The following is a 218,868-nucleotide window of genomic DNA, read 5'->3' on the forward strand; positions in this document are numbered from 1 at the left end:
GGCCCAACACCAGGGATGTGGATTTTCCAACACTGGTTCAGAACCCCGAATGACAATGAGTGCCGCCACAACCGCTATTTGAGTGTGGAGACATTTAGGGCTTGATTAGTCTGGAATTTGTTTTCACGCGTTTGTGAAGTTCTGGTGTCAGCAGGATATTCCGCAAAACGAATGCAATAGTTTCTGGTCTGATTAATCGTGCCTATGATAGATTAGCTTTCAATGCATGCCCACTGTTTTCGTGCAGCATCTTGAGATGCGGTCGCATTTATATGCCATATCAATCCAAATTGTAGTTTGTTATAACGGTCTGCGAGAATACAATACAGCAAGTGGATGCTTGAATATATGTTTGCAGATATTTGATTATTACTTCCTCTAAGTATGCATTCTCTTTGAGTACTCCGATATATATCTATATATAAAAAAAAACCTCTTAAAACAAATGGTATGACTCAGTGAGGCTTTCCTGTGAACACTACATCTTCTGCACAATTTTAATAATCGTCATTATCAGCAGGAACAGAAACAGGAACATCGTTATTGTTATTATATTGACATCATCATTATAATTGTCTTCGCTTATATTCAGGATTAGGTTTTAGGCAGGTATTAATGCATGGCTTCATATTTGATGGATATATTTTCCGGGTCCCCCCAAACCCCCCATATTTTCTGGAGTTCAGCCTCTGACAGCTCCTGTTGAAATTTAGCCAACGATGTATGTAAAAGTATTGCACAGAATTGGAATCTGCATCATGGATTTTCGATTTTTTTTGTCCCAGAAGCTCGCTACGGGAGCCTTTGCCGTACACTGTTATAATTGCCGCTCTCCGTGGTGCTGAATCCGCACTCCTTTGCGCCGCCGCCTGGAATCTGGACGCAGCACAGCAGCGCAGTGCTGTTGTGTAGCTGGACGCGTTTGTCCCGCGCTACGATAATCTAGTGAACTTCGACGACAGGCACATCCGTGTCACACAGCAGCGCAACAGGCTTTTTTTACTATTCGTACGCCTGTCATTGTCTGTGTGCATTGACTTACCTATTACGGCGCTCATAAGGGCTACACATAAAGCACTTGGACCACTCGTTGTGCACCGTGGTTTTCGTCCACTTTAGGCTCATTGGACTCATCGTTCGTTTCCCTCTTTTTCGTCCGCAAATAATCAATTCTGGGCATGACACGAGGCAACCGGACCGTTCGTAATTGCTCCCGTATCACTTTGCGCGCCACTCTTTGCGCACGTGCGTCGGCCAGGCTGTTTCGCACGTGACGGTCATACGGGGAGGGAGCCTCTCGGGCTGCGCGGAATATTGTGTTCTCCATTAAATCCGCGTCTGCTGCAGCGTTTACAAAAATATCGATTTTCGTCCACCTCGGCAAAAGATAAATGTTCGCCTCTTGTTTGGCGCTCCTGCAGTCGATGAACACAGCCGGCGTTTTGCAATTACTAACGCGGCGCCCCGCACCGCTCCAATCGGGGGTCCACGTGTAGCGACGCACGCAGACCGCGAACCGTCACGGGAGCTTAGAGCAGCACCCGCGCTACGTGCTGCGTGATGGACGTGCACCACGTTGCGGAGTCACTCTACCTTCGCATGCACCGGAGCGCACGCGGCTTTGTGCGCCGCCTTCCACAAACACGAGGAAACACCATCCCCCGCTTCTTCTGTAAATCTAAAAATCCCTCGAGAAATAATTATATTAAGCAATAAGGGAGAGCTACTACTGCTGTGCTTTACGACCGCGACACTGTTTATTTACTGGGTGCTTTACGCGAAAAAAAGGAAAGGTGGTCTCGATTGGGTGTTGGGGAGAGGGAGGGAGGGAGGAGGAGGGTGGTGGTGAGGAGGAGTTAGGTTAAGATTACGGGTTGGTGTTGAAGCAGAGGGGGGAGGGATCGTCAGGACGGGTGGCTGTGGGGGAAGGGGAGGGGAGCCGGAGAGGAGGAGGAGGAGGGGTGTAACGAGCGACTGGGCGCACACTGGAACCGCGGGAATCTCTCCGGGACCCGCACGGAGCAGCGCCACTCTCACTTTGGCCGGCGGCAGCGCGGACCGCTCTCCCGTCCACGGCTGAGCTCCACCTCCCTGCTATCTCTCTCTACCCACTATAGTATTACGCACCCTCTGTGGAGCGGCTCGGAGTCGACAGCGGAGGCGGCTCTGCGCCGAGTCGGAGCGGGCAAAGCAGAGTCCGGCGCCCCTTCACACGCGTTAGGGGCACCATGGGACGACGAGACATGGGGCTTATTCCTCTAATAATGGTCGCTGTCTTCCTGGCACCTCATTCCGCCAAGGGCTACACGGGTATGTCAACGTGTGGCTGCTATTTTGTGATCTCGATCGCTTGTTTAATTCGTTGTCGCCCTACGTCGCACACAGATCCTGTGCGGCAGACACATCCGACGCGCTTGGTGAATTTACGCGGGTGTGTGTGTGTGTGCGTCTCGAGTGCGCGAAACTTACAACGGGATTTGTGAGTGTCCCAGCTAAAATAATATCTCTCTATGTGCCATGTTCTCTCTCAAATACGTCGGCGATCATGGCCTTCCTTCCCTTTACCTCAAGATACTAGATACTTTCAGTTGCATCCGATTGTTCAAATTGCTAATACGATCAATTCGCTGGCTTCTTGTACCTTTAATTGTCCCAGTTAAAATACATATCTATTCAGTTTCAAATGATATACGTCGCCTGACCTTGCTGCTTAGCCCCACACGATGCTGTTAAGTCACTTTGAAGCGGGCTCGTAACGCATCCTCGGGGCGGACAGGCGACGCGATGCATTTGCGCTGCAAGTTTCGTCGTGCACAGGGAACGTCCCGGCCACTCGCTGCCACATAGAAGATGCGATACGCGTGGTGAGCACTAAGCAATGTCAAGGTGGTTTCTGCTCGAAACACGTTTTGGAGCGTTTGATGCGCCTCAAACGCACTACTCCACGGACTGCATTACAGTGTCGTAGTAACTTTGGTTTAGTTAAAGCGAATCGCTAGTAGCTGCAACGCGTGTTTACCAAAAACATGGTCGAGTTTGCTAAGCCGTGCAGTTGGCATCTCTAGCTCAGCAAAATCTATGCGAATGCCAAGTCGCTTATTTTCGTGGCCATCAGTGATGAGATAATATAAGAAGGCGTGACAACTGCAACGGCAGTATGGTGCATGTTATACCCCGGTGGATGTTATCCCCTCCTAAAGCGCCATCTAAGTATAACCATTTTGCAAGTGAGTTTCTGCTATCAAATTACAGAATGCAATTAAGCGTGCAATAATGTATTACACTGTGCCATAAATTGCTCTGCCTGTGCGTGTAGCCTCGCGGTCTCATCTGCATCTGAACTTTTACGAAGGGCGCAATTGCTTGCGTTTGCACAACTTTCAAATCGATCTCATAAACATCCCCGTCAGCAGTTCACCTAATCTTGATGTGCGTGACCACGCAGTGCAGCCCAGTGAATGTTCGCGTTGTTAAAATGAAAGTTGTTTACAGCCCTTCGTCAATCCACCGCTGGACTAAGGCCTTCCCACGGCGTAGCTGTCTTCGGGTTTGTGTGACGAAGTGACCCATTTCGCGACAGATTAGTCCATCATTCGCTGCTGGTGTTAGCCGTGGCCTGGAATCCAACTCAGGCGACATGGTTTATAGCGCAGTGAGTCAACCACTGCCCATCCGCTCCTCTTTCTCGTGTTGTTAAAACAGTTCGCATAGCTCCTTGATCCATCGACACGAGCTAACGTTGACCACTTATACAACTTAACACATGGCATATTATTGACGCTTTCATACCTTCTAGTGCAAGTCAGCATTACTTCCAATATGTTTAACGGTGCCTGCTGTTTGTGTTTTTGTTATTCTACAAGGAACCGTTGTTTTTTTTAGCTTACAAATCTCGATAAATCGATCCTGGGGGGGTGGAATCTGCTCCAACCAGTTCAAGAAACCACACCGAGCCTCGACTCGCAGATGGGACAAATAGACTCATTACTATTCACCAGCCAACCCTTAAATCATGCACGGGCGGAGATCGAAGCGCAGCGGGTTTAATTCGAAGTAGAACACGTTATCAACTCGGAGACTCGCAAATCCAGGACACGTGTGTGCAGGTGCGACCCAGTAGAGTGAATTAGGAGCTGTAATCCGTTTCCAGTGCTATAAAGGTCGGTCATTACCGATGGCCGGTGTGACGCGCAAGGCAGCTGATGCAGCTTTGCTAGGTGGCCGGAGGTGTTCTACTTAATTTGTACAAAATTAATTGAACAATGTTCTATGTGCACTGTGCCGAGTACCATTAACAGCAGTTTAATTATAACTCAAAGCAGCAGAAACCCAGAGGTCGCCGGTTCTATTTCCCAGCACGAGAAATTGGAGCAATGTCCAAGTTTCTTAAATCCATCTACCTCTGTCCACCCAGGTTATGTATGGGTGCACCAAGATTAGTTTGTTCGGCGGGTCGCGTGTGTACATTAGTGTGGGTACTGCCACCTCTTTCAAGACGTCTAGCCAGTGTGGAGGAGCAGACCAAATGCCTGCTAGTGGAGTCCCTTCATCCAGCAGTGGCGTGAGCAATTTATTGTAGGGTTGCACCTTTACTACCCAGAGAAGGAGCAGCGCATGAGTTACAAAATACAACAGCATTACACCGTAAACCACATTTTGCATTTTAGATAGCAGCGTATAAATGCAACCACATCCCAAGCCGCTGCTCATAAACGGCATAATTATGTGAATGAGGCAGTCATTCATAGGTAGAGGACAAAAAGGAAGGCATTAGGTCTGACACTTTAGGAGTAAGCATGTATGTATGTATGTTGGACATCTTTCGCACCGTACATTAGCCAACCGTGCTAATCCGAGGGTGAGGGAGTTGCAAACTCTGGGACCCACGTGAAAATTATCTGGTGGCTTCGATTGCCAGCTTTGGTGGCTGGAGCGGACAGCGGACGGAAGGGTGGAGATGCGCAATGAGAGAGGAGCAGTAGGCTGGGGCGGTTTCTGGAAGTAGAGTGAGATTAGTTATTCCTTGGAGAATCGGGAAGATGATGAGTGTGATCTTATAAATGGTCCGGGATTAAATCCTTCCGATTTGCTTGTGTTATTTCCCACCAGTAGCTTCCATGATGTTTGCCGGAAACGGGATAAAGGAGTTGATAAAAAAAAATAGTTGAGTTTATTTATCTGTTTTCCCACTCATTCATTGACGTGGTCAATTCCAATGCGAACCGCGTTGTAATATCACTTGTTTTGCACCATATCTTTAGGCCATGCGCCGTATGGTTCGTACACACACACGCTGCCATAAATTGCATTCCTTGCTCGTAAAATTTAAGGAAACGTGAAGTCTGCTGCCTGTGCCAAAATTACGTTCTATCGTACTGCATCACTGGCTGAGTTTTGGAGGGGCCGTCCGAGCAGGATGGATTTTTTTCTGCGCATAATTCACCAGAGGCCTCTCACTCCCAGAATATTCTGTGTCGCTCATCAAAGGGCGATGAGAAGCTTCATCTGACAAGTATGAAGCTATCTCTCATCAGATGGGGCCAGGACACGGGGATATGTCTCACTATTAACTATTGACAAAATTCACATCTGCTGTTGTGTGATTGCAAACATATATATTGTTTTGCTAAAAAGTACATTTTAAAGAATCTACTTGAGCAGGAATTTCAAATGAAATCTGTAAATTGATTTACAGAAACGATTCTGCCAATAATTTACAAAAGCACAATGCTTATTTACTTAAAAAAACACAATGACAAATAAAAATGGCTTCAGAGAACACTGGTAGTATAGTGAATTCCCTTTGATGTTTCTATTCTTGGGTTTTTTCGGTAAAGTCACGTAGGTAAATTTTTTTAAATAAAATAAAAATAAACTAAAAATCACGACGTTTCGGAGGCAACACAAGCCTCCGTCTTCAGGTGGAACAGTCAAATGAGTAATTTACTTGATACAGCGAGCGTGCTGTGACGGTTCCACCTGAAAACGGAGGCTTGTGTTGCCTCCGAAACGTCGTGATTTTTTTTTTAATTTTTATTTTACCTACGTGACTTTACCGAAAAAACCCAAGAATATGAATCCTTGCAGTCACGAAAGCTTCAAATCTAGAATTTGATATACCTATTCTGCACGGCCTTTTTTTTAGAAATTATTTGCTGGGTCATGGTGTCGCACGCCTGTAATCCCGTGCTGTGGAGGCGATGGTTGGTGGATGGCACAAACGTTGCTAAACTCCCTTTCTATGGATGTCGATGAGATGCCAAAACCTGGCTGGCCAGGAGAAGTAGGTATAGAAAAGTGCATACTAATATCATCTGTCCATTCTATAAGAGATACAGTGTTGCCCCCTCACACACATGGGCTTTCCCCGGGAGCCCCGGTTTCCACTCATTTGTATGAACACATTAATTGGCCCGAAATACATCTTAGTATATAGAGGACTGCAGAGCTTGGGAAATTGTTGGCGCTAGCCCACCACCTGGCTGCCTTCCAGCTCGTTTGCAATTCCCCAGCTATTGTGAGATGCAATTTGCATGAATGACGCTATATAAGCTCAGCTAAATCGCAGAAAGTGTAGTGTTGGTCAGCTTAGCATCATGTGGGTGTAAAAAAAAATGCTCTTACTCGCATCTTGTGAAAGTGTCTTGTAAAACATTTAAGAAACATAAGTCTTTAAAGTTTATATCACACAGCCCACCGCGTTAACACAAAGAGGTCATGAACTATTGCTGCAAGTGAGAGCAATTTTGCATTTCAACGTATAAATTTGTAATGCGTCTGTGCTGGTCTATAGGATCTGATTCAACTTTTACTAGCAACGATGCGCACAATGCACCTTTAGCCAGTGTGTTTAATAGAACGCATTAAAAATTTAAACCTTCGCTTTTGGGAATCTTTCCTCACCTTGCCAAGGCTAACAGACAACTTGTTTGCCCTTGTTTAAAAAATAACAACCCTAAAGTACATGTCCAATAAGACGTTTAAATAGTGATTTTTAACAGGAAATTTATTTTATGTTATATTACTTAGTGAAAATATGACGCAGTCCACGCAAAGAAATACAGGCTGCACATTTCAGTTTTTGCACACAAAATCGGAGAGCACAGCAGTGAAAAATCAAGAAAATCTTCCTCATAGCAAACAGTTTTTGGCAATTTCTCTTTGGTTCTTTCGGTAAAGTCGCATAGAAAATAAAATCAAATAATAATAGAATACGACGTTTCGATTGCAACACGAGCAACCATCATCAGGTAATAATGAATGAGAAAAAACAAACATTGAACTTACAAATATAATGCAATACAACACAGAGAGTCGGCTAACACAAAAGTCAACACCCCACCTAGTTGATTACGTTCTTCCAAAGATTGCTAAATTTGAGAGAGACAAAACACAGACACGGAGACACGGAGACACACAGACAGACACACATGCAGAGAGACACACACACAAAGACCCACCGAGCGAGACACACACCAAGACAAACAGGAACCTAGTCTTTGGCAAGTGGAGCTCGCGTCATTGTTTTTTTTTTCCTGCTGCTCTGTCTTCTGTTACTTATGCTAACATGTTATTGCTTGTGTTCGAAACTGAGATAGATGACACGCATTTGGTTTACACTTCAACATGATCTACAGTTCAATGGTAGTTCATCTTGAGGAGCTTGCAGTGTGGCGCGGGCTGGCAGGGATTTAACAGAGGAGTGCAGTAGGGATGTGACAACTGGGGCGGGGGGCGGGGGTTATGGGCAGCAGTTTTTCACATTACCCGTGCCAATCAATGAGTGACAGGTGAAAGAGTGAAACCACTTTTCCCTTTCGTAGCTTCCAGCTGTGTTCCTAAATGCAACTGTTATCCATGTAAAGCTCCGATTGAAGACATTACAGCGCTGTCTGGCACTCCCAAAATCCATTAACTGTTTGTATTCCGATTCAGCTCTACAAGGTGAGGCTCTAGTTTTAACATCGTACCGATTGTTCCGTCTACTCTAAGGGCTAGAGGTGACTAAATGGAGTGCATGGAGCCGGTTTTTTTTTAATCTGCCGGTCACTCTTGTGCAACCCGACGGTGAGCCTGTAAAAACGCAACGGGTGGTTTATGAAACTAACCTCTCTCCCCCCGTGTGTTTGCCCAAAGGCTTGAACACAGAAGCTTTATGTGTGCACTGATGGGCAAATATTGATGCGGGATTATTTGTTGTTGTTGTTTGTTTTAACAAAAATATACGCCAATCCGACAAGTGCAGTTAAAATGTTCACCATCAATTTACTCAAAGAAAGAGATAACTTTACACTGATGCTGTCGATGTGAACCACTGGGTACATTTCCCCCCATTGTGCAAATAGTTGTCCACCCACCCTCCCACAAAAGCTCAAACAACAGGTTGATACTGGATTCAGTGTTAACTTAGAATGCTGGCACATTTTTCACTGGTTAAGGACTTATACACTGCGAAATATGCGTTTTTGGTCGAATGTTTTCACAGGCAAGCACTCATCGGAGAAGATTGAGATTCATAATTTCCAGCATGTAATAGATCACCCCATGGAGCTGTTGGTGAAATATTTCGATGAATGATTGACTCGTTTTAATGGGATATCTGTTAAAGAGAGTGCTTCTGAAGAACAGGTAAACACACAATTAGTCTGACACCAACAAATTGTGTCAAATTATGAGCGCTCAGCCATTAAAGGTAGTCGTCCCTTGAGGCACGGAGCCGGTTATTTATTAATATATATGCTTTAACTACGTATGACTGCAGGACCGTCTTTCAACAGTTTTTCTTGTTTGCTTTTATCCATGTTATCCAGAAACTCTCAGTAAATGTTCGAAAAACACTGTCTACACTGTATTTGTAAGTGTTTGCAGAGCTTAATTTTTCACTGACGATTTTATGGGTTACTGGTATACTGAATAAATCGACAGGTCTATGGAATGTGGTGTGCTGGGTGTGCAAAAATATATTCTGAGATTCCCAGCCAGGCAGACTGGGCTGTAATAAATCCCTGGGTGTGTGCCACAACGCCTACGGAAAATTGTAATTGCTTCGACAGGAGTACAGGAGTCGAACCTAACTAATCACGGCAGAATAATAGGTCTGCTAACAACGGGTGCACGAACGACCCCTTTCAACGGTGGCTCTAAAAAAACAAGACGAAAAAAAAACTCACTCACAAAAACAATCTCCGTCGCTAAACCCAAGTCACGGCCGACGAACATTAGCAAAACATGGTTATAGTGGCAGAAAATGAAGCATGTCGAGGAATAAATTAGGAAGCAAATTAAAAGACTTCACGAATTGCCGAGCCTTCACTATGTTCCGCGCCATCCCCTCGCGCGCGTGCGCCGGGTTCACGTGCTGGCAACGGTCCGTGGCACCTTGGCACGCGGAGGCAGCTCTCGGATCGCGCGCCCCATATGGTGCCGAGAGGATTCCTCGAGCATGAAAGCTCAGGTTCACCTTGAGGTTAAGGATGATTGGCCGCAATAGGATGCGCATCCTTGCCTCCGTTTGGCGGACGGACCACCATGGGCTTAACAATGTGCCCAAGGAAAATTGTGATATTGATTATGCGCCAGCGCTGCAAGTGGGCCTTTAATGAGAAAGCAGATGGCTGCGACAAAGTTTCATGAGATGAAAGCTTCTCCTTAGCTTCTTCATTACATTTCAAAGTTGTGCTGTTGTGATCAGCTAAATCATGTTTTGGTTGCCTGGCAGTGAAATGGAAATGGTATAAGTGTCTGCGGTGTAGATGTATATAGTTAAATTCAGTACTGTAGGATGTTTATCGATATTTAGGCCAAAAATCATGATATTATCCATAATAGAGGTTATTTGGGTTAGATTGCATACATATATAAATGTGTCGTTAAACCCGCCACCACCCCACACAGCCAACTAGTCAGGGTTGTCACCTAAACAAAACGTGGCCAATTCGTCACGAGTACAGCACACCGGTGTGTTGGAGAGCCAAGCCACAACATTTACAATCTTGAGTGCGACGTTTCGCCAGTAATTACAACCAGCTTCATCAGGCGACAGCCAGATTTGTGGAGAAGTCCACCTGTTTCGTTCCTTATATAGAGGTGTAGATGTGTTGACCACACTTCTGCGCTCTTGCACCACGTGGGGGGGGGAGGGGATTAATGAGTCAACGTACATTATGCATGCGCATTATGCGAGCATTTTGAACTTGTCCTTCCTGTTTATTGTGTGTATTAAAATAGCCGTACCAACGGTAATCCCTATTGACGTATGCTGCCCTTTGTAGGCATGCATTTAAATAATGCATTATTTGATGATTGGCTTCCACGCAGCACTTAGGCGGTAGCTATCCGAATGGTTAAAATTATTTTTAAATCTGGCTGTTGCCTGATGAAGCTAGTTGTAATTACTGGCATAACGTTGTACTCAGCTTGTAAATGTTGTGGCTTGGCTCTCCAACACATCAGTGTGCTGTACTAGTGACGAATTGGCATATTCTGTTTACGTGACAACCCTTACTGGTTGGCTGCGTTGGGTGGTCGCGGGTTTTAACGACACATTTATACATTTACGTGATCTAACCCAAAAAAAAACTCTTATGGATGATATTGGTCGCGAAAGCCTACATGTTAAACTGACTAATCATTATATTAGCATTACGTTTAATTTAAAACTTTTTGTATAAACAGCTTAATATTTAATACTAGTTAATAAAGCTTGTCTTCACCAGGCATACGTTTTCAATAAATATAATAATGAACATGATATGATTTTTTTACAATTGGCATCTATGATCAGACACTAACTACTCCAAAAATGTGTATTTTCCCACAAAATAAAATAATTGTTGATGACTTGATTCAACTTCTTATTTTTAAAGACGTACCTATCGGAAACCGCTCAATTTAAAGATTATGTTCTTTTTTTATGAGAAATAACAAAATAAATGAACTTAATGAGGGGAAGCTCCTATCTCTTACCGTTTTCGAATTATTCAGATTTGAACATCAACAAGTGCGTATTTTTTTGTTTAAAACCGCTTGAATCCAAAATATCTCTAAAACAATAAAATATAGAACGGTTCTCGATTCAATTTTATTTCCTGTTTATGCTTCCATCAAATGAAAAAACCCCGCAATCTTATATTTTGAACGGGTTCTGAATGACACCAGACACAAACATGTTTATGGGGCAGTTAAAATCGAGATTTTGGGGGCCTTAAAATGAAAAATATGGGATTTTCTGTTTTGTTCCTGTTGTTTGTGTCCTAAAAGCTACCGATGTACCAAATGTCAGATTTCTACCTTGTCTGGAAGTATCCTAGAGGTTTTTGAGACATACAGATTAAGGTCTTTATTCATATAGATGTGCTTGCTGTAGAAATAAAAGCGGAGGTTCATGAATGGCCAAGGTTATGGTAATACTGTCAAAATAATAACACTTTTAATAGCTTATATTTATTTCACAAGATTGAAATACAATTCAAGAGAGCCAATGCAATTGAAAACAATAAAAAAAAACATGCTTAACAGCATCTCCCTTCAAGTTAAAATAACATTTGAATGGTATTCTTCAATGATACAACTTGGAACTCTCTCGGGGGCAGGCTCTGAAGCCGGCTGGAGCATCTGTCCTGGATCGGGAGAATGCCACCTCAATATTTCACGGAGATTCCCCAAGCCACTGAACCTCTGCTCACACTTCTAAGCATGTTTTATCTGCTGGGAATCACGTGAGGTTTAATCTTTGACAACGCCGTGCCCTTAGCATTCCGCAAGTCTGGTACACGGCGAATGTGGAATCTCGTTCTCCGATGGGAGGTTCGATTTTTTGGCAGCAATTCATCTTCAGTACAAAAACTCAATCGGCCATACATTTATGTACATACAACATAAACAATTCATTTTACTTGTTAGCAGAGTGCTTTAAAATGTATTGTTACACTTTAGCAATCGCACAAGATGAATGCCTCGGATCCATCTGAAATAAAATCTCCTCCATCAACGTCTAAGCAGTGCCCACAAATCCTGTCCCGTGTTTTGCCAGTCGTGTCCATGTTGTCATGGGATGTGGGCAATGCAGGCAGGCCCTCAGGATGAAAACAGCCTTGGGCAACAAATTATTACGGACGACCGCAGGCTTGGCGTCGTGTCAAAGTGTTGTCACCCAAGTACCGAAGGCCATCCCTGTGTCTAACGAAAATATTGGCGTCAGTGCCGAGTGGTGAAGTGTACTCCTTCCCTTTATTTGTTCTCACATTGGATGCTTATGGCAGTGTTTGGCAAACAAAGCACAATTTTCATGAGTCATTGTGCTTGTGAGTCGTGATCCATGAAAAGCATGTATGGGGAATAAAACAAGTAACAGCGCAATGTAATATTTTTTGAGGAATGAACCAATTCTGTGCTGTGCCTTACCGAGACAATGGAAGGAGACCTTGCGCTGCTCTGGCGCACCCAGAGAGAAATGGACCGTATCTCAAAGTTATGTGTTCCAGCCATATTGTTTCTTCGTTCTTTCCAAGTTTTATGCTTGAAAGCAAAGAGGCACCTGTGAAAAATGGGCTGTAGCTAGTTGGATACAAATGTAAGGACGCAAAAAATATCTACTTTCAATGTGACATTCATTTCTCCTTTACCATAATTCAACAACATACTCTTGAGATGTAGTACACAGGTACAGTATTTGCTATATATATACAACGTGAATGTAGAGTATGTCTACTACACACTATGACCTACTCGAGTGGCATGTACGTGTTTATTATTTAATGTTTATATAATTTTGATTTGAAGCTTTCGTGACTGCAGGAATCCATACTCTTTGGTTCTTTCGGTAAAGTCACGTAGGTAGAAAACAAAATCAATCACGATGTTTCGGGCGCAACACAAGCATCCGTCATCAGGTGGGAAATCATGGTCTGCTGCTGAGGCAGACTGTTTTAAAAGGTTTGAAATGGGTGTAGCTCAAGGGTCATAAAGAAGTGGCCGGGGCTAGTGATGTTAATGTAAGAAATTAGCATGATGTTAACGTGAGAAATTAGCATGATATTAATGTGAGAAATTAGCATGATGTTAACGTGAGAAATTAGCATGATGTTAACGTGAGAAATTGGCATGATGTTAACGTGAGAAATTAGCATGATGTTAACGTGAGAAATTAGCATGTAACTGTTAGATAGAAGTAGAGCGGCCTCCTCAATGAGGGCACGGAAGTGGCTATGTTAATGTGAGAGATGAGCATGAAATAACAGCTGACTTAGGCAGGTAGGATGGAAACATCACAGTCAGTAAAGACTTTACCTGGTTAATAATGTCCTTACAATGATTGCTCAGTTTGTACCCATCCTCTCGGTTGAAGTTGTGTCTGTGTTTGTATATCTGGATGGCTTCATGAACAAATCTCTGAAGGTAGCCGGTAGGTTTGCAGAGTACCTCCATCTTGGAAAAATATATTTCGTGTGAGCCCACAGCGTTAAACTATGATCGGCAACGGCAGAGGTATTGGTCCTACCGTGTTTCAGATCTGCCTTGTGTTCTGAAACACGGTAGGACCAATACCTCTGCCGTTGCCGTGGGCTCACATGAAATAGTTTTTTCCAAGACGGAGGTACTCTGCAAACCTACCGGCTACCTTCAGAGATTTGTTCATGAAGCCATCCAGATATACAAACACAGACACAACTTCAAGATGGAGGTACTCTGCAAACCTACCGGCTACCTTCAGAGATTTGTTCATGAAGCCATCCAGATATATAAACACAGACACAACTTCAACCGAGAGGATGGGTGCAAACTGAGCAATCATTGGAAGGACGTTATTAACCAGGTAAAGGCTTAGCTGACTGTGATGTTTCCATCCTACCTGCCTATGTCAGCTGTTATTTCATGCTAATTTCTCACATTAATATCATGCTAATTTCTCACATTAACATCACTAGCCCTGGCCACTTCTTTATGACCCTTGGGCGACACACATTTCAAACCTTTTAAAACAGTCTGCCTCAGCAGCAGCAGGCCACGCTTTCCCGGCTGATGACGGACGCTTGTGTTGCGCCCGAAACGTCGTGATTTATTTTATTTTATACCTACGTGACTTTACTGAAAGAACCAAAGAGTTTGTATAGAATTACCGTACGTTCAAAATATCCTGTGCTCTTTCCTGCATTTGTGTATTGTACATTAGAAGCCCGTGCCTTACAACTGACATTACAACCATTTTTTTCTGCTTCTCGTCTTGTACTTGCCAAGCGTAAACTCAGGTACCCCGTAAACAAAGACAGCGCAAAGTTGTTGTTTGGAGTGCCAATCAATTTAGCTTTAGTTTCTCAGGGGCATTTAATTCATAGCCATTAGCCTAACAGGTCTGCATGTACACAATGAAACTCTGACACCCAACCCCAAAAATAAATATAACTATAACTTAATAGACTTAGAACATCAAAGACATTGATTGTTTTTGCAATGGAAGTGCCTATGGGATGAAGGTGTCATAATAAGGGTCTGCACCAAGTCTGGCTGCATTAAATATTCCCCTTGCATTATGTATCAGGCTACCTTCATTAGACAGCCGTTTCAGAGCTGGATGTGATCTAATTCGCTGGTAATAGCAGTAGAAATGCCGCATTTCCATTCCTGCATACCCTCCCGCCCCCTTTCACTCGCGTGTTAAGTGCAAATTGAAGATACCGTGTTGATCGGTGCTTGATTGACGTAACGTTCGTTTTTTTTTGGAGATGCAGAGTTGGATATTGTTTTTTTTTTATCAGAGCAATGCAGTGCTTGCGTCAGCGGCACTGTTTTTGTTGTCTTAATAAAGTTGGAAAATATATAAACGTAATACAACGGACTTTATAACCTTGCAAGAAGTATGGCAGATTAAAAATGCATTTGCGAGCAAATTAAGTGTAGCGCTACCGATGTAGACGTATCAATTTTATATTTCATTGCTAATGGATCCTTCACTGTTGCTAGATAACTTATGGCAGGAAAAGGAGGACCAATAAAATATGGATACTTTATAATGATTTATTGATGTCTGCACATGTGGAGTTTGGTAGCACTAACTAGAGGGAGAGGAAGGATATTAATCAACACAAACAGCAGTAGCAGCTGTACGTTATTGCCATAATTCAACTTCTCACTTTCCAGTAAAATGAGGTAATAATGACATTTATAACTAAATCACTGAATAGTTGCGGCAAAAAAGCAAAAAAAAACATGCTGAGGTCCGATGATTGAAATGTTGCAGTGAATGGTTATGAAAACATAGATGTCAAAATTACCATTTGGTTTTATATTCCCTTCCCTCTAACATGCTTTTTTCAGTGCTACGTTGCACTGAAAATATGTTTATTCCCATCGCCACATGTCAGCCTTGCATTAAAGAACGGTACTCTGACAATTGTTGTTGCGGGCTGGGTTTCTACGCAAGCTACAAACGAGCAACTTTATTTCTGCCTCCATGAGAGCATTGTCTGAACGCCGCGACGACGCGATTTCTCCCAAAAGCCACGCCGCTCGGAAAGCGTCGTTGACAAATGCACATTTTATCCCACGGTCTGCTGCACCATGCGCTTGCCTAATGGATAGTCGCGCTGTCCACCTGCCAGCATTCGCCGGAGATGATTACGGGCGGTGTTCCTTTAATCTTCTGCCTGCTTGTGGACCACCGTCTTCTTCCCCATGGCGTATGACCGCAAGGCCTCGCTCTCTTCAATTGCTGCCTGTCTGTCTATGGGTGCTGTACCGCTCTTTCGAATGTAGGTTGGGCTGGGGGTGTCGATTTGCAGATTGCCCAGTTGCGCATGCGTTTGTTATGCAGATTTCTCCTGCGGCGCGCGAGGTAGTGGGGGTCGTGCCAAACAAAGCACTTTTTGATAGATGCTGGGCTGTGAGAAAATACTCTCAGACATTAGGGTTGGGCACCGGCATACACCGCAGTGTAGATATTGGAGCAGTGCAGGTGTGGGGGGAATGAAGATTGGAGTAGATCACTCTTTGAAGGGAGTTTGCCTTTGAGTGTGGTGCAGCTGGTGTACTGCACTGCAGATAATCGAGAAACAAAGGCATGCAAATGTTTAAGGGCTGAAAATTCTACACAAGCACGAATGAGAATTCAAGTTCGTTTATATACGGTGTAAAAAAAGGGTGCCGTTTACAACATTTCGCAACTCGCTGCTGGCCTCAACACGTCGTTTCGACTGCAGGGGGTGTTTGATCCCCTGTCACCACAGCCATCAGTTTGGGTTGGTGCCGGGGGGGGGGTTAGACCATTTCACGTATCACAAGCTACTGATGTTGACCATGGCCTTGATTTGAACTCGGGTCACCGCGTTCATGTTGCAGAGCGCAAAACACTGCATCGCTGCTCGTAGGGCGCCACGGCGGCGAAATGTTGATGCTTTCGACTGCTCCACAGGAAGTCGTCGGTTCGATCCCAACTCTGACGCCTGTATATTCGGAGTTTGCATGTTCTCCCCGTAGTCGCGGGGATATTCTCTGGGTCCGTCCTCCGTTTTTCCTCTCCACATTTTGAATCGGGCGTTTAGAGCATTTGGCTGCTATAAATGTCCACGTGATAAGCCACTTTGTTGAGCTGTTATTGTGGCTAGGTCAATTCTGAAAAAGAGCTATATAGCTCAGTGGACTTTACCTGGTAAGATATTTTTTTTTCATAGTTTATTCATCTATGCACAATGTACATGATTGTAAATACGTAAAAGGCTGGATATATATATGGATTGTAAATGTACAATATCTAGAATTCTCACGTATTATCAATCTAAGGTTATTGCATTGTAAATACCATAAAAAATATGTATAGGCATATATAATAATTGTTATAATTAATTGATTCATTAAATTAAATACATCTTTCTGCTCATGCTAATGAATAGTTAAAGGAATTATTTATGCAAATTGTATGAAAATGATACCTTTAGGCGATTGGAATAAACAGAATTCTACAAACGGCACGGAACAAACCAGAAAAACAGTACAAACGAGACAAAACATTTTGATTGGATCAAATAATTACCACAAATTGTGACAATCAACTCAGAGTGAGCATGAACAGAAAAATAACAACTCTAATGTAAATTAGTAAATTAATATATTAGTAGCCGGATACATTGATTTTTTAAAGCCAAAAATTGCCATTAAAGAATAACATTGGAGAAGATGTGAACAGTTATTGTAAAGCAATGCTTGTGTGTGCACTTAAGTATCATTTTATTGCCACATCGAGATTAATGCAACAAAAGGAAATACCAAAGCACTTTGGAGAATGTGTCTTATTAATATTTCACCGTTTATAAATGTGAGGCTCTACCACAATCGTTTCGGCCACGTGGGGAATTGCAGCCTGGGATGAATGTTTGGCGTAAGGTGCCATCCTCCCAGACCAAATCGGTATAATGTGAGCATTAGCAAACGTGAATTGCGGATGGAGCTGCCACTGAAGAGGGGTATACGCGGCGTCACAGCTCGTTCATCTTTCCGAGACGTACGCGGCATGAAGACGTCGCGCCTGCTGAAGATGAGCGTTGCATGCCGAGGGAGAAAAGTGCCACAAAGATCCCGCCTTATAGCCTTAAGTGTTGCTATCGAGCATCCCATGAACACGGAACGACACACAAAGGGGAGGGTGGCGAACACCACGCCCGGCCGTCTTTGTCTCTCTAAGTGGCCACGTTTACACATTGCACCAGGTACTCATTTGAGTCTGAGCCGACCTAGGGGAGGCCCAGGACCCGGTTCAGATAATCGTCACTGGTGTTGGCCATGAACGGGAATCGATCTCGAAATCGATTCACGTTCATTGCGCAGCGTGCGAACCGCTACACCACCGCTCCCCAAAAGTGCACAAAGCCGTCGACACCAGAAGTCGCAACCGGGTGCCCGATACCCGTACCCTACCCGATACCCGGCTACCCGTACCCGGCCGGGTACGGGTAGCCGTTTGCGACCCTGGTGCGGCCGGGTACGGGTACGGGTAGGCCGTGAGTCACTGGTGAGTAACGGTTTGTCACTCATTTCCCAACGTCTTGTCTCTTCTCACAATTCAAGTTCCTAGAATCAACCCACCCGCGCCTGCAACATGGCTTCATCCCAGAGGTCGCAACCGGGTACCCGATACCCGTATCCTACCCGATACCCGGCCAGGTACGGGTAGCCGGGTATCGGGTAGGGTACAGGTACCCGTTTTCGACCCTGGCGTGGCCGGGTATGGGTACGGGTAAGGAATCAAAACCCGTTTGCGACCTCTGGTCGACACACACTGCTGCCGAAAATCTGCTCAACCTCCTGCGCAGCAGCAGCAGCAGTGGCAGCATTGAACTGTGATCTCTGCTGGATTGTACGCTTTTTCTATCCAGTATATGTGAGAGAAGAAAAGTTATTTGCCCAATTTAATATTCCTGAAATATTTTGAGGCCATGACATGGTCACACAAATTGAAAGGTAGGATTACTCTTCAGTCATCTTTAAAGAACATTGGTGTACGATCACCTTGTGTTACTCACGTGGTATGAGTATTTATTGTTTGAGTATGTGTTAATTTCTAATAAAACATTTGCAATTATTTTTATATTGCAATATTTCTTGGAGGAAATCATGAATGCCAGTTGTCAGAATAAGTTTAGAATAAATTAAATGAACTGCAATGTGTATGTCTTCTGACTATTGAACAGGGTACTAACATCGCATTAAAAAAACATTTCCACTTTCAAAGTGGTTACATTCAAGGTCATGAGAACTTCAATAAATAATAGGGCTTAATTGAGAGCAAAGTCAGATTTCAGTAAGTGCTCAATCGTTTTGGACCCTCTTTATATAGAGAGCATAGCTCACCACCATCATCATGTGCATTTTTATTTATATAGAGATGAGCATAAAATTGCTTCACTGATTAATTTTTTTCTCTATCATGTATGTATGTATGTAGAACTTCGTTCGCACCATACATAGCCAACCGTGCTAATCGGAGGTGCGGATGAGTTATGGTTCCTTTTTTCTCCCGAAGAACGACCATTAGTGAATTATCAATCATCAACCTCCTTTTAAAATCCTTTATATTAAGTTCGCTTGCTCGCTTGCGTGCTTGCTTGCTTGCGTGCTTACGACCGTGCAAACCTTTCGGTCGTTTTTTAACCCACTTCCCGTGATCCAATCGAGCTGACATTTTGCACACAGACTCGTTGTGCGAGACAATTAATGTTCGTGAATTTTTTTCCCCAAAATTTTACACTGTTTAGGGAAAACAAATTAAATATTTAATTACCAATTGCTTAATACTGGCAGACAATCATCTGACCCATAGGTGGCAGCCATCTCAAGCCAGAGGACGAGAAGACTCTAGCCGCCACGCATATAAAGGATTTATAGTGAAAAACTTTGTTTTTACGGGTTTACTTGTTAAATCCTTTATGTTAAGTTCGCTTGCTTGCTTGCGTGCTTGCTTGCTTGCTTATGACCGTGCAAACCTTTCGGTCGTTTTTTAACCCACTTCCCGTGATCCAATCGAGCTGACATTTTGCACACAGACTCGTTGTGCAAGACAATTAATGTTCGTGAAATTTTTTTCCCAAAATTTTACACTGTTTAGGGAAAACAAATTAAATATTTAATTACCAATTGTTTAATACTGCAGACAATCATCTGACCCAGAGGTGGCAGCCATCTCAAGCCAGAGGACGAGAGGACTCTAGCCGCCACGCATATAAAGGATTTAGAGTGAAAAACTTTGTTTTTACGGGTTATACTTATTTCTGCCTTCATGCTCCCAGTGCTTGCTGTGACATTTTCATTCATTCTTGTGTTGCTCTCTTGAGTGACCTATTTAACAGTTTTTCTCATTGTTTCCTGAGTTCTGTGTATTCAATCTTCAGTCTAGAATCTCCGTCTTCAATTACATTTCTCCCTTTTCCTTAATACTTGTGTTTTGGACAACTTGCTCTCGGTATGCTTTTTTTTTACCTCCCCCCCCCCACCCACTTTCACTGTACTACTCATTATTACGCTGGTTACATGATTTAAATTGGTGACATTCATTTAATCAGTTTGACCCTCAAGGCATTTGAATCTGTTGCTTCGAGTTCAACTAACGATAACGACCTTTATATTTTTATGTAAATTGTCTTGCAATCGGGTTTTCCCACTCTCTGGTTATGTTTATGGTCAACTGACATTGCAACACCAGTCTGTGGCCACTTCTGGTAATAAACATGTTGAGGGCGGAGACATCTCTGACGATCTGGAGTTTTGTCTTAGAATCAAGCCTTTAAAAATGTAATTCTTAATTTAACCAAACGGGCTTCTCTACATCCATTTCTTAGATTCCTTCTTTTATTTAAAAAAAAATGCATTATCTTCATGTCTGTGCTGGCTGCGAATTTGAGTAAATGCTCACCTCTCTCATTTCTCATTTAAACTCCAAATTTGCCAATTATCTTCTTGTCTCTGCACCTTTGACCAACTTTTGCATCAAAATCGCTCATTACTATGTTGAACTATGCTTTAACTCTCATTGAGTAGTTAGGTGATTTCCTCATATATTTGGTCCACATCTTCATCATCGTTGTGGCTTGCTGTTGCAGCATACACGTGAATAATATTTTAGTATGAGCTGGGAAACTATGGAATCCACTTTGTGCCCAAAAACTCTTTGTCTGATCCCAGTGAGATTAAGAATCACACTCCTCCATAATAGAAAAAAGTTGTCCCTATTCAGGTGTATGTAATTTCCTCCCTTCTTTCACCTCGCTAACACCAGCAACTCTGTCCCAAAAATATCCCATCAATTCTGTCTTAAATTCCACAAGTCAAATGCAAAAGCCAATCCTTTTCATACCCAGCGATTCTTAGCAACACCCTGCTCCTTGACCTACCCAGCTGATGCCATGGCTGGCAGATGAAGAGCTGCTGGAGACTGGAGGTCGTGGTTTAGGTGTGGCGGTCATGACGAAGGGGGGGGGGGGGGGGTTGACCACACTTCATGCGGATCATACTTGACACCTCCAGTCAGCACGGTTGGCTTTGTGTGGTACGAAAGAAGTTCAACAACATACATACATGCTGGTCAGTATGGGTTGGTGAAGGGGACAAATGTTGCTTATACTCTCACTGAGTACCTGCCTGGTATGGGTGCCCCTATGCAATATAGTGACTCAGGTCTTCAAGGCACTCAAATCTCTTTACCCTGACAAAGAAAGTGCTCCATTGGGAGAAGTTAGCATGGCTCATGGACTGGAAATTGTAGACTGTACAGAGAACGATACAAATTAGATTTTTAGGTGAGGCCATTTAATGATCCGGCCACATCTGCGTCATTAAGATCCTCAGCCAGCCGGCATATCCAAATACCTGCTCGCGACGTGAGATTTAAATGCTCTGATATTTGCATTGTCTCCGTACTGTTCGCCTTTTGGCGTTTTCTGGTGAGACAAGGCCACCAAAGAAGGCTGTCTCTGGTGCAGGCCAATCAGTTTCAAAGACGATGTTTGCATGTTTTGCGATAAGTATGTGTGGTTAATGTATATTTGATGCCTTGCAAAAGGTTTTTATTTGGTGTTCGAACATCTTAACACCTGTTTTATTGCCAGAAAGGGTAAAACCGATTCTTATTTTTTTCATCATATCCAAATATATTTTTTACATGTACAGAATAAAAATCCACGAAGTCAGAATTGCTGTATTTATATTCTAACATCCTGGATCTTGCCCTGATGATGCGTGATAATCTCAAGTAAAACGTCTCATGTAGTTGTGCAATTTTGCTGCGAGAATTGTCTTCAACTTCCCGATGAGCTGAAACAATCATACTTGGCGTGTTAAATTGTTGCAGACGTAAAATTTTAATTTAATTGTCCGGGAGTGGTGGGTCTTAATGACATAGATTTGGCAAGGTCATTTTGTGGCCTAAGCCCAAAAATCAACTATGAATCGTAATATTGGCTGCTGCGAAAAACCTCCATGTTATGTGCAGAGGACATTGGAGCTCACTTTGGAATGATTGCCACCTGCCAAATTGTCCATGTGACTTTATGATGCAGTCATAAAAGGTGCCATGAGATGGAAGAAATAAGAAAGGCATTTAATCTTTTTTGTGTGCTTTTTTTGTCCTTGGTGAGTGCAACTAAAGTGATTCAATATGCTGCTTCTAGACAAGGCATTTAATCACTAGTTATACAGAAAGTGTTTAAACCCAGATGCACATTGTGCAATTCTAGCATTTTATTACCTCCAATGTGTGAATGTTCTTCGTTGTTGAATTATGCACTATATTGTGGACGAGAGGCGAGTGAAGAGTAACTTGCTTATTTAGATGACTTCTTGCAATGCAACATTTTTCAGTTCAATGTGCATGGGTAGTCATGTGGCACCCTCTATGTGACAAAGTAACGTCAGCTCTCAGTGCAAAGATATGCATGTTTTGTCATTGCCTGACAGGAAAACAGTAATCCTGAAAACAATTATGTATTAAAGGCTCAAACTATTTGGAATAATATCACTAAATGTTTACCTGGAATAATTTTCTTATAATAAAAATTTAAAAACAGATTTTTGTGCCTGTTTAAAGCTATTTTCGGTGCAATTAAATGTAATCCTGTTTGTAAATTTGCAGTGAATCTAACAAGTATGTTTTCTTTAGTGTTGTTACAGTAGATATAATTTTATAAAATATTAAAACAAAAAAACCTCCTTTTTATTTTACCAAGTAAGGACCACTGAGCTATATAGCTATTTATCAGAAGCGACCTGGCCAGACAAATGATAGCCCAACGAAGTGGCTTATCATCATGTCGGAATTTAGAGTAGCCAAATACTCTAAACGCATGTTGTTTCTAAATGTGGAGAAAAAAACCGGAGGACCTGGAGAAAAATCCACGCGACCACAGGGAGAACATGAAAACTCCAAATATTTAGGCAGCAAGGGTCAGGATTTAACCTACGACCTTCTGTATACCAGGCAAGGTAGTTAACATCACCCATATATTTAATTTAAATGAGCAGACAGCTAGGCAGCCTAGGGGTTAGAACTCTGAGTTACCACAGCTTATATATCCTGGGTTTTAATCTGGGTTCTGGCCACCCAAGACCAAACTGGGTTCTCAAATGTAGTGAGCTGACGGTCTTAGTCCAGTCACCAATAACTTTACAAAAATTGTCACCAATGTGTTTTGGCACATTCCAGCTTTGAGCCATATATTGGTTTGATAGACATGTGATGAACAATCTTGCAATGACTTAAATGGTGTGCTTTGAGTGACGGACGCTTGCTGAAGTGACTACGAAGTAGTTTTGCCACAGCATCTGCCACAATGTGGTGCACAGCTGGCTGCATAGTTCCAGATGAATTTGGTTTTCCATCCCATGATATGATGGCAACAATAGGGGGAAAATAGACGACAAAACAAGTGAGTACAAAACCATAAAACAATTATATACAGTACAGAGAGATACGTCGCACAATGCATACAATACAGTTTACACAATATACAGTGTAGATATAAAAACTGTACACTAAAACCACAATGGATGTGCTTGTATGCGACAGCCCATTTATATAATGGCTTTGGGCATTTTTTGCACTTAAAATCCAAGTGTGATCATACGGAACCTGAAGGAGTGAGCACTTGCCGACTTAACAAAAACTTTACCTACTACACCGTAGCTGATATCTACAGATTTGCACATGTCTGGGCAAAGCTGTAGATATCAGCTAAGCAGTGTTGTGCATAGCCTAGTAGAGACAAGCCATTAGGGCCTTCACAGCAGTGTAATGGGAGGTAATTGCTCCGTGGGGGATTGACAGCATGCATGTTTAACTCCCTAAACACTAGTGTCCACGTGTGGGAGACGGCTATGAAATTACAACACCGGTCGGCGGGATGGGGTGCGTTGACGGAAGTGGTTGTCTGCCTGTGGGCCAAAAAAAAAGTTAATTCATGCCACGATCGTTAGATTAATCAGCAAGGGAAAGAATATAATTGGAGTTTCGGACAGCATTCTGAAAGCTTAATTGTGTGGCCAGCTTTAATGTTTTGTGCCAAATGTTTGGAAGCCATGTGACGGAATTCCTATAGACGGCCATTAGCGATGTCGTGATTTGTCATAGTTTCTGGGTTCGAATGGACGGTCACAACGGGGTCATGGTGATTTAAATGTTAAGTACCAAATAATTGTGCTAACATGCATAAGAAATGTGAATGATGATACTTTTTACTCTGCATTATTATTTATGAAATACTACTGGAAGCAGTTTCCGATGTTTAATTATATTTTGATTGATCGTTATATGAAGTGAAACAACGTACTTTATGAAATAAAATATGTAACTAAGTAGGGTTTTCTTAATGCAATAGCATGCCTTTGAGGCTCAATTAACAATTTCTAAATTGAAAAGCATAATCCTAATAGCAGTCAATTCCGACAGTTATTGTTTAATTCAGTACTTTCTACCAAGAAATATGAATGATGAAATTATTTAAAGCCACTTCATATTTCATCTTACAAAAAAAGCCCAGTTAACCACTGCAACATCCAAGGGTAAGGCTGTGGACTAAAATAATTTCTGAAGCCCCTTTGAAAGTGTCAAATCCAATAATCACTTGCAGTTTTAAAGTATTTTTTGCAGACTTTTTATTTATTTATTTACCTGATGACTTAGTTGTTTAAAATGCGAAGTCTGCGAAGGAATTGGATAGAGGCAGGTTACTGACAAATAGTGTGTGTATTTAAATCTGAGCTCAAACACAAATCGAACCTACACCCTGTTGACCTGACGAACTAGTGGAGCGGTAGAATGAGAACGCCCCTTCCTGTTCTCTTGTTCTCTTGCTCACAATGTATGTCCATTGGGATTAATCGATGTTCTGTTATTGTTGTTTAATAAATAGTTAAATAATGCGTAAAGACGTTCCATCTGCCTCCTCTAATAGCACAGTGCATTAATACGCTTGTGCCACCTATGCTTGTATATTATCATAAAGTAATTAAAACGCCTAAGGAATACAGCCCTTGAAATAAATGTTCAACATTGCACATGTGTCTTAACTTATTATAACCTCGCCTGAGCGTAAATACCGCATAATTTACACAGAGTTTTGCGCTTCAACTTCTTGAGTAGAAGACTGATTCTCATTTCGAGACCCCTCACAGCTGACCGTTCGAGTTCTCCTAGGTTTCGAACTCGCAAGGTAACAGTGGGCGACGGTTGTGAACCGCACGGGAACATCATAACGGACGCTGCGGATAGATTGTGCGCACACACGGGACGCTCGGCAACACTCGGCGGCGCGAATGTGGTGAACCGTTTCAAACAATGGAACACCGAGTGACCAACTGTGTCCACTGTTACTCATTCCCTAGAAAACTTATTTTTGGATTCACCGAGTATAAAAGATGAATGTCATTCTGTAAAGTGTTGCCATGCCTCCAAACGATATCATCATTTTCAGTTGGAGGCCACAGTGAATGACGCTAATTTCATCCTGTGCAGCGCTAATGGCACTGTTAATGCAGAGGAGAGGACAGGATATAACACTGGGGATGCCACTTATCGATGAGTCAGTCTACCTGCCCCACAGCTCATTACACTTGGGGTTTGAGTGGAAGTAGTGAACAGATGGGCTCGATCCGAGGGCACAATGTGATTTTATGACTGTAGGCCTCGGTGAGATGACTTTGGTTTTGAATGGAGCCACTCCAGGGAATTTCTAAGCACACCTTCTGCTTGAAAACATTTGGGAAATATGAATTTAACCATAAATGCTGATGAAACACCATGAACATGATTTCCCGTTTGGCAAAATACATTTTGTAATTTTTTTAGGCGACAAGGAGAACCAAATTGCTTTAAAATTATTTAATGTTTTCTAAAATAATTGTTAATGGTCTTTTTTAATGATAAATGAGAATGCTATTTAAAAATGAAAGTGAAAAACAATTAAATAGACCAAATAATAATGAAAGCAGCCAAATGACCAATACATACAATTTACTATTTTTTAAATATTACTCGACATGGAATGTCACTGAGGAGATGGAGTGATGAAATCCGTTAATGTGCAGGTGATATGCGGATTAGTACATCACAGCATCGCAATACGTGTTGGTGAATTGATCCAGCAATGGATTGACCATGGTTGATGATGATTCAACAACAAAATAAATATTATTTTATTCAACATTTAAGCTGAAGGTGACCTCGGCTTGATCACCCATGACAACACAAACGAGGCCCTTTTCAAATTGGTGTTTTCACTTGATTAGGAGGCTGAGCTGTGATAGTACACAAGGCAGTGACAGGAGACGGAGTGAAACCGTTTCAGTCACGTTAGAGAGTACCCAATGTGAAATGGCTGGTTAAGAGGTGAATTGACAGAGACACGGGGGGATGCCCCAGGTGTGTTGATCTAGGATTTTCATCAAACAAGGACATTTGGCTATGCCGTTCATTTGCTTCTCGAGATGATTTTGTTTTAATCTACAAGTGGAAAAAAATATCGCACGTTGGCACTCGGAGTGGTAGGTGGTAACTGGATGAGACGTAAGTATTTTTTTTAATTGAGATTCATTAATAATTAGGCAATATAACCCATAGTGCAATATGGTTCAAACATTTCACAGATATTATTTTGCTTTCACGATCTGTAACATACCTTAAGGGCACAACTGAAATTATGGATCTTGGTTAAGGGTTGAGGAAAGCTATCTTACAAGAGAACTTGATGTTTTTGTCCTGCTGACATTTTTGTCAAAGGTGATGATAATTGGGAATGGAGTCACCTCAACCTATTGCTCGTGTTCTTTAGAATAAACCAGGGAAAAAAGACGACTCCGCAATAGGAAGCTGATAAATTGGACAATGTTATTGGGATCCAATCACACTTGCACAGGTTATTCAAAATGTGTTACTTAAAAAAAGAATGGGATTGAAAACTGCAGCTTACAATGTGTGACTCGACAGATTCTGATGTTCAGCCTCTGTCAAATGTGCCTAGTGTTTAATAACTTTATGACAAAGTGTGTTTTTAAGATTTACAGTGGTAAGACTGGGACAACCTTTTAAAGTAATACATATGCTTGCCCCATTTATCAAGTCGTGGGAAATTGGAGGTGAACGAGGTTAGGAAAGAAATAGGATTGGGCCCAAAACGAAGAAAGAATTTGGAAAGAAAAGGACGCACAACTCTTCCAAACATGTCAGCTGTTAAGCTTTTATTCTCTAAGGAGAGATGATTTCGGCGAACATGAGAAAAGTATGCTTGTAATATTCCTGTACTATACATATTGTGCCTGTACTCTACACTGTATTAGCATGTACTTGTTAAATAAATAAAACACAAGTGCGTAATCATAATGTATATATTCAACTTATTTTGCGCAAACACAGCCAACTGCGCTAATCGGAGGTGCGGGTTCCAATGGGTAAAATGAGATCCTAGTGGCATGGCATGTGCTTAATGCAGTGTGGCCAAAAAGTAAGTACAAAAAGGGTTAGTTAATTAATTTTAACGCTGGCATCAAAACGTTAAAAAAAAAATTTTATTTCGTAGTTTATCTATTATCATTATGAATATCTGTTTTATTTTTCCTGTGGGGTCACCTCGAATCCGTCGTTTACCAAACTCGACCAAAAACCCGGAATTAATTGAGGCAAACCAGAATTGATGAACGTTAAAATATTACACTTGTGATCTTAAATAAAGTTGAAAATGAATTTCAAAAGAAAATGCATGCATGCATTCATTAATGTTAATGGCAGTCAGTTTAAATTTTTTTCAAATATATGAAATGTTCCTTTGTGATTTGTTAAAATAAATATAATAACCTTGTGTCCTCACTTTTAGGCCACTTTGTACAACAATGAATGGCACTGAAAACATTTTAATTACATGATTAAAGTACTTACAAATACACCTATTACAGTGATTACTTTTCCAGCACATTGAACCTTAATGTAAATGCATCAGTTCAATCGTGATTAGTAAATACACATTTAATTATACCTGGTATCCCTCTCGCACCGAGCTCAATAGAGCACTAAAACTCACCTAAATGGACATTCATTTGTAGTTGATGAACGTAACATCTACGGTGTCATAATTATCAGCCACGATCTCACCACTGCTGGGCGAAGGGCGAAGTTGTCACCATCTCTCATGGTTTCACGATGCACGAATCCATCTAGCCCCTTCACGTAAGTATATGTCATTGCTCTGTCTCCATAGTCGACGTACTCTTTGCTGCCACTATCATTAATGAACCTTATGGCGGAATTTCCATGGTCCCGAATAAACGGAAGTCCAAATCGTAATTAATAAATTTATTTTTGGAGACTCCGTCCCACCGCGCACATAAACGCCGTGACCCACCTGGCGCGGATCATTCTGTTGTCATGTCATGTCCAAGCACAGCAGCGAGGACGAATGCGCAGAAGAGCAGAACAAGCGAATGCTGCACTCCATGCCCGGGTATGGGCAGGATCATAGTCTTATCCAAAGCTGCTCAAACTGCCTACACGACTTTAGTCCTTTATTTTCCATAACGGTATGCGTAATACAGTGAAACTGCTCTCTTATCTTCATTATTATTTGTGACCTACCAATGTCTGCAGCCAGGATCAATCGATGACAATCCTATTACCTGCAGATATTTAACAGATGAGATGCGTTGCACCGTTAATTCCTCCGTTTTTAGAATACTTATCTTGTCCGTATGCATCTGTGCAGATAGTTTTTTATTTGTTGCGGTTAAGACATAGTCCCCACATACCGCTCATATCAATGCGGATAAGAGGAGCGGCGACCCACTACTCTGTAGAGTAACACTGGTATTAACGCTTGTTACAATAAGAACAGCGCATTGAAAACGCGTACTATTTTACGTACTGTTTACAAAGTGTGTTCATAAATCCACACTGAGAAACACGATGATTGACAGAGGGGTGTGAATTATTTTGTTAGATAGTGTATTTAAATAGAGGTACTGCAGGTAAGTAGTTTTACATTTTAAAGGTGAAGTTTAACAAGACAACACTTGCCACTATCCTTCAAACTAATTGGTGAAAAAAATTCACAGTTTTTGTTTAGATTATAATATAATTTTATGCGAGAGCTGGGGGCTTATGGGACCCCGGGGTCCCGCCATAAGGTTCACTTGTCTGGACCACCTGCCATCGTCAATTCTGGTGACACATCTTTCCCAAGCCCGTTAACTTTGCTTTTTATTTTAATGTATTTTTTATTTAGACTTTTCAGCAGCACAAACATCACCTACTTTTCTATACAGTCAAGCTATCCCTAATTTGTATTTCTTCTCTGGTCCAACCGTTCGTCTTTCTGTCTCTCAAGGTATAGTTATCGTTACGCCTGATATATATTAAACTGTAGTTCCTGAAGAAAACGTCAGACAGCTGAACATCTGCGTTGAGCATAAATGTGTTGTGATGGATAACTGCCATGGAACTTAGTGGTCTGGAATACGTTGGTGTGATTCAATTCAGGCACGGAGCAATTCCTGTGACAATTCTGGGACAAGCCTCGTTTTCTCTCTCTCTCTCTACATCACTTAAGTGATTTAAAACAATGAAAAAATTCTACATATTGTCTACCCTCATTGCATACGTAATTAATGTCGAATTGCACAAATGTAAAAAAAACCTGGCTATTACGCTATTAAATGGGGGAAATTTAGGCTGGCTGAACAGGCAGATGGTGGAATATCCTTATTAATGCTGTGCTCTTAGCCAGGCAGAGCGTGGCTGGTCCCTCCCTCTCCACTGGAATACAAAGCAGCCTGCAATGCTCCGGCCTGGGGTGGTCAAATGGAAACAATGCATCACACGTGGCCCCCACGTTCTCCCTTCCCTTATACAGACACATGCTCAGAATCCAAAAAACAAGGGAGTAGAACGATTTGAAATGTTCCTCCCACGACGCTTAGGATCTTAGACAGGTTGCTTTAGTCCTGATGTTGGAGCCTTTGGCATTCACACTGAATCTTAAGAAGCTGAAACGTGATCTGTCGTGAATTGGACAACTTGCAGAAACCCACACGTTTTATATGCACTGGCTGTGAAGGTGTTTTTTTATTTTCTTGAACTTATTTCAATATTATTATTGTCTTGTGCAAACCACTTCCCATGCACCACTTGCACGTGCTGCTGTCATGATTTTTTCTCCTATTTTTTGTTGTATAAAATCTAAACATCTGAATATTTTTTGTAAATATGGCTTGTGTTCATGATATTCCTTTCTACGTGTCCCATCCGTAGGTCAGGGTATTCCATCTGATGTAATAATTACATTTGAGAATAATATGTGTATGAAGGAGATAGGAGAAGTCCACTTGTAAGATTATTTTTTGCTTGATAAAATTCGACATAAAGCAGTCATGTTGACGACTGAGCCTACACTCACTGATTCACTCCAGCCACTTACTCACTGGTGGTCAGTCACATCATCACTTTCTTATCACCACTACCATGTAGTGATATTCTAGATTTGAAGTTTTCGTGACTGCAAGGATCCATACTCACGACGTTTCGGAGGCAACACAAGCTTCCGTCTTCAGGTGGAACCGTCACAGAAAAATTACTTGAAACAGTAATTTAGCTGTCACGGATCCACCTGAAGACGGAAGCTTGTGTTGCCTCTGAAACGTCGTGATTTTATTTATTTATTTTTCTTTTTTTAACCTACGTGACTTTACCGAAAAAAACAAAGAGCATGTAGTGATATATTAAGGACTCGGTCCACCACCAATGCTGTGTTCATCTACCATGCCGCAGGTCACATCACATCTGCTTCTTTCCTCGCACCGCTCGACTTTGAAATTATCTTCCATCGTTTTATTTCCAAAGATATTAACAAAAATGCTCGAAATCAAGACCCTGTACTCACTTTCACCCATTACATATTCCAGAGTGATGCTCGTTGCTGTCTGCTTGAGGTTGTGGGCCTCTAGGCCTGTGCTCAGAGACTGTGATTAAAAAAAGAGTAAGATCCACGACTGAATAAACAAATACGTGTATGATGTCCCTGTGGTAGGAACGAAAACATTAACCCGTAAAAACAAAGTTTTTCACTCTAAATCCTTTATATGCGTGGCGGCTAGAGTCCTCTCGTCCTCTGGCTTGAGATGGCTGCGACCTATGGGTCAGATGATTGCCTGCCACCATTAAGCAATTGGTAATTAAATAGAATTATTTTTTCCTAAAAAGTGTCACATTTTGGAAATTTTTTTCACGAAAATAAATTGTCACGCACAACGAGTCTGTATGCAAAATGTCAGCTCGATTGGATCACGGGAAGTGGGTTAAAAAACGACCAAAAGATTTGCACGGTCGTAAGCACGCAAGCAAGCAAGCAAGTGAACTTAATATAAGTATAACCCGTAAAAACAAAGTTTTTCACTATAAATCCTTTATATGCATGGCGGCTAGAGTCCTCTCGTCCTCTGGCTTGAGATGGCTGCCACCTATGGGTCAGATGATTGTCTGCCAGTATTAAGCAATTGGTAATTAAATATTTAATTTGTTTTCCCTAAACAGTGTAAAATTTTGGAAATATTTTTTTCACGAACATTAATTGTCTCGCACAACGAGTCTGTGTGCAAAATGTCAGCTCGATTGGATCACGGGAAGTGGGTTAAAAAACGACCGAAAGGTTTGCACAGTCGTAAGCGCGCAAGCAAGCAAGCAAGTGAACTTAATATAAGTATAACCCGTAAAAACAAAGTTTTTCACTATAAACCCTTTATATGCATGGCGGCTAGAGTCCTCTCGTCCTCTGGCTTGAGATGGCTGCCACCTATGGGTCAGATGATTGTGTGCCAGTATTAAGCAATTGGTAATTAAATATTTAATTTGTTTTCCCTAAAAAGTGTAAAATTTTGGAAATATTTTTTTCACGAACATTAATTGTCTCGCACAACGAGTCTGTGTGCAAAATGTCAGCTCGATTGGGTCACGGGAAGTGGGTTAAAAAACGACCGAAAGATTTGCACGGTCGTAATAAAGGATTTAAAAAGACGTTGCACTCTGAGTTTGGTGGTGTCTCTGGTGATGTTGAGTCGATTAGGAGCGGTGGTGTAGCGGTTAACGCGCCGAGCTCGTAGCTCGGCAACCCGAGTTCGATTTCCGCTCACGGCCAACACCAGTGGAAATTATCTGAACCGGTTCTGGGCCTCCTCTAGGTCGGGCGTGGTGCTGGCCACCAAACGCCCTCGGGGTGCCGTGCCGGCTTTAACAATCGCTCGCTAAGAGAAACTTTCTCCAACAGTCTGTTAAGGTTTTTGTGAGGGATCTTTGCCTTTCTGTTTTGTGTGTGTCTATTTATTGTGAGCTTGCGCTGAGTGCTGCATCTCCCTGAACACAGTGTTCCAATTAGGCACACCGCTGCCACTAACTTGATAAACAGTTCAGCTGCACATCCGAACAAGAAGTTTTCTCTGACAAAATTACAAGGTCCACTGGAAATAAGCTTTACGTAGTTTTGTGCATCCTTTAATAGGAGTATTCCTATGCAATTGCTCAATTGTCATAAAATGCGTGTGTTATTTCGTATAGACTCCATCATTTTTGATGTCTTTACAGAAGCTGGACGTGTCACTTGTAGGGGGTCTACACACTGTTTTGAAGTCCACACAGACTCACGTGATCCTTTTATGTGTAGCAGCAACCTCAAACACCAGTGTCTTTATGCTATTTTGTGATCATTATGTCATTATTTTACTTACAAAGGAGCCTGCCAGATTGGTGGTATTTAAGAATCTCATTAAAATCTGTTTATTTCCCCCTTTTTAAACACTGTGGCTGTACATCTGTAGAACTGTATACATGTACATCATGGCATATATGGCAGTTACATTAATTGAGCCTACCTTTTGCCGTGGACAGGGAGTGGCGGGTGGCAAAATTGGTTAGCAAACTGTGCAAAGAACCTGGTTACGATGCAATTATTCTGATTTCCAGCAACAGCACCAATGGCAATTTAGGTCTGAACTGATCCTGTGACCCCCATTGTACAAACCTGCACTTACCAGTGTGCTTAAATTTGGACTAAAGGCTTTAAGGGGATCTCAGTTGTAGCTCTGTGAAATCCGCTTCCGTGGAGCATTCTCTAACACGACGAATTACACTGCTCTTGACACGGACACCGATAGAAACATCGGGATAAAAATGTGTGATTATGAGATGAGGGTACTTACATCCAGAATGAGATTGACAGAGAGGTGAGAATTATTAATGGATTATTAATATTATCATCATCATGGGCAGTCATGTCAATGTGGAGCAGCCACTATCGAGAAGTAGAAAAATAATGACTGCGGTGGAAGTATATTTGAATGTATTTCAAGAGTAAATAAAAGTTTCCTTTCATACAGTTCTTATAATATCAAGGCGACTGAAGGCTAAGGCCTCTATGTTAAGGCTTTACACGTAACATATTAAAAGAATGAAATTAAATTTCAGAATTTGAACTGCAAATTAAAACAAAAATCTAATTATGGCTCTGATAGTAATGTATTTCATATGACAAATATTCGCTTAAACAGAATTTCATAAACAAGCTGCGGCTATTAACCATGCAGTGCAAACTTAAGAATACTGAAAAAGGCTTCCTTTAAAAGCATTTACAACATGCAAATTAAAACATTTGCTCATCCGATCACTGGGAATTTGTAGTAGTTTTTAATTAACAAAATGTATTATTTATTTTTGCAGATAACCTTTAATCTCACAGTGTATTGTACTTATGGAGGAATAATCCAGCAGCGTTTTCAATATGCCTATAGCTCGCATTTCGGCGGTTGCAAGACTTATTTAATAGGGTATCTCGTGCCATGGCTATGGCTATGCCTGTACGCTTCAATCCTCTGTCTCCTGTAACACACGTTTGACATACTGTGATGGCAGCCTCAGGAAATATGCTCTTTCTATCCATCTTTGTTGCTGTTGTTGCGTACCCTCTTCTAATGCATCAAAAGATCATGTGCTTTGTGCCACTACCTGTGTTTTGTTTACTTCTAAAATATATTGGCGGAGAAGTGGCGCACTGGTGAGTGCATCACACCATGAACCCGGCGACCCAAGTTAAATTCCTTACTATGGATAACATCAGTGACGAATTCGATCTGAAATTGCCCTTGCTCCCCACTCCCTTCACAAAGCCACACCGTGCTAATCGGAGGTGCTAATCGCACCTCTGATAGCACGATTGGCTAGGTACGGTGCAAAAGAAGTCCAACATACATACGCCAAACACTCTCAATGATCAACGTAGCATGAGGTAGCGTTCATCCAGTAGTGGATCGGCAAGGACCTGAAAATAATTTAAATATCTACAGATGGGAAGTGCCATTAAAGCCATCGTGTGATTGTTTACCAGCAGGCTTCTGTTTGTTTTAAGGAATATAACGTATGCCTGGTGATTAATTTGGCTCCAACTGCAAGCAGACAATAGCGCACGGGGGAAGGGTGAGGTGTGGGAATTCCACTTGCCTGCGCAGATGGAACAGCTGGTTCGGTGTCCCGCTCAGAATGACAGAACGACTCGTGGCGTTGTGCATGAAACACGCGAGAGAGAGATTGGACTCGGAAATAAATAAAAAAAATCCCGAGTTCGGAGGCCAACTCTGAGCCTCCTCAATTATGCATAACCATACATGGCATGATGCAATGAAGCAAGACTTACAAATAATTAGTTCGAGGAAGGCATGTGATTACAAACCACGGGCTCAGATGATGGCCCAAAACGTGCTGACAGAAAATCAACTCATTGGATGTTCCAAATGGGAATGCTGTTTTCGAGTACCTTTTACGATGTGATGATTAAGAATACGGCTGTGGTGCCCAGAAGGGAAAGAAGTGGTGGGGGGCGGGTGCAAATTTGCTCCGGGTCTTACGCAAAAAGGGCTTCACGATGAGCCGGTTTTGTTGTCGCTAATGAATAAGCCCCCCCCCTACACCCCACGTGGCATTCTGCTCTGGGCCTGCATCCCCCATCCACGGGCCTCCAGGAACCTCTGGCTTGCATTGGTAAATTAAACACAGCACTAACCTATAACAAAAAAGCGGCTCACAATCAAGAAATGTTTTAAATAACGAATTCTCAGCACAACGACTTGGGGGGGGGGGCGGTGGTGGTGACGGGCGAGTGTTCACCCAGCTGTGAACTCGAGGAGAGGGTTGCACCACGTGGGGTGTGTCATGGCACGGTCGATAATATCCTGAGAACGTCCCACTTCACTGATCCTGCAAGCTAATGCAATTATTGATTCCTCTTGTATTTTACCCCCCCCCAACCTGTTATCAAATGATGAGCCCACAACCAGTCTGCCACACAGTGTTTGATTTATTATAAATGTACTTAGTGGATTATAATCCACCAAAGTTTTGTGTTCAATATGCCAACTGTATTCTAAGTTTAACGCAGGCAAGATCTGTGTTGATAATGTCTAAGCTCAGATAGAGGTATTGCTGATTTAAACAGGCACTGAAGAAGTGTTGGGTGTTTGGTAAATATTTTAAATTCATACAAAATAGCATTATCCTTTGTTATTAATTTTCACGTTTTCTGGTAAAGACAAATTTGATTTCAAAGTGAATGAGATTTGATAGGGATGTTTTTTCCGACAATCTCTTTCATACATTGCCAACATTCCTCGTCACTGGGTGGTTCCAAAAAGTTGTGAACTTTCTTCACAGACGTTTTAAAGAGTTATGTAATTCAGCATTTTATGAGATAAAATTGCATTTTCATTAAGCCACTGAATGTTCTGTTTAATATTAAAGGATATGTCAGGAGAGTGAGTGAGTGTCTTACAAGGCAGCCGGTTGTAATTCTAGATTTGAAGCTTTCGTGACTGCAAGGATATATACTCTTTGGTTTTTTCGATAAAGTCACGTAGGTTAAAAAGAAAACAAACAAATTACATCACGACTTTTCGGAGGCAACACAAGCTTCCGTCTTCAGGTGAAACCGTCACACCTTATATAAGGTCGTGTCTCTTGGGACTTCTCTTCACTTGATACAGCAATTTTGCTGTGACGGTTTCACCTGAAGACGGACGCTTGTGTTGCCTCCGAAATGTCGTGATTTAATTTATTTGTTTTCTTTTTAACCTACGTGACTTTACCGAAAAAAACCAAAGAGCCGGTTGTAAGTCTGAATTCTACCATATGAACCTTTTTCCATGACAAGATGCCTCCATAATAATGTATACATACACAGTGCTTTGCCAATCTACTCTGGATGAGGGTCTCCCCATGCTGTGCAGGTCATGGCAGTTATTTGACCATACTTCACTACACTGGTCAGTTTTATTGGAGAAGGCAGGGGCATAGACGTGGGAGCGTAGTACAGTGAAACAGGAGATTATGCTGCATCCTTCGTTGTTGCCACAATGAAGCCCTGCAAAAGCCTTTAACACCCATTTTTATGCACGTTTGTCGCCCACCTAAACACGATCCAGGCTCAACCCTGGTTAGTTTCCTCGACTTGACTGGATTCATATTGCGGGTAATTAGAACACAGACTGACAACAAAATACCAAAACACAAATTGCAGCAATCTTATATTGAACTTGTGTTTAAGCCGCATTACACGCAAGACTGAAGGTAATTGTGGTATTTGAGATTGATCTGATTCTAAGTGAAAAGGAGAGGGATTATATTCTATTCTTGCATGTGTAATGAGCGACTTCCACGACTCGTCGTATCGAGGGTACTTCTTTTTTTATTTCTCACACTGGACACAGGCCAACACTGGTTCTTCCTCTCACTGAATATAACTCTAGGCAATAACACCTCTACTTGACTTAAAGCTTTCGTGACTGCAGGAATTCATATTCTTTGGGTATTTCGGTAAAGCCACGTAGATAGAAAAATAATAAAAATATCACAACGTTTCGATTGTAACACAAGCAATTGTCATCAAGTGAACAAATATAGCGGGAGAGCTGCTGAGGCAGGATGTTATAAAGGTTTGAGATGGGTGTAACCAAGGGTCATAAGCGAAGTGGGTGGGGCTTGAGATGAAATTTGCATGTCAATGTAAGATCGGAGAGCTGAGCTACCTCCACGATGACGAAGCTGTGGAGGTGGCCATTGTATTGTGAGAGATTAGCATGTCAAAGTAAGAAAAACTAAAACCACCACCACATCGAGGAAAACGAGCAACGGTGGCTGTGTTATTGAGACATGTAGCCTGTTAATGTAAGATTAGCATGTCAATGTAAGAAAAACGAGAGCTACTGCCTCATCGAGGAAAACGAGCAACGGTGGCTGTGTTAGTGAGATATTTGGCCTGTTAATGTAAAGACATTTAACCTGGTAATGTAACTCAGAGAGTCGAAAATAACTGCATAAGCAAAGTGAGCGGGGCTAGAGATGAAATTTGCAAAAAAATGTAAGATCGGACAGCTGAGCTACCTCCACAACGACGAAGCTGCGGAGGTGGTCATTGTATTGTGAGAGATTAGCACGTCAATGTAGGAGAAATGAAAACCACCGCCACATCGCGGAGAACGAGCAACATTTAACCTGGTAATGTAACTCAGGGAGTCGAAAATAACTGCTAACATCGGCAGGTAGGATGTAAACATCACAGACAGTTATGACTTAAACTGGTTAATAACATCCTTCCAATGATTGCTCAGTTTGTACCCATCTTCTCAGTTGAAATTGGGTCTGTGTTTATACATCTGGATGGCTTCATTAACGAATCTTTGCTGATAGCCAGTGGGTTTGCAGAGTACCCTCGTCTTGGAAAAATCTATTTCCTGTGTGCCCACAGCGTTAAAACAATGATAAGCCACGGCTGAGGTATTGGTCTTACTATGTGTCAGATCTGCCTTATGTTCACGAACACGGTCCTAAACATGTCGCTTAATCTCTCCAATGTAACTACTGCCACAGACACAGCTTAGTTTGTAAACACCGGGGTATTGCATGTCAGGGATCACATCTTTCACAGATGGGATCAGAACACGAATTTTATGTACTGTGTTGAATCGAACCTGGATCTTGTGTTTGCTCATGATTTTGGAAATATTTTTGGTAACCCCTTCTATGTATGGTAAGGTAATGGTTTTGATTGGGTTCTCAGATGGTTCTTTCCCAATGGTTAGGGTGATAGCTTTACGGATTGTGTGGTCTGACTATCCATTCATCTTGAGGTGAATGGCTATTCAAACTACACAATCATCCTGAAGGACCATTCGCGGCCTGTCAGCAAGCGCAGGAGCCTTTTGTTCTAACTCTGCGCGACGCCGCAGGTCCGTCAGGGAATCATCATTCATTTGTTCTCAAACCCATTCAGGATGCGTAAGATGCAAAACGCTATCTGCGGATGCGAACAACTTTGCGGGCTCAGCGTTCTCGAACGCCACCATGACAGCAGCTGAACTCGCCGTCAAAGGTTAACAACGGCCTGCAGCAGACGAACATGCACATCGAGACGATTGAGGCAACTGGGACAATGCATCAGCATAAGCAATGCTGAGCCCCTTTTCGATATATGACGTGGAACGAGTATTCCTGCAAGATTTCAAGCCAACGCGAAAATTGGCCAGAAGGCTGATCAACCTTCAAGGAGTACTGAAGGGCCGCGTGATCCGTGCGAACAATAAATTATCTTTAAGACTTAAAACTTTCGTGACTGCAGTAATTCATATTCTTAGTTCCTTCGGTAAAGCCACGTAGATAGAAAAAAAAAATCTAAATTAAAAGCAAAAAACACAAGCGATCTTCTTCTGAAGAAGACCGCTTGTGTTGCGATCGAAAGAAGAAGACCGCTTGTGTTGCGATCGAAACGTCGTGGGTTTTTTGCTTTTAATTTAGATTTTTGTTTTCTATCTACGTGACTTTACCGAAATAACCAAGCGTATAATAATAAAATATTATCTGCCATATAGGTAAGACCTGTACTGTTGTATGAAGTAAATTATGGCCAACAGCTCCCTGCGAGTAACACAATAACGCCGTTTTGTCGGGGACAGGACACGGCTACCATACGCGACTACTTTTTCCACCCCGTTCTTAACTTGGGACAGGACGGCGCTGATACCCGCATCGTTAGCATCAGTGTCAAGAATAAATGGCAAAGAGAAAGCAGAGTACTCGAGTGTGGGTGCATTGGACAACCGCTTACGAAGGGCTAAAAACGCAGCCTCTTCTTCCACTCCCCACCGGAACCTCTGTTTTTTAGCCGTCAAGTCGTACAAGGGCTTAGTAACCGTGGCAAATTGCGGCACGAACCTGCAATAATACGACGCAAACCCGACAAAGCTGCACACATCTCCCACGGACTTTGGAGTCGGCCAATCCCACACACAAGCCGTCTTTTCGAGATCTGTGGCTATACCGTTCGCGCTAACAATGTGACCCAAATAGTGCACTAAATTCTGCAGCAAATTACATTTCCCTGTTTTCAGTTTAAAATTGGCTGAGCGCATTCGAACAAAAACAGATCGCAGCCTCTGAAAATGGTTGTCAAAAGTGCAGCTGAAAACAATTACATCATCTAAATAAATGAGAGACAAGTCCCACTGTAGGCCAGACAAAACGAGTTTCATAAGCCATTGAAAGGTAGCTAAAGCCGAATTCAAGCCCATCGGAAGACAATTAAATTGGAAGAGTCCCTGGGGTGTGCGGAACGCGGTTTTTAGGTTTCGACGACTCATCAAGGGGAAGCTGCCAAAACCCCGATGAGAAGTCGAGCGTAGAAAAAATCGCGCGCCGGACAAAGAGTCCAGAGAGTCATCCATGCGCGGGAACGGGTATGCGTCGGCTACGGAAACCTTATTGAACTTACGGAAGTGAATGCAAAACCAAAGACTTCCGTCCTTTTTCTTAACAAGCACGACGGGCGCTCCCCAATGGCTGGTAGACGGAAAAATAATATCGGCGGCCAACATCTCGTCGACCGCCTGTTGCACCCGTTCCTTTTCAAGTCGACTCAACCGATGCGAGTTCTGACGAATAGGGCCGGCCTCCCCTGTGTCGATACGATTGTGCAATAAGGAGGTACGGCCGATATCAAATTCACTTTTGCTGAACACGTCAGAGAATTCACACAGCAGCAATCACAATTCCCCTCGCTGCACTGAAGACAACTGTGAATTCTCATGACACAGCGCTTCTGCCCACTTCACATCCACGAGTCCAGGCTGTTCCACTGCACCCACAACACCAGCGGTCACATCGGCATCATTCTCACATAATGCGGTCGTCATGTGAGCCACTACTGTACCAAAACCGTTCCCGGACCCACATTAAGCACCTGTAAGAATGGCTCTTGGTCGAGGTGAAGGACCATCTGTGCGCCTACCAGCATCAATCCACGGGTCGCTGTATTCGACGGAGTCAGAAGGACGCCCACCTTCAGATCAACCTTCCCAAATCGTTTGTGATAACGCAACGGTACAAGCATCTACGAGCCCAGTGGAATCTCCACCGAGTCCCGAGCAAAGGCTTGGACCGTGGCACACGCCACCGAACTCATATGTGGAGACGCTAGAAAGAACAATTTGCAACTCGATGGCATTTCCACACAACCCTGATCAACCATGATCTTAACAAGAAATTTCCTTAGAAAATCGGTACCCACTGCCAGCGTCCTTGAGATTAGTACAGCCCTGACCACAGCGACTTCGCCAATTTTAATGCGGGCCTCCACTGGCCCAATGATACCATGCTCCCGCCGTTCACCGCGACACAAGCATTCACAACAGGTCGCACTCGCCGATCGGACATCGGCAACAATTGAAAAATGACATTGGAAATAATAGTGGCCGAGGCTCCTGTGTCCACCAAGACATGCACCTCAATTCCCTGAATAGAGCCAGATTCCGCCGAGGAACCCGTAGCCGCCGCGATCACTTGACGCGCCAATTTTCTCCACTGCGTCTCCGAACTAGACCACCCAAACGTAACAGAATCCCGCTGTCCAGTGTCGATTTGTGTGTCATTCTGGGTGGAGATGACCCCCGAACCCATCGATGTCTGAGATTGAACTATGGGCCAGGTGTCTGATGAGTCTCGACTTGCCTGTTGGGGTTGAGATGTAGCCATCGATGGAGCTGTGGGCGCTGGAGTCATGGTCGCAGTCTGAGGACGATTCTGACATCCTCGTGAGAAGTGCCCCAGCTGGCCACAGTGGAAGCAGCTGAGCGAGGGCCTCCGCAGCGTCCGATCTTCTTGCTTGTGTAATGGGTTCCGGAGACACTTGTAGAGGTAACTTCTTTATTACAATCCCACAGCACTCCAACAGTCCAACAGTCCCACAGTCGAACTATTCTGTTACAGCCTAGGTACACAGCCTAGGTACACAGCCTAGGTATACAGCCTAGATACACAGCCTAGATACACTACTCTGGTTACGCTCTGGAACTCGCCCACACAAGGACGTAGAGCCAGGAGTTCCAGAGTCCCACCACTGGCTCTCACAGCATCCCAGGGTCCTCAGATGGCTGGTCTTGGGTCTTGGGTCTTGAGCTACAATTGGCCCTGATCGTCCAGGGAGCTCCCCTTTTATGCCTAGTCCCCAACGAGGGATGGAGCCGTGTGCGCCCCCAGATATCCCACAGAGCACACACAGCCCCCCCCCCGTTGGTGGCGCCAAGGGGCTTAAGCGCCTGGGAACCCAGCGCCCGGCGCCAAGGGGCCCAAGCGCCTGGGCCGCCTAGGGTCCCAGAGCCCCCCAGCAGCCCCTCCCCTCCCATGTCACTACACTTGTGCAGGCCCCAGCTCCTCTGATGCCGCGTGGTAAGCAACGAGTTTAAAGCACCATCCTTTGTGAACAATAACATTTTATATCGAGTTCAAAGGAAATTAATGTAATTAACGGCGGATGGATTCTCACGTGTTGAGCAAAGTGTCTGTATTTTACCCCCTATACCTTAAAAATGAACTTACATAGTTAAAATAGTATAGGAATGGTTCAGATGTTGGAGTCCAAACCTATGCTTGTTGGAAGCTAAACCTAAGTTTCCTACATAGGGAAAATATAAATCACCGCATTCATAACACTCTGCGTAAAGTTGCAAAATCAGCAGTATTGACCTTTGGGATCTCGGGTTCAACACTGGAGCAGACATGAATAATTAATTAAACATTGTTTCCTTGGACTGGAAGGTTTTATTGTTTAGACATTTAAAATACCTCTTTCAGCCTGTGCATTAATGGACTCAAGAGAACATTCCGAAAAAGCAAAACGAATCTTGTTATGGTGCACACGAACAGCCAAGAGGCTGCACAGTAAAGAATTCGTTATGAGGTCCAAAATGCATTTTTTCTGTGATCACAAGTAGCAGGCTTTTATTGTGAGCTGACGTGACATTTTACTTTATTTCCCAGCCTGTGTTTGGTTCAGAGTTGTGATTGTACCCAGTGGAATAGTGAGGTTGTCATGGACCCCCGTGCAATGAATCAGAATCTTTATTCAGACTGGAGAAATCCGATGAGCTATGAAGCTCTTTTTCACAGATGTTTTTTTCAGTTTGGGCGGGTCAGCGAGTTACAGCAGCAAACAATACTAGCAAGGCCCAGCGAGTCGCTTTTACCTGCATCATTGCACGCAAGTTTCATGCTGATCAAAGTAATCGCGGGTTCCACTTGGGAACAATGCTTCTCTACAGTGCTAGTGAACTTTAAAAGCATGCAGCTTCGTCAGGTGGCCATGGAAGCTGATCTCTGAGTGCCAAACACATCGGCCTTTTGTTATCGGAGCTCTCCGAGACATTTTTAACACATCCCTTGTAAACATTGCATTGATGCCTCTGGGGTAATGTTTTCATTAATTCCGCTGGGAAATAGTTTTTTGGTGCAAAAGCATCCGTAAAAATGTCATTGAAGACAAAGTTACGAAAAATAATTTGCATAGACTTGTAAGTGATTTTTGTAAGCTCTTTCTACTTCTATGCACATTTATATAACACTGTAGATGGAAAAAGAATAATAATGATACGAAGCATGTCTTGCAAGTGGCACCTTTGGCCAATTCCATTAACGAGTGTTTGGCATGCGGGAGGAAATCAGAGTCCCCGGAGAAAACCCATGCACGTGCAGGGGTAACGCTCCACACAGATTCATTTAACAATCCAGTTTTGCACTGCCATACAATGTATCCATTATAAAGGATTGTTTTGCAATACATAGGCATATTTTATTCTTCTTCTTCTTCCACGCGTTTTTTCACTCATGTGGGGTCCACTGTCCTTGCCAACCTTCTCCACACTGCGCTGTCCTGCGCTGCTCCTAGGGCCACCATGGTCTGGTCGCAACACACCGCCCCTCCACCTCTTCTTCTGCCTTCCTCTTGATCTCGTCCTTCCACCTTCTGAGCCACATAATTGTCCTGTTGTCTCTCCACATGACCGAACCACACTAGTCTTTTCCCTCTCATCTTCTCTGTGATTTCTACCACCTTGAGTCATCCTCTCACTTCTTAATTTCTCACCCTGCCCTTCCTTTTTAAACTCAACATCCACCGCAACATCCTCATCTCTGTGACTGCCATAGCTTGGTCCTCCCTCTTTCTTGTGCCCCAGCACTCGGCCCCATACAACAGCACCGGCATCACCACCGTCTTGTACAATTTTCCCTTCAACCAAACTGGGACCCTCTTATTGCACATCACCCCAGTCATCTCTCGCCATTTCAGCCATCCAGCCCTTGTTCTTGTTCTCATCTCTCCTTCTAGTCATCCATCAGCACACATTAAACTCGTTCGTCTTCATTAACTGGTCACTTCCAATTTGCAATCCTCCTGCATTATTTCCACTGAAATCTGTCATCATATACTCAGTCTTTGTCCGACTGATCCTCAACCCATTCCCTTCAATCTTTTGCACCCAGATCTTCAAATCATCTTCCACTACCCCTCTGCTTTCACCGCCTAGCACAATGCCATCTACAAACTGCATACACCATATCTCTAGTAAGTGTGTCCAGCACCAGGATGAACAGGAAGGGGCTCAGGGCAGAACTTTGCTTCACTATCACTTTGACTTGAAAGCTCTCCAACACTTCACAGCTGCTTCGCACGTGAATTTTCCCTCCTTCATACATACCCTCGATCAGCTGGACAGAAACCTCAGGAATACCTCTTCTTCTTATACACCACCAGATGAGCTGTCTCGGCACCCTTATCGTATGATTTATCGAGATCAATAAACACCATATATGCAGGTCCCGTTTCTTCTCTCTGAACTTCTCCATCAATACTCTCAGTGCAAAGATTGCATCCATTGTTGACCTTCCCTGTCTGAATCCAAACTGACTCTCGCCAATATCCACTATCTTCCTCAGTCTCCTTTCTATGATCCAGAGTTTCACGGTGTGACTCATCAATGCTATTCCTCTGCAGTTCCCACGCTCTTGTACATCACCTTTCCCTTTAAAGATGGGAACCAATGTTCTCTCTCTTCAAGCATCCGGCGTTTTCTTCTCCATCCAGATTTTCCCAAACAGCCCCATTAATATTTCAACACCATTTTCTACAATTAATTTAAACACATCGATTGGAATCTCATTTGGCCCCACTGTCTTTTGATTATTTCATGCTCCCCAGAGCCTCCACCACCTCTTCTCTGGTTATAGTATCTGCAACTACTTCAACTCTTTGATGTTTCATGCTCCCCAGAGCCTCCACTACCTATTCTCTTGTTATAGTATCTGCAACTACTGAAACTCTTTGATGTTTCATGCTCCCCAGAGTCAATTTTTCTGGTTATAGTATCTGCAACTACTTCAACTCTTTGATGTTTCATGCTCCCCAGAGCCTCCACTACCTATTCTCTTGTTATAGTATCTGCAACTACTTAAACTCTTTGATGTTTCATGTTCCCCAGAGCCTCCACCACCTCTTCTCTGGTTATAGTATCTGGTTATAGTCTCTGCAACTACTTCAATTCCTTGATGTTCCTCAACGATTTCGCGTCTTGGCTTTTCCACATTCAGCAACTTCTCAAAGTACTCTTTCCATCTCTCTCTAACCTTTATATCATCCAAGATTGTTCGTCCTTCGCTGTTTTTAACGAGATTCACATGGTCGATGTCCCTGGTTTTTCTTTCTCTGGCTCTTGCCAAAAGGTAAACCATCTTGTCGCCTTCTTTGCTGTCAAGCTTCTGGTAGAGTTGTGCACATGCTGTTGTCTTTGCCATTGCTACCACTCGCTTTGCCTCTCTTCTCGCTGCCATGTATTCATCCAGATGGTCCTCTCTCCTAAGTATTCTGACACTTCTTAAACTTGGCATATTCTCTCTTGTTGCCTTTTGCACTCCACCACCATGTTTCCTTCTGTTGCATCTGTCTTCCTTTGCTCACTCCCACTGTACCACCTGCTGCGTTCAGTATTCCACTCGCCAGTTTTTTCCACATTTCATTCACACTCCTCCTAGGCCTTACACTTTTTAAGTTCTCCATAGCCTGCCTGCAGAAGTTTTCTTTCTCATTGTTTAGTCGCCAACACGTCACCCTACTACAGTTATTTTGCCTCGCCTTCCTCTTCCTAATTCCAGTCACACGCTCTTCAGGGATCATTTTTTCACTCCTTGCAGGTGCTTCCTCCTTTCCAAAATAAAATCTATCTGGCTCTTTACCTCTCCACGCTGGTAGGTCATCCGATGTCCCTCCTGCTTCTGGAAGTAGGTATTCACCACTGCAAGATCATTTGCTTGGGCTATTCGAAGAATGTCCTCTTCCTCCACCATTCCTACTGTCATATCCGCATCCTTCCATGGTTCTGTTCATATCCGTCCTTACCTCTTCCCACTCTTCCATTTAAGCATATTTGATTCTTGTGCATTATTTCGTAAAGCACGTGTGTTATTCGAGTGTATCCGTGTCAAAAGTTTTTGACTGTCATTTGTGCGCATATTTGTTTTAGATTAGAGGTACTTTTTTACGTATGATATACACTGAACATGGGGGTAGAGTGGTGGCACAGTGGTTAATGCAATGCCATACGTACCTGGTGACTTCAGTTCGAGTCTCAGCCATCATTAGCTCGTGATATGTGAACTTGTCCTGCTACCACCTCACACCAACCCAAACTGAGTAGTGGATTGACAAGAAGCATATATGTGGTACACTGCATATATATAGGCAAATACTTAAATTGTATGCCCATCTATGCACACATTACACGGCGTTTATTGGCCATGCATGTTAAAGGCTGTTGTAATCAGCCAATGCAGATTAAGGCCTGTCATGGTATTGCCCTCAATTGTATGAAACGTGAATGCTCTGGCTTCTCTAAGTTGCAAACTCTCATGAAGGGAATGATGCGTTTCTGATGCTGAACTGATGTGATGAAATGCACAATTAAAACTTAGTTCAATTGACAACAGTTGGACATTTACAGATCTTAATTTGGCACAGGCCCCCCATTAACTAGCATCTATAATTTATTTGTCACATGCCTAAAGCTTTGTCAGTGTTCTCCTAAGAAAAAAAAACCGATTTCTTTGTTCCTGGGTGGTTTGACATTTAAATTGTGCCTCTGGGAACGACTTTTATATTTTTAATGGGATTTCTTCGTTGGCTATATATATTTTAAATATATTTACTTGTTAAGGTGTTCATAATGATCAAAGATAAAATGTGTGTAATTGTGTGGATGTAAGGAAGAATAGTGGCGTCGTAGTTAGTTCACCCCGCTATGAATCTCTTGATATGCATTTGATTCCTGGCCATGAACTGGTCCTGCACCTACCCTAGGTAAACTCAGCCTAAAATTCGCTCCTGGTGCTTTGTGTAAACATCAGCATTAGGGAAATAAGGGTAGCGAGGTGTGGTACTGGTCACACCACCCCCTTGGGCACCATACTGACCTTCATCTGTGCTCACTAGCACTTGCCTCAACAGCTTATGGAGGCTATAGGGTGCTCTTTGTTCTGTTTTTTATATACAGCATACACATATATGCTTTATAATGATAGTATATAAATATGTATGCGTCATGTCGTGCACATGACTCATTCTATTAAGCTTTCCTTCACCCTGTTCATGATTTATATTCATTTGTTTTCGTGTACACAGTTTACTTGTGTGCCTACCTGCTCAGTCCCAGCAACACTCGTTTTAAACAACACCTCTCCTTGACTTTAGATTCGCTAAAGATAATGTTTGTGTACTATCTTGTATTGGTTTGGTCAAATTATTAATGCATTCATATGTATTTACCCCCCTCCCGCCCCACCGTACTACCAATTGCATTGCCTTTGAATGTTCTATCTGACGAAGGAATATCAGTTTTTTAGAGCTCCCTCTGGTGGGATGATAGAGGCATGAAACAGAGGTGCAAAGTAAGGGGCGGGGGGGCGGGGGCGGGGGGCGGGGGTCTTGTCCCCCGAGTTGACGAAGGAATTGGTGGTGGGGGACAGCGGTAAATGAACCCTGAAACAATTAACCCGTAAAAACAAAGTTTTTCACTATAAATCCTTTATATGCGTGGCATCGGTTTTATTTTATTATTCATTTCTGTTTTTCTTGAGTAAGAGTTTCATTTTTATCACATTGGTATTTTAAATTAAATATAAGGAAAGTCGTATATAAGGATTATAAGGTTTTTTGTATGATTGTTTATATTGTACATTTTTGTTGTTTTCTTGAATAATTTTCTGTGTTTAGGAAAAATATATGTTGTGTTAGTGAAACATTTTTTTCCTAAAAAGTGGAAAATTTAGGAATTTTTTTCACGAAAATAAATTGTCACGCAAAACGAGTCTGTGTGCAAAATGTCAGCTCGATTGGATCACGGGAAGTGGGTTAAAAAACGACCGAAAAATGTGCATGGTCGTAAGCGCGCAAGCAAGCAAGCAAGTGAACTTAATATAAAGGATTTAAAAATAACGAACTTGTAGGCAGTGAACTAGGGATTTGGAAATGCCATTCCTTAGGCCTACCATACTCTCTCCATCTTTCAATGTTTATCACGTCTTTTAGATAATAGCCAACCGTTGATTTATTGATAGGTACAAATGGATTTCTGAAAAAAAAAGTAAGCTGTGGCAGAGCTGTGAGGTTTCCAAACTGCAGATGATAATACGTTTATAAAAAAATGCGTGAAACAAGGTACTAGCTTGTTGGAATAAATGAAAAGTCAACGTTTGGCTCGCAGGCACATTTGAAAAGAGAATATGGGATTGAAATTAATAATAATAATAAAGCAATGTAGCTTGCGAATATGAGCCATCACCTGATACATTTATCTCGGGAAAATTAATTTCGCCACAAGTGGAAAGTGGTGATAGTCGGGGTAATTTCAGATGGCACGAGTTCCATGCTCCATTTAATACACTGCATTAAATGGCACAGCATATTTTAGTTTGTGTACAAAGTAAAGAAAATAGGCAGTGTCTAAATCAGAAATGTTTATCGAAGGTGCATTACGTTGCTCTGTCACCATGCCAACAGTTTTGGTTCTGCTATCTGCATGCAGGAGAGCGGCTATCTCTGCGCTGTGGAGATAATTGTTATCCTGCATTCCTTGGACTCCCATCTGAAAAGGCATTATTGGACGTTATTGTGTGTGAGTGTGTATGTGTGTGTGCATGCACGTGTTTGGACGTGTGGGGCATGTGTGTGCATATATATAGATGTGGCCACCGTTATCTACATTGAGGTTTTACAGTTCCAGAATGTCATTCCAACAACAAGAGAAAAACAGTTTTATCCAAAATTGCATGGGGCTGGTGTTAAAATTCATGACCCAGTACATATGGAACATTCAGCCAACGTAGAGCCAACGTTGGGCCAATGTGAATGCAACGGTTCCAACCACATGCCAAGGTTGGCCCAACATTGACATGTTTATTGGGCAAAGTTTAATTTACATCATGCTTGATCTTTTATATTCCCTGGAATATTTTGTTCTTAGCACAAGTGTGTGTGAATCACCTGCAGCTCACAAATATGCACACTGGATCAAACTACAGCAGCATTGGCAAAGTAGATGCATACAAATTTGAGATATGTCCAACATAGGTAGTAGAATTACAGTGGAATTCTGTAATAGGTTACTGGGATGCTATGATGCTCACGGAGTACTATTAAGAAGAAACTTGGACAATATATGTTTTTAAAACTCAGGATTGACAAATGCTTTCAGTGCCAATTCCTCGTTGATACGAATATCTGTTATTTTGAGATAAACCCACAGTACAATATATTACTGAGCTTGTGTGGTTTAGTGGGAAATATGCACGTGTACACTATGCGTAAAACAACGAGTTGTGGTTCTCATATACTCCATTTCACCGAATACAATCAGGCTATTTTCGGGAACAATTTGAACCATTTGTATGATGATAAAAAAAATATGAAACACGGCAGACAAATATACATTTAATGGAAATTGAAGCCCTGTGTTTTAGGCCATTAAGGAGACATCATCATGTGTGGAGACAGAAATGCACGTTCCATTACGCAGATGACTATGGATAATATTTACCAGCGAATTGAACGCAAAGCATTTGATCTCAGTGAGAACAATCGGGAGCACTGACTTCAGCTTACAAGATAAATATATAAAGAAAAGTAACCCTTTGCTCACAATTAGGCTTAACGCGCTTGAACCTGGCTTGTCACAGGCAGCGTGCCCCCCACCTGTGACGGGCCTGAATGACGAATGGCTATCAATTAGCATGGAGCAGCTTTGATCCGAGCGGTATCGTCAAAATGTCAGCTCTCCTGCCAGCTGGCTCATTGTTAAGTAGTACTGCTTTGTATCCACGACTTCAATACTCGGCTAATGCGTCCTCTGGGACCTCTCGCAAACACACCGTCGTTTTTTCCTGCCCATTCCTGACTTGGGCATGAACGCATTTAATTAAAACAAGTGCAGTTTTGCCTTGTTTTAGAGGGATATTTAATTTTTATATTAAGACAACTAGCATTGGTTGGGCAAACATAAAATAAATATCCTTAGATATTTAAGAAAAAAAAGCCGGACAATGAGATGTCAAGCAAATGTAAGCATACTTCAATTCCGTGACCCCCCATTCCATGCGGGAGGTGCACTTAGTCCTGGAAATACGTCACGTGTAAGCGTGCACCAGCTTCGGCAGGTACATTATTCGTAGCGATGCATTAGCTGGATGGTTGTTGAGTGTGCGAAATGCACTTCCGTGCCGCAACTAATTTAAAACAAGAAAAGTGACACGTATATTTGTATGCCATTATGTGCCAGTAAGATATAATAACATTCGTCATCATCCATACTAAGGTGACACAGTAATGTGTAAAATGACAATATTTTGTTCCGCGTATATTTAAACTGTATTCAGCTTAACAGAGCTATCCAGTATTTTATTTTGAGATGAAGTATATTATGGCCATCATCATCCATACCTATGTAATACCCTCATGTGCAAAGATGAAAATAGAACAGGTTTGAAAACGACATTCATTCAGCGTAAACGTCTAATTCAGTAATTGGATTAAAACATGAAAAACTATTGAGTGCCTTCATCCCAATATGCAGTCTTTAAGTTGAACGAGTGTGTATAGCTGGATATCACATCAATGTACACTGGACCGGATATTGCTCTATGACATATGCATTGGTGCATCTGCTCAAATTTATTTTTGAATTTTTAAAAAAAGAGACTCCCCTGAGGGCAGAGAGAAGAGAAAATGATATTTACAAAATACATAAAGGCTCCAATGTGTGTGTTATCTACAGTGAACTAATTTGAACATGGCTTGGCACGGATCTGGCACTGTGGCTAAAGTAACATTATTTACATAAAAGTCCATATTATAAATATTTTCTTTACATATAAGGGGAGTGTAGTAATCTCCGATCATACTTTCTGCTGGGTGGCACCTTGGTTATAGCGAATGGCTCACAATCAGAAAGTTGCGAGTTCAAATCTTTATGGGACTGGCTCATACCTGCAATGAGAATGTGGAATGTGCAGCATTGGCTGGAGATGAGTATCACCCCTCACTCATTTAACTTTTTAGTTTTCAGGAAAATGCAGAGATGATAGTCTGTTCTCATAGACACCGCATTATGGAAAAATAGCATTCTAATAATTCAGAAATAATATAGGGTAAAGCACAGTCCGTGTATCCAGGCTGAACAAAGACTGAGGTGTGTGGGTAGGATCTAGAAGCATCCAGCAGCATCCCGCCTTGTGTGGTGCTACGCTGAGGTAGCCGTACTACCGCTTATTCCTACTCGCGCGGTGTAGTTCAGTTCACTCAATTGCGTTATATCCATTTCACATCCATTTTATTTAAAAAAATGTGTTTCCTAATAGATTAATGACGTTATATCCACTTTAAGTTATGAAAACATTCACTATAGAACAGACTATATAATGCATTAAGCACCACGACTGTAAAATACCTCTTATCCAAAGTGATGTGGAGGTGTTAAGAGCAGATCCTATTATCCTTGTTTATCCAAAGAAATCACTCCTGTTCTCCACAGACAAATCCAAATAAGAGAATATATTTGCTGATAATTGCAGGTGAGTCCTTTTATATGTGCAGCGGTTTAGATCATAAGAATGACTTATTGAAATAAACTTGCAATCACAGGATGAATGTTCTACCATTTCCAAGTGGCTCATATTACTGTATCTGTGAAAGAGATACTGTAACAGTAAATATCCACAGATGGAGAATACAATTCTCTGCAGGTTCATGGAAATGTGCATTATAAGAGTATTGGATAATAGGGCCTCATACAAGAGGCATTTGGCTTCATTTGCAGAACTACATTTTCTTAAAACTACAGGTTTGGAATATACAAATGATTACAACAAAAATGTTATAAAATAGATCTCCCGAAAGTCACAATTATCTAACCTTTTTGAGGAAAGAGGCTTATAGGGTTACTTTTTTCCACAAGTGCTTATGGAAGAATACATTTTAGAGTATATGTGCAAAACCAAAGTCAAGTACAACAAGTTCACTAAATATAATATAGGAAATGTTTGAGAGACACGACTGGAAACCAGAGGAGAATATATCTGCCGAGGGAAGTGATTCAAAAGCGTTTGGGAGCGTTTGGGATCAAAAATACACTTCCTGAATTTGATAATGAAAAGCAATATACCAATGTGCCTTGAGAAGATTCCATTAATTGCCTGCTTACACATATACATCAGAAACAAGGCCACTGACAAAGAAAATGGAACAAAATATTTAAAAATGTACGCAAAAAGTGTGCGGAGAAGCGTGCTTTGAATAAAATTGAGAAATATAAAGAAGAACAGAGATCGGAGAATAAATCCACATCAGCCCATTAAGGAAAGTAAGTGGGCGTGGGTAGGACACATCACTGTGATGATGGTAAATGTACAATATTGATAATGGAGTGGCAGCCAACGGAGAGAATGTGCCTGAGGGCACTGCCATCGCAGATATGGAGCAATGATGATAGTTCACATGTAGACGTGAGATGGACTGTGGGATCACCAGGACCTTGAGAAATGGTGACGCTATTGGCAGGCCTTCATCCAGCAGTGAATCAACGTGGCTGATCATGATGCAGATGAAGAATATGCATAAACATGTAAAAGTAATAGACACAATGCAGCATTACTTACATAAAAACAAATCTGAAACATTACTGTTTTATACATGACAGGGCAGATGACCCCAATTTCACTTATCTGACATTGTGCTGCAAAATTTGTTTTATTTTACTGTGATCCACCACCATAAAATCTCCAAGTACACAATTTGACAACGGTTTATTGCATTTGCATTTCAGGCCATGTGACCTCAATTTGACATAGATGATGCACTTTTTGTCTTCCTGCTTTTGTGTTTTCCAAATCTGACAAGAGGTGTCCCTTGCTCTGTCATGTGACAATACTCTACTATGAGCAGTACACCGTTTATCATCGGCATACCCTCCAGGAGAATACAATCAAATTTCGTTAAGCATAGCGTCAAAATACAAAACCATATTTATATGCTGGAACATTAAAATGCATTGGATTTACACGCACAAGTGCATTATCCCATATGTGAGGATATCCATAATATGATGGCAACATACCAGCCTTCGCATTATGAATTAGCATATATGGAATGGTTTTTTCCTTTCTATATTTTATTAAGAAAGCAGAATTCCACGATCTAATGAGTTCTGCGATCATAATGTGCACTATGATTGGATATTGTGAATAATTTAACACTGGAATTACAACACAGTGTGCAGATTGACTGACTTGACCGTGTCTAAAAACAGACTTGTCTAACAATAAAAGTAAAATCCACGCTCATAAAAGAGAACAACGTGTAATTTGCATCACAAAAGAGGAAAAAAGCTTAAAATATTTTGCTAGATTTATGGGCGAAGCCATTGCCTCTGCGGTAAGACGGGTAACCTTGGATTGGGGATTGTTCAATCACATCGACCCACGTGGTATGCGGCCAGATGGCCCACGTTAATAGGTGTAGACTGCCCTGTTGGCATTGTGCATTGGAAAGGCGTCAGGTTTGTGATGTAGATTTACATTTTGTGAACTATTGAGTGTAACCTGTCTGTGCCCTAGATATATTTCTTTTGGAGATGAATGCACGGCCACGTCTGTGTTGGCACTTGCATGTTTAATGTTTGATATTTGAGTGTAAATTATGCTGACAAAATAAAGCTTGACAAAAAGAGGTTGTATACCACAGTAGATAGCTCATTGCACTATGAACCCGATGAGTTTGATTCCGGGCCATGGTTTCCATCAGTGGCGAGTGATATATGAACTAATCCTGGCTTCACCCTTTCCACCCCATCAATTTGTACTGACCAGTCTCGTGGAGAATGGTCAAACAACTTCACTGAAAAACGTGGCATTGGGAGGCATTCATCCAACAGTGGATTAACGAAGGGCTGTACACATTCACATGCACAACTGTAGACATTCTAAAGGATCCATCTCGCCGTGCACATGTTCCGCATTGAAGTCTGAAGTTGCAAGGATCCAGAGAGATTTGCAGAAGTACATTGGGGGAGGATTAGATGGAGTGGTAGGCATGGTGAGAATGGGGAGAAAATAGAGGAAGGTATTTGGGGCGGGTGGTGGTGAGTGGGTGTTGGGTGTGATCCAGGGAAACAATGGGAGGGAGGAGGGTGGCATTAGGGACTTGAAAAGGAGCAAGCTGTGGTGGTGTATGGGGGATTGTTCTGGAGGGAGGCAGCTCAGGCCATTGACTGCCACTCAGCCCGATGTGCCAGGTATTGTGCAAAAAAAATCCATATGACAGATGGGATGCACCCGCTCCGCTCCGCTGTGAATCTGCAAAATCGCTTTTGTAGTCTTGGCAGTGAAAAGCAAACGAAGGCGCGTAAATAAATGACACTCATTATGGGACACGCAAATTCGCGTGCAAATGTTGCTCTGGAATAGGTGTTGACAGGTGACAACTGAAATGTGATTCTTCACATTGAGTGAATGTGACATGCACTTCTCCAAACCTTGGAAGCATAACGACCCTGTGAGCACGACGAGAGCACCGTTTATAGAATGTATTCTGTTAATTTATTTAGAGCATCTGATCTGTGATAATGAGGCAGTAAAAGAAAACTCCCGAAAAAACTGATGCTTTTGTTTTAACTGCTTATCGTCTTTATTTTTATGAAAGCAGAATATTCTAAATAATTACAAAAAGCTTAATTAAATTTAAAACACTGCTCATATTTATGCCAAAATGTAATTAATATATTGAATGTATCGTGTTTACCTACTTTATAAATCCTGGATTAAAGTTTCCTTTGTTCTTAGCAAAACTAAAACAGAGGTAGTACTTCACAAAACACGTTAAGCTTTACAATTACGACCATACAACAATTTTCCTCTCGAATATTCTCGAGATATTTTCAGCGTTCGACATAAATTTTGGACCATATCATTGCTCGCTGGGCTGTTTCACTTTGCGGCAAATATTGCTCCTTACGGCTGAAGATTTCTTTTTTTGTTCAACGTCATTGTTGCATATTTTTTTCCGAGTCGGCCACAAGGTTACGAGGTGCGAACACTTAAGCAGGTTTTTTTTTGTAAACCTTTGATGTTTGTAAAGCAACCATGCTCCTTTGCAATGTGCAGTTCAGTTGATAATGGCTCGCTGTTTTGCTGCGCCGTGCTTACTGCACCGCAGTAATTGGGCGCAGAGCTGCCGTGCTGCTGGTACAGCCTTGCACCGCCACCGCCGTGCTGCTGTAAATTAATTGGCTAGCGCTCTCTCTCTCCCCCTTTGTCTCGTCGTTTCAGAGGTGTGCGAGGGGCCGTTCATGGGACGGCTCGGAGCGGACTCATTTAGCGCTTCCTCGGCCCTCTCTTCAAGCCACGCGCCCAACTTCGCCAGGCTCAATCGACGCGAAGGTGAATGCGCGCATGCATTGTATAGCACCGTTGGAATGACACTTTCTGAGCTACAAAAACAACAACAACAACCTGGGGACGTATCATGGAAATAACAATAGCTCATGGTACTGGAAGAGGGGAGAACCACATTGGAAATCCATCGTCCTGAGTGGTGTATTCAGGGCCGGATTAAAGCACGGGGCTTTAGGGGTTGCAACCCAGGGGCCTCTGCCAGCTGGAGGGCCTTCAGAGATTTAAGTGAAAAGTTATTTCACTTGTGAATGCTGAATTCTATTTGTTGTTAGCCTTGTAAGAATAAATGGTATTTTTCTTTAACTTTGTTTTCCTTTTGAAACATATTACTGGGGGCCTCACAGTACCTGTAGCCCAGGGGCCTACAACAGCTTAATCCGGCCCTGGGTGTATTGTTATGCAACAGGCAACAAAACGGGACTTTAATGTATTGGGAAGACTTACGGACTATCCAGGACAACTGCCTCAAAAGGAGGATGTTCCTTGGAACATCAGTACACGTGGCAATCCAACTCGCACAAAACAACCCCACTGAAAGATGACGATGCCAGGAAATTACACGCACTGCTATGCTCTGACTGAGATGTGAGGGCATTATTACATTTGTGGCTGCAGAGTTTAAGACGTGGTACGTCAGCTGTATACAGTATTAACATCTATATTCTTGGTTCTTTCGGTAAAGTCACGTAGAAGGGAAACAATAAAATAATAAAAATAATAAACAATAAAATTCTCACGACGTTTCGACTGCAACACAAGCAATCATCATCAGGTGTGATTGCTTGTGTTGCAGTCATCAGGTGTGATTGCTTGTGTTGCAGTCGAAACGTCGTGAGAATTTTATTGTTTTATATTTGTATTATTTTATTGTTTCCCTTCTACATGACTTTACCGAAAGAACCAGGAATATAAATCCCTGCAGTCACGAAAGCTTTAAATCAGTATTAACATCGGTTGGGTATGCACATATACATGTGGGAAAGTCCCATCGTGTGCAAATGGTTTTCAAAGACACAAGACAATTGTGGCCTCTCTACTCCCACCCCTTACACTGCGTCTTCATTCCTACATTTCGTAAGCGCAATAAAGACTGAAGCAAGGATGAGGGTTGTAGCATCATTGACATTGGCCATGATGACCTCTTGACCTTGAACGATGAACACTCTAAAATAATCTTCGAATTATGGTTAAAATATCCTTAACCATAGATGCTACCATTCTGCTAGACATGTATGGCAATCCTTTGCTAATGCAGTATATTAATACAAGAATCTATTGAAATTAATAGTAATTCACACATTTAGAAAAAAAATAACGACTCTGCGTGTCATTATCTGCCCATAAGGATTTTTAGGTTTTTACAATTACACAAAGGTACCCGAGGTTCAATAATTCGAGAAAATGCCGGTGCTGTAGACAGCGCAACGAACATGACAAATCGCGAGGACATTCTAGAGAGAGAAAAAAAATCTATTAAGTATTAATGTCTATACAGGGTTGCTTACTCTTTAGAGTTTCGAGTTTCCAATAGGAGCAAGGTGCTTTCATCTGAGGCCTTTCACCACCTATGGAAGTTGATGGAGAGGAATATTCTGTAAGACTCCTGCCCCCCCGAAAAGGTCACAAGGTCACATCGTTAGCAGCCGAGAGGGTGAATAGATGCACATCTGAACCCCTTCATGTCATCGGATGCACTGTGTGGGTTGCAATCTGTATTGATGCCCGACTGAGTTCACCGATGCTTTTGGACTAGACCTTGAGGCAATGTCCATTCCTGACACTTTGCCAGTTTTTCTTGCTAGTGGCCAGAGAGAAAAAGTTAAACAGATAAATAAATATACAATCTGTGAAAAATATTTTTCTTGGCTGTGGTGACTCAAATTCGGTCACGGTGATGGCAATGTGTTATCAGTCTTAAGGTGAGTGTGCCCTTGGGTTTTTTTTGTGGGTTTGTTTCCCCTCCGCCCCCCCCCCCAAAGCAATTTTGAAACCTACAGCCCTGATTTGGTGGACTGTATATGTTGTAGGCTGTATAAACTAACTGTTGACATGATCCTTCAACTGTTTGCTTGTGGGTTCAATAAATATTGTTGTTTGTGTCTCTCAGTGCCAACTGTGCCTTTGCATTTACAATATGCATTTGCAAAATTCGAAGTGAGTTAAGGCACAAAGTGGACATTTTTTTCCGCTAAGGATTGTGTTGTGAGCAGGAATCCCCAGTGCCACTTGGCATGAATAGTATACATGCACGAAAAAGGCAGACTAATGCACGGTCCTTGGATTACCATCTATTAAAAATTAAGCACTAGAACTCTGCCCCTTTTCATCCAAATGTATGGCAACACGTTTTGATTCGCGTAAACAATAAAATAAACATGCATTATTGTATACATTGTGGACACATGCTGCAGCATGGAGTAAGACGCATGAGTCTCAATATTGTCGTGGGTATCTCTCTCCATGTGCCATGTCCTATCTCAAAGACGAGAGCGATCATGGCCGTACATTTAGCTCTGTCCATTATCTTACTAAGGAATTTTGCATTATATATTGTACTCCCAGTTGTATCCATTTGTTCAAATTGTTCATGTAACTTAATTTGCTGTCTACCCTGGCTTCTTATACCTAGAATTTTCCCAGTAAAAACATTATTTTCAGTCTTCTGTTTTCTCATTACATGTCCAATTTTTTTTACTTGCATTTCTCTTATTGTTCATATAAATGTTCTGGTTGTGAACCCTGCTGCTATCCGTAATACATTTATGTTACTCAGCTTGTCTGTCCATGATTAAAAAAAAATCATTCTTTAAAAAATACACGTTTCTGTTGGGCATCATTCCATCTATAAAATGCCGCACATAATGCAGCACACGTTGTTGTGGGCGAATGTTGGGTCTGCGCTGATGGACGTGCACTGTTGCTCATTCGCATGCGTATGCACTAATGGGCGTGCATATGTGTTTTGATCAACGTTCTGTAAATTTGTCAACAAATATTAACGGCATGCAAGTTTGCACGGAGGCATAATTTGACAAGGCTGGGGTTAGGCGCCGGTAATGACATAGTGACCTGGGAACCTTCATTGCATCTTATTGCATGCTTATTGTATGTTTCGCAGAACACAACTAACCCTGATGGCAGTTTACATAAATTAGAGATTTTTGCCCGCTGTTCATTTTAAGCATTCTATAAAATAGGTTTTTAAAAATGTGTATTTTCCCAGTTGAAATACATGTCCCATACACAATCATGCATTCAGCAATGTAAGCAGCCACAAGCACAGATTCCTCTCCCTAATTGATGTATCCGACACCCGCGAGAGGATCATTTAACAACGGCTAATAATCTCCGCAGTAAATAAAATTAATCGATTTGTATTTTAAAGGAGAAGAAAATAACAACCACAAATTCATTACAGGCCGGGACACAAACAATTCTGCAAACATAACACACACTACACATGAAGAGCTGTCAAAGTTTTGAGACACTTCAGTGTATTATTAATCATTACATATGCATACATTTACTGAACGTATATACATACATAATTTGTTCACTATACTTAGGTCACAGAACTGTAATAATGTGTTATTAGTTGTGGTGTAACGATTCGTCGATGAATATGAATTCTGAAGTCGATGACGTACACGTGGAGTTGTGTGTTTAACAATCGATATTTTTTATTGGTGACAAAAGCAGCCACCACATGTTGGCATGTTGCTAATGGAAGGGCCGATTGCCGGTGGTCGGGACAGCGGCGAGGGAGAGAACATGCTCGACCGAGAGTACAACCACTGGAGATGGAATCTTGATTTGAAGCTTTCGTGATTGCAGGAATCCATACTCTTTGGTTCTTTCGGTAAAATCACGTAGGTATAAAACAGTCTGCATCAGCAGCAGACCATGCTTTCCCACCTGATGACGGACGCTTGTGTTGCACCCGAAACGTCGTGATTTATTTTATTTTATACCTACGTGACTTTACCGAAAGAATCAGAGAGTACTGGAGATGGAGCGATGATATCGGCTCGTGTGCAAGGAGCAGGGAGGGAATGTGGCATCACAGAACTGTAATGGGATGGTGAAACCACGTGGGAGGCCTTCATCCAGCAGTGGCTAGATAATGGCTAATGATAATGATGATTGTGATTCATACTCTTTGTTTTTTTCGGTAAAGTCACGTAGGTAAAACATTAAAATAATTAAATTACGACGTTTCGGGCGCAACACAAGCATCCTTCTCCAGGTGGGGACAACTTAGCGAAAGCACAACCGCTTAAGTGTGTCTCAGAGGTGGCTGTGTTGCGCCCGAAACGTCGTGATTTAATTTATTTAAATTTTTTACCTACGTGACTTTACCGAAAAAACTAAAGAGTATGAATCCTTGCAGTCACGAAAACTTAAAATCTAGAATTGATGATTGTGATGACCGCAATGCAGGAGTTATATATGATAACTTTTGGTCCCTAAGCATTTTGGAAAATAAACAGTTAAATAGTAATGCCAGAAAGCAGTGATTTGACATTGTTACCACGACGTAGATTTTCACCGTTGTGTGCGATAGCTTTCTGGGAACCATAAACAAAACATCGGAACGCTCTGATATTGTTCCTTGCTTGATTAGGCACATCCAGCTTTGCAAACAAATCACGGAGGATGCAACCCAATTTATTAAAAACTTGAAGATGTATTCAGCACTCTGTGTGCTTTGCCAATGCGAGGGCATATGCGTGATTCGTGTGTGTGTTTAAGAGGGGAGGGCGGTAGTGTAGCGGTTAGCGCAACGTGCAACAAACCCGGCGACCCAAATTCGATTCCCTCTCACGGCCATCTCCAGTGATGATTATCTAAACCGGTCCTGAGCCTCCCGTAAGTCGACTCAGCCTTAAATGAGTACCGAGCGCAGGGAGCAAACATCGCTACAAGGGAGACAAAGGCGGCCGGGCGTGGTGCTGACCACCACCCACTCGTGTGCCATACCGGCCTTCATAGGTGCTCGCTAACAGCACTTGGCCCAACAGTCTTTCAATGCTATATGGGGGATCTTTGTGTTTGTGTGTTCAAGAGTTCCCATTATAGCACCTCCGATTAGCGTGATTGGCTATGCGAAGAAGTTCAACATACATACGTACGCACAACGTGGGTACCTTCGCAAGCGAGGTAGGGTTTGGCTATCCACCTGTGTAGCGGCAAGGTTATTTAACCACATTGGGGTCAGACAGCCACGAAGGGTCAGCTATTCTGCTGTGGCCCTGATAATGATAGAAATGATTGACTCGCCCGTACGCCCCATAAGAGTCTGTCTAAATTGTTAAGCGGCTGAAGGTACTGAATATAAATAAGCAATGTCTATCTTAAGATGTAAGTTTGCACGCGTGCAAACCTGTGCACGTGCGTGTGGTGCTTGAACCGAGCTTATCTGAGTACGTACAGCTGTGTGTACACGTGTGCCCACAAATTAGTGCGTGTGCTGGAGTGCCCTATGCTTTCTTCGCCTACGCACACGTGTACATCCGCGTACATGTGTGCACATTCGTGCAGCGTGGTGAGCGGCAACGGCGTAGTGGCGATAGCTCGGAGTGACATTACCTGCGGCCTCCATGATAAACGACTACTGGGCCAAAAGTGTAATAAAAATCACACTGGGGGCCACACCAGCTGTCAGGCGGAGATTGGCAGACTGTCATTACGAAGCATCGTGGAGCAGTGCGGTGCTCCCAGCGCCGCACTTGGATTGCGTGGGCTCTAATATGGCAAGCCCTTCCCAAATCTCACACCCAGGGAAAGTTCAATTTAAATCTTCAGCCTAATTACACCGGACAGCGGCAACACAATTACTTTTTTAAAGATGTGGAACGATGTGGCTGCACGGACTCGCAGCTGAGAATCAATGTCAATTGCCACAACGTATTAACCTACTCCAAAGAAAACATTGGGCTGAGACCAGCTCCCAGGTTATTTAGTGATTTGAGCCGCAAATGTTTGAACATGTTGAATAAAGTGAAAAAGTAAATGCCCAACTCATCCCACAGTATATTTTTGAACAATTCAATCACATGCAAGATTTCACATCGATGAGCGTAATGCAAATATGCAGTCAACGGGAAGGGTATTCCTCCTGTAAATAAAGCACGAATAAAAATGCATGAAATCATATATATTCTATTTACTATGTATGATACACGAGGGACACACGGCTTGGGGAAATGCATAAATGTTTGTGTTCCAGTTGTGCTCTCACATTTCCACAGCTCAGTATTCTCTCTGACCCTTACACGGCACTTGCGAGTGGCATTTGTTAGTGAGGTGTCATGGAGGTCATGGTGCAGCATCACATCTGACGGGCAGTATAGGCTGCATCCACCCTCACTGTTGATGTCCCCTTCAGAGACACCTAGCTGAATCTGGGTCCATCTGTCTTGCCCAACAGACTCTGCTTAACTCTTTGGTGGTACGAGAGCACAAAGCATGAAAGGATAAAGTAGCATCGAATGATCAAACATTATTCCAATCGCTATCAAACCAAGTGTTTTTTTACTTTCAATTATGATATTCTGATTGTGCTAATTGCTTAATGTCGTGAGACAGGGACATTAGAATTTGGTCACCGTGAGCAGGGAATCACATGATATCAGAAAATGGACCCTGAAAGATGACATCACACAACTACTTCTGAAGTCCTTTCAACGAGCCTCTTTTCCACAATGGTGGCATAATCATCATAATCAGTTATAGCCAAACCACTTCTGGATAAAGGCTTCCCCAAGCCCATTCCATTTTTCACAATCATTCACAATGTAATAATCGACAAGTGCCGATTTTATTAATCTATCTCCTTGGTCGATGTGCGCAGATGCGTTCCACTTTGTGGCATACCTCTTTATACGCCGTGCAAATAATGTTCAATTGCATAGTAAACATAAAATCCTTTATCAATTACGTAACAAAACTAACTTCAGACCATCAACATGCTATACTTGAGAACTTGCCTTATTCTCTGGCAGTCGCCCAGACATGGGCTCCGCAGTGCCGGTTCAGGACTCTACCAAGGAATTAGCCTCCTGAGCCACTCATGTCACCACAGACAAGGTCTCATCCAAGAACCCTTAACACAGAGGAGCAAAGCCACGTATGGGTCAATGTCATTGCTAAAATGTTATCCCCAAACGAAAAGGGTCCCTCGGGCAAAGCAAAGGCTCTCTAAGAAGGGACTTGGCATCGGCCCGCCAATGTCGGGGATTCCATCTGTGGCCTCACAGCCTCAATCTAAGATGCGTGTGACTGCAGGAAAGCCTGGCAGCATCGGCAACTCGTGAATAAATGATAAGTGGAATTCATAGAAGTTACGATTTAGCCAGTGTCACATCCACGCGCCTGTGTCTTTCATGTTGGCTCTGTGTTGTTGGTCAATAATCGCTTCAAAAGCCCTTTGTGTGCCAAGCCTCTCTGTCGGCAATGACAACGACCGCCTTTACAAGCTCATATTTTCACAACCGTATTTGCATTGCACACAAGTCATATGGGCCGTTTTTTGGAAAGAAAAACAAATCGTTTTTTCAGATAATGACAAAGTATAATTCACCTTCACATTGGCTGCATTATTATTATCATAGCACAGTTCAGCATCTAGTAGGTATTTGGTGCTATGAGCAGCTGTATATGAAAACATGTTACCGTCGTGTCATTTTTGCAAGTAATTTTCTGACAATTTATTTTATCGTCTATGAAAACGATTTCAGCGTAATTCAAGGGCTTTAAATGTGGCTACAAGTATGTTTTGTACTTCCTCACTATCAAATCAATTCGTGCAGGCTACACCTTGCTAAGAGAGCTTTAAAAGTGCATTATTTTATTTTATCTATTTCATTTTTAAAAATACCTTGATCAAATTCTAATTGAAAAAATAGACCATTTGGTGTAAGCTTTGACACCTTGAAAAGCCATCTGTTGATTTTATGTCAATAAATGCTTTCGTTTGGCTCTGGGAGAGCCAGTGTATTTTTGTGTGTGCTATAGTAGTTTGTAACTGCTGCATTGTTCCACTTGGCAAGAGGCCGACGGCTCATAGTCATAGGCCATTTTGGCAGGTGATGACAGTTTAAGAAACGGCCAAAAACAAAACATCAATCGCCGTTTATCTGGCGCTGAAAAAAAACACTCCTTGTGCCCGTATTTTAAAAGGACTGCAGGCTTCAGGTCACACTCTAAATACTTTGACACTCAAACACTCGATTTGACACTTAAACGTTGACATGCTAGGCTGGATGTGTAGTAAAAATTGTTGCGCTTTTTGGGTCGTATACTTTGTTCCTCACTCATTCCATTGACATTTGTGAGTGTGAGCTAAAAGCAACCTTCGAAATATATCACAGTAAATACTTCTCCTGCTGCACGTTTATGTTGACATGAATACGAGGCACTATTTGTTTATTTTAGAGTGAGCTGTAACAAATCAAACGCAGAGAGAAAAATCAAGGTTTCTAGGATTTAAAAACAATCAAGCTTTGATTCATTCAATTGTGTGCACCACGTGAGGCATTGCCACAACCAGGATGCCAACTCTGGGACATGATGGTCGAGTGCCCAGTAACATTGGCTGGACAGAAGCCATGCCTTCGCGCGGGGGACTGCGATTCATTGCAATTGCAATACTGTTTTCCCAACTGTTGGGCAACATTTGAGAGGGGGGGGGGGGGTGTCAACGATGAGTTTGGGGGGTGGGGGGTGAAGGGCAGAGGATGAATCTGTCAGTCTGGGCGGAGGGCACTCTCCCGATAAGGGAATTGAGCTGCACTGACCGGCCGACGGGTCAACATGTCAGCGATGAAAGTGCTGTTAGTGGAGTGCCTGGGAAAGAAGTGGCACTTTAAGCTGAGACCGACAGGTACTAAATATCAAAGTGCATTTCGTCTCGATGAAGCGAACTTGTAGATATAATAAAAGTACAACACGTGGGAATTTAAAAAGGACAACACTAATCATATTTATAGTGATTTGGCCACGTTCACAGATTGCTGCTATTTTAATGGCCTTGTTTCTTGGGTAATGAAAAGGAAATCATCGCCGTAAAGTGTCTACAACTCTTTTATCTGGCAACAAAACTGACACCTTGTTTTACAAGGAGTCATGTTTGCATTGAACACAATACCTGCGGTCGGAATGCATGGTGTTGGACCAGATGACACGTCAGGCAAGCGCATTACATTATTGGAAATGTTTATTCTCCCTGCGCAAGTTGCAGAGCTTATGACATCAGCAACTTTATTCCTGTGAAAAATAACTTGATGAGAAATCTCCATGGCAACAGCCGAGAAGGGCCTCCCCAATGGCGGATTGTAAGTTACCCTCGCGAATTAAATTAAGCTCGACTCGGTGCAACTGCTGGTCTCATTAGGGATGCACTTGCTATGTAAAGAATTTACACCAGACAAACACACGTTTTACAGAAAACGTAAAAGATACTGAAATGATAGAGACAATTGAATTACAAGCAAGACCTTTAATTAATATATTGATTTTTTTAGGTTTTTGCAGTCAATATTTATATTCTCACTTCATTATTGGGCTAGGCCACGCAATCGTTTGGCCAAATTTCTTTCGTAAGACCATCCAAGATCCGACTTATCCAAATAAGTTCAATTGTAATGTGTACAAGGGTTTAACATGCCAATTAATAGTTTCAGCTCACTAATACGTCGCAAGAGCAATTCCTCCAACCAAATTCAGCAATTAGATATCCCGGTATCTTTCCATTTATGAACGCTCGTTTTACGCCATTTTGCGTAAACGCAACTGGCTAATTATGGACAGATTTCGATAAACGAAATGACATTTTCCGCGTGAACGAAATTTCACATGGCACACACCATGAGGACCAACAAGAACGACCCGGGAGGCTGCGACATCCACCCGCGACAACATCACGGTATCAACCGCAGGGCAACAGCAACGCCTCCAGTCATTCCAAACATGCAGATTTTTTGGTGACTTCCCTGAAAAGGTGAATTATTTTAGTTTCCAATTAATTATAATTCAATCGATTATATATATGGTCTTCATTATTATTTTTGTATTGTGAACAAATATTGGTGGATAGTTTTATGTAAGGAGTAGAGTTGGAATAACATCGATCATTTTAGTATTCTGAAATTTCGTTTAGCGCGTGTGTTTTTGAAGAAATGTATCCCTTTCGTAAATTGAGGGATACCAGCACGACGTTTTAGCATGAAACTACATGAAGCATCTTCTGACCTCCAAGATATTACCCTCACTTCCTGGATTCATGAAATAAATTACGAATTGCGTTGCTTTCTGGATATATTGCTGCTGTTATAATAAAAATACAACACAATAATTGCCTACGTAGCAATTATTTTAAACAGAAAGAGGAACACATGGATCACGGAGCAAATGGCCAACGATGAAAAAGACGCGGTAATATTATCGCAATAAAAGACCGGGGGTTTGTTGGCTAGTGCTGCGAATGTTAATGCTTGTGCTACTGTGGCTGCCACTGCTGTTGGTGGCAGGAGCCGGAGGCTGGTCACCAGGCCGGGTAGACCGGGTCCCGTGGCTGCAGCTGGAGCTGCCAGGCCGGGCGGAGGTCACCGCGCTCGCCACCCAGGGTCGCTACGGCAGCTCGGACTGGGTGCCTCGCTACCTGCTGCTCTACGGCGACTCTGCCGGGAACTGGAGGCAATACCAGGAGGACGGGAATGCGTGGGTAAGAGGCGACTTGTGCTGTGCATTGCATTCAATATGCAGGTGGCGCTTGTCTATTTTTTTCTCTCTCCTGTATGTACATTCTCAATTATTGTCAATAAGCCAGGTTTTCGGATGATATGTGTGCTTAAAGCATGTTCAGTTGAATGCATGCACATCCACACAGCCATGTTGTCAAGCCACTGCCGAGCGAGGGCCTCCCAACGCTGTGCAGGTCCTCGGTATTGTTTGATCATACTTCACCACACTGCTCAGTGCTGATTAGTGAAAGGTGCGGTCGCATATATTGTTGGACCAGAGTTAAAGACAACAGTAGATTTTGCTGCCACTGCCCTCTGCTATCCACCATGTAGTCCTGCAGCCGCTTATAGCAACCTGTTTGTGCATGGTTGTCATCCTTCTTGGCACTGTTGCAGGCTCATACCTGCTTAGCTTCTGACATGTAACAAGATGCATTCCTAGTTATTTGGTCATACGTGTTTATTTTATATATATGCAGGACTGCATCTACTGTGATTGTGTAACATTCTGGGCATTGGTTTTTAGGACCTAGCTTACAGTTGAATTTACGTTTTAAATGTGAAAGAATATTGCATCATAACGTGCCTCGGAACGACTGCCCTCATCCACATGGCGTTTGAAAGATTCTTGACGGCATGAAACCAAATACAGATGTAGGTCTTTAAGCAGCTCTTAACCTTTAACACAGCTAATTGACACAGATGACCAAAACAATGATGGCCATAAATATTAAACTTTACTTTCGCAAGTGGACGGGACGTCTCCTTTATTGTGCCCTGGAGAGAAACTTTTGATGTGCAAATTAATTTTGCTGGCAAAGGGACCGTGCACCCCAATGTAGGCCACACTGCCAACCGAGAAGCCAGCTGTCGTGCCACTTGTTACCAAATTACAAAGACAATGTTAATGGCCATTGTACAAATGGAGTAACAGGAGTGACTGCAAATATTATCACTCGCCGCCTCATTTGCTGCTCCGACATGTTTCCCTTTGCTCAGCAGAAATTTTCAGTGGCCCTTTAAACTGCTACAAACTCTGAACGCGCGTATACAGTACACGTGCTATACAATAAGCATCAACCATCATTATTACTGAAGTAATTTCAATATCCTATAGACTTACGATGCAACAATCCATCTCGCACCTATATACGAGCGGCAGTGTAGCGGTTAGCACGCTGCACTACGAACCCGGCGACATGAGTTTGATTCCCACTCACGGCCAACACCAGTGACGATTAATGATCTAATGCAGTCCTGGGCCTCTCCATATGTAACTCAGCCTCAAATAATTACCAGGTACGATGCCACTTGGGAGACAAAGGCTGCTCGGGCGTGGTGTTGGCCTCCAACCTGCTTGTGTGCCGTGCCGGCCTTTGTAGGTGCTTAGGAATAGCACGTGCTCTAACAGTCTATTATAGGCTATAAGGGGGGATTTTTCTTCTATAGAAAAAGGATAATTAATTATTAATACTGTAATATTATTTACACTAATATGCAGTGCTGTGACATGTGGACAGCTTGCACTTTACAATAAGTGCTATGGGTGGAATTATTCAACCCCTGGCAATTCAATGAATTGTTGCGATTCAGGGTCAGGGTTCCAATTCAAGAAATCAATATTTGTGTTTTATCATTGTGCTGACTGGTAGTGCTTCTGGTCTCTGCAACCATGATGCAGGACCTGTTACATACAACGTACACAAATCTTAAAGCATTGGTCCTTACATATTTTATTTGATGCATGTATCATTGTGAGCTTAAGAATCAATATCAATACATTAATTGATGCATTGTTCGACGCAAAAATATGTAACACATGAAATAAACACTCAAGAGAAAATATTAGGTGTTTATACAGTATACAGTATTCCCTCGTTATTCACGAACTTGCTATCCGCTATTTTTGGCTGTCCACAAATCGCATTTGGAATTCTACACGACTGCATGAAAGAGAGAGAGAGAGAGAAAGAAAGTGATGAGAGAGAATGTGATGCCAGAAAATGATACGAAAATGTGATGAGATGAAATGATGAGAGAGAAAGTGATGAGATTGATTATTTACGTATTTCTTTAAGGCGATTCATTAAAAAAAATACATTTTCGTAGGCCAATATCGTTATCCGCAAAATGTGCAATTCACTAGCATCTCCAGAACGTATCCCTTGCCAATAGCGAGGGGATACTGTTTAATACATTTCAGTTTTGGCTGTATACCACTGTAAGTGTTTCCATATGTTGAAGAATTATTTAAGTGTATCTACTTCTATATTGGCATGTTTCCAGCAAAGGCTAGTTCTAAAACAGAGCTTGCATCGATGGCGTTTGCACAGACTCTCAAGTAGGTCACTCAGGAAGCGGTCAACTGCGTCTAATTACGCTTGCTAAATTAAGCGATACAGAACTGTCTAAAATGACATTACTCGGTGATCTGCTGGTGGTTAGGATTCTGCTCGACGGTGGAATGCATGGTGCTAATGGCACAGACTAAAAACAAACTTGTCTTTTGAGCCATAAATGAAAGCCTTATTTTTTGGTATTGTCTTTTTGTGTTTAATTGTGTGTCCTTTTCTATTTGTGAATAGCAGATGCTTGTTGTTTTGTGTTTTAGTTGCGCTTTTAAAACATGCATCTATAAATGTTATGCAGTAATTGGCAATGATGCAAAAACATACGAATTTCAGTTATGTGTGTGCATTTGGGCATTCTCATATTATACATGTACATTCTTACTGTTGTTTTATGGTGTTGGTTTACAAAAATCCCAAACCATTACATATTTATTCAATTACACAATATTTCTTTTCAATTTTATTATCATGCCATCCGCCATGTTCATCTGAATTATAATTAAATAGCAGCTCAAAGCCCCTTTGCAGTCTCACTGTTGAATCTGCTCTAAAATAAAACGGATCAATAAAGCTGTGTGCTTTTCAGACACCAGATTATATGGAATCAAGGATAATGTACACCAGTCCATAATCACTCTCCAATCTAATGCACAATTCCGGGCTGTAATACGTTCATATAATGGTGGACTTCAAGTCAAGGCACCAAATCTATTAGATTTTTTTCTTTTCCATTGTTTATTATTATTATGTGGACAGTTGGGGGCTTAAAAAAATCAACCCATAATCCAGTCTGCTGGGATTCAGCCTTTGGACCAGAAAATGCCGTGCATTGCAAATTTTTATCGGCTAAATTCAGCTGCCTTAATTAACCAAAGGGCAAATGAAGAGGGGCTTTATCGGATTATAAATATGATCCTCCATTGCTGTTAAGGTTATAGAATGTGCTCATTGCTGGGCACATTACACAATTGACAAATAATTGAGGACTGTAAAAAAAAAAACATTTGAATATTATTCATATTTTCTGCTAAACATATGAATATCCTGATTATAAAATAATTCTTTAATATAAAAAATGCAAGTGAAAAGTGTCCAATATGTTATGCTGATGTCACTTTACTGCAGCAAAATTTAACTGTGAATAAAGATAAAAAATATATATAATTTACCCAAACAATTTAAGCTCCTTAAAACATTGAAAAGAGCACTTGGAATAACATTTTTATATTACGGTTGTCCACCGAACTTATAACTGCTGCATTGTATTTGAATGTGCATTAACCAAATTGGCTTTTGCCTGCAAACTGTCCCACAGCACTCATTATAAGTGGAGGTGCTCGCCTAAGTTAGGAGAATTACAAATGAGAAATAAAATATAACTTGAATATCCAAAATATGAATTTCTAAAGCAGGAACTGTGCTAATGTTTGGGCCATTATGATACTGCTTCATATGTTGGCAGTACATTTGCTGTTAAACGAGCAGAATTTTCAGCAAACAGTTATCATCCAATAAAATATTTACTGGCAGTAAAGGAACTATGCCATGACAATGAGGTCTGGTGGTTAGCGATAAATAAGGTACTGACAAGGTGTTAATAATGGCAAATAGCCATCTAACGTGTGTACTGTTTACTCTTGCATTGAATTTTGTTGTGTCGTTTTTAATTTGCTTTAACGATTGAAATGGAAGCACTCGACAAACTCTGACCCAAGCGTCCATTGCGCGTGGGAGGAATGGTTTACTTTTAAAATAAGTTTCAGGAATTTTTTTTTTTGCTGTCCAGAATCTTGAAACAAAAAAATTGAAAAATAACGCTCTAAAAAAGGTCAATCCATATAATTTGCAGATACTTTCAAAGCCATTTTGAACCACGGACAATGTTGTCTTTAGCCAGCGTGTGTCTAAAGCGGATGCGATTGATGCATATTGAGTAAATCCCCAAAGTCAATTGTGACATAAAATGCCAAAAGGCATTACTTTTATTGTGCGAAATTATTTATCCGGCAAGCTACAATCCCACATGACCTTTGTTTTGCTTTGGCCGCATGATGCCAAAACAAAACTGTGAGCAAAAAGGTCCCTTTGGTAAACAAAATAAAGTGCATTAATCATTATCGTCCAGATGCAGCCCACTGAGCGTATTGATCAGCATCATTAACAAAACCATCGTGGGAAATAAATCAGGAGTTTGGTAATTCAGCACAACCGCATTGCGTGCTTGCTAATCGTAATCCGAATGCGCGGCCATGTCGCCCGCCCCATTTTCGCATGCATCGTCCATATATTGAGTAGCTCTGTTGCTAATTAATGATATATCATGTTGCTTGTTACGCAGCGTGATTCCGTGAATTGATCATGTTTGCGTTTTTCTACTTTTCACTGCGTGTGAGAAGTGACTGAATGAAGGGCTGCTCCAAGGAAACCTGATGCATACGTTCCCTGCACTCATTGAAGACGTATGGATCGTAGGCTTGTAAACATTTTACTCACGCTGCGCATCTCTATTTACATTGGTCTTCTTGTGCCTGACTACAGCACACACAATAGCCTGGCTCAAAACGCTTTGTTATCTGCTCTCTCATAAATACGAGTGAAGGTCAAGGCATGCTTTTATTTATTTAACATCAATTTAAAAACCGCCATTGAACAGATGCATGAACACAGTTGCACAAATATATTTTAATCAGTATTTCTTTTGTTTGCTTTGTTCCAATTGAGAGCAAACATATTGGGCTCAGTGGAAGGGGGGTTGTATCCAATGGCATGCATGCATGAATGATCAACAGGGCTTTTCAAAACCAATCACAATGTAACAGAGAGATGTGACATTTGTTCATAGGCAAATACACAAAAAAACTAAAAAAAACCTCATGAACCTAGACGATCAAGTTCAAGCTATCACACTGGCAAATATGCAACGAGACCCGTGCTATATGCAAGCTCTTAGCACTGATCAGTGAGCCACAGTCATTTACACAATGTCCAGAATTTGCGTTTGTATGTTACACGCAGGCACCAATACCAAGAGTGAGGCATTTTGTCCGAAATGCCACTACCGGACTTGCCACACCAACCGGTGCACATGACCACATCACTATAATTCTCCAATCCCTCCGAATTGAATCCCAGATCAATTTCAAAATCGTCCTCACTTTTTTAAAGATTCTCCAGTGACTCAGCACCCCCATCCCACTCTGTTCCCTTCCGTGCACGATCTACTCCAAGTAGCCAGGGGTTTATGTTGAAGCCCCTTGTCAATCATCGCTCTTTCTCCTTTGCTACTCTCATTGTCTGGAACGCACCCCATTCATCCATGCTATGACTCCCTGCTCTTGTTCAAATCAATGCTCAAGACCTTAACCTTCTTTGCCTACGACTAAATGGTTTTTTCTCTGTATAAAATAAGACAACAGATATGCCCCATTCCCCAGGATCCATGTCCCACTGTTTTGTAAAACAACTATTGACATGTGGTTGCATGTACGTGCTATATAAATCCCATTTGTATTGTATAGTATTGCATTTAGATGCTCTATAATTACATATTGCATTATATTTGTGTTAATTATACGAGTAAAAATGTATTACTGGCGAGGTTATCCTTTCCACATCTTGTGAAAAGTAACTAAAAGGTTCTGCACTCTCCGTCAGCCACACGATGATCTCCCTACTACCGAAATTAACTGCTGCCCACCAATTGCCCACACAAGTGTGTATTCTAGCCAGTGTTTATGTTGCACTGTTGGCCTTAGTAATGAGCATTCCTTTAGGTGTTATTTAATACCAAGCCCAGCGTCTACTTCATTTAGTCATCGTAGCTCCTTCTGGACAGTGCTTGCAGGTGGAATTAATGGCACAGTATGTCATTTGGAAGGTTTAATTGCAAATAGAATTAAGTTTGTGCCTTAGGAAGAAAGTTTACAATGATTTTCAATGTATTATGTTGATATCCTTCAGAGAAAAGTAAAAAAGCAAAAAACTAATCTAGAAGCTCTGTGCGTACTATTTAAAGAAAATGTGCTGCACTACACTTATTGGCATTCAATTTTCATAATGTTATTTCCATTATATTAACGAAACGTACTTTTAATTGTTTACGTAAAATCCAATGGCAACAGGTTGATGGAAGGCTTGTTGGTAGGTTTGCAGATATGTGCTCAAAATGGCTAGAGTATTCTGCTTGAAGTGGTTGCTCACATTTATAGCAAGAAATGACCATACGTCAGAAACATTGAGCCTCTTGACCAAACGCGCCTGCTCTGATCGCATCATATCTCAGATGCTTGTACATGGCTGAGCCATGATGAGCTTTGTATTGGCCACCACCTTGCAAAACGTGGGTGTTGTAGGCTAATTCCATTGTTTTCCTCCCTGGGTAAAACAGCTTACGGCAGAATGTTTCTAACCCGTGTAAAAACATAACAATATTAATCGATGTTATCACTATGCTCCCACTTTTATGCTCTCCATCTTCAACTAACCTGCACTTACCAGGTTGACTAACCAATACGTCTCGGATGATGTGGAGATGCCTGCGTACCGGTAGTAGTTTGTTGTAGATGCAGAGACAACGTAGTGGCCTGCTCCCAGTCATACTCGAGGGCGGTTATTCACTGTAATCTATCTCATGTGGGGGAATAACGGGCATGCGAATTTTCACACTTCACCGTTGTTGTGCCAATGCACTGGCTCTCACGGAGGCCACCTGTAGCCTTGGCATACAAGGTATGTGCGCTGAAAGCTCGGGCGGAGGCCTACAGAGCTTAGTTGTTCACGGTATTGAGTACCCAGTCTCCGTGAGTATTGAAACCCACACCGCATCTACAACAGAGCTTAACAGGGAGAGGTGGTAAATAGCGTCCTAAACATAAACAGGACAGTTGCTGACGCTGTCTCAGAGGAGTCCTTCCACGTGTGAACACACAAACGGCTCCTGCTGAATACTCACCTTGCATTTGCCATCTGAACGCACAGCCCCCTTTGTCAATCCACTGCTGGATGAAGGCCTCGACCATGCCGTGTAGGTCTTGGGGGATTGTTTGAAAATATCTCACCACGCTGGTCAGTACAGGTTGGTTCAAGGGGCCAGCCCAGAGTTGGTTCAGATATTACATGCCCTGATGTTACCCGTGGTTGGGAATTGAACTCAGGTGACCCGGTTTCTAGGGCGGTGTGCTAACTACTGCGTCACTACTCCACCCCCCACACTCTAAAGAGCCGTGTGCAAATTTGTTAAACCTTCGACCTTTGCTAAAACTTAGAGATAATTTGCAAGTCAGATTATGCAGCGAATGCCAGCACTTCTCATATTTTACAAAATGTCTACAATGCTAAGTTAATACAACATTTTGCAAAAGAAATTTAACACGTCAAAAATAGACCTAAAGGAGCTTCATATTGTTAAAACACAACTAAGTTATATCGGCAAAAATTGGTAGAAAATCATATTTCTGTGGCAGGAATGTCTTTGCTCTAGAGTAGAGAAACAGAACATGAATAATACAACATTAAGGACAATACCATCTCCCATTGGCTGATGTAAAAGGTCACGATCCTTTCCCTCCATGTCCCCGTATCTGCTGCCAACACTGAGCACAATGGGCAACTGAGCAAACACGCACGTGGCCTTTGAGGCACAATGCTTTTACCAGCTCCTGTCATTCCCTTGCCTGATGATGCAAGATAAAGGTCTGTTCCTTAAGCCATGACTCATGCACACAGAGTGCATAAACCAATGCTCTGGGTTTTTTTTTACCACTTTGGTCTTGCCAGTGGCTTTATTTGGCCTTACCGATTCCCTTTGGCTCCTCTCTGTTTAGTTGTATTTGCTTTGAGGAGCTGACCATGGTGCTGGCTGGCCATAGAGCATGTAAACAGCTCTGTGATTTATCGCCTTTTAGGCAAAGTGTTGACATAGGTGGCTACATTGAGCAGATGGTTTGCATGTTTTTCCAGGAAAAAAAAACTCAACACAAATTATCATTTTTTGTCGTGTTTTACATTTTGCCTGTTCACATTTTCATTTGGTAAGCTAAGATGTTGAAATATTTGTGGTTGGGGAAAATACTTTTATTCTCAATTCAAATGAGGACCTGCATGGTCTACTGCCTCTGATGCTAAAGGTCAGAAGCACCAGAGGAGCAAGTGCTACTCTGCATTATTTTAGCCCAGACACTGCCTTCGCTTCAATCGAGTTAAATACTGTGCTTTAATTTAATTTCATTCACCAACCAGTTTGTAGACTCTCTAGTCACGCCATCTTCAGCATGTGTCTTGGGGCCAGCAGCCCAATACGTTCTTGGTCAACATAGTCCTGTCGTCTGCAGCATGATACCACACGACCACCCAATCTTCTTCCATCATTTTCTTGTGTTGTTGCTCTTGAAATCAGGACATATTGACACCTAATGGTACCTACTCTCACATGTGGCTGTTTATCCGAACAAATTTTACGTTACCACCTCTGTATCATCCTCATCTTTGAATGTAACCACTCATTGGTTAGATTATATGCAGGCCCTCCGATAATATGTTGTGGGAATTTTCTTGAGAAACGATTCTCAACTCTATGAAGTAGGAGCAATCCTGTGAGGGCGTGACATATTTCCAACAACTCCCAAAATAAAGAGAACTCGAGAGATAAACGACTTGAGGATGTAGCAAATCAAGGCATGCTAAATGCAGTCACAGTAGAAAAGGTCAAGTAAGAATACCAGTTGAGGTGTAGAAGAGATTAGGAAAGGAAAGGGCTTTTACACTGACTAGCAGAGGTCGCAATCGGGTACCCGATACCCGTACCCTACCCGATACCCGGCTACCCGTACCCGGCCGGGTACGGGTACCCGTTTGCGACCCTGGTGCGGCCGGGTACGGGTACGGGTAGGCCGTGAGTCACTGGTGAGTAACCGTTTGTCACTCATTTCCCAACGTCTTGTCTCTTCTCACAATTCAAGTTCCTAAAATCAACCCACCCGCGCCTGCAACATGGCTTCATCCCAGAGGTCGCAATCGGGTACCCGATACCCGTACCCTACCTGATATCCGGCTACCCGTACCCGGCCCGGCCGGGTCCGGCCGGGTACGGGTACGGGTAGCCATTTGCGACTCTGGTGCGGCCGGGTACGGGTACGGGTAAGGAATCAAAACCCGTTTGCGACCTCTGCTGACTAGTCTCTTCACAGGATTATGCACCCTGATTATTTCTGTTCAAGGGCAAATGGGCCGTGCAAAAATATGAAGCTAAAAAGGTGTCATGCCGTATCTTGAAGCTGTGGGAAAAGATGATCAAAAGAAGATTAAGGGCAGCAGTAGAGAGCAGCGAGAACCAGTTTGGCTTCATGCCAGGCGGGTCGAGAATGGATGTCATTCTCCCGCTTAGAATGCTAATGATCAAATATGCATAAAAGAGATACATGTCTTCGCATGGTCTTTATAGACCTAGAAAATGCATATGATAAAGGTCCGCATAAAGAAAGTGGTTTCTGAAAAGGAGAGTCATTGACACCTACGTGACACCAGCCAAAGCCTGGTATGACAATTCAAGGACTTCTGTGGAAGCACAGAAAACTTCACCCTGGGAGTATGAGTGTATCAGGTCTCAGCACAAAGTGTCTTCCTTCTTCATACTTGTCCTAGGGTCCCTTGTTCTTTGACTGTTGTTTTGCTGATGACATTGTACAATGTAAGAAAATCAGTGAAAAAGTACTTGGAGACCTAAGAAGATGGATAAACATGGTATGTATAAGGTGAACAAAGACAGTATATGAGAACTAGGTTCAGACGGAAAAACGAATATGAGCAAGAAGTGTGGTGAAGTTGGGGGATATCCATCTCCCAATTGCCAATTTTGTTCACGTGTCTAGGGAATGAGTGGATAAAGAGAAGCAGGAAGGCAAAACCCAAATAAGTGGGAAATATAGCAGGGAGGGTGCCGTAAGGGGGTTATGGGCCCAGTGGAACCCATGTATCAAGTCCCTGAGCCACCTGCTAACAGTGTTGCTGACGCCCACAGCCATTGCAGCCAAGGAGCCCAGGAGCCCCAAGTTGCTAAAATTCCCACGTGGATGTCACTTTCTGCGAAAAGGCAAGACCGCCCATGGTCTTGATTATAAAACATTCCCAAGGGTGTGGCATACCAATTGCTCAATTAACCCACAGGTCCCGGGTATAGGAAAACCACCTACTCTACCACGCCTTGCCTCGCCAAAAATAGAGGCATCAATAAATAATAATGCATTTATGAAGGTATAGAAAGTTAATTGAATGATGTAGGAATGTGAGTGGAGTTTTCATTTTACAAACTAAAACACCATACCAATATAATTTGGTCATAGATTACTGTGCAACATACAACAATGTTTGCATTGTTATTGCAGTTTGAATTGCATATATAACCAGTGATATTCGTGCAGCAGAACAACGTACATTAAAATACGTGAAACGTAATTTTAATGAATAAAACATTTTGTAAAATTCACATCGTTTTTATACAGTGCAGGCATCTTGAAATATGTGCTTAGACTTTACAGGCCATTAACAAGGCCTGTTTGGTCATGATGACTGTTTGACCATACTTCAACCTGATGGTTAATACTGGTAGGAACCACCTGGTTCCACCAGCCCACAGGGGATTATTATGTCCGTCCGTCCGTCGTGCATCCAAAAATGAGAGGGGTCAGGCTGGGTGGAGAGGGGAGGGTGGGGAGGGTGGGGTATGGATGGGGGTGGGAGGGGTGGGGCTGGGTGGGTAGGGGCTGGCCACCCCGTGGTGCCCTTATAAAACTCAACGTTTAACCTACTCACGCCGGCTTGTGCCCGCCCTCACAGTCGGCGATATTTGCAGAATACACCACGCCGCCGTTGACCCTGGCCATTGACCGAGCAACCCAACGTTCCTACCAGCTCCCTCCGCAGCAATGTGTTGCATGTTATTGAAGGGGAGGCCCAGGAATGCTTCGCATATCAATTGCCACTGATGTTAGCCATGGTCAGGCATTGGACTCTGGTGACTGGGTTCAAAGCACAGTGCACTAATCACTGATCCACTGCATATATGGTCATTCGTGTATACTGTAGATATAATAGTCATGGTATAAAAACAAATAGTTGATAGTATCTCATCATGGCACAGTCATGAAGATGTGTGGGGCGTTAACTATTAAATAGACATGGATTTTCTGAATCTAGATCAATGCTTTGCATCAGCATTTATTTATGTAGAAATATTTAGGACATCAGCAGTCAGCTTTAATCATTATAATAATTTTTACATTCACGTTTGTGTCCGTGGAAAGGCGGTAATGAGCAAAATGGTTAAACTTCAGTCACTAAATAAATAAATTGATTATCGGTGAGAAACGCAGACAGCTTTAGTATAGTTCACCAGGCACATACGCCGTCCATATTTGCCCTCACGTTGTAAGCCAATTAAACCTCAAAATGCTGAGAAATAAATAGGTCACGCACGCTTTGATGGGATAAAGAAAAAAAGTAATTAACAGTCTCCTATTGGGAATTCTCATTCAAGTGTCCTAATCACCTTTGGTTGTCCAGGTGGTAATGCGCTGCTCTAGCTCGTTAACTCGCTCGTTAATGGTTTCCCTGCCACGGTATCTCTCTTTGCACCCAGCTGACCATACGTCGAACAAAACCTGTACTCGGTTTTATCATCGTGGAAAAAAGAGAGTTTTTCTCGGGTTTACAAAGCAGAACTCTCAAGTATCACACATTTAGGGTGAGAATTCTCGCTTTTGGCACGAGGTTCATGCTTCTACGGGCTTTCCCACACCATCACGGCGTCTCGCACAAATATCACGCCTCTCCAGGGAAGGTGAATTGATACATTATCCATAAAGAACCTTTCCGTTTATCTATGTGACTGTGTAAAAATTGGTTGAAAGTGCCCACCCCACAAAGAACGTGACAGTATTCCTTTTGCCTCTCCTCTATCTGCATTGTTCTGCCGGCGACTGATAAAGTGTATCTCGCGCTTTTACCGGATAATCCCACGGTCCTCTGATGAGGACCTTAGCGTAATGAGTATGCATTGCCCATTTCCCTATTTAACAGCTCTCTCAAAATGTTATATACTGTGGTGATTTCAAAACAATGTTTAGACTGTAAATATGGTACCACATTGGCATCTGTTTCTTTAACCAATTAATTATTTAAAATGTTAATTATTGAATGGTATAGACCGACTCCTCTGATACGTGCCAATAAACAGGGAACCGTATATGTGGGGGACCAATATCCGCGGAGATATCTGCGAATTAACTTATCGGCGGAGGAAAAACTTGCAGTTAATTGTGGATAATATGATGAACATGCCACGCTACTCCATTTTTCCGTGAAAAACAATTCTGGTAATATGTTTGTGATGTAAGATAAGGGGTATCCGACACCCACGGATGGGCTCGTGGGAACAGGATTCATTTTCTGCACAACTCCAAAAAGCTATGAATTTTGGGTAAAATTTTAGACAACTGCAAAAAATAGAAAGGATGAGGTCATGGGTAAGGGCGAACCACACAGCTTATGCGGATAATAGGAGTCGTGGATAGGGCTGCAGATAATAATAGTTTTCCTGTATTATGTTTACCAGAAAAGCCTTGTCGAATTTTCAAACTCTATTTCAGGAGGTCCCTGCATTGGGTTGTTTGGCTATTTCCAACTATGGTTTTTTTGCTTCATGTATAAGCAGACTGGAGCACGTGGATTTGAGGGGTGATACTCAACACTTCCATCTCTTGGCCACAGGAGATTCGCTCCAACAACATCTGGGAGACCTTGGTAGTCATCTATCCAAGTACTAACCAGGCTCAAACCTATTTAGCTTCCAAACTTTGAAAGGCACGATGATCTTGTCTGACAGATCAGCTGTTTCAATACAAAGTTATTAACTCCCTCAGATTTAGATATCCTGTTTATGCGTTTTTTTTTTATTCTGAACAAGCATTGTATGTGTACACAGTATTTACACAATCATTTAGCATGCGTACTTTTATAGCAAATATGTGTTTTCTGTAATTTTTATTTAATGTGCTTGTCCTATCACACGTAATTAGGCTAAAGCCAAATATATTACAAAGTCAATAATGACAGTCAATGACATTCTAATTCATTTCCCAACAGCACTGCACCATGCAGTAAGGACGGACATTCAGCCCATGTGATCTAACATTTAGTTGAATAACTTTATTTGCTCATTTATTATTTCTAATGAGTCCCGTGGGAGAGTAACAGACCTCTTTTTTTAGCACTGATAACATCGTTTTACAAAATACATTGTTGGAATTAAAATTACTAAAATAAATAAAAGCGTAGGCTGTCAAACAACTTCAACACTATGACTAAAAATGTTGGCCTTGTCATTTCAAAAGGAACGGATTAAATTGGCACTCCCTCGGGGTAAAACATTTGTTTCAAAGTCAGCACTGCTGATAGTTTTCCACAAGAAAGATCGGTACGGTATTCACATTGCCCACAAGACTATAAAATGCCAGTTTGTTGGTAGATGAGACCGGAGTCATAATTTTAACAAAATCGGCAACACAAAAATGATGACACAATTAGAAAACGTTTATATCAACAAACATGAAAGTTGTGGTCGTGTGCAGATTTTACATCTGCATAGGGCTGTTCCAATATCGTGCTGTGCAAACGGTAGCTTTTGCTGACTTTATGCTGAATCGAGTATTGTTTAGTGTTGACGGAAATGTGCTCATTAAAGTTTGGTAATTATATAAAAGTTGGTCTTTTAGAAAAAAAACCTCCTAAATAAATAACTTCTAAGTAGAGAACATCCTTGAGTTCATGTTGTCCCTGAGGCAAATTAAAACTGAGAGGAAAAATGTGAAATTTTGAAGATGTAAAAAAAGCACTGCTTGCTGTGTCTGATCCAATTTACTGCCCACAGCCTGTAATAAATCAAAGGACCGACTTTAACGATGTTTGTGTGTGTTTGCGGGTGCGTCTTGTACATTTGCTCGTAGTAATGCTCTGTCGAGTTGTACCTGGTCCAATTTTACTCTGTTAGCAGCCAATGTTGTGGTTGCAACATCAAAAATCTCAAGTCTTTTTTGCAAGCCACGAGGCACTTTTATGATATTCATTATAAAAAAAATTCAGAGGTTGCATAGACCATTAAAAGGCATTCTATTCAGTGGAAATTGATGCAGTGGTCCACATTCTCTCACAAACCAAGGCCTAAATAGAAAATATTTATATATGATTATATAAATAACGAAAATGTACAGACACACGAATATAATGTGAAGAAGTGTCAATATGCCAATTAAAAGGGGAGTCAGTCAATGTGGCTAATGTGATTTAGCCATGATTATTCACAACGACATGAGAATATTATTGTATGAAAAAAGTGGATTGGAGAAACAAAGGCATAACATGTTGGTGGTGACAACAATAACTATCTCAGATTTTCTGGAATTTTATTCAGTCATACAAGCTCTCACAAACCAAAGCCGAAATGCTCTAAAATATTTAGAAATAATAACAATTTTTTACACAAATAGAACAACTACACTGTAATTACATGAAGACAGTACCAACATACGATTCAGACAGAGAGGGTGGCACAAGGAGACACACTTTCGCTAATGTTATTTACAGCAACGTAGAGAAGATGTTTTTGAAAATTGGTTTGGTGTAAAAGAAGGGATAAAAATGTATAGAGAAAACATGAGCTATTTTAGATTGGCTAAAAACGAAACATTCTGTGTAACTTCCAGTGGAAATGAGCTATGGGAAATATGAGCAGAACCCAATAAACCAGGCTTAAAAGTTGTTCTACTAGGACTCCTAATGTGTAAGTTTGGAACAAAAAAAATAAGCAAAGTAAAAGTTGATAAACAATTGAACTTATTTGTTGGAGGGATAGAACTGAAAAACATGGCAGTAAACGCACATGCACACATGTAATACAGCTATTGAAGGTGGACTGGGCTCTAGATTTTGAAATAAAGAGTGAGATGACAAACAGGTTAATGTGCTTTAAAAAATGAATTTAATAATACAAATTAACATATCAATGCGGCTAAATAAGAATATGTTGAGTGAGTGCAATACCTCTGCCGTTGCCGATCATTGTTTTAACGCTGTGGGCTCACACGAAATTGATTTTTCCAAGATGGAGGTACTCTGCAAACCTACCGGCTACCTTCAGTGATTTGTTCATGAAGCCATCCAGATATAATAACACAGACACAACTTCAACCGAGAGGATGGGCGCAAACTTAGAAATCATTGGAAGGACGTTATTAACCAGGTATAGTCTTAACTGACTGTGATGTTTCCATCCTACCTACCTATGTCAGCTGTTATTTTCGACTCTCTGTCTCTCTCTTTATGCCTCTCTCTTAGATCTCTCATGCTCACATGTCCTTTGCATTGCACTCTCATGCCTTTGATTTGCACTCTCATGCTCACAGGCCCTTTGGATTGCACCCGTTGGGTTGCACTCCCTCGTCGAGGAGGCCGCTCTCCTCCTATCTTACAGTTACATGCTAAATTCTCACATTAACATCACTAGCCCTGGCCACTTCTTTATGACCCTTGGGCTACACCCATTTCACACCTTTTACAACAGTCTGCCTCAATAGCAGACCATGATTTCCCACCTGATTACGGATGCTTGTGTTGCGCCCGAAACGTCTTGATCTATTTTATTTTACATCTACGTGACTTTACTGAAAGAACCAAAGAGTATATTACCTGTTGTTACACGAATATCAGAAATATGACAAAGAAAATGGAACAATTTGAAAAGTGCACAAGATACTGTAAGCATGGAGCAATGCGTCCTTGTAATTGCACGAATCTCTCTCTATGCTGAAATTCTATGCATGCAATTCCAGAAAGACGAACACATTCATAAAGTAACTTACGAAATTTAGAGACATTGTATTGTGATTTAAGTAAAGTAAGCGGGCTTGGGCAGGACACGTCGCTCAAAGAGATGATGGCTGGTGGCTAACGACGAATTGACAGCCAAAAGAGGAAACACACCTCAGAGGACATCCACCGAGGAGATGGAGTGACGAGATCAGTTCATGTGCAGGTGCTAGATGGATTGTTAAATCGTAAGCACCGTGGGAGACGGTGATGGCTTGGGGAGGCCTTCATCCAAAAGTGGTTAGATTATAGTGAATGATAATCATAATTAAAAGGTCATAATGAAAGCCATTTCAGGCATTATCCTGGTGGACAACTTGCTATCCACCACTGAATCGATAGTAATTACTTTAAACAAATATTAATTGTATTTAGGCGGTGTAAGAAAAATATTTAATAATTTTATTTTCTTTCTACGAGACTTTACCGAAAGAACCAAAGAGTAATTCCTGCAGTCACGAAAGCTTCAAATCAAGCAGGGGCGGTTTCTTCATTAGGGCGATTGGGCGACGCACTACCAATGTCATTGAACCACAGAGTCACGCTAGCCGTCACTGCAGCCTCTGGATATAGTCCAATCAGCGTCATGTCACGTTCTGTGGAGTACCGCCTCTTTTTGGGCGATTTCACTCTGGCTGAGAATCGCCCAGAGTGGCCCCATAGACTTACATTCAAAGATGTTTTTTTTCGACCGGGGGGCGCTCCAATGCATTCTCTATGGCTTCCGGGAGGGCTCGCCCTAACGTGCTTACGTCATCATACGTGCTTACGTCATCATACGTAAGCACGTTTCATCCAACAATATAATTTGTGGCCACCTAGTGTAATCTTTAATAAAATAAACTTGAGTGGTTTGTTTTAATAGTGAGTATAGAAACAAACAAGATGTATTGTAAGAGTCACTTTATTTTTCATTAATATTAAAGAAGTGAAGTTGCCTTTACATGCTTAAGCTGTTAATTTATCCATTGCATGGGTGGGGACCTTATCCTTATCAATCATCCAGACATTTGCCCCCCCTGAGAGATTTTGCAGGAGCCGCCACTGAAATCAAGTTTGCAGTATGATTATTTACATTCACGTGAGAAATCGTGACTCAAAAAAGACGTCACGGAGAAAACACGTGCAAAAAAATATTATTGCAGGTAATAACAAATTACAGTAAACAAAAAAAACTCTTTGGTTCTTTTGGTAAAGTCACGTAGGTATAAAATAAAATAAAACACGACGTTTTCATCGCAAAACAAGCGGTCGTCCTCAGGCGGAAAAAATATAATCCAGCAGTGGAACTGCTGAACCATTCAGACCCGTTCAGCAGTTCTACTGCTGGATTATATATTTTATTTTTCCACCTGAGGACGACCACTTGTGTTGCGATCAAAACGTCGTGATTTATTTTATTTTCTACCTACGTGAATTTACCGAAAGAACCAAAGAGTATGGATTCCTGCAGTCACGAAAGCTTCAAATCAAAACAAAAAATAATTTCACATAGGCAATTAACATCGACAAAGAAATCCACAAAAGCAGCGCATATATATTCACAATGCAAAGGGTTGACTCTAAAGTGTGTGTGTTGCTGAATTTCAAATTGTGCTACTTCATAGATCATGAAATATATTTCACTCCGTTGTTCCAGGCAACAACAAAAAACTGTCCGACCAGGGGATGATTATAAATAAAAAATCAAGGATTTTCTTTCTTGTGTTGCAAGGATACTGCAGTGGCACAGTAGTGCTCACACATTCCCTCTTTCATTACCTTTACAGACAGCCTGTCACTCATGTCTCCATCAAGCCATCATCGTGTGTGCTTGCTCTCTCTTTGTTTTATCCCGGTTCGATCTTTCTTTTTTGCTTCTTCCACCCTTACTGGTTGTCACCGGCAGAGGTCAATCGATGGGTGTGGTGGTGTAACCACTCACCTGGTGAGGCCTGGGCGGGGGGGGGGGTCATGGAGCCCAATGAAATTTCATAGCGACCGTAAAAGAAAGCCAGGTAGAAAATGATGAACAACATACTGTGATGATTCTACTTACAGAGACCTAAAAATACAACGTTTATTGTTGTCGCAGTTTCACAGTGTGATGATCATCAGCAGTCACAGGCAGGTATTTCTTAAAATTTGTTAGACATTTGCCCCGCTAATGATGTATTATATTTTTCAATATAATGATATAATATTAATCATGCTCGGTGTGGATTATTAATGAGTGGTCCCAGAATTAGTCGCACTCGCCACTCACCACTCATTTTATCCATGGCCTGGAATCAAATTCGGATCACCAGGTTCAAGTTCCAAAGTAGTAACTACTGTACTGCAAAACCACTCCACCTATATATGTAATTCATTATTCCATAACTTCTATCAATAACCAACTTTAATCGAAGTGCTTTTTGCTATGCATGGTTTTGAGTAACAACATAAAGCGTATTATTTTTGCTTGCAGAAGTCTTGGAGATTAAAGTTGTTTAGTATTTTGATTCATGAACAATGATTGGTTCTGGGGAAGCTTTAAAAAAATATTGACAAGCTACCACAGAAAATGTATTCTGCTATGAGACTGCTACATTGCTGCAGACTTTTCGATGTGTGGCAGAGCAGTGGCGCAGTGATCCATGCACTGTGCTATGAACCCAGCAAACCGAGTTGAATTCCCAGCTATGGCTATCATCGGCAGCAGCTGATATCTGAAACTGGTCCTGGCTGCACCCTTCACCAATCTGGACAGAACGTCAGAGTGAACTATGGTCAAAGCAAACCGAATTACAGACAATGTGCAAGGAGGACTTTATTCAGCAGTGGATGGGCAGATGGCTGCACATTATTAATCACGAACGTGCAGTTCTCTAGGCTCACTGTTTAGGTCATAACCATGAATCTGGGTCATAAAGATTGGTGACTCAGTCATGTAACTGGAAGGCAAATAAAATGGTTGACATAAATGTTCTTTTTGAATAATTATCATGCTCAAACTTTAGTGGTATGATAGAATGCTGATAGTGAAATTTAAGTCTCTGTGAGCACAGTTCACTGGTCAGCCTTTGTTCTGGAAAATATTTGAGGGCATCCATATTATTTGTAAACGAGTGTGTTGGGATCTTGCCTGTGTCGAATCTATGAAACACATATCCGTGATGTAATTAAAACTTTTGGGAAGGTATATTATAATGGTAGAAATAGCTAATGTGGTCCAGATGATCTAGCAGATTGTTTTGAATGAAAAGAAAAAGTTTGCTGAGAAAAGCAAGGCCATTCTCAAGAATGTCAATCCCGAAAGCTGGTTCCCAACCCAATGATAATTATTTAACGATTGACACTTCAGGCTATGCTCGAAAACTCACTCTCAGGCCATATGGAAACATCCATTTCTCATTAAATCAAAATACAACATTGAGTATTACAAAGAAATAACAATACAGCCAACACAAATCATACAGGTGTGAAACATTACAATTTTAAGAAATTACATTTTTCATTATTGTTAATTTACCCATATTGATCCACATCTGCATACTCTATACAGTTAATTTGACTACTATGTCACACAAACACAGCAGTATACATGGGAGTGCCAAACTGCAAAAGACGTGATAGAAATTCAATTTTGGATATCCATGAAAACAGCAGAGACACCACTGCACTGCTGAGGACAAATTGACTTGTTCCCAATGATGAGAAAATAGAAATGTTGCCTTGCTATTAAAATAATGGTTTGTGTCACGACCAGCCATGTGAAAATAGTATCGGTGTTTGTGCTCATCAACATAAGTAAAGTGGACATTTAATTAAGAAGAATTACACAGTACATATTATGAGCACAAGAGACTGCCTACTGGATAATTTATTTAGATCATCTCTAACATCCTTCGTTGTTGACTTGTTCCCAAATAGCTTTTGGCTCGTCCAAGGACGGGTGTATTGCAGTAAATCTGAAACTTGCAAGCGAAAAGCAGACCGCGGCGTGATATTCATTGCATCAATTCGTGTGCAATTTGCAAGGCCGCGGTGACACAGACTTATTAAATTTTAAGGTTATAATCCCTTGTTCATCATGACGTCCTTTTTACTTCAATGTCTCAACAGCGTTACGGAGATTACGTGACGCGAGGGTTCTGCCTTTGTAGTGAGGGTTGTAAGTTGACGCCGAGGAGGGGGGAGGAGGCGCCTCGCCCCCCCCATGTGGAGTGACGTCACCCGCTAATTATTATGAATGGCGGGGGGGGGGGTCCATTTGGAGGACCTCACCTGTTCATGAATATTAATGAGGGGGGGCTGCTCGATTTGGAGTGACGTCACCCGCTCATGATTATTAATGAGGGGGGCTGGTCGATGTGGAGTGACGTCACGTGCGTGACTCGCAGACATTCTTGGCTCATCATAGTAGTAAATAAACACGCTTATAAATGATTTACATAAAAGTGACTCGTGGTTATCCTCATCACATTAAACTTCCATCCTTTCCTATGAACAATGAGATGGTTGTTTTTAATGCATTATTGAATACATTATTTTGTAATACATTATTTTGTAATACATTATTTCCATTGACCAGGTGCAAACAGGGCTCAAGCTCGCCATACGCAAGCTTGATCCCTTAATAATCGAGAGACATATTCTTGGTTCTTTCGGTAAAGTCACGTAGAAGGGAAATCATAAAATAATAAAAATAAAACAATACAATTCTCACGACGTTTCGATTGCAACACAAGTAATCATCATCAGGTGTGAAAAAATCATTAGGTTTTTCACACCTGATGATTGCTTGTTTTTCACACCTGATGATGATTGCTTGTGTTGCAATCGAAACGTCGTGAGAACTTTATTGTTTTATTTTTCTTATTTCCCATCTACGTGACTTTTACTGAAAGAACCAAGAATATGAATCCCTGCAGTCACGAAAGCTTTACATCGAAATTTAATCGAGAGACATTTTGCAAATCGTGCTGAATCCTCAGTGCCGCTGTGCTGTGTGTGTGTATGTGTTGACGCTCCCCAGGTGTTTCCAGGCAATGATAACTCGGACGAGGTGGTTCGCCACGAGCTCCAGCACCCGATCGTCGCACGCTACCTTCGCTTTGTTCCCCTGGACTGGAACGCCTCCCGCTGGGTGGGCCTGCGCGTGGAGGTCTATGGCTGTGCCTACAGTGGGTTACGCTCTGTCTCTTCATGACGCTCTATTTTTAAATCCTTTATATTAAGTTCGCTTGCTTGCTTGCTTGCGTGCTTGCGTGCTTGCTTACGACCGTGCAAATCTTTCAGTCGTTTTTTAACCCACTTTCCGTGATCAAATCGAGCTGACATTTTGCACACAGACTCGTTGTGCGAGACAATTAATGTTCGTGAAAATTTTTTCCCAAAATTTTACACTCTTTAGGGAAAACAAATTAAATATTTAATTACCAATTGCTTAATACTGGCAGACAATCATCTGACTCATAGGTGGCAGCCATCTCAAGCCAGAGGACGAGAGGACTCTAGCTGCCACGCATATAAAGGATTTATAGTGAAAAACTTTGTTTTTACGGGTTATACTTATTAAATCCTTTATATTAAGTTCGCTTGCTTGCTTGCTTAGGACCGTGCAAATCTTTCGGTCGTTTTTTAACCCACTTCCCGTGATCCAATCGAGCTGAAATTTTGCACACATACTCGTTGTGCGTGACAATGAATTTTCGTGAAATTGTTTTTCTCCAAAATTTTACACTGTTTAGGGAATTAAAAAAAATATATTTATTTACCAATTGGTTAATGCTGGCACACAATCTTTTGACCCATAGGTGGCAGCCATCTCAAGCCAGAGGACGAGAAGACTCTAGCCGCCCCGATGCCACGCATATAAAGGATTTATAGTGAAAAACTTTGTTTTTACGGGTTAATTTTTCAATTTTGTTTTGGTCCATTTGCCGCCGTGGTGTAATGGTTGGCACACTCGACTTGCAATTCAGAGGTTTCCCGGTTTGATCTCCCGGAGTGGTAATTGAATCTCTCTCCCCCCCCACCGCGCCACTGCTTTTGTCCACCCAGCAATATAATGGGTAACACCACAGTTGGATGATCGTTAGGTTACGTGTGGTGGGGTAAAATGTGGGTGGAAGAGGAGGTTAAATACCCTCCAGGGGGGAATCTAGAACTCCCTGAAGTGGAGATTCTTCCACCAACCATGAGCAACAAATCACGGGGCAGCACCGCTACTGTAGCTCTATTTACCCGTCTCTCTCTCTCTCACGCCGCTATGTTCGCATTGGCCTTTAAACTACAGTCAGTGCCAACAATATCCTGGGATTTCAGTTATTGTTTTCGGCAGGGCAGGGAGAGTAGGGATGCGAGGCCAGGTATGGGGTGGTACATGGCAGATGGAGTAGTGGTTGGGAGCTACAAGCGACAGGTGGAGGTGGGACGGCAGCGGTGGGAATGGTTTTTGTAATGCAAAAAATCACACTCAGCAGGCTTCAGTTGCACAAAAAAATTCGAACAGGGCTGTTTCAACAAACGCGCCTCGCAAAATTACGTGAAATTTTCAGGCTAAATCAGTTCCTATTGATTTATATCAGTTTGATCGTGAGTTTTGTCCGTGCAATTGTTTTCTGCGCCCAGGGCAGCCCAACGAGCCAATAAGGTTGAGAAGCTTCTTACTTGGATCAGTGATCCTCACCGGAGGCCTCAGGGACCACTGTCATCTCCCTCATTTACATATTTGCCAGTGCACAGACATAAGCAGTGCACCCACCTTGTTTACACATAAAGGGACGCCTGGTTTGCATATGAATAAAGCAGATTGGAAGTCACGGAATTGTGGGCTGTTAGCGTCTGAAACTAGGACTGAAACCCATTACCTCGTGTGATTGCAATGTCTCCTTTTTAGGGCGTACCTGCCAGAGGGATAAATTTGTTTCCTACTTTATGTAGGCTTTGCTCAACACTGTATCTGAATAATTATTGCAAACTAAAATCACGCAAGGGGCACGCATATTTCAGATTATATTGCCTGAATGTAGTTGCTGAACTTCAGGTGCTATTAAGGTGCTGTTGAATTGATTATGAGTTTATTGATGTTCTGTGTTAATATAATAGTTAATCATTACTGTTGGAGTACGATGATGATTTTTTTACATTTACAGATGCAGGGATCTCGGCCAAAGTGTTCTTGAAATGTGTCTCTGCTCGGCACACTGTCTTCCCGTTCCATGATTGTTTAGAGTATAATAACTGTCTTTAAACCTGCTGAGATATTCAAAAATAATGGGCCAAGTCTCTAAGTGCTCCACTATTGCCTATTTTCTCTCGAGTAAGTTCCTGTGAATTACAGCTTCCCGGAGAAATGCCGAACAGTGGCATGGTGTCTCATTGTAATGTGAACATTTTTCTCGAGAGTGCAAGGCAGAGCACCAGAAGCCCATTGCTGCAAATGTGTACACTCGTCACTTTCTGCAGCTACACTGCTGAGGGCAGAAACTCTTTTTAAAGTATTGAAATCCTTTTAAAGGTAATTGTACAAAACTGCAACGCAAATCAACTGTTTAATTTTTATTGCGCCCTATTTATGAATACAATCGCTGTAATATATTGCAGCATCAGCTTTGATTTTGTATATTACGAATAAGACTACATAAAACTGTTATGTTGACATGTCATTATTTTTCTGCTCCAGTTGGTAGTCATAACTGAGCAGGCTTGTCACCACTTATAATCATGTTGTCATTTACATACTTGTATCTGTTTTGCAATATTTAGCCTAATGTACTCTTATTGTATTGCATCACTTCATTTTCATCAGGCTGTTTGAAGAGCGGTAATGTTGGATAAAGCAATGTAGGTTACCACGTCATTCTGAAAATGACACGTTAAGTAGAGGTTGTGTAAACTGGTAATCCATTTCAAATACAATAGACAAATTGCCTTACAAAATAAACTAACTCTCTCAAGCTGAAATAACCAAATAATTACATTATATTATGGGTCACTTCCCCGATTTCCCCTACACCTCTACGAGTATATAATTACTTCCAATATCTCCATCAAAATATAATCGCATTCATGGCCATAGCACATTTAAATTTAACAGTGAGTTTTATTGCACGCACAAGTTATTTTAGAGTGTCTTCATTCAATTGCATTTATATGCTCTATAAATCCAAATTGCCATTTAAGCAAATTATTGTAACCAACATATCACATTTAGAAGGAAAACATATATTCTGATATTCAGTGTGCAGTATAACATCATTTTTTAAATTATCAAATGTATGCTGAATCTCAAAAAAGTTAAAATGTAAATATACTAAGTGAAAACTCGACATATCTGCCCATTAACACAAAATACTGGCCCACTGATAAATCATTGAACATTTCCGACTGGGTTAGAGGTTATGGTTTAAGGGCTTCATGCACGATAGCGCATTTGCTGTTTAATGGTGGCACAGGCTATTCATGAAAGGCCACACTCTGGCGCATTCCTGCCCCGATATCGACGTGCAATCATTGTGCAAAGTGCGTGTCAGGATTTTTCCGAGTGCCATTATTTTGAATTACGGTACCGGCGAGACCGACACTTTTGGTCGCGTCAATCGTGAGGAAGTGGCCTTGACGCCTCTGCCGGTATTGCCACACCACCGACCACCGTGCCCAGAGTCGGAGGCCGTGTTCTTCGACGGACGGAGCCTACTGGCGTACCGCTTCGAGCAAAAAACGAGGCGGACGCGCAAAGACGTGGTGTCGCTGCGGTTCCGCTCTGCGCTCGGCGAGGGTGTGCTGCTACACGGGGAGGGCCAGCGGGGAGACACCCTCACCCTGGAGCTCCAACGTGGATGTCTGCACCTGCTCATCAGCCTTGGTGGAGTCTCCGATCCTAATCGCCTAGCCCCCCCCCCCCCCCCCCGATTCGTTCCCAACCCCATCCACACCAAATCAGGATGGCCTAAGGCTGAGGCTTCCTCGAAATTGGCACCGTTGTTAATCGGATGGACTCATTTTAAACTTGTAGGGTCGATGTGGATTAATGCTTGTTGATGTTTGTTCCTGGTCGCTTGGCACTTTGGGCCTTTGAACCTGTGCTGAGCAACTGTTCTTTTTTTTATATGTTAGACGAGTTGAATCATCAGCTCTTGCTGTTGAGCAGTGCTGTAATGCATTCAGAAGTCATAGAATAATTGTTTTTTGTTCAGTTTATTACAAAAAAATAAGAACTGAAATTGAAAGTCTCACTCAAGCAATAGTCCACCAAGGTGCCCCTCACAACATTTTAATTGAAGAGCCCCAAGATATATTTTGGAGTTGCCTTAGTTAAACCGCTACCCTTACCTTCCCCTTCACACCGTCTGCATTTCTTGCATTCAAGATGATGTGAGGAGTCAGGAAAGCTTAAAATAATCCTCAATATCACCTACAGACTCGCACCCTCTCATAATTTTACATATCTGAGAACAATATTCCTGATACTGAAGGGGACACCCACATCAACTTGTTAGCACCTCCAAAGAATTCCCTGTTCACCTGCCAATTATATGTGATGGAGGAGGAAGTAATGGATAAGGTGAAGACTGATGCCGGGAGGTCCAAGATGATGGCCTCTGTAGTGTGCAGCGAATTGTTTCGTATTCTTGCACTTGTACATGCCTTAAAACAAATCATCACCATAACTTTTTTTCTGGCTGAATTTGTGCCATCAAATTCTTACCTTCCCCATTACTTGACCCTACTATCCACCACGTGCCCTCTAATCCATCAAACAAGGCCTCCTGTCAAAGCCTCCCTCAACGAGGGGTCACTGTTCTCTGATGCTGCTCTTAAGTTCTGAAGCTGTATTTCAAGTAAGAGGCTTTAGACTTCTCGCCCGCCATCAGAAAGGTTGAGGACCCGCTTTTAGATATCAGTCCGTACACACTGAGAACTCTTGAGTGCTGAGCCACAGATAATCATAAATAGCAATCTCCTGTTCGTTCTTCCGTGGCGATGGCATCGGTCGTGGTGTGAAACAGGTCAGGAGCCGACGGGACCTGCCGGTGGGGGTGGCCCTGGCGAGGTGGTGCATACTTCTGCAAGCGCTGGCAGCCTGCTCGACGACCAGCATTGGCACGACGTGTTGCTTGTCCGTAGCGGTCGCCATGGCAACCTGACGGTGGACCGCCACACAGAGCGCTTCCACGTGAAGGGAGAGGATGATTCTCTCGACCTCGACTACCAGGTGCGTTGACCTTTCGCGAAAATGCGGATGTCTCTGAGAACCGACCCGATGGATTATGCACACATTTGTCAATAATATTCTGATTAATGCCTAACTAAAGGGTAAATTAGAAGCTGTATATTGATGATAAATGTGTGTTCTTCAATTGCTGATTTTTCTTTAAACGGATACTTAAAAAACACATTGAACCTGGATGCTGTATAGAGGCTGTGACTGAATTGGTCATGGAATGATTTGTTGTTCTTAATTGAGAGGATTATATATATTGAAGATTATATATCATTTAATTTGTATGTTATTAACGCCGTCTTCTAAGATTGATACAGTCATTGTAGATACATTGCAAGGGAAGGAAATGAGCCATAACTTAATAACAAGCTACACCTGAGGCAGCCACATAAGCACGTCTCCTTTACTGATAGGAATTTGCCCGATTTTTGTTGTAAAGTGAACCACTGCACACTGACTCCGAGTCTAAGTGAAATGCCTGTAGCTTATATGGAGTTAAAGGCTGGTAATTTTAGAAACACAGGAAAAAAAGTATATTTAACATAGGATGAAGGGCTATTGCAAGCAAAGTAAAATTTAAAGTTTGTGTTTGCTGATGTCAAATACTTCATTTGGTTATATGTTTGGCAGACTATAATTTGTTAGCATTGCATGCTTTTTTTAATGAGTATTCGGGTCTCATTTAAAGTTATGGGTATTGAAGCATTAACATTTTTTGTGTGCATGGTGTATTTGTATTTTTTTATATTTGCTTCAGAAAGCTAATCTCATTTATGCATATACAATATACCCAATTGAATGACTACTGTGCCTTTCCGTGCATTCTGCTGATACCCAGAAAGCACGGTGCCGTGTCATTTTTATTTAATGTAAGGCAACTGATACGGTAACATTGGCACCTCTTGCAGGGGCATGACCCCGTGTCTGAGAAAAGACAGATCGATGTTCGTTGGTCCACATTGGCAGCAGCCGCTCAGCTGGTGACGCACAGTCCGACTCAACCGTAACACAAGCAGACGACTTTGCCGATCACTCGCTCTAGTTTTCATTTTGTCCTTTCGCGCGGATGATATTGATTGAAGACCAGGGTGGGATTCGGGGTGAAATCTGGGCTTAGTCCATGTGAGTGAGAGCATGGGTGTATGAATGGGTACTTGTGTTTACATTTTCATTGAATTACATGTCGTTATTGCATGCAATTGTTTTGAATATGATTACAGACAATTTGTTTAAAATGCAATAATCTTGTTTATTATCATGTTCCTTTACCATTTCCCCGACCTCATAAAATGTGTGCCAAAACCACAACATGCCAGTCATTTTGACCATTCAATAACAGAAGTAACTTGTACAATTTCTTGATATTCCTCATTTCTTTAAAGTAAATTTCACAGTACAATGTTTAACAATGAAGACTATCCTATATATGCTGCGTATACATGGTTTTTTAGGAATCGAACACAAATCATATATTATTGTTTGCATTATTAATTGACATAATCCTGAAATACACTTGTACTGGTAAGTTTCTGCTACAAGGAATAATTTCAATGTTTATGAAATGATTTCCAACCCATGATGTAAATATTAAGATGGATTTGAGCACATTCAATTGTGAGTGTAACCCATATCTGCCATGATGGAGGATTTATTAAATAAATCCCGGAATTACATAAATGTGATCGTGCCGATATGATACATCATTCATAATGTTGTCCCTGCAGAGATTTATGCTTTTGCTTCTCTTAGTTTTACTTGATTAACAGGAGCCTATTAGCAAGAAGGGTGTTGTCTAACACATTGCCTGACAACTTCTGCTCCACTCCCCTGTCACTGTCATGTACTCTCCTTCACACGTGCTCTCGCCACCATCCCTCCCTGTTGACTTGCGAGGCTTCTGAAACACCGTGCAGGGGAGACATGCGTGCGGCGCCACTGAGCAATATGAAATTATACGCTAATTGAATGAGTACATTTGGTTTCCCATAAGGATACCACTCTTCGTACATGGAAGGCCTGCAATAGGCTTGACATGCGCACAATTTGAGAAGACAACTCCGCTGCAGCCCTCAACCCTGTCTGTTGCTGCTCTACATTAACGCAATCACATCCAGTAATGAAAATCATTAAAGCGCCGCTATTGAACGCAACATAAGGGTACGGCTAATTGAAAAAAAAAACTTGTTGGAAGGGCGAGCTTAGTGCACACAATATATCGACGAGTGCACAAAAGCCCAACATATGGCTTTGAAGTAGTTTAAAATAAATTGCAAACTTACAAAGGACTTCCGTTAATCTTAATTAAAGCAGATGGTTGTTTTGTTTCAGAAAACTAATGCTGTGGTCAAAATCTAAGAGAGTTCAATAGTAACTCCACCAGTTAGGATTTCAAAGGCTGCCTTACTGGGGTCATAGTTCAGCTCTGCCACATTACCAATAAAGAATAATAATTAGATGGAACTGAGCTCCTCAGGCAGGATACTGATATCCTGCTTAGCTCAGACTCTGCAACTAACCACCACATGCAAGCACATTGTAGACTTATACCAATTAAATCATCATATTACACACATACGGATTTTTTTTGTATTATTTTTATATGCTTATTAGTTTAGTTTGAAAATATTTTGCTGCCAACCTTTTTTTTTTTACTCCGAAACAGATTTGCTTTCAAGTCTCCTCGGCCACACAGAGGTTATGTTGATAATTTATTGTAACTTAAGTCACGTAATTATACTAAATTACTGTGAAAAGAAACGCTGGCAAGAACATTTGGTTTGGGTTGAGAGGATGCGTAATTGGTTTATCGCGCTGGGCACAGTGCTGCTGGAGGTGCCTCCGTGGCTGTGTGGGTTATGTGCCAAGGATGTGATCGTTTTGCGAATTTCTCACCCTGCCGTGCGATGCCCTCCACTACTCGGGTCTACTGGCTCCACTGCCCCTGGCGACTGACACTCACACGTGTTTGAACGCGTAGGCTTTCGTGATCAACGTTACGATTCACAGTTGATTTTTTTTAGGTCAGATCGCCACGTGAGAAATATTCCAACGCATATCGTACCCTCTTCCACGCGACACAGCCGAATTAATAGAGCTGTAACGTGGTCAAACGAACACCAAGGCCGTAATTATTATATATATTGGGGGGGGGGGACACATCCCCCCCCCCCCAATATTCAAATATGCTCAAAATGTCCCCCTCCCCCCAATATATTGCTATAAAATATATTTCTGTTTATATGATTGTGGTTATGGTTGTACTTTATTAATCCCTCATCTCTGCCATTACATATAATGAAACAAGAAAAGGTAAAAACGAAAAAACAGAGCAATATAATACAATATACACTATTAGACACTATTGTAAAAAATAAATAAAAAGTCCATCCTATGTGTTAGTGATTTTTTAAAAATATTTTAGGCAGGAAATGAGTTTTCAAATTTAGATTTTTTTTTTCTAGGGGGACACCCCCAGACCCCCTGGAAGATTTGGTCCCCCCCAATGTTGACTCCATGGCTATGGCCTTGACGAACACACCCACTATGCTTATTGCTTCGGCACACACCGCTGTGCTGAAGAAGCGATTCACAACATCGAGCAATTAGGAAGGACGTTTCGCTAGTTATTACATTCAGCATCGTCAGGCGATTTCCAGAGTTCAACTCCTACTGTTGAACTCTCGTGGCAGGAGTTGAACTGGGTGTACTAAAAATAAAGAAGAATAACGTGAAAATGTAACACTGTTGTTTCAAGATATTAGTTTGTGAATGCTTCAAATACAACTAAAATTTTCACCATGGGAATGCATGGCAAGGTAATTTATATAAATAATGTCAAAAACTGTTCATTCATCTTATAAGACCTGGTGTAATCAGCTAGTTTTTTTCGTTATCACTGTTAATTTGGCATTGTTGGAAGACTTCTTATACAGTATTCTCGTTATTTTTGTTTGACATTTTATCTCATGGTTTATTGAAAAACAAAATACAATTTTTGCTTCAGCACTGGAACCAGATTGCATCTACAAGTACTGCATGAATAGAAAGGCATTGGCAAATGTCACCAGGTTAAGTGGCCACAGTGAAAGGTTGAAAGGACAAGGCCTTAACTTTCACAGGACTGGTCAGTGGAACCGAGTAGGGGTCAGACAGTCGGTCAAGGCTGTTATTGACTGAATTTTTGTGGCTTCATTGGCATTTATTTGTTGTTTGCAGGAAACCTAGCTGACCTTGGTGACTTCACAAAATCCCAACAGTTCAATACGAAGCCTGTTGAGCCTCATTCTAAATTAAATGTCCCCTATTATATTTAAGTGGTCACTTGACGTGCTTGTAAAAAGACAGTTAAAGTAAGTGGATTTATTAAATGATAAGTGAAAGAAAAATTAATGGAATGAATTACAGTACGGTAATGTAAAGTTCAGATATCACTCACCACTGATGCTAGCTGTGGCTTATGGGATTTTAATTTTCTGACTGAAATTATTTTGATTCCCAGCCTCGTCTCACATCAGTAGCAAGAGATATCTGAATCAGCCTGACCATCGTGATACAGTACGGTGGTCAAACACTGATCATGCCTGGTGTGGGGTGGGAATATATCAATTAGAAAATTGAAGGTAAAGATATCACATTGACTCTTAAGAAAATAAATGGGATTGTGAAAGGACACGTCGCTAGAAGGGACGGTGTCTGGTGGTCGAGACTAACGACAGTGTGACAGCCAAACAAGAGAAATCGCCCAAAAGCATGCCTACTAAGGAGATGGAGCAATGAAATGAGATGATGTGTAGCAGATTTATGATGCATTACAAATCCATGAGAGACGGTGACAGCTTGGAGTGACCTTCATCCAGCAGTGGGTTTGATCATGGTTGATGATGGTGATGACTACTGTTTCTCTCGTATTTTTGTTTTCTCAGCTCATGTTTGGTGGGCTCCCGTTTGGAGGCAAGGCGGGAAGTATGGGGCGGCCCAACTTCCTGGGTTGCCTGGAGAATGTGTACTACAGCGGAGAGTATGTGACAGACCTCGCCCAGCGGGTCAAGCCTCAGATCCACATGTCTGTGAGTTGGGGTGCTTTACGGGAAGGACACGGATATGAAAACGGTCCTGGAAATTAAGGGCTCGGTGATAGGGAGGAGATAGAGTGTGGTGAGGCATGCCTCGGAATATATTCTGCTCATGTATACTGACGACTGTAATTATGTTTAAAATTGGTGTGACCAAAATTATCCTTGGAAATATATTGACTTTATGTATAATGTAAAATAGGTAAAAGTAAGCATGTAACCCTGCGATTTCTAGCTCACACCACTCTAGAGAGTTCTAAAAAGCCACTCTGGAAGATATTTTGCATACCCTGGCCAGATATCTTAAAAGAGGTGGGATTTTCCACACTTTACCCCACCACAAACGACCTGCCCATTGGCTGTGGTGCACCCATTTCGACTGCTGGGTGGACAGAGGCGGGACGCTTAATAAAACTTGTCCATCGTTTTAACTTTCGTCCTGGGAGATCGAACCGGCGACCCCAAGAATGCAAATCCAGAGTGCTGACCATGACACCACGGCAGCATCCCCCTTCATCTTGTTAGTGAAATAATTGGGTAATTACAAGTCAGAAAATATTAACCGCACAGTACTAATTCCCTCTTTGCTTATCATTTTATGTTGCCAGTACACGATCATTTAATCGTTGCGAAAAATAATACATTGCACAATACATGTAATGTTAGACGATACGGGGCAAGACTACCCCCTAAGTCTATCGATACAATTCTCTCTTCAAGCATTTACGCCAGAGATAGCTACATTTAATGTAAAATAAAATAAATATTTAAATTATCTGACCAACATATCTCCTTTGTCCTGGGGCGCTCGCCAGGGCAACGTGACGTTTGGGTGTCCACGCGGCGTCCCCGCGATCCCCGTCACCTTCCCCGGGCCGGATGGCCACCTCGCCCTGACGGGCCGTGTGGGGCGCGCCGCGCTGGCTGTCGCGATGGAGTTCCGTACGTGGGACCCCACGGGCCTCCTCCTGCTCACCGCCCTGTCACGGGGCCTGGGGGAGCTGCGTCTCACTTTGAGGGAAGGAAAACTGAACCTGGCTCTCATTCGCCCCGGTAGCAGCGACATCCATCTGTCTTCCGGTAAGCCGTCCGTGATGCCCGTGAAAGCTGTCCGAGTGAGTACATGGAGCGTTATGCAGAGAGCTTTGTTTATGAGGTGCAGAGCAGCAAACCGGGATAATTTTCATGTTACATTGAGAGCCCGTCAAAACCATGTTTTTTTAAACATCCTATTCAGTGGAATTGTATTGTTGTTGCCAATTATATGCAATGGAAAATGTTCAAGCCAACTTTACTCTTGAATGGCCCTAGTATCAATATGCAAATTGCCCCGACTGCTCATACAAGTAGTGTACGATTCCACTGCGATGCTGATCAAATTCCAGTCCCTCTCCAGAAGGCCTGCACAGGTGCACTCCTCACCCATCGCTAATGCCTCCCGTGAGGAACCCTTCTCCACAAATCAGAGCTACAATTAGAACCGTAATGGAATGCTTGAAAGTGAGAAGGTAATACTCGATCTTGAGAACAATTATATTCATGTAATTATTATCACTGACAAATATTTGTGATATATTTATTTTATACCGATTCAGGAGAACATTTTAAAACATCACCATTAGGTGTTAAGCGAACATTAGCGTTTTTTGTTTTAACTTTTTAGTCGGCTCATTTTGACGTCACGTAAAAAAGGACATGCAAGTGAAATAAGGCAACCTTCTAGTTGTTGATGCAAGCGGTTTCTCATTAAGTCACATGTTCCCATTAAGTGCGTGCTCATGGTTCCTGTGTAACACTTTTCTGTTATAAGGCTAATGCAAAACCGCTCGTGCGTGAGGCCCAGGAGACCCCCGCTGGCTCACCTTCCATCCACCACCACCAGCACACCACCACCACCCACCCATCCACCCAGCATCCCTCAATGCAGCACCGATAAATTATTTATGCCCTCACTACCGTGAAACCAGCCGCACAGACGTGCGCACTGCGTGGGTCGTGCGCTTTGCACGAGCGGTGTTAGGGACTGCAGCAGCGGCAGCATTGAGCAGCGGGGGGTTTTGGGGGAAAAAAGTGGCGATGGGAGTTTAGTGGGGGTGGAGAGGGCGTGGGGGGGGGGGGCTTGTGTACGATTTTGCTGCGCCATGGTGGCTGTTTGCCGGCGTGGTCACCCATCAGGCAATCCCCCGCCGTCGTGGTTTGCGGAGGAGGAGACGCCAGAGCGTGGCTCAGCATGCGGCGAGCGCCGCACAGCATGGCACGCGTACCACATCGATCCATCATTGAACGGGGCCTCGTTGCGGTCACTTGGGCCCATCAGGGTGGATGGACATACATACACTGTGCTGCTCATCCACACGTGCTTGCACAATGAGACATAAAGACCACCCCCCAGATAGCCATACGGATTGCTGGGGCAAATGCTTTTCGCGAGCACCCATTCAGGCGGGTACGGCACACGAGGGGGTGGGTGGCTAGCACTGGCTTGGCTGCCTTTGTCTCTCTTGTGGTGATGTTTACACACCACAGCAGCTACTCATTTGAGTCAAAGTCAACCTTGGGGAGGCCCAGGACCAATGGTTTTGGCTGTTACCGGCATTCGAACTCAGGTGGCCGGGTTCATAGCGCACTGTGCTCACCGCTCCACTTCCACTCCCCACACAAAAGACATCTGGTATGGCGTGTACCGACCGTTTGAACAAGTGATGTTTGCGAGCTCCTCCCAACACACACATATATCCACATGTACATAAACTATATTTGCGTGCAAATACCCTGCCTCCAAAATACAATCACAGCACCACAAATAAAAATTGCAAAAGTTTCGACCTCCCAAAATAATGGTTTTATCAATAGCCAGGGTGCCTGATTGTTTGTGTCACCAATGTATATATGTGGCTACCTTGAGTTCAATTAACAACTCAAAAAAAGAGTAGTAAGCAGTAGATTTTGTCGGGCAAGTCAATTTTGTTTATTGATTAATTTCCAGAGCGGCAGTAGACTCGCACGTGATTACAGATTAAGGGCAGTCAATTAAAGTAATGTCATTAGAAACCTCGTTGCGAAAGAATACACAAAGCTCTTTGTTATTCTACATCAGCACAAAACAGGGCCACATCACCGGCGCAGATAATATCGCTGCTGCACATTCAGGGGCAAAAAAACGCGATGCGGTATTGTTGCTGCGACAGGCACATACATAAATGGACTTTTATCACAACATTAAAATGCATTTGCATCCATGTGGAATGTGCAATTCAGAACATGTACTGCAATACGGTACACATAGTTGTACACGTGAACACCCCATCAAGATGATATTGTGTTTCTAATGCTGAGCAAACAAAAGTAACGTCAAATGTTGTTTAAAAAAGAAATATATGGAGATGCTTTGCATTATCTCAAAAGAAAAAAAACCATCTACATTGTTATCAAGTGATTTGATAATGGTGTCCAGTATATAAAATCAGGCACATAGCCTCCATTCGTTTGAAATACTGTATGCTGGCCATAACGATATTCATGTATAGTTATAAAATGGGCTATAAAATATATTATCACTATTAAGAGCGCGTGTACGTCTTTAAATGAATAAGTGCTACTAGGTTAACAAAGATCTTTTTTTTATTTTTATGCGCGTGTGGTGCCGCTTTCAAAGCGAGATAGAAGAAGTTGATACTGATTAGGACGCGTGTTTAAATTACCCCCTGTGATTCTCTGGGCGTGAAACATTGTCTTTCAATTAAAGTGAAGTTCAAAAGAATTTTTTTTATGAAATAGGTCGACTGTTGAAGCACGTTCGGGTGGTAACTTAATTTTCATACTCCTTATTACGATGATGTATGCGGTGCAACATACACAAGGCGGATGTTTATATATGGTATGCACATGTACATAACACACAGAATTCCATGTATACACACTGTTCAATACGTTAGTTTAAACGTAGAATACAATTACAAAAAAAACTCATGGCCATGATCTATCCACCGCTGGATGAAACGTTCTGCTACCCATCCGTCATCTCTCAGGGTCTCTAAATCCCAACAATCCTTCCTGCACATGAGCTGATCTCATCGCTCCATCTCTGTGGTGGCCACCTATATATATATGGCACCGTGCCCTTTTATGGAAATATCTTCAGAAATATGTGTTTCCTTCACTTTCGTTGACCCCCCCCCACCCCTTCCCCTTCATGCCCGTGCCCACGCGCGCTCAAGGCGTGCTGCTGAACAACGGCGAGTGGCACACGGCGAGTGTGCAGGCGCGGGAGCGCACGCTTTCTCTCGTCGTGGACGGCGCCGAGGACATGGCCGTACGCTCCCTGCTGCCCTTCCACGTCGCCACCGGCAGCATCTACTACTTCGGAGGTGGTGACCTCGGGAGGTCGCCGACTCCTCCTGCATGGCCCGCCGTCGTGATTTTTTAAGGCACCGGTTATCGCGGCGTAGCGCCAGGCCGCCTTTGCAAAAGAAGAAAATGTATCGTGCGTCTTTCGCCTGGTTAAAATGATCAAACAAAGGAGAATTGAACTGCATTCAAGTTCCTGCACGATAAGGGATCGTCATATGTGTCTACCTTGTTGCAGTTACTTATTCCTGCATACACTGTCAGGTCCAGTTATAGGCAATACGTTCCTCAGGTACCTCGCATCAACATTATAATTGTGTGGTGTGTTTTTACTCTTGTGGCGCTGAATTTACGGAACGGTCTGACCATATTACTACATTGACGAGGTTAGATTAATTTAAGTGCAGACTCGAGGCTTACTTTATAAAAAATCTAATTAGCTATAAACAATGGCTCACGTGCATTTTACGAGGAAAAAGATAATGTTTATTTTGTTATATAGTACGGTCATTATATGCATGTTTCTTTTTTACAGTAATTGATTGTTATTGCACTTACAGATGTGCGTGTGCATTTGGTTGATTTGTTAAAACACCTCGTACGTGCTTCAAGATGTAACGGCATACTAAGTGCGTTCAAAATATGAAAGGATGATTACGATAATGAAGCCTGGGCCGATACACACACACACCCACTTATAGGACCTGTGAGAGCTCTGCTATGAAGTCTGTCCAAACGTACTCATGCGCTGCTTTCTGGATGAATATTAAGTCTTTGAAAAAAGCCATGAACTCAAAACGCATGGCAGCTCTGAGCAACCGCAGTGTGAGTGGCAGGGTGCTGCACACTGCCACCGTGTAATAGCACTTCTGGGTCTAAGGCAGCCGTGCTGAGCTATGCTTGCTTTTAATTAAAGCATGGAGGAGCGAGACACATAACGTCAGAATGCCTTTGTGGTATCTTCATTGCTGTGTATTTTATTTACCGTGTTAACAACTAAAGCAAGTTGGAAGGATTGGTTGGCTGTACACTATCAATGCATTACTTTTCATATTGCTTAAATGTGTCCAAAATAAGCACTTTCAAGAGAAATACATTTTTTCTTAAGCAAAAAAGCTTTACATGAATAAAAAAATAAGACAAAAAAAATCATCAGACATGAATAGAATATATTGAGTTTGTTATTTTAATATATCGATGTGAGTCATTTGAATAAAATGAATGCCATTTTGTTGTCTCTCCCAAGGCTTTCCTCAGAGAGATGCGAACAGGTCGCTTCCCCCATTCCTGGGCTGCATGAGGCTCATCAATATTGATGATCACTTGGTGGACCTCTCCCTCCTGCAGCAAGGCCTCCTGGGAAACTACACAAACCTCATGCTCGACCAGTGTGGCCTCACGGACAGGTGAGGCAACAGCAAGGGTTGCCACCTCGGAGGTGCAACAAACTGACAAGAAGAGCATATGCTCAAGAAGAGCATATACATTTTTCTTATTCATTTTTATTATTAATATTTTACCTACGTGACTTTACCGAAAAAAAACCTAAGAGTATGAATAACAAGAGCATCCCCAGAATAGGGGGGGGGGGGGGAAATGTATTTACTACTTCTAAACACGTTGTCGTGAGTGGTGTATTATTACACAACTGGCAAAAACTCGGACTTTTAATGTTCCGGCAAGATTTCCCAGGACAGCGACCTCAAAAAGACGATTCTGGGAAAACCATGACAGCTGGAAACCTTCGGCACGGCTTACTGTAGAGCCTATGCGAAACGAGCAGCACCCACCCCTGGGTGTAAAGTTATGACGACGACGACCTGAAACAGGTCAAACAGCAAAACATAATTCACGTTCGAGGGAATGGGAGTTATTTTGTCATCACATACCGCTGGTGCAGAGTACATGGTGAGGTCCACTGCAAACACCCAAGTGAAATCCATCGACGCATTCCCTCCTGTGGCATGCGAAAGGCTGGCAGTTTTATAGAAAATAGAAAGCATGGCTTTGAGCTACATGATTTTATGAAAGGGGCATTGTAGATTGTTGTAACCACACAGGCCCAAGGGAATCGTAAGGAACTATGCTGAGCCTGTGTCTGCTGAAGATATTTATAACCTTTCGGCAGACGGGCAACTATGTTCTTTTTTTTGTAAACGACAACGTAAATCCATAAACCCATCACCGGTCTCACCTTCTGTTTGTCTGCTCGAATATAATTGGAAGGCATGAGCGTGGTGGGTGAGCGGTCGGATTGTTCCAGCAACAGTGCTGGAAAATCCTACAACTAGATCTAAAATAGGAAAAAACCATCGGACCAAAAATAACTACGTCGCTCCGGGCGGTGCCAAGCCATATTAATGGAGCTGTCTGTTTTGTGGATGTGTGGTTGCGAGCAAAAAAGTGGCGTTGCTCTCTGAATGACAACATTAATTGGATAATGGCTACTTACAGTAGGCACTGGTGAGCGGTGACAGTCTTGCACCGTCTTAACGGCAGCCCCGGACCAGCTGCCTTGCTGCTGATATAACAGGTACTAAAATCCAATTGACGTGCAATAAAATTGATCTACGCGTATTGTTCAACAGAGGTGCACAAGGTGTGAACACGCACAGTATATATTTAAATAAGTCAGTGTACGCAGCGCTGTATGAAGCGCTGTATGAAGCTTATACCATTGCAGGAATGTTGCTTAAAATGCAAAAAACATATGCAATATAGCTATAGGAGTAATGCATACTAAAGTTCAATACCCAACAATATGTATGCCATGCAAGTGCTCTGTTTTTCACTGCATACTATCCAAAAGGAGAAGATAAACGTTGAAGGCGCAGCTCTTTGATGTCTTGCTCACTTCACTGCAGGCAGAAGAGGGAGGGCCTCTATTAGGCGGAGCTCTATGAACCTTCAATTTCGATTGAAAGCTTCTTTCGTGACTGCAGGGATTCATCTTCTTGGTTCTTTCGGTAAAGTCACGTGGAATGGAAATAATAAAATAATAAAAATAAAACATAATAAAATAATTCTCACGACGTTTCGGCCACAACGCAAGCAGCCGTCCTCAGGTGAAGAACAGGTCTGTCGAGAAGACAGTCTGAATGACAACCCCAGGCTTGGAGCGTCCTTTTTAAGCTGGGTTGGAGGGGTGGAGAGAGCGCCTTGACAAAAGAATTTGCATATCAAGAGGAATTTCGCATATTTATGGGAAATGCAGATATGCGATTAGTACTACTTGTGAAATGCGTAGGAGGTTTGGCGAGGGGTATGAACCTTAATATGGATACTTGGCCTTCGCTTGCACACAGGCTAGACGTCTTCGAAGAGATGTGAATACCGACACTTTACCCCACCACATGCCACCTGCTGATCTACTTGCTGTGGCGAATCCATTTATATTGTAGGGTGCACAGAGGCGGGGTGGGAGGGGGGGGGAGCAATTGAAGAAACTTGCCCCATTGTTTCAACTGTCTTGCCCAAATACATGGCTCACTAAAACAACCTAGTGTGACACTTCACATTTCATGGAGGAAATCGGTAGCAATGAAATCACGCTGCTGCCCGTGCCGTGTGTACGTTGAACTTCTTTATTCACCGTACGTAGTCCAACCGTGCCACGATCGGACAATCGGAGGTTGACGTTTGAACGCTTTTCTTTTGGCCGCTGGCGTCTCGTTTGCAGGTGTCTGCCGAGCCACTGCGAGAACGGCGGGACCTGCTCGCAGACCTGGCGCAGCTTCACGTGCAGCTGCGCAGGCACGGGCTACACGGGCGTCACCTGCCACACACGTGAGCTGCAAAGCCTTTCTTTCCTCTCTTTCCTCTCTTTGTTTCTCGCCGTTGCAAATTCGCACCCCCCCCCCCCCCCCCGGGCGAGCGGGCTCCAGGCGTGTGCCACGTTTAATGAGCGGCGCCGCACGTTCTATTCGTGGGTCTCATCATGTTGGGGAGTGCCGCCTCGCTGTTCAATCGCGTTGCCGAGCTGCGGGCCCCGCCTGTCGCAGGTAAGAAGGGCCCGTTGCCGATTGATCGTTCACCTCTCAACCTTATTGAGAAAAAAAAGTGTCCGATGCTAAGGGCACGTTTTTCCTTTACATTTCCAATCTTTGTCCCGCTTTTTCAATTTAATTGGTAACACCGGAATGTCACGATACATTAATTATTAATGAGAATCATCATGTAAGGCATCTAGAGGTGTCAGCAAATGTTGTTAAAAGTTTTAATGAATTAATTCAGGTTTTTTTCGTATATAGCAGTGGTAAAATGTCTGTAAGCGTTTTCAAAATAAGCCATATGGGATAATTTTTATGGGATTGGTATATATGTTTACAAATTGCATAAAATATATCAATGAACTGTTTATTGCATATATAGATCAGCCACTGGGCAAAAATAACGCGTATTTTTTTCTAAATATCAACCATATTATGTTTATAGTTTGAATGATGACTAAAACATTTTAATTTTTGTACTACCCTTTGTTAAACATGGTTCTTAAGTAGGCACTTATTTTTGAAGGTTAATTTTTATATTCACCTAAAATGTGTACATGATAATAGGCATGCATATCAAGTTTATTTATTATTCCTCAGCTTTAATTAAATTACACCAACATCTTTTTTTCCCCACTCGCGTGCTCTGAATCATTATTGCTGTAAAAGGCTCACAAAAGCCAAGGCACATAAAGGCACAGGAGCATTCAACTCATCTGCTTTTGATTAAGGAAAGCCATTGATTTGGAGAAAATTACCGCTCACGTTTCTGTGTTGAATCTCAGTGCAGGACACTGGGAGCACGATAAAGCTACCCCCCCCCCCCCCACACACAATCAATGTGGACGAAAATACAGTTTTCACAGGAAATTAACGCTGAGCAAACGATTTGTTAAATAAATTAACTCTTCATCTGCCGGAAGGAAATGGCTGATTAACGCAGTAGTGTGTCTTTCCCACAGTTGGAGCAGACACGTCTTGCTGTCAACTGTTGGTGTGTCGCACACATTTATTTTATTTTATTTATAGTTGTCCACAGTTCACGTAAGCAAATTAAAGCCCAACCTACCTCAAGGGGTACAACGCGTTGAATGGTAGGGTGCAGTCATAATGTTTTCATTACTTTGTGGCCAACATTGAGGCCCCTGACAGAATCTCTGGCAAAGCTTCCTGATGAGTTACAAGTATCCAATCTGCAGACGTGACCCCCCCCCCCCCCACCGGTTGATCTTGCACAAAATTCTGACGTCTGAGCAGGTCATGACCTCAATTCACGTTGTAGAATTACATCTCGGCTCTTATGAGGTATCGTTGCCATCGCCCCACCCACTGCGAGGCTCTCACAAAGGATATACGAGGCCTGGACTCACGGTCTTAAGGGTGCTGGTAAAAAGGGGGGCAAAAATGATAACGGCATTAGACCCGGCCGTGTCTCCGTTGATGAAGTGTGAAAACTACACAGCTGGGGATCTCTGCCTCAAGGGCAAGGCTGCGCTAAATAAGGCAGAGTTTCAACTGCGGCTGACAAAATATTTATGCCGACAGTCTAAATGTACAAAAGTGCCACCAAGCACAAATAATAGACAATAATATTTTACGGGAAAAAATATTGCGTAACTGTTGCATAAATTAGCTTATGCGGAACTGCTGCCTAAAACAATGAATGCTAATTTTGTTTTTTGGCGTACGATACTACAATGTTACTGCTAATGATAAAGTATATTTTTAAATGTTTTGAATATTTTTATTGGGGGGATGGGAGAGGGGATAAATGTTACTTGCAATGTAGATAAATAGTACATGCAGCTTTAACATTATTTACATTGCAAATGCAGTCTATCCGAGATATTGTTAATTCTCATGAAATTGAAGGAGGACATAGCTGAAACTCTGCCACTCTAAAAATCTATCTTAAAATGCACATTGCCAAAAAGGCTTGACTTATTTCATGATTTAGTTTTCCTCCTCATTAAAAAGTTATTTGCTTGCACAATACGCTCTGGCAATTTAATTTAAGAGTGGAATGCTTTACGATTTTATTTATTGAGGAATACCAATTTGAGCACATTAGATAAATTATTTTATTTCTTTTCATCTCATTTCGGTCTCATAGACGTAAAGTAAATAATAATAAATATACTTTCGTTTTAATCATTCAGCAGTGTCCGTCAATAAGCCAAGCGTGTGAGAGCAGCAGCACTTGCATTCTATGTACTACTGGTAATGACACAGCACATGCGTTTAACTATGACTCCCTAGAAGCAATCCAGTGAATGTGTAACATATTTGATGTCTCCTCATAGCTGTAAAATGGTCCTCAAAGGAGTAGTTTAACCTTTTTTTCTTGGTTATTAGGTTTTTGTTCTCTTTAATTAGTTCAGGGCTTTTATCAATGTCTCAGTTCCATACAATTTTTTTTTCAAATGATGGAAAATACTTCTTATGAAAATGTCTCTTCACTTTAGTATATTCAAGCGTGGTAAAACATTTCACTTATGTCAGTGGACTAATGCAGACCCAAATAGCTTTCTAAAGATTAAGCCAATGTTAAATTAAGTCCTATGAAAAATACTAATATTGCAGCTCTGTGTATTTGTCTGACAATTAATTCCACACTATATTAACATAAAAATGTATTTTGCCGATTCGTAGAACAATTACGGGCATGCCATGATGAGAGATCTACAAATCTCCCCCACCGTTACTTAGCAGTGCTGATATAATCAGATGCTTAAAAAACACAACATCAAATCATGTTCTGTTTAATAATCTAATATAAAACGTTATTGCATAGGTTTCTCACAGTTGTGCTGCATAACTGCCCTATGTGAAACTGAAGCGTCCAGCACGCGGACAGAAATATCGGGCATCATCCTGAACAATCCGGGATACAAACCGAACACCCATCAGACAGAAATCATTTCAAAATCTTGTCTCCCCCCCCCTCCTCTCCACTATGCCACCACTTTTTTCCCATTTTTGGTTGTGTTGCAATGACAAGCCATCTACGAGTCATCGTGCGAGGCCTACAAGCACCTGGGTCGAACATCAGGCCGTTACTGGGTTGACCCTGACGGGAGTGGCCCTCTGAGGGCCATGCATGTCTACTGCAATATGACAGGTGGGTGCTGGCAACAGCTTATACTTATTCACGTGGAACTGGGGAAGGAGGATGTGAACCTGCAACATGCCCCCAGGCCCCTGTGCTACATGTCCTGACTGAATGAATGCTGCCCTGTTTCTTAGTAATGAAGCTACAGACACACAGAGAGAGAGAGAGAGAACGGAAGAGAGAGAGTGCAGGTTAAAGGCAACACCGTTATGCGAGTTTTTTTGTTACATTCCAATGCATTTATGAGGCTTTTCAAGTTCTTTATGGTGAGCGAGTAAAATGCGGCTTCTTGTAATAGGTGTGTTTTCTCTGCTGGTCATTCACATGACGAGGTTAGTGTTTGCGGACGTCGAGGGAAGAAGTGTGCTGGGTGCAATTGTAATTCTCTCCAGAGGGTGAATCATCATCATCAGCAGCCATGTTCTATACACTACTGGATTAAGAGCTCTCCAAGCCGTCGCTACCCCTCACTATCCTTCAGTGTAACAATTTATATAGCACTTGCACATGAGCTGATTTGTGTGGTCTTCTTCCTCTTGAATGTGTTTTGTCCTTCAGCTGTCACTCTATTGTTAGTCTCAACCACTAAGAGTCATTAGGCTCGTGTAAATTCCCAATTAATGCTGCGTACATGTGCTCCCTAAATAGAAATGTTGCTGTTGAATTGATCAGCCAAGTGAAACCAATTGCTGACTGCACCAATTGTCAGAGGGGCATTTCCCTCAGATGCCCTTTCCCCTACGTTTTCAATACCTACAGCCTAAGACCATTAACTTCATCACTGACCCTTGTCACTTACGGAAATATTTATTTCACAGCCATCTGCCATCAGCAATATAAATGATAGCTTTCACACGCAGAAAAATGACTGACTGAGAACCAATAGTGGGCTTGATGAGCCTCTTCAGTCTTCATGGCTTGCCGCCATCTCACACATTTTTTTAAATTTCCCACCACCATGATAGAGAGCTGTTGTGATTTTATCAAAGTGTTGGCCCTGTACATCAAACCCGCACATAGGTCATGCGATATCGCAATAGTGGTGACCTCTGAAAGAGCACAATTGCTCTACAGTAATTGGGGTATACTTTTTACAGACCGGCTTCACATCAGGGAAACCTTGCACATGATCCCTTGCATCATACTGGGCTTTGGCAGCACTATAAAGCAACAGCCAAGGGTATGGTGGCATCCATTATTTCCTCCAGAAAATTAGCGATTGAACACACATACATTTAGGAGGTAGATTTAACTAGTTGTAATATTCACCTGAGAAGGTACGTGTAAAAATACTGCAGCATGACTGCAATGTAGTTTTCAGCATCATCATCAATTGTGGTAAATTCACCACAAGATAAAGCCCTCTCCAATATACCACCATCTCTCACGATCATGCCATATAATATAATCAACCTAGCGTCTGAACATGCGCTGATTTCATCGCTCCATATCTGCAGTGGATGTCGTCTTAAATGTGTTCGTTCCATTTTATATACCGTTAATTTGAACGAAATATTTACACAATGTTGCAATTTCCAATGCCATTCAACAGCATATGAGAAATAATGCTGATTCTGGGCTCAGCTCAGGTCACACAGTAGTTGTTCACAAAGTCTTGAAAGGTGGGATATGTTTGACTCGAGTCGACGGATTGTCTTGACATTGTAAAATCGCAAACAGAGCCCTGCAAAATGCATTACAGGGCAACCAATTAGTGCACAATCCCCCCCCTCCCCTAACGGTAAAGAGGGCTTCTAGATTTGAAGCTTTCGTGACTGCAAGGATTCATACTCTTAGGTATTTTCAGTAAAGTCACGTAGGTAAAAAATAAAATTAAAAGTTAATAAAAGTAATAATGTAAATAAAATAAAATAACAAATCACGACGTTTCGGAGGCAACACAAGTCTCCGTCATCAGGTGGGACCGTCACAGCTAAAATTGGTAAAGAGGGCTGCTTGGTCAGTTTTGGGGAACCACTGGGTTTCCTCATCTTGCATCTTCAATGTGGCATGTAGCCGTACCCGCGCTGTCAATCAGCGACGTGGACATAACTTATTACTTGCAGAGCTGCCATGTCAGAGGTGAAATGTTGACACATGAATTGTATCTACTTTACATGTTCTTGATACGCAAATGATGAATTGTATTCAAATTTTGCACGCTGATAATTATCATCAAGCAAATGTAAAGTAGATGTAATTAATTAGTTGCGTTTGCATATGTGCATGGATTCTACAATGCTTTCTAACGTACGTTTATCGCTTTAAGTATTTAATTGCCAATGATAACATAATGTTTCAAGCCAAAACAATGGCACGCTTTCGGCCGGCACGTGACTTGCGACGTTGCGAGATGACGACACACATAACGTCATTGGGGCTCGGTGGCGCAGTGGTTAGCACACTGCATTCTGAATTTGATTGAATTGATCTGTGGGCCTTTCCCCCTTCAGCAACCCGAACTGACCAGTCAGGTGAAGTGTGGTCAAACAACCGCGGTAACCGACAAGGCATTGTGAGGCGTTCATCCAGCATTGGATTGAAAAAAGCGATTAATTTGTCGAAAAAGTACAGTACTTCTGCTTTTTTTGAATTTCAAACTGCTTCCAAATTTTCCACGCCGTGTTTTATGCAATGTAAGGTGACTCATTTGTACTGTCCTGTATGTCACGAAGCAGTTTAACAGAAATTTGTCTCATGAGCTGTTTTTTGACCGAACGGAGACTTTGCAGTCACGCGCTGTAAAAGGCAACTTCAGTGCCATGCGGTTTATCTGCTCCATGCAGACCCCCACTGCTTTATTACACTTCCAAAGTGACAGGCGCCATGAAAAAGCACTGCATTGCCCTAGGGGTGGCAGTTAACTCCCCAAAAGTAATGTGTTGATGGCGCTGTGATATTTTTGCCTGTTGTTCGATAGCAACTTGGAATAACAATTTCTTTTGAACAGACAATAACAATGTGAAATATATTTAATGATAGATTTGATTGGCCTGTACATAGATTTGTCATTTTAACTTGTACCAAGGTGAGTTCATTATTATATTTGGATGTAACAAATGTGAATTAGATTTTTTTTTGTAAGTACCCAAGATGTATAATAAGAATATTGTTGCAGCCTTGCTGTTTAGACCAACACAAACACAACGTTATTTTGCATAGGTACCCTGATTGAGTGCATTGGGTTCATTAGCCTTTATAATAATTGTATTTTACCATCAATGAACACGTTCTTAACAGATACACACCAAAATATCCTGAAACATTGTATCACTTTACAAAATCTAATCATGACACCACATCCATGAATAACTTGACAGTGTTTCAAATTAATTTATATTACGAAGAAGACTGAGCCTGCAGACACGGGGTACGCTGCACATTTCATGGCCACCTGACGAAGCTGCATGCTTTTAAAGTGCACTAAGACTGTAGAGAAACATCATTCCCAAGTGGAAGCCACGATTACTTTTATCGGCATAAAATCTGCGTGTAATGACTGCAAGTAAAAGCGACTCGCTGGATCTTGCTTCTATTGTTTGCTGTTGTAACTTGCTGACCCACCCATAGTGGACATCTGTGAAAAAAGACCTTCATAGCCCATTGGATTCCTCCAGTCTCAATAAAGATTCATATTCTCATCGAACCAGACAGGTGTCTCAACGGTAGAGCTCGCAGCTCGCAATCGGAATGTTTCCAGTTCAATTCCCGGATTAGGGTTGACTCAATGCATCAATTCTCCAGGGTTGATAAAAAATTAGGAACCACTTTGTGGGAAGTCAACAGTGGTTGTCCTATGCAAGCTTCGAGTCCCACTCATCATAGGAATGCGAAACTTCAACTACTGGCTCAGGGCTGTCAATGGGAGATGATCACTGAATCAATGCTCATCTTGAGCAGAAAATCACTTTGACTACCAGCCATCAGCCCTTGTAGCGACGATGACCCACCCAAGTCCACTTTAACTTTTCTTAACAGTCAATACAATGTCTGTCACTTGTGCATGCTGGTCCGTTGGTGTGGCTGTTTGACATTTAAGCCAGCCTGCATATTTGCGTACTGAGCTCAATCGCGTTGTTTTATTGGTCTCTCTTTTGTCTACGACTGACAACAGTTGACGTTTACGTGAACACTGGCATATTTGACAAAGGGTGTGCGATCTTTCAATGAAATGTAATTTTAATCACGATATAATCTTGATAGAAACTGAAATACATGAACAAATGCAACAATGAATTCATCACAATTTTTTTTTATTTCCCCAACGGTACGCTTCATAACTCATTAGATAAACTGGAGAGTTTCGTGGATGCAGGCAATGGGATCATTGAAAATAAAAGTTAGATGTGTTTTGAAGAAAGGAAGCTTTAAAGGACTTTGAGCAGGAATTTCAAGGTCAGGTAAACAGGAAGTGGATCTCTCCGTCATCTTTATAAGCAGGATTGCCTATATAAGCCGAATGTAAATCTACCAGGTCTGATTATAGTAACCTTAACTATTAATAGTAAAAACTAATTATTATCAACACTGTAGACACGAACGATCCTACATTATTGATTGTTATGATTGCCATTTGCTTTATGCAGTGTTCAAAACGATTGGAGTGAATTTCAACTGCAGCGCAGGTTTTTGAATTCGACGTTACCACGACAACATTCCCATTAGCTTGTGTTGCCTCCGAAACGTCGTGATTTTTATTTTATTTTTTATTTTACTTGTATTAATTTTAATTTTTTACCTACGTGACTTCACCGAAAAAAACCTAAGAATATGAATCCTTGCAATCACGAAAGCTTCAAATCTAGAATTCCCATTAGCTGTCACTGTTTTTTGTTTCCATTCTTTGACTCTGATGAGGAAACAGGGCTCTGTGAATGAACGTGGATTCTGACATTGCCAGGGTCCACTCGCTTGTAATGGAGATGCATACCTCAAATTTAATTATCGTCTTTCCGCCGCGATGCCTCTTCCTCCTCCGCCCGTTCGTGCCGCTCCAATGAGGTTCAAACTCCGCATACGCTGGGAAAACCACGTGCACCATGCGAGTATTCCGAGAACCAAACGGGCGTCACCGTAGCTCGCACAGACCACGCGCGTTTTCCCATTCGTGCCATGCCGCGGTGTTTCCGAGCGTGCAGAGGACAAGGTGTGGACGACGGTGGTTCATAACAACACGGAGCAGACGTGGGTGAGCGGCTCCAGTCCGGAGCGGCCCTTCGTGGCGGCGTTCGCGTACAGCGCGTCGGCGGAGCAGCTCACTGCGCTCATCAGCTCCGCTGAGCACTGCCAGCAGGAGGTCGCCTACTACTGCAAGCGCTCACGTCTGCTCAATGCACCAGGTGGGACAGAGCCACAACACATCCAGACCCGAGCCACGGGCAGGGTTGCCATCTCTGGGATACAAAGGAAACTGGGAACATATTGTGAGGAGAAGAATAATGTTTCGCAATACTGGAAGAGGGGGTGAACTGCATGGAAATGCATGGTCTGGAGTGGTGTATTATTAAGAAACTGACAAAAAAATCTGGACTTTTGAATGTCCCGGGAACACTTACAGATTCCTCAAGACAGCGGGCAATGCAGCAAACATTTGAATATTTGTCCAAGTGTGTTTTTCAGGGTTGCCACCTGTCAGGTACAAAAACCTGGGACACATCATGGGAACAATATCCCACGATACCAGAAGAGGGGAGAACTGCATGTGCATGCATTGTTTTGAGTGGTGTGTTGAATATAGGCAATGGAAAAAATCCACCTCAAAAATAGAACGATCCTGGGGAAACCAGGACATATGGTGACCTTAGTCGTGAACAACACGTGCGTCTATCGACCATCTTCTCCATTTATAGGTGCTTTTTTCAAAATGTATTGCTGTGTTTTTCACACCTGATGATGATTGTGTTGCAGTCGAAACGTCGTGAGAATTTTATTGTTTTAGATTTTTATTATTTTATTGTTTCCCTTCTACGTGACTTTACCGAAAGAACCAAGAATAGAAGAACATAGTTCAGTCCTTATTCAGTGTCTACTCGGCACATCTTGGCTTGTCTCTTGTATTCATTAAATGGAGCATCTCTTGTCACTGTTCAGCAATAGTCTGCAAGCATTGATGGGCTCCATTTGCCCTGATAGCGTTTCTCCATTGTTGCAATGGCCTGGTGAAATCGCTCACCATGCTCGTCGCTCACTGCTCCGCAGTTTTGTGGGAAAAAATATAGATGAGAGTGCAAAAAACTTTCTTTAGTGACATGTTGTGTGCCTTGAGGAGGTTTTCAACCAACTCCCTGTAGTTGTCTGCCTTGTTGTTTCTGAGAAAAATAGTTGCCACTAACTGAAAGGCTTCCCATGCTGTCATCTTTTCCTTGCCACGCAGTGCACTGTCAAATGTATCATCTTGCAGAAGTTCACGAATCTGAGGACCAAAAAAGACACCTTCCTTTATCTTAGCTTCACTTAACCTTGGAAATTTTCCACGGAGGTACTTGAAAGCTGCTTGTGTTTTGTCCATGGCTTTGACAAAGTTCTTCATCAGACCCAGCTTGATGTATAAGGGTGGTAACAACAAGTGGTGGATACTGAACACTTTTCCTCCCAGGCTCCAATGACTGTCAGAGTGGCCAATCTATCTTGATGTAGTGGGAATCTCTCGCACGACTATCCCATTCGCAGAGAAATAGCAGCAGTACTTTGTTGTATCCAGTCTGCAGACCAAGCAAGAGAGCAACAACCTTGAAATCACCACAAAGCTGTTGGTCATAGTTTATGCACCTCAAAAGTTGGTTCATGTTGTCATAGGTTTCCTTATAAGGGCTGCATGACCAACTAGAATTCATGGCAAAATGCACAAGTGTTGCAGCATATGTGTGGGGCCCACATCTTGTCCTGATCTCCAATTTAGCAGCCAAATGAAAGGTGATATGCTTTCTTAACCATAGTGGTTATACTGCGCTTTTGTGATGCAAACGTCACTTCACCACAAACATAGCAGACGTTATCTGCTTTGTTCACACAAGTTCGAGGCATCTGTGTTGACTTTGGCTTAACAGAAATGTGTCCCTTTGCAAAATCAAACACTGACAAATAAAAGAGCACGACACTATGATTTATAGAGCTGATATAGGGCAATTTGTTCAGCCTAGTTATGATTGCATCATCCATGACTTCTAGGAATAACATGATGCAATTCATATCATGTATGACACAATACCAGGTTCAGATTGCATCATTCATTGTTTTGCTCAAAAAGCAAGTACTGTCTAAACTCAGTCACAGATTTATTCATAGATCCAGTCAACGATGTATTTTCGTCATTTCTGGTTTCAATTAAGATCCCTTCTCTTTAAAACTCACTTATCCTCCGCCAATCAACAATTTTAAGCATCATTTTCATTCTCAGTGACCCAGAATGAGTAAAGTTGGACTACATTTATTTCGGAAGCATTTTGGCTGTAGACCAATGAATCAGTGCAACTATCTGTAAAATTACTTGTTTCAATATACACATGTTCTTGCTGTGGAATTCACACCTGATGATGATTGCTTGTATTGCAGTCAAAACGTCGTGATAATTTTAATTGTTTGACATGTTTATTATTTTATTATTTCCCTTCTACGTGACTTTACCGAAAGAACCAAGAATATGTTATGCACGGTTAAAAACCAGTTGTGCTATACCGTATAGCAACATCATCATCAGCCATAGTCAATATACTGTGGATGAAGGTCTTCTCAAGCCATCACCATATCGTATGGTCATGCAATGCAATAATGCATATAGATCCTGCGCACAAGATTATCTAATTGTTCCATCTCCATAGTAGACATATACCTGGGACATGTTCCCTACACGCTGTCATTAGTTTTGATCGCCGGTCATCGTCCCTTCTCGCAATGTGTTCTGTCTAAGCCCACTTTGTGTACATTCTCTAATCCATGTGTTCCTCATTAAATGTTTCTCAATGTAACTCGAATCACGCATCTCTCCATGTTTCTCTGCACATTTTTAGCTCTCGTTCCATTTTCCTCGTCAGTGTCCATGTTTCTGATCCCTTGATCGAAACAGGTATTATCCACTGAATAGTCACTACACATTGTATATAATGTGAAAAACGTCATGCTATGTTTTACAGGAATCTACTTGTAAATTTGTTTTTTCTTCTGCAGTGCTGGGAAACAGCGATGCATATTAGACAAAGCACTTAGGTGCTTTTAAACATCCCCAAAGGCATTTTGCTGTTGCCCAACGTCCCTGCGGTTTGAGGCCCACTGTTTTGCCTTGTATCCTGCCGACGCAAGCGAGTTTCTAAATGAACTGTTTCATTCCCTACAATAGCAACGTCTCGGGTCAGAGGGTGTTAGCCAGTGTTCAAATCCTGTTCTGAGAACAAAAATGTTAAATTGGTGCGACACTGCATCATAGGGCCACGTTTTGCGCTGACAAAATAGAAATGCTTTGAAATTTCTGCGCTTGATTCTGTGACCGCCAATTGACAATGACAACTCAGTCCGCTTGCCGGTGGGCGAGCGAGCCTTGCGCTGCGAGCTGGACACAATGACAGGTAATTTTCTAAGGCCAATGCGCAGAGAGGAGTCAACAGCCCCTGGCTCGTGCGAGTTGTCCCCCCCTCCTCCTCCTCCTCTTCACCCGTGATACGTTTCACTTTTGAGTTGCGTTATCGTCAAACCGAGCGATGATGAGAAACCTCGACTTGATGCAGGCGTCACGACGGGAATAGTCACAACAACGAAGACTGGAGTCAAAACACTCGTTATTGATTGGGGGGCCCATCCGGTGGGGGGGGGGGGGGGAGCTCGCTTGGCCACAAGAGGCGTCTGCGGATGGGGAAGGGATACGAGATTGGAAAAATGAGCACTCATCACGAACCCGGGCAACACCGGCTGTGAAAAATCGTCGCGTTTATAGCTCTTTGGCGCATTCACACTCAGAGAATTGATTGCAGCACACCTCCACATCCGCGGGTTTGCGAAATAACGCCGTGTAAATACAACACTTAACGTCGGAGCAAGAATGCATGGTTAAAAATAAAAATGTTGAACAGGAGACAAGTTTAGCACAAAACAAGTGCCTCGTGATGCACACAGTAAACTGTTCAATGATCCGTGGATAATCCTTCACTGTTGCGATAAAAAAAAATCCTCATCCATGCCAGCCTTTTCATTAGCGCAAGCTGCAAACCAATCAATACACTTATATATTTATTTACCATCTCTAGAGAACTTTCAGCTAAACCGTTTTCTGTTTACGATCCTCAGTAGTATGCAAACTAAATCGTGCATTTTGCCAATTGTGGTCTGAGCCAAATTGCATGTTTTTAAGCTCTACACTTTACCCCATTGAACCTTTGCTATGCCAGCATATTTGCCGCTACCTTGGGGGTGGAAGTGCTGGCTTAGAGGCAGCCATTCCCTGGCTAGTTTTAATGTTTATGAAATTGCAACTCAGTCTTTGCTGATAAATGCAACATCAAACCAGTCACAATGGACAGGTGGCTCAGTACCTGGGTTTGATATCGATTATAAAATATCCCATGATTAATAGATTTGAGTACAACTTTTTTTAAAATTGTTATGCAACAAATGCCTCTTGAGCAGGACATACGAGAAGGTGTATTACCGAGCATGGATGAGGCACAAGAGGCCCTCAGAAGTAGTTCTGTGTTGTAATTTTCCAGATGCGATTCTCTAATGTGTGACAGTTCGCTGCTTCCTGCGAGACTTTTAGAATGGAAATCTATTCTTCTTGTGGCATGACAAAAAAAGCACAACTCAAAGATAATTGGGGAAACAGAAAAAAAAATGGTCATACTTCTCCTTGAGAACGTTAAACATTCCGCAGAAATGTTGCTGCATGTCTCTAGAGGAGCAGGATGTTTTCAAACCACAGCTTTTTGTTGCTGAATTGAGTTGCCCTGTAGGAAGATATTCAATACTGTGAATCAATAATACATAAATAGCACTGAACTGCGAGCTGTGTGGTGGTTTTCTAGGGGTCCGATCGGTGAAATAAAGATGGAGCGTTTCTCGTGTTGACCTTCCATTCTTTTATTTGCTCAAATTGGTATTTTCAGAGAGGAAAGGACATGAAGTATTGATGCATAAAATTGATGTTTCAAGGGTCGTCACTTTTGGTGACGTTAACAGGCGACGGGAAGTGATTGGGAGGAGTAAAAAGGGAAGATGAGCCACACGACAAGACAATATTTATCTTGGGTCTGAAATGTAAATTATCCTGGCATCCATTACTACTCACAACAATTAAGAGTAAACGTTGTATTCTTACTGGGTGCATCTACCCTTAAAATAGACGTGCCTAATGCATATTACAGTACCTATTTTCCACATCTGCAGAGGGAGTTTTCAAGTGAACCGTCTGGTCTTGAGTATACATTTAAAATAAATTTAAGCGAGAGAGATGTGAAAATCTGCACTGTTATGACGTTATGTGGGGGTCCGCAAATTTAAAAGCCTTTGGTACAACATTTTTTTTATAACACTTTGCCAGTTTGAAGCTGCCACTGCTGCCACACAGATAATATGTTGGCAATGTATCAAAATCGCCTGCGAGCTGCTCACAAGTGGACATTAAAAGGAGGCCATGATATCCTGTGCAAGATAAGACCAATGTACGCCAGTGCCCTGACCAAATTAACTACCTGCAATAAATAGGCAATATCCTTTGCAACAAAACATGGCCTCCTTTCAAACGAGCCACATTCAGCTTAATGGAGCTACCCTCTATAAAGATTTTCAAATAAATCTTTGGCCTTAAGAGTGCTGTTCATTTTACAAGGTCCCTGACATACGCCTCTTAAAAATTATCGGGCCCCATTACCATTTGGCCGCTTTATTTATGTATTCATTTTATTATTCATTCCTAGCTCCTTTTTATTTCTTCTGTTGCATTTATCTCAAATAATATGCTTGAAATCCCGTAGAAAATGTATGGGTTAAGGTCTGAACTGCGATAACTAATTCAAGGTGACCCACGGGGAGGAGTGCAGTCTGGAGTCCACGCTCGGGCTGCTGATGGCTTCTCATATTACAGGAGGGCGCTGAATGCCTCTGCTTATAATCACCAGATAAATTAATGAGGGTTTTTAAATTTAATGGAAAAATCCTTTGAAAACTGAAACACTTGTAAATCTAATGGGCCAATGTTTTATCTCCGCCGAAGATTATGCATTAGCGGCCGCCGCAGCAAGAGTGCTTCACACATTGTGTTGATCTCATATTTCACGTAATTATGGCGGTGCTATTGGTAATTAATTACACCATGTGTCATTGGGAAGAATTAACTTGACAGCAGCTCGTATTTTTAATCGTATGCATTTGCAGTTTTACAATCAATCTGCGCGTGAGCCGAAAATGTGTTGTTTTACAAACATTTAATAATCAAGGTCTTGCATTACAATAATAAAATTGATTATTAAAAAAACGTATAATAGTTATGATGGTAATTATAGCAGCAATAATATAAATGTGATCATTGTGCTGATTGACAATCACCAGCCATGTTCCGTCCACGTCGACATCTGTCACGTTCTTGCAATGCTACAATCCATCCCACTTCTGCCTATCAGCTGGTCTCATCATCATTCCATCTCTTGGGTGGTTGTCATCTCGGGCACGTTCCCTCTATTGGCTATCATTTCCCACACCTGATTAGCACGGTTGGCTATGCACTGTGCGAAAAAAGTTCAACATACATAGATACCATTGCATCAACTAGTCTCATCTATCTGCTATCATCCCTCCCCGTGATTAATTCTGCCCAAGCTCACTTTATCTTCTTAACAGTCAGTATATCTTGAATTTGTGTTTCTTCGCCAGCTGCTTACCCTGCATACTTTTCAGATTTTGTTCAATGTTCATTGTTCGAGCCCACATCATGGCAGGGAGTACTCGGTGTTCTTCCTGAGACACATTGGTGTGTTGATTTTCATAATCACATTATTTTATTAAAGCACTCCATCCTATTCACACCGACTTGTCCAATTTATTATTTTGATCCCAGTCCACTTTCAATTGAACGCTTTGGAATTTTCCAGTTGTGTTTCTCCAACGGTTATTTGTTTTGTTCAGTGTACTTGTAGGCCATGAGTGTTTATTCGCTCGTATTTAACTTTTATTCCACTTTTTAGTCTGCTTTGTAAAGTTTCTAAATTTTGATTTAAAGCTTTCGTGACTGCAGGGATTCATCTTCTTGGTTCTTTCGGTAAAGTCACGTAGAAGGGAAATAATAAAATAATAAAAATAAAACATAATAATATAATTCTCACGAAGTTTCGGCCACAACGCAAGCAGCCGTCCTCAGGTGAAGAACAGGGCTGTCGGGAAAGACAGCGTCTGAATGAACACCACCAAGCTTGGCAGCGTATATTTAAGCTGGGTTACTGCTAATCCTACATAATACACGAGCATAATATGACTTTGAGACCCCCCCCCATCACCTACACATTCTACAAGTAGTGACTAATCCCATATCTGCATTTTCCATAAATATGCTAAATTCCTGTTGATATGCAAATTCATTTGTCAAGGCTCCCTCCTCTTCTAACCCAGCTTAAATATACGCTGCCAAGATTGTTGGTGTTCATTCAGACGCTGTCTTTCCGACAGACCTGCTCTTCACCTGAGGACGGCTGCTTGCGTTGTGGCCGAAACGTCGTGAGAATTGTATTTTATTGTTTTATTTTTATTATTTTATTATTTCCCTTCTACGTGACTTTACCGAAAGAACCAAGAAGAAGTTTCAAAATATTTTCCTGTCCTTTATTTTCATTGTTGTTATCATGACTATTTTGTCAGTGAATCTGAGATGATTAATCCTGTATGTCTTCATCAAATCCAGTTATCAGAAAATATATTCAAGTGTTGCTGTGAATAGCCTTAGTGAGAATGCATTTACTGACTTGACTCCTGTTCAGGTTTGTAATTGTTTTATGCAATCTCAGTGTAATTGTTCCATCTTTAATAAACTTTAATAAACGGCTTTGATCATTTCAATGTAGATTATGAGGGCCTTGGTATATGAGTGCTTGGATGACCGCATATTTTTTCATTATTCATTTTATTTTGTAGACAGTCTTTTGTAGACTTAAAGACTATGAACATGCTTTACAGAAGTGGTTTTTAGTTGAGATGTCAAATGCTGACTAATTCAAGTATATTTGTGTACACACATATGTCTCCATGCTCCTTTAAGCAATTTATGGTATTCATTTCTATGGGGCCAATGATGAAAATGCGAATTTTCCTTTATCATGGACCATTGTCTATGTGGGATAACCATGATCATTTTCCCACACATTTGGAAAAACATTTGAGGCCTAGCTGCAATCAACATTGGAGGGATTTTTGACGTGTGGAAAATCGAGATTTATGATGACCATCTCATGGCAGTGAGGGTCCTCTAATTATGATCATGCTCTGCTGCTGTCAGATGGAGAGCCATACACCTGGTGGGTCGGAAGGACCAATGAGAAGCAGCGATACTGGGGAGGATCAATCCCTGGGGTACAGAAGTGTGCCTGCGGAATCACAGAGAACTGCTCAGACCCCAAGTTCCACTGCAACTGCGACACGGACATGGAGCACTGGTGAGTGGTCTCTGAGTTGCATGAGTACAGTACAACATCGCATATCCGACTCTCGGGCGACTGTGGTATAGGCGCATATGTGAAAAGGACAGATGTGTCAACACCGGCAGAAAATGACAGTTACACTGTGGAAAAAATACCGTACCTGGTGTGGGCAGTTAATCGGCCAGTATGGATACATGATGGCCAGCTAGTGCGACATTGTACTGCACAATATCCCACAATAATATCCCACAATAATATCCCAGATTTATTTAGCAACGTTGTTGGGAATGGCACAACTGCAGCCTTTGAAAGCCAAATGTTTACTATGAGTAGCCAATTGTTGTTATGACATAGCATCCTGAATGTTATTTTGGCTTGTTGCATTGTTTTTTAAGGTATTGCTTTTAAAACATTGGTCTTCTACATATTTCTCTTGCTTTCCACTTACCGAAAGAGCATGTCGATAATGATTTTGCATTCCTTGGTGTAAAACAGAATGCTTTATTACCTTTGTGTATCTGCACACCTTCAAATTCATTTGGGTAATGAATGCATTGACTCCAAAAGGTTACAACATATCTATAACAAGGCTCAATGGAATAATGCAATGAGGACTAATGCTCCACAGCTTATTTCACAACAATAATAATGACCCAAGAAAGTGAAACTCATGAAAATACGATGTAGAAAATTGAAGATGAATACCCTTCCTCCCTCTTGATGGAACCAGTCACTGTTGATGGTATATCTTGCATATAAATAAAATGTATTAATTCAACAAAGCAAGCATGCTCCATCTCCATGTTGAGTCAAACATGGTTAACAATAACGTGAAGAAGGAAACTTTAGACCAGATATTTCGTTAGTGTGCTTGGTGTTGTTAAAGACCCCTCGATAATAATTTCAAATAGTGGGTGATCTCACAATGTAGTGTTTGTGAAGCGAACCAGGACACAATTCACAACATTTGAACAAAGCTGAACGAGACTCATATTGAAAATGTCCAAATAAACATAACATTAAAATGTAAACTAGCATCACGCACATCCTTTGAACAACACCCTCCACCCGTCCCTCCCTCCAGCCAGCAAAACTTTTTGTAACATAATATAGTATGATAAAAATCCAACAATCGTGACATTATTTTTCTCATGTATTATTTCAGTCAACCTTTTCTCTAATTATGATAGTAGTTTCCACTTGTAACACGCACAGTATTCTCCAACTCTCGTAGAGAGAGAGAACAACTCAAAGGCACACGCAACCACAGACAAGTAGGAAGGCAGCCATGCAAGGAGCCGGTGACAATAATTGCCCAATGTCTGCGGTCTTCTATTTGTTCAGGTTTTATAAAAAAAAAAGTGTTTACTCTTGTTAATTAAAAGCATTGTAAATGGAAGGTTTAGAGAAGAAAAAATCTAACAAAAAATAAGTAGTAACTAAATTATAACTATATTTCCCCAAAAAGTGTTTCGTTCCTTGTATGCCACGATACGTACACTTTTCCATGCGCTCCTGAAAATTGAGCTCGCTTACGCCGGCATCGTGTCATAATTAAATTTCATCCCAGTTTTCGGTGAACTGCAGGTGAATAGGTTAAGGTGTAGCATTGATGTGCTTTGCCCAGGGGATTATCATCATTAACCTTCTGCATAAAGATCTCCCTTAGCAGCCTGCAAACTAAGGTCATGGAAGTGAAATCTGAATTATAATTACTCCTGGTATCGGTACACTGCTTGTTTGGAGGTAATGTATATGACAACCTGCATATAATTTTTCGAATGCACCGAATCTAAGCAAGTATTAAAAATAGCACGAACATTTGTTTGGTGATTTAATAAGTGATGAATAATTATAATCTGTTGTGCCTATTGTGTGCAATTAAAAAAAAAGATTTTTCGTGCAATGTTCAGACATTGTGTCCGCAAGTCTTTGTAAAAATAGCAGAATGTATTTTTATTTCTGCATTATTCTTTAATCGGTATATTATACATAGCATATTAATGGTAATTTTAGCAGACGGTGTTTGTGTCAGTGTTCGAAGTCATTCAGTGTTTAGATAATCATACCTTTCAAATGAAAGTACAGGATTTGCACTTTTTGTTCCAGCTGCTGAAACATATTTAGTCTGTGGGAAATGGATTATGGATTATTTTCTTGGTTTATTTAATGCGTTTGAATAGTATATATTTTTTATAACATTCTAAAGGGCACCTTGAGTTTGTGATATGCATTCTATATATATAACGTTATCTGAGAGTTGTATGATAGACACATATATATACTGCCTCGTACCCATAATTTTTCAGACACAAGACTTGTGGTTGAATATATTTTTGCTAATTTTTTTTACGTGTTTTTCTTTTGATATTTTAATTGAGTATTTCTGGATATTTTCTGCAACGGTTTAATTAAAAGTGTCTACATAAATGTGGGAGCCATGCCTTGTGCTGTCAGGTTAAAGACATTATTAATGGAAGCGTGCTAGTGACAGTAAATCAACTGAAGTGGTCGCTCCGTTGCGAACGCAAAATTAATAAGCCTTCGTCTGACCTTCGGTTCATGAGTCTGACCCTCATTTGATGCAACTAACCTTCCGACCTGCGAATAATAGGTGAATAAGAAATACTCATGTGAAATTCAATTATTTTTCTTTTGTTAATGTAAAAAGAGAAAGCGATTGGGAGCACAATGCGCATGCTCATTCAGCCCACACGAGTAATACAACCATCGTCTATCTACACTGACCTGTCCTACATGCCAGGAACAAAGAGTTGGCATCCATCCAATTACGCAGGAGTCAGAGCTGTAAATTGTATTATTTTGGCGCAAAACCACTGCGCAGATCTTAAACTAATGAAACGTGCATTGCTGCAGTCAGATGGCAATTACTTGATAAGCATGAGACTGTTTCACTTTATATGGAGTAGAAGCCACTTATCTGTGCCTGTTACAAAGTTATTGTCTACTAAAACCATACACGAATGCTCTATATCTGAATATGGGTTGCAAGTGATACTCAAAAGCATATATTTACCAGGGTGACATTTTACTATACCTTACCTGTGAAAAACAATGCCGCATCATAATGTACATTTTTTTTTGCTGAACAATTGGATGATTACCACAAAGCAACGCTGACTTGTTCTTAAAGAGTGCAGGTGTAATGTAGCTCTCAGAAACAGTCTTGTTCAGTTACATGTATATTTATGATTAATAAAGTCCGCCGACTCACTGATAACTTAACGAGTAACCGCGATAGACTATATATACTTGGGTAACTTAGGTAGCTCTATTTTGAGACAACATAACTCTAGCCTTCCAAAACTACAAGGTGCCCACTCCAAGATGATGAAGACGACCCGCTCCAAGGTGGCGACGGCAGTTCCCCCACAACAGCAGCCCAGAGCCCCGGTTCACGCCAACTTTTATCCCCCTCGCGACCTGGCCACGCCCCTATTCTCGAACCCTCTCTCACCGCACCTGGCCCTGTCCGTCTCTGCCTTTATTGCAATTCACGACCGTTAGGCCCCTCACGCGACCCTGTCAAATCTTGTCGCATTAATCACTATTAGCGACCACTTAGGTCCCACCGTACCCTAACGTGACCCCTGTCTGTTCCCGTTACGTTAACTAGTAACCATGGCCGTGGGGAACCGTCCTGTCCCTACATCACCCCCGTACTGTCCTTACACAGGGAGAGCTCAGCTCGAAAACAACAGCCAGCAACCTTCGGTGGAGATCAATGTGTGCAGTCCTACATAATTGAAAGGGTACTTTACTAAAGACTTTGATGGAAGTCTTTTGCCAGCTGGAAAGTAAATTTAAGAGTCCAAAATATTTGTTATTGTGATGTCCGTACCACTCGTATGTCTATCCGTGCACTCGTATCTGTTTGAACATCGGTGCAAATTGAATGTTATATTATAGATGGAGGAACATGACTTGTGGCCTCCTGCTGCTATTTTAAAGTAGGGGCATTGGTTAGCAGCTCTGGTGTATGCACGTGAGTGTTTGATGTAGCCGCCTCTGCGATGGGTCAACACTGCGCCATGTAAAATACGTGCTGCCCCCGCCGAGTTAATGACTTCGATCAGAGACTCCCCTGTCAAGAGTGTCGTGTTAAGCGGGGGAGAGATCGTGTTGCTTCTTTGTCAGGATGGGAAAAAAAGGCTTAATTCTCTCCAGACCGGCAAGGAAGAAATAACGTTGCTGCAACATCTTAGCCCACAACTGTTGTTACAGCAGGGACTGACTGCAAGGCAATGCTAAGTCGCACGTGCGTGCGTTTGCGGGTGCGTGCACGTGTACGTCATTTTGTATGGTGGATGTGCACCGCATTCGCGATCAGCATTTGTTTAACAATTTAGCTTCATAGACAACTTGTTAAATTAATTCATAATCAACGTTTTTGGGTTTAGATCGCGTTATTTCTAAATGTGTCGACACATTTATAAATAACGCGATCTAAACCCAAAAACGTTGATTATGAATAATATTGGTCGCGAAAGCCTACGTGTTAAACTTGTTAAATGAACACTGAAGAATGAGAATTCGTATAGTTTATACGTTTCTTATAAATGCGGTGTTTTTAATTTACAACGATTTATGTATGTTGAACTTCTTTCGCACTGTACATAGCCAACCGTGCTAATTGGCGGTGCGGGGAAAGAACAACAAACTAAATACAAAAAGCAGTTTTAAATAAATTAGTTTTCAATCTTGATTTAAATATATCGGAAGGAAGAGCATGCAAACGGCCGCAGAAGTGCATCCGAAAGCACGCGATGCAGTGGCCGTCTTTGTTCGATGGCTAGCCAAAAGCCGCTGCGGTGATGACCGAAGGTTTTATATATATGTACTAGCTGTACTACCCGGCTTCGCCCGGGACTTGTATCTACCACGGCCGGCCGCCTTTGTCTCCCCAGTGGCGATGTTAATACGCTACAGTAGTTAAGTTACTCGTTTGAGGCAGAGTCGACCTAGGGGAGGTTCAAATAATCTTCACCGGTGGTGGCCGTGAGCGGGAATCGAACTGGGTTTGCCGGGTTGGTAGCGCAGCGTAGCGTTAAGCACTACACCCACCGCTCCTCACACACCACACACGCACAGACACACACACAGACACACACACAGACACACGCAGACACACACAGACACACACACAGACACACACACACACACACAGACAGCACGCTAACCACTACACTACCGCTCCCCACACACCACACACGCACACACACAGACACACACAGACACACACACAGACACACACACACAGACACAGGCAGCACGCTAAGCACTACACTACCGTTCCCCCTACACAATACACGCGCGCGCGTCCATAGGTACACATACACGCGCTTGCTGCAGACACACACGACTTTCAGGGTGCATACGGCAGTAAACGACTGAAATAATAAAGCGGCAATGCTGTGTAAGGAACGCCTTAGACCCGCATTATACATTTGTGTAATGCGAGCGTAAACACACAAACACACACAAACACATACACAATACACACACACATACATGCAGACACACAGACAGACACATAACACACATACATACACACACATACAAACACAGAAACACATACACACACATACATAGACACACACATACATACACACAAACACATCCACAGACGTACATACACACATACATACAGGCACGCAGACATACACATAAACACATACAAAAAAACCCACATACATACACACACACATACATACACACAAACACATGCACACACATACATACACACATGCATACAGACACACAGACATACACATAAACACATACACACATACACATGACCCGGCTTCGCCCGGGACTTGGATCCACCACGGCGGCAAAACCGACATACATACACACACAGACATACACACAAACACATACACACACATACATACACACATGCATACAGACACACAGACATACACATAAACACATACACATGACCCGGCTTCGCCCGGGACTTGGATCCACCACGGCGGCAAAACCGACATACATACACACACAGACATACACACAAACACATACACACACATACATACACACATGCATACAGACACACAGACATACACATAAACACATACACATGACCCGGCTTCGCCCGGGACTTGGATCTACCACGCCCAGCCGCCTTTGTCTCCCAAGTGCCGATGTTAATACGCCACACCAGTTACTCGTTTGAGGCTGAGTGGACCTAGGGGAGGTTCAAATAATCGTCACCGGTGGTGGCCGTGAGCGGGTATGGAACTGGGTTCGCCGGGTTGGTAGCGCAGCGTAGCGTTAAGCACTACACCCACCGCTCCTCACACACCACACACGCACAGACACAGACACACGCAGACACACACAGACAGACACAGACAGACACACACACACACAGACAGCACGCTAAGCACTACACTACCGCTCCCCACACACCACACACGCACACACACAGACACACACACAGACACACGCAGACACACACAGACAGACACAGACAGACACACACACACACAGACACAGACAGCACGCTAAGCACTACACTACCGTTCCCCCTACACAACACACGCGCGCGCGTCCATAGGTACACATACACGCGCTTGCTGCAGACACACACGACTTTCAGGGTGCGTAAGGCAGTAAACGACTGAAATAATAAAGCGGCAATGCTGTGCGAGGAACGCCTTAGACCAGCAACACATTTGTGTAATGCGAGCGTAAACACACAAACACATACAAACACATACACACACATACAAACACACACATACACACAAACACATACACACAGACATACACATACACACAAACACACACATACATGCACACAAACACATACACAATACACACACACATACATGCAGACACAGACAGACACATAACACACATACATACACACACATACACACACATACATAGACACACACATACATAGACACACACATACATACACACAAACACATGCACACACGTACATACACACATACATAGAGACACGCAGACATACACATAAAGACATAAAAAAAACCCACATACATACACACACACATACACACAAACACATACATACACATACATACACACATACATAGAGACACACAGACATACACATAAACACAAACACACATACACATGACCCGGCTTCGCCCGGGACTTGGATCCACGATGCCCCGCCGCCTTTGTCTCCCCAGTGACGATGTTCACACACGACAGCAGTTACGCTTTTGAGGCTGAGTGGACCTAGGGGAGGGCCAGGTCCGTTTCAAATAATCGTCAGCGGTGGTGGGCGTGAGTTGGAATCGAACTGGGGTCGCTCAAGCAGCTTAATGACTGTTTGTACAAAGAACATATAAAGAATCGATTAGAATAACCAGGCAAGAGTCCACATTCTAGACTGCCAGTACACGCAGTCAGCTTCATAAGCAGGCTAGAGTGTACATGATAGAGTGGCAGTACGCTCACCGAGCTTAATAAGCAGGCTACAGTGTACATGATAGACTGGCAGTACGCTCACCCAGCTTAATGAGTATTTGTACAGTGAACATTAAAGTAATTGATTGTTGGCGCGTTGGGTTTAAAAGTAATATTAATAGCACACATTGTGGTGGGGGTGTAGTGAAGAGTAGGAAAAACTTTGATGAATTTACCTCAGAGTGGCGTGGTGGGTGTCGAGGCCTAGTAGCGTGCAAAGCCTGCGGCCTCGCCTAAAATTGTCGGCTTGGAAGAGGCAGGGTACGGGTGGCGTTCCTTCCCCCCCCCCTAGCGCTCCAACAATACTGTGTAATGGCTATTATTTAATTAAATACGGAGCTTATGAAAGTGGCGAAGGCGTGGCTAGCCGTTGGCAGGGGCAACCGCCGTCCAATGAAACTGCAGCCCTTGGCGAAGGCGTGGCTAGCCGTTGCCAGGTCCAATGAAAGCGGCGAAGGCGTGGCTAGCCGTTGCCAGGGGCAACCGCCGTCCAATGAAAGTGCGTATGGGCCAAAGTCCACACACACACACACAGACAGACAGACATGAACGATTTTATATATATAGATGTATTTTCCTTGTAGAGTCCAGAAAAATAAGTATGTACATTTGAAACGTGCCATATTTATCACATTCAGACAAATAAATGTAATTTTAATGGGCACTTGCAAAATAAATTCTCACTAACATATCTGACGCAACAAAGTATTTGTTTATTTTAAAAAGGCTTCAGTTCTGAAAGTGAAAACATTCAATATTCATTGTTAGCTTGAGCCTCACTGTCCATGTGTGCACGCAGACAATGAGATGAACAGTTGAACAGATTATTTGTGCACTGTCCGTGATATCAGTGGTACGAATGGGCATAGTTGGCAACAACTTCCATTTTTTCCACTAACGGCGCTTGTGTCAGACTATGTGCACCTTAAGTCCACATGAAGTGTCGAAGGCTCGCTGGCAAGAGGTCACCGGACAGACTCGGGTGCCACGTTTTGACTTACTGAGATGGCTGGCAGATGCACCACCTCTGCCCCCTACCAAACCAACTTGCTGTGTTTTAGCTGCCCCGCACTCTGCTTGTTTTTGTGAGCGTGAACAACCCTTCGCCCTGGCCTTATGATGGTATCATAGTCCTTGACCAGGTCAAGTCCTAGTTGGCACATGCACACACACGCACGCGTGCATGCACGAAGAGGTGATCTGCTTGCAGCTGCAGACAATGGGAAAGTGAGCTCGCTCTTCTCAACGGGTCAATTGCCAGATGCATTGCCATGAGAGTGTTGAGACATTCGAGTACTTGGTGTCTTGCTAAACTAAAGAATCCAGATTTATTACTTTAATCAACCATTAAAATATGTATTCAATTTCGATGCCAGTCTCAATCTTGATAGCAACTCCAGATGGTGACTTCCCATCAGTAGAGCTTGAATAAACAACTAAACATGTAGTTTGGTATTTGTGTACAATACTGGAGTATTTAAATATTTTAGTTTTAGCTATACATCTGAATAAAAATAAACCACAATTAACAAACGTGCGCATGTATTACACGTCATATGTAATACATGCACACAGTAGGGCCACTTAATGAGTTCATTTGGTTATTGAGTTGTTAATTCACTTTAAAAGAGGATTTGAGTAAAGAAAAAAAAAACTTTCAAAATCAGGGAAACGTAGAGATGAAGTTACTTAGCGACTTGAAAACGATTGGTCAAATTGCACATAACGACTCAATGGCCTAGATTTCGATTTAAAGCTTTCGTGACTGCATGGATTCATCTTCTTGGTTCTTTCGGTAAAGTCTTGTAGAATAAAAGTAATAAAATGACAAATTATGAATTTTATTATGTTTATTTTTATTATTTTATTATTTCCCTTCTACCTGACTTTACCGAAAGAACTAAGAAGACACATGGCCTGTTTTTAATTGGAATTGACCCTGTCCATTAACCGTCGACGAACCAAATATTAAACTACTACAACGCGCTCGATGAAGTCTACATGTTAGAAGAAAGGGGCTCTGCACGTCAAGCAAATGTACCCTAAATAAATACTTGTTTGACAAATAATCCTTCAAAATTGCCACTGAAAAAAAGTATTTTATTACAATAAAATGTATACTCTTTCAATGTGTGAGATCAAATGCATGGGCTTGCTCTGGCGTGGATTTTCGAGTGCATTGGCACGACGTGCCGTGGCATTATTCGCTGCATCAATTTTAAAGTTGCAACCGACAATTTTGCTGGATTTCAAACCAACAAGTTTAACAGCCTGAGGGCAGACAGCCAGCTCTTCGTCTACAAATGTCAGACAAGTGACGTGGGTTATCGTGACATTAGACATTGCGATACGTAAGAGATGAAGAGCTGTGACTGTCTGTGGTGTTGAAGAAAAAAGGTAATGTGTTGCAGCAGTTTGCTAATAATAGGCGTTAAAAGTGTCGTTGACACATACACTGCGTGATTGATGTTCACAAGTATATAAAGCTGTAAATGTCAAACAACTACGGTACAATAAAAAAACCGAAGGACAACCAGTGACATTGTCGTGCGCTTTAATTGCAAAAAATACATCTTTTATGTATTTCCACAAATAGCCTGCAGCACAAGGTGTAAAGTTGTCATTAATTATGACTACATGAGCTGGATGCGATGCACAAAACCCCGATATGTCATGTTCACTCATCTGTATATAGCTCATCAATGAACATATTTTCAGGTCAAACTAAAAGTTATGTTTGAAGCTCATACAAATTAACGTAATTTTTGTAACATAAAAATGCTCCTGCATAGATGTAATGGTTGTGCTGCACACTTTACCGATGTGTTTTCGGATTGGACTCCGTGCTGTTCGACGTATTGTCTGACGATTTGCCAAACTCAGTTCCTGAAGAAGCATGTGGAGCGATTCGTCGGACATTTTGCCGAACAATATGCGGGCACAATCCGAAAACACACCGGAGAGCAAGGTTCAAATGTTTTAATTTTGTGGAACTCTTTCTCTCTGCCTGATGAAGAAACGCTCGTGTTGCGATCGAAACGTCGTGGGGTTTTGCAATATTTATTATTTATTTAAATTGTATTTTTTTTCTTATTTTTATTTAATTTTATCAATTTTATTTTTAAATAATTGTCGAGATTTTTTCACAAACACCATCGCTCTTTTTTTCTTTTTAACTCTACCTAACCATTGCTTCCAACCTCCCCATTGTTTCCCCAAATGTCGCTGCACTCCAGGAAGGAGGACTCGGGTTTGCTGGGCTACAAACCGCATTTGCCTGTGATGCAGCTACTCATCGGGGACACTGATCGAGCTCTCTCAGAGGCTGCCTACAGAGTGGGACCCCTCTCCTGCCACGGCGATAGTAAGCAGCAGCAGAGCCGACGCACGGGCACATGGCACACGGCGCACGGCGCAGCACAGCGCAAAGCCACCACTGCGGAGAAGGCAGACAGCAACTGCTTTTAGGTTTTTACCCTTTAAACTGGTACAAAACTGACACCTTTATACAAGGCATCATGTTTGCAATAACCACAACACAAGCAGTCAAAATGCAAACAAAAAGAAACAACTCTGATAATGGTAATGATATGCACTGTCCTTGAAGTTGATTGGGCCACACCCGAGACAGCTTTCCTTAGAGCCTAGTCTCCATTGGTGTTGGACCAGATGACGCCAAAAGGCGTACAACTAAAAAAAACAGCGCACTATCAGAGTATTGAGAGCTCGGGGTAAGCATTTACACTATGAGACCTCCTTTACCAGTGGCAAAATATAGTAATAGGTTTTTACCCTTTAAACTGGTACAAAACTGACACCTTTATACAAGGCATCATGTTTGCAATAACCACAACACAAGCAGTCAAAATGCAAACAAAAATAAACAACTCTGATAAAGGACAGTGCATATCATTACCATTATCAGAGTTGTTTCTTTTTGTTTGCATTTTGACTGCTTGTGTTGTGGTTATTGCAAACATGATGCCTTGTATAAAGGTGTCAGTTTTGTACCAGTTTAAAGGGTAAAAACCTACTACTATATTTTGCCACTGGTAAAGGAGGTGTCTCATAGAGCAACTGCTTTTGCTTACAAATTAGAGAGAGAGGACCACGTTGTTTTAATGGAAGCTCTGTAATCCTCCTGGCAACACGTGGAGAATGCGGGATTTAGATTTTGATGGAGCACCGCTGCTCTCCGTTCGATCTCTGGCACTCACGAGTAGTCGTGGAAGACTTTGTTTGATTTGAATTGCCTGTTTAAAACTGGCGATGTAGGGAACATCTTTTATGAAGAGAGCAAAGGCTACACATGCCATTTGAGTAAAACAAATACTGTACGTACTCCACGAAGTAACTCCCCATTTGTTTTGCAGGTAATTTTTTTGCAAGTATCTACATGAAGCTCGGTAGATTGCGGTATACATAATGATGTACATTTAACAGCAGGCTGACATAAAGCATCATAAAAGACACGTGTCTTGACCTCTACGGTAGTAAAGATATCTGCAGTGTACACATTTTACGTCTGACAGTTACAGTTCTAATACAGTCTCTTTTTATTTTTTTACGTGGCCATGCAGTGTTTTTCATGCTGATAAGTGACCAGCTACTGCAAATGTGGTGTTTAAGATGCATTTTTTTCGGCAGATAATTGCTGATAATTCAACATGATTAGATTTATAATGCCTGCCTTAAAGTGGGTTCTGTATGAATGTGTTATGAATCGCTGCTTAACATACCATTTACACAGCGTTGCTGATAAATCCATGTTAAAGGCGCCCCGTGGTGTCAAGTGCAATGTGCTTAAAGTATCTCGAATGGGTAACCAGGTGATCTATTGGGGAGTACCATTGCCCTTGATCCAAGAGTGTTCTCATTCAAATCCAACCTTGGCGCCATTCTAGTAAAGAATCACGAAAAGCATCATTATGAAATGAGCAGTAAGCAACTGTACAATTTGTACGTATGTAAAAAAAAAATCCCGTAACACAAGCCTCATTATGGGGGCAGCAGTGTTGGAGCGGCGAGGAAGCAGTTTTGTGAACCTGACAAGGAAAGTCTGATTCCCGGTCATGGCTAAAATCAGTGATGAGTGACACCTGAATTGGACCTAGGCCTCCCCTTGGTCGACTCTGCCTTGAATGAGTACCCGGTGCAGTATATAAACATGAGCACTTGGGAGGCGAATGGTCGATCATGATACTTGCCAAATTTTTGGCCTTAATACAGTGGTTCTTCACCTTTACTGCAGCCTTGCACCCGTTTGGTTCTCAATCGTAAAAAATAAAAATGTACAATGGCAATAAATACATAGGTTTGATGAAACAAAGTAGTTGTACTAACGTGCCTTTGCTTAATTTGTGTTTTGATGATTTACCTTCTCAAAAAATCTGGGATGTCTCGCATCCACAAAAATGGCATCTCACACTACTCCCAGGGCGTGTGTGCACCCCAGGTTAGACCTTAGTCTATGTTATGTTTGTTAACGTATCTGCAGGTTGTTAAGAATACCTCTATCTCCGTGGGCATCAAAAGGACAACTGGTTCAAATTTGTTCACTAAACAACCTCAGATGGTATCAAGGGAATGTGTTTTAAAGACACCATCACATGGAAACTACTGAAAAAGCTTGCTGTCACAGTCACAGCACAGGGATATATTTTACTGTCCAGTACTATATGAGCTTGCTGATGCTGCCACCTCGGATTAGTGTTTTTTAGATGACGTGGAACGAATATTGTCTTCTTGACGCCAAACAACAAACCTGCACACATTAATTACATCCAACGCGGCACAGCATTGTGACCCCACACTAGGTGGATTTGAAGTCATATTTTTTCTTTAGCTCTGTCGGATGCATCAAAGGGGTCAACATTAATATCACTCCGGCAGAGGTGGTGGAAAATCTCGAGGATGGAAGGAACAGACGTGAGGAGTAGATGTCTATGTTCATGGAGAGTTCCATGTTTATTATAGGTTCCATCCTAGAACAGTTACAGCTGCATGCAACGACATTGGGGAGCAAATCAGTAATAGTTGTTTGTCAGTACGTGAGTGTAAGTCCATGTGTGCCTATATCCGAAGTGTGCCTGTATCCAAATGTGGCCTTTGTCATCCCACCGCCAGTATAATGTAACGATATGTTGCTTATATCGCAGCTGTGCTTACATAAAGCTATTTGTGTACAATATTATTATATTTGTTCTGCACAGTGATAAATACTGCACAGCAGTGCTCTTCTTTGCAAGTCTCAAGGGCCACTGGCGGCACCCTGGTGGCCTTTAGTGCGGCCCCCAGTTCTGTCAAACCCAATGGTTTCAAATGTGCGGCGGCGTTCACACCGATGTCCTATTGAAAATTAGTGAAGAACACTGCTGTACAGCATTAGACGCTGTACATGCATCCGTTCGTACAAGTGTGGGTGTGCGCACAATTCCAGCCAATTGTTGCCAATTAACCAAGAACAGCTTACAGACCATTCTCAGCTCTAATGTTAAAACGCGGGGAATAACCAAATAATTACAGAAAATAAATAATTGCACTCGTAGTGATTAAATGATTACACAAGCGCGCCGCGGCCCACGTAGCAGCAGCGGTGGCGTGTGTGTGCTTTTGAGGATTGCGTGGGCAGTGAGAGTTGGGGATGAGCACAAACATTGTATCCCACCCTGGGGAAGACGCTGTTGCGCATCCTCATTGAGCTCGGCGGTCCGCCTGCTCGCCTGGAGAGACGGTCACTCTGCATCCTGTTCCTCTTATCCCTGACCACGCTCTGGCGTTTTTCGGCACTTGGCTTGCAAGGGCCCGTTTGTCAAGGAAACCTGGTTGTCTCCGATAGACTCCTATCTCGTATTCACATCTCGACTCCCCTTACCCCCTTTGCGCCTAATCCATTGTGTCAAAGCTTTGGAACACAAACAGAATATCTATTTCAAAGTACGTAATATGGGGAAAAAAGTACTTTAGCTTCAGGGCTCCTCCTGTAGGATTTAAAAGAAAGACGATGTGTTGAATAGTTTCCAAATACAAAGTGTATTTGTCATTGTGGCCGAACTGTGTTTGTCGATGGTGTGTTATCATGCTGTCTCTTGCACACTGTACAAGAATATAAAACAAAATACGAGTGTAATCTTCTACCAGTTTGCCATATTCACAAAATTATCATGTGAAGCTCGACCTCTTGATATATTGATACGTGACGTGTATTCAATAAAATGTTTACCAAATGTATGGTATAATTACGTCTTTGTACACAATAGCCTAAAAATACCAAGGTACCTCGAGTGATGGATCTCAACTGCAGAGTAGTTCACTTGCTGAAACAATAAATGCTGCTGAATAATTTTGGTCTGGAAACAGAACGGAGTTCTACTTGTATTGTGCACGAGTTTTCTAAGGCTTACAGAGTGCTACTCGTACAGTACATAATATCTAAAAAAAATTATAGGTCAGGAAAGATCTCACGAAAAGATGCTTCTCCAACCATAGTAATGTCATCGCCAGACATTTTGACAGCCAAAACGTCTGGAGATGAAATTACAACAGTTGGAGAAATGTCTTCTTGGGAAGATCCTTCCTGACCTATTATTGTTTAGATATTAAGTCGAAGTCCCAACTGCCACAGAATGTTTTTAATCCTACAGTTCACCAGAGGACTGTGACACAGAAAAGTATGAAGGAAAGGGATGGATTAGTATAACCTATATGACAAATTAAACAAGCATATATAATACTACACTCGTTTCTGAATGTTGTTGACTTGTGCATGCACAAGGAATGTAAAAATGGGTTTTTGGGGTCAAATGGGGACTGCCAACAGGGCCTCATTTAAATGTTGTGATTATAGCCTCTGAGTGTCATTCAGAGACTATAATCACATGGCCTCTTTAGCCATAGGTCTTGTCAAGTGGAGAGATACAACCCCCTATATTAATCGCTTTTTGGCCAAGATGATCAGACAACTCACACGATGGGTAAAATAGCTTTAAAATAAAATGATCAACTGGAAAATATTTTGCTTTAGATGTGAAAAATAATAATATCTGAAAATGCAGCACTTTTCAAGGTACAACAGCAGTTCAATTTATTTTTAAAATGTGTTTTAAATTACGTACGTGACCATGGCTCATGGGCATTGGTATTACGAGCAAACATACAGTATACCATTATACTCTTTGGTTCTTTCGGTAAAGTCACGTAGGTATAAAATAAAATACCTACGTGACTTTACCGAAAGAAACAAAGAGTATGGATTCCTACAGTCACGAAAGCTTCAAATCAAGATATAACATTATACTTTTGTGCCACCTGTGTATGGACACCTCAGGACACTTCTGGAATTCAGTGCTGTTCACGACGCCAAGTTCCTACCTGCATTTCCCACCAATTCGAGCCGAGACCAGCCTGGACATCGCGTTCTTTTTCAAGACGACGACTGACTCCGGCGTGATCCTTGAGAACATGGGGGCGAGCGACTTCATTCGTGTGCAGCTCAAGTGTGAGTTTCCGATTTGCAGATTCATGCGTGCACACAAATGACAAAGATCCCCCGTATAGCCTTAACAGACTGTTGGGGCAAGTGCTGTTAGTAAGCACTGAGGGGGTGGGTGGACAGCACCACGCCCGACCGCCTTTGTCTCCCCAGTGGCGATGTTTACACACTGCACCAGGTACTCATTTGAGGCTGAGTCGATCAAGGAGAGGCTCAGGACCGGTTCAGATAGTCGTTAACTGATGTTGGCCGTGAGCGGGAATCGAACTTGGGTTGCCGGGTTCGTAGTGCAGCACGTTAACTGCTAAACTACCGCTGCACACTTGGACATGATTATGAATGATCGACAGTGTGATGAGCTGGCATTTAAGGAGGGGACCGATTTTCACCATTCCAGGTCACAATTTAGAAGTTATATATATATATATTTAAGATTATCGTGAATATATTGCCTCTAGTGGCTACAGGAGGTCGACATGTAAAAAAATAAATGTAACATTCATAAATAAATACAATTGAAAAATTATGCAATTCTTATTCATGCAATTCGTGTACGAATTCATTTTAAACATTAAATCAATGCACTGTTACTTACCTATTGCTCATTATAATTTCATGTTAGTGTATTATTTTCTAACTTTTCACAAATTAGCACTCATCAAAATATTAAACGACGACAAAATAAATGTTTCTTATTAAGCTGTCAAATTATATTTTAACCATTACATAATGGCATTTATATAAATAAATCACACGACTTCTGTGTGGCCAACCCCACTGAACCCTTGCCCTCTCCCCGTCCCCCGTGAAAACAGATACTGCTCCGTGTTGCGGTGAGGCCCCGATGTAGCCTGTTCCTACCCTGAGTAATCATTGGAAAGATGTGATTAACCATGGAAAACAGATTTAACTACACTTATTTGCCAATCTTATTTGACAGACAACCATCACAGTTTTACCATGTCTAGTGGTGGTCTCCCTGTTACAGGTTGAGTCACAAACCGTACCTCTCCATAACAAAGGCTCAGCCTTTGTTCAGCCCAGCCTTTGTTATGCAGTCTATTCTTAGTCTCAAGCCTCACCTTACCATATTAATAAAAGTATGCGGCCCTTGCCCCACCACCTTCTCCAACCATTATATAAACGGAGTGGTAGCTTCTGCAATCTCTCATTTACTTGATACAGCTGTCGTGGCTGTGACGGTACCACCTGAAGACGGAAGCTTGTGTTGCCTCCGAAACGTCGTGATTTTTATTTTATTTTACTTTTTCCATCGTCATCTTTCCTGTCCTCTTGGCTCCCATTTTTCAATTCCCTATCCATCATTCATTAAATTCCCATTGTTATATGCCTTCACTCTGCTCCCCTTCCAGTGCTGGTGGGCCACGGGTAAAACATTGGCAGTATAAATATAACACATTACTGATATTGCGAGTGCTTATAGAATACAACTGTTGCCACAATTTCAATTGAAGAGTCAACTCTATTTTTTTTATAGTTCAATGCAAAAGATAAATTCCTGATATTTAGATAAAAATATATATTTACGTCGGTCACTCCTACTGTTGCACTCAACACTACACCCCATTATATGCCATACCAGATTTAGGGTGATTCATTTAATTACATTTATTAAAATAGTTCAGCCGCTTAATTAGAGAAATGTGTTTTTATTACCATAGCATAACAAAATTATAACAAAATTATACTATACTAAGAAAACATTTTGTCACTACTGGTTAGCAGTAATTTTGAAGACAGATGCCCAAGTCAGAAATTGTCTTTTCACATTGGGATAGTTAAAAAGAATAAAAGCACACGTTTAAGCACAAATGCAGAAAATGCTGTGAAATGTATTACATCAAAGGTCTGTTCATTAGACCCTGAAGGAATATGTTGTAACAATCACAGGCTCTGAATTAACTCCACAGAAATTGCTCAAAGTCATTTCATTGTACGCAGCAACTGAGAACAGACATGTACCAGAGACACCCGGTGCCACGTGGTTCATTATCCATAATAGAGGTTTTAAGACTGTAACAGGAGGATTTCTCCACAACTCTGGCAGTCGCCTGATGAGGCTGGTTGGAATTACCGGCGAAAAGTCGTGCTTGAATTGTAAATGTTGTGGGTTTACTCTCCAACACACAACCGGTGTGCTGAACTAGTAACGAATTAAAATCTTTCATTCCATGACAAACCTTACAAAAACCTTACCTTACTAATTGGCTGTGTTGGGTGGTGGCGGGCTTAACATTTATATTTATGCGATGTTACCCAAAAAACTATTATGGATAATATTGGTCGTGAAATCTACGTGTTAAAATGGTTCATTATTATATAAGTGAAAAAACGAATTCTGCTCATTAAATACAGTACATATATAACCTCAATCTCTAACAAAAATGTATGTAGAAACATCTCATGCTGAGCAGATCCAGTTGCCATATACCACATACCAGCCATACAATACAACATGGATCTATATTGAGTTGAAACGTGACTGAATGGCAAGACGTTGTGCAGAAACGGTGGCCATAGGACTTGAGAAAGTTTAACAACACGGATCATGGGGTGAAGGCGTTCTAGACTGCTAGAGCAGGAACTGCGGGGTTAAGGAAGAGCGTTTCAGCCCATGAGGGATGCATTTTCCCTGATGAAAGCTTGACTGGTGGCTTCCATAGAAAGCCTTGATTGTAGGAGCATAGATTGCAGAGAGTGAGATTATAGGGGAGAGATCGGCACGGATGGGTCCATAAAGGATCTTGATAATTACGAGTTTAAACTTAAAATTGAGGTGCAGGCCATGCGATTGCAAGTACTGGAGTTATGTGGGTCATTTATGGGTATGAGGGAGAAGTCTGACAGCGGCATTTTGGACAATCTACCTACGGACGTATATATGTTTTGATCCATAGGAGTTGGATATGCATTGCTTTTTCTTCCTTCAAACATCAAAAGCAGTGATGGCATGGGCATTTATATAAATTATAATTACAATGACATTATTACATACTGCAGCCCCGCACGAAGTGAGCTTCAGCTTCGACGTTGGCAATGGCCCAGTGGAGATGGCCGTGCGTTCGGAGCAGCCGCTCAACGACGAGGAGTGGCACGTGGTAAGCGCCGAGCGGAGCCTCAAGGAGGCGAGCCTACGCGTGGACCTCTTGCCCCGCGAGCTGGTGCCTGCACCCGCACAGGGCCACACCAGCCTGCAGCTCAGCAGCCAGCTCTACGTCGGTAGGAACACGCAACCACACAATGCGTTTCTTGCTGCTTTAGATCAATGCCGAAGTAAAATCTGCAGTGTCCTATTTTAGCGTTGTAGGTTGTTTTTTTTCAGCCACTCACAATCCAAGTGAGTGCCACGGTGGAGAGATGTTAACTCCCTCGGCTCGTATGCAGGAGGTTGTGGGTTCGATCCCGACCCTGATGCCTGTATATTTGGAGTTTGACTGTTCTCCCTCCACATTTAGAAACATGCATTTTAAGTTTTTGGCTGTTATACATTTCCACTTGATAAGCCACTTTCTTGAGCTATCATTTGCGGCCAGGGTCACTTTTGAAAAATTTGTCTTAGTGGGCCTTAACTGGTAAAATATGTTTTTGTTTTTTAGTTGACAGTGTTGTTTTCCAAATTAGGCTGCATTTCTTCTCCCAAGCATTTGGCATGCACTGCTGCAGCTTCAGGACTTGAACAAGATGTCGCAGTAATTTGGGCTTTAAAATGTTTGCTGTCATATTATTTGAGTGGGTCGTGGGTATAAAAGTCTGCAATAACATTGAGTTAGCCTATTTCAATTCAATGTCACTGTTTGTTGATGATTTATCATTCTTGTTGGTGTGCAATTATTAAATTTGTAAAACATGTGGTTATGTCTATGTTGCCGAGCTTAGAACACAACAATAAAGCTTGTTATAGTGACATTCTCATTGAGGGTGTAATAATGCATTGATTGATCAATGAATATCGATCGCGTTGCTCCTGATACATAACTCAAACTGCACACGTAAGATTCGATGTTTTTTTTATATTCGTGTTTGGTTTATGCAATGGGTTCTGTTGACCCCTGCAGCTACTAGTGGCCGCTAAATTCAACCCAACACTAAAAGAAAAATGTATCTTTGAATCAAATCGCGCCACCCCTTGACTTGCGATAATTCATCAAACCACCTGCTAATTCACATCACACAATCGTACTGTAGCACGCAAACAACGCGATGAATGGACATCGTTTCTCCCTTCGCCCCACGCGCACGCTCCATCACTGCGCCAGGATCCTCCGTGTCCGGCCACAGCGGCTTCCTGGGCTGTGTGCGCTCGCTGCGCATCAACGGCGCAACACTGGACCTGGAAGAGAGAGCACGGGTCACGCCGGGTGTCAAGCCAGGCTGCTCGGGGCACTGCCGCAGCTACGGCTCACTATGTCGCAACGGGGGCCGCTGCATCGAGCGGTATAATGGCTACTCGTGCGACTGCTCCACATCTTCCTACAACGGACCCTCCTGCACAAATGGTGCGCATACATGTGTGTGTGTCTCTCTGGGTCGACTCGGCCTCAATTGAGTACCTGGTGCAGTGTGTAAACATCAGTATTGAAGAGACAAAGGGGGCCAAGCATGGTACTGGCTACCCACCGCCTTGTGTGCCGTGCCGGCATTCACAAGCGCTCGCTTTTTGTAAGCAGCATAAGAGATATAGTAATGGTCATACAGAGTTAGACAAGATTGATAAGGGGTGAGGTTGGGGTTTGTCCTTTACAGGGTAATTGGAATGCTGTTGAAGTTCATTCTTATTAGCGAAGGCAGGTTTAAGTTTAGCTAATCTCCACATGATTCTGAACACACACAAATGCTTTAACGAAGTGCTTGGAAATTGATGGCTGAAGAAGAATAATGTATTAATATTCCCCTCCGTGGTTGTGTATTTTATTTTTCTAATTACCTGAGAAGCCCTTAGTGCTTCCCATACCAAGCTTGTGTTTCTCCTCAGAGGTTGGTGGTTTTTTCGAGCTTGGAACATGGATTCAATACGACCTTTTGGGAGATGATGACGACGACGAGGAGGGTGATAATGAGTTTTCAACTCCCAAGCGGGATCCGAGCAACATTGCACTTTCGCGCGAGAGCAAGCCGTGGAAGGAGCGAGTGATGCTACCGCTCGGCAAGTCCGCGGGGACCTACGTGAAGGAGGCCGTGGCTGTGGCGATAAGGGAGCCCCCCTTGGAGGACTCTTTGCCCGGGGAGACGGTGCTGCTGAGCTTCAGCACCACGAGCGTGCCCGCGATCCTCCTCTACGTCGGCACCGACTCGTGGGAGTACTTCGCCGTGCTTCTGCAGGAGGACGGTGAGCCAGAGCGGAGGTGGCGTTGGCAAGTGCCAGGAATGGCTCTGACCATGGTGGTGGCTTTTTATTTGTTACTCACTCAACCTAGGCCTGACAATTAAAGCCTCATTGATGATTTCTGCAATGGCAGCAATGGCCAAGCACCACTTTAGAAATATTGCCCCAATTATATATCGATGTATGTTAGTGAAGGGTTAGATATGACAAAAACATTTCAGAATGCTGTGTGTTACGTAACATTGTGACAAGCCATGTCCACAAACCTTCCACTGCTACCTTAAAAAGCATTTGAATCACTCCACCTGAGAACGTCGTTGGTTCAGAAGCTGTGGGTGGCATGCAGGAACAGTTTGTGACACCATGTTGAGGTGGCGACAAGTCCACACTCTCCAGTTTTCATTGTTTGGTGATAACTTGCGTGTAGGTGGACTCGTTGACAAATGAAACACAAAGGCAACGTGTGCCGATAATGTGCCAGTGCTTGCACTAGACCAGTTCTGCTAGAAAGCTACATGAGCTGCATGCAATCCGTCTGGTGGAGAAAGTACTGATAATGAAGCCACTGCCACGCATTACAATTATCTGAGTCTATGGGTTTCTATTTGAGTCTGAGAGTCTTTACGCGAGAAAGCATGGATGAATAAGCCACTGTCAGCAAAATGTGATTTCCAAATTGAACTATATATAAGTCCATGGATCTCCGTGTGAGTTTTGCGAGTCTCTATCGGAATCTATAGGCGTCTATGTGAGTCTCTATCCCAGTTTCTAAATCCAACTACACGCATTACCACCTGACGCTGGTAAGTCCGAGATGAACTTGGTTGCCTCATCATTCTGGAGCTCTGAAACGGCACTGGTGGAGAGTGCATTTCATTGTTTCTGTTTGGCTTGCAGGCAGACTGCAGATCCGCTACCAGCTGGGGGGAGAGACAGAGGCCATCTATATGGAACCACGCAACCTGGCCAATGGGCAGCCACACGGCCTGAATGTAACTCGGCATGGACGGGAAATCTCTGTGCAGGTGGGTGTTACATGGGGTTTACACCTGTCCTGCTTTTTCTAGGATAGCCCTCAATTTTAGAATGCTATCCTGGGACATCTATAAGTTTATCTAGGACATTAAAAGTCCTGGTTTTCATCAGCTGTGTAATAATTCACCACTCCAGGCAATGCAGTCACATTTAGCTTTTACTTGTTCAGGATACTGTGAGAAATTCATCTTCCCATGATATGACCCAAATTTGTCCCTATCTCACAGGTGGGCAACCCACGTATAACATGTAGAAATGGCAAATGTTAGTGCTAGTGCCATTGGTGTAGCATGGTTGGGCATGGGCCTGTGAAATGTTCCTTCCTCTTCATAGGCCGGCACCCACGGCCCTCTGGCCTGCGAAACCTGGTGCAGCCTGCACCACCTGCACACTGATAGCTATGCCACTTGGATCGAGCACAAAACCGAGGATGAGCAAGTGCCAAAGTTATTCATGTTCTTCACGTAGCACAGACAGTGAATTGTAGGTAGTTTTATGGATATGCGACATTATAAGTATCAATTACATTTCTGGCTATCTGTGATTAAGATGAATACTTACAGCTTTATCCGAAAATCCCAAACTTTTAAAATGTAACGGGCTCCTATTTGCATTCAATTATAAATCCGTCCTTTTAAATACAAACATTAAAAAAAACTTTTAATATTTTCTCAATTTCTGTTTCTTTTAATCACTCATTTTGTCTTGCTGGGAGCCAGCTGGATCACTACGCAGCAGCCACGCACCAGCTTCATGCTCTGCAGATGCACTACACAGCCTCTGTGATCTACCTTGGCAAGGTGCCCGGTAAGCAGCATGACCAATAATTGTGTTCACAATCCCATGGCACATGGACACCAATTCTGCAATTTTTCACTGCTGAGCTGAAATTGTTGGGCGAAGATTTAGGATTAGCCCTCGCAACGATGATACAGTTGTAATTATATGAGGAATGTTTCTTTTCTTCTTAGTTTTGGGGTGGTTTTGACTTGAATAGATGACTTAATTAACGATTTAAGTGTCGCTAGAATTTCCTTTTTTTAGTTTAGCTCTGTATAAGCATTTATATAATATATTCGATTTAAAGTGGTTTTACATCCAAATTAATTTACCTATCTTATATTGCTCTTCGCTCCGGATAAAAGTAATTTATTAAATCATTTATTAAATCAGTGAGCTGCTCTATCAGACGAATTATTGTTTGTTAAGTAGCATGCAAACATCATCGATGTGGGATGAATTTTTTAAAGAGCATTTTGTTAAAATAAAATCAAATGTTTATATTCATATTCTTGGTTCTTTCGGTAAAGTCACGTAGAAGGGAAACAATACAATCATAAAACTATAAAACAATAAAATTCTCACGATGTTTCGACTGCAACACACGCAATCATCATCACGTGTGAAATCCACAGCAAGAATTTTTAAAAAGTGGCAGTTTTTTCAAATTTGCAGTCGAAACGTCGTGAGAATTTGATTGTTTTATATTTTTATTATTTTATTGTTTTCCTTCTATGTGACTTTACCGAAAGAACCAAGCATATGAATCCCTGCAGTCACTAAAACTTTAAATCAAAATTCTATTGTTTATATTAAACATTATTTTCACAATAAACTTCCAATATATTGTATAACACTTTGTGTTTTTAATGTTTATGTAATGAACGCATGATATATTCATATGTATTGTACATTTTTTGCACAAAGCCCTTTCTTTGTAAGGTGCACAATATTGGAAACGTCATTAGCCACACTTTACCGGACACGGTACCTGTTCTCCACGCACGTTGGGTTTTTTTCTTATTGAGAAACTGCCTTCGTTTAGAAGCACCGTTGATTGCAGTGCTGCTATACATTGGGTTTGTGAGAGGGAACTTACGATGGCATCTATTGCATTGAGAACAAGGTTCAATTGGTTAGCGATCTCTGGGGAAAGGTGCCTCGCTACAGGGTTAGAAAGGAGAGCGAGTATTCCTTAATGAGGGGGGGGGGGGTATTTTTCCAACCAGCCAAAGCAGATGAGAGAAAACATTACCTCTAACCCCCACCACCAGCCCTCTTTCATTATATATCCCCACCTCCTCAATGCCATTAACGCCACCACGATGGCACCTTTGTCAAGGGGTTTTAAACTGGCCTGCAATGCCGAAAGTTACGAATGCGATCCTTCGTGGACCCCTGCCAGGGATAGAAGCTATGAATAACAACTCCAGGCTTGCGACCCCAGTATCGGTAGGGATAATGAAATATTAATGAAGCGGCCGCCTGCTACTCCAAGCGATCGGCGTGCCCTCAAAATGTGATGGATGGTCCATGGGGAGCAGCCTACACTCTGCCTTGGCTCTTGCGAGTGGCTCAGTGCTGCCCTGTTTTAGTCAATTACGATGGTTTCTGCAGGTGAAAAATATCAGTTTGTGGAATGGACTATTTTTTCTTCACTTTGCAATAAAAACGTACATATAGAGCATTCGTTGGGTGAAAGATATATATGTTGAACCTCTTTCGCACCGTACGTAGCCAGCCACCCGTGCTAATCGGAGGTGCAGGGATAGATGCAGTATCATCCATTGTAATATGGTTGCTTTGAGACTCAAAGCGATATTCTGTGCCCACAGAGGTATTATCGTAAGCATTGCTTTATCACCAATCTTGGCAGCATATCAAATATTAGCAGCCCTATATATATTTAATGAATACATAACAGACTCGGGGAATGAGATTTACAACGTGTATATTTTTTGCAACAAAAAACCAAACGTATCAGCGTGCATTTGCAGACTTGTCGTTAATAACAGGCAGAGTTACGAGGCACTGGTATGATAATATAAACCAAGATGGCAGAATAAATAATGCAAGATTGTCATCGTAAGCAATGCTAAACCCCCAAGCAGATACCAGTTATTTATTTTCGAAAGTGTGCCTTTCGGACATAGAATGAATTCCGGTAGCGCTCTTTTTCTTTCTGGCAATGGCAACAACAAGGGGCACTCGATGTGCACCTTTTAAACGCACTGAAGAGCACTCCACGTCTGACACCGAGCAAACGGGACGCAAGTGACGCCATCGCCCAGGCATGGGACCATTAGACAGCGCTATCCCGGGCATTATCCTCTTTGCATTATCGTGCGAGCAGGCTGCTTGTGTGACTCGTTATCAGAGACGCGCGCTCTTCCTCCCAGCTTTCTTGTATCTCTGCATTGCCTCTACGGTGGCTGATGCATACTTTGAGATAAAACAGCCGGGTGGAGGATGAGTGAATGGGGCTGTTTTGTTCCCAGATTATATGTATTTAAAGCTTGTGGCATACGAGATATGATTTCCCATATATCATTTTAGCCTACTTGGAATATCTGGTGAAAGTTACGTAAGGGAAAACCACGTTAGAGATTTCATATACCCGATGATACCTTGCAACACTTCACAAACCTAGCATACCACAATGTGTGTGGAGTTTTGTTTATTCATTTTATTTGAATGTTCCTTTGAAAATTAAACAGAGACAAAAAGTGGGAACTCAAATTTTTTGTTATACTATTCCAGGCATTTGACTCAGCAAAGGTTGTGGTTGAGGGGAGATTGAGTATAATATCATATCTCTCCTCCGTGGCTTCTCCCCCCTCTCTTACCTATATTGCCTCTTGTAACAGCAGCCCTTTTACCCACTTCAGCAATTGTTTCTTGCTGTGGTTGTCCCACCTGATGACGGACGCTTGTGTTGCTCCCGAAATGTCGTGATTTAATTTATTTTATTTTCTACCTACGTGACTTTGCCGAAAGAACCAAAGAGTATGGATTCTTGCAGTCACGAAAACTCCAAATCTAGATTATCACAGAAACAACCAACACACCGGTTGGCCACTCCTCAATCGGTATTCCCAGAACTGTGCACTACTCAGGGCAATAAGCCCATACACGTGTAATATCAGGTAGTAAAATATAATACTGAATGCGAGAATTACATTTTTCCATGATTAGCCCATTTATGCACTTTTTAACTTTTTTCAAGAGTAATTTAACTGAAGCCGAAAGCAGCAAAAATGGCTTACTCCTGTTCCTTCTTCCTCTTTGAAACACTTTAGATCTGCCAGCACATGAACAATATATTTATTAGAATTTCAAATGCACATAATATTTGATAAACACATTACTGTGCATTACATGCAATGTTTTCCCCTTCAACTAATTTCCATAGCTGATTACAAATCTCAAGATGTTTTCAGGTAGCTTTATTTTTGTAAATGAATGCCGCCATGTATGAACTATGTTGACCTTGATAATTGGTTCTTTACCCTTCTATCTGGCAACAAAACTGACACCTTTTTGCAAGGAGTCATGTTTGCATAGACCGCAATACCTGCAGTCATAAATACAAACAAAAGACATAACTCTGATAATGTGCACATTATCAGAGTTATGTCTTTTGTTTGTATTTATGACTGCAGGTATTGCGGTCTATGCAAACATGACTCCTTGCAAAAAGGTGTCAGTTTTGTTGCCAGATAGAAGGGTAAAGAACCAATTATCATATTTTTACTGGCAAATGAGGTCCCCATAGTATGTTGACCTTCTTTCGCACCGTACACAGCTAAGCGTGCTAATCAGAGGTGATGTAGTGGTCGTCTTCTTCGGGCTGCTTGCGATCCAGCGGTCTCAGTTGTCCTGGAGTGGCAGTCAATACGTTTCTTAAATACCCCTGCCTTCTGTCTGCCCAGCAGCACAAATGGGTACACCACAGTTAGTCGATCGCCAGTTCATATTTTGTGGGGTAAAGTGTATTTATACATCTTCCAATATGTTTGGCGAGTGTGGAAGAGTAGGCTAAAATACCCTATAGAGTGGTTCTCTAGAGCTCCCTGTGTGGAGGTCCTTCCACCAGCAGTCATGCGAGCAAGCAATTGTAAGGCTGCACTTTTAACTTTTACAAAAAATGTTTTTTAACGGGGCATCGTTTCATATTTTTCACCGTCCGCTCGCAGACTCGGAGGTGCGAGACAGCGAGCTGCAACGGGCAAATTTGCACGGGTTCGTCGGCTGCCTCTCCCGCGTGCAGTTCAACCGCGTGGCGCCACTCAAGGCTGCTCTGATGCAGCAGGGAGCGCCCTTCCATTCCACGTCCTCCATCCCATTGTCACCCTCCAGCTCGCCCGTAGTCGTCCACGGGCGACTGATCGAATCGAGCTGCGCAGTGCCGGCCTCCACTATCACCCCGGCGGCGACCAGCACAGAGCCCTGGATCTTCCCGGGTACGCCCAAGGCCGGATTAACACGGGGGGCTTTAGAGGCTGCGGTCCAGGAACTCCGATTTTGAGGGGCTGCCAAAAATGTAGACGGCTTCAGAAATGTTGAAATGCAATACTGTATCACTATGATAAATCTGTGGTTAATTTGGTAATAAAAGCCATAGCTTGACTATGTATTATGCGCCAAAATATGAAGTTTTTCTTAATATTAACATAGATTTAAAATTATAGCTTGTGTATCACATCACAAACTACAACTGAAAATAAGAGATAAATAACAATAAGATGTTTTGCATTGGATGTGGGTGGTGGTAAAACAATACACATTTATTCAAAACTGTATACAAAGAGGGGCCCCCATCAAACGTAATCCAGCCCTTGGTATGCCACCTCTCTTTTGTTTCTGCAAATATAATGGTCCTAAGTAGACATGTTAATGTTTTGATTCAAATGTTGCACAATAAACATAATCGTCGAATTCATTTCTGGAAAGTAAATTCACACTCATGCCTCAAGTGCATTACTTTAATTTTGACCATGTAGCGACAGCAAAATTTAGTTTTTGTTTCCATGAACTACACATGCAGAACGTTCATTCACATTTTAACAGTGCTAATGAGCAGTTCTGGCTATCATCCATCCAACATATGCATGTGTTTTTGTATTTTCCTTCCAAATTCGTACAATTTAAAGCCACAAAGAAGACTGTGATTCATAAGCGAAAATGGCTCTTAATAATAGGCACAGCTGGCAACCTGTTAATTTTCAATATCTTTTAATATTTATAGATTCCTTCGTCGTGTCAGATTGTTGTTGTTGCACTTCAGGTCCCATGAGAGATGTTTCCTGAGTAGCCTTAACGAACGCCCAGATTCCACAACTCACAGTTATTGCGTTTAGTCCTGGCTCATGTTGTTGTTGTTGTGGGACGGAGTAATGTGTCCCTCTCTGGCTCTGCAGACGACTCTTCTGAAATGCCACCAGAAGAAAGGAAACCTATGAGTAGTCCAGTCGGAAGCAACTCAGCTCTCATTGGAGGTAGATGGCTGTTGACTGTTTCTTGAATATACAACAATGTGTGCAAAATTAAGCCTTAAATTCCATCTATTAATTTAATCAACAATTTAAAAGAGATTTTCATCAGAATACACACTCATCAGAGTAAGTGTTGAAACTAGAGCTGGGCGACTCGATTATATTATTTAAGTAACTCCTAACTCTACCGATTATCAGTTTGATTCCTCAACACTAAGATAGTTGAGGAAAATGTCTCGTCTTCGACGTTTTTGCTACCATGTGTGCCACTGGATGGGAGGTGATGAGCGGGGCTCTGTGACATCATCAGCCCCGTCATTCTGGGTGTAGCTTTTAGGGTCGTTTCCCACCTTTAAGAGGCAGGAGGTTGGGGCGGCTGTGATTTTTTTAGAGATCCCTGAGTAATCTACCATAAAAATTTTAGCTGAATACAATTTTAGTCGCTTAATCCACGTAAATTAACTAATCGTTTCAGCCACAAGCAAGTGTTTTGTCTAGATTTGAAGTTTTCATGACTGCAGGGATCCATACTCTTTGGTTCTTTCGGTTGTCCCACCTGATGACGGATGCTTGTGTTGCGCTCGAAACGTCGTGATTTAATTTATTTTATACCTACGTGACTTTACCGAAAGAACCACAGAGTATGCAAGTATTTTGTATTTATAGTTTGTGGTTTCTCACGTTGTACGTGTTTGTGTGCATCTTTTTTAAAGGAGTGATTGCGGTCTCAATTGTGATCATCCTCTGCTTGCTGGCGCTCGTGGCGCGCTACATCGTCGGGCGCAAAGGCTGCTATCGCTCAGCCGTGCGGGGGCCGGAGGTCGTTGAGAGCTCCTCGGCCATGCAGGGTGTCCACCAGAACTTCCACCATGGCCTGGAGGACACCAGGAAGGAGTACTTCATTTAACAGAATAGGGACAGCAACGAGATGCTTTGACGCGCATTTGTCGAGAATATTGTTTACGGGGATGGCCCGGGTGAATGCACTAAGTCACCCGTAGTTGCCGGATGTTGAGATCACAGACTGGTGTCTTCAAACGTGTCCCTGGTGTTTTCCTTCGAGACCCTTTCAAATGTTGTGAACCCATTGTCCAATTTTCCCATATTTTTTATTTCCTCAAAATATACAGTTCCCATGGCATTAACTGTTGCTGGCCAGTAGTTTTGTATGTATTTTAAATTCAGATTTTGTTCCCTTTTAATGGTTAATGTTTTAATTCTGCTTACGCAGCTAAATCTTCATTATAGCAGGTGAAATAATATTGTTCCAATATTGTGATATAAGCCTAAAACAATATGGTGAAAATGTTACAATGTATTCACATTATCACATGTATATGATGATTTAAAATATGGCTAAATGTTCCAGGATACAATTATGAAACTGCTTGTGTTGATGTTAGCCGGGCGTTGTGGCACACGCCTATAATCCAGCACTTTGAAGGCGAGGGTTGGTGGGTCATATAGATTTGTGAAACTCCCAATCCCCCTTATTCTTGGGTCTTTCGGTAAAGTCACGTAGATAGGTTCAAAGAAAATAACAAAAAACTACAACGTTGCGATCGCAAAACAAACGGTCGTCTTCAGAAGGGGGGGGGGGGGGGGGTGAGCTTCCAAGGCAAACTGTTTATTAGGGTTTGAAATGGGCGTAGCCCAAATGTCAGCAAGTGTTCGACAGCCAATTCGACGGGGGTTGGTTTTCCACCAACCCCTGTTTGCGAGATGGCAGTCCTGTACATGAAGTGGGTTTGTGAACCCATCTGCAAAGAACTTTGAGTGTTATTCCCCCATGTGTGTGGGTTTTCTCCAGTTTCCTTTCAAGTACAGAATACTTATACAAAAATTGGACAGAAACCCCAATGCAGGACTCTAATAAAAATGATTACCAAGACTCAGTGAGGTTTTCCTGGATAAATAAGTACCTTAATTTATTGTGTTAATTGTGCAAGATAGAATTAATTGCAAATAGAATGTGTTATTTTAAAATTGTAAAACACTGCATAACAATCTTATGTTTGTATACATACATAATCATGAGCACTTGATAAACACATATTTTGACCACAAAATCTAATGTGTACATAATCCTCTATGGTACCATTTCTCTTACACATCGGTCATGTGCAATCTATTAGGTGACATAAATAACACATTGACAACCGAGGATGAGCTAATGGTGAACATCAGAAAAAAACAACTGAAGGGTTCTCTGCAGCCTCTATAATTAAACCCATCTCCGAGAATTAGTATTGGCATTTAATGTGCCGGGAATCATGTCTGAATGGCAAATTAAAATGTATTTTCTTGGCTTGTGCAGCCAGACTCTGGGGAGTAATGGTGCACACTTGTGAATCGCTGAGACAATATGGAGCTCACTGCTTTAGCATTACAAGGCTGATCATGAATGTAGCTTGAGTTTTGTTTGGCAAAGAGTTTTATAGCGGTGTGGCTATTGTATGTGAGCTCAACATGGAAAGTCTATTCTTGTCTGCGTTCATATTGCATTGATTGGCACACTAGACTATGCTGAAAATCCAATCACAATAAATGTGGAAGCAGCAACAAAGTGCAATATTTGTTTTGTTGTCTGTGTTAAATACATTCAACAACAAAAATTACAAATGTAACCACATCACGCCTTGCGTATACAAATAAGATTAGTCAATGGGATGTTACCATCAATGTCGCCATATTTTAATTGGTTTGATCCAAAATATTAATGGCTTTGTTAAAATATTAGTTTTTTTTAGTATTTGTAGTTTTACAAAGGGTAAACCATTATTTTTTGTCATAACATTCGTGTAATAATCAATTATCCCTTATAAAATAATAATAAACATTAAATGCATTTAAAAATACTGATATAATTTTTCTAAGTACAGTATTGTATATCAATTTATGTTTACAAAAATGTATTCTGAAAAAAATAATTTAAAGATTAAAAAAATGTTTTCAGTGGTAAAAACAACGCTAATGTGAACTGCATTTAAGTGTCAACGATTAACATTTGTTAAATGAAAGGTGGGTGACGTTTCATGTGCGGTAAGGATTGTAAATAATTGTAAAAATGTTGTAAACTTGCTTTCTTCGTCCGTTTTTTGACTTAATGGAACATTAATAAAAAGAGGTAACTCTTCACGCGTATAGTGTGATCATGTAATGCTATATTACACAGTACTTATACGTGTAATGCTTCAGAGCAGCTTGAGGATTCCACTGTATTGACTACAAGTGCAGAGCACTTGAATATTTCTACTGTGTATTTCTGTGTCCAAATATTCAATTGGTATAGAATACAGCCATTACCGAGGATAAAGTCACGTGTTTGTTTAATCGCACTGTTGATTTTCTGAGACCATTCAGAACACACCTATAGTCTGGCCCCTTACCCTAGGATCTGTATCTTCTACGTTGCCCCCTACACTTGGGTTGTCCAAACTGTGAATAATGTGTACACTAGGCTATGTATATAGCAAGTAACCCGGTGCGCCTTGTCCGCACCATCCTTCAGCTATGGCACATTGTAGGGTTAGATTGTCAACCTCTGCTCCTGTGAATTGGCTCGGGCTTGACATTGTGCTGCATCCAAACATAACGTGCGTTTAACGAATCACCTCCTGCACTCACCCCAGTGATTCAATGAATTGTCACGATAATCAGGGTGGTGATTTGATAGTTTTTTAGATTGTGGTGAATGTAGTTGTGGAGCTTTAGTGGCTTAGCTGGGTCATGCGAACTCACTACAAGCAACAAATAGGAATTTAAAAGTATTGATTCATACACACCCTAACCCTAACCCTAATTAATGTATCATGGGTTTACGGATTGGTATTAGTCAATGAATGCTTTGTTACATCCCGAATAAATGACATGCCCAAGGTGCCTGGCCACACCAACTCAAGCCACGTGCGACTTTTCTCGGTTAAATCCAAACATTTCAGTCATTCCAATTCACTCCTTAGAAAATGCATGCAATTTCACATTGATTTTCAATACAGTATTTGATTATTTACTATATCATTCCAATGTTCTGGATAGTTTGAATATACACAGCGTATGCATGCAAATGTATACATACATCACATTAAAATATATATTACATTTGTATTAAAAAAGTATACTGCATTATAATCATGTTATTTTTTTAATATATTGCAAAAATAACTGATGTATATTGCAGTATTAGGCCTTGCAGATATGAACCTTAGTGGCGGGACCCCGGGGTCTCGCATAAACTGCGTTGCGACGTCATTTTATGCCTGCTGAAGACGAACGATACAGCAATATATTCCTCTGGACGAGCTCTACACGATGCGTTAATCAAAGGTTCAAAGTTTTGTTTCTTCTGCGCATTCGTCCTCGCTGCTGCGCTTGGACGACACGACAACAGAATGATCCGCGTCAGGTGGGTCGCTGCGTTCATGTGCGCGGTGGGACGGAGTCGCCAAAAATACATTTACTAATTACGATTTTGACTTCCGTTTATTCGGGACCCCGGGGTCCCGCCATAAGGTTCATATATTCATCTCAAGGTCAAATCTGACTCATGACTGTATTTCAAAATAAATAAACATGCATTATAATATAAAGGGTGGACACAGCCTCAACACAATATCCTAAAACTGCAGGGATGGTATTGATGGACACCTTGTGACAACCCTTCCCGTCACCGAGAATTCCCTGTTTATTTAAATACATTTTCTCCTTCATACCAATTCCTCTCATGGGCCACGTGGCATTAGCTGGGGAGTTACTGGATGGCATGGGGATGGCCGACAGAGAAGTTGTAATGAAGGGCGATTCAGCCTACATTATTCTTGCGTTTGCCATCACAAGCCAAAATCCAAATCGTTCAAACGCTTTGTCACATCTTTTAAGAACAATCAACCTTCCAATTCCACTTCTAGCCATCTTCATGAGCGTTGGTCCTCAACAATGTGGGTGGTTGTTTGCTGGGCAGCACTGCTGTTACGTGAAGTTGTATGAGTGCACACCAAACTTGTGCACACATCTATATAAGGTGCAATTGGTTTATCGAGCAGCTTGCATTTTACAGCTGAATTAAATCAGACTAAACAAAGGCTAAGAAAAGATGCTTAAACGGCAGTTGCTATATCAACAAAGCAATTGTGGTTGTAAACAAACCACGCTGGCAGCATTTACGTTCTGCAAAGAGGTACATTATCAACGCAACCTAGGAATTGTAGAATGTTTTGCTGGGTAGGTTTTTGCGGTCGTGCTGTACTGTACAGCACTCCAGTGTTTGGGTTCTATCACACTGGTTTTGGCATGTCCGACGTTTCATTCCACGTTCTGGGAGTTTCTTCAGTTTTTAAAACGATGTTTTGCTCCACATGCAGAGATTTTTTCAGTACCCGAAACTCCCAATAGTTGAAAAACTTTGTAAATCATGCCAAACATGCGGTACAAACCAAACACACATCAGAACTGTAGAATTGCTCAGATAAATGGAAAAGTTAACCTATACCTTTCAGCACTGTCTGTTGACACAATGTTAAGCTTGCTTCAAAGTTCCAATCTACCCTGTGTAACAGAATTTCATGGCAAATTTGCAGCTTTTCCCAGTTGAATAAAGTCAACAGGGGAGAACTGTGTAACAAGATAAAGGAATTAGAGTAATCTTGGGATTACTTTTTTTAATCGCATACATAGGGCTTTGGGACCTAATAAATGCTCTTCTATCAACATTGCTCACCTTGGATTGCAGTCCTTTTTTTTGCTTAGGGCTGCAACTACAGATGGCTCAGCATCTGTGGGAATTTAGAGTTCAGACCACGATTGACCCACCAGCTGGAATAATTCACAGGAGCATTTTCAGCAGACCTGTGTCAAGCATTACAAAAGATGGGGTTAGGTTTAATTAGAAAACCATTTTTATATGGCGTAACTTTTTATGGTGGTGAAATGGCACTGTCGAACTGTCAACAACTCGTAGTTTGGTTGGAAAGGGGATGCATATAACAAGGCTCCACTGATCTTCTTGGTTATTTCGGTAAAGTCACGTAGAATGGAAATAATAAAATAAAACATAATAAAATACAATTATCACGTTTCGGCCACAACGTTGTCTTCCCGACAGACCTGACCTTCACCTGACGGCTGCTTGCGTTGTGGTCGAAACGTCGTGAGAATTATTTTGTTTTATTTTATTATTTCCATTCTACGTGACTTTACCGAAAGAACCAAGAAGATGAATCCCTGCAGTCATGAAAGCTTTAAATCGAAAAGGCTCCACTGAGTCCCAAAATCATCTTGTTGCTGCTGGAGTTGATGACAGTTTAGTGGCTAGAACCGCTAGATGAACCATTACATTATTTTAGAAGGGAACGTATTTTTCGTGAGTACTAGTTTTGTTTAGAAATTAATGCTTTTTGTAACCTTTATTTAATTAATGGTGTTTCAACAATATGGGAAGCTGCAAATTGAAAAAAGTACACTACATTATTAATAAAAGATAGACAAAACCTTTTGCATTCTTCAGAACGAAGTTTTTATTTACCTTTGGTGTCATTTTTTTATGTACGTTTTCATTAAAATAGAACTGTAAACGAATAGGCTTTCCCTTTTGTCTGGCAACAGGTGTTAAGATGTTAAAACACCAAACCTAAACCTTTTACAAGGAATCATGTCTGCATTAACCACAATACTTGTGGTCAGAATGCAAACAAAAAAAACCTCTGATAATATATGCATTACTTTTTGGCTCTTTCGGTAAAGTCACGTAGAAAGAAAATAAGTTAAATCATAGAATAGACGCTTATTTCATTTATTTTCTTTCTACGTGACTTTACCGAAAGAACCAAAAAGTAATTCCTACAGTCACAAAAGCTCCAAATCAAGTTTAATAAACGCATTGTCTTTGAAACTGATTGGTCCAAATCAGAGACAGCTTTCTTTTGTGGACGAATCAGTTTCAAAGACAATGCATATATTATCAGTGTTTTTTTTGCATTCTGACCACGAGTATCGTGGTTAATGCAAATATGATTCCTTGTAAAAGGTTTCAGTTTGGTGTTTAAACATCTTAATACCTGTTTGTTGCCAGAAAAAAGGGGAAAACCTATTCTCATGTATATAAAGACTTTAAAATCATGGCTTTTTATAAAATAAACTGCGGCTAATCATGCGAATTTGCCTTTAAAACAAGCCTTTTCCAAACCAATTACTGAAACTAACTAGTTCTTTGGGTCTTTCGGAAAAGCCACGTATATAGAACAAATAATATAAGAAAAAAAATATTATTCATAAAAATAAACGTTTTTTTCTTTCCATCTATGTGGCTTTACCAAAAGACCCAAAGAATATGAATTCCTGCAGTCACGAAAGCTTTAAGTCAAGATTTAGCAACTAGTTCACAGCACCTTCAACATGACACAAACTTGCACTCAATTTGGCTGAATGCCTTCTCCAACAGCCTCGCAGTTGCTTATAAAGGCTGCACTGCAATGTGGTTTCTATCACTCAATAGCTCAACGAATGTGTTTAACATTACATTTCTTTACTTTTAACGATATCTGCTTATGGCTGCGTCCAAGAGGAATGGCACGTACAGACATGTTGATGAGCAAGGACACTGGGCCAGTAAAATCGCTTTCCAAATACAATACCATTTATTATGCGTTAAACTGTGTCATATAGACTGTTCATTGTACTTTAACAACGATGCTTTATTAGAGGAAAAACATTCGTAGAAATAAGCAAATGCCGAACGAAGTCTATAAATAAGGCCGTTCAGTTTTACACAAAACGTTAAACTGAACACGGTTGTTACTAAATTATTTGAAAACACCCGATTTTATAAAACGTCAAAAATGTGCATCTTCAAAGATGCAGAAAACCTACATTTTAAGTTAATTGGAAATACATAAAAAAAAACATCACAAGTATAGAAACCACTCCGCCCTCCCCACACCCTTCAGTTTGAAAATGTATGCGGGTAGCATATTTAATAAAGGTCACAAACAATAGAGCGCCTTATAGTTTTCAAATGCCATTCAAGGCTTGGCCACCAATGTGATCGTCACAGAAAGTACTCCTTCATATTTTCTTCCAGTCCCTCACAGTTGTCCTCTACCGCTTGCAGTGCTGTGCCTTGCCCATGGCCAGGCTGGAACTTGCCCTCCTGCGTGCGGTAGGTACCCTTGTGCCGTAGGAAGTAGGACAAAACTACACCCAGCAGGCACAGGATGACGATCACAGTCACCACGACCACAACTGCAAAGAGAAAATCTTATTGTAAGCAGGGCTAGGCACACACAATGAAGCCTACCAATGACAGAATTCAGAGGTGACTTCCAACTCTGCACTGGTAACAACTCCCCATAAACTCCACAGTAGTGATACCAGCCCACCCCCATTAATCCTGCTTGCATACTTAAAGGAAATTGACACCAAGACGAGTCATGGATGAGCAGTCTTCTGTTGTGCCCAAGTTGTATTCGAGTTATATTGCCTAAAGTTAAACATGGTTATGCAAAAGCAAGATTTAGTTGACCCGAATAATTTTGTTCAATCAATTTATCAATTATCAAACACTATTGTGACTATAATTAGGCAACTGATTTGTAAACACCACCCATTGTTAGCTCAAAAGACGATACAATGTCTTCTATTTTAAAATGCAGTACTGTTTAAGTTGTAGACAATTTCAATATTTAAGGTGTTTCAGAAACTTTTAGAAATATACGTACTGTATATTTACTATAATTTAATACGAGCACCTAAACGTCGGTGAACATAATTGGTATAAAAGAAGCCATCAATATAATTGTGACAATTTAGTAGATGTGTAGTGTTCTTCACGGAGGCACAAACTTGACTTTGAGGCAACACGTTTATTCCAACACCCCAACCGGGTAACTACATAAACGTGCAAATTAACAACATCGGTGATAGCCAACTTGAGTATTTACTAAGCCACAACGGGGCAACTACATAACCATGTCAGTCGGTAACATTCTGACTGACCCACGATGCCGAGCGAAGACCGAAGATCGGAGAGACGTAGCACCGCGGTTTGATTCCAGAGAACAGCCCCAATCGGGGCTTGGGACTCAGGCCTTTACAGGTGTGGCATGGCCGGGCTCCGCCCTTGGCCACAACCCCTTCCAGATCCTTCCCGAAGGCTCGGGCCCCTACATCACGTGTCCCTCTCTCCACCCCTTTTAGGCCCCCCTTGCCACCTCGTCCAGTCACGTGCCCTCTCGGGGTCACCCAGACTGTCATGTCCTCACTCAACCTCTCTCTCACTGTCACCAGAACTATGCCCCCGAGGGCCTGCTTCCATGGCATACCCACTCTGGTGCCAGAGAGCGATCCAAGACACACAGCTCCACTCTTGTGGCAGTAGCTGGCACTAACCGCTATAGTGACCCCATTTATGTCACTAGAAATGTACACTCTTTAGTATTCGATCAAACTAACCAGCTGCCCCAATTGCGTTTTATATTTTGTACTGCATACTGCATTCTATAATCCAGCAGATACATCACAGCTCCCATTTATTATTAATTTTAACATAAGGTCCTACACATGGACAGATATATGAAGTTTTCATAAAAAAGTATGTCATATCAGTCCATAATTTGTAAGCAGTACGCCAAGATAATCTAAAATAAATTTGCTAAAGCAGACCGCTTTACATCTTCTCCGAATCTGAAATGTGTTACTATTCTACAGAAGGTATTTGCACATGGAGAAACATGGTCAAACCTGCCTTGGGAAATTTGTAAACCCATGCATAAATGTGTTTTTGTTCTCTCACCCTCAACTATCTAATTATACACAATGGAATAAACACCAAACTGGCATGTTTCATCCACTCACATCATAAATCATTGTACATTTTTTTCTTAGAGTGTAAAAAAATTACATGGGGTAAAAATAAGGTTATTAATTATCATGTTATAAAATTGGAAAACTTTCAGCTCTTGGAAAAGATTTGTTTATTTCTGTAATTACTCCGATGGAAATTATGTTTTTTTGTAATTCAAGCCCGTGTTATCTGTGAAAATGGTGTTAAAAATGGGATGGTACTTATGGGGGTAACTTAAAATTGGTAACCAGTGCTGTATTCACTACCTACGTAGCCTTAGATACATGGTCTTTCCACAGTGGCCTAACATCCTGTTCAATCAATCAACCTACTGTACTTGTGCAGGTCTATCCAATGGCCATATCTGATTAAAAAAAAGTCAACTGCAAAGTGGAATTTTCCGACAAACACCAATATTCTATATTCCTTAAATACACCATATACTGTCTATTTAGGGTGTGTACCCATATGCGAAACAGTTTATATACATCGTTTAACTGTACATAGGACCCCACCTTTACACAGCAGACACTCTACTGTACCATTTTGCTAAATATCAGACGAATAAAAACAAATAATGTCAAGAACACAACTGTGAAAATATCAAGTGTAGTTGCATCCTATGATTGTCTTGAAGATATAAAAATAGGGAGCTGTTACGTTGACATTTTGAGGACACTGCCCTTGACAGTAATACAGGCAGAAATATACGTGTTGTCTCACCTGCCAAAACCACATCATCTGTGCCTCTTGCCGTGGGGCCTGCATGAAACACAAGATGCACAATGAAAAACGGGGGTTACAGAGAGATGAATGGCAGCACCAAGTCCCAAGGATACTCAACACTGTCGACACATTGGCTGTTGATTTTTTTCGTGAAAAATGTGAGCTTTAAAAAATAAAATAAAACAAATTCCACACGGGACACTCCGACAATCGCTTAGTTTATTTTGAGACTCGGTGTATGTGTGGTGTGTACGTTACGGGAACAGCCACTGACAAATAACTCTCTCTCTGGATGATTGGGAATAAAGTACCATCAAAGCCCCTTAGATGCCCACTGGAGGCATGCCCCCTTTTTTTTAGATCACAAAAGTTGTCAAGACTCAAGACTGGCCAGGAGAGCCTCACAATTTTATGCCACGTATTGCAAAATTCAGGATGGAGCAGTGGTTGCAGAAGTGGGTGCAGTGGTTGAAGCACTGCACTATGAACCAAGTAACCGGAATTTGATTCCAAACCATTGCCAACGTCATTTATAACTGAACCACTTCTGGGTCTCCACAAAACAAAGATCCCCTGTATAGCCTTAACAGACTGTTGTGGCAAGTGCTGTTAGCGAGCACCTATGAAGGCCGGAACGGCACACGAGGGGGTGGATGACCAGCGACCACACCCAGCCGCCTTTGTCTCCCTAGTGGCGATGTTTACGCACCACACCAGGTACCCATTTGAGGCTGAGTCGACCTAGAAGAGGCCCAAAACCGGTTCAGATAATCATTACTGGTGTTGGCCGTGAGCAGGAATTAAACTCAGGTCGCCAGGTTCATAGCGCAGCGCGCTAACCGCTACACTACCGCTCCCCACTCTACCCCCCCTTCACCAACCCACACTGACCAACCCCATAACCGATTTGGCATGGGATGGCCTCCATCCAGCAGTGGATTATGGGCTGACAATTATTATAGTGCATGCTTAAGACTTATGTTGTACATATTTTAAGGGCCACGACAAAGCATCACATTCCCATAGCTTATCCCGATATTCAACGCAACTTCACAAGCAAGCATTGTCTGATGCTCAGCCAACCTCAATGTCCCTGGCTGCCTTTTGTGGCCAGCTGTTGCCAGCTGTTGCGTTGTTGACTTTTTGGACGATATATCTCATTACTGTCGAGTTAGGTCAAGTCAGCGCGAGCAAGAAAACTAAACAGGTTTGGAAGGAGTTTACTTGCATTTACTTGTGGACACTGCAGGTGTGTTGGTTGACACGACTTCACCCATGCTGAGCGTTGTCGGTCTACTGTCCAAGCTTGTTGACTGACATCACAGAGGAGGGGATACACAAATTAGACGTGGAAAGACAGAGACAGCATGTGGGAGGGCGTTCCCGGAGTTTGAGGATTAACAGAGGCAGACAGGCGGTCAGGTCAATAAAGCTCGGCTGGAAAACTTCACTTGGACTATTTAAGTGTGTTTACTCGACGCCTGGCAGTGAATTAGATCAACAGACATTCTCTTCTAAACCTAATGTTTTTTTCATTAGCATGATGCAGTTTCAATTTGCTCTAGCAAGCATTGCGAAGCTAATGAATAAACAGTGCAGGACAAATCCGTTCTGTACTTCTACTAATGGGCGTGGGGAAGATACGCAACCTGTTCTTTTACTTTCACCACATCCTTATACAGTACAGTACTTGTGAAACGAGAGGATAAATGTCATCACGGTGCTGTCAATGTAAAGAGGGCAAACTTGCAAAGGGAACCCGACCAACCGAACGCTGCCAGGTCACGTGGGGGGGGGGGGGGTGCCACACTTCACCAACAATAAAGAACTCTACTCTTTGGTTCTTTCGGTAAAGTCACGTAGGTATAAAATAAATTAAATCACGAGGGTTATTTTATTTTATACCAACGTGAATTTACCGAAAGAACCAAAGAGTATGGATCCCTGCAAATCACGAAAACTTCAAATCTAGAATAAAGAACTCGGATAAATACATTAAAATTTTGAATTTGTAAGCGAAACATCCAACCATCATGGCAATAACAAGCAGTATATGTAATGATAAAAACAAGTGTATATATACAGTACATCCATGTGTGGTCCACAAAAACATAGTCCCAGCTCCGGTCGATGGAAAAAAAACAAAAGCCCTCCCGATGATAACTAGATGGAAATTCGTGCCAAGGAAAATGAGACGCAGTCATTTACGGCTGGAAAATGCTCTCGTTGGGTTTAAAACTGGAGAATGCCGACAATTACGAGCTACCCTGGATCCCCCCCCCACGTGGCAATCTCTCTTCCACCTCCTCCCCTGCAGCTTCCAACAACAAGCAATTTGAAGAATCTCGAACCCGGTGTGCCCCAATTTCCATGCCACACCACAGCGACTCCGCGAGCAAAGCAGGGGCAGGTCACACAGTTTGGTTGCCAGCTAAAGTGTAAAGAAAGCCACGCAGTGGTGGGGCCTCCTCTCTAAACATGAATGTGCCATCGATTGCACATTGTTTACAAAGCCTCTCTCCCTCCCTGATATAAATACGTGCCAAGGCTCTATATAGCCGATGAGAGTCGATATACTACAAAGTCGTGGCGGAAATATCTCCATGCACACTGCATGTACATTGTGTAGGAGAGTGGAATAACATGTATACTTTCGTTTTATTTTGGTCTTTCGGTAAAGCCGCGTAAATAAGTTAAAAGAACATACCAACAAATAACAAAACTACGTTTCGAACCTAAGCGACTTTACCGAAAGACCCAAAGAATATGAATACCTGCAGTCACGAAAGCTTCAAGTCAAGATTTGAAATATAATCGTAATAATAAAAACAACAAGCCTAACAAACAAACAAAAACGACTCTCGTACCATCAACAAACAGCACGGCATGCTTAGGGGCTTGATGTATGAATAATGCAAGGCGTGACATTTGCTACAATAATAAATACCATTAATCTTGGACACCAAAATGTGCACGGCAGCTGCCGGAGTAATAACGACGCCTTGACGTGAACACAACGCGGCGATAAATACTGCGGGCCGGTTAATGTGCAAGACATTGCTGCGAAACTTTACTACAACAACAACAACAATGTACACACATCGCGCCGTGCTCACGCTGTAAATGTACTGCGATGTCTTGTGCAGCGAAGCTTAACTACGAGGCCCACACAACTAAAACCTTGCGGCCTCTTGCCTCAAAAGCGATGGGGGGACAGAGCTCAATTTAAAAAAAGAAACCACGCACGCAACGCACCCCACACATCGCACAGACAGGGCATTGGTTCTGTAAAGGGATACGAACTCCATACTCACGTTTGAGGTTGGCTCCATCACAGCCACGAGTTGTTGTTGCTGTACACGGCTACTATGTGCTTACTGTATGGGGCACACAATTGCTGGCCAACTTTCCACCCCTACTACATTACATAGCCCCCTCCCAACCTCCTCCTCCCCTCTTTCCTTTATCGCAAAAAAAAAATACCCGACCTCACGAGCACAGCGTCGGTGATAATAATAACTGCCCCTATTAACTTTCCTCGACAATTTACTTCCACCACTACCGACTTACGGTACTGTACTTGAGTCGACAAATTCACCGACACGTGTGTAGTAATTCAAGCCACTCTGGCGTTTCACGTCTACTGGCTGGCTGGCTTGCTGTGTGATGTGCTGTTGGTTGGTTGGTGGCGTGGGTGGCTGTGATGGAAGGGCAGCTTGGGTTGGGTGACTGGGCTGGGTTTGGTGAATTTATTTTGGGTGGCTGTGATGGGGGTGGGACTGGTTGGATTGGATGGCTGGACTGGGTTTGGTGAGTTTAGTTTGGGTGGCTGTGTTGGGGGGTGGGACTGGTTGGGTTGGATGGCTGGGCTGGGTTTGGTGAGTTTAGTTTGGGTGGCTGTGTTGGGGGGTGGGGCTGGTTGGGTTGGGTGGCTGGGCTGGGTTTGGTGAGTTTAGTTTGGGTGGCTGTGATGGAAGGGCAGCTTGGGTTGGGTGGCTGGGCTGGGTTTGGTGAGTTTAGTTTGGGTGGCTGTGTTGGGGGGTGGGCTGGTTGGGTTGGGTGGCTGGGCTGGGTTTGGTGAGTTTAGTTTGGGTGGCTGTGTTGGGGGGTGGGACTGGTTGGGTTGGGTGGCTGGGCTGGGTTTGGTGAGTTTAGTTTGGGTGGCTGTGTTGGGGGGGGGGCTGGTTGGGTTGGGTGGCTGGGCTGGGTTTGGTGAGTTTAGTTTGGGTGGCTGTGTTGGGGGGTGGAACTGGTTGGATTGGATGGCTGGACTGGGTTTGGTGAGTTTAGTTTGGGTGGCTGTGATGGAAGGGCAGCTTGGGTTGGGTGGCTGGGCTGGGTTTGGTGAGTTTAGTTTGGGTGGCTGTGTTGGGGGGTGGGCTGGTTGGGTTGGGTGGCTGGGCTGGGTTTGGTGAGTTTAGTTTGGGTGGCTGTGTTGGGGGGTGGGACTGGTTGGGTTGGGTGGCTGGGCTGGGTTTGGTGAGTTTAGTTTGGGTGGCTGTGTTGGGGGGTGGGCTGGTTGGGTTGGGTGGCTGGGCTGGGTTTGGTGAGTTTAGTTTGGGTGGCTGTGTTGGGGGGTGGGACTGGTTGGGTTGGGTGGCTGGGCTGGGTTTGGTGAGTTTAGTTTGGGTGGCTGTGATGGGGGTGGGACTGGTTGGGTTGGGTTGCTGGGCTGAGTTGGGTGAATTTAGTTTGGGTGGCTGTGTTGGGGGGTGGGCTGGTTGGGTTGGGTGGCTGGGCTGGGTTTGGTGAGTTTAGTTTGGGTGGCGGTGTTGGGGGGTGGGACTGGTTGAGTTGGGTGGCTGGGCTGGGTTTGGTGAGTTTAGTTTGGGTGGCTGTGTTGGGGGGTGGGCTGGTTGGGTTGGGTGGCTGGGCTGGGTTTGGTGAGTTTAGTTTGGGTGGCTGTGTTGGGGGGTGGGACTGGTTGGATTGGATGGCTGGACTGGGTTTGGTGAGTTTAGTTTGGGTGGCTGTGTTGGGGGGTGGGCTGGTTGGGTTGGGTGGCTGGGCTGGGTTTGGTGAGTTTAGTTTGGGTGGCTGTGTTGGGGGGTGGGACTGGTTGGGTTGGGTGGCTGGGCTGGGTTTGGTGAGTTTAGTTTGGGTGGCTGTGATGGGGGTGGGACTGGTTGGGTTGGGTTGCTGGGCTGAGTTGGGTGAATTTAGTTTGGGTGGCTGTGTTGGGGGGTGGGGCTGGTTGGGTTGGGTGGTTGTGCTGAGTTGGGTGAATTTCATTTGGGTGGCTGTGTTGGGGGGTGGGGCTGGTTGGGTTGGGTGGCTGGGCTGAGTTGGGTGAATTTAATCTTAATTTTAGAACTTTCGTGACTGCAGGAATTATTATTTGGTTATTTCGGTTAAGTCACGTCTAAAGATAAAATTTAGTTTGGGTGACCGTGTTGGGGAGGCTGCTTGGGTTGGGGGTGAGTTTGGTTGGCTTTGTAGATGGGGTGAACCAGATGTGGAAGGGGCAGCCCCCGGGGGGAGGTAGAGAAGGGGGCAGGGACATTTTTGAGAGGGGAAAAAGTAGAACAGACCTCACTCAGGAAGTGACTCAACGGTTGTTTTTTGTTTGTCCACCACATGTGCAGGCCAACTGTTGCCTATTACACTGGAATCGAGGTTTTGTTTGCGTCCCACTACATACTCGTTTTGGAAACTTTAGTTTGTGAATGCATTAATTCACTTTCGGTTGTTATGATGATGATGATAACTTTCAGTAGCAAGTCACCGCTGGTGTAACCAGCACCACCGGTAGCTGAAAAAAACCTGTTAACTAAAGTATGACGTTATCTGAAAAAATAGGTAATTTTATAAATACTTAATCATCATCGGCCTTAGTCAATCTACTTCTAGATGAATGTCTCCCCAAACCACCACCATCTCTCACGATTCTGTGATGTAACAAGAGACAAAGATCCCCAATATAACCTGTACAGATGGTTGGGGCAAGTGCTGTTAACAAGAACCTATGAAGGCCGGCACGGTACACGAGGGGGTGGGTGGCCAAAGCCACGCCCAGACGCCTTTGTCTCCCCAGTGGTGATGTTAACTCACCAGGTACTTATTTGAGGCTGAGTCGACCTAGGGGAGGCCCATGATCGGTTCAGTTAATCGTCACCGTTGTAACAGTGGCATGACAGTCCAGCGAGCAGCTGCACACGAGATTATTTCACCTTTCCATCTCCTCGGTGGATGTACTCTCAGACCAGTTTAATTTCTTGGCAGGCACTGGTCATTCCTCTTGACCGTCGGCAATCATCCCTCATCGCGACTTGTCTCGCCAAGCCCACTGACATAATGCTTTCTTAAGAGTTTGAATGATGACATTAACGTGCACATGGTCTTCATGCTGTAGGTTCCCCTTTAATGTTTACCAACAAAATTCCAAACGTGCATATTTGCAAATGGTTCTAAAATAAAAATGTTGAATGTCACATGTGACAGCAGAGTATTGGAGAAATACAAAACAAATTCAAGAGCCTCATTATTTCGTCATAATTTTGTTAAGTACAGTAGAGTATCTGTACATTATAAAGATTATGTAATGAACATTAAACTGCTGTATTCATACTCTTAATGGCATGAAGGCTTCTCTGAAGATGACAACCACATCTAAATAATTCAATTGCTGATGTACTGTACGTTCACATTTTTATAATTTCGTTGGCTGCATCCACAGTGTTTTAGATGATCTGAGCTATACTTTAAATAGATACTTGCCCTAATCAAAAACATGTCCTGGTGCCAGTATGGTCAACAACAGTCAATGTGGCCTTAGCTCTATGCTATAATTGTGGTAAAGTACAGCATTTTCCCAAGTTGGTGGTTTGGTCTAGTCTATGCAACATTAACCACACTGCCCTGGTATAACATACCCGAGGCATTACTGTACTTTAAGCTTTAAGCCTTCACTTATCAGCAATGGCAGCCAAGTTTTAGTCACTACTGGTTCAAAATGTCCCCATGCTGTCACCATCCCATACAGTTTTGCGATGTCACAATCAATCGTCCTGCACATGAGCCAAACGTATTGCTCCATCTCTGTGGCAGATGGAAATTTTGGACATGTTCTCTGCTTTGGCTGCCATTCTAAGTCTCGTCCATAAGCTATCATCCCTTTTACCGATGTGTCCTGCCCAAGCCCACATTTCCGTTACCCGTATAAGGGATGGCATAAATGTTGGGAAACTTTCATTCAGTAGTGCTGATTGTACTGACACTGAAATACACTCATACTTCATTACAGTATTCCTGTTTAACGAATATACAGTAAACTAGCCTTTTGCCCATTCAAGGACAGGTGTATTACAGTGCAAGCGAAAAGCAGACCGCGACGTGATATTCATTGTGTAGTGGCGTGTATAGTGTCTCTGTGGCGTAGCACCAGTACCGAGAGAAGGGCGGTACTGTAGGTGGAGTCTTTCTCTAGCACCGAGATGAGTACGGAATGGTAGGGCCCCTAGGGGGCATATTTTGGGTGACAGCGAGAGAGAGGTCGGGTGAGGATATGGTAGTCTGGGTGAACCTGAGAAGGCACGTGACCGGATGAGGTAGTAACGAGGGCCAAAGAGGAGGTGAGAGGGACACATGATGTGGGCCCAGAGTCTCCGAGAAGGATCTGGAAGGGGGCGTGGTCACGCCGCAGCCCTTAAAAGTCACGAGAGCGATCTTGGCTGTTCGTCTCTGGGAATGGAATTTGCCGGCCACGTCTTCGGTCTTCGGGCTTCACGCATGGCATCGTGGACCAGGCAGGGAGTTAGCTGACCTGGTCCGAGTATATAGTTATTCCATTGAGCGGTTATGTAGCTAACCGTGGTGGTCACCACCCTATATCATTATCCCATCAAGTGGTTATATGGTTACCCCGTTGTATTAAGAATGAACGTGTTGCCTCCAAGTTCGAGTGTGCGCCTCTGTGGAACCCACTACAATTGCATCAATGTGTGTGCAATTTGTAAGGGCGCGATGACAGACTTATTTCATTTTAAGGTTATAATCCCTTGTTCATCATGACGTCCTTTTTACTTTGATGTCTCAACAGCGTCACGGAGGTCACGTGACGTGAGGGTTCTGCCTTTGTAGTGAAGGTTGTAAGTTGACGCTGAGGAGGGGGGAGGAGGCGCCTCGGCCCCCCATGTGGAGTGACGTCAGCCGCTAATTATTAATGGGGGGGGGGGTGTCCATTTGGAGGACTTTACCTGCTCATGATTATTAATGACGGGGGAGGGTGCTCCATGTGGAGTGACGTCACCTGCTCATGATTATTAATGAGGGGGGCTGGTCGACGTAGAGTCACGCGCGTTGCACACAGACATTCTTGGCCCATTATAGTAGGTAATATTTTTGTTTGAACTTTTTTTGAGAAGTGTCTTCAAAATAATGTTTTGGTTGCACATAACGTAAAAACATGGCCACTAGCACAGACACTCAATCCACAATAGACCAATGATATTGGTCGCGAAAGCCTACGTGTTAAATTCAATCCACGTTTATTATAAATTTCCCGATGGATATAATTTAAAAGCCATCAACAGTGACCAACGATTCCCTTACAAAGCCAAAATACCTCACTCCATTATGTATCCCACATACATGCCTTTTTCCATTAAAATTTGTGATATAAATCTAACTTACAATAAAATATCACTTTTGTATATATGCTATTTAATATAATATGTGTAAATCCCCCCCAATATTGAATTTGGGGTATTTGAAACTTTTTAATAGCATGCGTGAGCTAAATGAAAATAATTTTAAATAAATTCGAGTACATTTTCAAAGAAATAATGTTTACAAGAAAATTTACAGAATTCAAGATAGAAAATTTGACAATTACAAGGTCGTATAAAACGGGTTATTTAAGGGCCAAACGAGATAGCAAAACAATGTAAAAACGAACGTGTCTCTACCGTGCAGTCCGTAATGCTAATTAGCGCTAATTATCTGTAAACAAACGTCACACTCTAAACATAATGTGTAAATATAGTATCGGCTTTTATCTGTCGTGCATTCTGTCTTAATTGTAACCCCGAAAGTACAGTAACAATATATGAGAAAAGGCCGCGAAGCACATCACATTATTGTACAAATGTTGTACAGTCCCCTTTGACTAATGAACGGTAATTTGACTTGGCTACGAACTAAGAAGAAAGACTGAGCCATCATAAAGAGGGAAGGTGTGCAGTCTCAGTTAGGTGGGTTCTCGTTTTTTTTTTACTTTGGAGAAGGCACAAAATAAACTACAGGGCTAAGACAGCCTCATCATCAGAGAATTGCTAAGTGGACAGATGGGGCAATTTTTCGGAAAGTGGAGATAGATTAGCACCGGATGACAGCTTCACTTTACCGTCGCTTAAAGTCAATTTGCTGCAGGAAAGGACCAACATTCCGGACACTCTTTAGGGCACAGGCATCCTCAGGCAAAGGATATATAATATTTCAAGCCACTTATGTTTTGTGAATTATGTATAACATATATAAAGAAATATAATTTGGTGTCTAAATATGGCATCTAGTATAACATATGTAAAGAAATATAATTTGGTGTCTAAATATGGCATCTAGTATAACATATGTAAAGAAATATAATTTGGTGTCTAAATATGGCATCTGCAGCTGCTGTTAAGGCAGGAAAATATGCACGTAATAATATTTTGGGGAAGGTGTAGGTAAGGGACAAGATGGTATGAGACACATACGACTTTACTACCACGACCGTTGGAATAAAGACATTAAGATGGATATAAATGTTAGATAATTGACACAGGAGAGGAGAAAGGTGTTGTGTCTGGACTTGAACAGGGAGATTAATTCAGCAGAGCAGCCAGCCATATAACAAAACCAACAACAGCCACCATTTGGCACTAAGTGGTGGTGGCAATATCACAACTGTGAGTGTGCTATGCTAGGTGCACTTTTATGCCTTGTAAAGTGTAAAAAGCTTGCTTGTAGGAGGTCAAAGGAGTTAACCAGGTGTTACTCTTTGGTTCTTTGATAAAGTCACGTAGGTAGAAATAAAATAAAATAAAACAAATCAGGTGTTATTGGTTAACTCACTGAGGTGATGGGCAGATGCTCCACCTGTGCTCCTCACCATGCCACCTTGCAACGTTTTAGCTACCCGGTGCTCTGTTCATTGTGAGCATTGCTCTTCCGTCTCCTGTTGATGAGTAACTCATCTGCGTGTCTGTTCTATAGCCTATGCCGTATCCATTGGGCCCCTTCTATGAATCCAAACAGCAGTTGCTTGGGCATGTGATGGCTGCAGAGCATGTGGGCTTCATGACCCAGCCACTGCAACCTCATCTGCGGGAGAGCTCGTTCAGACGTTTCAAGAATCTGTGAGCTCCTCGCGCAATCCAGCGTGGTTACGCCCAAGAAGGATTTTAGGTAGGCCAAAACTGTTTTCTTGTAAAGGGTTACATGTTTTTCAAACCGAGAGAAGAGAGGGCATGCTTGTGGCCAAGTAAACCCAGAGCTTTGAGTTCAGCGACAAGCCAGATGGCTTCCACACAGCGTTATGTAGCTAATTAAAAGATAACGCCACTAAACTAATTCTGAGTGAGACCTCAATTTTCAAAATGGAGCTGATCATAAGCATAATTCCCACATGAACTTCTCTGACCTCCTTAAATATTACCTCATTACTCATGGAGAGAATGGGTGTGTGGTGTGTTTGATGACGCAAAGTACCCAACAGGTGCATTGTTTTACTGCTAGGAACCCACTGGTTCCACCAGCCCACAGGGGATTATTGTGTCCGTCCGTCCGTCGTGCAGGGAGGGGCTGGGTGGGGAGGGAGGGGCTGGGTGGGGGGTGGGGAGTGGCTGGTCACCCCGTGGTGCCCTTATAAAACTCAACGTTTAACCTACTCACGCCGGCTTGTGCCCGCCCTCACAATCGGCCATATTTGCGGAATACACCACGCCGCCGTTGATCCTGGCCATTGACAGAGCAACCCAACGTTCCTACCAGCTCCCTCCGCAGGAATGTGTTTGTGGGGCCATTTGTAAGAGCCTACACCCTTCATGGGATATTGCACGTTCTGCAGTAGTCTCCAAATCCTCAAAATGAGCAGCAATTACTTGATCATCATATGTAACATTGTTGATCAGTACAGTAGAAAGATATTTATTTACCGTACCTAGATATCAATGGGAAATTATACTTTTAAAGCCAAGGTTAGGCTTCTCAAACTACCCATTGGAGATATTGATTGTAGGAACCGGAAGACATTCATGTTGTCCCCCAAGCTGGGATTCTGTTAACCTGTGTGTGTTTATATATGCATATGTTAATACAGTACTGCGAAGGTGAGCAGATAAATTTGCTTCATATTTTACTACAATAGAAAAAATATATACATAAACAAATACAAAAATACTTTCACTAAATTATCCGTTAATTTTCTGTTATAATTTAACACCTTTTCTAAATAATAATTGCCTCATGGAAATTCTGTCACAACATTAGGGGATTTAAATATTTTTTTATAACGCACGCTACGAGCAGTGTTTCACCAATGCTGTTTGCTTCACCGCATTTCCTGCTTTTTCTATATTTACTATTTACATAAAGCCATATTATCCAATGGCTTTTTTAATAACGATATGTACAAGGTTATAATTATTCAGAGGTTATTTTTGTTTTAATACCATACATGAGATCATTAAAATCAGAGCAAAGAGCCCATGCTAAACCCAAGTCAAACATTTCCATTAGATCTTAATCCCCAATTCATGCCAAAAGCACACAGCCCGGTTAATAATCAACCCAAGTCACTCCTCCAGAAATTATCCACTGGCAGTAACGTGCGCTTAAGGCAATGGTCCATCTGAGACCAATGCAAATTTCAGGCACTGTGCTTTCAGCACTTTGGACATCAGCAGAGTGCGGATGCATAACCCAGCACTCCTGCATGGGCTTGAAGGGCATGGGATTAATGTGAGCTGCGTGTAGTCGGAAAATGCCCTCTTGCCCTATTATTGTTTGTGCTCGGGTCTGCTCTGGGAGGAACAGCACATTATAAATAACTTATGAGGCAACAGTGCACAACAAAACAGCTGTTTCCCTATAATGGATAAATATTTTAACAACTTGCAATTTGTTTAGCACCCTGTTAATTATACATTCCCCACATGCTGATAATGAGCCAAAATGCTGCGAAAGTGGTGACACGAGTGCTGGGCTACACATTGTAAATAGTGGTTGCAGCAAAGCTCAACGCCTTTAAAAAAAACTGTGGCAATAACTGAAAGTGCTTTAATATTGTAGTCTAATGAATATGAATCATTTGGCTTAAAGGCATAAAAAGGTACTAATTAAAATGTTACAAATATATTAAGTTAACCATATGCAATGCTGTCATACTTGCATCATATAAATTAGGTCAAATTGCCAGTAACCACACTATAATACCTTGCTATTATTATGCAGTATGTTGCACCAACCAGAGAGTAAAACATGGTATGACCTATCCAACGAACACACGATTGTTTCTGTAAGATTTTTTTAATTGTTCAGAAAAGTAAATGTTTTCCCCTCATGCTTACTTGAAATGTATGGTTATAGAAAATGTGTTCTTGTGCAGACCCAAAAGACTACTGAGCACGGCCAGAACCTTCCATCATGGCTCATAAACTCCACTATGTGCTGTACCCTTCACTATTTCAAGTTGATCTGAAGTTACTGAACCGAAAAAGATGGAACTGCTTGCTCAAGCGAGGAAACGTTCAGCACTGACCAAAAGATGTGCGCTTGCCCATGCCAAATAATGACACTATGTAACACAATTTTTGTTCCTGGGTAGTAAGTGTTATTTCGTAATTGCTTATGCCTAAAAAGTATAGAAAATGGCTACTATTCACCACAAACTTTGCTTTTGTGATCAGGACAGTGATATTTAGAAATGTACCTATTTTCAATGAGAAAACGGTCGAATGTGTCTTTTCGTTCACATAAAGTCAGAATCAAAATTAACAAGTATTTATACTAAAGTAATACAAAAATGACTACAAAAGATTTAGAAGTGAGTAGTTTTTCGAGATTTACGATTATACTGTAAATCATTTTCACGAATTAGTTTCCAAATGTAGTCTCCCATCATGTTCTCGTTATACTGTCCTTGGTAGCGGTGTAGTGAGTCCAACTGAGTCGCAGACGTTCTTATTAAGAGGCAACACATTTATTACACAACACGTATATACAAAAGGAGTAGCTGCCCCTTTACCAGATACAGCCTAGGGTGGTGACTACCCAGCTAACTACACTACCATACAGGAGTTAGGGCTATGACAGACTGGACTCGGGTCCCGGGCCACGTGTTGGTGCCTCTTCAGATGTAGGACGTGGAGCTTCCAGCTTGCAGAACGTAGCGACCACGGTCCCTCCCAGGGACCCACCTTATATCCTCCCACCTTCGAGAGCGTTCCAGCTCTCTCTTGATCCCTCTCGAGAGCTCTCCCCTGACATCTGATCATCCCCTAGCCCCCCCCCACCTGGGGGCCTCCATATGGACACTCCGGATCATGTGCCTACGGGGTCAACCAGAGTGTCATTCCCGGGGCAACCCTGTCCCTGGGCTGACACTCTCCCGCTCCCTCTAGTAGGAGCCCGCACTGCATGCTATGCGTGGTGCGATCGCTATCCTAGCGCTCACCAAGCCCCGCTAGAGCTGGTACTACTCCCACCTACGGGGTGTACGCGATGACAGTGCATCGCACGCCGTGCTCTGCTAGAGCCGGCATCACTCTGTAACACACACAATGCTGTCCGTGATGTAAGTACATCGCACGCCATGGCCCTCTCGGGCCGGCACCATACAGTGACGTCCACAATATCACTACAGCGGCGTTCAAAGTCCAGTATATCCTGGTGGAAGAACTCACCTTGCTCCTCCGAGTATGCTCCCATGTTCTCCTTGAATTTATCAAGATGAGCATCAAGGGTATGGACTTTGAGGGACATCCTACAGCCCACTGTGCCGTAGTTCTTCACCAGAGTCTCAACCAGCTCCACATAGTTTTCGACCTTGTGATTGCCCAGGAAGCCACGAACCACTGCGACAAAGCTGTTCCAAGCCGCTTTCTCCTTACTGGTGAGCTTCTTGGGGAATTCATTGCACTCCAGAATCTTCTTTATCTGTGGTCCGACGAAGACACCGGCTTTGTCCTTTGCCTCAGACAGCTTAGGGAATAAGTCTTGAAGGTACTTAAAGGCTGCCGACTCCTTATCTACATCTCTGACAAATTATTTCATAAGGTCCAATTGATGTGCAGTGGTGGCATCAGCACCTTCCGGGGGTTCACAGGTGGCTCCCACTTGACGTTGTTCCTCCCCACATAGAATTCGTTCTGCTGTGGCCAGTCCCACTTGTGATAGTGTTCCTTGGTGTCCCTGCTGTTTCAAAGGCAAAGATAGCAGGGAAGCTTGGTAAAACCGCCTTGGAGGAATGCCACCATTTTTAAGTATCCGATGACCTCCCAGACGTACTTATCATACTTCAAGGCATCCAGCAAGGTCTTGATGCTGTTGTAATCCTCTTTGAGGTGCACCTAGTGATCCAGGGGAAGAGATGGGTAATTGTTACCACTATGGAGCAGCACGGCTTTGAGGCTCCTGGATGAACTGTCAATGAAGAGGCATCACTCATTCTGGTTACAGGCGATTCCGATTGCCTGAAACAGACTGGTCACATTGTGGCAGAAGCAGAGCCCATCTTGACGGGTGAATAGCTGCAAAAAGGTTGGTGACACTTCCTCTGATTTGCAACTTGCACACTTTTATCCAACAAGTTCGACTGCTTGAGCCTAGACGTAAAAAGCCCGGCATTGGACTTGGTGAGACCAAGATCTCTGATCAAGTCGTTGAGGTCTTTTTGTTTGGGGTAGTATGGGTTTCTGCTCTCAGCTCCATCTCTGAAATTGTCATCTGGATCTAAAATTTCTTCCTCACTCTCTGACTTGCTGCTCTCTTCTAAAGATGGCTGCTCTCTCTCCAAAGGAGTGAGTACGGGGAGCTCATGGCAGTGTGGCACCGGGGCGATGGATGAAGGAAGGTCCGGATACGTGATAGCAGGTGCATTCTGATGCCAGTTCGATGTTTGGAAGGGTCCACCATGCAGAAGTAGCAGTTGCTTGAATGGTCAGTGGGTTCCCGCCAAATTATTGGGATAGCGAACTTCATGGCTCTCTTTTCCACTCTGTACCATCCTACCAAAAGACATTTACTTCACCCATGACTAATGTGTAAGAGGTTTTTGCAAAAAAAAATCATATATGATATCTTTTTTCAATAACATTGGAAATTGTAAAACATTTTAAAATGAAAAACTTTAAAAAAATTTTAATTTTAACAAATTTCATAACATAAAATTCTGATCAAAAATAGTCCATCTTACCTTCCAGAGTTTTGTGCATTGTTCGCAAGTGAAATGAGGTGCCCAGGGTTTGTCTTGATCCCTGACAGGCATGCCGAAATATGCCTTGTAGGCCTCAAACATCTTAGCAGATGCTTCCACAGAGTACGTTTTCCCTCTTGTCTTGATAAATTGGCCGCAGACATAGCAAAATGCGTCTGCTGGATGCTTGCAACCGCTTGATGTCATCTCAGAAAAATGCAGATATGTATCCACTTAGGCAGCTGGAACTAAACTGAACTGGTAGGCTTATGGCCCTTGTAATTATACTACTATTTATATTACTGGAAAGTTCTAGAATGTTCTAGAAGTTACTCCAAGTTTACTCAGCACTGAATCTATCTGGAATGTTCTGGAAAATAGATACATTTCAAAATATCACTGTCCTGGTCATAAATGCAAAGTTTGTGGGGAATAATAGCCATTTCCTGTACTTTTGAGGCATAAGCAATTAGAAAATAATAATAAAAAAATGTTACACAGTGTTATTAAATATACTGCAGTACTATTCTATGGTTCTTTCCGTAAAGTCACGTAGATAGAAAATATAATAACAAGAAAATAATGAAAATATTATTTGGGGTTTTGGTAAAGTCACGTAGATAGGTTCAAAGAAAATAACAAAATTTATATGGATGGCTTCATGAACGAATATTTGTTGATAGCCAGTAGGCTTGCAAAGTACCATCTTCTTAGAGAAATCAATTTCGTGTGAGCCAGCCGCATTAAAATAATGATCAGCCACAGCAGAAGTATTGGTCCTACCATGTTTCAAATCTGCCTTATCTTCACGGACACAGTCCTAGACATGTCGCTTAGTTTCCCCAATGTAACTGCTGCCACATCCATCCATATATACAGCCACAGAGACAATTTCAACCGAGAGGAAGGTTATAGACTCAGCAATCATTGGAAAGATGTCATCGACCACTTTGGGTTATGAGTTGATTTGTGTTTTCTTGTCAACCTCCACCGTCAGCAGTGTGGGTGTGTGGAACGAGGTGCAATGCTTTGATTGGTGTAGACCTACTGCAGGTGTCGGAGCCCTCTCCTACATTAACATTAGCTGCCCCGCCCATCTCTTAACCTTTATAAACAGCTTGCCCTCAGACGCTAACCTCCCTGTTCCTGATGACGACCACTTGTGTTGCGATCGAAGCGTCGTGATATTTTATTCACTTTACTTTTATTATTTTATTGTTATTTTTTATCTACGTGACTTTACCGAAAGAACCATAGAATATGAATTCCTGCAGTCACGAAAGTTTTAAGTCAAAAATACTGCAGTACTATGAGAAGATTTGAACATATATTGATAATTTGGCTATATAGCATTGTAGAACGTTTTTCAATTTTGAAATGAAATACTTCATCATATCAATTCATATTGTTTATCTCTGTCCTTACATTTGTGAAAGCTGGAAAGAAGGCATGAACTTTCACTGAGTCAAATGTTTTTAGTCTATACAGACTATGTCTAAATATAATAACGATAAATAATACAAATCCCATTACCAACAATGAAACAGCTACACTGACATTGCACGGGTACAGTAGCAATTTACATATTAGAAGGGGAATCATATGAGGAGACACTAAACATGTGACTGGAAAAATAAACGCATACATACATACATGGAGAACATAGGCACCATCTAAGATTTCTATCATCGTAATAGTAATTTTAACAACCAATGGAAATGATCTAAAACAGAATCCAAAGGGATGGCACAATGCCTGAGAGGACGTCCAATCAGCTCACGTGCAAAGGGCGAGCTGATTTGGTGCATTACGAGGCCGCCATATTTGGATACGACTTAAGTATTTCGTTGAGCAATGGGTAGATCAGGGTTGATAGTTATTCGTTTGCGCTTGTTTTTTTTATCACCATCAAACATCACAGGTCACTTTATGTGTCTTAATCATAGTGGTCTACCTCTTCCAAACGTGGGCTTCTTCTTTCTCAGGAGGGTTCCCTCGAGTCAAGGTGGGAATGGAGTGCTGGATGCTGGGCGAATGCAAAATCTACTCATCCCCACAGGAGAGGGCATCATCTCGTGCTTATTACCAACACCTGTGCTGCCCCATAAAGAGCGCTAATGCACACAAAACGCGTATAATTGACGGTTACAACGCAATGCATGTTCGAGGGGGTTGGGTACTGATAAGGGGAAACTCTCTCGAGTCCCACCTGATATCATTACCTTTCTTGCATCATGTCATGCATGTTAACGTACCCAGGTTTTTGCATTATTTTATTACCATATTTCATGTCCCACGTTTGCCCTGCTCTACCCTGCAACCAGCCGAACATGCAATCAAAGTTCGTATATGTTTGCTTGACATAATTGCCCAAATTGTATCAACTAACACAACTAATAGACCTTCATGGTTATGAAAATAGACCTTTAAATATGTATTTAATGGTATAAAATCTTTGATGTTTGGCAGATCAGCATTCATTAGCAGGAGACACGAATTAAACACAGTAAATTCATTCACAGTCAGCAATTAATCTCTTCAGTGCCTCTAAAGAAGTCCCCGTTGGCTTCAACAGAATGTAAGGAGAGACAAATATGTTTGGTGACTGGCTTGTCTGCTGTGTCTTTTTCCCCCAACACGTCAAACGAAAGCATTATCTACATTAACCCAGTCCTGGCCGCATACCAACCTTCAACACCAACTGCCGACATTGCCTAAGCACCTGTCAATTATTTTTCTGTCTGTAAAGAGTGATGGTTTTCCAGAAATTGTCCGAACGCCAAAATGAGTTAGAAGTCACTTGTGCCTGCTTTAGGAACATCATCCCCGCTCAGGCCCCCAATAAAACGGCTGGCTGCTTTTTACATATAATGCTCTCCAGACCATGAATCCATCTACGGCATAGTAACAATTCCCTCTGATGGGACCTCAAAGAGCCCATAGAACAATGTAATAATTGTATACCTATAAACTGTCAACTAAAGTTTTCTCATGGCAAGACTTGTTTGGATTCTTTTCTTTTTATCCCATTGCAATATTCTGATCATTATATAGCCTTCATAGTTCCAAAAAGTAAAACGAATTTTTTGCTCAAATGAGTATTGAGGCAGTATTTTCATCTTGTCGTATGATTTGCTGCAGAATAGCAAACCTGCTGCTCTCCTACAAAAAATAGACAGCACTCATCTTTTTATAGCCCTGAGGTGGTAGTGGAAATTCCCCATTCCTATGCAAAGCATAAGTTTATCCTATCGAACAACCAGTGTTGACTTGCCCACAAAGTGTTACTAGTTTATCAACCCCAGCGAAATATTGGACTGAGTTAACCCCCAACCAATATTTGAACTTGGAATCTTGAAATAATCCTTAAGGACCCTCGTTCTTGTTTTGTTGATGTTTTTTTCTTTGTTGCTACAGTGCTCATGCAGCACGATCTGCACTGTAAAAAGCAGGGAAATTGGCTAAATAGGATCATCTGTGTAACAAATAAAATAAACTGGTGTACCGATAAATACAGTATATTGATATTTCTTTTATAACATACTAGCTGTACTACCCGGCTTCGCCCGGGACTTGTATCTACCACGGCCGGCCGCCTTTGTCTCCCCAGTGGCGATGTTAATACGCTACAGCAGTTACTCGTTTGAGGCAGAGTCGACCTAGGGGAGGTTCAAATAATCGTCACCGGTGGTGGCCGTGAGCGGGAATCGAACTGGGTTCGCCGGGTTGGTAGCGCAGCGTAGCGTTAAGCACTACACCCACCGCTCCTCACACACCACACACGCACAGACACACACACAGACACACACACAGACACACGCAGACACACACAGACAGAGACACACAGACACACAGACAGCACGCTAACCACTACACTACCGCTCCCCACACACCACACACGCACACACACAGACACACACACAGACACACACACAGACACACACACACACACACAGACACAGACACACACACACAGACACAGGCAGCACGCTAAGCACTACACTACCGTTCCCCCTACACAACACACGCGCGCGCGTCCATAGGAACACATACACGCGCTTGCTGCAGACACACACGACTTTCAGGGTGCGCACGGCAGTAAACGACTGCAATAATAAAGCGGCAATGCTGCGCGAGGAACGCCTTAGACCTGCAACACATTAGTGTAATGCGAGCGTAAACACACAAACACATACAAACACATACATACACACACATACACACAAACACATACACACACATACACACACATACACACACACAGACATACACATACACACAAACACACACATACATGCACACAAACACATACACAATACACACACACATACATGCAGACACACAGACAGACACATAACACACATACATACACACACATACATACACAGAAACACATACACACACATACATACACACACACATACATACACACAAACACATGCACACACGTACATACACACATACATAGAGACACGCAGACATACACATAAAGACATACAAAAAAACCCACATACATACACACACACATACACACAAACACATACATACACATACATACACACATACATAGAGACACACAGACATACACATAAACACACATACACATGACCCGGCTTCGCCCGGGACTTGGATCCACGATGCCCGGCCGCCTTTGTCTCCCCAGTGACGATGTTCACACACGACAGCAGTTACGCGTTTGAGGCTGAGTGGACCTAGGGGAGGGCCAGGTCCGTTTCAAATAATCGTCAGCGGTGGTGGGCGTGAGTTGGAATCGAACTGGGGTCGCTCAAGCAGCTTAATGACTGTTTGTACAAAGAACATATAAAGAATCGATTATAATAACCAGGCAAGAGTCCACATTATAGACTGCCAGTACACGCACTCAGCTTCATAAGCAGGCTAGAGTGTACATGATAGAGTGGCAGTACGCTCACCCAGCTTAATGAGTATTTGTACAGTGAACATTAAAGTAATCGATTGTTGGCGCGTTGGGTTTAAAAGTAATATTAATAGCACACATTGTGGTGGGGGTGTAGTGAAGAGTAGGAAAAACTTTGATGAATTTACCTCAGAGTGGCGTGGTGGGTGTCGAGGCCTAGTAGCGTGCAAAGCCTGCGGCCTCGCCTAAAATTGTTGGCTTGGAAGAGGCAGGGTACGGGTGGCGTGCCTTCCCCCCCCCCCCCCCCTCAGCGCTCCAACAATACTGTGTAATGGCTATTATTTAATTAAATACGGAGCTTATGAAAGTGGCGAAGGCGTGGCTAGCCGTTGGCAGGGGCAACCGCCGTCCAATGAAACTGCAGCCCTTGGCGAAGGCGTCGCTAGCCGTTGCCAGGTCCAATGAAAGCGGCGAAGGCATGGCTAGCCGTTGCCAGGGGCAACCGTCGTCCAATGAAAGTGCGTATGGGCAGACAGACATGAACGATTTTATATATATAGATATACATCTATATATATAAAATCGTTCATGTCTGTCTGTGTGTGTGTGTGTGGATTTCGGCCCTAACGCACTTTCATTGGACGACGGTTGCCCCTGGCAACGGCTAGCCACGCCTTCACCGCTTTCATTGGACCTGGCAACGGCTAGCGACGCCTTCGCCAAGGGCTGCAGTTTCATTGGACGGCGGTTGCCCCTGCCAACGGCTAGCCACGCCTTCGCCACTTTCATAAGCTCCGTATTTAATTAAATAATAGCCATTACACAGTATTGTTGGAGCGCTGAGGGGGGGGGGGGGGGAAGGCACGCCACCCGTACCCTGCCTCTTCCAAGCCGACAATTTTAGGCGAGGCCGCAGGCTTTGCACGCTACTAGGCCTCGACACCCACCACGCCACTCTGAGGTAAATTCATCAAAGTTTTTCCTACTCTTCACTACACCCCCACCACAATGTGTGCTATTAATATTACTTTTAAACCCAACGCGCCAACAATCGATTACTTTAATGTTCACTGTACAAATACTCATTAAGCTGGGTGAGCGTACTGCCACTCTATCATGTACACTCTAGCCTGCTTATGAAGCTGAGTGCGTGTACTGGCAGTCTATAATGTGGACTCTTGCCTGGTTATTATAATCGATTCTTTATATGTTCTTTGTACAAACAGTCATTAAGCTGCTTGAGCGACCCCAGTTCGATTCCAACTCACGCCCACCACCGCTGACGATTATTTGAAACGGACCTGGCCCTCCCCTAGGTCCACTCAGCCTCAAACGCGTAACTGCTGTCGTGTGTGAACATCGTCACTGGGGAGACAAAGGCGGCCGGGCATCGTGGATCCAAGTCCCGGGCGAAGCCGGGTCATGTGTATGTGTGTTTATGTGTATGTCTGTGTGTCTCTATGTATGTGTGTATGTATGTGTATGTATGTGTTTGTGTGTATGTGTGTGTGTATGTATGTGGGTTTTTTTGTATGTCTTTATGTGTATGTCTGCGTGTCTCTATGTATGTGTGTATGTACGTGTGTGCATGTGTTTGTGTGTATGTATGTGTGTGTGTATGTATGTGTGTGTATGTGTTTCTGTGTATGTATGTGTGTGTATGTATGTGTGTTATGTGTCTGTCTGTGTGTCTGCATGTATGTGTGTGTGTATTGTGTATGTGTTTGTGTGCATGTATGTGTGTGTTTGTGTGTATGTGTATGTCTGTGTGTGTGTATGTGTGTGTATGTGTGTGTATGTGTTTGTGTGTATGTGTGTGTATGTATGTGTTTGTATGTGTTTGTGTGTTTACGCTCGCATTACACAAATGTGTTGCAGGTCTAAGGCGTTCCTCGCGCAGCATTGCCGCTTTATTATTGCAGTCGTTTACTGCCGTGCGCACCCTGAAAGTCGTGTGTGTCTGCAGCAAGCGCGTGTATGTGTTCCTATGGACGCGCGCGCGTGTGTTGTGTAGGGGGAACGGTAGTGTAGTGCTTAGCGTGCTGTCTGTGTCTGTGTGTGTGTGTCTGTGTGTGTGTCTGTGTGTGTGCGTGTGTGGTGTGTGGGGAGCGATAGTGTAGTGCTTAGCGTGCTGTCTGTGTGTCTGTGTGTGTGTGTGTCTGTCTGTGTCTGTCTGTGTGTGTCTGCGTGTGTCTGTGTGTGTGTCTGTGTGTGTGTCTGTGCGTGTGTGGTGTGTGAGGAGCGGTGGGTGTAGTGCTTAACGCTACGCTGCGCTACCAACCCGGCGAACCGAGTTCGATTCCCGCTCACGGCCACCACCGGTGACGATTATTTGAACCTCCCCTAGGTCCACTCAGCCTCAAACGAGTAACTGGTGTTGCGTATTAACATCGGCACTGGGGAGACAAAGGCGGCCGGGCATGGTGGATCCAAGTCCCGGGCGAAGCCGGGTCATGTGTATGTGTGTATGTGTTTATGTGTATGTCTGTGTGTCTGTATGCATGTGTGTATGTATGTGTGTGTATGTATGTGTGTGTGTATGTATGTGGGTTTTTTTGTATGTGTTTATGTGTATGTCTGCGTGCCTGTATGTATGTGTGTATGTACGTCTGTGGATGTGTTTGTGTGTATGTATGTGTGTGTCTATGTATGTGTGTGTATGTGTTTCTGTGTTTGTATGTGTGTGTATGTATGTGTGTTATGTGTCTGTCTGTGTGTCTGCATGTATGTGTGTGTGTATTGTGTATGTGTTTGTGTGTGTTTGTGTGTTTACGCTCGCATTACACAAATGTGTAATGCGGGTCTAAGGCGTTCCTTACACAGCATTGCCGCTTTATTATTTCAGTCGTTTACTGCCGTACGCACCCTGAAAGTCGTGTGTGTCTGCAGCAAGCGCGTGTATGTGTACCTATGGACGCGCGCGCGTGTGTTGTGTAGGGGGAACGGTAGTGTAGTGCTTAGCGTGCTGCCTGTGTCTGTGTGTGTGTGTCTGTGTGTGTGTGTGTCTGTGTGTGTGTCTGTGTGTGTGTCTGTGTGTGTGCGTGTGTGGTGTGTGGGGAGCGGTAGTGTAGTGGTTAGCGTGCTGTCTGTGTGTCTGTGTGTCTCTGTCTGTGTGTGTCTGCGTGTGTCTGTGTGTGTGTCTGTGTGTGTGTCTGTGCGTGTGTGGTGTGTGAGGAGCGGTGGGTGTAGTGCTTAACGCTACGCTGCGCTACCAACCCGGCGAACCCAGTTCGATTCCCGCTCACGGCCACCACCGGTGACGATTATTTGAACCTCCCCTAGGTCGACTCTGCCTCAAACGAGTAACTGCTGTAGCGTATTAACATCGCCACTGGGGAGACAAAGGCGGCCGGCCGTGGTAGATACAAGTCCCGGGCGAAGCCGGGTAGTACAGCTAGTAAAAAAATAAAATAATATTGAGTTTTTTTTTTAAATAGAGTTCTACATTATATACATTTATTCTTTGGAAAGGGATGAAGGTCTGGGATAAAATCTAACTTATTTCTGAAATACTGTTTTTTAACAATATGAAAAAGTAATTATGAACTGCAAATTGCAAATGAAAACTGCAGTGGTACAAGATAATTTACACCTGGGTGAAGGACATCTAGGATAGTAAAAACAAACACAAATGTAGTTGCTGTTGTGGGCTACATGAGAAAACGAATATGGAATACAAATTGTGAATGTTTAAAAATTATTTGATCGGTCAATATTGAAGCAACATAAAAAATTTCAGTTTAATTTGTAATGCGTCCACATTTCTCCCTCTCTGTTTTATTATTTTGCCTGGTTTACTTTTGTATCCACAGGATAACGGGCACTAATTTTCAGTATTACCTGGGAAGAAACTACATCCTCTAAAGTGCAATTACCACTAAACCCTGGTGATTGTGATCAGTAATCAAATGCAAGTCTCATTAATTGTAATGGAATACATTCATCTCCTTATCATCAATAAACTATGGAGTCCTGTACGTATGCGTCTGGTATATTGTTACAAATACTGCTGAAATATATGTGTGTGTATATATATATAATATTTTCCAAAAAAATACTAAGTATTCTTAAAGCAATGAATGCTCGCTCGGCCTGGAACGATTTTCCCTCTCCCCCCACTCCTCCCCCATGATTCAATTCCAGAATCTGTTTAACATTGCGTCGCATTGTAGCGCCTCTAGTGGCAGCAGAGGTCACACATGAAACCAATTACAGCACAAACAACAGATACAAATTGAAATGAATTAAGTATTGCACGAATCGTTATCCTTATGCAGTGTGATGCACGTATCGTGAGCTTAAGCATTGCTCCTCGTGAAATTAAATCATCGTTGCACTTACATCATTAGACTTCCCTTGCCAGTACCAAAATATAGTAATAGTGTTTTTACTATTTTTTCTGGCAACAAAACTGAAACCTTTTTACAAGGATTCATGTCTGCATTAGCCACAATACTTGCAGTCAAAATGCAAACAAAAAGATACTATGATAATATATGCATTGTCCTTGAAACTGATTGGTCCACACCAAGTGTTGGTTCACACCAAGTGTGGACCAATCAGTTTCAAGGACAATGCATATATTATCATAGTATGTTTTTTGTTTGCATTTTTACTGCAAGTATTGTGGTACACATTCCTGCGGAGGGAGCTGGTAGGAACGTTGGGTTGCTCGGTCAATAGCCAGGGTCAACGGCGGCGTGGTGTATTCCGCAGATATGCCCGACTGTGAGGGTGGGCACAAGCCGGCGTGAGTAGGTTACACGTTCCTTTGGAGTGGGCAGGTAGGAACTTGGTTGGACAGCGCGGCGTTCAGGGGGGGGGGGGGGGCAGTTGGATGAGTGGGCGTGTTACCCTTCCCCCCCACCCTCCCCGACATCGTCAACCAATCGCGGCGTAGCTCGGTGTTCGGTGGGGACTGGAGGTGCATGGGTGGGCGGAATTCGGATATGCACGACAGACAGACAGACAAATAATCCCTGGTGGGCAGTGTGGAACCTGTTGTTCCTACCTGTATAACACTCGAGGTAACTAAGACTCACACACACATACACTCACTCTCACACTCTCAGACTCACACACACACACACTCACTCTCACACTCTCAGACTCACACACACATACACTCACTCTCACAGACTCACACACGCTCACTCTCACAGTCTCAGACTCACACACTCACTCTCACACTCTCAGACTCACACACACACATACACTCACTCTCACACTCTCAGACTCACACACACACTCAGCACGGCGTTCAGGGGGGGGGCAGTTGGATGAGTGGGCATGTTTACCCCCCCCCCACTCTCTCCGACATCTTCAACCAATTGCGGCGTTGCTCGGTGTTTCGGTGGGGAGGGGATTGCATGAGTGGGCGTGTTTACACCCCACCACTACCAATGGCGGCCCCGCTCGGCGTTTGGGGGGGGGGAGTTGGATGATTGGGCGTGTTTACCATCCCCCCATCCTCCCCGACATCCTCAACCAATCGTGGCCCTGCTCGGCGGTCGGTGTGGGGGGGGCATGGGTGGGTTGCATTCCGATGCACGACAGACAAATAATCCCTGGTGGGCAGTGTGGAACCTGTTGTTCATACCTGTAAAACGTTGAGTTTTATAAAGGCACCACGGGGTGACCAGTCCCTCCTCACCCAGCCCCACCCCTCCCACCCCCCACCCAAGCCCATCCCCACCCTCCCCACCCAGCCCCTCCCCACCCAGCCCCTCCCCACCCTCCCCACCCAGCCCCTCCCTCCCCACCCACCCCTCCCATATTTCGGAATGCACGACGGACAAAATAATCCCCGGTGGGCTGGTGTAACCAGGAGGTTACTACTAGTATAATTCAGACATGAATCCTTGTAAAAAGGTTTCAGTTTTCTTGCCAGAAAAAAGGAGAAAAACCCTATTATTATCGTTGCACTTGTTTACAGTACACATGCAGAACGGTACTTTTCAATTTAGATAGTGGTTCTGTGCAATTTTCAGAGTAATGCGGTGGCTATTGCCGACGTCTCATATGGTTCATATCCCACATCCCATAAAAAGGCCTGACATGTCCCCCCCTTCCCCTCTGCTTGTAGCCAATTATTCATTGGGGTACAATAACACCTGCACATCTAGTTTAACAGGCAATTATAAATAATTACCTCAGATTGTTGGAATTCACAAGGGCACTGAACCACATTATATTTTAAGGTAAAATGTAAGTACATGTGATTAACTTTATAAGGTGTGTAACATTTACCATCATTGAAATTTAAGTGATAATCTTGACTTAAAGCTTTCGTGACTGCAATAATTAATTATCTGTGGGTCTTTCGGTAAAGAATATTAAGTGATAATGAAAAGGCTTTTCTCATTTTATATTTTTTAAAAGACTATACATTTGCATTTGAGTCAATTTGAGTTCTTTCCAGGATCTCTGCTTTCATGAAGACCGTTGCATTATTGTGAATGCATCGGCAGGTTTTATAGGAAGGTTTTATAGGCACTGGCGGTGGCTGTTGCATCATCCGTGGATTTTATTTTGCATCATTTATAATACATTTGGAAATTGGTGTCGAAATTACCACTTTCGTGCTGCATCTTTTAGATCATATTCGTTTTTCAAAGTGCTGGTCCTTGTCATTTGATATTTTACATCGCATCAAGCTGATCCCATTTCCATATAAACACTAAGTAAAGAGATATGTGTGCATTCTAACTTCCACAATATTATTTTTACCTCAAGCCCGATATCTTTTATATTCCTGCATTTGAAAAAAACATTGTATAAAAGTCAGCGTTAAATAGTATGCATTTACTGTATTGGTAAAGCTGTATAGAAACTACCAGGTAAATATGCTGACATGCCGCAGTTATTTTCCATTTTAATCCTATGTACAATTGTACAACATGATATTGTATTAATTTGACTGGCGAATTGTATTTTGAAAATGAAATAATAAACGTGAGCATGCAGCACATTTCACAATCCCATTGCCAAAAGTTTCAAAACTCATCACATACGTTGCAATTGATAATTATTACATGTAAAAAACTTCAGCGTATGAAGCAAAAGTTGGTTCTTTATTTAATGCTAGCCACATTTTTTTTTTAATAAACTGGTGTGGCACATTAGGAACCGACCACTCTTTTCATTATTTCCTCGTGCAGCAAGGGAGTAAAGTGTGGTTTTGTGAAAGTCCTTGCTGTGCAGTACATCAATGCACGTGTGTACACCAGCATGCGATAACTGAGTTGGGCCTGTGGGTGGCTGGCAGGGTTATTGATTAACCGGACTGGTACTCCAGTCAGGTGGTTAATGGCGACTCGGTTGAGGATTGCTGTGTGTGACACACGTGCTGTTGCATTTTACAAATTAACCACAATAAATTAGTTTGCCCTTGATTTGTAGCACCTGCCCACGTCCTTCATTTCGAGTGTGCAACACTGGTGTAGCTCAAATACTATACTCACTTTACTAGCACACTAGATTTTGCAGACGTATATTTTTTTTTCTCTCCTAAAAAGACAAAATTTTAAAGCAAAGAGCCAGGGTTAGGTTGCAGGTTGCTTACATGGTATTTTTATTTACAATAAGGAGCAAAATGCCGCTACTTTATTCGTTAAGCAGAGGCGAGTTTCGTGATTGAGCACAGCAGATTGGCCATACCTGTTACCAATCCTTGTTACTGCAAAATAAGATAAATAAATAAAATGTATTATTAATAAAAAAAAGATGGATATCAGCAAAACCGCTCCACTTGAAATGGGCAAAGCAATCAACTCGTGCTGTTTTGACACATCAGCCCCGCGGCACTTAGGGACATCTTGTGATGCATGTGCGTAAGTCAGCGCCGACATCTAATGAGCTGGCAAATCAAATGGGAATAGCATTGGTGTGGGGGAGAAACAGCAGAAGAAAGTATGTAAAGTCATGCAAGTCCTCTAGATGTTGAAAGATGAGTACAAGATAAGCTCCTGAGGGTGTTCCACTTAATATTATTGTCCTTGCTGCTTTGTGTCAATTATAAGCTTGCCTTTTCATTGTGGCACGCTAAAAAAAATACTCATTCCTTGTCCTGACAGGCAGACTCAAAAGTGTAAAGATGTCAACACATATACTGACCTTTCATGTGAAAAAAAGGTGCAGTAGAAAAAAGTAATAATAAAATAACAAAGGCGACTTGCTGTTTTATTTTGACATCAGTATATACCAGGGACAGAATCTTGATTTAGCCAAAGGGCATGGACCTGTAGATGGAAAGACCAGAGACGGGGGAAGGGAGGAGGGGAGTGGGGGGAGTGGGGGTGGGAAATGGAGGAGAAAGCTGATGTCACAGGTAATGGCACCTACAAAGTCATCCCTACAACATATGCCATTTTAAAAACCCGATGCCCGCAGGTCCTGACCTCTAAGACTTATATGCTCCCAATAACCCTTCCTCTTTGCTTCCCCAACTCCTCCACCTCCCCTCCCCCACTGCTTTCACTTACCCACCCAACCCAAAGCCCCGCCAGCCACGATCTTTCACTGCAGTTCTAATGAGACCGCCGTGTTAATGCGACAAGCCGTCACTTTTCAATGTGTCCGTAGGCCCAATTTTGGATGCATGATTTACTAACAAATCGTGTTGGGAAAGTGTTGGCAGCAAGTACAGACACATTGCTATAAAAAAGTATTCTTGACACAAGAAAAATGGCTCCGGACTCAATGTACGATGCACACATATAGGGGGACAAACAGACGACAGACATAGCATCCCATCCATAAAATGTATCACAACATTTGGCAAGTTTTCATCGACGCTGTGCACATTAAAAGCCAACAAAACCTATTTGTACTTCAAAAACATATTTATCACTTTTTGACAGAAGGGGAAACAAACCTTGCCCACGCACCTCAAATTGATAAAATGTGGTCGGTTTTGCAGTTAAAAGTCCATGTAATGTTAAGGGCCATAACGCACTTAATATACTTTTGCAGTCCACATGGGTGGCTGCAGTAAGGTCCTCAAAAGTATCTGGGGAAGGCACGTGGATTGTAACAAAGAAGCATAGATACAATTACACCAGAGGCCAACACCACTGTCTAATGCAGTTATAGCAGGATATGGAGCTATATATTATTAATGGCTGCAGGGATGATGTAGTTTGCCGTATGCAAGCAATTTCAGATTTGCAAACATACATGCGTAAACAAGCTGCATTGCGTATAGGAAGCAATTCAATGTAATGCAAGGCAATGTTCAGCCCCTGTTAGATTTCTTCAATTTGCTGCATTTGCGAGATTACCCCAGAGATCAAAAAAATGCACGATAGCAAACAACAGAAAATTCTGGTTCATTTAAAAATGATGTTCTGCTTACTACTCATCAGCACGTTCAATATTTATACAGCATAGCAATGGTGATTGAAATAACTAAAATGATTATATTATAATTGGTATCAGCATATTGCAATGCCTATACACATTACATTAGATACTTTTAACACAAATGCTATAAAATGGCTGGATGAATATGTTTATGACTATTGGTGATTTTCTGGCAGATGGGCGTGTGAAATTTAAAGAAAGAAGCCTAATTGAAATTGCCGGCAAGAACTGCAATTACATACTCGTATCTTAAAATAAATAATTAAACCCACGATTGGTGGCACTTTTTAATTATTGCAAAATCGGGAATTAAAGATGTGTCAAGATTACTCGGTTTCTTCGCATTTCATTAAAATACCATTGACATTCGCATTCCATTACCGCTTCGAATAACCATTTTGTTTTTGTTCACGTGCATTTTCAAAGGAAAATTACTAATTTGTACATTAGGCAGAAGTTAAACCTACACATCATCACTGTCTCGCTGACTGAAGTGCACATCTGCATAACAAGATGAGATTCAACATTTTAAAGATGCTTTAAAAAAATTCTTGTTATTAAATAAGTCCCGAATGTTCACCAATGTCCACCAAACCTGCATCAACCTATTGACTTTAGGCAAGTGTGATATTTGTTTTACTTATTTCTCACTTTTTTATCATTAATATAATGCAGTTTTTCACTATTTGTAACTTATTGCCATGATGTTAGGTTATCAATGTTGCATTTCGAATGTTACATATGCCATGTATAAGTACAATGGTTATTTGGAGCGCGTACTACAAGCATACATAATTGGCACTTTAATTTCTGGAAGCACTATGCAGCCAATAATTACGTGTTGGACAAGAATGCTTATTACATATCTAAAATTGCCCTGCAATTCTGTGGATGTATGGCAAACACAGCGACACGAGGAAAGCATACTCTCAGCCCCTTCCATCCGTACCCAGTTACACCCTAATGTGTGCTTTCACTCTGAGCCACATAATTGAGGGGATGCACCTGTGTGTTAACGGAGCGGCGGTCCGCGATCGTGATTATGCTGGGCGTTGTGTGGGGAATTATTGAAACAATAGGGTCTGAGCCATTCATGCAACACTGCGTTGACCTTCCCATCATCGGAGAGGTTTTGTAAGTTGAACCCCGTTTTGTAAGAGCCTGCGCTATATTAAGCGCTGGCCATTCTTTACTTTAAACAAACATGCACTGCATTAAAACCCAAGAGAGCAAAAACAACTAATATCATGTGCCTCTCTCCGATGATTTTCGGGTTGTACCACATGTTGTTGTTCGGCATGATGTTCAACGTTTCCCTCTCCGTGCTGGGACCTTCTTCTGGAACATACAGAGTGAACATCATGCTTAAACAACACGCAAAATATCCCGAAAACACACCCAAGACGTTCACAGCACAACTGTGAAAGCCTGTGCAGTCGCAAATTATATGAATACCGAGAGAAAAATGCATTTCGATTTAAAGCTTTCGTGACTGCAGGGGTTCATCTTCTTGTTTCTTTCGGTAAAGTCACGTAGAAGGGAAATAATAAAAAATAAAAAAAATAAAAATAATTCTCACGACGTTTCGGCTACAACGCAAGCAGCCATCCTCAGGTGAAGAACAGGTCTGTCGGAAAGACAACATTCAGACGCTGTCTGTGGCTGAAACGTCGTGAGAATATTTTTTATTATGTTTTATTTTTATTATTTTATTATTTCCCTTCTACGTGACTTTACCGAAAGAACCAAGAAGAAAAATACATTGTTTCCAAATTATATCATATGCGTATGAAATACAATGCATGGCATAATTCTGGGAACATGTATCATGATACATTACTTTTAATTTTATTGCCCTTTCCTGGTGAAATATATCACAGTAGCTACAAGTTATTTCAATACAACCTCAAATTGATAAGCAATTACATAACGGTTTAAACAAACATTTTGATTGAAATAAACAATATATTATATTGCATTCTTGCTACAATTAAATCTGCTGTGATGCTACGTGTCATATTTTCATGAAATCCGATTAAACAAAAGTTATAGGTCCTAAAAAATGCACTTTTTAAAGTTTATAGATTTTTAAATCATTTAGTTTGTATTTGTTGTCAACTATTAAGACTGAATGAAAATAAATTACTGCATATTTGATCTTTGTCAAAACAAAAAAAGAACATGAGGGGGTGTGATTTAAATTTAAATAATAGATTTTCCTTGATTCAAGGAGTCAGAGGTCTGACAATAGGCATCATCTATTCATCTTCAAACTAATTTTACGGCCTTTTAAAAATTTTCAAAGCTACTGGTTGGCACATATTAAAAAATAGATTTCAGAAAACCACTTTCCATATAAAAAAACAAAAGCAATGCAGTAATGTTTGTCACAGATAAGCTTCATATTTCAAAATTAAAACAATAGTAGCAGCTCTATAATATGTTAAGGCTGCAACACTGCTGCAGATAAAACCAATTTAAAATACAAATGTGTTATAAATACTGTGACATAAATTCAAATAGGCCAGTATAACTAACTGCACTGCAATTATATTCAGGGTGTGTCTAATGACAGGGCTGTTTCAAACCAAGCACAAAATATGCATCTAGTAAACACACAGAAGTGGCAAGTGTAATGGACAGGTGTTTGCACTATACAAAACAAATGCAGTCGTTTATGCATGTATTTTTGTATGTCCATATATGATGTTCATGTATGGTGCTGTAGAGGATGCAATTGTTACCATGCTGGACTTTCACTCCATAGGTTGCTGGTTTAATCTCCAGGCACGGCAGTTGAAACAATGGGCACATTTTTCCTAATTCCATGCCTCTGTCCACCTTGCCATATTAATGGCTATACCACGATTAGCCAGGTGGTGGGATAAAGTATGGGAACTCACCTCTTCCAAGTCATTTTGCCAGTGTGGTAGAATAGGCCGAAATGACATCGCGGTGGATAGTGAAGGTCCTTCAGTCAGCAGTGACGTGAGAAAGTATGCGCCTTTTAGAAATGTCCACGCATGATCCTGCAACACATTCCCATCAAAAATGCCTTGAACTGATCTTTTGTGCTAAGTGTAGCCTGCCCTGAGGGATGCATCACTGGTTCCCTGAGTCATGCCATTGACTGTAGAGTAGATATGTTGGATGGCTGAAGTCTCGTTTTTTAAGGTTTGTTTCAGGCTTGGCAGCAGTTCACTGATTGCAACTGCAAAGTTTGAAAACCTCAATACAGCTATCTTTCAAATCGTACCCCGTTTGTAAAAAAAATGGAACGTGAGAGATCAACTGCCGATATTAAGCAGGGTACTTGTTCACACACGTTTCAACTACATTTTCCAGCAGAGTGAGTAATTTGTGTGACATGAAACAAACTATTAGAGTTGGTGTTTTCACAAGATGATCTGAATGTGTTTTTTTACACAAAATTTACTGGCAGTTGTATAACACAAAAAACAGTAAGATTTATTGTTTTAGCTTCTTACTCAATACTGATAACGAAACCGAAAGGGCCTACAAAAATATTTATTGACAATGTATTTTTTTGGATGATAAAACATGTAACCAAGATATCTTCTTGAATAAATATATTTATATTACAATCATAGGCACAGTGTATATACAAAGAAGCAAAGTCATCAATGTCAATATTTGTTTTTCATAAGGTGAGAGATTAACTTTTAGAGATTTTTTTATTGCAAATTTAGCAATAACATCTTCAAATGGTGTTTTTCGCACAATCTCATTTTCAATAGAGAGTAGTGCAAGGGAAGAGAAGCGTTGTTGTCCTACGTGTGAAACAAGTGAATGATAGCGGCAGTAGTCACATGGGCAGTACCAACTGTAGAAAATTATCACCGAAGGCCTACGAAACAGAATGCCTAGGGCCTACAAGAACCTTAATCTGGCCCTGTGACTGGGAATGTGGAAATGTGAATTAAATACTGTACCGTACGTTGCCATGGTGGATCTGGGGTCACATGGGGATGTTTTTTGGATGAGTGGCATGATTGGGGAAATGTTTTGCTTGGAGTGGGACAGTGGGCTTTTGGTGGTAGAACTTAAACTGCCTGAAGTTATTTGTTTGCCCAGGACTTTTCTGGCTAACTTGTTTATATTGGCCTTTCTGTCATGTTGTTTTCTTCTCTACATCTGTTGCTCTTTCCCCCCTTCCATGGTCTTTTTGACGTTTTTGTTGTTCTTCTTATTAATGTGCATTTGATAAAGGGTTTTGAAATATGTAGTGGCATTTAAGTACTAAATAAACTTCAATCCTTACTCAATAAGCATGAGTGCTCAGCTACACGTACAATTATACGAAAGCAATATTACGGGCAGGAATCTATGACCGATATAATTAGCTTGTTGTGAGCCATCACCCAGTGTGAAAAGCAGTCACAGCCCAGGACGCTACAACCCTGTGGGGTGCACAGAGTTTAATAACTCTTGCAATGCAGTCCACATTTACCCCAAGTAAGCAAATTATAGTGCATTAGCAAACACAACGACAGAGCAGTTAGTGAGGACCTAAGAAGGCTGGCATGGGGCACGAGGGAGTAAGAGGCATGTATTATGCTCGGGCCACCTTTGTCTCCTTCTTGGCAATACAGTATTTCACATTGTACCAGGCACTCATTTGAGGCTGAGTGAACTCAGGAGAGGTCCAGGACTGGTTCAGATAATAGTCACTGGTGTTAGCCATGAGAGGGAATTGAATTCGGGTCGGTGGGATTGTAGTGCAGTGTACTCGCCACTCCAATACCGCTCCCCACAATCAGTACATCAACTAACACCATGATGCTTCTTCTTCCTAGCGTTGTTCCCGCTGTGGCGCAGGGTCCGCTTTTCGGCATTGTCTTCTCCATTTGGCTCGGTCCAGGGCATCTTCAGGGGATGCGTTGACCGTCTTCATGAATTTGGACCATCGCACCATGATGCGATGGTCCAAATTCTAGCATTGACATCCCGGCATGGGAGAGCACTTTCATTAACTCCATAGTGTACGGCTGATTGCTTCAATTACGGAATACAACAAACATACCCTACAATGCACCCAGCTAATTATTCCAATAGACACTCTCAGAACAAAGCAGGCTGTCGGAGTTTTCAATTATTACAATGACTCTTGCATAAACATCAGTGAAATAAAATCAGATGCCCCACTGCTCCAGCTGAGTGTAAAGAAATTAACCTCTACTCCAGACAAAAGTCTGCACAAAAATTAAAAGGACAAGCTCGTTACATATGGATATTGGGTGCAAATATCTGTTGAGCACACAAGCTTTGTGAACAAATCAATACCCTGCCACAGAGAGTATCATATCGCGAGGTTTATTTATCCCTTGTTAGATTCATTTCCAAGTGTAATACAGTTGTAGAGGTGATACGCGCTGGAATTAGAGATCGTATGCCAGCGCGTAATGATTGGCTGTGTAGGTGGTGACGTGCGCTGACGGTGGAGGATCAGGGGTCAGCGCGGGGTCGTGGGTTACGGGGTACTGATTGGCTGTGGACCGGTGACGTGCTGAGAGGGAGTGATCGGGTGGCAGCGCGGTGTGATTGGTGGAGGAGTGTTAACACGCGCTGGGGAAAACGGATCGTAGAGAGAGTGCGTCGTGATTGGTTCATTAAGGAGCGATGCTCACGTTGAAGTACGCATCAGCTCCGCCTCTCGTGAGCAGGGGCTATAAAAGGGGATGCACACAGGCGTGAGGGCAGTGTGTAACCAGCGAAGAATGAAGACGGGGATGAAGACCTAGGGCCCTGCGGTACCTAGTCCCGCTGTCCTAACGGGACCGGGACTCTGTGTAACCCAGAGGCGAGTGTAGTGTGTGTAGCCAGAGGCATAAGGTCTACACGAGCCGAATGCAGTGTGTGTAGCCAGGGACATAGGGTCTACACGAGTCGAGTGTATTGTGTAGCCAGAGGCATAGGGTCTACACGAGTGAAGGGTATCGTGTGTAGCCAGAGGCCTAGAGTTTACACGAGAGTAGTGGAGTGTGAAGTCGGAGAAGGAGACTACACGTTGTATTTTGATACGTAAAGATTTAATAAAAGTGTGTTCCCGTCAAGAAGTTCCTGCCGTCAATTCCCATACTTCAACTGGCGTCAGAAGTGAAACGGTCTTCCAAGCATGGATACAAGGAGGAACCGTCGGACCCACGGGATTGACCACGGGGACAACCTCGACGACGCGGGCCAGCTGGCATCGGGGGGTGCGGAAGAGGAGTTGCCCACGGGGCAGGATCCGCCGACGGCGCCGGACGAGCGACGGGGGACTGATGCCGTGCTTCGCGAAGCGCACTCCCGTCTGGCGGAGCTGCTGCTCGCCGCCGCGTCCATCCTGGCGGAGATCAGCTCGTCGGGAGGAGCGGGAACGGCGGCCGACGTTCTGCAGAGTCGCCCTGCAGATTCCCGCCAAAACGATTTGGCGATGGCCGCCATTTCATCTGCACCGACTTTTGGCGGGAACGGCCATCACCACGTGGCAGCGGTTCTCCATGCGCGCCCGCTGACGTCACCAACGCGCGCGGCGGACCGCCATCACACACCCGCCGAGGGGGCCGCCATCTTACACACCGACGGGGCGGCAGAGAGGAAGCACGAGGAGGAGGACGACTTCATCTTTCAGCAGCGCCTTCCCACGTTGTCAGCCTTCAAGGCGGAAGGCGGGGATTGGAGCCAATTTCAGCGCAGATTTTTGGCGCATCAGGAGATGTCCGCCTGGTCCGACGCTACGGCACTGCGGGCATTGCCTGCCATGCTGGATGACAACGCGCTCGCGGCCTTCACGTCCGCACGCAGGTCGGACCGCTCCACGCTCAAGGATGCGCTGGCTCTCATGGCCAAGGTCTATGGTCCTCCCTCGGCGTGCCGCCATCATTTTTATGCAAGACGGAAGGCGGACACGGAGACCGTGCTCGCCTACCGCACGGCGTTGCTTGCTCTCGCCGACGCCGCGTTCCCTCGTATGGACGAGGAGGGCCAAGATGCCATGGTTTTGGAGCAGCTGCTCAAGTTGGCGCAGGACCTGGGGGTCCCCATCAACACGGCCGATGAGACCGATATTTCATCCTTACGGGTCGCCACAAGCATACAAGCGCACGAGGTCCTTCAACGTAAACAGGAAGTCGTCTGCAACGCTGCCGTGGCCTCAACTCCGGGCCCAGTTGTCACCGTGCCCCAAGTCGTCAGCCCACGAGAGGAGGCATTCATCGCGGGACGACCGGGGGACTGGAGATCGGGGGGTCGTTCGCCTCTGTGAGCGGCCCGCAAGCTGGAGCAACCGAGATCTCCGACGACTGTCATCACCTGCTATAACTGCGGCCTCCAGGGCCACGTGGCCTCCGGTTGCCGCGCCCCACGTCAGCGCGCCATGGGACCTCGGCTGGACGACGACCAAGGCCCCAAGTCGTCCCTGCAAACCCCGGCAAGTCGCGGCACCTCACATGCTCGGCCCGCATACTCGGCACATATGGGTCGTCGCGTTGCGGTGGGGGAGAGCCGAGTAGAGTTCGGGGATTCGGTTCAGAGAGGGCGATTCGGCCGGGACCGGGGAGACATTAAATGGTCGGAGTTGGGGCACAGAATAGTGGCTGCCTCAGCGGGTTCATCCGTAGTTACCGGATCTATTGATGGGGTCGAGGTCAGGGTGTTAGTGGACACGGGGGCATCGGCGACTATTATATCGGATCTCATTTATAATATTCTCCCTGTACAATGTCGTCCGCTTCTTCCGGTGGATGTGCCATTTTATGCCGCTAACGGGGGATCGTTGGGCATTATCGGTCAGATTAGGGCATCCATTTGCATTGGTGATATCAAATTGTCGGGACCCGTTTTTGTTTCGTCCTCCCTGGCGGTCCCTTGTCTATTGGGCACTGATTTTTTGGCAAAAATGCCCATCAAAATTCTCATTGATCAGCGTTGCATTGAACTACCATCGGGTCGCCGTATTTCATTTTTGACGAGCCCTAATGAAATTCGGACGGCGTGCGCTACCATACAGGCGTTAGCGACACAGACCGTGCACGTGCCTCCGGGTTCACAAATGTTAATTCCCCTCCGGTTGCGGAAGCCATGGGTGAAGGAGGCCTCGGAACAGGGCATGCTTTTGGGTCCTTCTTATAGGGCTGTTGGAGGTCTCGATTTGTCGGTGGCTCACACTTTGGTGGGGGCTGACAGGGATCCGTTTGTGATGGTTTTAAACGCTGGGGCGCGGCCGGCCGTCATTCAGCAGGGCACCGTGCTAGCTCACGCGGCGCGGGTCCCTGCGGAGGAGAGGCTGGTTGCGCAGGCGGATCCGAGTCCCACGAAAAACGTTACATTGAAGGAGGACCTCGATTGGGTTGATTCGCTGTGCGCGGACTCTGACGATTTATCAGCGGTACAGTTGGGTGCGCTGCGCGGGTTGCTCATTGAATTTTCGGATGTCTTCAGTAAACATAAGTATGACATTGGGTGCACGGACCTGCTACGCCACCACATTGAAACGGGCGATGCGGCACCGGTCAGGCAAAATCCCTTCCGACTGAGTCCTGCTGAGAAGGAACATGTTCAGTCGGCAGTTAACGATATGCTAGAAGCCGACATTATTTCGCCTTCCTCCAGTCCTTGGGGAGCGCCTATTGTGCTCGTTAAAAAGCAGGACGGGTCCCTGCGATTTTGCGTCGATTTCTGTCGCCTGAAAAAGATCTCTGTGGCCGACGCGTATCCGCTCCCCAGGATGGACGAGTCTCTCGACGCATTGTCTGGTGCGCGATACTTTTCGACTCTTGATTTATTATCCGGATTCTGGCAGTTGCCACTCGACGAAGAGTCTAAGCCTAAGACCGCATTTCGGACTCCAGGGGGCCTGTTTCAGTTTAACCGGTTACCCATGGGACTTCACTCCTCTCCGGCGACGTTTCAGCGTCTTATGGAATTGGTTTTGTCGGGCTTGCAGTGGGATACGTGCCTCATTTACCTTGACGATGTCATTGTTTTCGGTAAAACGTTTGAAGAACACCTCCAGCGATTGAGGGGGGTGTTCTTGCGAATGCGATCGGCTAAATTAAAGTTTAAACCGGCCAAATGCCACCTTTTTCGTAAATCCGTGAGGTACTTGGGTCACATTGTCGACTCTTCAGGGATTTCTACCGATCCTGCGAAGACGGACTGTGTCAGTTCGTGGCCAACGCCCACGTCAGTGTCAGACGTACGCAGTTTCATCGGTTTTGCTTCGTATTATCGCCGATTCGTTGAGCACTTTGCCACCATTGCAAAACCCTTGCACGCTCTAACGGCGAAAGGAGTGAAGTTCCGATGGGGACCGGAGGAGGAGGCTGCATTCTGCTCCCTCCGGGACGCCTTGGTTAGGGCCCCACCCTTGCGCTATCCGGACTTCGCGAGTCCCTTCTTGCTAGACACGTACGCTAGCAACACGGGCATTGGGGGAGTGCTGTCCCAAGTCGTTGGAGGGGTCGAACGGGTGGTCGCCTATGGTAGCAGGGTGTTGTCGCCGGCAGAGCAGCGCTACTGCGTCACCCGTCGCGAACTGCTTGCCATTGTTTTTTTTGTACAACAATTCAGGCCATATCTCTATGGCCGTCATTTCACGGTCCGGACGGACCACGCGGCGCTCCAGTATTCATTGCGGGTCGCCCAGCCCTCGGGCCAATTGTCGCGGTGGTTGGAAGTCCTCCAGGACTATCAGTTCACGACTACGTACCGTAAAGGCTTGCGACACACAAATGCCGATGCCCTGTCGCGGTTGTTGCCTTGTCACAAATGTGCGTGCTTATCGGGATCGGCGCGCTGTAAACCGCCGGTTACGGAAGGTAGGGAGGCGTTGGTTGCGGCCGCGAGCACACCAATTGGGGATGGTCCCGCTACCCCTGGGGGTCAGGACTCGCTGCTCTCAATGTCATTGATTGAGTGGGGCCGTCTCCAAATGGCGGACAGCTCCCTGCTGGCATTGCGCTGCAAGACGGGGGGATCCGAAGGTAACCACGACCGAACTGGCTCCTACGAGCTTAAGCAAGGCCTATTGATGAGATGGGACAGTTTGTCCCGGCGGCATGCGATTGTGGTGCCTGCTGCTGTGAGGGGGAAGGTTGTCTTGGCCGCACACGAACGCCTCTTGCATTTGGGAGTTAACAAAACGCTTGCCCTGCTTCAGCGTGACTATTATTGGCCGGGAATGGGGGGTGACGTGGTGAATATTCTGAAGGGTTGTGTTGAGTGCGCCAGACGGAAACCACCGCCTGTGCCAGCTAATCCACCGCTGCAATCCATCCAGGTCTCGCGCACTAACGAGCTCGTTGCACTCGATATTCTGGGGCCTTTTCCGGTCACGCCTAGGGGTAATAAGTACCTGTTGGTGGGGGTCGAATATTTTACCCGGTGGCCTATGGCGTGGCCACTCGCCAACCAGTCGGCGGCGGCTGTGACGGACGCCTTTGTCCAGGGCTACGTCCTGGACAAGGGGGCTCCCGAACGCTTGCTGACTGACCAAGGGAAGAATTTTTCGAGTAAATTACTGCAAGAGGTGTGCGACCTGTTGGGTACCAAGAAGGTGCGTACCTCCCCGTACCACCCGCAGACGGACGGGATGGTGGAGAGGCTTAACAGGACATTGACTTCTATGTTGTGCCAGCAGGTGTGTGAGGCGCATGTTGATTGGGACCTGCAGGTCCCTGGGGTCCTCGCCGCGTATAGAATGGCCCCCCATGCAGCTACGGGATTTTCCCCGTTTTATCTCATGTACGGTCAGGAAGCCGACCCGCCCATGGAAACGCAGCTGGGTCTGTCCGCACCACGAGCAAATTCGAAATTGGCAGAGCATATTAAATTTAATATTCATAAGCTGACAGAGGCAAGGGAGGCCGCACGGCTTAATTCACGGGCTCGCCAAATTGCAAACGAGCGGTTGCGGGCACGGAAGGTGTCTGTGCACAATTGGGAACCAGGTGACAGGGCCTGGCTGCATTGCCCGCAGGCACCTTTGGCTACGTCGCCTAAATTGTTGAAGCCGTGGCGGGGACCCGTGGAGGTCGTGCGGGTTGCACGCCCCCAGTGCGTTCAGATAAAATGGGGAAAACGCCGTTGGTACGTCCACCCCTCCCGACTGAAACCGTTCTCGCCTCCGTATGGCCTCCCCTTGTGTCATGAGGGCCGAGCATGTGACGTGACCAGCGACCCTGAGGGGGAATTGTCTTTGCCTGCTCCTCACATGTCTCCGCCTGATCCGCTCCCAGGTGTCTCGGAACTGACAGCTGCCGACCACCGGCGGCCGGATCTTGAGCGGCCGGAGCCACCGGACGGTCGCCAACGTCCCGTCCCATACGACGGACCGGCCAGACGGACTCGCGCTAGGTCGCGCTACTTTGTGTGACCTGCCACGTGAGGAGTCGAGACAGCCGGAGCGCCTCGGCACTGCGTTTAGTCACAGAAACACTTGGCGCGTTCGTTTTCCGGTGTTCGCTTTTATTGTGTTCGTTTTCCGGTGTTCGCTTTTATTGTGTTGTTCGTCGGGCTGTATATTGCTTCATATTTAAGTGTTGTGTTGTGTTGTTGTTGTTGCGTTACGGGGCACACTGAGAGGTGGAGTTTCTTTGTTACTGCATTGACGTTAGGTTGTGTTGTTGGTTAACAGCCGGGCCGGCTGCAAGCTATGTGGGAGGGGGTGATGTAGAGGTGATACGCGCTGGAATTAGAGATCGTATGCCAGCGCGTAATGATTGGCTGTGTAGGTGGTGACGTGCGCTGACGGTGGAGGATCAGGGGTCAGCGCAGGGTCGTGGGTTACGGGGTACTGATTGGCTGTGGACCGGTGACGTGCTGAGAGGGAGTGATCGGGTGGCAGCGCGGTGTGATTGGTGGAGGAGTGTTAACACGCGCTGGGGAAAACGGATCGTAGAGAGAGTGCGTCGTGATTGGTTCATTAAGGAGCGATGCTCACGTTGAAGTACGCATCAGCTCCGCCTCTCGTGAGCAGGGGCTATAAAAGGGGATGCACACAGGCGTGAGGGCAGTGTGTAACCAGCGAAGAATGAAGACGGGGATGAAGACCTAGGGCCCTGCGGTACCTAGTCCCGCTGTCCTAACGGGACCGGGACTCTGTGTAACCCAGAGGCGAGTGTAGTGTGTGTAGCCAGAGGCATAAGGTCTACACGAGCCGAATGCAGTGTGTGTAGCCAGGGACATAGGGTCTACACGAGTCGAGTGTATTGTGTAGCCAGAGGCATAGGGTCTACACGAGTGAAGGGTATCGTGTGTAGCCAGAGGCCTAGAGTTTACACGAGAGTAGTGGAGTGTGAAGTCGGAGAAGGAGACTACACGTTGTATTTTGATACGTAAAGATTTAATAAAAGTGTGTTCCCGTCAAAAAGTTCCTGCCGTCAATTCCCATACTTCACAGTGATCCCTCGTTTATCGCGGTTAATGGGGACCGGAACCCCTCGCGATAGGTGAAAATCCGCGAAGTAGGATTGACCCCCTAGGAATTTCCGTATATGTGTGTGTGGGTACCAGAATGTTTAAAATATGTATATTTATACTTTATATATATTTTACTTAAATCTATTTAATTATAAAACCTTAATATTATACATTCACTCTCTCTCTCTCTCTCTCATACGATACGTATTATGGTGTTCTACACTCACCAATGACAGTAGTATCTTATTCTTAGGTTTTTTCGGTAAAGTCACGTAGGTAAAAAAACATTAAAAAGTAAAATAAAATAAAAATCACGACGTTTCGGAGGCAACACAAGCTTCCGTCTTCAGGTGGTACCGTCACAGCCACGACAGCTGTATCAAGTAAATGAGAGATTGCAGAAGCTACCACTCCGTTTATATAATGGTTGGAGAAGGTGGTGGGGCAAGGGCCGCATACTTTTATTAATATGGTAAGGTGAGGCTTAAGACTAAAAATAGTCTGCATAACAAAGGCTGAGCCTTTGTTAGGCTGAGCCTTTGTTATGGAGAGGTGCGGTTTGTGACTCAACCTGTAACAGGGAGACCACCACTAGACATGGTAAAACTGTGATGGTTGTGCTCTGAAACACGGCAGAACTGATTCTTCGGCCGTTGCCGATCATTGCTACAACTCGGTGGGCTCTCATGAAATTGTATTTTCCGAGACCAAGGTTCTCTGCAAACCTCCTGGCTACCATCAAAGGTTTGTACACGAAGCCATACAAATATACAAACACAGACATAATTTCAACCGTGATGACGGTTACAAACTGAGTAATCAATGAAAAGATGTGATTAACCATGCAAAAAAGATTTAACTACACTTATTTGCCAATCTTATTTGACAGACAACCATCACAGTTTTACCATGTCTAGTGGTGGTCTCCTTGTTACAGGTTGAGTCACAAACCGCACCTCTCCATAACAAAGGCTCAGCCTTTGTTATGGAGCCTCACCTTACCATATTAATAAAATTATGCGGCCCTTGCCCCACCACCTTCTCCAACCAATATATAAACGGAGTGGTAGCTTCTGCAATCTCTTATTTACTTGATACAGCTGTCGTGGCTGTGACGGTACCACCTGAAGAAGGAAAGCTTGTGTTGCCTCCGAAACGTCGTGATTTTTATTTTATTTTACTTTTTAATGTTTTACCGAAAAAAACCTAAGAATATGAATCATTGCAGTCAAGAAAGCTTCAAATCTAGAATTAAGACAGTAGTATCTTGAGACTTCACTCCAGTAATGACGACGACGACGATGACAATGACGATTACAATGACGACGATGACAGACCTGTGCAGTTCGATGAATGTGATGATGAATGATGATGATGATGGTGTTACTGCACAGGTATAATGAGGCCTTTAAATCAGTTCGAAAAATCCGCGATGCACTGAGGCCGCGAAACTTGAACCGCGAAGTGGCGAGGGATTACTGTATGATTAAATACATATCTCAGAGATGTTTTTTCAGAGGCCAGGAGATACGATTCAAGCAATGGCCAACACTTCTGGCATCAACCCTCTTTCTTACCTATAATTTTAACCCATTCATCATGGCCCCATACCACACAATTGACACACTCGCATGACCATGCTCGAATGTGTATGTGTGCGCAGAATTGCCAATTTAGTTAATGAGCTAATATTGAATTAAAGCTGTAGATAAAATATCTACAGAAATATTCCGGCACACGACAGTTTTAGCTAGTGTGCAATGATCTCAGATTGTGTGCACCTATCGCACTTAACGAAGCCACATTTACAGGCATGAATGTTAAATATGTGAGTCAGGTCATGCCACGATATTTAAAATACCGCATCTCTCTGAAATTCTATTATACTGCTAATATTACCGCATCTCAAAGATGAGCAACTGCAATTAACAAAACCTATCGGTTTGACCCAGAGGCACACTGCATATTTAGAGCTTTAAAAAATGTAGCGATAAAAAAAGACTGCGTGTACTTTTAATTGGTGGAAACCCACCACCTTTGCAGCCGCTGCACATCACTTACATTAACATTAGCTGCCCCACCCATGCTGCTGACATTTGGGCTACGCCCATTTTAAACCTTTACAAACAGATTGCCTTTAGAAGCTAACCCCCTTTTCCTGATGCGGACCGCTTGTGTTGCGATCGAAACGTCGTAGTTTTTGTTATTTTCTTTGAACCTATCTACGTGACTTTACCAAAAGACCCAAAGAATATGTACCACCTGTTTTGATATGAATACATAAATTGGTGACCTAATACAATGTATTGAGCTGCAAATATTTTGTTACTTGAATGGAACACAAAAGTTTGGGTTGGTTAATAAGTCTGCTGCTAACAAAACTGAGTAATTATCGTGATATGCTAAACCCCCTTACTGGCAGTATCCATATATAACAAAATACAAGCTTGCCATAAGAAGTAAACCAGGTTCCGCTCCATTCACGCCCATGCAGCAGTCAACCAACTGAGGTTCATGGTCTTTGAATGCATAGTATATACTTTCCCCGAGTCAAAAATAAATATAGCATTATTACCATTTCGGTTAATGTTAAGATAACGTTGTGAGAGGAGTCTTATGATGAGGCCTTAAGAAAATAAATACAGGACAGTTGAGAAAGGTTACAAAATATATGCACGGTTCGACCACATTATGACCAAGATTATTGCCAGTTGCAAGACTAGGAAAACCAGTGGTCTTATCAGGCAGTTAGGATTCCTCTGTTTGTGTCATGTATTTGAATACGATACAACCCCAACCCTGCACATGTTCAAACGCATTATTGTCAGAAACAAGATATAGCACAAACAACACGGTGGACCGAAGTACATGTCAAATTGGTACTGGATTTACGTGTTGCACGCTCGCAGATGTCGAATACAATCTGCCCGTTTAACTGATTAACGCATGGCAAAGTCATCCTCCTCCCTCTTGCAACGCGTTGTTGAGCACGCAAAATGATCCCCAAGATTTTCCTCGTGAGTTAGCAAATGCAAGGAGGAAAAGTGGCGTTCTCAATTTACCGCCATGGCCCGTAACCCACAAGTGGGTGCATCGCACGGTTGTCTCAGAGATCACATGGACATCTGACGCCCAATTTACAACAAGGCTTCACGTGTGCTGGTGATGCTTATGTGAATGTGCCACATCACCATGGCACTTGACAACATCATTTATCTTCATTTGCTATGATCATTGACATATTTGTGAAAATGTCTTGGGCGACAATTACTATTATTTAAAGGATGTATGAAATGAGAAAGTGTACAGTTTAGCAAATTATAAATTAAGCACCATTCAGCATGCTATAGTAATTGCATACATCTTGGCATTTGATCTCAAATCAATGGTTAGTAAAGGTAAATGTGTAAGCCTGTAATGACCTGCCCAATGCTATTGCTGGCAGGACTTCCAACTAGAGGGAGCTCTGGAGAGTGTTTTTGGAGGGTGTTTTGGCCTAATTTTCCACACTAGCCGGATGTCTTATTATTGTATTCATAAAGTTCCGTTAATTTGTACGGCGTGTGTTTTAAAAGACACATGGCTCATTAAACAACGCTAATGCCTTTTAATATACTGATTCAATGGTGTCCTTTTTGAAAGTCAGCATTGAAATTTTAATTTCACCACAAATTTCCAATTAATGACGGCGTGCAACTTCAGTTTTTTTTTATGAACCAAATGTGTATACACTACATATTTATATATACTGCGTATATATTCATTCTATAACCACAAAAGCCAAGGAAACCTCGGGGCTCAATTTAAACATCACGACGTAAAGCAAAATGAGGCAGCTTTAGTCTCCCGCGCGACCACGTACACTAATTCAAACGCAGTTAACTACAGATATCATTTCGTGAAATACGTAATTACTTCTGCTTGCCACACCTGAAATAGCTCATTAAGACCGTGGGTGGGGTGTAAATTGAGACTTGCAATTGTTGCAGATTCCTAAAAAGGCAGGTTCAAAAGAAAAAAAGTTTCACCATTAAAATTAATTGGCTGTGCACCTTTATTTTATTTGTGACTTTTTCTCAATCATACCTGAAGATGCGTCGGAGAGAAATACATATGAGCCATGTACAGACACAGGGTGAAGTAATGTGTTTGCAATAATAAAAAAAATATCCATGTTGGCTTTAAAAGGGTATGAATTCCCTCGGGTGTTGTTGCATGAGAAAATACACTGAACAAGGGTATGATGTCCTATCTTGGATAGCTACAACCAAAACATTTATATCCATATTTTAACATGGTCTTCTGCTTGAATGTTCAGACAATTGTCGTGACACATTTTTGCACGTGTCAATTCAATACAGTACATACTGTATTTTAAAGAAATTGTATTCAAGAATGTGGGGATAGGGTCATAAAATCTTTCTTAGATTCATTTAACATCTTGCAATGTTTTCTGTCGTTTTAATGAAGCGTTTCTGGGAAATCTATATAAAGGGCCAACAGTTACATGGTATTATTATTGCCTTTTTACAATTTGATATACATTTACAAATGCACTCAACCAAAACAAAAGCACAGAATCCGCCCCCCCCCCAAATAACGGAATTTAAAAAAGTATTTCAAATCACAAGGCTGAGATCCAAAATAGAATTTTCTGCTCTAGTGAATAGTTAATTCCTATAAAGTTTCACATCAGTACACGTGACAGATAAGCAATGGCAGCAGGGCTTCCAGCCAATGGAAGGTATAATGTCTAACACTTTATCAACACACAGCTTGGTTACTGCACACATTTGTGAGTTACATCGCTGCAAATGCAGAATAAATTGGTGCAGTAATGAGTTCAGGCTTTTGCATAATGCACACAATAAGCCAACGAGACAGTTAATTACATTTTGGTTTAACCTCCATTTCTGGGCTGCATGTGGGCCATCAGCCCTATCCGATAAACCCAACTTTTAAACCTGCTCTGGCTAGCCCTTTCGTCAATAAGAAAGGTACTGTACATTGACACATTTGTGGCAAATGCTAATGAAAATCAGGGAGCCCTGCGGACTCATTCAGAAACAACCAAATCGGTTTGATATAAAAGTTGTGTGAGCTGAAGCGATGAAACGGCGCATTAAAGTTCAGGAACCAATCATTTTTGAAAACAGTAAATGAACTGTGAAATAACGCTGTAGCATAGTCGCTTTAATTGCCCTAAACCATTATTTTTTTCAACTGCATTGATCGGAGGCACCTCTCTGGAATGTGACATGTAGAGTTCGTTCTGCCATGAGAGCTGAATTAACATCAGAAACATGTACACAAACAAGACAATCTACAAATACTCTAAAATGACATTAATTGCTGATTAGTAATAATTTCATTTGGCTCGGAAGTAGCACGTAGAAGTAAAAGCCAATTCTGTGTTTCAAATACTGTATGTCTACATAGAATTATTTTCAGATTAATGACCTTACACAAAAAGAGACACGCTATTGAAAGGACACATATCTTATGCACGTTTAATAAGCATTTCACTTCGAACGGTTCATTATGGTTTTGTTTTTATAGCAAAACAATGCACATTAGGCTGTCTGTGGTGTATATACGGTACGTGTGCGTATGTTTGTACATACACATATGAGTGTAACAGAAGGCTGCACATTTTTTATGCAGTGTAAGTTGAACCTTTTTGTCAATGCAGGCTCCAGATAGAATGTTTAGAGATCACAAAGTTTGAATGTTGTTTTGTATATTGCTTCAATGTGTTTAAATAATAACAAACTAAAGCAGAGGAAAGTCGGAATCTATGTTGCATAAAAAAACAAGTCTACGTTTTTCAAATACTCTACATCATGGCAACAATATGCTTTATAAAGTATAGAACAAGTTGTGGTGGTTGCAATGCCCTTTTTCTGCCCTCGATAAATCCTTTTCTAAACCCAGTGTCATGCGCCATTGCTGAAGTATGAAATGCCATTCCATAAGTTAATAGAATAAGAGTTTAATGCAACAGAACCTATTAAAATATTACTGAAATGTAACAGCAAAATGTCAAACTGCACACACGTTATATTTTTCTGGCCTATAAAATGGGTTTGACCAATTGATGTATTACAATATTATTCTGAATTTCATCATGCAAAGCTGGCGTAAATATGGCCATTTGCAAAATAATGTTCGTCTGTATTCTCAATTTTGTATTTTTTGACAATTCTATTTACCAGCAATGGAAATATTAATCAAACTTTGAATGGCTTTGTGCATACATGGTGCAGGTATAATGGTACTTGTTTTTTTTTAAATAAGCATTTACCTGAAGTGTATAATTATATTTTACTGTACAGGGTTCCATAAAGCTTGTGGCAATACACACATGAATGTGGTGATTTTCATTATCAATACCATCGTGGTACAGCTAGAGGTTCAAGTAATTTCAGAATGTCACTATAAATCACACAACGGTCCATATACATAAGACCCAATCTTGTACATGTCATCTATGTTTAATGCAGCTTGATAATTTCACTCTCATTCGTAACAATTTCTGGGGGTTCATGTTTTTGCTGAGATATGCAACTACTGCTTACAATTCCAAAATGAAATTAATTGTTTTTAAACAAACCATCTAAAATATAATTTGCACAACAAACATCAGCAAAAGTTGCAGTCACATGCACAATATGTCAGTCACAATTATCATATGGAGTGACAATGGGGCCAAAAATAATAGCTTTCATTATCAAAGACAGATTTTCAAGTTGGCTTATGAGAAGTAAACAAATTATAACAAAGACAAGGAAGGAATGAGTGCTCTTACAATGTAAAATTCCCATGAAGAGAAAATTGTAATCGTGTCCTAGCCACAGAATATACATTCGATGCATACTGACAGTAATGGAATTCAATTTTAAGCTTGAAATTAAGTTTATGGATTGAAAACAAATACATTGTTAAAAAAACTATACATTCAAATAAATTGACCAGACTGTTCCATTACAATTAAACGCTAGAGTAACTGCCTGAAAGTAAACATTTGTGTTATGAAAATGCAATGGCAATTGATGTTTACCATTCAAGTTTTGCCCATCATAGCAATAAAAATGCAGACTTGTACCAAACTCTAGAATCAGCATTTGGACAGAATGCACATGTATAAGCATCGACAATTGAAAGTAGAATAAGTATATCTCTGGATGAATGTGATTGCATTGTTTTGAATCAGGCTCAGATGTGGCACGCACTACAGAACCAGTCCATATACCTCATCTACACAATGAACTATCATCATCATCAACCATAATATATCCCCTGCTGGATAGATGCTTCCCCAAGCCATGACCGTCTTACATGGTCCAGCAATAAAACAATTAACCTTTAGCTCCTGCACACAAGCAAATGCATGTGTGTGTGTGTGTGTTCATCTCTGCATTCTACAGCAGGATAGTCTGAGGCCAAAAGTTCTACCTTCTCCAGACAAAATGGCCGTTTTACGACTGGTGCTATTTACACCTCTAGAGCTGCACGAGGACCTCTGTCACGGGGGGGGGGGGGGGGGGTCCACTTTGATTATAGTGCAGCAGGTCACCGAAACGGTTGAGATGAAATGTGAGATGATGATGATGATAACATCATATTATGACATTAGATGACATATGATGCAAGGCACACGAGTTCCTGAGGTTTCTAAACCCTCCTTATGAATGCAATTCCTAAATCCGTCTGTATGCAGTCGTGATTGAATTATAATATTACCATTGTGATGCATGTGGAATTTATAGTGACACGAATGTCCGTTATCTTTAGTGGTAAAATATATACAAATAAAATGTTATAGATTTAAAAATGCATGACTTGTTCAATGTATTGCAAGTATGAAAATAAATATATTTATTGGTTAGTATTATTAATCTAAATGATGAATTACATCACCCCATTTATATGTTACACTGTATTTTATTGCTTAAAATACTGCTCGTTGTTTCCAAGAAGCTCTACACTAGCAAACATAAATTGACAAGTCCTGCCCATAGATAATGGTGCGTCCATTTAAAACTACCAAAGCAATGTACAATCACATAGTTAGCACAACACTGGCAAAGTATCTTCTGCTCCAACATCAATTTGCCACAACCAGCTAGAGAACGTTTACTCCTGGCCACGATTTGGAGCACACCGACCTTTTTATTTCTCAAGCGAGACATTTTTGACTTCAGCAAGGCAATCATAGTAATCATCAGTCTGAAATGCCCCACCATCACGACAGGCTCATAGAAATCTTATGCATCAAGGGCAGTCCTCTGCCAGATTTCAGGGGAAATTACCAGTCCTTCCTGCATTGCAACAAAACATCCAACACATTTATCAGTGGGCTACCAAGCTCCTGAGAGACAACGGCAGTCACAGTCGCAACATAAAATACTTGATTACATAGAGATTACAGGACACACGTTTCGGAAAATTGTTTATTTTCAATCTAGCTAAGGAAAAAAAATCACAAAGGATAGACATTCAATAAGACAATGGTAAACCACTATGGCTCAAACATGCGGTTTCAGTTTATCTGTATGGGCTCAAGCGATACTGTGCTTTGAATGTTAATGTAGGGTGGAAGAATTCGTGGGAATTCACTTTTTTACTTTTGGAAAATATCTTATATAAGATATTAAGTTTACACAGAATGTGCGAATGCAAAGCAGCCATTTTAGAATGTAATAATAATCTCCTGTGGGCTGGTGTAACCAAGAGGTTCCTACCAATATAAACAGATCCTGGCCATGTATAGAATCGTACTATCTGCACCACAGCCCTGCATCAGGCAGCACGTAAAAAGTCAGATGATAGAATCCATTGAAGATTTCGTACCAAATGTCAATGACAAAACGACCGATACGGCGATGACAAACGAAATCAAAGCTGACATTTTACTGAATGACCAAAAGTGTACAATTAAAATGATTAAACAAAGTAGAATTGAAATATGAATTTCCAAGATCCATTTATTAACACTCAACTGTTACATTCTAAGATTGGCAATTATTGGAAAGGTTTTGTTCTAATTGGAAAGCCAGAAACTGAGGTGAATGGTATTTTTTCTATCTTTGATTAGAGCCTGCAAGCAATGCACTGTTCCACTTGGCATGCTCAATAAATCTTAGCTCTTTCCTATTTCCCCTGCTTGACTTTGATAACCATGAGGAGTCACACTTGTGTGCAGAGTTGTCTTCTCAAATACGGATGAACCTCCAACACCTCCCGGTCATCTTATTTCCTTGCTACACATTTCACAAAATTCAAGCACGGTGGTAATTGACAAGCATATCTGCTGGTATCCAGTCTCCCTTGGGTTCTCAGTGCATTCTGCTCCTCATCCTGTTTTACCCATGAAATTCGCTATAAAAAAACAACACATCATATAAATAAGTAAATTAATTCAAGGCAATGAACAATGACGTAAAAAATACAAGTTAAAATAGACAATTTGACAAAATAGCAACTGATGATGTAAGAATGAGTATGCAGTGTGCCGGAAAACAAGGAACCCACAGTCTCATAGGCAGATGGACAAATATAGGTTTTATTTTCCATGCACTTATGGACTTTCTGTCTGTAAAACTATTTTAATCGTGATGGATCTGCCACCACAGCCCACAATGAGTTTTAAACAGTGAAACATGCAAATTTTAACGATCACGGGGATTAAATTATATCATGGCACATACAATCAGACTACAAGCCTAAAACACTCCTCTGATTAGCGCAGTGGGCTACGTACGGTGTGAAAGAAGTTCAACATACATACCAACATACATATGATGAATGGGAGAAATATATAGGATGAAACCACAATTCCACCCGATGAGAATACATGTTGTGCCCATGAAACACCGGAAATGAACTGAATATGCACTACTAAAGTGTTAATTGGTAGTCAAGTAAAAAAAAAACACCCATCATCAGAGTTTTCACTCTTCCACAGCCAACTTTAACAAACAGCCCGGGATTACAATAGATTAAGAGTTCAAATTGACTTTAATTCTGTAATTATTTTTTTTTTAATTAAGATTACTGCAGACTGAGTTTTATTTGCTGGAATAAGTGTCCATCTTCCACAGCAAACATATTAATGCAAGTGGAAAACAAAAGATGTGAACAGTTCTAAAAATAATTTAGACGCACATTTCAGACTCCTTAAAAGTGCGAATAATCATTACTGTTGGATAATAATAAAAAAAGATACACAAAGTATTAAAATTTTTTAAATATACTTAGCAATCATTGCCCCCGACTTCAAACATTTGATGAGATCCTCCTGAAAAAAGAGTCATGAGACTCAGTAAGGATCTGGGGAAATAAGTTTAATAATATAATCCTTGACTTAATCTTCATTGAAAAATGTCGGCTGTCTCCACATCCTACCTCCTAAAGGCAGGACACCCCTTAAAAGCCACGCTTAGGGGAACAGAGCTGATTATGTTCATGACATAATCAAGGCCCACCCATCAGCCATCAGTCCTCCAGTGGGAACGTAATTTAATGTATTCTTGTGTTATCTGATTACTCAATTAATAAAAATGATAATCAGTGCAGCAATCAATTATTTAAAGTATCCGATATCCCAGCTCGACTAATAATAGTATACTGTCTGACAGGCAGACGGCAGTACATTGCATTTAGTCTCTGGAGAAGAAAATGGGAAGGCAAGAAAGTTAACTGGCAGGGAAGCACTTTGAGAATTAAACCCGAGAAATAAAAGCAAGGTCTTCATCATCCCAGTACACATCTTATTGCAGACATTTTTCAATAAACCCATGTTCAAAAACAACATATATTTTTTTACCAGTATGGACTTCACTGCAGTATGTTCTTGTGGCCGTTAGTTCAAGTGAGAGCCAATGGCTGCAGTTATTCTTAATTTAAAATCATTCAGTCTGAAGTAAAACTCTCGTAGTTGTGACCAGTGCTAGTCTTAAAATTGAAATTAAATCACAGTGTGCTGTGGTTTATATTATACATTATTAGATTGAATGTGAAGATACAAAAGAAAGAGACACTTTAATTGGCCAGCACTGATTACACACAACATTAATACGTATATTGTATACATCATGCAAGATGTACAGAATACATAGACATGTAAACACTCTCGTAAACAGAACATGCTAATTCGTCAAGCCACAACATTTACAAACTGAGTACAAACTTGGCTCTCCAACACACCGGTGTGCTGTACTTGTGACGAATTGGCATGTTGTTTACGTGACAACCCTTACTAGTTGGCTGTGTCGGGTGGTGGCGGGTTTCAACGACACATTTATGTATTTACGCGAAAGCCTACGTGTTAAACTGACTCAATCTTGCTGTTACCGACTAAATACCAACGTATACAACCTAAAAACATCACTCTTCATTTAGCATTGCTTAATTTTGCTTCAACACATTCCTGCGGAAGGAACTGGTAGGAACGTTGGGTTGCTCGGTCAATGGCCAGGGTCAACGGCGGCGTGGTGTATTCCGCAAATATTCTCGACTGTGAGGGCGGGCACAAGCCGGCGTGAGTAGGTTAAACGTTGAGTTTTATAAGGACACCACGAGGTGACCAGCCACTCCCCACCCAGCCCCACCCCTCCCACCCCCACCAAGCCCCACCCTCCCCACCCAGCCCCTCCCCACCCAGCCCCTCTCCACCCTCCCCACCCAGCCCCTCCCCACTCTCCCCTTTCCACCCAGCCCCACCCATCCCATTTTTGGATGCACCACGGACAGACGGACGGACACAATAATCCTTTGTGGGCTGGTGTAACCAGGAGGTTCCTACCAGTATAGTGACGAGAACTGACAAATGTCAGTGAAGATGACCGGCAATAAATGCGAGATTTGGTGCGCGCGCGCGGGCGTGCGTGTGGTTGCAAGGAGCAGCAGTTGCCCTCCTCCCGTCGTGGGCCAGAAATGTCTTTCTTCATGCGCTCGAGGCATTAGCAAATGCGTGCAGGTGAATTTGGCGCAACTGCACGAGACTGGTGAAGCTGCGTGCACCCTTGATTAATTATTGCAGTTTGCTAATTAGATGGTGATGGGTGAGTGAGTGGGAGCTGTGTCAATTGTCGTCAGTGGGGTTTTTACGTATCCTGTTTTATTAGAACAAGTGCTGCTTATTCCAGTTTAAGAAAACCACAGGGATTTGGGGGGAAAAAAATCTGTCCGACGGATGACAAATATCTACTCTGTTATTGGATTTACTGCAAATATCGTTCCTGAATTATGATGGATTAATGTATCTTGAGCTCGGCATAGAAAGTACAGTTTTAGCATGTTTGTGGGGTGTAATGATTGGTACCCAAGTGACTCGGAGCTACGATTCGATTCACGAATTGGCCTCAAGTGGCTGGAAGAATCACACTAACCCATGTCATGCGCCATATGACTAGCCACGATCTATCCACTTCTGGATGAACTACTCCCCAAGCTATTGCCATCTCTCACGGTGTTGTTATGTAACAATCTATTTGCATTCGGCACAAGAAACTCAACTATTTTTATTTCACCAGGTAAGGCCCAATGAGCTATATCGCTATTTTTCAGAAGCACTTCTGAAAAAGAAGTTGCTTATCATGTTGACAAATACTCTGAAAGAATGTTTATAAATGTGGAGGGAGAAACCGGAGGACCCGGATAAAAATGCACGCGACTACGGGGAGAATATGTAAACTCAATATACAGGCATCAGGATCGAACCCACGACTGCCGGTAGACCAGGCGAACAAGTTAACATCTCGCCAATGTGGCGCCCCACAACAGCTGATTTCATCGTTCCATCTTCGTCGTGGAAGTCCTATCGGGCGTGTTCCCTCAATTGTCTGTCACTCTGTGGTTGGTCTCAATCACTGGCCATTAACCCTTCGAATAACATGTTCTGCCTAACCCCCATTTGTCTGAACACTCAGTATGATATCTTCTCTGATTCGTGTTCCTTTTTGTTGTCTCGCAATGTGAAGCCAACATGCGGCGTTGTGCACTGTTTATTTTTTGTTCCATTTCCTTTGTCAATGTCCATGTTTCTGATCTATATGTTTACGTTTTCCAGGAATCAATCAGTTTTTGAGATGATATGGAGGAAGATCCACGTGTCGCACTTTGAAAAAGTAAACCCTGCCCTTTCCATTATGAAGAAAATGGAAAGCTGCCAGAGAAGATGATGTAATTGTGGACATCATCAAAGGCGCGGGACCAATTTCTGTAACAGAATTAGTGGTCCTATTTACACACATATATGAAATACCTCAATCATCTAATGATGCGTTAATCATTATTCTATTAAAATAGGGTGATAAAACGGACGTGAATAATTACATACACCTTATACGGATGTGACGACATTGATTTTTTTTTACGGGTTTAGGAATCGATATGAATCGATGAATTGATGTTCTGTTACATCCCTAATATATATAACGTGATTTTAATACACATTTTCTTGGGTGTTGAAATACTCTTTGGATGTATGGATTGTATTAGGAGTTTAATTTCTGGCGTTGGACAACTTTTCCGCATGTAGTTAACTACATGGCTAACTCGAGTTATTGCTCCAAATATGTATATTGGTTTACCAAACTAATAAATAATGTAACATTCCCAAAGATTAGCGCATATATATTGTTTGGAGTGTCAAAAGATATCAATATGTACATTTAAATAAGTACCGCAGACTTAGATGCATTTGGAATAAAGCCAATGTGTTGGAAATTTAAAGATTCCCAATACTTCACCGTGTGTACACATTCTATGTCACATTGTCTTCCCATAACTATTCTATCTCGCACATTTACCAAAATGTGAAATGGACCTATCCATCAGGCTGCACGTCAGAGTTTTTTTCCCTCATTATAAAGCCTCTATTATACTGTATATGTATGTCATTTTATACTGTACAGAATTCCGTGTCGTATTTGTGTGTAAATTGTGTATGTACAGGAGACAAGATGTATACATTCATATAAATGCAGATTTGTATTCGATTGTATATTATAAGCATGAATACAAAATTCCAAACTCTAAAACAACACCCACTTTTTATATCCATTTCAGTGTTATTGCTTCGCATATATTGCATTTGAAATACGGTAATGTTATGGAAGGGTTTATGCTCATCTACGCAGCGAACACCAGCCATTTTGCCTCTGCACACGGAAATTCTTAGGATATAAATCTAAATAATGCCACACATCTCCATTACAGCACCACGTCCATGCCTGGCTGGGCTCATAATGTTGACGGATGCCGTTATTTCTTCACAGATTGTTTCTTGACTGAGTACCACGATAATCAGCCAACCATTGCACACAATGCATTGGTTTCACTCTGGGTTCAAATTCACTTCTCAGAGAGGGATTGGAGAATATTAGTTATAATATTACTTGGTGGGTATCTCATTGTAAGCCTGTAAAAGAAAATTAAATCATGTTTTATGTTTTATTACGAACATATTGTAAATGTTATTTTAACAAATAGCATGCTTTCCCCCTGGTCCCCATGTATGTATTAAATAGCACATCTACACGAATAATAAGTTAAAGTTACTGTATTCTGGCTAAAGCAATAATGTTTAGGATAGTTAAAATGTAATAGCTTATAAAATCAAGCCTGTTTCAAGAAAAAAGGTCTTATGAAAAGTTAATGAATGTAACGATTCAACTTCATGTAGTCTTCTGATAGAAGTTTGCTTTAATTCAATAATTGGATGTTCACACAAATGGGCACTTTTGCAATTATAACTTAAGATTGCATATCAATCAACTGCCCTTGAACCAAGAGACCATCTCTCCAGAGCTTGATTATAAATACTGCGCTAGACAAATCTCCCACCGTCTCTTCAGCTCGATAAAACTTTAAAAGAGTAGAGCTCTAATTGGGCCCAGTGGTGGTTCGGCATGCCCTCGCTATATGAGAATGCTTTGCAACTGTGAAT

General features: G+C 42.5%; 2 protein-coding genes across 6 annotated transcripts; one reads left to right on the forward strand and one right to left on the reverse strand.

Annotated features, from left to right (window-relative positions):
- The first annotated feature begins 1,986 nt into the window (after positions 1–1,986).
- LOC133344798 (contactin-associated protein-like 2) lies at positions 1,987–154,402 on the forward strand. 2 transcript variants are annotated; one of them, XM_061554988.1, is made up of 24 exons: positions 1,987–2,310; positions 55,232–55,342; positions 65,887–66,080; positions 87,364–87,511; positions 90,994–91,197; positions 92,342–92,547; positions 97,479–97,622; positions 98,444–98,708; positions 101,846–101,995; positions 103,222–103,381; positions 105,655–105,761; positions 108,966–109,085; positions 114,215–114,415; positions 122,539–122,695; positions 133,387–133,514; positions 138,477–138,647; positions 141,663–141,881; positions 142,919–143,158; positions 143,635–143,988; positions 144,883–145,010; positions 145,740–145,827; positions 149,997–150,263; positions 151,221–151,298; positions 152,009–154,402. In XM_061554988.1, exons 1-24 carry the CDS (start codon positions 2,229–2,231, stop codon positions 152,200–152,202), a joined length of 4,116 nt encoding a protein of 1,371 aa, XP_061410972.1. In that variant the 5' UTR covers positions 1,987–2,228; the 3' UTR covers positions 152,203–154,402. The 2 variants fall into 2 exon arrangements, with proteins under 2 accessions (XP_061410972.1, XP_061410974.1); XM_061554990.1 differs by lacking the exons at positions 1,987–2,310; positions 55,232–55,342 and adding an exon at positions 64,118–64,241.
- Positions 154,403–157,789: 3,387 nt separating this feature from the next.
- On the reverse strand, positions 157,790–165,576 carry LOC133344799 (glycophorin-C-like). Of its 4 annotated transcripts, none has more exons than XM_061554994.1 (4): positions 165,171–165,576; positions 163,091–163,169; positions 161,854–161,892; positions 157,790–159,482 (listed from the first exon to the last, which is right to left on the reverse strand). In XM_061554994.1, the coding sequence occupies exons 1-4, from the start codon at positions 165,186–165,188 to the stop codon at positions 159,337–159,339; spliced, it is 282 nt and encodes a 93-aa protein (XP_061410978.1). In that variant the 5' UTR covers positions 165,189–165,576; the 3' UTR covers positions 157,790–159,336. The 4 variants fall into 4 exon arrangements, with proteins under 4 accessions (XP_061410978.1, XP_061410976.1, XP_061410977.1 ...); XM_061554992.1 differs by having other exon boundaries at positions 157,790–159,530; XM_061554993.1 differs by having other exon boundaries at positions 163,085–163,169.
- Between the last annotated feature and the right edge of the window lie 53,292 nt (positions 165,577–218,868).

The sequence above is a fragment of the Lethenteron reissneri genome, chromosome 20 (genome assembly GCF_015708825.2).
Source record: "Lethenteron reissneri isolate LAM-NWPU_2019-01 chromosome 20, ASM1570882v1, whole genome shotgun sequence".
NCBI lineage: Eukaryota > Metazoa > Chordata > Hyperoartia > Petromyzontiformes > Petromyzontidae > Lethenteron > Lethenteron reissneri.

Coding starts and splice junctions, on each gene's coding strand:
- LOC133344798 (XM_061554988.1), top strand. CDS start 2,229: ATGGGACGACGAGACATGGGGCTTATTCCTCTAATAATGGTCGCTGTC. Junction 66,081..87,363: donor AGGAGGACGGGAATGCGTGG/GTAAGAGGCGAC, acceptor GACGCTCCCCAG/GTGTTTCCAGGCAATGATAA. Junction 145,828..149,996: donor CTACCTTGGCAAGGTGCCCG/GTAAGCAGCATG, acceptor GTCCGCTCGCAG/ACTCGGAGGTGCGAGACAGC.
- LOC133344799 (XM_061554991.1), bottom strand. Junction 161,893..163,084: donor TGCAGTGTCCACAAGTAAAT/GCAAGTAAACTC, acceptor TGTTTCATGCAG/GCCCCACGGCAAGAGGCACA. Junction 159,531..161,853: donor AGATGATGTGGTTTTGGCAG/GTGAGACAACAC, acceptor TTCTCTTTGCAG/TTGTGGTCGTGGTGACTGTG.